This window comes from Leucopleurus acutus (genome assembly GCF_964270905.1).
Source record: "Leucopleurus acutus genome assembly, chromosome: 9".
NCBI lineage: Eukaryota > Metazoa > Chordata > Mammalia > Artiodactyla > Delphinidae > Leucopleurus > Leucopleurus acutus.
Window position 1 is genome coordinate 77075211 of NC_139144.1, and position 288358 is coordinate 77363568.

Here is a 288358-nt window from a genome sequence, read left to right on the forward strand (position 1 = left end):
ATTAAAGACAGAATAGATACGGTGTGTAACTCATATCCTCTCTTCATATATTTCCATAGTCCTCTCTTTCAAATCAACAATGGCATCTTGGTCTACAACTCAACTATTTATTCACAGTAAAAACCAAATTAAACTAACAGGATTATCTATTCACTAACTTACTCCTTTGACATCTGAGGGATGTTCTCTGAGAAAAATGTTACAGAAGGAGTCAGATAGAATTCAGAAAGTATCACATAACTTCATAGAGTAAGTTTTGTGTAATGGCTCATAGTTGTTAAGAACAGGTGCCTAAATCAGGTGTTGGCTAGGTCAACTGAACTTAATTTGCATTAAGTATTTATTGCACAGAAAAAAATATTATGGAAATTCAGCCTTGTCTATCGAAATTGGCTTTTTTCATTATCAGATTTTGACACATCTACTAGTTTTTCTTTTACATAAGCAACTGCAAAATGTGTTACCTTGATGATAAGGTTCTCCTAAATAGACTTAACATAAAGGAAAATAAAATTTGCTAATGTTTTATATTAATTTCCAATTAGCTATTTCTATCTGTTAGGTGTTTCACACAACTGGAGTAAAATCTGATGCTCATAATACAGCTGTTAGTAGTTGCTTGTGAATTGATTACAACTTGAAAAGACGTTGGATTGCCACAGAGTTCTGGGACATAATTTATTACTTTTTATGTATGAGGGGAGTAACTAGGAACACTATATTACCTCATTTTAATGCTCATGGATAACTTGTAGGGTTGTCATGTCCTATTTAACTATTGTGAAACCTGGGTCAAAGAGATCAGGTAACTTGTCTTAGGTCACACAGCTAGTAAATGTTAGTGCTTAATTCAGTCCCAAGGCTGTTTATCACCAAAGAACTTTTTACCCCCAAAGCACCCCGACCCTAACCACTAGGTTCCATTATACCGTAGTGACTTTCAAAGACTTTTGGACATGACCCACAGAAAGAGTTATGCTTTACATCACAATCCAGTGCCTACATCCGTGTACCTACATAATAGAAACAAAATTTTCACAAATAGTTCATTTATTGACTGATACCATGATGTACTCTGACACTTTCTATTCTATCCTATTTTCAAAAAAATGGTAGTTGTGACCCACTCAATTGATAAAATGACCAATTACTAGGTCTCTATCTGTATTTTGAAAGCTCCTGATCTAAATGCCTTTAGACATCTTCCAGTCTACCGTCCAATTATAAAAAGTATATGTATATCATTTACTAATGAATCAAAACTGTATGGATCAGTTACTAGAGGTCATCTTAATAATATATTCCAAATTTTTTCTCTTCTCTGGTCCTTGAATACACTAATGAGATCCTTATCTTCAGAAAAGCTGCTAATATAAAGCACAATGCCTTATCACTAAAAAATCAAATACGACACAATCTAGGAAGGTGTATGTAAGCAGGAGGAAACACGTTAGAGCCACCTCAATCTATGTATGTTGGTCTATGATATCAAGAGCATTGAGTTTTCTTCCCAAGATTAATGTCTTTTTGTGAAAACACTTGAGAGTATCAAATACCACCAGGGTACCAAGAATTTGAGTCCAGCTCAAAGGCATTATTGTGTTCAAGCCTATTTCCTCCAGCCTCTCTCTCCTATCTACCCTCTGTCCCTTGCTCTAGTTTCATCTCCCTGTCCATGAGGTCCATGCTGTACAACCAAGGATTGCAGAGATGAAGGCTGACAGGTACTGGAATTGTTCTCTTCCCTGACCCTTCCTCTACTTCACCCCATGTGGCCTAATCTTCACTATACATTTTTTAAAGATACTTGCAAAGTGTAATATAGTTTCAATGCACATGTATATACTTTAAATAACCATTCTGGCCAAGAAAGGACTTTCAGTACTCTCAGGCAAATGACTCTTGGTATATAATTATACTTTTTTTTTGTATGTATGAAAAAATTTTTTTCAATGAGCACCTAATTCCTAGAGCTGCACTGAAATGTTTTAGTTTAGTTTAAACCAACTAATACTTTCTAACAAGTGTGAGTCTTTCTCTGAACATCTACTGAAATACCAACATGGAGGACCAGTTTTACAAATGTCCTTAAATTGAACACAAATATCTTTTGCATGGATAAACTACTGAGAGCGATAGAAACTACAGCAAAATTATTTCACTAATTCAATATTTTATTTGGTGTCAAGGCATATTAAATTTTTGAGTTAAGTCATTTCATTAGTGAAACAAACCGTCTAGAAAATATTATCCATTGTGCCACTAGAATTGAAGAGGAGTTAAGTCTCATTTATTGAAGCATTTACTTTTTTATATCCACTTAGGTATAAAACTTTTGTTAAGAAAGATAACACTTTTTATTGCATTATATAATTTCATATTTTACAGGAGTCAATAATGCAAATTCATAAGCATAAATATACATGATGCAACCATTAAAAGATTTAAAACTGGAAACTAGAATTTTAACAGGCAAAATACTTAAAAATACTTAATATGGCTTTTAAGAAAAGTAACTTGAGAAATGATTTGTTATTGCCCCATTCTAGTAACTTCTCATCAAGTGAACATAAAATTATGATCTCTTTAAAATGGTACTTGTTATCTAAGCCAATGTTGCATACATGTAGTATGCAATGATTCAGGCTTTCTTAAATATACATATGTACATATATATAGATATACAGTACACAGACAGTTGCTTTAATACCCCTGAACATCTTGAGTAAAACTATTATGACTTTTCTATTATAAAACTACTTGAAAAGTGGGTATAACTTCTTGGTATTGCAGTTCAATCCTACAGAACTGAAAAAAAAAAAACCCTAAATGTTGATTATAAATACACTTTACAAAAAACTGAATAGTGGTCCTGCACTCATACTTTATATTGCAGTGAAAACATTTGATTCATTTAAAGGTATTTACATCTTGTTGTCCTTGGTTTCTGTGTGAAATATACAGAAGAATGAGAATATTGTAGGCAGGCCTATTTGTTAGGTTTTTCTACTTCATTTTTGTGTAAGTTTCAAATCTTCTTTTGAATTGTTTGTTTCTATTTGCCTTGTATTACTGCTGCTGCTGCTTCTTTTGGTGTTCTGGGAACACTGGGTGACTTTACTTCTAGGAACAGGAAGAAAAGATTTAACTCTTGAAACACCCAACTCAGTCTTTGATTTACTGTTGCTGCATTCGGTCGCTTGACGGCTGCTGAGAGGACTGACCTCCTGTAAGAAAGGCAAACAAAATAGCTTGTCAATTTGACATTGTTCCCAACTTCTGTGATCAGTCCTAACTTCCTCCTCTCTGTCCCTGAACACGCAGGTAGGAGTTTCTCTCTTAAGTTCTCATGAAAAAATGAACAAAAGACAATGGAGGGGAGAAGCTGAATGCTTAATGTCTTATAGACCCACTGGCTGATTTTCATTAGGTCCTTTGTGGTATCACAAAAGTGCTAGACACAGGAGTCAGTGAATCGAGTGCCAGAATCTGGGGTCTCCTCACCAGCTGGAGCTGTATGAAGTCCTAGGCCTGAGGAAATCAAACTGGACTACTCCAACCATCTTTAAGCAGTTCTACAATTCAGCTCTTTCACCTTGAGCACATCACTTAATTTTTCTGCCTTTAGATCTAATTGGACTATTACTCAACACATATTTTGAATGTTTACAAGACAAACACTGTTCTAGGTGCTCGGCTTACAGTAGAGAACGTAAAAGAGCACCATCCTTGCTCTGATGGAGCTTCGCTGTAGTGAATTAAAGTTCCTGCGTAGCAATTCTCTATGACTAAGGAGCTCAAGATCTTCCATTCTTGGAAACTGCATGCTCTTGTCTTCCTAGTGTTTCAGAACTCTTCTGGACCTGGTCTAGGTCTCTCATTTTGCCCCCGAGGAACCAGAGTTGGATAGGTGAGCGTGATGATGCTGGGATAAGACCTTTTACTCATGCTGTTTTCCCTGATCTTGAGTTCACTTGGGTAGGCCTCACTTCATGTTTGCCAGGTGGCAGAACTGAACTCAAGTGAGTATGGGCTATGACAGGTGAAGAGGAAAGGGTTCCATGGGAAGAAGGAAGGGTGAAGATGGGTATGTTGTTGAAATAGTAAATTACATGTAAAAATAAGTTATGTGACGTTTAAGGACATATTTGGAAAGAAATGGGGTGGAAAATAAGGAGGATGAGAGATCAGAGGTATGTGTTGGAGAGTGGGTCTAAGCCCTGGCTGCACATGAGAATCACCAAGGAGCTTTTAAAAACCCCAACGTCCAGGTTGTACCTTGGACCAATTACATCAGAACCTCTAGAGCATGTGGTCCAGGTACCGGGGATTGGAAAAAAAAAAATCCTCAAGTGGATTTCATTATGCCACCAGAATGAGAACTTCTGCTTTAGGGGGTTTAATTTGCATCTTAATGAGAAGAAAACATTTATTAGTATCTACTCTCCTGATGATTTAAATCTGTATTTTTAAATCTGTATTTATGTAAATTGTTTAAGAAGGCTGGCTGACATGCTACCTTATTAAATAGGCCCCTCTCTGGCCGCATAGGAGAAAGTGATTTCAACTAACACAGACAGCTCTTACTTCTAAAGGGAATTACTTCCTGATAATAGAAGAGACTGGGCATCTAACCAAGAAATGCTCGCTGAGTTTCTCACAGTAGAAGAGGTTATGAGCCTGTGAAGCTCTCAGGAGGCTGGCAAATGCCAAGTGAGTATACTTCACCCTCTGCTGGCAGGTTCTGAGAAGAACATCTAGCCACGGGGAACAGTCCTCACAATGCGTTCAGTGGGCAAAGCAAGAGGGGGCAGCTGTCCTCCTAATACCCGCATCAAACCGCACATTTAAAAAACCCTATGGTTCTTTCTGAAGAGCCCAGAAAGTATAAAATGATCCATTTTTTAAAAAGGTCCCTTTTAAAACAAAGCTTAGCCTCCCTTCAGTACTATTTTTCTGGACAGTACCTCATTGTAGCAACCCAATATGGTCCTGTGACAGAGAAAGAGGTACAAAACTGTCTTCATTATCCAACAGCTGCCACTCACTACCAGTCAACCATTTTATATAGGAAAGTGACTGGGCCCCGTGGACAAAGAGTCGCTCATCACACCCCTTCCCACTGGCTGCTGCGCAAGGAATCCTGAAGAGGGGTCCTGGAGGCCCAAGAAAGGTGTTCTGAACCCCAGCTCCTGAACAAATATTTTCCAGCCAGAATTCTCCGCAGGGACCCCAGGTCACCTCCTCAGTCATCCTCCCTTACCTGCTCTCCAAACTATGCTTTTGCTGTGCTTCTAAACTGTTCCCAATTGGGGGAAAAAAGCAAATACTATATACAGAGTAAGCCAGACAGGTCATGCTCGTCTTCACAGATCATGTTATGTATTTTTTATACAAGAACTCAGCCTTGTTAATATTCCCCGCAACACACACAGCTTCCGCGTAACTAATCAGGACTGAAACCTAACGAAGCCGTGAGAGAGCAGGGGCAGGGGAGCCCAGGGCTGTCTGGTGATCAAAGGAGGGTTAATAATGTAATTCTGCTGTAATTCTGCACTCCCCCCCCCCCCCCCACAACAGGTTTGTGTCAGCTGCCATGCGAGGGGGTGAGAACAGGATGTGAACCACAATCGACATGGCTTGGTGAGCTTACAAAATATGCATCCTCATAAAATCACTACCGGATAAGAAGTAGTTTTATTGTTTCTATTCACCCAGGAGTACCATGCTGGGCCATCTCCACTCTTGGCATTTATTAACCAATCGTATAAGTTATTTCAAGAGGTTGAGGAACTCTATTGGAATCCTGGCTCTTCTATTTGACATTCTGATTTGTTTTTAAAAGAAAGTCTCTCACTGAAACATGCATGACATGGCAAGTTAAAGTAAACCAGAATGAGATTTTGTGTGTGTGTGTGTAGATCTTTATCATCACTCAGCACTTTGCTAAAATTAACTCTAGTTTTCCAAAATAGTGCTCAAATGAAATTCACTATCCCATTTTAAAATACAGCAATAGAAGACAGAAATCTAGTTTCAGCACAAACAAATGAAAACAAATGGAAAAGACACCCAAAATTCTGGCATCAAATAGAAGGAAAAAGAATGCTTTTCTATGTGATTCTTTCAAGCTATTATCCAAACAATAATTTTTCTAACCTTGATTACCTTAGAGAACACTTTTGCCTTTATCCTATTTATTTCCCAACTATGGTTTAAAAGTAACTGTGATGCACACTGAAAGATTTGTGAAGTCAAATTCCACAACAGTCCTTCTCTGTCCCATTTTGGAGGGAAAGGGGACACTTACCTTTTGTGACACTGGCATTCTTGGATTATTAACAGTTGCTGAAAATGCAGGGTGGTTTCCTGAACGATCAAACCTCCCTAACTCATCCCCGGAATCAGCAATCTGGAAGATATACAGTTTATCAAGTCACCGTGGAAAACCCACAACAGAAGTGGGATCCTTCTCTTACTGTCAGAAGCTCTACAGAACAGAACTGCAAGTCCCATAATGTTCATATGAAGACCTGAAGTCTTCATGTGAAACTAACGGCAAATGCATGAGACATAGCCTCTAAGGAAAAAGTCTTTTAAAGTCAGAAGAAGACAACCAGATGAGCCCTAATGAAAAAAAAAAAAAACACTTGGCACAAAATGAAAGGATATAAAATTTGCAAGATTTTCATTGTTACCTTATTTTTCCAGAGGTTAAGTATTTCGACGCATTTGCAGCAACATTAAATAAGTTAGTCAGTTCTACTTTGGCCAGAGATTAGGACTGTCTAAATACAATAGGTGAGTCTTTGGGCGGAAGCTGCACAAGTTATAACTACCTTCTTATGCTCCCTTTCAAGTAAAAGGCATTTATCAAGGAAGTTTGGTCAAATCTGCTGCAGATATCAGGTGCCAAAACAGGTTGAACTTGATGCTGTTAATGCTTCGAGATTTTGGGTCACTGATTTCCGGATTTGCATCTCAAATTTCACAGCTTGAAGACTTTGACTAAACAGATTACACAGGCCACTTATTTTTTTTATTTGTAAGGAAAGTTGCCATTCTATCCAGAACACAAGGCTGCTGTAATGCTCTCTTACTGACTGGTGACTTATGGGCCAAAGTTAGGAATACGAAAAGGAAAAGGATGTATTGGTGTAATTTGTGGTAACGCAATGAACACTTCAGGTTTTTCAGAGAAGGTGTGCTACATAGAGCTCGCTTATCGTAGAAGGGGTATTTTGGAAGAAAGGGCTTTTCTAAGCAAGGTAAGGGATGTTCTGATTTGGAGCATTAACATGCTATTTGATAGGGAATTTCTGGCAGGGAGTGAGAGTTATGACGTGGCTCTAAGAAGTCTCTCGAATGCTGGGTGGAACCATTCAATGTCCTCCCCCAAGCGTCCTGCTTACCTTGCTTATATCAGATTCAGACTTGCTGGAGCACATGCTCTGAAGTTCCGTGACAAGGTCCGCTTCATCATCCGAACCCAGAGAGAGTCTTTGATCCAAATTCAACGCCAAAGATAGATCATTCTCTAGAGACCTAAAAAGTTTTTAACATCCTTTAAAGGCATCCATCAATGTCACGCAGCAACCCACTCCCACCCACTCCCGCTGGACTTTGAAAACTCCCACTTAAAATTCTCAATAGGGTAAAATTTTACTACACAAAGAAATCTACTTTCACTTAAAACATTCCAGTCTTACTCTTCCCTCTTCTTCTCTGTCTCCAAAGATAAAGCTAAGACACTGTGTGCAGGGGGCAGTGTGATAATGGAGTAAATAGGAATTTACCACATATTAGCAATATGACCACAGGTCAGGTTTTCTTTTTGTCCTCAACACCTCACTCAGTTCCTGGGTTCCCTTCTCTCTAACAAATTCCTTATACCTACAACATAGAGTTATCACAAATATTATATAGGCTGTTGAATACAACAGATCTAACAGTGGACCCGGCAGAAACAAGCATGTGATGCAGATTCAATGACCCCCCTCATCCCCTTCTGTAATTCTGTGAACCAGGGCACAGGGTCCTCAATGCTACCTGCCAAGTGATTGAGCACACAATTTACTGGGCTACGCTGGGGACCTATTTACAAACTACCAAGCATTTTTATTCTATGATAAATAATTCCTTATTTCAGCTTGCTTACAAGTTTGGAGGTATAATCAACAATTCCTAGGAGCAACATAAGAAAAAAAATAAGTCATGCTAGGTTTCTGTAAATCTATCATTAAAAAAAAAACAGGGCTTCCCTGGTGGCGCAGTGGTTGAGAGTCCGCCTGCCGATGCAGGGGACGCGGGTTTGTGCCCCGGTCCAGGAAGATCCCACATGCCGCAGAGCGGCTGGGCCCGGGAGCCATGGCTGCTGAGCCTGCGTGTCCGGAGCCTGTGCTCCGCAACGGGAGAGGCCACAACGGTGAGAGGCCCGTGTACCACAAAAAAAAAAAAAAGGTCATCTAAAAGTCTGTTTAAAAGTTCACAAGTGCAGGATGTTACCATATCTTTGTCAAATGCATTAATAATAACTATCAAATTTGGTACAAAATGAAGCCAATGATAAAAGCAAAATAGGCTAAGAAACTTTTTTTAAGAAATTCATAGTTGCACAGACTAATCATGAGAATGTGTATTGTTTGTTATGAGTTAAATCTACAAGGGAAACTTACTTTTGTTTTGACAGAGAAGCATTCCTGTTACAATTCAGCTGTAATATAGTCTTATTTTTGATACCTGTTTAAAGAAAAAAAATGTAATCACATTTCAACAGAATGTCCCTGTGCATCTTGAACTCTGTATTTAAAAGAAACAGGCTATGGACTCTGCTGTATTTTCATATTGTTTTTGGATTAAATCCATCTCTTGAAGCCCTGTGGAAGGTCAGGGAATGACCAACAACCTCATGTATTGATATATTTATGACTAAAGACAGTACAACTCACACCACCTGAGGCTCAATTCAGGAATCCTCAACTCTGCTTTCATCAATGGACCCTATTCTAACCAGTCAAGCCCCCACATCCTTAGGCCTTTGTTCTCAAAGTACCTAAAAAGGGGTTAATACGTGCCTTTTGATGATGGTAATTTCCCTTTCTCTCCCTTTGTTTGCCTTCCATGTTACTGACTAGTTACTGACTAGATCTGAAGCAGTTTTTGATGTCTGGGCCCCATGATATATTACAGTGTGGGTGGCCTTGGTGTGTAGAAATTTAACTTTTAATTGCTTTGCGTTTTACGGAAAACAAAATAGGAACAGTATACAAAAAGTCACAGCATTAAAACAAATACTGCATATCACACCAATGTTCTTCAAACTGCATATTTCAACCCATTTAAAAAAACAAACAATAGGAAATATCAGATTGCACAGGTTGCAGTAAATATATAAATTTGTATCAGTTATAGACACATGCAGATGCATAGGTTTGTGTATACTGGTCAGGCTTTAAAATATATTTCTCACTATGGGTTATGGTCAAAAAAGTTTGAGAAACACTAAAACATTTTAGACTCAAAATGTCTTTCTGTAACACACACTGTAATTTTATAAGTTCATTAACACAGTTGCTTCTGAGTTAATTCTAAAATTGTACGAATGGTGCTAGCACAGATTAATCTCTAAAGAATGATTTTGAAAAGTAAGTCGAATTTGATATATCCTGATTAAAAGCAGATCATCAAAGAGTCTCTGTATATTTCCTCATCCATACTTTCCTCATTGTTGTCAGAAAGCAATGACTAGGTTTCCCCTAATTACCATGTAAGTGCACAGCCTTGGGCCCTGCTCTCCAGAAGCCTGTGACCAACCCCTCAGCCTTGGTTTAGGTCAGGAAATAAAAAGGCTGTGTCTTTATTAAATTTTATGAGTTTCCATAGTGGTCTGCATGGAATGCAAAAGGGTTCTATTTCTGGTTTGTTTTTTTCTTTTTTAAACCAATGATGTCAAAAAATCAAAAATCAACCCAAACATGGTTGTAATAATTTTATTTTAATTTATTTTTGCCGTACGCGGGCCTCTCACTGTTGTGGCCTCTCCTGTTGCGGAGCACAGCCTCCGTACGAGCAGGCTCAGCGGCCGTGGTTCACGGGCCCAGCCGCTCTGCGGCATGTGGGATCTTCCCGGACCGGGGCATGAACCCGTGTCCCCTGCATCAGCAGGCGGACTCTCAACCACTGTGCCACCAGGAAAGCCCTGTTGTAATAATTTTTATATCAAATGTAATTATTAGAAAAAGTTACTATTATAAAAAAATTAAAAACTAAAGGCATGTCCACCTTTGGTCCTTAACCAATCAGTGGTTCATGCACCTAAACACTGGCCAATGCATTTTATAAACCTCTGCGTTGAAGTCAGTGTAAACTACGGTTGCACACAATTTTATTCATCGAAGTTTTCATGTTTCAAAGAATATTTGATATATCCAATAGCTGTACAACTAATAATTATTTTAAAAATATAAATGAATTTAAAATAATTTATAAGTCAATTTTACCTGATACAGTCTGCCAAGTTAGACTTATTTCCATAATATTGTTTTAAGTTCATATTCACTTTATGGATTTTGTCTGTCAACTCTAAAGTAAAGTATTGATATATATTGACATTGCTTATTGTTCAGGAAAGCAGCTGGTCCTGAGCCCTAAAGGAATCCTAATGCACTTGGAAACGATACAGTGAAGAGCCTGCACGGGTGTCCTTCTTTGAGTGCCATGGATTATTTTGAGTGGCACAGACTGAAGAAAACAGCATTGGACTCGCCAGGAACGAAAACAGGGATTGCAGAACCCCCTGTTTGTAGAAGTGAATTGGAGCAGGTAACCAAGGGTTTCTGAGCCTCAGTTTTGCTCTCTGTAAATGGAGATGATAATCCTCATGGTAGAGCCCTTCTGGATACTCTCAAGGGATCAACAGGTAAAAGGTATAATCCTTGTTACAGAAAGTCATCTGAGGGAGACTCTTTGCTCTACTGGGGGGCTAGAGTCTCATGACTTTATTCCCTGAATCAAACACTCTAACTTTAGGAAGTAAGGGCAAGCCTTTGGGATCAGAATGTATCCCATTATAAATACATAAAACTTATCTTTAAAATGAGAGTTTATATTTTTTTTCAGTGACTGTCCATTCAGTCATTTAAAAAAGTGCTCACAATTTATTTTCACATACTTGGGGTAATTACAGAACTCTGGCATGTACTGATATGGTTAAAACCATATTAAATTTTTATTAAAAATCAATACAAGCTTCAATATAAAAATATAGTAATAAAAGCAACTTTTTCTGCTTTAAGAAAGATTTTAGGCATCATATTCTTTTATTTAGCAACCCCATTGCTGTCAACTTGCCATAAAATTACATAAAACAGAACATTTTGGGGTGCAAGGGGGCTCCTGAAGACCTCAATTACATGTAACAGAAATCCACAATGCATATGAGGTTGGAACATCTTTTCAAATATGATTGCCTTTAGGGAGGACATTTAAAATTTGTGCAACTGATTATGCTATTATCAAAGCCAAAAGGAAGAGGTTTAATAATTTATTAGAATGTAAACTTTATGAGGGGAGGTATTTTTATCTCCTGTTTTCACTGCTGTATTTCCAGTGCTTAGAATAAAACTTGGTACACAGTACATCCCATGTACGAAAAAAATGTGTAAAGCTGACTCACTTGTAAAGACCTTAAACTGGTATCAAATACGTCTATAACACATACTTCTAAAAATTTAAGGTTGGCTTAGGAATGCATGTTGGCATATTTCTTTCCTTTTATGTGTCAATTTGTATTACATAAATATAATTGTGTGCATCCCAAGAAAATCAAATTAATAAAAAGCAGATGACCATTAACATGGTAAAGATTTAATTTCAGAATTCTAGTATGAAAGATTATTTTTTCAGGTAGGGGGCTCTCAAATATTTTTGCAGTGTAACTACCACGTGTTTTATTCCATGAAAATATGTATCTGAAATACTCAGAATTTTGCTTTGTTGAATGCAGAGTGATAAAAATAAAGCACGTTTGCATTCAGAAACCACCTCATGGATGCCCCCCTTACCTTCCTCACTCAGGTCCGGCTTGTTCCAGGTGGGTGAAGAGAACCGGCCAGACTTCTTGCGAGGACTGGTGCTCACCTTTCTCCAGGCACCACTCTCTTTCTTCTTGCTGCAACTGTTGTAACTTGAAACTATGGATAAAGGGAAACTTCCTCCTTTGAAATCAGCTGTATGCTGGTCTAGCTCTGAAATAGCATAAACCATGTTTTGTCAAAAGGACAGAAGCAATAATGCAGTTTCAGAGTCGAGTAAAATCCAGCATTTCCAATACTTAAAGAAATAGCCTCTTCAAAATCACAGGCTTGTAATACCCAAGCAGGCGTTTTGTCAACCAGCAAACTTTACTTTGAAGTCTGGTATTTAAACATGAGCCAGTAATGAAAAAATAGCGAGTTCTAAAGCTGTGTTGTGCAACATCCATTACATGGAGGTAATTTCTCTCATTACAAAGAGAGAAAATAGAGCGCCCTAAAAACAAATTCAAGCAAGCATTACGTAAGAGTGTGAATTTCCTCTCCTCCCAGCATGAACCCACATACCTGCTCTCTGGAGGGGACAGCCATGCAGAACAGCTTTATTAAGCAAGATGCTGAGAGCAGCTCTAACCACAGCCTGCTGTCCCTGGCTAGGGTTTTTAGTTGTTTGCCCAAGGCTGGGTTGTCTTTTCACAGAGGCTCTTGACAATATTGCTTCTTGAACTCTGGGTGCAATGACAGCATTCCACAGCTTAGACATCCACCTTCCGAGAGAGGAGTGGGTTTCACAGTTAGGACCAAACCTCTCAGGAATCACACACAACTCTACGGGGAACAGGTTGGAAGACTGTGCAACAAAACCTAAGTGTTTCTACGGACAGGCTACCTTTCCCAGGTCATTTTGGAATACGTGAAATTATCCAACACCAAAGTAGTTTGAATTTGCCTTAAAAATACAATGTATTTCAAATGAAACTGCTAACATGTCTCTCACATTTTTCTTTATAAGATCCTGGAGAGCTGGAGTGTTGAATGCACAAATAAAATTAAATATATGGAAAGGGAAAAAATACATGGAAAACTTTATATAAGACTAAAGAAGTCTGGAAAAAGATTTCCTGAAAGTCTGTGTCTAAATAGCTTAAACTTATTTGCCATTTTCCTTAATAAGACGCATATATTGTATTTTAGTATTTCTGCAATTGGGATACATTTTATGATCCCTGGCGAATTAAATCTGCCTGCCCCAAGGCAGGGGCTCAGCGTCTGCACGTGGTGGGTTAGCCCTGTAGAGAGGGGATGGGATCAACCAGCCACGGCCTCAGGTGGACTCTTTGCATTAATAGCTGTAGCTGCTGTGGGACTTCAGCCCAAACGTGGAGCACTTAGTGCCAATCAAATTCCTTCAAAAAAGATTACACTTTGTTGCAGCATTAAAAAACAGTTAATACAGTTAAAGGCTGTAGACAAAACTCCATCTCCCAGAATAGGAAAGTTTTCAAAGTTATTAGATACTGACATAAGCCTTTCAAGACCCTTAAAACTATTTACTCAGTATCAAGCATCTATTGTCAGCTGCTTTGTTAATGTCTAGTGACACGTAATTCAGGGGGAAAAAAAGTACACAGGAAAAAGAAGTACTCCTAAAGGTGCTGAAGGGGTAAAGATGATATAACCCTTGGCTAAAACAATATATAATTTTTTTAAAAAGGCAGCTCCTTAATATGGCTGTTGGGCGCTAACTCTCCGTGGCATTTCTGTCCCTCTTGTGTCAGCTGTTGCTCTGGATTATCTTTTCAAGGCTGTTTTACTATCGTAAACCGACTTGGAAAAACAGAGACAGTGTCTCCTTCTGGAGCAGAGGGCAGATTTGTTTCCTGACGATAATGAAAGTTATATGTCCTTCCTGGGCAGATTTGCCAGCATCCCCGTTAGAAAACTGGTGATTCCCAAGCTCACAGTTCCACAGCTTTGATGCAAAGCCAGCATCCACCTGGGCCACTATGCATCACCCCATAGGGCCTGAGGAGGTGGGGAAACCAATGCAAATACGAAGCCTAGGCTGTGGCTGTGCTCTGAGTGATGCAGTGCTGGGTCAGAAGCCACATCCTGAATGTGGCAGGCTAACCTGTCAGCTTGCGGATAAGGTAACAATCTCAGAGCCTCTAGCTCTTGACAATGACCATGCAGCAGACAGGAAAGGCCAAAACTGGTTCCTAAGAATCCTGAGGCTCTGGATGTTAAAAAAAAAAAAAAAAAGGCTTAAATTTACTCATGATACTGATAAAGAAAGGGGTAATTAAATGAATAAATGTATTTCTGCTTTTTAACAAGAAATTGCTGTATACTTTTTAATATAGCACTTCTTGTGTTCCCTCAATTAGCTGTTATTACACTGATAGCTTGTCTTACAATAGAGAAGACATATTATCTGCATACCCCGCTTTCCAAAATAGATTTCTGTCCAGGATGCCAGAAAGTACAGAATCAAATCTAACAGCGAATCACAGAACCCTTACTAAGTAAGCTGGAATGGTGACAAATTTTTTCCTCCTTTCAATTTCCTTCTAATTTTCTATTTCATTAACCTTACTGTATATATGTCTGTTTTCATAAGCTGCTCTAAAACACAGTAAGTACATAAGTCTCATTAATAAAAGAGGAAGCTTTTCAATTCATCAACAGAATGTAAGTGGGTTTTTTGGGGGGTGGGGTAGGGGGATGGTTACAGGATACTTGACCTAATGTCTCATGTGGGCCTTCCCCAGGAGACACTGCCCAGCAAGTCGCACACGAGTCTGATGAAAGTTTTGTAAACAGGGAAATTGGGATCTATCCAGTCTTAGCAAAGTAGTTTCCTTAGGAAGTACCCACCACATGAGTCACGGTCGTCCTCTGACAGGAGCACAGGGCACTGGCTTTCCTCGGCACAAGGTGGCCCCTTCAGCTTTCTCACCCCCAAACATTCCCTATCAGCCAGGGCTCTACTTCAAATAGGCAAAGAAGGATCGATGACACTTACTTCACTGTCGCTTGGGCGTGCCCTGGGATTACAGGACAAGACAGGAAATACTTTGGCCCAAGAAGTGCTTCCGGTGTGCCCAAGCGGGCCAGGCACGAGTTGAGCTGGCGCCAGACAGCCAGGGCCCAGTCGACCGTCTTGCACACGGGGTCGCAGGGAGAGGGCACCTGACCCCTGAACTAGAGACAGGGAGGGGGAAGACGGGGGCTTGGTTTAGAGCAGTGCTTCTTGTCCTTTTGTTTCGAACACTCCAAAACTAAAAATATAAAAATTCAAACTGTACAACAAAACTGCAGCCAAATCTGATTTTACCTTCACTTGGGGTGGCTGGAAGAGGGCTAGGTAATAACATACTCTATGACGTGTGTTAGCACGAGATACAGATAGAGATCTGCAGCTTATTACATGCAATGAAAGGATTCAGACATGATAGTGCAGTAAGACACCTTGGATGAGGTGTCTTACTTGGATGAATTCTTAAACATCAATTTGGGAAGAAATCGTTTTTCACATGTGTATAGAATTCCTCATAAGGTCTTGCAAATAGCAGGTGTTCAAAAAAGGATTCTGAATAAATGAAATGAAAATTACATTAAATATTTTAATATTTTGGGTAAGTTATAAGACGGCATACCTGGATCTGTGGCATGTTCACCTTGTATTACTTCTAATTCCCCTAGAAGGAAGGCTCAGCTAAAATGATAACTTCATCAAAATGCTCTGACAGCATAAAGAAGTATGTTTTCAAATTTTAAAATGTGCAAATTTTAAGTAATACTGTATAACACAGCTGAATGGGAGAATTATATCTTATAGTTGAATAGTTAATTATATCTTATAAAAGGTCCCTTTTTGGTAGTACAGAGGGGTCACAAAAGGACAAAGATTTGGGCTTCCCTGGTGGCGCAGTGGTTGAGAGTCCGCCTGCCGATGCAGGGGACACGGGTTCGTGCCCCGGTCCGGGAAGATCCCACATGCCGCGGAGCGGCTGGGCTCGTGAGCCATGGCCGCTGAGCCTGCGCGTCCGGAGCCTGTGCTCCGCAACGGGAGAGGCCACAACAGTGAGAGGCCCACGTACCACCAAAAGGACAAAGATTTATTTACTATGAGGAGAAATCTCTCAAATATTTAGAAGTCAGATACAGCAATTGACTCTGTATTTTATAAGAAAGCAGATTCACATAAATCTCTACTTTACCAAGGAATTGATATTAAGACTGAGGATAATACATGAATGTTTTTATGTCCTACATGAAGGGATAGAATTTGGCCTAGAAAAAAATGAAAGAGTGGTTCAGTGATTCTAGCAGCTCCGTTAAAGTAACCTCACTGTGTTACATGAGGCTTTGGGATCTGTTTATCATAGTTTCCCTTTTCTTCAGAAGAGGAACAATCATATTTCTCCCACTTTCTCTGATCCTCTTCCAGAGAGAATGAGATCATGTGCTACAATTAATAGCTGAATATTAATTTCCTACTAAATAAAGTATAACTATTTTTTATTAAATACTAGAAGCCTGGTATTGTCCAAAAAAGGTCTGCTTACTTATATCCCTGTGAGGAGCTGGAAGAAGAAATTTTGATCACGTGCCAGTGTGCTTCTAAGTGCCCCCAAGTATTTGGTTCCATCCTGCAGTTACAAGATTTCTGGCGTTTTGCAGGAGTCATTCATTCCCATTGTACTCCTACGCTGGAATCCGTTTTATTAACCTACTTGAAGTGATTTCTGATAAATGAAAGGCATTACCTCCCCTCCCCTTTCTATTCTTCACAGCACACCCCACTGGACCATTCGCAAACACAATGGAGGAAAGTGTAGAGCCTGAAGCTTGGAACTTTCCTTTCCAAATAAGTAAAATCAATCCTTTTCAAACTATGTTTACCAGAGAGCCAGAGGAGGGAAAAGGAGGTACACTTTACCAGGTAAGATGTACCTTTCAAGGAAAATTAGCATGGCCCCTGCGCAAGAAAGACACGCAAATTCGTGAAGCGTTCCATGTTTTTCTCTTGGGCAAACCAGGGATTTTGATGTGTCAGTGTAGGTTCCTCCTATCTGATAAGAAAAGGCACCGTTCTGGTGATAATGGAGGAGGCTGTGCATGTGTAGGGAGCAAGAGGTAGATGGGAAATCTCTGTACCCTCTTTTCAATTTTATTGTAAACCTAACACTGCTCTAAAAAAAAGTCTTTAAGAAAAAAAACTGGTATCTTTTGCAATTATTTAGGTGAATTTTTTGGCAATAAGATTTAAATATTAATAGTGATGAAGTTAATGGAAGTATCAATAATCTGAAAAGCTGTATACCTATGACTGTCTTTGCCTCACCTTCCTACTGGTTGAGGTCATATAATAGATGGGCTTTGGTCAAAAGAATATATTTACAACCAGGCAACTGACTTTAGCAGAGCTTGGGACAGAGGATTTCTGATTCAATTAGGAATTTCAGATATTAACGCAAATCACCACTAGCAGGCACTGTTCACTGAATTACCAAAGGCATTCCCATCCCACACTTCTCCCTCCACCCGCCTCCCATGGCCCCAACTCCACAAACGCATGTTCGTTCACACACTCTAACATAACGGACACTGAATTTTGTTCAGGAACTTGGTGGAGAGCTTTGGCCTTGGGAAGGCAGTTCTAGCCAAGGTCTCTGGCGGAGAGGTGTGCATGAAACCAGTGGTGAATGAAACCATTCAGGGGAAATCTTTCTGGGAGTTTCAGAAAAAGATTCCTTCCCCCTGATAAGGAGGAGAGAAAGGAAGCCGAAGTTCCCTCTCTGCACAGCATCCTGCTTCCTGCCTATGAACAAGTTTGTGTGAGGGCGTGATGCCCAAAGTCCTGCAATCCTGAAGGGAGGTCAAGAGACTCACCCAGACCTGGGACCTGACATCACAGAGGTGTGAATGGACATTATCAACACCTACTGCAAGGCATCTGGTTATGTAAGGGAAAAAAGCCTTCTGTGTGTGTGAAGCAGCTAGCAGTGGGGTGTTGTGTTACCTACAGCTTAAAATCCTGTGCTGATACAATGAAGATCCTGTCCTCCAAGTGTGGCCCAACTGTGCAGGATTAAATGATAAAATCTTGCTAAATCGAGCTCTTTTATTTCAAGTCCACCCAGACACTCAGCTACTGGCCCAACTTATAAATATTAAATAGTGATATACTCGAGTTGGTCAGCACTGAATTAATTTTGTTATCTTGATAGAATACAGAATATTTTATTATTCTGAAAAATCACTAAAAGTGATTATTATTCTTGAAAATGTGTCAACCGACAGAGATTTCTAATTTTTTTCATGTGACTTTTTAATAGCGCACTGTAACAAATATTAAAACTAGCTTGAGGGATGCATAATGAAGGCTCCAAGGAAGCAGTAGCTTTTCCTTAAGAAGAGTGATTAATTTTCTAATCTTGTTTCCCACAGCGTTTAGAACTTGGAGAGACTCCTCGAGAATAGTTAATAAAAAAAATAAAACCTATTTGTTTTTTAAAATACTTAATATAGTCCAGAAACTGCTATGGGTTTTACATGCATTATCCTATTTAACCCTTGCATATCCCCAAATTTTACTTGCTGGAAGCCACACAGTAAGTGGCACAGCTCAAGCCTGGGTCACCTGACACTAAAGGCCCCTCTCCCAGCAATAGGCTGTGCCTGTGGTTTGTTACCTTATTCACGACTTTCCTCCTTAGGAACCTCTGCAGCAGCCCCTGCATGGGCTCGCCATCCCACCGCAGCTGTACCCAGCGGAAATGCTGCTGCACCAGCAAGTCGGAGCCCTGGAGACAGGCCTTGGCAATGGTTCCCAACAAAAAGCAGTTCTCATGAAAGTAATAACATTCGGACGTTCTGTTTCCTGAAACAAACCAAAAGCAACAGTCCAACCTCAGCAAGCCACAGTAGGGGACAAGTTCAAATAAGTGAAAGAAAGACGACCATGAAGCATAACATGTGCTCTGGGAAACAGAAAGATTAGAAGGATCTCACAGCAGCCTGCTTCTCAGCATGGTCTCTCTACCATCTTTACCTTTTTGGAAAGTACAGGGGCTTTCAGTGCTGCGATTTTCCAGAGGTCCCAGAAAGTCCCCCAGTAACTCAGACAATGAAGATTTTTCCAAATTCTCTAAGATGATGATGATTTTCTTGTTAGCAGGAGATTGTTTCACTGGGATCAGACATGCTGTGGTCAAAAAGGAAATTCAGTGATTAAAGATTTTACAAAAACCTATAAAAACTGGCAAAGATTTAAGTGTTAGCAAAGACGTGACACAATGGGAATGCTCTGACATTGCTGGGAGAGTACAGAATTCTGGAAAACAGTTTGGCATTACTGAATACAGTTGAAGATACACAGACACAATGATCCAACATTAGTTCCACAACAGATTCCAAATGGAATCAACTCAAATCTCTACCAACAATAGACTAGATAGGAGTATATTCATACAACGGATATGAAAGTGAACAAATCACAGCTACAAGCAACCGCATGAAGACTTGTCACAAACGATATATTAAGAAACAAATCACAAAAGGCTACACACAATATGATGCCATCATTTGAAGTTCAAACAGGGGCAACACTAACCTTATAATTTAGGGATTCATAGATAGTAAAACTATTTTTAAAGAGGAAAGAAATGATTATCACAGAAGACAGACTAGTGGTTACCTCCATGTGCCCCACCCCTTGTGAACAGGGGTGGGGCACATGGGCCCATTCTGGAAGCTGAGAATGTTCTATTTTGTGACCTGGTCAGTGGTTAAATGACAATTTTATTTTAAATTATTCACTGATCTGTAAAAATAGGCAGTATGTATTTTATAGATGGATATTTCAGAATACAAAATGTTAAAATCCTTAAATGATCTTTAAATTACACATATATAAAATATTCATAAAATTATGGAGACAGGACCTCAGAGACCAGCAGGTCCCTCCTAGGTCCCTCCTACAGGCTCTTCCTGCTGAGGTGAGGACAAGAGGTAACAGGAGCCTCATCCAGGGCCAAGGCACAGAACACAAGGATAGTCTGAGATGAAGTGAGCAAAGCTCAGTGGTTGATGTCTTAAGAGAGGGGCGGAGAGGGAATAGCAGAGACAACTCAGAAGTTCCCACCGGACAAGAGGCCATGCAGTGAATGGAGACAGAGGGCACATGAGCAGGAAAACACTTGAGGCAGGGGAGGTGGTGATGGGTTATGTTTCAGGCCTGAGTGATGAGTGAGGCATCGCTCTTGAGATGTCCAGCAGGGGCTGGGACAAAAGGATGGAGGCAGCAAGGGAGGATTCAGGCTGGAAATAAACGAGTTTATAGGACTGCAGGATGTCTCTTGGAAAGACACAAAACTCATTCTCCTGAGTCCACAAGCAAGGACTGTATTGTCAGTGACTTAATTAACCCCACATTTAATGGACAGCTTGTGCCCTAGACAAAAGGGGTGTGGGGTGCTGTTCATAACAGTTGGGTTGGGTTTCCATCTCATCTTTGTTCATCTTGGTCTCCTCTGAGGTACCAATCAGGGTCAAACAGACTGGGTTTTTTGGTGAAAAGCTTTGTCTTCAACGCTGATGGCCTCATATGTTCAATTTTTTCAGTAATATCTGCTTCTCCATCTGACCACATAAGTTCAACAACCTAAAGCAAGTTGGTCTAAATGTAAATTTCACTTTAGTTGTGAAATAGCATGTCTAGTTCAAGTTATTTAACATGGTTTCAATTCTAAAATATTAACCAACCATAGAAACAGAAACTCATTACATCTTTGGGTTTGAAGGATTATTCAGCCTCTGATTAGGGTTCATGGAGACATAAGATGGCCACTCACCCCATGTTATAGCTAGAGATTCCTTTCGGCCTATTGTTGGAAAGTCAGCCATTTGGATTCCCTTTGCCCCATGCTAATTCAAAGCCCTATTTCTGAAACGAATCTACCCCCTTTTTTCCCCTGCTTCCAACTTTATAGGTATGTCAGCTCTGCCCCTCTCCAGAGGTCAGTAATCTTAATCAGACACTCACTTGGCTAGGCTCAGGGCTATAGTCCAGTTTTTCATACTCTTGTATTAAAAGTTCTGGATAGCTAGTTCTAGAGCAAGACTCATTAGCTTAAAAATAATTAACATTATCACATTTATAGTTAAATCCAAACTCCTTCATATCTAAGGTGACCCCAAGTCCATAATCTCCTCTTTGGAGATGGAAGCAGCCCATCTTTTACACTGTCCACTTAAAACAAGGCTCTGCAGGGATGATGCTCTGAGTCCAGATGCGAAGCAAGGGACGGACCTCCAAAGAGCCTCCGGTAACGCAGGGTCCAAGGAAGACACTCATTTATGTAGCCTTCAATTACATATGATTACAGTAATTCTATCGTTATTACTTCTGAAGTAGAAAGTTCTCTCAGGAATCCTAAGTATTGTTTTAAAATACCAATCTAGTGTTTAATTTTTTTTTTTTTTAACTACCACTGTCACATGTAATTTTAAAGTGTATCTGTCTTGCTAACCTAACTCAATACCTTATACTGAGGAGAAATATGACCCAATTCTAATACACGTTCAGACCCTCCTTACCAAATAATGGAGCCATGTGATGTGATGGTCTCTCACAAAAGTCAATATGAGAAGGAAGATGTTATTTTAAAATAAACACAAAATACCCACTGCTTGCATAAGGGCTACACCATTCTTTCTGAACTGATCTTCTGTTCTACATTCTTTTCTTCACTGGCACCATTTTAGTCTCCATATAAGTTTTAGATTCTTTTTTTTTTTTTTTTTTTGCGTTACGCGGGCCTCTCACTGTGTGGCCTCTCCCGTTGCGGAGCACATGTTCTGGACGCGCAGGCTCAGCGGCCATGGCTCACGGGCCCAGCCGCTCCACGGCATGTGGGATCTTCCCCGACCGGGGCACGAATCCACGTCCTCTGCATCGGCAGGCGGACTCTCAACCGCTGCGCCACCAGGGAAGCCCCAAGTTTTAGATTCTTAAAGCTAATTATTTAAAAACAAATCTGCTACTCTTCCTTCTTGCATTTTTTCACTCATACACGTCTTTTATTCATTCTGTGTCTCTTTTCACTGGCTTTCTTCTACAGAGTCGTAGAGAGGAACATATAAGGTAATGTATGTGCTATGCCCGTTGGAAGATGAAAGTTCAACGTTCTAACCTCCAGCTGAATGTAAGTAGTTTAAACTTTTTTTTTTTTTTTAAGAAAATAAAGTTAGAAACCAGGAATAAGTTTAGAACACCTTATGAATCAGTATATTCCTCACTTGGGAGTCATATGATTTGATCAGTTTACTTTCTTCGTAAAAAAAAAAAACGCAAGACAGTAGCTGATACATAATCCCTGTCCTCTAATTATTCTAAAAGCTTACGTGGAACAGCCTAGAAGCTCCTTTTCTCTGATCCAGATCTCAGCCTTCTCTACATTCTGTCCTTTTCCATCACCCTTTGATCAAAGAAAATTCCCTGCTAGGGGCTTTCTGCACTACAAAAGAAGTGACACCACACCACCGGTCCTTCCCTCTGGCTCACTTGTGATTCCCTGGCACTGCTCAGAAGCTTCTGGTGTCCCCATCTACTCAAAGTGTACGTTCTCCATTCTCCATGATCTCTTCATTGGCCACCAGTCAGCAGCAGTGGGGCCTACTGCTATGAAAATGATGGTGACAGTGGATGGAGTTTTAGAAGATGAGGATGGACAGCAGCAAGGGGAAGATCCAAAGCCAGACGGTAATGCTCTTGACATAACATTCAGAGACCTTCAGCGCTTATTCTGGAGCCACTGGAGTATAACAGCAGGAAATTGTCACGAGCAGTTTTTTATTCTAGGGTGAGCCCTCTGGAAACCTGCAGAGGGCTTGTGGAAGGAGCGAAAGCAGAGGAAATAAGAAGGGTTAGTGATGAGGCCTCCATAGGCCCTTGAGCAAGAAATGATAGGTGGTAGGGGGACTGGAGAGCAGGAGGTGGAGATGAGATATAGGAAGCAGATTCAAAAGAACTCAGGACTGACCAGACGTGGGGAATAAGCCAAATGAGGGATCTATGATAAGCTCCACTTGCTAACTTGGATAACTGCACTCAAGGCCTCAGCAGGTGAACCTTGTGTTTATATCTTACTTTTGTTATTAAAAAAAAGAAAGAGGGATTTCACACATATAAATTACTAAGCCCAATACAGAACAAAAATCCTTTAATATTTGGAGATGCTACACTATTTCCTACATAAGAGTAGAGTGGAGATTTTCTGGCCTCAGTCTGTCATTTGAAAACTTCCTTTTTTCAAATCCAATTCACTCTATTTTTATGCCCTATCATCAACTACTGTCTCAACACCTTCTGCACTCTCTAATCTTACTTCTCTCTACCTCCACTGTTAGCAAGTTCTTCCACTTGCTGACAACTAAATATGATTAACATTCGCTTTTTCTCTGCTCATGCTACTTCCTGTATCAGGTTCATGCACTCATTCAACAAGTAATTATTGGCAATCAGTGTACAAGGTGGAATGGAAGAATAAGCTACATTACTAGCCTTCAAGGAGCTCGTAACGTGTGTGGGCCAACACAAAAGCCCAAATAATACCCTCACCGCCTTGAACTATAGTTAGGTGGGGCACAGGGGTAAACAAAGCCTACTGCAGTTCATCAGAGGCAGTTGGCATACCTGGAGGGCTCCGACAAGCCTTCATTTGGGGGTGTCCTCAGAGTATTTAAACAGGGGCTTCCATGTCTATTTTAACCAGGCCTGTACCACACAGTACTTAGTACCCGCCATGCAGTAGTTATGGGTGTGTGGGGGGGACAGTTTGTGTGCTTATTCTAGATGAAATTTTAGAGTAATTCTAGATGAACGCTGCAGCATAAACAAAGACATGGACAGTGGGAAAGCAAAGGACATGTGAGGAAGAAATACTGTATTCTGCTGGAGCTTAGATGCCTATTTTTAAAAAGGGTCAGATATTCCAAAGAAGATATACAAATGACCAATAGGTACAGGAAAACAGGTTCAGCGTCACTAACGATCAGGGATATGTAAATCAAAACCACAATGAAATATCACTTCATAACTGTTAGAATGGCTATCATCAATAAGAGTTAGCAAATGTTAGTGGGGATGTGTAGAAAAGGGAACCCTTTCACATTGTTGGTGGGCATATAAATTGGTGCAGCCACTACGAAAAACAGTACGGAGGGTCCTCAAAAACAATAATAGAACTACCATATGATCCAGCAATCCCACTTCTGGGTATATATCTCAAGCAAATGAAATCAGGATCTTGAAGAGATTATCCACACACCTGTGTTCACTGCAACATAATTCACAAGAGCAAAATACGGAAACAATCTAACTATCCATCAAGAGATGAATGGATAAAGAAAATGTGGCATACATATACAATGTAATGTCATTCAGCCATGAGAAAAAAGGAAATCCTTCCACTTGCAACAACATGGATGGACCTTGAGGGCATTATGTTAAGTGAGATAAGTCAGACAGAGAAGGACAAATACTGCATGATATCACTTGTGCGTAGGATCTAAAAAGGCCAAACTGATGAAACAAGAGTAGAATGGTGGTTGTCAGGGGCTGGAGGGTGAGGGAAATGAGATGTCAGTCACAGGGTACAAACTTTCAGCTGTAAGTCGAATAAGTTTCAGGGGTTAACACTGTATCTGTTGTATACTTGAAAGTTGGTAAGAGTAAATATTAAATGTTCTCACTGTAAGAAAGGAATGGTAATTATGTGACGTGATGGAGATGTTAGCTAATGCTACAGTGGTAACCATTTTGCAATATAAAAGTGTATCAGATCAACGAATTGGGGCTTCCCTGGTGGCACAGTGGTTGAGAGTCCGCCTGCCGATGCAGGGGACACGGGTTCGTGCCCCGGTCCGGGAAGATCCCACATACCGCGGAGCGGCTGGGCCCATGAGCCATGGCCGCTGAGCCTGCATGTCCGGAGCCTGTGCTCTGCAATGGGAGAGGCCACAACAGTGAGAGGCCTGTGTACCGCAAAAAAAAAAAAAAAAAAAAAAAAAATCAACGAATTGTATACCTTGAACTTACTCTATGTTGTATCTCAATTATATCTCAAAAAATTATATTAAATTAAAAAGGGTCTGAGAAGCAAATTAAGTGGATCAGTGTCCTAGAATGGAAGACCCTGAATGGGACTGACGTAGTTCAGTGGGTGACTGGGGCATGTGGGAGTCAAGAATCACAGAGCGCTTTTAATCAGGTGTCTGGTGGTCTGTGAAGGATGTTCAGGGAGCACAAGAGGTAGAAGCAGCAGCCACTTACAGGAAAGTAGATAAAATATAGTAAAAGGAGGCATAAAGGCACACTGAGATCCATCTGGAAGGACATGACCATGGACTGGCTGTGGGACGGGAGTGAGGGGTCCATGACTCAGAGGACCTGGGGGTTCTAGACGGTCCTAACATGGCTTAAAAATTAAGACAGTTGAAAACATTGAAACATTGAAAGAAAAACCACCCAAATTTTCACTTAAGAACCAGGATGTCTGGCTTCTTCCAAGTCACAAGACCTCACGTCACTGTACACTCACCTGCTCGCAGCTGGGAGCTGCTGCCCTCGTGGCGATGGAGACAGGCTTCCCCTCCCCTCCAGCCCCAACCAGCCTGCTTCACCCCTTAATGTGGCTTTTTGGCACCCGTGGGCATTTAGGTTTTCAATTCTGCCAGGGGGACCTGAGTTCCAACTGTGGGGTGCCAAGAGACTCACCAAACTGAGAAATTAGGAAGAAGAGTTCTTTCTAAGAAGATGCTCCCCAAGGATTTAGAAATGCTGAGTTGGTCACCTTCGCATCCTTCTTGACCTAATTCACTGCTCTCAGATTTTTCTTTTTCTAGCTAAGTTTAGAGCAGCATTCAGTCTAATTGCTATCTACTCTGATAGGGTGAGGGCACAATATTTTAACTTCTTACTCTGAAATGAAGCAAGACTGAATGCTGAAAACCATAGGGGGCTTTTGTTATAAAACTAAGGGGAGAAAAAAAAATTTGGGCAGGTGAGTTTTTGAGGAGCAGCGGTGGGCAGTGACTCGGGTCCAGCTGAGAAGCCGGAACACCTAGTTTGAGTCCTACTGTGCTGCATCCTCACTGCAGGATCCACTGCGTCCTCACTGCAGCGTACTTAACCTCTTGTCTCAAGTGTTTATAAATCAGGGTGTTTACAGTGTCAAAGCTTAATAGACATTAGCTATTGTTAGTATCATCATCAGAGAAAACAGCTTTTCTCTGTAGCTTACTCTCACTAGTTTCTGACCAAAGACTGACCTGAGTACTAGAACAACATTCAGATTCTGGTGGGATTTTCTTGTCCCCAAAATGTGCTTCTAGGCTTGTGGAGTCCTCAGTTCCCCTCTAAACCTGCCTCTTAATTTTATTTCTTGACTTAGGAACTCCTGGTAATTTCCTTCTTCCTCAACCTGGTCACCAGCTGTCCCAGCCACAAGGTATCTCCCTTGATCACAGCTCCAAAGATAAGAATCACCCCTCTCCCTAAAAAAGAGACCTGAATTCACATTTCAACTCACCCTTCACCCAGCTCACAGCTCCCTCCTTCACCCGCTCCCCAGGGTCCCTGTGGTTTTGAGCCTCTGGAGACCAGAGGTTAGTCCATTTCAGTTTTACTTCACTAGTCACGCTATATACTGTGCAGAGTTACACTAACTCCACCTGTGCTGAAGCTTGGGGTGTTACGCTCTGGAGCCTAAGATAGAAAATTTATGAAAACTTTTATTAATAAACATGTTTAATCACGGTTCTGCCACTAGGTAGTTGTGGTAAGTTACTGAAACTCTCTACGCCTGTTTTCCTCACCTTTGAAATGGAGATAATACCAACTTGCACAGGGCTGTTGTGGAGATTAAATGAGTTAATTCATGCATGTCATGTGTTCAGCGAAGTGCCAGCCAATGGCATAGTAAGAATGACGTGGAGAAAGAAGTGCACCCCAGGCGCAGCAACAGGGGTGCTTTCATTGCAGAGAATTTATGAATAATAATAACATTTATTAAAAACCTATCTCCTTATTATCACCGTGCAATTCTAAACTGCACCAATAACGCAATGCTTAGTTCTGCTAAGGCGGACTGCTCCCACCACCCCCTCCCCTGGTATCCTCTAGTGCCAGTTAAGTAGTAAGCTCCCAACAGATAATTTATAAACAAAAGAAGAAAAATATAGGATGTGCAACAGATGCAATGGTATGTACGTGAAAATAATTTTTTGCAAGTGCTCACCTGGGTTCCCAGTTTTCATCCCGCAGCTGCTCCATAACTAAAAAGCCAACTTAAATTGATCCCCAAGCAACAACATTTATTTCCGTATAACGGCTTACTTGAAGGGCATGCCTTTCGGTTATCACAATTCAGTTTGTTGAGATGGTCTTACCGCTACTGATGAACAGATCTACTAGTTGGTCCTTGGAGAAACCAGTATCCACTTCAGCTCTCACTATTTCGCAGGGGAATCCTGCAGCCATTTGTCTGTGCTGTGATAAGAGAGTGATTAGTTCTATACGCTTTTGTGTTTTCAAAGAAAAGGAGAGGGTACGTGAGTGATCCATACCTTCATGCAGAGTGCAAGCTGATGGGCTATGTAGTCTTGCAAGCTTCCTTCTGGGCCGTGGAAAATGACATTATGATATTGCTCGACCTATGAACAAAACAAGAAGAAACCTTAGGTAAAAATGCTATGAAGAGAAAAAAGTGGTACACAAGTGTAGAATTTCCTTTCTGATTGTCACCAGCCATTCAAAAGATTAAAAATATTATTTTAGGGCTTCCCTGGTGGCACAGTGGTTGAGAGTCCACCTGCCAATGCAGGGGACATGGGTTCGTGCCCCGGTCCGGGAAGATCCCACATGACGTGGAGCGGCTGGGCCCGTGAGCCATAGCTGCTGAGCCTGCGCATCCGGAGCCTGTGCTCCGCAACGGGAGAGGCCACAACAGTGAGAGGCCCGCGTACCGCAAAAAAAAAAAAAAAAAAAATTATTTTAGGGATTAGCTTCATTCACTGGGCATGTGAAGTCTTTCATTTTAATGTGAAACACTGGCAAACATATTATTTATATAGTATTTTACCTTTTATATAGTACTTACATATTTATAGCAAGAGATGGCATTTTTTTAAAGAGCATACTTCTTCTCCCTCCATTTTCTACACTGAGGTTTAGTATATTAGCTGGGAACACAATTCCTAGCATGTTTTTGTCCCTTGCAGATGTTCCATAATTTTTTTTCTTTATTATCCCTTACAGATGCTCTTTAGTTTGAGTTTTCCCAATGCATATTTTACTTTTCAGAGGTTAAAATAGCAATGAATGTTTTTCAGGAAATTTTGGAAAATACAAAGAAAAATAAAGAAGCAGAATAGAAATCACTGAAGCAACCACTGTAAATATTTTTATGTTTCCTTCCAGCTTTTTCCTCTGCATAGTTGATGCGTGTGTATTTGGTTTTTTTCTTTTAAAGAGACAGCCTTTATTTTAAGGATTTTTACACTGAAGACTTCAAAAAGTGGCAGGTTTTTAGAACTTATTGACCTGTATTTAAAAGGAACTGTTGACAAAGATTCGCCAGAAATAATCTGAACAAGCGGGAAAATACAGTTAATACTACTGAAACCTACTAAAATAACTCCAGGACATATGGTTTATCCAACATAAAGATACCTCTAAATGCTGTCACTGATATGAAACTGACTGCTTCTTTTCTAAACACACAGTGGTATAATTAACAATATTCAATCACTTCTGTTATTTCCTGAATATATAAAAATTAAAATACCAATTAAAAAACGAATACATTCTTCTCTTTCAATGTTTCTTACAGATACAATTTCAATATTGTCATTCAATAGTGGTGTGGTTTAAGAGATTTTTCATTCACAAGTCAAACAACGATCCACCCAAAGGGAACTGATAGTCTATAGGCTCATAGTGCAAATGAAGAGCTCGGGAATGCAGCAACTGACTTTTCTAAAATACAAAACGGATGAAATTCTTAGAAGATACATGTAACAAGCTCTACGAAGCGGCTGGCCACAGAACTAGAACATCAGATAATTTTCCTGGTGATTCACTGGGACTCCAGATGTTTCCAAACTCAACTTGAACTCTCATCTTAGGCTTCGTATTTTCCTTTTCCAGTTTCGCTAATGACACAAACACGATTCAAATCCTTGAAGTAGTCATTATAGTCAAGGGCATATCCTACAACAAACCTGTCTGGAATTTCAAATCCAACAAAGTCTGGTCTACATGCAACACTTTGAGGGGTCCTTTTAACAGGCAAGCTTGCAACCTTGAGCATCTTTGGATTACGCTGCTTGACCAAGGAAAGCAAGGTTTGCACTGTTCTGCCAGTGTCAATTATATCTTCAACAATCAAGACATTCTTTCCAGTTAAAGTTGAGAGATCATCTCCACCAATTACTTTTATGTCACCTGTTGACTGGTCATCACAGTAGCTCTTCAGTCTACTAAAATCTACAGTCATAGGTATAGATCTGTCACTATTTCTCTTCAGTGCTTTGATGTAATCCAGCAGGTCAGCAAAGAATTTATAGCCCCGCTTGAGCACAGAGGGCCACGATGTGATGGCCTCCCGTCTCCTTCATCACATCTCGAGCCAGACGTTCGTTCCTGTCCATAATTAGTCCATGAAGAATAAACACCTTTTCCAAATCCTCAGCATAAACGATTAGGTATACAATATACATCTAGGTCATAACCTGGCTCATCATCATTAACCACGACGCTGGGGCTGCGGGCTGCCATAACGGAGCCAGCTGGCGCGCGGGCTGAGGGCAGTATGGGGAGAAGCCAGCGGGGCCGAGCAGAAGGCGGGGCCGCGCAGGAAAGCAGAGTGCTCCGCCCGAGCGCTCTTCGCCACCACCGCTCAAAGCGCAGGCGCCTGTATTTGATTTTTAAGAAGGATACAGTGGTGTAATCTTCTTACAGCTATTGTATATCAGAGGATATCTTTGTGTTGACTTTTTGCATAAAAGACATCTTCGTGAGTGTTCAATTCTTGAATCAACTATGTGATCCCATTCTTCAAAGCACTGAATTCCAGAAATCTAGGTGGAGAATGACTGATACTTTTACTTTGTAAAAATCAAAATCTCTTGCCTGGAAGCCTATAGGGTCTAAAAAACATCTTTAGCCTCATGTATAAGGATATCTCGCCTAAGAACATGTGGAGATGTAGTGGGTGCTGGGACAGAAAGCCATGACCTTTTATGTATGTCAAGGGCCGTGACGTTTGGAGTAAAATGTGGAGGGGAGGTCAGCCTCCCACATCCATGATCCCAGGGCTGAGTTCCCACTCCCAGCCCACACGCTGGGGAGAAGCTTTCTTCTTGGAAAGGTCTTGCAGAAAAGCACCTGTGTAGGTGTAGCACCTACCTAACCAGTACAGTTGACGAAGCTCATAGATGAGGATTGAGCCACCCATACTTAGAGAAGTGTTACACACAACAGGGTCTGTTCTCTCTTTATAATTTGTAGTAGGACAATGTAAGAACATGTATATCTTTGTGCTATTGTTGCTCTGCTGTGCTCTGATGAGTTTGTCCCTTTTACATAACAGGGGAAGGGCACATCCTTGAGGATAGCCAGAGTAGACTTCTACGAAGACAGTGACTATGCCCCTGGATCCTTACAGGAAAAGGCAGATTCTGAGATATGAAAGGAAGGCTTGAGGGAAAGCCCTTAGCATGGAAGGAAGAGGGAACTCCTTCCTTACCTGGGGACTTTAAGACCTGAGCTTTGGCGTCCCAGGAGACCATGACATAAACTTAGAGGAACTCCTAGAAAATGGAAGAAAAGTAGTCTTGACCACTGGGGTGTCTGAAAATGAGCTAAGGAGGGAAGTGATTCTTAAAGGGGTCCCTTGACGTTGCACTTGGGACTGGGTTTTAGGCTCTGAAAGACAATTTATCTGGTAGCCACCACTGATTTTCTCTGAGTTTAAATATTACTCCACCATTGCTAAGCCTTCCATAAAAAAGGGAAGAGCTGGATTCACACTGTGGGTAGGGCACCAACACGGAGAGTCGTGGCTGGAAGACACAGGACAGTGGCTGTAGCTGCCTGAGGAACATGAGGATCCTAAAGCCACAGGATGAACTCAGCAGTGGCTGGCCTGGGCTGTTTTCTGTGATACTGAGAATCTGTGAGCCAAGCAATGGTAGAGTTGCCGGCCAGGACCAAGACTGGGACAGGGCCTCTTCCAGAGACATGGGAGAGATAGTAACCTAAAAAGTTCAGTTGAGGTTCTGCTTCTTAGACAGTGAGGCCATAGAGCCATAAGACTTCAGGGGTAAGTTATTATTAAAGAAGAATTGTTAAAGAATAATATGTTCTCATTTGTACCTATGTGATGGGGAAGCTTGGGGATACACAGATTATACTTTTCATTAAAAAATGTTGCCCAGGGCTTCCCTGGTGGCGCAGTGGTTGAGAGTCCGCCTGCCGATGCAGGGGACAAGTTGCCCAGATTTATATAGTTAGGGCCTCTTTCTCCCAATTTTAAATGCAATATGGTAAATCCTTCTGATATGCACAAACTTTTTTGGCTTGGGAAATTTTTCTTCCATTATGTTTTTGTTAATTTCTCCTCTTCTAGTTCTAATTCTAAGGAACAACTACAAGGCTTAAGTTCCCTTGCTGTTCTCTGTAAAGACACCTGTCCCCTTATCTCTTCATTTCTCTCTGTCCTCTTCTGCCTTCTGGGAGTGAACTCCTCACGTTAGTCTTTCAGAGCCCTGAATGGAACATTCATTTACCATCTCACTTTTGCTCTGTGATCTCAAGGGCAATTTTAATGATGCCATTGCATTTTTAGTTGTTCTTATAGTTCCTTGCTTCATCTGTCTCCTTTCCAACTTTCTTCCTTTTAATCTTAGCCTGCACTCTATCATGGCTTTCTTGCCCTGCTTTCATAGTCTATCCCCTTGCATTCTCTAGAGAATGAACATAATTTTCCAAACTCCTTTGTTCTTTATTTTTAAGCTGTGTTCTTCTGAGTTTTCAGAAGGATAACTCTGTTCTGTTCTGCAGTATTCTTCTGTAGGTATAATGTTAACTTGCCATTGGTGTTCATATACTGTGAAACCACAGGAAGAATTCTGCAGTGAAGCAGGATGTGTGGACCATCACTGATTTTACTCGCTGTCCACTGATTTTCCAGCTGAACTCCTGCCTTAGGTCACTGGACAAATGGCGGGCTGGTGTCTATAATTTCTAGTTAAACTCCAGCATCCAGCACTGGCTGCAGTGGACTGAACTTCTGCTGTCCACCTTGGTGGACAAATGCATGAGATGAACTGCAGTACAGGAAGCAGGATGCTCTTGTACCCATCCCACCAAGAGTGCTGATATAATATACTTCCTGGATGCAGCAGTGTCTCACCAAAGCCCACCGACTTCCTGCTCAGGGATTTCTCGGATCCAAACTCTGAATGGCTGTGGAAGGACCTGTGTTGACAGGGGGTGGAGGATAATATCATGGTGCAGCAAAAAGCAGAGGCAGTAAAGGAAACATGCCCAATTTTCTAACTGCTGTAAATCTTGCTTTTTTGAATCATTAGTAAGATGGTAAGAGAAAGATACAAGTGGTTTCCTAATAAATCTCAGGTAGGTCTCAAATAAAGTAAACCCAACACTCTCTTGCGCCTAAAGTTAGTGAAAATTTTTTCTAGATTCTTGACAAAGGAAGACCTCAGTTCTATTTTTCTCTGTTATTGTGAAGTTTTATCACTTTTAAGAAGTACTTTAGGACTTCCCTGGTGGTGCAGTGGTTGAGAGTCCGCCTGTCGATGCAGGGGACACAGGTTCGTGCCCCGGTCTGGGAAGATCCCACATGCCGCAGAGCGGCTGGGCCCGTGAGCCATGGCCGCTGAGCCTGCGTGTCCGGAGCCTATGCTGCGTGGCGGGAGAGGCCACAACCGTGAGAGGCCCGCATACCGCAAAAAAAAAAAAACAAAAACGTACTTTAGTGGGAAATTGTGTGTTAGGTACTTGCCAGGTGCAATTTTGTTTTTGTTTTTTTTTTTGCGGTACGTGGGCCTCTCACTGTTGTGGTCTCTCCCGTTGCGGAGCACAGGCTCCGGACGCGCAGGCTCCGCGGCATGTGGGATCTTCCCGGACCGGGGCACGAACCCGTGTCCCCTGCATCGGCAGGCGGACTCTCAACCACTGCGCCACCAGGGAAGCCCGCCAGGTGCAATTTTAAACCAGAAATCTTGAGCTCTCCAAATTAATCCCAAACTGCTATGACTTATAGTGTAGAAATTCGCTCACAAGGAATGGACTGTTTCACACCAGTGGAACAGGATACAGCTTTTCAAGATTTACTGAATATTCTAGCCCTGAGATTTTCAACTAGCACTGCTATTTAATACTGTCTCACTTTTGAAAACACGAGTGCTCTTTATAGCCATCGTGTCAAACTGCCTACATTTTCTTAAGATTGATTCTGAAATCATATAACAGCAAGAGACCTAACTTCATAGATAAGCTGTCTTCAATTCCAACCTCATTTTTTCTCAGATTGTTGGTTCTCAGGGACAGGTAACATTCCATTTAAAATTTCACTGAAAGGCCATTCACTAGCAATAAGCATTTCTGTTCACACACTCTATTATCCTTTCTGGAATAAGGTAAAATATAAATAAATGAATTCAGTATGTAAATCAAGGTAAAAGACTTCCCGATCATTCAGACATTCTAATGCATGCATCCTATCAGTAGGTTTCTCCTCATTTCAGTCATTATCAATTTTTTGTTAATGGTATTTTGTTCTACCTCATCAAATGATACAGTTGTGTTGGTGACCATTTAAGATCTGAACAAAAAATTAATTATGGAAGCCTCTTGCTCTGAGACTGGTGCAAACATGCAAAGCTATGCCAAGAAAACATATTTATCTGTTCTAGTGCTACCATATTTCTCCAAATAGCAAGATCTGAGGTATAATGAATATACGTGCTCCATGCTTCCAGCAGAGGGCTCCAAAGATAGACAGGTAGGTAGGTATTATAGATAGACAGACAGGAAGGCAGACAGATTTTTTGGGGGTAGGAGGAGGTAAATATTTGAATTCTGTTGAAAGGAGATTTTGTGAAAAAGAAATTCAACTTCTAAAATGTGAGTTGTAGTCACCAGAATTATCTTCTAAGTGCACGCTTACAGTGTCACATTTCTGCTCATTAAGAAACAGACACTGGGCTTTTTGATCACAGTTGGTACCAATCCCTTTTATTCTTGTGTCTTCACAGCCTATTCAGGAAGCTCTTATCACATGTCAATTAGTGCTTTGTGAGGCAAATGACTTCTGGATTAAATGGAAACAATGACCTCCACAAAATCCCATCCATCCCTTTATTTTTTTCCCTCCACAGTGTTTTTCTGCAGAATGGAGTTTACCAGAGGAGCTATAGTCTCCACTAGGGTCAATGTAGCACCCGCAATGTGTTTTCAGACTTGTGGCATTATTTTAAAGCAATAAACTTCAACTTTCGTTTGGACCTTCACTTGTCAGAGTCTGAGGAAAAGCTTCTACTACCCTGAGACGGTTTTAGGCCAAGTTGTGTTGAGATGCTGAACTTAAAAAAGAATGAAAACTAAAAGGTCATTACCAAGCTAATAAAATTGGAATGGTTATAAAATAAAGGGACATGCTTTATAGCTAAGATGTTCATTCCAACCTCTTCCAGAACTTAATTTTTAAAGGACTGATTTATATATGACTTTAGAGCCACATACAATACAGTTACTGTCAACTTATTCATGTAAAATCCCTCCAAACAATACTGGCACATCCAGCATCAGGGATACACAAAAACAGTCTTTCATGTTAGGGGTTTTAAGCATTTGCTGAGGTCCCTCTTTATAGAATAGGTGTAAGAGAATAATGGAATTCAAGAGAAATTATAGTTCACACACAGAGGGACACCCATACTATATGCTTTTAAAAATTAGCTTAGTGAAACCATAAAAGCCAAGATCAGGGCTTCCCTGGTGGCGCAGTGGTTGAGAGTCCGCCTGCCGATGCAGGGGACACAGGTTCGTGCCCCAGTCCGGGAAGATGCCACATGCCGCAGAGCAGCTGGGCCCGTAAGCCATGGCTGCTGAGCCTGCATGTCCGGAGTCCGTGCTCCACAATGGGAGAGGCCACAACAGTGAGAGGACCGTGTACCGCAAAAAAAAAAAAAAAAAAGCAGCAAGGGAAAAGCAACAAATAACATACAAGGGAATCCCCATAAGCTTAACAGCAGATCTCTGCAAGCCACAAGGAAAGGGCAGGAAATATTTAAAGTGATGAAAGGGAAAAACCTACAACCAAGATTACTCTACCCAGCAAGGATCTCATTCAGATTCGATGGAGAAATTAAAACTTTTAAAGACAATCAAAAGCTAAGAGAATTCAGCACCACCAAACCAGCTTTACTACAAATGCTAAAGAAACTTCTTTAGGCGGGAAACACAAGAGAAAGAAAAGACCTACAGTAACAAACCCAAAACAATTAAAAAAAATGGTAATAGGAACATATATATCGATCATTACATTAAATGTAAATGGATTAAATGCTCCACCCAAAAGACATACACTGGTTGAATGGATACAAAAACAAGACCTGTATATATGCTGTCTACAAGAGACCCACTTCAGACCTAGGGATACATACAGACTGAAAGTGAGGGGATAGAAAAAGATATTCCAGGCAAATGGAAATCAGAAGAAACCTAGAGAAGCAATTCTCATATCAGACAAAATAGACTTTAACACAAAGACTATTACGAGAGACAAAGAAGGACACTACATAATGATCAAGGGATCAAACCAAGGAGAATATATAATATTGTAAATATTTACGCACCCAACATAGGAGCACCTCAATACATACGGCAAATGCTGACAGCCATAAAAGGGAGAAGTCGACAGTAACACAGTCATAGTAGGGGACTTTAACACCCCACTTTCACCAATGGACAGATCATCCAAAATGAAAATAAATAAGGAAACACAAGCTTTAAATGATACATTAAACAAGATGGATTTAATTGATATTTATAGGACATTCCATCCAAAAACAACAAAATACACTTTCCTCTCAAGTGTTCATGGAACACTGTCCAGGACAGATCATACCTTGGGTCACAAATAAAACCTCGGTAAATTCAAGAAACTGAAATGGTATCAAGTATCTTTTTTTTTTTACAGATTTGTTTGTTTACAAATACAAACACATGGAGGCTAAACAATACACTACTGAATAACCAAGAGATCACTGAAGAAATCAGAGGAAATCAAAAAATACCTAGACACAAATAACAATGAAAACACGACGACCCAAAACCTATGGGATGCAGCAAAAGCAGTTCTAGGAGGGAAGTTTATAGCAATACAATCCTACCTTAAGAAACAAGAAACACCTCAAATAAACAATCTAAAGTTACACCTAAAGCAATTAGAGAAACAAGAACAAAAACACCCCAAAGTTAGCAGAAGGAAGGAAATCATAAAGATCAGATGAGAAATAAATGAAAAAGAAATGAAGGAAATGATAACACAGATCAATAAAACTAAAAGCAGGTTCTTTGAGAAGATAAACAACATTGATGAACCACTAGCCAGACTCATCAAGAAATAAATGCAGAAGACTCAAATCAACAGAATTAGAAATGAAAAAGGAGAAGTAACAACTGACACTGCAGAAATACAAAGAATCATGAGGGATTACTACAAGCAACTATATGCCAATAAAATGGACAACCTGGAAGAAATGGACAAATTCTTAGAAAAGCACAACCTCCTGAGACTGAACCAGGAAGAAAGAGAAAACATGAAGAGACCAATCACAAGCACTGAAATTGAAACTGTGATTAAAAATCTTCCAACAAACAGAAGCCCAGGACCAGATGGCTTCACGGGCGAATTCTATCAAACGTTTAGAGAAGAGCTAACACCTATCCTTCTCAAACTTGTCCAAAATACAGCAAAGGGAGGAATACTCCCAAACTCATTCTATGAGGCCATAATAACCCTGATACCCAAACCAGACAAAGATGCCACAAAAAAAAAGAAAACTACAGGCCAATAGCACTAAAAAACACAATGCAAAAATCCTCAACACAATACTAGCAAACAGAATCCAACATCACACCAAAGGATCATACACCATGATCAAGTGGGGTTTATCCCAGAGATGCAAGGATTCTCAATATACGCATATCAAACAATGTGATACACCATATTAACAAATTGAAACAGAAAAATCATATGATCATCTCAATAGATGCAGAGAAAGCTTTTGACATAATTCAACACCCATTTATGATAAAAACCCTCCAGAAAGTAGGCATAGAGGGAACTTACCTCAACAAATAAAGGCCATATATGACAAACCCACAGCCAACATTGTTCTCAATGCTGAAAAACTGAAACCATTTCCTCTAAGATCAGGAACAAGACGAGGCTGTCCCCTCTCACCACTATTATTCGACATAGTTTTGGAAGTTTTAGCCACAGCAATCAGAGAAGAAAAAGAAATAACAGGAATCTAAATTGCAAAAGAAGAAGTAAAACTGTCACTGTTTGCAGATGACATGATACTATATAGAGAGAATCCTAAAGATGCCACCAGAAAACTACTAGAGCTAATCAATGAATTTGGTAAAATTGCAGGATACATAATTAATGCACATAAATCTCTTTCATTCCTATGCACTAGTGATGAAAAATCTGAAAGAGAAATTAAGGAAACACTCCCATTTACCGCTGCAACAAAAAGAATAAAGTACCTAGGAATAAACCTACCTAGGGAGACAAAAGACCTGTATGCAGAAAACTATAGGACACTGATGAAAGAAATTAAAGATGATACAAAGAGATAGAGAGATATGCCATGTTCTTGGAATGGAAGAATCAACATTGTGAAACTGATTATACTACCCAAAGCAATCCACAGATTCAGTGCAAGCCCTATCAAACTACCAATGGCATTTTTCACAGAACTAGAACAAAAAATTTCACAATTTGTATGGAAATACAGAAGACCCCGAATTGCTAAAGCAACCTTGAGAAAGAAAAACAGAGCTGGAGCAATCAGGCTCCCAGACTTCAGACTATACTACAAAGCTACAGTAATCAAGACACTATGGTACTGGCACAAAAACAGAAACATAGATCAATGGAATAGAATAGAAAGCCCAGAGGTCAACCCATGCACATTTGGTCACCTTATCTTTGCTAAAGGCGGCAAGAATATACCATGGAGAACAACAAGCTTTTCAATAAGTGATGCTGGGAAAACTGGACAGCTACAAGTAAAAGAATGAAATTAGAACACTCCCTAACACCACACACAAAAATAAACTCAAAATGGATTAAAAGCCTAAATGTAAGGCCAGAGACTATAAATCTCTTAGCAGAAAACATAGGCAGAACACTCTATGACATAAATTACAGGAAGATCCTTTTTGACCCACCTCCTAGAGAACTGGAAATAAAAACAAGAACAAACAAATGGGACCTAATGAAACTTAAAAGCTTTTGCACAGAAAAGAAAAACATAAAGAAGATGAAAAGACAGCCCTCAGACTGGGAGAAAATATTTGCAAATGAAGCAACTGACAAAGGATTAATCTCCAAAATTTACAAGCAGCTCATGCAGCCCTATATCAAAAAAGCAAACAACCCAATCCAAAAATGGGCAGAAGACCTAAACAGACATTTCTCCAAAGAAGATATACAGATTGCCAACAAACACATGAAACAATGTTCAACATCACTAATCATTAGCGAAATGCAAATCAAAGCTACAATGAGGTATCACCTCACACCAGTCAGAATGGCCATCATCAAAAAATCTACAAACAATAAATGCTGGAGAGAGTGTGGAGAAACAGGAACCCTCTTGCACTGTTGGTAGGAATGTGAAATGATATAGCCACTATGGAGAACAGCATGGAGGTTCCTTAAAAAATTAAAAATAGAACTACCACATGATCCAGCAATCCCACTACTGGGCATATACCCTGAGAAAACCATAATTCAGAAAGAGTCATGTACCACAATTTTCACTGCAGCTCTATTTACAATAGCCAGGACATGGAAGCAACCTAAGTGTCCATTGAGATATGAAAAGATAAAGATGTGGCACATGTATACAACGGAATATTACTCAGCCGTAAAAAGAAACGAAATTGAGTTATTTATAGTGAGGTGGATGGACCTAGAGTCTGTCATACAGAATGAAGTAAAGCAGAAATTAACACACCATTGTAAAGCAATTATACTCCAACTAAGATGTTAAAAAAAAAACGGGGCTTCCCTGGTGGCGCAGTGGTTGGGAGTCTGCCTGCCGATGCGGGGAACGCAGGTTCGTGCCCTGGTCCGGGGGGATCTGGGCCTGCGCGTCAGGAGCCTGTGCTCCGCGGCTGCGTGGGGGCGGGCCACGGCGGTGGGAGGCCCGCATACCGCAAAAAAAAAAAAAAGAGGAAATGGAGTTACTTGTAGTGAGGTGGATGGACCTAGAGCCTGTCATACAGAATGAGCCTGTCATACAGAATGAAGTAAGTCAGAAAGAGAAAAACAAATGCGATATGGTAACACATATATATGGAATCTAAAAAGAAAAAGAAAGAAAATGGTTCTGAAGAACTTAGGGGCAGGACAGGAATAAAAACACAGACATAAGAGTGGACTTGAGGACACGGGGAAGGGGAAGGGTTAGCTGGGACGAAGTGAGAGAGTGGCATGGACATATATACTCTACCAAATGTAAAAATAGATAGCTAGTGGGAAGCAGCCACATAGCACAGGGAGATGAGCTCGGTGCTCTGTGACAACCTAATGGGTGCGACAGGGAGGGTGAGAGGAAGATGCAAGAGGGACGAGATATGGGGATATATGTATATGTATAGCTGATTCACTTTGTTATAAAGCATAAAGTAACACACCATTGTAAAGCAAATATATTCCAATAAAGATGTAAAAAAAAAAGAATAAAAAAAAATAGAGCTCAGATCAGGGTGATCTCATGTATTTTTCTAAATATAATAATTATTCATTCATTGAATTATTAAATTACAGGGTTATTAATAAGCTAATAAAAGTTGTGAACTGGCTAAGAGAAAAGTTTGAGTTAATAAAAAGTTCAACTATTATGATGTTATTAGTGATTCAAACTCAATTAAGTTAAATGTCTCCTATTATCTCAAGGATGGAGACTTAAAATTCACTTGTATTATGTAACTATTCAATGAAAGTATTTAAAATTAACATCATTTAAACAAAACCAAAAAGCCTGACTTAAAGGTTTCACTGCGTTTGGTTTCCTGCATAAGGGCTTTAATACATGCATTTTATTTAGCACATTTACACACCTAGTAAAAACTGCTTACTACAACTATGCCTTAACCGATAGGTTAATAACTAGCATAAACTCTGATAACACGCATGAGAATAGAAGACAGCCTAGGTTCGATTCCTTAGACTTTACCACTTTCTTGCTGAGGACCTTGGGCAAATTACTTTGAGTCTTGGTTTATTCACCTGTAGAATGGGAGTAACTGGTGTAAGTAGCTACCTCATAGCATGTTTAAATGAGACAATCTATATACTTAGAAGAGAGCTTGGCATATACAGGCATATCTCGGAGACACTGCAGGTCTGGTTCCAGACCACTGCAATAAAGTGAGTATCGCTATAAAGTGAGTCACATGACTATTTTGGTTTCCAGTGCATTTAAAGGTTATGTTTATGTTTATACTATACTGTAGTCTATTAAGTGTGCTATAGCATTGTTTAAAAAACAATGTACATACCTTAATTAAAAAATAGTTTATTGCTAAAAAATGCTAACCATCATCTGAGCCTTCAGTGAGTGGTAGTAGTAATATCAATGGTCACTGACCACGGATCGATGACAACAAATATAATAATAATGAAAAAGTTTGAAATATTGGGAGAATTACCAAAATATGACACAGAGACACGAAGTGAGCAAATGCTGGTGGAAAAAATGGCACCAACAGATTTGCTCTACACAGAATTGCCAACAAACTTTCAATTTGTTGAAAAAATAAAAATGCAGTGCCTATGAAGTGTGATAAAGTGAAGTGCAATAAAATGAGGTATGCCTGCAATAAATACTCAATAAAAGTCAGGTATTACTAGGTCTGCATATCTATCATACAGATTTTCAACAATTCAAAGACACATCAGTATGACTATAGTTACTGTGGCACCGGGTGGATATGTCACTCTAGCTCAAGTCCTACCCAGTGGCTTCCTATCATAAGTGGAATAAAATTCAAAGTTCCCACTTTGGTCCTGCATGATCTGGCTTCTGGTCACCTCTCAGACCTCATTGCCGGTCTAGACACTTTTGTACCAGCTGTTCCCTCTGCTTCAAACACCCTCCCCAAGGCTACAACCTTCACTTCATCTAGCTTTCTGTTTACGTATCATTATAGGAAGGTTTTTCCTAACAACTCCATTCAAAAGCTTTCTGCCACCCCTTCCATTAGCTCTTTACCTCCTTATCTGCTTTATTTCTCTTTATACTTATAATTAGTACTGGGTATCACATTACAGATGTATTTATTCATTTGTTTTTTATCTGTCTCCGCCCACTAGAATGTAAGCTCCATGAGGTCAGGGAATGCATCTTATACACAGCTATGTCCTCTAAGTTTCTAAAACACTGCTTGCGTTTAGGAGGCTCTCGACAAACAGGTGTCAAACAACTGAATTAAATAACTAAACCGAATACAAAAATGCATCTCACACGGTTGATCTCCATAAGGGGTTTATAATCTTGTATGGAAGAAGAAACAGTCACAACGATTCTGTGTTATTATTGCTTGAATCACTTTAAAGTGATTGCTAATGAGTGACAAATTTTCATTATCTGCATGCAAGGGTTAATTGTTGGATTTAAAAAAGCCCTTTGTGTATACTCATTACATTGACAATAGAACTCACAGCTGAGTTAATTTAGCCTCTGGTTTGCTGGTCATCGGGAGCTAAACCGTTTTCTGCCTTACGAGGCGTACACACACAAATGTACTTGGAATGTGCCGTACAGAGCGTGACTAGCAGACATTTCATTTGGCAGACCTACTCAGTCAAGGCTAAGGTGCGGTTGTAATCAGCTGCATCACCTTTCTAGTCATTTTATCATCTAAACAGGTAAGTGAAAAGCCCTGATTCTACCAGCTGATTCTACTGAAAGCCTACGCTCACATTCCTGAAAACCAGTTGGCCACACAACTTCAACCTTCACTGAAGCAAAGGAATAAGACAGCTCTCCTTCCCATTTCTATGTAACACTCAGGCTTACTGTGATGCTTCAAGAAGAAGGAAGCAAATGGCAAAAGCAAAAGAAAGAGTGAATGTATCCGATTTAGAAGACACCATCTTTCCTAAACTGCAAAGCCTCTGAATGTTTATATGCCGCTGTGGCTGCTTTTACAAAGGTCAGTCCCTACGGTGAGCCTCCCGAGATCAACCGAATAGTTTTGAAAACTTCTTTATATCAGGAACAAAGACATCAATTCACAGTTAATAGAAACAACGTTTGTAAAAGGTCAAACCCATTCATTTTTTAAAAAGATTTGCAAATTAAGGGAAAATGATTGTTTACTTAATGTTTTATACCTTCAATATTAGTTTTAGATGTGTCTCACACACAGAGACACACATGTGTGTCAGGGACTTGCACAATCCTGGCTTTATCTCTCACTGGCTCTGTGGCCTTGAGCACGTTATCTTACCTCTCTGCTTCAAGTTCCTCATCTATAAAATGGATGGTGTTTTCTACCTCATATTGCCTGCCATGTAATAAGTACTGGACAGATGCAAAGCATTGAATTTATCCATTTTGTATCTAGAATTTACTACTCTCTCCTGATAATCATATTCTCCTCCTTCCTTTTAATAACAGAACTACGTCTTTTAGCTTGGTGCATGGCTGCCCAGCAAGACCACACTCCCACTAGGTGTGGACAAGTGTCTAAATTCTGGTCAATGGGATGTGGGCAGTAAAGGTGTGTATGGCTCCTCTGAAAGGAAGGAACTTGCCCTCCTGGCTCTCCTCCCTCAGGCTGGAACCTGAGAGCAGGAGTGGTGACTGTCTGACCAAAACCACACACATGACGCCCAGGGGTAGCAGCCCTGGAGAGGGAAGGTGCTAAGACCCGCAGGGCTCACCCTGAGCCTTCCTCCTCCCTGGGTCCCTCATCTGCTGGGACTTGCTGTGTTTGAGAAAAATAAACTTCTATACTGTTTATGCTATAATTGTTTCTGCTGAAGTGGCCAAATTAATACACTAACTAATGCTAGCATATTTACTCAATTTTCAATTATAAAAGTTCACAGCCAGGCATCTTGAAATCTATAGTCATTCTCTTCCATATTGATGATCAATTACTTGATGACAAGTCCTTGTTAGGGGAAGACACCCTCCTCCTGTCCAAATTAAAACACTTGGCAGGTCGCAGGTACTGTCTGGGTCCTGGCAGTGGACACCTGGATGACTGTGACAGAAATCGAGAAGGAAGGTACCAGCAGTTGTCCAGGGAGGGGGCTGTTCCGGAAAGTCATGAGGTCAGAGCACAGAGTGCGTGTCAGGGCTGGCAGTGTAAGGCCCTACTTGGCAGGTCCACCTACCAGCCTGAGGTAGTTCTGTAGCATCTGCAGAGGGATCATGGAGGCATAGGTCACGCTACTGAGGCAGCCTTCCTGCGGCCCTGTGAGAAAGAAGCAAACGGAAGGAAAAATGGGCTCTTCTTGTGAACTGTATAAACGATCAAAACATAAAAGAGGCTATCATAAAAGATACAACATGTTGATTGACTTACGTAGGCAGAGCTGACATTTAGCCAAGAGGCACCAGTGTGCCTTTAACCATCGTGAAAATACTGTAACACTTTGTATTGACTGACAGCCCCTGCTGCTGGCCTCCCAAGAGCTCCCCAGCTGCCTCTACCTTCCCCCGGGAGCCCACCCATCTCCTGTCAATCACTACCAGGGCATTCAGATCCGGGCTCCAAAACTATAGCTTGTATTTGCTCTGATTGCTGGATTCAATATTTTACTGTTTATAAGCAAATGTCATCAGAGATAATCCCAATCCTCAGAAAGTTCTAGCCTTGCCAGTGTTAATGTACGGGTGCATTCCCAAACTCTGTCCCCTGCCCCCGAACCCCCTCCGTGTTCAGCCACTCTCTCAATATGGTGTTTCAGCCTGAAGGAATTTTCTGGAATGGTCTCACACTTTTTTTAAACTTAAGTATCATTCAAGCAATAAAATAGAACTTTATTAGTTCAAAGTGAAGTTTTAAAAGCTCCATTCCCAAGTCTGGGAAATGCATGATGAAATCAGTAGCCTTTTAGAGTTAAGGGCTGAGAAACTGAGAATTTCTATACTACGTACTAGCTTTATGTACTCAGACAAGAAAATCAATCTCTCTGAGCCTCAATTTCCTTGTACATGAAATGAGGATAAACATAAATACGTATCTTAATTGGGCTGCTGTAAGGATTACAGGAATTTATACTTGTATTGTGCTGTAAACAACAGAGCCTAGCACAGAGTCGATGCTCACTGAAATTAGCCTGTACCCTAATAATCACATGGACTTGACAGCAATAAAAGACACTGCTCTTAACATGGTATCTGTCACTCTCTTATAAGCACATCAATTTGTTCCTAAAGAGAAATGCAATCAGAATCTCAGCAGTGATCAGGACAGACGTCACCACAGGTATCAGAAACATGGCTTTTGATTTTCCTCTTCTTAAACATTTCAAAAAACATCTAATTACTTAGTAGTGGGAGTCACACATGTGTGGCCTGAGGACACAGGACAAAACCATGCAGATTCAGAGGCTGTGCTGTGAAACACTCACGATGCAAAGTCTCCCAACATCACCTCAGTCTGGAATACCCTTACCTGACAAAAGCGCAGTGACCTGCTCTGCTTTATTCGTTCTCATAAAGTCCCACGGGGACTGGGTGAAGCTCTGACCTGCTGACCACGGCACATTTCCTAGTTCAAAAAAATAAAATAAAATGAAATATCAAGAGACGCTTAAAAGTAATTCTTCTTATAAGAGTCAATGAACGGTCTCCTGTGTGAGACCCCAAAGGACTCCAGAGCTTAGACTGTCAGAGACACAGACAGACTATGGAAAGGGTCACACAAAGGGTTAACTCCCTCATACAATTTTTGTGGATGGTCAAGAGGAGGCCTTCGAGCTACAGCCTTCTCCAAAGCTGTTCTTACAAGGGATTGAAAGAAACCTGGTGAAAATACAACCAAACATGTCCAGGGTGAAGTTTTCAAGGACAAAGCAGATCATAACCTTTCATGGTTCTTCCAGTGCCTGTTTCACAAAGCCGGAGCACTTTGGATGAGATAACAGGTCCTTTACGATCTGGTCCTTGCCCCACTTTCCAACAAACTTTTGGATTCTAGTAAAAACAGTTAACTTCAGGGGCTCAGAATAAAGCAAACCTTTTCACAGTCTGGGCCCCCTGCTCACTCTTGCTCAAAAAAGGGTCCCAATTCGTAAGTGTCCACTCTGGGGAGGCATTAGTCCTCAGTACTTGTTTCCATCTCTTCCTTCCACAGATCAATTCTCAAACACCTATTCTCAGCACACCTCCAACACACGTGCACACCCTACCTGTAACTCACTGCTTCTCTGTTGCCCTTGGTCCCTTTAATCCAGTTGAGGTTATCAATAAAGTTACTTATATACATACATAATAACAGTGGTGTGCAGGCATGCCTCCTTTTATTGTGCTTTGCTTTATTGCCCACTGCAGAGCTTGTGTTATTTACAAACTGAAAGCTCTTGACCCTGCATGGAACAAGTCTATCAGCGCCATTTTTCCAACAGCATTTTCTCATTTTGTGCCTGTGTAACATTTTGGTAATTCTCACAATATTTCAAACGTTTTCGTTATTATATTTGTTATGGTGATCTGTGATCAGTGCTCTCTGATGTTACTATTGCAAAAAGATTATGACTTGCCGAAGGCTCAGATGATAGTTAGCATTTTTTAGCAAAAAATGTTTTTAAATTCAGGTATGTACATAGTTTTTTAGACAATGCTATTGTACACTTAATAGACTGCAATACATTATAAATAACGTTTATATGCACTGAGAAACCAATACATGTGACGCGCTTTACTGGGGTATTCTGTTTATTGTGGTGGTCTGGAACTGAACCCGCGATATCCCTGAGGTATGCCTGTAACTACCAGTTATCAAGTGGCCACAGCCAGGTACTAAACGAAAGCCTTTACCCACAAAACTCAATGATTTTTAGATCTGAAATGCTTCTTGGGTGCCCTGCACCTCTGGGACAAGGATGAACACCGGAACGGTCAGGCCTTAGCACCCACTGCTCACAGAAGTACCTGGATCTGATGCTGGTGAATACCCATTTGCCTTCCCCAGTTTCCAGATCAGCTGGATGAGGGCTGAGGGTGGAGGCCCATTTCATTCAAAACATAGCCGTGAGGACTTCGTTTATTTGACCCCTGGGCAGAACCACACCTTAAATAATACTGCACTTTCTGGGCAAATGTGTTCTTGAGAATCATTTATGACTTATTTTTTTAATGCACTTCTAAAATTATATAATAATTCTTCTGTAATAATTATTTTATGATAATAACTGATCCATAAAATTAAGTTGTGAATAATTTGCTTTAAAACCTGTTGGTAATATATGTTTTAAAAGTGATTTAGCATATATGTGTGAACAAAATAAAATACTTTCTAATATAATAAGCTGATACATTAATCGCATGGTGAAAATTGCCCTTCCCTCAATCCTGACTATTCTTTTGCAACCTGGTGCTATTGAAAATACACAGGCTTTCCTATAAGACAGGCTGGAATCTGAGTCCTGACTGTGTGACCTCAGGCAAGTTAACTTGTAACCAGTTATCTGTAAATGAGCCTGCGGTAAGGACTCACTAGGTCTGTATATAAATAAAGCTCCCAGCACAGTCCTGCCATCACAGGAGGTTCCCCATAGACGTCTTAGCTCGACAGGAAAGAAACTAACCAGGGACAACTAACATTTATAGTACACTTACTATGTTTACCAGAAAGCAAATCTTATCTTTTGAAGTTCTTTGGAGTCCTATCAAACAGAAACAACCAGGTATCACCCTGACTCATCCCAAGTGGGAGCTTTGACTCTATCTTCATTAAAGTGCCTCTTCTAACTCTAGACTTTATTAGGACTCCCATCCAAAGGTAAGGTGTTCATACACTACTGCATCTCTGGCACAGCCCAAGTACAAGCTTGGAGCTGTGTTCAGAGCTTGTGTATTAGCAAAGCAGCTGCAATGTGGTTAGTTTCTTGCATTTATCAAAATAGCGAGTGCAATCACAAAGCCTCATCAAGGGCTTTCATGTTCTTTACTCTCTGGATATTATTTGAGGCATAAAAGCATTTTTATACCAACAGGCAACATTATGTAATGGTTGCATTATGAATACTCAAGTTTTTCAGCACCAGCAGCTGCCACAAGTGAGCTTTGAATGTATTTAATCAGTGAGCTGCGTATCAGGTTAGGGAGCCCATGAATGTAAATAAACCCAGAATTTTAACTTTCCCTTCATTGCTGGACTGCTGATACCTAACGTGATGGATCGCACGCTGCTTGCACCGAGGCCAATGCTAGAGTCAGTGGTGCTATTAAACGTCACGTCTTCCAGACTCCACCATCCATCAGAAGAGATTGCTTGGAAATGATTTGTCAGAGCTTGACTCACTGCTTTTGAAAAATCATCCCATGATGTCTGTTTGCGAATATTTAAAGCACATATTGTGTTTTCACATTCAAAATCGTCGGCACCGTAGTTGCCTGGTTGAATCTCACCCACTGAAATCCTTAAGGGTATTTTAAGAGCATCTGTTGGAAGAATGAAAGAATTAGGGGAAAAAAATCCTGACAGGATAAAAACCAGCAAAAATCTTACATAAAACAAACAGATACAAACATTTTAAAAACAAAGCAAAGGGCAGCTATCCTTTTTTAAATATCATCAGTTGAATACTCGTCTACTGGAGTAAATTTTGGTCTCCCAATCTCTTCACAGTTTCTTTGGAACCATGTTGCTTGAACTGTTTATCTTTCCTTGTCTCTTTGGCCAGTTCTACTTCCTTGATTCTTTCCCTTCAGCAAGGTTCTCAAATTCTTTCAAAAAGCATCTGAGAAAACTAGAGCCCTCTCTTGACCTCTCTATATCAACTTTTCTCCTCACCTTCATTGATAACATCATGAAGAAGGCAGGTTACAGCTGCGTAGGTCAGTGTGCTTAGGACAGTGGTTTCAGACTCATACAGACCTCGGGCTGGGCCTCAGGGTCAGCTTTCTACTTAGCCATGTGTACTTGGTAAATGGCCTTCATATCTCTCTATGCCCCAATTTCTTCCATAAAATGGAAGGAACGTACAATTGAGATGCTATGAAGAATAAATGAACTCATGTTTGCAAGGGATTAAACACACTGTTTGTTTAACACATTATCTGTTAACACACTATCTCACAAGAACTAGTAAGTACTTGATAACTGGTGAACAGTGCAGTAGAAGCTTTTAAAATGATCTTTCCAATCTCTCTGTGACACCAGCGGACTGGGGCCCCCTCCCAGGTGGATAGCTCCCCATGTACTTGTTTTCATGAACTGAATTATATGCTTACCAAGAGCCACTTGTGTTTAATCCCAAATCTTCTATGTCTGTTGAACTCATTACTGTAATTAGTAAATTAAATATTCCAGATACTGATGAAATGAGTTACTATTCCTATGAAAATCAGAACACTTTTGAGACTGAACAGAGGAGCTGCTATAACCAAGTTTTTAGTGAGATATGGATGAGACAACTACATAAAATTAGAAAAAAATTAATTATCTCTAGACAGATACTGCCTTTAGTTTGCTTCATAAATACGTTTACGTCCTCAAACAACAGAAACCACAGACAAACCATTAAAGATGTGGTTTGTTCAAATAAGAACATGCGGCACTTCAGTCAGCAGAACCATCCAATATAAAGAGCTTCACCCAAACGTTGATGAAAGAATTACCTGGTGTGTTTTAAATGAAAATGAAATGTTTAAAAATATTTTTATGATCCTCTTCTTAAACTGACTTTTTTCCATTAACTGACCACCTACTAGATTTTATTTTTGGTCTTCATGTTACTTAGCAGCTTGTGACACAGCTAATCTCTCTGCTCTCTGATACACACCTCCTGGATTTCCTCACACCTCATTGGTCACCCTCTAATGTTGTTCCTTTGCTGGTCCCTCCCCTTCTTCTAGATTTCTTAATGAGAGTCTTGCAAGGCTTGTTTCTCTTAGTTTTTCTAGCTGTGTTCACTGCCTTCGAGACCTCATACAGTCCCACGACTTTAAGTACCATCTCTAGACAGCTGATTCTCAGATTTATAAATCCAGCTCATACTCACTCCAGAATTCTTGCTGACTTGACATCTCCTACATAGATGCGCAGACATCTCAAATTCATAATTCAGAACATAACTCCTAATCTTCGTTAGCAAAATCTGCTTCACCCACAGCCTTCCCCTAGACAGCTGATGGCAATGCCATCCTGCCAGTTGTTGCCATCCTGCCAGTTGTTCAGACTGAAAACCCTGGAATTATCCATGAATCCCCTCTCTCATACCTCACACCCAACCCATCAGAAAGTTGTGTTGGCTCATCTTTGGCTACATCCAGAACTGAAACGTCCTCATTTACTACAATCCTGAACTGAGCTGTCATTACTGGCTCTCACCTGGAACACTACATTAATGGCCTAACATTAGGCCTGTGACTTCCTAGTTTGTTTGTTTTTTTTTTGACAAAGCAGCCAGAGATACCATTAAAACGTACACCATTCTTAATTAGGAACATTGCCAGGGTTGGCCTTTTACAATTAGTAAGAGATTTCTTTGATGTTATCTTTTCTTAATAGTTATTTTAAAAAACTTTTTATTGGCGTATAGTTGACTTACAATGTTGTGTTATTTAGAAGCTCACTTATGTTTACTAAGTTGATAAAAGCAAAATTTAAAATGAGATAGCTAAAAAAAATAAATAAAATAAAATGATAGCTAACAAATGTCTTTTTTTTTTAACAGGGTAGGAATACTTACAATGTTCCTGAATTAAAAAATGACAAAAATTCTTAAAAAAAAAACGTACACCAGGTCCCGTCACTCGTAAGCTCAAACACTGAAATGGTTACCTTAAGTCCCAACAATGGCCTACAAATTCCAGTTAGATCAGGCTCAATCCCCATCCCCTCCTGCAACTTCTCTGACCTGTTTTCCTACTTTTCTCCCCTCACTCGTTATAACACAGTCACTCTGCCCTGCTTGCGGTTCCTCAGACACAACAGATATGCTCCTACCTGTTAGGGCCTCTGTCCACTTGATGCTCTGCCTGGAAAGTTCTTACCTGAGAGATCTACAGAGCTGCCCCTTCCTCGCCTCCAAGTGTTTGCTCAGATGTCTTATCAGTGAGGCTACCCTGTCTATCGTTTTAAAAACTGAAACCCACCCTCTCACTCTCCATCCCTCTTAGTCTTTTCCGTAGCACGTATTACCATCTCATATACCATACAATGAATTATTGCTTATGTTTATTGTTCACTTTCTGACTCAATGTTAGAATGTAAGCTCAAATCCAACTACTGATACAGCTGGCTGACTGGATGGACTGAGTGATAATCCTGATATAAGAGGTCACAATATTTCATCTGATCTAGCACTCCATATTCATAAACCCACAAGTGAACTTTTCATAAATGTTCAGAAGTGTATACTCTTAAAGATGGAAGGGACCCAAAAGATCGTCAATTATCTTCCTAGACAGGTAGGCAACCAGACATTGAGAGATAACTGACCTGCCTGCCTACATTCATATGATCAGCTAATAGCACACTAGACGGCCATGATTTCTCATAGCTTCCTAGTCTCATGCCTAGAAAGACAATCTAAGTCAGAAGAAAAGAGCAATAATTATTTAAAAGCTGTCCAAGGTCAGTCAAATACAAGGAAGACCTAGCGTCATTTCAGTAACAACTAATTCTGTAAAAAGCCACTGTATGTGGAAAAATATAATTACCCCATTTATAACCAATTAAGTGTTTTTGTAGCAGCTAGGGTTCAAAGAAGGTTAAGAAGAGAGTGAGAAAACTGTAGTTGCATTAATATCTTTCCCACAGTCCCAGAGGCCCCAGCAGTGTGGATGCAGCATGAGCAATGCAGCTGCAAAGGGCACTCACTCAGATTCTCCAGCAGGTGCTTGCAGTCGTCAGTGGCGACATCATGTGCAGTCCGATTACACTTATCTCTTTTTTCTGGCTCCAGCCCTCCATGCCTACACAAGACTTGTAGGCAGTTCTGTAAAGAAACGAACTCCATTACCTCACGTCCAAGTGAATAAACTCAAGCGAAAACTCCAAGGGAGAATTCAGTTGCCTGTGGCAAGCAAATCAGGAATTCTCAGCCAGAAAGCTTCTTTCTCTCCCAGCAACCCAAATACACAGATTAATCTAAACACTGTCTCCAAATGAAAAGCAAACCGTGCTTCATTTACATGTGATTCACAGGATCGAAACACGGCTCCACAGAACAGCCTCTTAGGTTTCAGGAGAAAAACATTAGCTTACTAATCACTCAGTTTGCAGAGTGAAATTAAGGAAAAAAGACTGCAGCAGACAGTATCCTTTTACTGTAATTTGGAAATATAAAGCAAAAAGACTTCTGCTACAACCAGACGCACCTTGCTGTCTTCTAGATCAGGCACTGCTTTCCTGGTCATGCAAGTGCTGGGCTCCAATTGTAACAAGTCCGTCCCAGAGTCCTTGTAAGCACATATATATTGGAGATCTTACACTGTCTTACTTTATTTATTTGAGAAATAGGTGTGAACACCATGTTGACTGACGTTTTAGAAAAACATTCTCAATAGATATTGAAGTTGGGTGCCCTCTCTTTTTCAGTTTTTTCTTGTGTTGCTCCAGGAAATCTCCATTTAAAAAATATCACTAACCTATGAACTGAAGGGTCGTAGTTTTCCAAAATTTTTCAATTCAAAGTGGTAGGCAATTTATATGCAAACATTTTCAAATAAGGAACTGCATGGCAGGATATTACATCAGGATATTTATCAAGGAACTCTGCTATTTCAACTTCTACCACTTCATGATTTGTCTGTTGATTTCCCACCACAGTAAGCACAAAACTGAATAAACCAGAAACCACGAAAGGGAACTAACAACCAAAACAAGCACTGTCCTTCTCTTCGCTCCCCTACACACACACACACACACACACACACACACACACACACACACACACACACACACACACACACACACACACACACACACACACACACACAGGCTCTGGGCTGACTTCCACTTCTGACAACACAGTAAACTACGCAGTCTGAACAGCTTTCTCTAATTGTGCTGTAAAACACTTTTTTTCTGTTTTGTAAAACATATGTCTTTCTTACTGATGTATAATATCCACATAGAAAAGTACACAAGTAAGTGTGCAGCTTGAAGAATTATCAAAAAGTGAACATACTTGCGTAATGAGCACTCTGGAAGCCTCCTTAATGTTCCATTTCAATCACTAGCCCCTCCCCTTCTCCCCCAAAGGTAGCTGCTACTGTGATTTCTAAGATCAGAGATTGGCTTAGCCTATTTACGAATTTTATATAAATGGAACCATATTACAGATACACTTTTATATTTGGCTTCTTTTTTTTTTTTTAACATCTTTATTGGAGTATAATTGCTTTACAATGGTATGTTAGTTTCAGCTTCACAACAACATGAATCAGTTATATATATACATATATTCCCATATCTCTTCCCGCTTGCGTCTCCCTCCCTCCCACCCTCCCTATCCCACCCCTCCAGGCGGTCACAAAGCACCGAGCTGATCTCCCTGTGCTATGCGGCTGCTTCCCACTAGCTAACTACCTCACGTTTGGTAGTGTATATATGTCCATGCCTCTTTATCGCTTTGGCTTCTTTTCATTCAACATAATGTCTGTAAAATTCATCCATGTGTTAGGAACAGTTATAATTCAATTCATTCTTTTTAAAAATTACTGGGTGGTATTCTATCATATGGATATACCACAATTTACTCATCTATTTTCTTGTTGGTGGACATTTGGGTTCTACTATAGGCATTCTGGTACGTGTCCTTTGGCGGACACATGTACATATTTCTGTTGGGTGTATGTACAGACTTGGTCTTCTGGGTCATGGGGTATGCACATGTTCTGTATAAGTATAGACTGCAAAGAGCTTTCAAAAGTGGCTATACCAATTTCTACTCCCACCAGGAGTATACTTGAGTTCCAGTTGCTTCATATTGGCCCCAAAATATATTTTAAATCATGAGTTCACAAGGAAATACAGGAAATCCCTAAGCGTCAGAAAGAAAAACAAAGAGTAAGCTGAGACCACCAGTTAAGTGAAATTTGAACAGGAAGCCAGTGCTGGTTTGAGGACAAAGCCAATACAGGCAATCTTTTGGATGCTGAGGGGATGGGAAACTAGGCCTTGGTACCTGCACAATGGAGCCGCCGAGCCAGAGGACCTTTGAATCAAGAAAATCTGTCTTCTGCAAAGGGACTGACTTGGACGTTGGTTTCTCACTGCTCAGGTCGGCGGGATCTTCTCTAACAATTGTAATCAAAGTCTAGCTTTCACTGGTCTGGGGTTCAGGTTTAAAAAAAATCACTAAGCCAAGAAATGAACTGAAAACTAAGTCAAATACATAAATTTTTTGCCCAATTGTTATTACTAATTTGTACAAAATCAATAAATGTATAAAATATTTAATAAAATTAACTCTAATGAAAGATTTAAGTAGAATGCAATCTGAGCATTAAACTTTATGAATTCCCAGATGATAAGAGATAAAAATAATACATTTATTACACAAGTTAGTACTTGCAGCAAAAGCAGGTAAGAGCCAAAACAGACCGGGGGGTGGGGGAGGTCTACGCCTGCCAATATAAATGGTTTTTATCTACGAATTTTGGTAAATCATTTAACCTTTTCCTGCTCAGTTTCCATATCTGTGTCTCAAATATCTGTATTTCATAGGGCTGGTACGTGACTTAAATGAAAAGATGGGTAAAAAGCTTTTACATTCTTGGCACGCAAAACGTTCTCAATATTTATTAGCTGCTGTTTTTGTTATAATCAACATAATCATCACCAGTTAGAACACAGCCCAAATATTCAGGTAAGTGGTGAGGAATTACAGCACATCAGCAAACGTCATAATTCTAGGTGATGGTACTTCAAATTACAAACAGAAATGATAAAAGATGCAACCAAAATCTGCAAGATTCTTTTAAGTCTGACCTATAAAGTGGGTTGTGTATAATTTTTATTACACTCAGGTAGGTCAGTAGGCAATAACATAAGCAGTAGCTTTCTCTATAAGGAATCAAAAAATGTTGGAAAGATAGCAGGATAACGCGTATCCAAACAGGGTCACAGCTGTGAGTTCCACAGCACTATGCTGGGCTCCGTGGGGAACACAAAGAAGATGAAAACTTGACCCAACTGACACTGAACAGCAGCAGCTACAGTAACTACTGGAGCACACACTAAGCTCTAGGCACCGTTCCAACACAGCACAAGTATTTAGTGCTCACACATCCTCACAACTTTGTGAAAGAGATACTAAGCACCTCTGTGCTGGGTGCTGTGTTAGAGCCCAGGGTTGTGACGACGAAGATGGTAACAGTTTCTGTTTCTCCGGCAGAAACGCAAAGCATAGGCAAGAGCCACGGGGAAAATGTGCCCAGAAGAGGGGGCTATTGAAGTGAGGAGAAAGTTTTACTAAGGGGAGGGGGAGGAGGTGGCAAAGGCAGAGAAAAGAATCTAAGCTCTCTCCTCGAAGGGTGGGCTTCGAGTGAAGAGAACACTTGCTGTGATGCTAGTTGTTTCTTCTGGAAATGGATTCTCAGGGGACCTAAACTGGGCAGGCTGTTCCAAGGGATGCAGAGCAAGAGGTCTAGATGAATGAGTCCAAATCAAAGTGCTGTTAACTATGATACAGATACATGTGCTAGAGCAGAGACTTTATTTTTTAATTTATTATTATTTTTGGTCACGCCGCACAGCTGAGGGATCTAAGTTCCCCGACCAGGGATCGAACCCGGGCCCTCAGCAGTGAAAGCGTGGAGCCCTAACCACTGGACCACCAGGGAATTCCCTAGAGCAGAGACTTCAGAAAGCAGTGGCTTAGGCTTCAACTTCTGCTTCCGCTCACATCCCAATCACCAGAACTTAGGTAGGTGTCCATGGTCACCTGCTACGGAGGCTGGAGAACGCAGTCTTTATTTTGGGTGGTCAAGAGCCCAGCTGAACTCTGAGAGGCCCGTTATTGTAGAAGAGGGTAGAAAAGATGTTGAGGGACAATGAACCACCTCTGCCAGGGGCCTTTAAGAGCTGAGAAGCAACGTACCAGTGCCAGGGAGAATAAGCTGAAACCCCAAGTCCAAAGAGCTAGAGATAAGATCCTAGTCAGGACAGGGAGCTGAGGGTCTGACACCGGGCAAAGGAAGTGGGAGGGAAAGCAGTCTGCAAATGCACAGGTAGGGTCTGGCACACGTGCTGGGAACAACGTGGGGTGTGGGTGTGCTCACTGTTTTGCAGGGCAGGGGAGATGGAGGCTATCACAATGGGAAATAACAGTATGAGGAAGCAGGCAGACTCAGGGGTGAGATGAAGACAGCTAGCGTCAGCTGTGAAGGGCTGAGTGCTAGGGAGCCTCAATGTCTTTCTGGAGGCATGAGGATATGTTCGGGTAGGAAACACCATGATCAGCTCAGTTCTGAAAACCAACTGGTACATTTGGAAGACATACAGAAAAAGAGAGTGACAGAAAGGAGACCAGTTAAGACAGAACTCTCATAAGATAGCCCATTCACTCACTGATTCAACAAACATTTAGTACTTGTGGGCCAGAGACTGCTGAGCACAATATATACAATGATGAAAAGTGATTTTTTGGAGGAGATGGAAAGGGAGGGAGGCATACAAATAATCCCAGTAAAGAACAAGCTCCCTAAGTGAAGTGTGAAGAGGTGCTCTGGGGACCAATGAACTCCTGGAAGCCAAGACTTAAGCTGAGATGTTTTCCAGGCAGGGAGGGGTCAGGACAGAAGAGGCCATTTGAGGTAATGAGAAGAGCAGATGCAAAGGCAGGGAGAGAAGAGACAGCACAGGATGTCTACACAACAGCCAGCAGTGCAGGGTCAGAGCAGAGAGTGCATGAGGAAAGGAGACAAGTGTGCTTATGGAGAGAGGCTGAGGCCAGATCTGGACGGGACTTGTCTGTCACGTAAACGTCTGGCACTTATCCTTGAAGCGACTGAAAGGTCACTTCTCCTTGTAAAGACGAAAGGTAAGTTACATGACCAACTTCCTGTTGGGAAGGCCCCTCTCAAGACACTGTAAAGGAGCTGGAGAGACTGGAGATGAAGAGATCACAGCAGGGCCTACACAAGTCCAGACAGCCCATGACGAGGGCTCCCCAAGGGACATTTAAAAAAACAGCCTTCCCTTTGTTTACATGTTCATTTATAAGGGAATAAAATCTAGAGTTTTATCAATCATTTGAATTCATTATCTTAGGAAGATGGAGCAATAAACACAAATGTCAGGTGATGTCAGTGGGTTGAGAGGAGGAACAAGAGATGCAGCCTAAACACGGGAGCCCAGGCATGCATCCTCATGGAGCTGTTTGGTGGAAGTAAACATGAATATGGTCATCACTAGGGGTACCATATAATTGGCTAAACTGGGACACTTTTAAGAGTAAAAAGGGACACTGTTAATGGTTACATTGGGATGATGGGCATAAACAAGGACTGTACTGGGCCAACTGGGTTATCAAGGAGATGCCCTGTAAAACCGTGGGCGTCCTGGATAAGACCTTCCTGAATGGACTCAGGACATGGTTAGGTGGGCTAGAGAGAAGATTTTGGAATCTCTATAGATTATATTCTGGAGACCAAAAAGATCATTCAAGGGAGAAAGTAGAGAGCGAAAGGAGGAAAAGGATCAAAACCAGACCCGAGAAAGGAGTTAGTGGAAAACACCAGAAAGTGTATGTCTTGGGTGAGGGGTGGAGCAAAACTCTGGTTGGCCAAGTTTAGGTGAGAATCCTTTAGGATTCTGTGAGTCATTGCTGTTCAAATTAAGCAAGGATGCAATACTCTGCACTGAACACTCTGGAATGAGAGTTTTAAAAAATAGCCTTCCCATTATCTACACACAGTCTGACCTTTTCGAAAATAATTTTATAAAAATTAAGGGAAAAAAATTATCATGCAGAATCAAAAGCACAGATTTCTATTTATCATCTAGTCCCAAAGACTTGGTCCAACATCACAGGTTATCCTGTCTTTGTCTTCTCCTAGCCAGGTACCCAACTCTGTGACAAGGAAGACATTTAGGGACTCCTATCATTTTTTTTTTCTCTTTGCAGCCATGACCTAGGGAGAGGAAATCTAAATCCTGGGGCTCCATGTGGGCCTCTGTGCTTAAGACACATACCACATCCAGACTATCCAGTCAGGTGGATGCTGGAGGGTGGGAGGGAATGCCTGACACTCGCCTGGCTAAGAGGTAAAAATGCATCCATCAGTCCACAGTTCCTACACACTGTGAGGATGGCAACAAGAAGGCCACTGCCTGACCAGAGGACTGTGGGACTGCCTAGAGATGACCTCTAGGATGGTGGAAATAAATGTCTGGAAGACAGGTAAAAAGCCAGGTGTGAGATCTGGGTTTGGAAAGAGTTACTGTAGAAGCCACAGTTAAAGCTGAAAGACTGGATAAACTCTTAAAAATAGGACTAAGCAGGGGCTTCCCTGGTGGCGCAGTGGTTGAGAGTCCGCCTGCCGATGCAGGGGACGCGGGTTCGTGCCCCGGTCCGGGAGTATTCCACATGCCGCAGAGCGGCTGGGCCCATGAGCCAAGGCCGCTGAGCCTGCGCGTCCGGAGCCTGTGCTCCGCAACGGGAGAGGCCACAACAGTGAGAGGCCCGCATACCGCAAAAAAAAAAAAAAAATAGGACTAGGCAGCTAGGAAGGAGCATGGGAGTTTCTGAGGGTTAAAAAACGAAAGAGAAAAACCAGAAAAACAAAGAGAAAGCCTGGTCATCAAATTCAGAAGGGAAGCAAGGAAGGAGCAGTGTTCTAGAAGCTCAGGAGGAGTCTGCATTAGAGTCAACATGTTAAACAACCCAGAAAGGCTGAGTAAGAGCATGAGTGACAGGAAGCCACTGGCTCGGGCAATACGTAAGCTAGAATTATCATCTACTCAAAACACATAATCCGCCAAATAAAGAATCTGTTTGAACGAGAGCGTCAACAACTAGCCGCTCAAATCCAGACACTCTCCCTAATCTATTTCTGCGGCAGGAACTTGACATGTCAGAGTTCTCATGACAGAACACAGAGTTTCACTAAGAAACTCTTCTATCCACTCACCCTAAGTGATGAAAACAAGTTTATCCTCAGTGATGAGTTCAACTTCGGAGCAGTCACAGACCAGCTTTAGAGAGAGCTACTCTTGTTACCAAACACTAAATGGTGATTTGCATAAATTGCTTAAACATTGGGAAAAAGACCAAGAACCAAGTGGAAAAAGGACTGATTTGGGAATCTGGTCTTCTATGAATTGACCTTGGGGAATTAGTTACACTATTTCCCAAAACTTAATTTTTTCATCTGCAAGGCAAGGCAGCTGGACTAGATGAGCTATGTGTCTTCAAGCTCTGAAATCCCACTTTTTTTTACATTGAAAAACACATGGAAACTGAGGTCATCTTCTTGGGTAACAACGGTACTACTACCTTATGCGGATTGGACACATATATGCTATTGCAAAGAGAAAAAAAACATACACCTTTTAAGCTCTACTTGTGGTCAGTGTAGAATCTCTTCACCCACACAATGATTAACTCAGAACTGTCATTTATTTTTTCAGAAAACTGGTCTTAGCAACTTAGTTGTGAATGGATTACCTCTATGGAGTCAGCCAGGATATAAACACTGTATTAGGCAAAGGATGAAAAATATCTTCCAATACCCATGACTGACCAGGAAGGCAGGCCGCACAAGTAAAGAAACCAGGCATTCTGGGCTTCATTTCCAACTTCTATCTATTAATGCCTCCAGGGTTTAAATATCCTAACCATAAAATGAAGAGGTTAGCCTGGAAGACGACATATCTACTCCAGGGCAAAAAAAAAAAATCTATTATTTTAATTTATTATTTTTCTTTGCAGTGTGTGGATGTTGTCAGTCACGTTCACTTTCTAAAATCTCTCTCTTCTTGTTCAAAATTTATCTTAAGCTTCTTAACATAAGAGAATACAGAGAGAGTCATATTACACGTGAGAAAGAAATCCTATTTCCCTTTACTCAACGATGACAGAGCATCCACGTTGCCAGGGGCCTGGGAAGCCATGAAGACGCCATCCTCGGCTATAAAAACACCAGGACTTATGAGGAGTTCATAATGAAGGAGTTGAGTGGCAACACAAGCCCCCCACCCTTGCAGGGTAACTCACCCTGGAGAGTGGGCTCCTCTCTCTGCCTAGCATCAGAGGGTCAGTGGCTGAACATTCTAGATCAGTGATGCTCAGGTTTTGTTTTTTGTTTTGCCTTTTTTTTTCTTGCCTTCAGGTTGAGTGCGTGAAAAACCTACCGCTGTCAGTAACCTCTTGCATTACCCTCAGATTTTCTTGAAGGGGGAAGTAAGTTGAGAACTACCCCTTCCATGTACCTTTCCTCCATCAAATGAGATTCACTGTCTTAGATTAACTATGCATTTTCAAATTTAAGCTTTCATATTTTCCATCTTTGTCTTCCAAACACTTTTATGTCAAATGTCATTGCCTTCCATTCAAACCAATATATATATATCAAGTTCACAGAATTTCTGTAGGTTTTTTCTTTTAAGGATAAAATAGGAGTAAACTACTACTAGCAAGCAATACCTCCACGTTGAACTGAATCATGCCTTTTTCTCACTAAAAAAAAACCCCAAAGTCCAAAATGAACAGCTTCTGCTCTAGATCATAACAACAGGAAGTTACCCAACCAAGAGCTCCAAATGCACATTTCTAGCTATTTCCAGATATCTCCATCTGGTTGAACATATCCCAGAATTAAATTCAGCATGCTTAAATCCATATTCTATCTTCTTTTTTTTTTTTTTAATTTTATTTATTTATTTATTTTTGGCTGCGTTGGGTCTTCGTTTCTGTGCGTGGGCTTTCTCTAGTTGCGGCGAGCGGGGGCCACTCTTCATTGCAGTGCGCGGGCCTCTCACTGTCGCGGCCTCTCTTGTTGTGGAGCACAAGCTCCGGACACGCAGGCTCAGTAGTTGTGGCTCACGGGGCTAGTTGCTCTGCGGCATGTGGGATCTTCCCAGACCAGGGCTCGAACCCATGTCCCCTGCATTGGCAGGCAGATTCTCAACCACTGCGCCACCAGCGAAGCCCCACATTCTATCTTGATCACAATGACGCCTCTTCTTTTCTCTTTCTGAGAATGTCACTATGATCCTTCTATTTAGCTCGCTCATTTCCTGTATCTAATCTGTCTTCAATTCTTGGACATTTGTACTCCGTGATCTCTCCTAGTATTTCTACCACTCCCATCATCTTTCACCTAGTCTCTCCCCTGCCACCAATGTTTTCATAATCCCCAGTCTTCTAAATGTTATTGCTAAGTCAATCAATCTAAACTACAGAGCTGATTCTTTTGCTCCTTTGTACAAAACCTTTCAATGGTTTTACTCTGACTAGTAAATAAAGCTCAAACTTCTTAAGACATCACTGAAGGTCGGTGCCATACTGTGGAACTTCTCACTACTCTTCATTAGCTCAGGTGGAGCTGTTACCCACCTCCCTACTTCTGGTCTGTTCCTACTGCTCCCTCCATCTGAACTACTCTCCTCTCCAGTGATGGGTGACAAATTTAACCCACCCTGCAAGACCAAAATCGTTTCCATCTCCTCCAGAATGAGCCATTCCTGAGCCTAATATTCCGCAACTCTGCTCTCTGAAATACGTGCACTCTCTCTTCCAAAAAATAAAAATTTGTATTTTTGTACTGTTCCAACCACGTGTCTATTACCCTTGTTTTAAATTTTTTGAACTTCTCTTATCCTACACTTGTCTTGTATCTTGCACCCTTGCCACTGAACTAGGAGTTAACTAATCGCATAAATGATTCCTGCAAATGTTAGCTGACACAATGCCTTGCACTCAGGAGCTTCCTGATAGAGTTTCATTGTTAAAGCAATATTATTGCTCAAGTGATTTAAATAGAAAAAGAAGCATGAATGGATGGCTTACTATTTCATGTTATTTCCTTAATAATCAGAATCTTTCTCTCTTCTAACTGATGAGTGAAATCTAGAATGCCCTCTTATGTATCATAAGACAGCAGAGGTAGGGCTAGTGAGGGAGTTCAGAGTACAGGACATGTGTACTTGAATCCTGGCCCTCCCTCTAACTCATGGCATGGTCTTGGTACGGAATCAAACAACCCTGTGGACTCTATCAATATCCAACTTTTCCTCTAATTTGACATGAGATAAAATGTCTGGAATTACTCCCACATTTGTTAACAAACTCCAAACTGATTTTTGTGATTAAGTCACATATACGCTTGGCCGTAAATATCTGCTGGACAAAAAAACGTTGGTTCGTACTGGAAGCGGATCATCTCCTGCAATGGTACTGCTCAGTCCCCAATGATACAGGTGAAACACACTCAGTCAATAGCAGACAACTTCGCCACTCATCAAATTACAACTGTGTAATGAGGCCAGCTGCTACCAGACACACCTTAAAACCTTTTGAAGCAGCAATATGGGCAGCAGTCCAGCCTTTGCTGTTGGCGTGGTTGATGAGGTCTGCAGGAACAACAGGCTTGGATGTGCCCTCACGACTCTCTTCTCCTCCGTCCAAGTCAAAGACGCCCGACTCGGGCTCCTCGTGCAACGAGTTGCCACGAGCTGGGGCCCTATGGTACATGAGAAGCTTGAGGCTGTCCACATTACCAGTGTCCACAGCTGCATGAACTGGTGTCCAGCCATCCTGAAAATAAAACGACCGGGGGAAAGGGTTGATTACAACATCAATATTGAGAACTGTGTTATTTAAAGTTCACCTCTACATGTTCTTGGGCATGGACCACTGAGCTGGGAAAATCAGGCTTCCGATCCTGAATATCATACATGAGCTAAGCTCTCAGACCACTGTCAATTAGTGTATTTTCCATTGCTATGACTCGTGTTTGCTATTTGGTAAGAATTTCCTCTTAACAGTTGACCATTTGGAGCGAACAGGTACTGCCCAGGATGGTAACTAAGCATTATATATGGTAAAACAAGATCTCAATTTAATATTATGAAAGAGAATGAACTTTAGCATAAAGATTTTTTTTAATTTATATGCAAATATAAAGTTACCAGTACTGTACTAAATGAATGCTGTTATAAGCCAGTTTTACCTACAGGGAAGAGTCCTAATTCTAGTTATCTTAAAATTTTATGCCACTGATTTCAGAAGGAAAGATTCTAGATAACAGGGAAAAGGCAGACATAAAGGAAAAACAAAGTCAAGTAACTTCATGAGATACCTATCAGCCTCTATGGAGCTCTCTGTGACTGCAGCTGGATATTGATAAACGCAAGCTTAGAAAATGCTCCAACTAAAATGCTTGGGCCCATTCTCTAGAACATATTATACTGTGAAGCCTCAACCGTCCACTTAGCTGGTTGCTAGAGCAGACTCACAACTCTTTCCTAGCACAGTGGTTCTCCAAGTGTGGTCCCCTGACCAGCAAGCAGCATAAGCACCACCTGTGAACTTGTTAGAAATGTAAATTGTTGAGCCTCATCCCAGACCTACTGAATCAAAAATCTCAAGGTTGGGGCCCTAGCAATCCGTTTTAACAGCCATGTGGGCAACTCTGCTGCACTAAAGTTTGACAAACACTATTCTAGGGGAATTCCTGATCCCCTCTGTAGTCTCTCATTTTTATATAAAGATAGGTCTGCCTTCTACTCAGGTATCCACCTTCATTAGATTTTTAAAACTTTCATAAAAGAATTGAGAATTATTTCGGTGATACGTATTTTGGCTTCATTTTATTTTCCCTATGGCCTATTTTTTTCATTTCATTAAAAAAATAACAGGGAGAAGAACAGACAATAAATGGTAACCATCTACATTTAGACTGAGTCATCTGATCATTTGCTAAAGCTCTCACCGAATGATGTGGCTTTTTCTCTAGTTCTGTACTTCACATCAAGGGAATCGACTTGGCTAACAGCAGACCATGGCTGGGCAGTAGCTGGAATACCATATAGTCCTCCGGTGTACCCCAGGCAGATAAAGTGTTTCATGGCTTGTTCTTTGTTGGGCTGTAGATACCTTTACATGGGTATCAGCCTTAATTAGGCAACAGAGTGTACATGCTCCTGACCTTCCTTAATTTATATTACAAAGGCCATGCAGTTACTTCTGAAGAATTTTAAATCTTTCATTCTCCTTTGATTTCTTATTAAAAATCATAAGAAATAATTATTCCCTTAAGATCCTTTATCAATTCTGCTATTTATCTCTGTACTTTGGAGCCTCTGTACTTCTAACGATTTCATTCAGCTTATCAACAACTAGCTTGAGAGCATGGATTTCTGTGTTCTCTAACTTATAGGATGTGACTTTTTATGTTGAACTACTTATTTTTCATTCAGATAATGATGTAAAATTCATTCCTTTTTCATATGTAAGGCAGAATTTTATAATGAATGTGTAATACCACAGATTTCTTAAATAAAATATATAAAACAACATGAATCTGGACTATTTTCTCAGATTTTCAAAAACTAAATAGAAAGTATATTAAAGAAAAAAAGCCCTTGCAATAGGACTCAATGGAAAATGTCTATACCTAGCTTATATCTCTGGTTATACCATTAATTGTTTGTTTTCTTCTGAGAAATTAAGAAAATCCAAAATCTAAGAGTGACCTTAAAGTAGGTAATGCACCTTTTTATCCTAGAAAATTTTAAGGGTGTTTCCTATGAAATGGATGCACAGTATAGTCAATTCTCTATTAACAGAAGAGATCCAAGGTTCAGATAACCTTTGGAGATTAAGATGTCTACACTTGTCTTTCATCAGGAATATCCTGGAGGGTAGTGATTATTACACTTTTCACATTCTGGGAAGCTGAAAAAAAATAAATAAATAAATTCCTGATCCTAGTGAAGAGTGGGCTCCATTAAACCCACCAGTCCTTAGATGGGCCCCCACTGGAGAAATGCATGCCAGTGTACGAAGGCTGATTTCTTGGTCCTTAAATCTATCATGATAGGTTGATGAAGACCAGTTTGGGAAGCTGAATTGAGAAGTTTCTTTCAAATGCATTTCTGTGTGGCTGAGCCAGAAGTATTATCCAAGGACTCTTCTGTGGATCAGACTCCAAATTTCTTCAGTTTCCAAGTCCCTGACTTCACCTGTGCACCCTGTACGGGAGGTACCAGAACTGTGTGGGATGGAGTCAACAGCTACCTCAGCCTGTTAGGCTTCATAGTGGGTTTCCATACACAGTGCTTCAAGTTCTGACTCAAATTAGACAATGACCTTGAACTCTGAGGTGTTGCATAATCTTAGCAACAATAAACGTCAGTCCTGGGAAGAACAGTGAGCATAAATAACCTTCCTCTAAGTACTGGCAATGGGCACTGTCTTGCCACAAACTCCCTCCTGTTTACACATACTACAAATGAGCACTACTGTGGACAGTGACGACGACCTCGATGACAGCTGACCTTTGTCCATTGCTTACAATTCCCAGGCACTACACCAACTACCTTTAAAAAGAAAGGCTAATGAGCAAGCTTCTAATAATCAGATGCTCAAACAAATAAGACAATGTCCTTACCCAATATCCTCAAAGCAAAACAAAACAAAGCAACTGTATTTCGAGCTGTAGAGTTTGGAGACGTATTGTAAATTATAGGACAAAACCCAACATACAGGTACTCACTCTGGTTTTTACACTTCGGTCAGTTCCAGCTTCCAACAAGAGTTTAATACATTCTTTATTTCCATTTTTACAGGCCAGGTATAGAGGTGTCTGTCCTCCATCAGCAGCATGATTAATATTAGCATCATATGCAATTAATAATTCTACACACCTAAATGCAAGATTATGATTAATTACATACAAACTGGGTTTGATTTCTGAAGTACCACCTGACCAAGATATTAAATAGAGAAAATAATGCTAGAGCAATTCTGCATCTTTATTTACATGAATTATTAAATATATGTATCAATTATTCCTGGTCTTATTACATAGATACTGTTTTTAACAAGCCTGGGAGATGTATTTTAACTACTCCCATGAAAATTTAAAATAGCAGCTTTGATCAAGTGTGAATACGTGGTTTATGACAGTTCTCTGCAACCAAACTGTGAAAGTAGTCCTTGGAATATGTTTAACTGTGCTTGACATATATATTATTTGTGGTTCAAAATAGTTTGAACCTTGAAAAAAGTCAGGCTGCTGAGTCATTTTGAGATTTCCACTTGAGAAAATAATTAAAAATAGCACAGACAGCAGGGCACCATTTGCCTCCACTATAAAAGGCAGTACGGAGACAGAAAAGGGCCATCTTGGGGAGAAAAGACAGCAGAGGCTGTCCTGTCTCCTGAAGTGGGGCTAGTTTATGAGGAAAAAGATACAGCTAAGCAGAAACACACTGCCCTGAGAATCAAGAAGGAAAGCAATGGGGTAAATTCAAGACTTCACGGCACTTAGGAACTAACTTCAGTTTGCAAAATTAGATGAGAATAAACTTAAAAAAGAGTGATAAATCATCAAATTAAGAAGGAACTCACATCTTTGTTTCTTTGCTCAGATGCATGTTTTTTTCTTGGCTTCCCTTGGCAACATCTGGTTTGTTTATGCATATTTTTAAAATAAGTTACGTACTAATGTGTATCTAATACACATTTAAATTAATCAAGCCCCTGCATTTCACCAGGGTTCTCCCTTTTTGCAAAACCATCCACGCCTCTGTTCCCATGACTGTTATACTATCCAAGCAAGTGGCCCTACAGACTGCCTGCTGGCAGTAAAGGTAAAAGTGTAGCCCAGAAGAAGAATCTCTCTTGGAGGACTTAGGATGCATGCAAAAAGTAGCAGCAAAATCAGTAGCTCTGATCCTCAACAATAAACTCAGGGTGATGAGACAAGTTAGACACACAGAAAAAGAAAAAATACTGTACTTTAGGGATGCATTTTGAATTTTTTAAAATTTACCTTTAGGACTAGTAACATTAGTGTAAAATGTAAAACCCGTACTTCAAGAATTCTGAGATTTGTTAAAGGAAACATTTCTATTGGGATGGTAAAATAAAAAAGTTGAACACAGCTTTCATTCTCCAGAGCCTGCCATTTCATCACAGGCAAATAAAGCAATTTAGCTATATTCTATTTTATTATTAAAATATTACTTGATTTTAGAAAGTTATATTTATAGTCAACTGACTTATTAAGCTACTGAAGAAATCACTGCTAAACTTACGTATATTTTACTTGCTAGGCTCTTTTTGGTTTTGTGCTGTAATTTCTTTCAGTATGTAAGCTCTGCTTCAATTTTTTTTTAATGATAAAACAAAGTGAATAATTGGGATTTAATACTGAATAAACTGCCAGTAGGAAGCTATAAGAGTATTACAATTAATATAATTCTATGTTTTACGTTTAATGCCATCGCACATAAAAAAGGTTTTTAGGTTGTGGTGGTGGAAAATAGTGAACAGCAAAGTGTTTAACAATCTGTTATATAACCACATACACAGTCGGCTGACCTTATCTGCAGGTTTCACATCTGCGGATTCAACCAACCCCAGATGGAAAATACTTAGAAAAAATCCTAGGAAGTTCCAAACAGCAAAACTTGAATTTACCACATGCTCGCAGCTATTTACATAGCATTTACATTGTATTACGTATTATAAGTAACCTAAAGATGGTTTAAAGTATACGGGAGGACATGCGTGGGTTATATGCAAATACAGCACCATTTTATATAACGGACTTAGAGCATGCTCGATTTTGGTATCTGTAGGAGGTCCTGGAACCAATCCCCCATAGACAGGAGGGATGACTTTATGTTGATATGCTAAAAATAATCTTCTTCGGAAGCAAGTTCATTCACATGAGGTTTGGAAACAGCATATTCCTCTTCTTCATTTCCCTCATATACAAACATCTATCATTAAGAAAAGCAAATTTAGGAAACTTTCACAAGCCTCATAGATAGCCTCATCCACCAGAGGGCAGAGAGCAGAAGCAAGAAGAACTACAGCCCTGCAGCCTGTGGAACAAAAACCACATTCACAGAAAGGCAGACAAGATGAAAAGGCAGAGGGCTATGTACCAGATGAAGGAACAAGATAAAACACGAGAAAAACAACTAAATGAAGTGGAGATAGGAAACCTTCCAGAAAAAGAATTCAGAATAATGATAGCAAAAATGATCTAGTACCTCGGAAAAAGAATAGAGGCAAAGATCGAGAAGATGCAAGAAATGCTTAAAAAAGACCTAGAAGAATTAAAGAACAAACTAACAGAGATGAACGATACAATAACTGAAATGAAAACTACACTAGAAGGAATCAATAGCAGAATAACTGAGGCAGAAGAATGGATAAGTGACCTGGAAGACAGAATGGTGAAATTCACTGCTATGGAACAGAATAAAGAAAAAAGAATGAAAAGAAATGAAGACAGTCTAAGAGACCTCTGGGACAACATTAAACGCAACAACATTCACATTATAGGGGTCCCAGAAGGAGAAGAGAGCGAGAAAGGACCAGAGAAGATATCTGAAGAGACTACAGCTGAAAACCTCCCTAACATGGGAAAGCAAATAGCCACCCAAGTCCAGTAAGCGCAGAGTCCCATACAGGATAAACCCAGGAGAAACACACCAAGACACATAGTAATCAAATTGGCAAAAATTAAAGACAAAGAAAACTTATTAAAAGCAGCAAGGGAAAAACGACAAAAAACATACAAGGGAACTCCCATAAGGTTAACAGCTGATTTCTCAGCAGAAACTCTACAAGCCAGAATGGAGTGGCATGATATACTTAAAGTGATGAAAGGGAAGAAACTACAACCACGATTACTCTACCCGGCAAGGATCTCATTCAGATTCGATGGAGAAATCAAAAGCTTTACAGGCAAGCAAAAGCTAAGAGAATTCAGCACCACCAACCAGCTCTACAACAAATGCTAAAGGAACTTCCCTAAGTGGGAAACACAAGAGAAGAAGAGGACCTACAAAAACAAACCCAGAACAATTAAAAAAATGGTCAAAGGAACATACATATCGATAATTACCTGAAACATGAATGGATTAAATGCTCCAACCAAAAGACACAGGCTTGCTGAATGGATACAAAAAGAAGACCCATATATATGCTGTCTACAAGAGATCCACTTCAGACCTAGGGACACATACAGACTGCAAGTGACGGGATGGAAAAAGATATTCCAGGCAAATGGAAATCAAAAGAAAGCTGGAGTAGCTATACTCATATCAGATAAAATAGACTATAAAATAAAGAATGTTACAAGAGACAAGGAAGGACACTACATAATGATCAAGGGATCAATCCAAGAAGAAAATATAACTATTATAAATATATATGCACCCAACATAGCAGCACCTCAATACATAAGGCAACTGCTAAAAGCTATAAAAGAGGAAATCAACAGTAACACAATAATAGTGGGGGACTTTAACACCTCCTTACACCAATGGACAGATAATCCAAAATGAAAATAAATGAGGAAACAGAAGCTTTAAATGACACAATAGATCACATAGATTTAATTGATATTTATAGGACATTCCATCCAAAAACAGCAGATTACGTTTTCTTCTTCAAGTGCGCACGGAACATTCTCCAGGATAGATCACATCCTAGGTCACAAAGCAAGCCTCAGTAAATTTAAGAAAACTGAAATCATATCAAGCATCTTTTCTGACCACAACACTATGAGATTAGAAATGAATTACAGGGGAAAAAACGTAAAAAACACAAACACATGGAGGCTAAACAATACGCTACTAAATAACCAAGAGATCACTGAAGAAATCAAAGAGGAAATCAGAAAATACCTAGAGAAAAATGATAATGAAAACACGACGACTGAAAACCCATGGATGCAGCAAAAGCAGTTCTAAGATGGAAGTTTATAGCTATACAAGCCTACCTCAAGAAACAAGAAAAATCTCAAATAAACAATCTAACCTTACACCTCAAGGAACTAGAGAAAGAAGAACAAACAAAACCCAAGATTAGCAGAAGGAAGGATATCATAAAAATCAGAGCAGAAATAAATGAAATAGAAACAAAGAAAACAACAGCAAAGATCAGTAAAACTAAAAGCTGGTTCTTTGAGAAGATAAACAAAATTGATAAACCATTAGTCAGACTCATCAAGAAAAAGAGGAAGAGGACTCAAATCAATAAAATCAGAAATGAAAACGGAGAAGTTACAACAGACACCGCAGAAATATAAAGCATCCTAAGAGACTACTACAAGCAACTGTATGCCAATAAAATGGACAACCTGGAAAAATGGACAAATTCTTCGAAAGGTATAACCTTCCAAGACTGAACCAGGAAGAAACAGAAAATATGAACAGACCAGTCACAAGCAATGAAACTGAAACTGTGATTAAAAATCTTCCAACAAACAAAAGTCCAGGACAAGATGGCTTCACAGGTGAATTCTATCAAACATTTAGAGAAGAGCTAACACCCATCCTTCTCAAACTCTTCCAAAAAACTGCAGAGGAAGGAACACTCCCAAACTCATTCTACGAGGCCACCATCACCCTGATACCAAAACCAGACAAAGATACTACAAAAAAAGAAAATTACAGACCAATATCACCGATGAATATAGATGCAAGAATCCTCAACAAAATACTAGAAAACAGCATCCAACAACACATTAATAGGATCACACACCATGATCAAGTGGGATTTATCGCAGGGATGCAAGGATTCTTCAATATATGCAAATCAATCAATGTGATACACCATATTAACAAATTGAAGAACAAAAATCACATGATCATCTCAATAGATGCAGAAAAAGCTTCTGACAAAATTCAACACCCATTTATGACAAAAACTCTCCAGAGGGCCTTTCCTGGTGGCGCAGTGGTTGGGGGTCTGCCTGCCAACGCAGGGGACACGGGTTCGTGCCCCGGTCCACATGCCGCAGAGCGGCTGGGCCCGTGAGCCGTGGACACTGAGCCTGCACGTCCGGGGCCTGTGCTCCGCAAGGGGAGAGCCCACAACAGTGAGAGGCCTGCATACCGCAAAAAAAAAAAAAAAACTCTCCAGAAAGTGGGCATAGAGGGAACCTACCTCAAGGTTCCAACCAGGTTGATTCTTTATAGGAACCCACATATAAAGGCCATATATGACAAACCCACAGCAAACATCATTCTCAATGGTGAAAAACTGAAACCATTTCCTCTAAGATCAGGAACAAGACAAGGCTGTCCACTCTCACTACCATTATTCAACATAGTTTTGGAAGTCCTAGTCACGGCAATCAGAGAAGAAAATGAAATAAAAGGAATACAAATTGGAAAAGAAGAAGTAAAACTGTCACTGTTTGCAGATGACATGATACCATACATAGAGAATCCTAAAAATGCCACCAGAAAACTACTAGAGCTAATTAATGAATTTGGTAAAGTTGCAGGATACAAAATTAATGCATAGAAATCTCTTGCATTCGTATACACTAATGATGAAAAATCTGAAACAGAAATTAAGGAAACACTCCCATTTACCACTGCAACAGAAAGAAGAAAATACCTAGCAATAAACCTACCTAGGGAGACAAAAGATCTGTATGCAGAAAATTATAAGACACTGATAAAAGAAATTAAAGATGATACCAACAGATGGAGAGATATACCATGTTCTTGGATTGAAAGAATCAATACTGTGAAAATGACTATACTACCCAAGGTAATCTACACATTCAATACAATCCCTATCAAATTTCAATGGCATTTTTTACTGCACTAGAACAAATAATCTTAAAATTTGTATGGAGACACAAAAGACCCCGAATAGCCAAAGCAGTCTTGAGGGAAAAAAACAGAGCTAGAGGAATCAGACTCCCTGACTTCAGACTATACTACAAAGCTACAGTAATCAAGACAATATGGTACTGGCACAAAAACAGAAACATAGATCAATGGAACAAGATAGAAAGCCCAGAGATAAACCCACACACCTACGGTCAACTAATCTATGACAAAGGAGGCCAAGACATACAATGGAGAAAAGACAGTCTCTTCAATAAGTGGTGCTGGGAAAACTGGACAGCTACATGTAAAAGAATGAAATTAGAACACTCCCTAACACCATACACAAAAATAAACTCAAAATGGATTAGAGACCTAATTGTAAGATCGGACACTATAAAACTCTTAGAGGAAAACACAGGAAGAACACTCTTTGACATAAATCACAGCAAGGTCTTTTTTGATCCACCTCCTAGAGTAATGGAAATAAAAACAAAAATAAACAAATAGGACCTAATGAAACTTCAAAGCTTTTGTACAGCACAGGAAACCATAAACAAGATGAAAAGACAACCCTCAGAATGGGAGAAAATATTTGCAAACGAATCAACGGAGAAAGGATTAATCTCCAAAATATATAAACAGCTCATGCGGCTCAATATTAAAGAAACAAACAACCCAATCCAAAAATGGGCAGAAGACGTAGACAGACATTTCTCCAAAGAAGACATACAGATGGTCAAGAAGCACATGATAAGCTGCTCAACATCACTAATTATTAGAGAAATGCAAATCAAAACTACAATGAGGTATCACCTCACACCAGGTTAGAATGGGCATCATCAGAAAATCTACAAACAACAAATGCTGGAGAGGGAGTGGAGAAAACGGAACCCTCTTGCACTGTTGGTGGGAATGTAAATTGATACAGCCACTATGGAGAACAGTATGGAGGTTCTTTAAAAAACTACAAATAGAACTACCATATGATTCAGCAATCCCACTACTGGGCATATACCCAGAGAAAACCATAATTCAAAAAGACACATGCACCGCAATGTTCATTGCAGTACTGTTTACAATAACCAGGTCATGGAAGCAACCTAAATGCCCATCAACAGACAAATGGATAAAGAAGATGTGGTACATATCTACAATGGAATATTACTCAGCCATAAAAAGGAACGAAATTGAGTCATTTGCTGAGATGTGGATGCATCTAGAGACTGTCATACAGAGTGAAGTAAGTCAGAAAGAGAAAAACAAATATCGTATATTAACGCAGGTATGTGGAACCTAGAAAAATGGTACAGATGAGCCGGATTGCAGGGCACAAGCTGAGACACAGATGTAGAGAACAAACGTATGGACACGAAGCAAGGCAAGCGGTGGGGGGGATGGGGGTGGTGGTGGGATGAATTAGGAGATTTGGATTGACATGTATACACTGCTGTGTATAAAACTGATAACTAATAAGAACCTGCTGTATAAAAAACAAACAACAACAAAAAAAAAGAAGAGCAAATTTAGGATCCTACTTTGCATTTAAATTCTCAAATATGTTTAGTTGAATTTATTTGCCAATGGATCTTAAGCACTAGTTTACACATTCAGCCAGAACTAAAATATGTGTGCAAATTATAAAGAGGCTCTTTTCATAGGAAAAAAAAAAAAAGAATTAAGAGCATCACTTACTTGAAATGTCCCTGAGCAGCTGCAGCACACAAGGGTGTGAAGCCATTTTTATCAGCAGCATTGACTTGGGCTTCTGCATTCAGCAGCAATCTCACACAGTCTATGGATTTTAATAGAAAGCCATTTTAACTCCCCACTTAGTCATGATGAACCAAATTCTGTACGAGCTGTAGACAAACACCAACCCCAAGGGACCTCTCTGATGCACAGCTCATCTGACAATTTTTTTCAGGGCCGCTGTGAGACTCCACAGACTCTTATAAAGGGAAAGCGGCCCCTTTCCCCCAGGATTGTAATACCCCAGAGTCACCAACTAAGACATGACTTCTTTCTCTTTTTTTTTGGCGGGACAGGGGGAGAGGAGCTGCTGATGAGTGAAAGGACCGTCATATGTCAGAAAATGTTTTATCAGATTTTCCCATCAGTCAATCCCCAAAAATAATATTACTGGATGGAGAACAAAATCCATTCACCAAATTGATATACCATTCTTTGTATTTAAATAGTTAAATTCTTACTTTATGATGTTTAATTTAATCTTTAAAATGCTTTCATGTTGTGGTCATCTTATACTTAACTCCCTGAATGAAGATCAAGGAGAAGCCACACAAAGTCATCAGACTCAGGCAAAAATAGCACCTAGACCTCACATTCCACATGTTATTAACTAGACTGAATTTCTTTAGAGAAAATTCCCACAGTACTTTGGAAGAAGTACTCCAAAATACTTTTAAAATAATGAGCTATCATCTTGTAGTTCACTAGAATCTTGCATGTAGTCCACTCGAACAGAGAGAAGCTCTGAAAACTTCCAAGGAAGCCACATTATGTGAATTATCCAAGGATCACATGGCTTACATATGCAACACTATTTGACTTTGTTCTTGCCATTGAATCATCTCTTTATCTGCACTACTGTATGTTTTAGTATATTTGACTCTAAGATTTGCTTTTCAAGGAACAAGATTAATTCCCCGACTTCATCGATATGTCGTTTATAATTGTACAACCTCTCCGTTCTCTTAAAAAAATACAAATAACTATAAATTGTTCCAACTACAGAACAATTTCAGACCCATGACCTTTCCTAACTACTCAAACTTTCCCTCACTGCAGCATGTGCTAAAGCCCTAAGGCTTTGCTTTCACAGACACCAGCTATTTCTAACAAATTAGAGCTATTTTGTCCTGGCCAAAGCGATAACATATGGGGGGGCTTTATTTGAAAATGTCCTTTACAGTTACTAGACCCCAAATTTCTACAAACCGAATACATTTCATTGTGCATAAAACAGAGATAACTTTTTGCTATCTGCAGTAAAAATTTAGATTATTACGGAACTGTCCAATTTGGATTTTTAAAATGCTTATAAAATCTTTAAATCATGTAAAAAAGTTATTTATTCTACCCGAAAGAGAAAATTTGAAACCTAAATTCACCTTTTGCTCATAACAGTGGTTACAGGTGCTTTTGATTCTGCATCCTTTTGCAAGAGGGTGATACAGTGAGGTAAGATGCCACCATCTTACCTGTATGTCCATCCTTAGCAGCAGAATACAAGGCAGAATGGCCATCTTCACAGGAGTAATTTATGTCCAGTCCTTCTTCATTAAGCAGCATTGATAATAAAGTGACATTTCCCTGGGCAGCAGCTTGCTGAAGAAGGGTGGGCCTGCCAGCCAGGGGGGCAGGACCACCACTCATTAGCAAAGGGGTTAGGGAGGGTGACCAGCCTGTGGGTTAAAGTGACCCTAGTTAGAGAGTAGGAGCAAGGTCAAGAGACAGATATTACCCACTCCTTTCTGAATTACACACACACAGACACATGAACATGTACCCCTAGAGGATTACGTGGTTTCTAACATTATCAATCTGTTAATATTTACTTTAGCATAAATCTGTACTGTTATTTCAATCTTACATCTACTGTTAGTTAAATTAACATACATGGTGACAAATTATTTTTAGTCATCAGTCTTGCACAGGTAAGTGTTAAAGGGGTGATTGGTTTCAGGAAACTAAGAAAGCTGTCTCGATTTGAAAGTTCAAACGCCTCCTCAGGGTTTCAAAACAATTTGAATTTTAAAATTATGTACAGATTTCCTCAATTTTGGGTATCAACTGATAGATATCTTTAGGTATAAGATATAGATAATTCTAAAAAATAGAAATTTTCCTTTTTCTACAATGTTTCCAAGGTACTTAATATAAATTTTACATAAACCACTGAGATGGACCAAATACTGTCAAGGAATCTATTTACATTCCTTGAATTCCCTTATTTGGGAAGAAAAATAATGGGCAGCCAACTTCTATTCAGTGTCAAGAGCTAACAGAAGCACACATATATAGACTATACCAGCACAAATATTCAATACACAATTTTGAAGACTATGTCATCTGGTCATCTTCACATTTTGCACCAAAAACTTTTCATCAGCCACAAAACAGAACACTCTACCATAGAGTTTTAACAAAAGTCATTAAGAGTTATCATAGAGATTTCTCATCAGTATTTAGCAGCTTTAGAAGAGAATCTGTTAAGTGTGTGAAGTCGGTTGCATATAGCATGGAAAATTTTCTGAATTCTTCCTTGATCAAAAGGCTGTAAAAACAGTAAAGTAAAAATGTTTATTTAACATGATATATAGGTACTTAGTGTATTTTAGGCTTAAATACAATTAACTTTCAAAATAAGTCATTTGTATTTCTTCCTTATGGAGCCCCCAAAACCTGAAAGTTGGTGTGTATATGGGGCATATGTGCACATATTCACTCCTGGGGTACACTTTCTACCTCTGTCTGGTAACATTCTCTGTAGTAAGATACAATAGTGGAGCTTTTATATTCCCTGCACCTTGGTAACAGGATAATATTCTAAGTACATGGGTGTTATATTAATATGTAATAAACTCATAATTGAATCTTGAATTATTGGCCTTAAATTATTTCACTAAGTATTAAAAAAAAGTGCATATCAAAGTATTTCTCAGTATTTTAAAGATTCTTTGGGGAAAAAAAGCAGTTTCTACAAATGAAACTGCTTATTAAAAACTGGATATTATATCTACAGAATCAATTATTTGGGTCTCTGAGTAATTTATTGCTTTTACCCTATTAGACTGCAATAACATAAAATTCATTGCTCACAAAATTAAATATTTATCTAAACTTTACGATATTTTCCCATTGATATTCGTTAGCTCTTCTTACAAAAGTAAGATTTTTTACTTCATACTTACAAGAAGGCTCCTCTCTGATAACATTTTACCTTTTGTATTTTCTTAAAAACAAAGAAACAAGCCCACAAAAATTAAATCAGTACTTATTAGAAATAGATGATAAACAGAGAAATTATAAACACCAAGGTATGAAACCTTGACTGCAAAGCAAACACAAAAGCAATTCAAACGCATTGGCACTGTGGTCCTCTGTGGAATAGGAGGGACTGTGGCTCATGCTCAGTCAGTCTGTCTATCTGTCTCTCTCCCTTTCCTCCCTCCCGACCTTGACCCCAGTCCCCTTTCTGTCTCTCCCTCTGTCTGTCTCTCTCAATCCCTCTACCTCACCCCAGGGGTCTCAGTTCTTGACACCCTTTTAAGAATATCAACTGGTATATATTAAATTGTTTCCTATTCTTTTGGGTTTTGTTTTCATTTTTCTTTTTTTAATACAATTCTAGACTTTGGGGGACAATTAAAATATAAATATATTTTAACTTTTTTAATGGAAATATTCCATTATGGAGATAATTTCCTGGGAAACTCCATTTCTAATGTTAAGCTACCTTAAGACAAAATATTTTATTCAAAAATTTTCTCAATCTCTAGACCACTCTAGAGTCTTACAGTTCTGTTATACAAAACTCCAGAAGAATATATTTCAATTTTATTTTCTTATTTTAAATACACTTAATAATCTTTTAAAAGTGAAAAATGCTTTATAAATACCAAGTATTCTTAAAGTTTAACTACATTTTTTTATCTCCACTATCATTTCAATTTTCTCCAGCACAGGCAAGCTTAAGTTATTATAATAAATCCTGCTATAAAGATGGGAAAAATAAAACTTCACCATGAGACTTTACTGTTCATTTGAAATTCCGGACAATGATAAAAGTGATAATATTTAGTTGACTGGTTAAGTAATGGTTAAGTAATGATAGAACAGACCTGCAGTCATACAGCTACTTTAATGATGTTAGAAAAAGGTCATTCAGCTTTGCAGTATCATGTGCAAACATTAGTAAAAGTGAGCATCTGGCAGAACGTGCAGTGATGAAGGGAACAGACAGAACATGCAATGGCAGAGGAGTGAAGAACAGCTTCTGGCATCAGCTTCAGAGTGTGGAGAAGGTTAATCTCATTCATAGCTCAGATCAATCTCGTTTTCTGACTTAGCCTTTAAGCCAATTAAACATGGAGGATAATTTTTTAAATATATGTTTACCTAAGGAAAAAAATCTGAACCAAATTAAATAAAATGTATCAAATAATAATTTTTAAGAAAAACAGAAACAACACTTGCAAGGGTATGGAAACTCAGTTGCCTGGGGTGATTTCTGGTTTAGGCTTCTGTTCACCTAACAATTAAAATGTGTTCATTTGACAAGGTCAGCAGCAGCAAGAAATTCTAATTTGTTTATAATTTTAAAGGTTATTTAAAAATTTAACATTTGGCTATAAAACTGCTAATCGAGTTAGAGTAATTTACAACACAATTCATTAAAGTGGTATCTTTCGTCATTGCAATTCTCCTCAGTGCTTTCATTTAACCATAATTGTTTATCATACATATAAGCTGACATAGAAACAGATTTTTAGAGTTTGAAAGATCATGGGATCTAGATTTCCAAAGAGGGAGAGGTAGTGAGATGCTATTTGAAAAATTCAACAGGCAATTTTAATACATCTTTTTGGTTTGGAACTATTATTACTTTTTTGGTTCAGTGCTTTCATTTTTAGATGGAAAAACTAATAGCTCAGAGAGAATTTGCTCTTTAGGGTAATACACAGCAAGCAGCAGAAATGGACTAACGTTGCATTTTTATACTCAGTCCAGTGCTTTTTTCATCACCGACATTGGAAAACACATCAACCAGGTATTTGATAGACATGCTCTGTCCCCATGTCCTGCTCTTACCAATCACAATGACATTAGTGGCTATTTACAAGATGCATACCCTTCACTGAGCCTATGTTTTGGCGAGGCACATGCTCACCCAGGCACAGGTAGGTTAGGAAGGAGGATGGGGGGGGTGCTTCCTAGTTGCTGCGGGCACAGCAGCAAAAATAGGGGCATCTAAATGGAAAACAGGTGAAATCCTATATCTCATTTGGAAAGTTCAGGTTGACCTACATCCATGGTTGAGTTATACACCCCAACTATGTAACTGCAATAACATTTCTATCCCCCAATAGAATGGATGTTCAGTAAATTCTTGCTCATGACTAACAACTTCCACTGCCTCCATTTTCTCCTAATAAACTATATTTTATAATCAAACGACAAAAAAGCTTGTTACCGCACCAAACGCAATCCTGCAGTTCTAAGAATATTTTGGCCAAACTGCAAAATCAGAGAACAGAAAATGAGGAACCAGTTTCACGGATCTTCAGTGACTGCTATTTCTTTGGTTCCACTATTTATCCTCTTTTGTTCTCTAGACACAAGCAAAGGTGTTTTTTCAGAGGAGTTATGGTTCCTTTACCCAAAACCCCATTGTATCCTAGGCAGGGCATTTTAGTGAATAAATAATGGACTAGGAATTCTCTGACTTTAACGGTTAACTTAAAATCCTGCTGTCAAAAGTTCTTCAGTCACGGATCCTGATTTTAAAGCTTTTGCATGGGGAACAAAGGGCATTTGGAGCTGAACTCTGGAACACAGTAATGACCAAGGCAACTACTGGCAAATCACTGGGGTATAAAGCAAAGATGGCTTTGTATTTTTTAAAAAACTGGCAAAATTCATATATCCCAGGAAGTGTTTTCTGTTTTATAGCCTATACATTTATGTCAACAGCACTGCCATGTCCCCAAACATTTTTGGAACTTGTGTTTTGCAACTACCTTAAGTCCTTATAGCACATTCTCTGATGCTCCTTGAATGGTAGCAAAAATTCCTCCTTTGAGGGTGGATTTAACTTGTGGCAAACAGCTAACATCATTTTAGGCCATGAGAAAGGCCATCCAGCTCAGTAATACCATTTTAGATTAAAAAAAAATATGGAATGCTCAATGCCTGGAAAGACATCCCAAAGCAATACCAGAGTCAATTCTAAAGGAAATTTTCAAAATGCTTTAAGCAACAGTAATTTGAAGCAGTAATAGCCCCTCTTTTTGTTCATCACTCATGCTGCTCTAAGCTCAATACCATGCTCTTTGTACGTTATGATATTAAATCCTCCTAACAGCCACCCTCCCCAATATGAGCAGCATAAGCTCCATGTTAAGGATGAGAAAAGTTGCTCAGTTCAAGAAAAATCCCCCAAAACATACAGCTGTCAATGGCAGAGCCTAGACTCCAAGGCAGATCTGACTGACATCAAAGTCCATGCTGTTTCCAATTCCCAATTTTGCCCCTTAAAATATGAATCTAGCCTCTCAAAGAGCTTAATTTCAAGGAGACAGCTTATAATTGGATAAATAAGTCCCATTATAATGCTCTCATTACCTGATAAAATTAGCAAGTACAGTACTACCTGTTTTTCTTATTCCCATGCTTCTCCCTAAATTTTAAATGTAACACAGCTCAGATCTTCCTTTAATTCTTAAAGTTCTCTCTCATTAGAACCAACAGTCTGTACTAATCACTAAGATCCTGGGGTAGAAGAGACCCTGCGAAGTTTCAACAGAACTATGACACCGTAACATTATTTTAGAGCCATATTTACTCAGTGAAAGATGAATGCCAATAAAAAGCAATGCTTCCTCTAGCACTATATAACGAAAGGGAAAAATCCAGTTCTTTATCGATTCTTTGTTCAAGAGTCCCAGATTCGGTGACTTCATAAACCACATCTGCAATGGAAACCTTCTCTAATATAGCCCACATGCTATGTTATCCATCTGTGCTCAAGTGTTAGGAGATGACAGCTCTAAATAACTTCTGAAATAAACTAAACTTAGAACAGAGACTTACAAATATACACACTATTTTTGAGGTTAAAAAAAATAAACACCAAACTGATATTAAAACTTAGGATATACCAATTACAGAACACCTCTAATCAATTTGATAATCCAAGGTTGACTGTAGTGTCAATAACTACTTGAAAGCATTCTTTCAAATGTCATCTCAGAAGGGACAGACCTGACTGTCTGGCGATGGCTCACTAATACTGAAGTCTTCTGAGACAGATATTTAATAAGAAGGACGAGCCCTTCCTCCCATGGAAATGCTTCAGTCTCTCTAAATTAATGGTCTCCATGTGCTCCAAACCACTACTTTCAGGTTATTTTTAAAAGAAGACAACACTTAGCATAACAAAACCACAATTCATATAGCAAGATGAATCACCATACCCCGGAGCCTTTAGAGAAAAACACAAAAAAAGAGAGGAAAGAAATAGGAAAAAAAAAAGTATCAAATTAAAAAAAACATTTCAAGACAATGTGAAGGAAACAAAGGCAAGTGAGAGGACAGGCCACATTCTTAAAGAAGGGTATAACATTCCAATCCCTTTACCTGATGCTGTTACCAGGAGGCTGTCTGAGGCACCTGCTCTACAGGATGAGGCACTAACAGGGTTTATGGAAGAGCGAAAGGCAATGGTGGTGGGAATGACAAGGGAACTTTCTGAACATGCAGGTTGGTTCAGTCCAGGGGTTTCAGCAGGCCAGGCACCCACCTGAGACGTGGCCAGGGCTGAAACGGCACAGCCTGCAGGTGCCACAGTTAAATCTATGGATGGTTTTGGTGGCAGCTGAGGGGAGGAAGACTTAAGGAGATTCTCCTCACTTATTACCCTGTTCCCTTGTGGCAAACTGGAAGGAGGCGAAGCCACAGTTTTGTTATCAACTTTGGCCCCTGCATTGGAGGCCCTGCTGCTATCCATGACAACCTTGAGTTGCGGGTGCGGTGGAGAAGGAGTGTGGGAGAGCCCTGGCTTTTTGGGAGGGATGGGAGGAGGGTTTCCTCTGTCAACTCGTGCGGCACCGGGAGTCTTTAAACTGGTCCGACCGACGGGGGGGTAGGTGCCAACGTCCCCCGTGGGGGGCACTCCAGGTCTCGGGGGCGCTCCCGCTGGAGGGCTCGTAAATCTTGACAGTGCTTGGGTCACAGTATTCCGAGCTAGCTGTTTGGCCACTAGGTTGTCACGACTTGTAGGAGATACATCTCTGGATGGAGGACTTTGGGTGGTGTTCCCGTTTTGGTCTGGGTCATTAGCATTGCCCTGAAATCGAAACCGAGCCGCTTGGATTCGCGGGTTCAGGCCTGGATGCAGAGGCGCGTTGGCACACGGTGAATGTAAACTGTGAGGAGGTGGGGCGGGCGTGTGCCCAGCAGCCGGGGCGGCGGTGCTGGGAAGCGGGGATGCGCTACTGGTTAAATCTGGTGTTGAGCCGCTGCTCGGTCCATTTTCCTCAATTCTGTTTGCGCTTGGAGGTGGGACAGTGGGCAGAGAGGAACCAGTCAAGTCACCGTGGGAAGCCTGCCTGTCGATACCTGGCCTGACCAAGTCGGCACTGGCACACGCATTCCCCTTCGCATTGGCGGAAACTAGGGGGCTCCCCATGGCAGGCTTTACAGGCACGGTCAAAGGTGACTTCTTCACGGGGTCAGTGCTCTCTATCGCTAAGTCTGTCTGGCATGCAACAGATCTTGTCATCAGTCCCTCTGTTCCCACAGATATAGAGACCAAACGTCTATCTTTTGTCTTCCGGGGGAGAGAGAGGCTGGGTTTGCTGTCGTTTCCCCTTTTCAGTTGCTCGATCATCTTCTTCATCTTGTCTATCTCCTCTTTGAGGTCAGTGGTGTGTGCTTCTTCTCGGTGCAGCTTGGCACGAAGCTGTTCCCGCTCTGTGTCAAACTCTGAGAGCTGTTTTTCCATCTGAGCTTCCATTTCTGTGCTTCTTCGTTTCTCAGCAGCGAGTTCCTCTTCTAACGCACTCGTCTTTTTCTTCTCCTCTTCCAGTTTGGCCATCACCTCTTCTAGCTTCTGGGCCTCCTCTAGGACTTTGCCTGAGAGCTGCTTGCACTCCTTGACCAGCATCAGGACCACGTGCTTGTTCTTGCCTCGCTCCTCCTCCAGGCGGGTGGCCAGCTTCTTGTGCTCTTGCTCAAGGGCTTGGAGCTGAAGCTTTTCCATCTCCAGCTGGAAGAAATGCACAGGACAGCCCTGATTAATAGGCAGAGGATTCTTTCAGCCAAAGAAGTGGAGAGATTTTTATTAATTTTGTAACAATTACATGGTTTGGGTTAAAGTGCCACATTTCTGAAATGTGTTGTGAGATGACAGATAATATTTTAGAGACTCATTAAAATGAGAAACTAGATGTAAACCGTTTTACAAAAAACATCTAAATTACAGCAACAGAAAAAAAATTTAATGTATTAAAGTTAACTGTAGAAAAGGAGAATAGTTACCTGATGCTTCAAAATCACAACACAGAGTTTAGCAAGGTCTGCTTTGTAAAAACAGAACTCTGTTAGGGAACTGACTTTTTTTTTTTTTAAGGTTTAATGCCTTAAAATTACTCATTTCTGAGGCACTGTTTAATAAAAAGTGCTGAAAACAGAGGACTTCAGTTAATTTCTAAACTCCTATACTTGCTAATCATATTACTTAGTTTTTTGTAAACTTCTTTGAGCTTATGATGGGTTGCTGTAGAAACCATGTAAAATCATATATGAAAGTTCTTTGAACTAATATATAAGAAATATCTTATTAGAAATACAATCAGTATCAGTGAACCCCAAGTCTGACCTCATCTCCTTCAATCCCACTTTGCCCACTTGGCTCCCATGACACTGGTCTCCCCCGTGTTTCTTGAACATCATCCTGCCTCAGCGCCTCTAATCTTGCTGCTCTCTCTGCCGAGAAATTCCACCACCACCCATCACACAGGGCGCCTGCACTGAGGAGTCTGTGCACTGCACAAGGGTGACCGGCTGCAGGGGTGAGAGGGACCGAAATCCAGCTCTGCCTTCTCACCACGTGTCTGCCCAGGCCTGGGGTTGTATCTGTCTGGAAAGAAGGGTGCGTTTTCCTTTAGGGAAAAAGGCTCTGTCTGCTCACTGAGCCACAGGTCCCTAGGATTTAGGCTTTCCAAAGCAACATTTGCTTAACTGATCAACATAGAGAAGAAGCTTTTAAAAACTTTTAAACCTCCAGGTGGGTTTTCTAATATGCACAAAAACACCCAACGGCACAAAAGCCTGGCTCTTTTTCTTCCTTCAGGACTCTGCTCAACTGTCACCTTCACAGCGAGGCTGCCCTCACCATCCTGTGGAAGACAACAGTCCTTCCCACCCTTGTACTTATCACTCTTTGGTTAGCACCTGCCTACCTCAACTACAACAGGACTCCACAAGGGCAGGGACTGTGTCTTCTTTGCTGCTGTGTCCCCAAGACCTAGAACAGTCTCTGGCACACAGTGGTGCTTAATAAACTACTGATTGAATGAATGAAATCAACACAGTTCACAAAGACATCCTTCCAAAGGCTGATGGACTTTTTGGATACGAAGGCCTTACAGATGCACTATTCTAACATGTTCACCCAGGTTTCCCACTTCTCTCCAGGAAACATCTGCCATGAGGTGCTTGTGAGGGATACATCCCAAGCTGGGCTGTAGTCGTCAGGCCGGTCCACACGCCTTACCTTCTCAACTAGAGAAACTTTCCCTTAGTGGTCCTTACAGTTTAAGGTTAAAGTAGATCTACCTGATGAAAGACATGGAAAGGACTCCCGCAACCCCCAGATGTTAAACACAAATATACTCTCAAGAGAGACAGGGATTATTCAAGCCAGTTCCAAGTCATCAGTGACAGAGGAAGGAAACGCTTGCATGTGATCCATCAGTTGAGAACGTGCTCCTGTTCCTCACCGTGAAATCCATTCCCCTCAGTCACGCACGAGACCAAAAGCAGAGAACGGCTCACTGCCCAACCAGCAGTCAGAGGTATGATTCACTTACTTTGGGATTCTTCCTGCTTTGAGGAAGTCGCCGAATAGCAATGCAATGGGTCCTATAAAGAGGTGATCAGGAATACAGATAATTCCCCAAGAATAATTAGAGACAACTATCCATACACATACACTCCTCTACTCTATGAAATTTGGGGGTGACTTCATAAGTAGATTACGTAAGATTTGGGAAACAATAGTGCTGTCCTATACTAGATGTATATGTATATTTTATTCATCTGGGTGCCTCACAGAAAATTGGACTTATTAATAGCTAAAGCACTTTTAACTCTCCTAAATGCATCAAGCAATAGGTTACTATGGAAGGCATACAGAAAATTAGAGCTATAAAGAAAATATTAAATATGTTTTGTATTACCCCCTCCCCTTCCAAATTCTTATAGCCACGTAGGAAAAAGCACATATCGGGTAAATTTTCAGCTTATTTTTAAAATATGATTTTCCTAATTTATCTCTGAAGGTGGAAAAAAAAGTTTTCTTGTAGAATTTAAGGGCTACCTGCACTTTATAAAACAACTAACTAGAGGCCAAGTTGGCGATTTCCCTGATGTCATCCAGTTATTCCATGTCAGGATCCCGGCACTCATTCAGGTCTCCAACTGTCTCAAATTTTTCCTACCACATCACACACACTGCCCATAGTATTTCTATACTATGGGTCATCACACTTTATTTTTATTTTATTTTTTGCAGTACGTGGCCCTCTCACTGTTGGGGCCTCTCCCGTTGCAGAGCACAGGCTCCGGACGCGCAGGCTCAGCGGCCATGGCTCACGGGCCCAGCCGCTCCGCAGCATGTGGGATCTTCCCGGACCGGGGCATGAACCCGTGTCCCCTGCATCGGCAGGCGGACCCTCAACCACTGCGCCACCAGGGAAGCCCCACACTTTATTTTTGAAATAACTTTCATCTTACATTTTAGAATCAAATTAAAGACTTCCAACAGGAGGTCAACTCAACTAATCTCAGATATTTATACATTAGACTATACTCCTATAAAAGCACCCATAATTCTTCTGCATCTTTGTCCTTCCATCATTCGTGCCTTATAAATCTGATCTCGGAGGAACATGAGTCTTTTTAATCTCACTACAGATAGCAAAGCACAGAGGAAACCACATAACCATGCACCTACAACACATGGTTCCAAACTCAATTGAGCTCTGAGCCCCAATCATCAATCACTCTGCCTAACTCTGTTTAGCCTCCTCTACCATTTACTACGTCAGGGAATATTTAAACCTCTGCTACTCTCCCCAATACTTCACCCAATGACAACTCAAGAGACTCTCAGTCTACCCTAATAGACTCTTTTATCAAGAAAATTCAGACTAACTCACTCCCTCTACATCCTGTCTCGTCCCTTAAGCTTTTTTATAGCCACTCCAGTCCATATGTCCTTCCCTTCACTCTAAGGGAGAGAGGATTCCATCTGCTGAAGGTCAGACTTTCTTCAACAATTAACTTCATTACTCCCTGTCACCTCTGACTTGCTCCATCAGTGATCACACTGCTCTTTATAAATATTAAATGTCTTCCTCTCTATCAGCTCCTTCCAATCAGTATATAAACATATTCCCATACTTAAAAACTAATTTTTATATTAAAAAAAATTCCTTGACTATTCTGGCCCAGAGACAAAGTTCTTGTCCTTGAAAGAGTAAGAACTATAGTACTAAGTTCTAATCCCAACTTCTTGGCCGTGTCACCTTGATAAGTTTTCCCTCTAAAGATCAGTTCTGTTTGGTTCTCTTATCTGCACAACAGAGCAATGACAGTCATTACATTATAGGATTAAATGAGGCAAACACATGTCAAGTATCTACCATTGTGCCTGGCGCTAAAAAATGTTAAGTTTTCATTTCACAACATAATAACTATTTGTGCTATTTAAAAATGTCAGTTTTACACAGTGTTTTTCCTCTGAAAACACATTTAACAGGCAAACAAAGATCTAGAGAGCTGACCATATTAAACATACAGATGATGTTTTTTATAAGTTTGATAGCAATTATAATATAACAATGCAAAGTACACCAGAGAAAGTTCCACTACCAGGAATGGTGAAACAACTTTTATTAGACTATCTTCTCCTGCAGATAATAACGATAAACATTTGATAACATATTAAGAAAATAACTATTTGAAGGCTCTGGAGAGCAATAAAAGTGATAAAAATAGGAGAGGAGTACACCTTCCCATTAGGAAGAAGTCAACAGCACTGGATGAGATTTCCCCTTGTAGAGCTTTTCAAGTGAGGGCTATTCCCTGTGCGGATAGCTCTGGCAGCAGGAGCTCAAGCACAAAGCATCCCTTACAGTGGCCTGAGGAGCCAGAGGATGAAAGCAACTGGAGCCACTGCAACTAACCTCACCAGCATCACTGGTTAACTCTTGAATTATACATTCGTAGAAGAGATTCCATACTGAATGACAGAGGTGGCTGCTGAATGGAACTGAGCAAATACTTCAGCTGTTGCCAACTGCAAAAAGCCAGAGTTCAGAGTATGAATCTAACCAGGTTAACTACTTACTAGAAATACACTCTTCAGAAGATAACAGAATCCACAGTCTCTGTACCACATCATCTATAATGTCTAGTATGCAATAAAAAATTACTGGGCATGCAAAAAACGTATTTTAGGTGATCCCCTGTCAAGAGGAATGTACTCAAACAGAAACTGATCTTAAGATGATCTACACTGGAACTCGCAAACAAGAATCTTAAAGCAGCCATTTTCTACGAAAATATAGTTGCAGTGACTGAACAGGATAGGAGTCTTAGCATAGAAATGCAAACTAGAAACAAATGGAAAGTCTAGAACTGAAAAGCATAATATCTAAAATGAAAAAAAAAAGTTGACTGAATGAGCTTAATAGAAGATTTGAGAGAGGAAAACTTAAAAAGAAAAAAAAAAAAACAATGAACTTGAAAACAGAGCAAAATAAAGTATCCAATTTGAGGAACACAGAAAAGAAGACTGAAAAAGTGAAGAGCACTTCAGTGACCTGTAGGACAATATAAAGTGGTCTAAATTCCACATAACTGGATTTCCAAAGGGTGAAGAAAGAGAGAATGGGGAAGAAAAATATATTAAAAGAAAAAAATGGACCCAAAATTCACAAATTTGGTAGAAAACAAACTTGCATGTCCATGAAGCTCAGAAATCCCAAAACAGGATAAAGAAAACCATACCTAGGCACATCAGAGTAAAACTGATGAAAACAAAGATAAGAAATGGTATTGAAAGCAGCCAGAGAAAAAGACACATTACATACAGAGAAACTATAATATAAATGATGGCTAAATTATTATCTCCAAAATACATGAAGTGAGAACTGACAGAAGGGAGAAAGACAAATCTATAACAATTTTCTCTCATCTAGATTAAAAAATCAGCGAGAACACAGTAGCTCCGAATAACACTATGAAAATCACCTGGCCTGACTGACACTATGGAACAGAATACCCTAGGACTACAGATGATGCAGTCTTTCCAGATGCCCTTGCTGAGCTATTAAAAACCACCAAAAAATTACAAAAGACTAAAATGTTACAGAATATGTTCTCTGACCACAGCAGAATTGTAAATAAATCACAATAAGATATTAATAATACCCCAAAATTCAAAAATAAAACAGTTCTAAATAGTACAAAAGTTTAAGAAGAAATCACAAAGGAAGTCAGAATATACTTTGGGCTGATTGAAAATAAAAAATATCAAAATTTGTGGGATGCAGTGAAAGAGGAGTATTTAAAGGCAGATAAAGTAGAGGATACAGACAAACTTATATCTTTAATTGCTTACATTAGAAGAGTTTTCTCCCAAAGAAGACATACAGATGGCCAATAGGCACATGAAAAGGTGCTCATCACCACTAATTAGAGAAATGCAAATCAAAACTACAATGAGGTATCACCTCACACCAGTCAGAAAGGATATCATTAAAAAGTCTGCCAATAATAAATGCTGAAGAGCATGTGGTAAAAAGGGAACCCTCTTACACTGTTGGTGGGAATGTAAATTGGTGCAGCCACTATGGAGAACAGTATGGAGGTTCCTCAAAAAACTAAAAAGAGAGTTGCCATAGGACCCAGCAATCCCACTCCTGGGCATATACCCAGACAAAACTATATTTTGAAAAGATACATGCACCCCTATGTTCACAGCAGCACTATTTACAATAACCAAGACATGGAAGCAACCTAAATGTCCATCGACAGATGAATAAAGAAGATATGGTGTGTGTGTGTATATATATATACACATACATACACACAATGGAATATTACTCAGCCATTAAAAAGAATGAAATAATGCTACTTGCAACAACATGGATGGACCTAGAGATTATCATACTAAGTGAAGTCAGAAAGAGAAAGATAAATACCATATGATATCACTTATATGTGCAATCTAAAATATGACACAAATGAACCTGTCTACAAAACAAAAACAGACTCACAGATATAGAAAACAGATTTGTGTTTGCTGGGGGTGGGGAAGTGGGTGGGGGTGGAGGATTGGAGTTTGGAATTAGCAGATGCAAACTATTATATACAGGATGGATAAACAAGAAGGTCCTACTGTAGATCACAGGGAACTATATTCAATATCCTGTGATAAGCCATAATGGAAAAGAATATATAAATCTATAACTGAGTCACTTTGCTGTACAGAAGAAATTAAACACAACATTGTAAATCAACTATACTTCAATAAAATTTTTTAAAAAACAAGAGTTGTCTCAAATCAATCATCTGTTACCTTAAGAAGCGAGGAAAAGTTAGGTGAATGAAAGACAAAGTAAAAGGAAAGAAATAAAGGTAAAAATCAATGAAATACAAGAGACAAATGATAGAGAAATTAACAAGGCCAAAAGTTTTTCAAATAAAATATCATTAATATTGTTAAACATTTAAAGAACAGATTAAGAAACATAGAAAAACACAAATTACAAATAAAAGGAATAAAGGATGGGGTACCACTATGGAATGAATATTAAAAGGATAATAATGAAAACCCTGTGCCAATAAATTCAACAAATCAAATTCCTCTGAAACACACGACTTTCAGAATTGACATAAAATGGAATAAAAGATTGAAATAGCTTTATATCTTTATGAGAAACTGAATTCACAAATAAAAATTTTCCCCTAAAGAAAACCTCTAACTCATATGGATTTACTAGTGACTGCTACCAAACATTAAAGAAAGCCAAACTCATACATGTCCTTTCAGAAAATAAAGAAGGAAATGCTTCCATTTTCCTTTATGAATCCAGGATTACTTTCATATCAAAACCAGTCAAGTATTATTTTTAACTTTACAGAAAAATTATCACTCATGAACACACACACAAAACTCCTTAGCAAAATATAGGCAAACTGAATCCAGCAATATTTAAAAAGAGTAATAAAAGGTGACCCACTAAAGTTCACCTCAGGAATCCAAGTTGGTTTAATATTTGAAAATGAATTAGTGTGATTCATCATATTAAAAGAATAAAGTGCAAAACCATGACTACAGCAATAGATGACGATAAACCATTTTGCAAAATTCAAAACTCAATCATGATAAAAACCACTCAACAAAGAATAGAATGAAACCTTAATGAGATAAAGGGCATCTATAACAAAGTATAGCTAACATCATACTTAACCATGAAACAGACTGTTTTCTCCCTAAGTAAAGGAAAAGCCTCTGAAGTCTGCTCTCAATATTTCTGTTCAACATTGTATTGGAGGTTCTAGTCAGCGCAATTATGGGGGGAAAAAGGAAAAGAGGAAGGCAGGCAATTTGGAAAGGAAAAAGTAAAATGGGTTCTGTTCATAGGTAACATGCTTGTTTACCTACAAAATCATATAAAATATACAAAACAACTGCTAAAACTGATAAGCAAGATTAGCAAGATCACAGGATACAATGTCAACACACAAAAAGTCAACTGAATACCTGTATACTAGCAACAAATGTTTGGCAGAAAATTAATTGTGTTTATAATAGCATCAAATATTTAGAAATAAACCCAACAAAAGACATTTAAGACTACTAAACTAAAAACAGTAAAACACTGCTAAAAGAAACAATGAAGACCTGAAAAAAATGAAGAAAAATACTATAATCATGGGTTGGAAGACTCAATTTTGTTAAAGATGCCAATTCTCAACATATTAAAGGGTCAATGAAACTTCAATCCCTGAAAACTTTCAGAGAAACCAGCAAACTGATTTTAAATTTTTATGGAAATGCAAACGACCTAGAACAGCCAAAACAATTTTTATAAAGAATAACAAAGTTGAAAGACTTGTGGTTTGTGCATTTAAGGCTTATTATTTAACTACAGTCATCATTTACCTGAAGTTGAAGTATAGAGGTAAGACTAATCCATGATGAGAAAATCCGAAGAGTGTTCAGTGGCTGCCTGAAGTGGGGGAGGGATTTATGGAGAAGACACTCCAGGAAACTCTCTATGGTAATGGATACATTTTCTATCTTGTAAGGGGTACAGCTTACACAAGTATATGCATTTTAAAAACATCAATTTGTGTGCTTAAGATGTAAATTTCACTTTAATGTAAATATCTCTTTAAAAGCTATAAACAATAGTAAATTCCAGGTTTGCGTGTTTGCTTTTTATAGTGCTATGGATTAATAATTCTGAAACTACTCTCTGTGTGATCTAGGCTGGAGTACATGAGTAATATATTTAGGTATAATGGGTTCCAGCTTTCTCACTGTTGGAGAAGTTAGTTTTAAATAGAGAAAGGATAAGAATGTACTCCCTATGGTTTTGGATTAGAATCAGAGGTGTCAATATAAGTACGAACTCATGGTTTCATACAGACAGAACTATAGATAAATAAAATATAGATTTGTGTGTATATGAAATATATGTATAAATATGATAATTATAATTTCCTAGCTTTAGTTTCATTTCTAAACACCATTTTCCATTAAAAAGGAATGGAAGTAACAGCTTCTAGGAGTAAGAGCTAACTGCAGGGGTTGGGAAAAGAAAAGTGTACGATGAGCCTGCAAGAAAAAAATACCTTGCTGTAACAAAATAAGGAAGTGCTCAAAGGATGATGGGAATATATCAGAAGGAGTAGCTTGAAAGGGCTCTCACTGGCCAAATCTGGGACAATTTTGAGCAGTGATCCACGGACTGTGGACCTGATGGGTAGGGGTAGGAACAGACACCCCCAACTAAACCGCACACTGAGGAGATTATAAAGGAACCACAGCCTCTTGTGCATAAAGACTACCGAGTTCCAGCTGACTCTGTTCTACTATTGTCCAATTTATATCTACTCACAACCACTTCCAAGTAATGGCTGAAGGGGAATTTTGCATGGAGCAGTATTACCAAAGCCTTTTATAAAAAGCAGCGGATTATGTGGAAGAGCTTAGAAGAACTAACACAACTTCACTGGTAGTGAGGAAGTGGGTGGTTGCTCCAAGAACAGCACCCAGACTGGGAGCTCTGAATGAAGGGAGCACCAAACAACTGTTTTTCCAGAATGAAAGGAAAAGCTCTATAGGTGGAACAGAGCAGCAATGTAAAGGCGATCAGTTCTAAATCAAAGTGTAAAAGAGAGAGGCAAGCAATTATGGTCATTTGTAAAATAAGAAAGCAGACTACATGTCTGTCACAACCACAAAATATTCTTATGACATTTTATTATATTCTTTATTACTCCCTCACGTGTTTTAACACTCGCTGCACCCTTGTCCTCTTTTCCACACGGTCACCCTCGCTGGCACCTGCCCAATCCTGGTAAACAAATACATAACGATGAAATATACTGAGATTTTCTTCTTTATAGGGGCTGGAGCTACCAGTCAGCAGTTGGGCTCTGTAGTTCTCATCTGCCCCTTCCTCTTTTTTTTTTTTTTTTAAACATCTTTATTGGAGTATAATTGCTTTACAATAGTGTGTTAGTTTCTGCTGTATAACAAAGTGAGTCATATATCTCCATATCCCCTCCCTCTTGCACCTCCTTCCCACCCTCCCTATCCCACCCCTCTAAAATAATGGTTCTCATGAACCTAGCGGCAGGACAAGAATAAAGACGCAGACACAGAGAATGGACTTGAGGACATGGGAAGGGGGAAGGGTAAATTGGGACGAAGTGCCCCTTCCTCTTGATCTAGTTTCAAAAGAGAGAAGGGAAGACATGGATGAGGCAAGTTGTTCTCTCCTCTAAATCCCTGCTCAGAGCTGCAGACCTCAGTCTCCAGCTCCCCTTAATGCCCACTCTGTAGTGCTCCTGGGGAGTCCAAATGCATCTTGAAACATAATAATGAGTCATACAAAAAAGACTCAGGGGCTTCCCTGGTGGCGCAGTGGTTGAGAGTCCGCCTGCCGATGCAGGGGATGCGGGTTCGTGCCCTGGCCCGGGAGGATCCCACATGCCGCGGAGAGGCTGGGCCCGTGAGCCATGGCCACTGAGCCTGCGCGTCCGGAGCCTGTGCTCCGCAACGGGAGAGGCCACAACAGTGAGAGACCCGCGTACCGCAAAAAAAAAAAAAAAAAAAGACTCAGGAAGGAGCTAAAAACAATCATTCATGTACAAAGCATCCTAAACATTCTTCCTAAAAATGTTATTTTAGCTGTTTCTCTACCATGTTATCCTTGAATGAAAATCATGAAAACAATTTAAAATTAAATTATATTTGTATGTTATAACCATTATATAATGAAGTAGAAAACAGTGAATACAAACGGCAAAACAAATTACAATTATTTATAATGGGAAGAAAAAGGCATATGAAATAAACAAAACACATATTTTGATTGCTCTTTTCTCGTCCATTTGTCATTTCTTTGGTCGTCTAGCACCTGAAACTCCTTCCTGTGTCAGGAGAATTCTCCACCTCTGGTTCTCTCCTGTAGTAGTTAAATATGGCCAATAGTTGCTTTCCCAGTCTTGTAGCTAAGGACAGGGCATGGGGCCTAAGGGTGGCCAATCAAATGCACCTGCTCTTAGGCTTCAAGTAGGAAATGAGTAATGCAAAGAAGCAGGGCCAGAGGAGGCACCACTCAAGACCCAGAGCAGTGATGGCGGTGAGCGCTGTCTGGCGTCAACAAACTTCAGTATCTAGCTCTCAGCAGACGGATCAGCCACGGCAGACTAGATCTACGGTGAGCATTTGTCAGTGATGCTGGCTGGTACAAGCTTGTCCCCTAGTTCTCCCAGCCATGCTCTACCATGCTGTAAGCGAACAAATAAATGCTGTTTCTGCTTAACTCAAGAATACTGGATTCACTTGCTCGCAACTACAAATTCTGCCTGACGCAGCTACCAGCATGCAACTGACCACATCATACTGAGCGGCCGCCTAGAAGGAGCTCTGTCTAATACACAGAACTACATTTAGTTTTTCCTCTGGTGAAAAAAACTGTCCCCTTCTGAATTTCCTAGTTGTTATTTTGGCTTCTTTCTTTTAAAGGCTCTGATCAAATTAAAAGATCTTTCCTATCTCAGGGCTAGAAATTATACTATGTATGAATAAAATGACCGAAAATAAATTAGAAAAGAAGCTGTATTAACAGATTGTACATAAGATAAATAATAAAAACCCAAATAACAAGCACCCTAGGTTACCGGTTCTAAACGAGGGAGTGTATTACCAGAGGCAAAGTTCCCCATGATGATTACTCATTAGCTTACTCAAAGTGGCTTGAGGCTCAGGCCATTTGCCAAATTGACTCTTGCCCAAATTTTCCTGGCACACAAATTACCAAACAGTTAACCCTCCTATTAGTAGTCTCAGCAGGAACCAACGCATCAATGAGCACGAAGTCTCTTCTCCCGCCTTGAGAGGGCAACCAGAGCAGTGTTCAGGCCAAATGTCTTAGAATCACCACAGAGCTATGCTCAGTGTCAGATAATAAATACTTGATTGTAGATAATGGGAACTTTGCTTTCCCTGACTTTTGCTGTGGCAGTGATTTAAAGACCTGGACTCATTTAAAATAATGGATTTTTGTGTCTTAATGCTTTTAGATTTCTAAAGCTCCAATTTACTCTACATGCAAGAGAACTGAAGATGTTTGGTTAATATATTTAATTTCAAGAGTAAAGGTGACAGGTAATTTTGTTGCTAAAATGACTTTGTTGTTACTGGCCTTATTAGCTGCTCTAATACTTTCTTTAAATAAAGACTTGGGATAAGAGTACAAACTGTAACTCTTCTCACATGCTACAATCTACCGTAATAGAATATCCTTTAGGGACAAAGGGTAGCACTGCCTCTCAGACAGACCCTTCACTGAGACTGCACAGCCAGTGAATTTGGCCATAAAGGACCCCTGTATCCCCATTATAGGCGGGAGACAGATCACTGGCTCATTTCATACTAGCCTCTCAGGACCCCTAGGACAGAAACAATTTCCTTTCACTTCCAGCCAGGTTGGAAATGACCCAGTCATTCAGAAATAAACAGGATGTAAGCTGATTTAAAAAAAAATCAACTAGATAATAAAATCTTTGATTCAACTCGAAATGAATTTCTTTTTTTCTCTCCTATAAGAGGAATGATAGATACAATGCAAAACAAGTAAAATTTAGGAAAGCATGCATTTTATGTATTGAACGAAAACTACAATAAAAAAATATTTTCTTGATTTTTGATAACACAGCATAAAACCGAGCAGATGTACTTTATCATGAAATAGCTCATTTGACACATTAAGAACATAATTGAAATGTGTCTCATCCAAGACATACAAATGAGTTTTAGTGACATCAGCGGAAACACACTGGCTCTTGCTTATGCGGTTTGTGGGGATTTTTGAAAAGCTCCAGAGACCTCAGTGGTTGTCTGCAAGGCTTTGTAGAGGGTGTGCAGAGTCCAGTGTAAAATTGTGTGATTCGGTCTCCCAGGCAGGGAAGGCCTTCTATTCTTTACTATTTTACCCAGTGCTTTAGTTTTCTACCCTGTGGCATACTGAGCAAAAGGTTTGCTTTTATTCAACACCTATACCAGAATGCTGGCATATATACGTTAATGCAAGGATACAATTACAGGGAGAAAATCCACACATTCAATGACAGTATCATAGACACTTATACAGTGTAGTGCATTCAGGTTAATTGTTAACCAGGTGTTAAATGTGAGCTATAATAAGTTCTCTGAAAAGGACAAACAGAAGAAACATTTTAATTTATGCTTTAATAATGGTTGGAAGAACATGTTACTTTTAATTCTAGTAATTAGACATCATTACCTTCTCTGATTTCCTCACTCTCTTTTCTAATAAAGGGAATCGGTAGTCTCAGCAGCATATCGGAAGGACAAAATTTAAACTTCTATTTACTTATGGCTGATCGCAGTAAGCTTTTATCACTTAGGAATCTTTGAAGCACGTGTTCATGTGCCATAATATGTATGTGTGTGGTGCGGGAGGTGAGGAGGGGGGAGGAGGCTGGTTTAAATGAAACACATGTGAATAGGAGCCTGGAGGTCTGCAGCAGACACACCATCAGACCCCAGAGGTGAGTCTGAGATGAACCAGAACTTCAAGATGACATGTTGTGAGACTGCGTATACTATGCAAACTTTCTATTCTCATACTATTTTCATTTTCAAAAACAAATACTTCCTAGTTGCAAAGAAATACTGGAGACCAAAGTTGGATAAACTAAGTTGGGGATGCCACCATATGATCAGTCCTGGTTGCATTACTGGATCACTCATCTAACAGTTAAGCATGTCTTAGGGCACTAGAAAAGGGAAATCCATCCCCTCCAAAAAAAAATCCATTATTTTAATGAAAGCATCACAGTAAATATTATGGGAACCATAATTTGTCATACTTCTTTTATGATTTAGTGTTATATTTATTTTGAGTTACACCTGAGAAGGGCCACCAGAATTTGTCAGTAGTTTGAATTTCTAAGTCCCTATTCCAACTCTTCTTGAAAATATTTAAGAACAAAACAACAACCTCAGAGACGGTCTCTTCATTCTACACTGTGTTATGGGAAAAAGAATTGTTTGAAAGTCTCAATACCTTCTTTTGTCTGCTCTCTGCAGCAGCCAGTTGTGTGGACATCCTTTCTTGCATTTTTCTGCAGTGGGCCATGACTGCTTCGAGGATGGAGAGGGGGTTGGTACAAACTGGCTTCTTCTCTTTATCGCCAGCACCTGCTTCATAGTCTCTCTGCAGTGCCAGGAATGGGTCATTTAAATTAAATCTCCCATACCGTTCCTGGATAAATACCTCCTTCCTGCGAGCCTAGAACAAAATCAGAGGAATGTATTCAAGAAAGAAATGAAAATATACAGAAGGCTATTTATACGAAGGTTCTGTGATTACTGCTCCAAATGGTATTCACAACTGTCATGAGTAATAGCTTACATGTGATGTCAGGTGGTGAGTGAGAGGTAAGGGGACTGTGACCCCAAAGCCTGACCAGCCTGCCATGCCACTCAGTCTACTTTCAAATTTTCTTCCTTTGGAATATTGTCTTTTAAATTACAAAAGTTGCAAATACAGTTTTTCCCATGACGCCTACTCCTGCAAGGATCTGAATTTTAGGTACAGTCTGTTCTCATTTAGAGTAAAATAAAAAATATCAACAACAAAATAACTTTTAGCAAAAATTCAAAAACAAAATAATATGTTCATCGAACTTAACATTACACATAATCCTCGTCACGTTAAATCACAAAATATAAATCTCCCAAGTTTTATACAGAGAGAAAGAATTTTATAAATATTTGAAGAAGAAAATATTTCATGAATTTTTTATGTCAAAAATCACAATATTCACATTTTGTGAAGTGTAACCAACTACAAAAAAAAACCTCCAGAAAATTAGGAAGATGTAAATGTCTTCTCATCATTGAAGGACATTAAAATATAGTTCACAGAGTCCCAGGAAAGAACATAGCCTCATTTTACTTTAAATGTCAGTCCATCAGCGTTGAAGTAAATTTCACATCCACTTGGCACTAAATGCAATTTTCTATAATTAGCCTACAGTGAATGGCCTTTGCATAATATGGAAAATAGCAGTAGAAATGTATTGAAAACAAGCAACAGTTTCCTAACTCAGGTCATTTGGAATAGCTACCAGAAAAAATTATTCTATGTCACTGCCAGTGGAAAAACTAAATTACAATAAATCAAGCTTAACTGTCCAAAATGTTAAACATGCTTTCTGAAGAAATATTACATACATTTCCTTAATTTAAAGGCAACTGCGTTGACTAACTCAACTTTTCCATTTTAAGACCACTATCAGCAAGCCAAAAACTAGATAAACACAACTGCAAAACTGGGAAAATCTAATGTTTCTTCTCCTATTACCAAATTAGATTAGGAAATACAATTTAAGAAAAGTCCAATTTCGCCATAAATTTAAGCTAGCTTTCAGAGGATCATTTTACACTTAAAAGTCAAAGTGGTTTATGAATCAAAAAGCATTTCGTATTTCTAGATTCTTCAAATTCAATTATGTAATCGATAAGCTGAATAAGTTTCACTTCAGAGATGCAATTACAAAAGCAATTTCATTCTGTCCTTCACTTTTCTATTAATTTTTATTCAATGCAGTAGTTCATCCCCCACCTCTGGATGAAAACTTGGGATAGCCCCCATGGTTTTTCTAATTACTTTTATCTAATACAATTCCTATAGTCACTTTAAACTATAAAACTCTCAATTTGGTTATTAGAATATCCAACTTCAGTGGTATGATGGCTTCCCTTCCCCAGCTAAGATCTGCACCACCTGGGAAGGAAGCGTTTAAGAAAACCCCTCTCGGGCTTCCCTGGTGGCGCAGTGGTTGAGAGTCCGCCTGCCGATGCAGGGGACACGGGTTCGTGCCCCGGTCCGGGAAGATCCCACATGCTGCGGAGTGGCTGGGCCCGTGAGCCACAGCCGCTGAGCCTGCACGTCCGGTGCCTGTGCTCCGCAGCGGGAGAGGCCACAACCGTGAGAGGCCCGCGTACCGCAAAAAAGAAAAGAAAACCTCTCTTTTATCCAATCTTCTCCCCCTCTTTCTTAGCTGTTTTAGTCCTCTCTGGGTTGGAAGGGACCAGAGGTAGAGGATGATGATGAAGATGGAGGTGAGAGAACAGGAGCATTCTTCCTGACTGGTTCAGTCGAGAAACTAGCCTTACCAACTGGGTGTGGCAAATACTTAAAGCCTACTCTTTTCCCATGAAGTGCTTGGTAGCTTGAGAAAGCCACACACACCTTCTCACTGCTGGGGACCCTTCATCTACAGTTTCCCCAATGTAAATCATAAATTTAGGACAGACTACATAACCTGCAGAGCCCAGTACAAAATGAAAACATGGGCTCTTTGCTCAAAGTTATTAAGAATTTCAAGATGGTAACAGCATATCCTTTAACCAAGTCTAGGGTCCTTCTAAGTGCATGGCCCTTTGTGACACAGCCTGCACACCCATGAAGCCAGCCTTGCATACATATCTTCTGTAGCATCTAGAATCCAGTTTTTTGTCAGCTGAGGTTCCATGTTCTCCAGACTTCTCTACTGAACTGGATCTGAATCAATCTCATTCCTACTCTTTAATGCCTATGGCCCAACCTAGTCTATGGGAAACACTCCTGAATCTTCATTTAAAGAAAATCTGGGAGTGCAACATGACCACTGCAACCATCTTCTTGTCATTTCCACAGAATGCCTGCTTTTTTCAGCCCCACCTCCACTCAGAGCACCAAGACCTCATAAGGAGAAACCTAGTAAGTCATTAAATAGTCTGGCTGAAGCACTTTCCTCTTGAGGTGAAGGGAAAAGCAACTAAATGGGGGGATGCCCAGCATTCTCTCCAGAGAAATGCTCTTTCATAAAAACCTTTCTCTCTTTAATCTCCAAAACTTAGGTATTTTTATACCCTTAAAGTGGGTAAGGAATTTAAAAGTCAAAGCTGGATTTCAAACTGTCTTCTGAAAATTTTGCATCTTGGTCCTCATTTTAGTAACTAATATCACTATGGGTCCCCTGCTGAAACTTACATTTTAACAACCAGTTAAAATTACCTGATGTCTACTTACACATCCAACGTATTTTATGAGGTACAATATCTGTAACACTAACTCAAGCCATTTCTTAACCACACGTTATTCTTAAATCAGAGTGAACTTTTGATAAATGGGTTAAAATTAACTTTTATATAAGAGGTAAACACATATATCATAGGCTATTTCCAGTTTAAACAGATTTTATGGTCTGAAAATTTTTTTTAATTATTTATTTTTGGCTGCATTGGGTCTACATTGCTGCATGTGGGCTTTCTCTAGTTGCGGAGAGCGGGGGTTACTCTTTGTTGTGGTGTGCAGGCTTCTCATTGCAGTGGCTTCTCTTGTTGCGGAGCATGGGCTCTAGGTGTGTGGGCTCAGTAGTTGTGGCACTTGCGCTCAGTAGTTGTGGCTTGCAGGCTGTAGAGCGCAGGCTCAGTAGCTGTGGCGCACGAGCTCGGTTGCTCTGCGGCATGTGGGATCCTCCCGGACCAGGGCTTGAACCTGTGTCCCCTGCATTGGCAGGCGGATTCTTAACCACTGTGCCACCAGGGAAGTCCCCTGAAAATTTTTAATACTTTTTCTTTTTACTACTGTGAAAGTTTTGCATGTATTTTTCGTTGTATTTTGGCTTTATTTTAAAATTACTAGCTTTAACTGTGGCATTGTCAAGTGTGGGCAATTTTGTTTTCCGCTGAAAATGTTGTATAATTATATGTCTACAGGATCATAAACATAAAACTGCCAACTCATTTGCTTTGCCAATATAGACTGACGCTTAACCTTTATGACGAAGTTCAAGACACATACATTAGCTTCTTTTAAGGGAAGAAGTAGGGCTAACAAGCTATGCAACTTTGTCCCCAGTATCTTTCATTTTCAAAATGAGATCAATGAAGCAGCCTCGTTTGTCTCTAGGACCCCTAGAGTATACACAACAAATATGATTTTATTTTCTTTTAAAGTTCCTAAAAGCCTGGAAACCTCAGGTAAAATGAATGTGAAAGATTTTATACATTCCATTAAATTGACCCCTGATCCCATGTTTATTGCTTTAAGACAGTAGTCCCCAACCTTTCTGGCACCAGGGTCTGGTTTTGTGGAGACAATTTTTCCACGGACTGGGGGGTGGCAGGGGAAATGGATGGTTCGGGCAGTAATGGGAGCAATGGGGAGTGGCAGATGAAGCTTCGCTCGCTCACCCTCGCTCACCTCCTGCTGTGCAGCCTGGGGGGTTGGCGACCCCTGCTTTAAGAGATGCCAGGTAATAATTCTACTCTATAGCCATATAGGAATTTATTTATACATGTTACATATATTCAACATGCATTTTTTATATCCTTGTCTTAAAGTTAGAAGCAGGGGTTCTCATTTTTCAACTATTAATGTTTATTTCTTATAACATTCTTGTAAGAAGTATACCTTTCTTAGCGTATCTTTCTTTGTAACAGAGTACTTAATTTTGAATGTACCACATTACTTTTAAAAAGAGCAGACAACAATATATACAAGTGTTAATATTTAAGGAGACTGTGTAATAAAAAAGGACTTCAAATGTGTATCATACTGCGCTTAAAGAGGCCGATCCTTAAAAAAAAGGAAGAGCTGAATGTGCAGATAACTTCTCGCTTTATGCATCAGAATTACTTGAGAATGAAATGCATTTCAGGGTAATGAGTCATTTGAAGACACAGGCTGACTATAATTATGAAAACAGACTCAAATTCTTAAAGCCGGCTACACTGATAAGTAAAAATATAATTTCATTAGCATGTGAAGCTTTATAGAATCTTGAAAAAATCACAAGCAAGAAATAAAAACATGGCCATTATTAATGGAGGATTTGACCAATACAGAGTTCCTACTTTTGGCTTTCATTGTTTTGTAAGATCAACTGAAGTAGATTGGACCCGACCAGTAATAATAAAAAGAAAACTACTTTAGCTATTCAACTTTTTCTATAGCATGTAATCCTCTTAGGAAAAAAACCCTACAACTTGGATTGTAAGTCACAATTAAAACATATCACCGATTAATTTTAAAACATATTGACAAAATTGTAGCTAAAATTATTCTGTCTTATGAAAAGCTGGAATGATTTTGTAACATTAAAAAATATCAATACTTATAAAAGATAACTTTTACTGAGAGCATTTTTTTTTCTTTTTTTTTTTGCGTTCCGCGGGCCTCTCACTGTTGTGGCCTCTCCCGTTGCGGAGCACAGGCTCCAGACGCGCAGGCTCAGCAGCCATGGCTCACGGGCCCAGCTGCTCCGCGGCATGTGGGATCTTCCCGGACCGGGGCACGAACCTGTGTCCCCTGCATCGGCAGGCGGACTCTCAACCACTGCGCCACCAGGGAAGCCCGAGAGCATATTTTTTATTGCTAGGTTTTCATACTTACTTTCTCCTAAAACTAAGTCCAAAAGATAGCCACTTTTTAAATTCACATTTTATAGACAAGCAGACTAAGGCTCAGAAAAGATTAACTTACTCTCCCAAGGTCATTTCAACGGGAGCTGGTATTCAACCTAGGCAGTCTTTCTCCAAAGCCTACTCACTGAAGTATTTTTTAATTATGGCTAGAGTATTATAGAACACTAGAAAAGGCTTCAAAAATAAGTATTATATTTTGAATTTTATTTATTTATTTATTTATTTGAATTTTATTTTGAATATACTATTCAAACCGATACAAAGAAATAAAGTTTGAAAGACAAAAATATGACAATATTCTAAGTAGTTAACAGCTTTCCATATGCTCTATACGTACTTTCATTGTTACTGACCATATACTAACATAATGTAATCAAACTTAATCGTTTTTCCCCCAAGATTCTTCAGAGATTTTATGCAAGTGCAAAATACAGTTCAATAAGAAAAATAGTTTCTAAATATGCTCTTCCCCAAAAGCATATTATCAAAAAGCACTGACTACCTAAAAATTAAAAAACCAAACCCAAAACCCACGAGCGTTAATAGAGATCTAACTGCAAGAAGACTGCAGAGGAATTCTGTCCTCAGCTCCAGCCTACTCAACACAGTAGCCACTGTCGTGGATGCCAATGATACAAAACTGCAAGGGAGGGATGGTCGAAATGATGAACCCAATCTGACAAGATGGACTTTCACAGGAATAAATATGAGTCAGTTCTTGAGTAGAAACACAGAGGCAAGTATGAAAATCACTTAGGGGCTGCAATCAATACTACATTCAAGGAATGAACCATGAAATGAACACTGTTCCTCCACCACACCTCAAATCAGGACTCCACATCAGGCTTCATTCATTAATAGAAAATAACTGTCAGAACTAGACAATCCCTGGACTGCTGGGCTCACTTCTGGGTGAAATATTTAAAGAATGATCAACAGAAAAAGGACCTGAAAACAGAACTGAGTATAAAAAGAAAATAGGACTGCTTAAAACTTAGAGCAGCACGATAGCATTCTTTCAATATCTGAAGTCATTTCATGTTTAAAGAGGTATTTAACTATTTACCTGATTCCCAAGGAACAGAATTATCACCATTATAATAAGGAATGTTTAAGGGTCAAAGCTGTTCCAAAGATACAATAGGCTGCACTGGACTGGAGTGAAATCTGCCTCTGGCTGTGTTTCAAACATCGGCTGAAATGGTAGAAATGGGGAGCAGGGGTCTCAAAAATCAGGAAGGCTGTTGGCTTCTAAATCAAGAGGGATGGAAAATACATATTTTTCCAAGAAGCCAACACAAAAATTCATCTATCTAGTTCTAAATTTCTGTCTTAGTGCTAAGAAGTTCCAGTAGACCCAAAATGTTTTTGAAACTAAAATTAAGAGCTCTTCTAAGAAGTAAGGGGAAGAAATCCTAGTTGCAAATAAATCTCACTCTAAGAGGGGTGAAATATTCTGGGAGTGGGTTTACATATACCACACACACACACACACACACACACAGGCGCACACACACACGTTAAGTAGAGCCCAGAGGGTGGGAACAGCTATGTGAAAGTTACAGTCTTTTGGAGAAGGACAGTCACTGCCCTTCAATGATTACAAAGGCTTAGAAATTCACTAGCCAGGAACAAGATATAACTTCCTGGAATAAGAATAGAATGTCAAAAAGTCTAAATAGTTCAGCTGAGTGAACACATTTCACACATTGCTTATACGTGGCAAGACATACACGGGACACAGAAATGAAGGCATGTCATGGCATCGCGTGAGCTTTCCTGCAATGCAGGAGGAGTATGACAGAGAAGAGGCAAGTTTTCCCTGCTCTCTCCCCTCCCACTCTTATGCCCCAACCTTGCGGCCATAACATCCTACCTGCTCATGGACAAAATAATCTGGATGTGCAGAAACTGTCATGCTAGGAATACATTTACATAATGAATATCGTGAATCATATATCAAGACTGACTTAGATTTATCTGGTTCCTGAGGCTAAAATCTGGAAGCCATACTTCAATAAACCACCAATTTTCTCACAGAAATGTAGACCATTCTAACAGAATCTACGAAATGGCTTGATTTCACAGAAGCCAGAGCCAGAACTAATCTCCTAATCCTTTACCGTTGACCTTGCCTGCAATTTACCACCCTGCACACACCCATCAGTGCTCATCTCAGTGGCCCACGCTCATCTCTAAAAATAAGATTACCTTTATTGCCTAACTAGGTCAAGAATCGTACACAATGCCTCGCTGTTCTGCTCCCTTGCTCGGAGTAGACATTTATTAAACTATCAGCACACTTTACGCCGAATCCAGGAATGGCCTCCCAATTTGTCTTAATACATCTCTCCAGGCGGTCACCACCCATCAGTCAGAACTGGAGCACAGATGAACGACCTGCCAACTCTGCCCTGGGCAGTTAATTGCTACAATTAGCTATATCTTTACCTCTACTAGACAGTTAAAACCATGCCTTTTATGTCTCTGTACTACCAGTACAATACACCACATGTACCAATTACTTATTTAAGGCTGATAGAAGTAATAGCTTCTATTACTGGGATTAGTCATTCTCAATGACCCTTGACTAGAAACAAACTTTTCATATCAAAAATCAATAATTTTAAATTTCATAAAAGAGGCACTATTACTCAACATTAATAAAAAACTAAATAAGTGTGTTTATCCACATCTATAAGCATATTTGAACTATTTTTTTATTTAAAATAATACACGTTTGCTGAACTTGGGAAAATATGATAAAAGGGAAAATGAAAAAAAAAATCCATGATTCAATCATCAGAAAGTAGTTACTATTAAGTTTGCCTGGTACTCCACAACTTATTTTTTCCAAGCACGTACTAAAAATAGCTATCAAGGACTTAAGGGAATATGTTTTAAGCAAACTTTCTCATTTAGTTTGCTAAACAGTTCCCACTTCAATGATCTATATCAATATTTTAATAGTATTCCATAAATGAACCTTACACACTAAAAAAGCTCATTGTTTATCACTTATTTCGCTTTTAATTGTTCTAACATACCTGGAGGTAAACCTGTGGGAATATTTATAAAATTCACTGAGGTAGTATTACTGGGTTAAAAAATAAAAACATTTTGGTATGAAAGGGTTTTTCAGTATCCACAAATCAATCAGTGTGATACACCTCATTAACAGATTGAATAAAAACCATATGATCATCTCAATAGATGCAGAAAAAGCTTTTGACAAAATCCAACATCCATTTGCGATTAAAAAACAAAAACACTCTCCAGAAAGTGGGCATTGAGGGAACATACCTCACCATAATGAAGACTTTTGAAATACATTACCAAATTCCTCGCCAGGCGTTCACCAATTTTATTCCCACCAGCAGTAGTGTTTTTGCATCTATAGTTATGAGGGAGACTGGTCCATGTTTTTCTTCCGTATTTTTAAAATATCTTTGTGAGTTTGGAGATTAGGATACCGCCAACCTCAAAAATTGAGTTGGGCTATGATGCCCCCTCCTGTATTTTCTGAAAAGTTTTGTGTATTTTAATATTATTTATTTTTTGAATGTTTGATAGGGTTTACCAGTGAAACCATTTGGGTCTGAAGTTTTCTTTAGGGGAAGGTTTTTAATAATGAATTTTTAAAATAGATACAGAGCCATTTGGATTTTTTATTTCTTCTTGTATCAATTTTGTAAGTTGTATTTTTCAAGAAATGTGACCACTTCCCCTGGGGTGTTGGAGTTGTTCACAGTATTCACTTAATATCACTTTACTCTCTGTAGGATCTATAGTGATAATCCTTTTTTTTAATTCCTAATATTGGTGATTTGTGTTCTTTTGTTCTTGCTCATTTTAGCCAGGAATATGTCAATTCTGTTGATTTTTTTTCAATAGCCAGCTTTTGGCTTCATTAATTTTCTGTATTGTCTATTTTGTATTTTCTTAATTGCTGATCTTTAACAACAACAACAAAAATCTCCTTCTACTTAGTGTTCACTTTGTTCTGCTCCTTGTAGTTTCTTACTGTAGAATCTTAAGTCACTGATTTTTAGATCTTTCTTCTTTTTAATACAAGCATTTAAGTCTCTCAATTTCCCTCTCAACATTGTTTTAGCTATATTTCAAATATTTTGATGTATTTTGCTGCCATTCAATTCATTTTCTAAATTTGTGATTCTGTCTTTGTCACACTGAAGTTTTTTTTTTTTCCAAAAAATTCCAGGTATTTGGAATTTTCCCAAATAGCTTATTGTTACTGATTTCTCATTTAATTCTATTGAGGTCACTGAATGCAAATGTCAATTAATTAAAGTGGTTGATAGTGTTGTTCATATTATCTATGTTCTTTTTCCCTATCAACTACTAATTGTTCTATCAACTACTGAGAGATATTAAAATCTACTATGATTATGAAATTGCCTATTTCTCCCTTCAATTCTATCAATTTTTGCTTCAGATATTTTGAAATCTGTTATTAGTTGCATACACATTTATAATATCTTTGTGAAGAAGTATCCTTTTATTATTATGAATTGCCTTACTTCTATAATACTGGGTCTTTTTTATATCTTTCATTCTGTTTCATTTATCTTCCTATTCATAATTCTCCAGTACAAATGTTTTCATTTGTATTATTAAATGCTATCCACCAAAAGGAGAAGCCTCCTTCACAATATCAGTTTCTAAGAATTTCTTTGCTATACTACCAGCTTATTCTTCTAGATGAAATTTAGGCTTACAACTTCTAAAAAGTAAAGCAATGATACCTCTGATTGAAATTATGTATAAATTAGAAACACATTTGAGGCAAGAAAACTTTTTCATAAAATTAACTCTTGCCATTGGAAAATAATCTTTTATTAAAATTTGCTTTTATATATTATAGTTTTCTATTTTCAAATCAATTACCATAAATTTGGGAATAAAGGGATACTTTTTACAAATCTTTGTTAATAACCCCACTTCCCTAATTATCTCTGTACAGTACATACTTTATCTTGACTAAAACTGCTGAAGCAGTAGTTCTCAATCCTAGCTGCTCATCAGAATCATCTATGTAACTCTTCAAACACAGCTCTGGCCCAACACAATCAGTAAGTCCATAAAGATTCTCGTAAGCACTTTTGATGCCTCAGCCAAAGGTAAGAATAACCGATTTCCTGCTTCTCTGTACACTTTCCTACCATTATTTCCACACTTAATATCTTTATGCTTATTCCCAACGAGGTAAACCTTTAGTTCATTTACTTTTCAAGCAGCTTTCGGATGGGAATATTTTCTATCTTTGCTCATCTGAAGATGACTTCTATTTCCTTCTTACATTTACTTTGTCTGGGTAAAAACATTCTTAGGGGGTATCCTAAGACTCCTTCTGTATCCAACAGTGCACAGGAGCAAGTCCACGGCCAGGTGGATTTTGCTCCCTTTCAGGTAAGCCTCCTCCTTTTCTGCCTGGTTACATCAATTTTCTCACCTTAAAATTAATAAATAACATTTAAGATTATTCCTGGTGTTGGCTGGTATTTTCCTGGCATGTAGCTTTTTCATCTGAAGACTCTGCTACACCTTGGTTACAGCAACCATTTCACTCGTCCTAGTCTCTGAGGAGCACCAATTTTTCTCCCAGTGGATCTCCATTCTCTATGTTCTACACACATGTATCTTCATTTCTAATCTGTCACTTTAATCCCTTCCTCTGGGTTCTAGGAAATCTTAAATTTGTCATGGGTTCAATGTTTTTATAGTGCTGATTTTTTTCACCCTTACTTCTAATAGATACTTTAATTCTCCTAGCGCATTCTGAAGTCTCGTAATGACCACATTAGGTAGGTACCGCTGTCCTCACATTACAGGTAAGAGCACTGCAGCACTGAGAGGGCAAGGGGCTTGTCCACGGTTGTGTGGCTACAAGGGGTGCAGCCAGGACTCACTCCAGCAATCTGCCTCCAAGATCCACGCCCCATTCTCTGCTTTCTTCCCCTCAGCTGTGCAGCTAGTCAGCTCTCCATCACAATCTGGCTCACCCACCATTCCGTCTCACTTCAGAGCCTATGTTTCCTTGAATTTTAAGACACAAAGCAGATGCTATCTAAAAATTACTTTCTAAAATTTACTCGTTTCTCATAATAATTTTTGTCAGATGTAGGTTGTTCCTTTGCATTTTAAGTGTTATCTTCCTTGTTCTATGCTGCAAAATCTTTCATAGGCCCTATGGGTTTTTCTCTTTCTTTTCTTTTTTTCTGTTTACTCCATCTTTGGGTCAGTAGGAGTCAACCCAGATCTGGTGTTTATCCATAAGCAGGTAAGGTAGAAGCTCCCTGAATATCTTGACTCTCCAGCCAGTTGCCATTAAAATGCTCCTCTAATATTGGGAGCAGTGAGCAGACTGGTGCAAATTTACATCGCAAGGCTGCTTTCAGCTGAGAGTGACAGGAAGTCAGAGCCACAGCCCCCATGAGAGACATGGGCTCCTGTTAGGTGCCCCCCAGCCTGTGTGTTAAGGACAAGAAGTCTCTTTGGCTGAACCTGTCCACTAGGCATGAGCACTTGTCTGTGGCATCCTCTGTCCTGACAGAATGTTAGGTAGTGGCCCCACTGCCCAGACAGCTCTCTGGTTCTTGCAGCAACCTTTCTTTCTGATGCTTCTCCTTCACAGTCATAGAGAGGGATTTCAAGTGACAACTCCCTACCTACCCCTTAGCCTGTCCTCGCCTCTCCAAATCCTAGGAGGTAGGAGTTGGCTGGCTCTTTGAACGTTACAGGTCCACCTCCTGAGAGAGCATCACAGGGACCCAGGCAGTGAGTCGGTCGGTCCTCATTCATCCCTCTGCGTGGTCACACAAACATTCTACCTAGAAGATACTCCTTTATTTTTCAGGACATGGGAAGTACAACAATTGAGAGTGGGCTCCGAGATCAGACAGAAAGGATTTGAATAGTGACTCTGCCACTTCCAAGGTATGTACACTCGGGCTGGTTACTTTACTCCCCTGGGTCTTCTCCACTTACATGAAGTTAACAGAGTACTTAACCCAGAGAGCTGTCACTGTTGTTTTGAAGGATTCATGAAATAATGCACGTGAGGCACTTAGCTGGGTGCCTGGACAATAGTGCAAGTGTAATAAACAATAGCTATCATTTTACTAATGATGGCATTCTTTCTAGCTTGTGAGTTTTTGCTTCTTTTTATATCCTTTAGCCTATCTCATCAGACAAATGAGAAGCTGGGAGTCAGAGGCCAGTGCCAAAGTCACCATGTTATTTAGAGCTCCCAGGAGAAGTTTATCAAGCTTCTAGCATGCTGGGTGATTGTGTTCATGTGTGCATTCACACACTTAGAACTATCCTGCCTCTTCGGTTGCATCATACTCCTTAAGGGAAAAGCCCTGTGCTCCTAATGGTCCATTATTCTAGACACCCCTCAGTGTAGTGGAAGGCCAAGCACTGAGGGTGCACTCATGAGATGCTACACGTGCAGTAAAATAGAATCAACATGCCTGTGGATGGAAATGAACTCATCATCCGACACTTACAGAAACGCACATGAATATGACAGTCCAGGGATAGGGAAGATACAAAGTCCTTTGAGAGATTTTTTTAAAGGATTACAAAGCAAAATACAAAGACCTAGAGCAAAATACAACAGAATCCTATTTCAATACCACTCTTTGATACATGAAATCAGTTCTAACGTAAGTCCAATGGTATGTTCTCAAACAGCACATTTACAGAAAGGAGATACCGTTGTGCCATTAACTTTATAAGCTTTGCCTTATTAATGGATGTGTTTTTCAGCTCTCAGCGTAAATTTAGATGTCAACATGTAAATATTCTATCTGTAGCCTTAAAATAACAAATGTACACTAGCCACTCATTTGCTGAAGCTCTAAATCATATTGTTTTCTAAAACTTCTAGATACTGAATAAATTGGTAGAATTTTTCCAACAAAATATATAACCATCAAAAAACCTATCAAAGTTTGTTGCATTATAGTAAACTAGCAAAAGAGTAGCTTCTGGTAAACAGACTACTTAGAACATCCATAAGAAAATATGCTTCTGATGCAAATCAAAACTACAGTGAGGTATCACCTCACAGAGGTCAGAATGGCCATCATCAAAAACTCTACAACAATAAATGCTGGAGAGGGTGTGGAGAAAAGGGAACCCTCCTACACTGTTGGTGGGAATGTAAACCAATACAGCCACTATGGAGGTTCCTTAAAAAACTAAAAATAGAGCTATCATATTATCCAGCAATCCCACTCCTGGGCATATACCCGGAGAAAAGATACATATACCCTAATGTTCATTGCAGCACTATTTACAATAGCCAAGACATAGAAGCAACCTAAATGTCCATCAATGGAGGAATGGATAAAGAAGATGTGGTACATATGTACAATGGAATACTACTCAGCCATAAAAAAGAACGAAATAATGCCATTTGCAGCGACATGGATGGACCTAAAGATCGTCATAGTGAGTGAAATAAGTCAGACAGAGAAAGACAAATATCACATGATATCGCTTACATGTGGAATCTAAAAAAATGGTACAAACGAACCTATTTACAAAACAGAAATAGAGTCACAGATGTAGAAAACAAACTTATAGTTACCAAGGGTGAAGGGGAGGAGAGAGATAAACTGGGAGATTGGGATTGACATATACACGCTACTATATATAAAACAGATAACTAATAAGAACCTAATGTATAGCACAGGGGACTCTACTCAGTACTCTGTAATGACCTATATGGGAACAGAATCTAAAAGAGTGGATACATGTATATGTATAAATGATTCACTTTCTGTACAGCACAAACTAACAACATTGTAAATCAACTATACTCCAATAAAACTTTTAAAAAAGAAGATATGCTTCTGATGATTAAAAAGAAAGTAAAATTTACTCAACCATTGATTTTAAAACAAATGTTTGAAAAATAAGGCTTCTGTAGAGTGGTCTGATACCATCCAGGGAAGCAATTACCACTTCTGGGTACTGAATATTTGCGTACCAAGCACACTGGCAGGGATTTGGCAGGTACACTCTTCATGTTTGCTGGACCAAATTCCTGCTCTGAAAATTCTCAAACAGGTTTTCCTCCCGTTTGCATGTTATTCACATTATCATGGCTACACAGAAGCATTTTCTGATTTGGCTTTAATCACCTAGAACTTTTGACTCATAACAAAAGAAACAAAACCAGCATTAAACGCCTTGTCTAAGATGAACATACAAATAGTTATCCAAACAAACAAAGAGAACCTCAAGAGAAAGCAAGGTAGCTTCCTTGAAAGACTGCAATATTTTGGGAATAATGTAGTTCACCACTATGATAATTCCGGAAATGCCTACTTATCTGTGACTCAAGTGAAGAAATGTGGAAACAGGAGTGGGTGTGGGAACAGTGTTAACATAAGCATCCCCACGCGAAAAATTTAAAAAGTGAAAAACAAAAACAGGGCAGTGTTGTCTCCTGGGGACAATATAATAGATAATTTCTGTGGGCAGAGGTTGTGATCAAAAATTTAAAATACGGTCCCTCTTATAGCTGCACGAAACATAAGTTGACTCAGTTAAAAATAAAATTCAGGACAAAGAGAGAGAACGGTGGTGATGATTTGCTCTCGGTGCTGCACCCGCTCCCACCTCCCTACAGAACCAGCCCTGGTCATTGAGAGCAACTCACCAATCACAAGGCCTGCTGAGCATCTGGAAAACATAAACAGAAAGATCTCAACATTCTCACCGTCTACCAGCTGAAGATGACTCACTCCCTATCAACAACCATCAAGGGAAATGGAATGTCGACAGTTTGAAAGCAGTCTTTATTCAAACCCCGTCAGTAATTTGACCACCATTAAACGTTCCCCAGTCCCTAAAAGAATGTACCTCCTGTACTCCTCGCAGCAAACCAGAAAACCACCGCAGCTGCGAGAGAGAAAAGGATCACTCACTACACAGATCACTGGGCAGCCCTGGGAGAAAGCAGAGTCATTGGAGGGTAACTTCATCACATGCCAGCAATAAAAGACGGTGTGTGTGCCCCCACAGATGGTGGCAGATGTGCAAACTTCAGGTCGGACACTCCTCTCAAGTCAGAGTCAGGGACCTAGCAAGGAACAGGTGAGGGGGAAGAGCTGATCTTATCCAAGGGACCGGCAGATCTCAGCAGGACAAGTGTCATTTGCAGGAAGAGGGTAAGAATCCATTTCAGATCATGCAATTTTGTCTTCCTTCACTGCATGTGATGCAAGAACAGCTGTGAAAATACTTTATACACGATTAACTGTGGTGCATAGGTTGTTTGGGATTACTAATATAAAATCGAATAGGCCATTTATCAGAGGTTTGTGTTGGCTTACATTGCTGAAAAGGCTCAACTATTTATGTTTCTGCTAGACTTTTCTTTTTGTTTTACATCATTTATTCAATGAGAATGCATCAGGCAACGTCTGTGCACGGGACATTTCTCTCTAGCAATCAGCTGCCTTTGTCTTCTTTATTCTGCTTTGTGGGCAGGATGGGGAGGGGGTAGTGTATCTTAAATAGTCTGTAATAGAGAATGAATTATAGAATACTGTAAGCATGTGCTACACATTATGAAACAGTTAAAATGTGGCGTCTCCTCCAAAGGAGTTTAGGCCAAGATGAATGATACTCATTTCCAGAGTCTCCAACATGATTTATGACTGGCTATGGTCAATCTCTGAAAAGAGTAAACCTGAACTCTAGTTCTAAAGCCTATTCTTGTAAAAACCTATTTTCTCTTCTCCAAGCTATGCCACCCACCTTCTCAGTGAAAGTGAGCACGGGTCTGAAAGCCTCTGTGGGCTCAGACTAGATGACACCACACTTCTGTGTAGGTGGCGCATGACAGCGCTCGCTGGAGTTTGCTGCGGGAAGGAGGTCAGGACCCTGCCGTTCCCACCCCCTCTATCCTGCAGCAGCTACTGAAGGCATCTGTTTCTGTCCTTTAGTACCCTTAGTCTCCCATTAGTATTCCCGGAGAATATAAGAAGAGGAAAAATAACAAAGTTAGGATGGGACTAAGGTTGTCCCCCTCTGCCAAAAACATGTCAGTTCTCAAACTCTGGTCAGTTACACAGAATGTTGTTTAAGCAGAACTAAAGCCCGTGGTCACAGTCTCTCAACCAGAGTAGACAACACCATCATTCACACTAAAGACAGTCATTCTCATCTGATGATGAATACAAGATCAGATGATGCTATCAAACTCCCGGAAGACACACATCCCTAGGAGCTATAGGACTAGGAATGGGCAGCCACACATGCTGGTTCAACCACTGTTGCAAGCGGCTGTCTCCCCATTTGGCTAGCCAGCAGGAAAGGATGTGGGTATACTTTAACTGCCTCCAGAGTAAATGCCCCAAACAGGAATCACATCCACAGCCCTGGTCACAGGTAGCCCTACCCTTGAACTGACTGACCTTACTGCGTACCAGAATTTATAAAAGAGGAGCTGTCAGAGGCCATCTGAGGCAGCATGATAGCTGTCTGCGATGACGTGGTACAGCTGTGCATTTAGGAGATCACTCTAGAACAACATCATGCTTGCCAGTGGACGGACAGATGGCTTTGCCTGTGTAGTCTCTTTTTAAATATTGGTACCAGGCACATGGACACTGGCAGCTGTGTTTGAGAAGTAAAGGATAACGTGCACTTGAGATCAAGGCTGGCATCCACAGAAACAACTCCTACTGCATTACATATAAATAACAGCATCAACAGAAAAGTCCACCAAAATGACCAAAAAATTAATTTATGCAAGGAAAAATCTTAATAGCCCATTTCCAAAATAGTTCTTTTTGAAGTTGATTTAGTACCATCTTAATTTTCTTACTATTTCTCAATGCTAAAATGACCCCAGCAGACAACAGATTTTTTTAAACACACACACAACACATATGGAGTGTACAAAAGGCAATCAAATTCTCTTTATGTCCAGGAGGATAATAATGGAATAAATGCACCTCTATAGGTGATCTACGTTACAGTGCTTTTGCTACGATTCTATTGAGCCAGAGTCATGCTAGGAGGCCACAAGCAAGTGCTCGGTGGATATCTTCTAAGGTCAATCATCAGCACTATGACACATTAAGAATCTACCCTAGGATTAATGAACCTGTGTGCCCACGTCTGAGTGAAAGGACAGAGACACAGCAAAACACACTATGCATCTGTTATTCCTATTCCTTTCTTCCTCTTCTTCAAGAGTCAAGAACCAGATTTGAAAATGAGAGTAAAGAATTCGAACTCGAAACATACAGCCACTGGGAGGAATGTTGTCCTCAGAGCTGATGCATTATTTGGAAGGAGAGGGAGAGGGGCCCAGGGAGGCGTTAGAGTCACTGAACTGCTGGTGGTTTTCCAACAGTACCGGCTCATTCTTCATCACAAAGCCCACAGGCAGCATCAGCACCACTCTTCTCTGGCTCGATGGCCTGGAGGCTGCCTGCTCCTCCCAGGAAATAAACACCTCTCAGTCTGAATGAATTGAAAAAGTAATCACTGTTTTCGTTTCACAAGAAGATAACAGGAACTTGTATTTGAACACTCTTTGGGATGAACAGCCTAGATTACCAAATAGTCAAAGAATCCTATTGGCTAGGAAAAGGCTAACGATGTTTCCACATGTAAGCTTTTTTTTTTTTTAAAAGTAATGAACCTTAGGGTAAGGTAAGGAATAATTCTAACTGTGGATGAAATATGTGACAGTTAGGATACTTTCATTTTAACTTCCAACACTTAGAGAAAGATAAAAGATAAAATGGTTTCTCTACGACTTTGGTGCCCCCTGTTCACTGAGAACTTTGCCTTTATCCAGGAGGCCTGGAGCTCACCGTTTCCTAATGTCCTTGGCTCCAGCAGCCTTCACCAGAACCCTCCCTCGACATCCTCACGTCCTTGGACTTCATCGTGACCATGCCGAGATCTCAGAGGCTTCCTTCTCCCTCAGCTCATCTCCCACTCCCCAACCACTTCTCTCCTTGCAGTGTAGAGCTCACGTTTGTCCAGATGCTTCTTATTTTTCAAGCCATTATTTCTCAGTACCATCAGCTTGGATCCACCTAGAATCTGCCATCTGTGTCTCTCAGGAGACTGAGCTGTGCTGAAACACCCAACAGCTTATTTTAAAGCCAATACACATTTGAAGTCTCCAAACTCACCTCGGCCCAAGGAGCCAAGGCTACTACAGGTTCAGTGAACGATATTGGCTCCGAGGAGGCCTATTCACCATGTGTCTCTGGTTCCACGATGACCATTGCAAACCTCCTCTGTGCTCCCAATCCATCCATATCCCCCTCATGGCACTCAAGCCTTGCTTTCCTCTTCATGTTGGTGATCATTTTTTCCCACAGCACTCTCAAAATTCTGTTCCCTCCTTTATGATCTTTTTCAAAGGAAACCATTTCTTTGCCCCTCTCTAAGGTTATGTATTCTATCTATGCCTTGCTTTCCCTCTCTAATTCCTTTTATCTCTAAGCTGCCACAAACAGTACTCTGAGATCAAAACTACTTCTTACAGACCCTTAAATTCAACTGCCGCTAAATAACTTACCCTGGGTCTTTCCAGCCCAGAAAAATCAGCAGGTACCAAACTGAAGTCTTCATCTTCTCCACCAAACACCTCTCACCTCACACTCTCTCTGCCTTGGTTGTGGCATCACCACAGCTCGCCTGGAACCTGAGTGTCCGCAGTTGCCACTTTCACCTCTCGTTCCCACAGCGTATCAGTCGAGACTCATCGTTGCCACATCCTAAAAATTGTTCACATTTATCACCTCCTCTCCATCCCAGCCACCACTGCCTTACTCTAGCTGCTTGTCGTCTTTCTCACTAACACTTGCAACAGTATCCTGCTTGGTTTCCGCATCTCCAGGCCTGATACCTCTCCAATCAATCTTCCTCTTTGCTGACCAGAAGAATTACCCCAAAATGCAGCTCGAAGGTATTACTGCATTGCTCAAAAGCTGTCAAGAGCTCTTCATTACATAACAATGAAGCACAAACCCTCGTCAAGGTCTTCCATGAGCTGACCCCTTCCTGCCTCTCCTCTCGCGTTTTTTTCGTTTGTTTGTTTGTTTGTTTTTACATACTACCACCCACCCTCCTCCTCTTCATCTCCTAGGCTTTTTATTAACTATATTTTCTTATTTTCCGTATTCTTGCTGTTCTAGCATCTGAGGCCTCACTGAGGAGGGGAAGACTGTCCCTTTCAGGGCTGGCCAATTTGTAGAGATAGCAAATTACTCTTCTGCAAATGTGCCTTTCATATGCAAACCAACCAACCTGCAGCCCATGCCCCACCCCTCCCCTGCCTTTATCACCTCCTTTATCAAACTCTCTCCCATTAAACCCACTATCCCCTGTCCTAATCACTCCAGCGACAGGTATCAGCCAACCAGGGGCAGTTCCTACCTCCTGGAGCTTTTTGAAATTGTTCAAACTAGTCACCTTACCCACTCTTTCCCACAGAAGCCATAATAAAAGGCTTTCTGCCCATCCTTGCTCCTTCTGCCTCCAGACCGACCCTGTCATTCCCCACGTGGCCCTGTGCGGCAATGCCGTGCCTTCTATTTCTCAGGATCTGAGTCTAAAAACTTCTTCCGTCATTGCCATGTCTGTGTCTTACCACATCTGATTAAAACAAATCCTGGGTACATTTTAAAACAAGTTTCAACTACAAAACTATTTACAGGCCTTTAATTCACCATGCTGCTTCATGCCACTGTAACGTAGAGCTGGTAAGCTGCATTTTTCCAATGAGACTGAGTTCTAGTTTGTCTTTCTCTGTAAAGCCTTTCCTGACCCTCCAATGCTGAGCCCCTTCTCTCTGTGCCACCGCCATATTTTGTATATAGGTCCTGGCTGAACATTTGCAATTCCAACACAACATAGTTAATTGCATGAAAGTCCTTCTCTCCTCCTAGGCTAGGCTGTAAACTACAAGATAGAGACTGGGCCCTACGCATGGTTATCATGAGTACTGAGCTTAGTACACAATAAACAATGAATTCTTTATGAATTAATTCAAATGTACAACAATAGTGTTAGTATTGAATAGTGCTAATGACTAGCTTTGCTACTTTGAAATAAAGCTTTCCGATTAAGAATTTCCAGCTGGAAAAAAAAAAAGCTAATCAGTAACAACCTCGCACACAACTTACTCTCAGCCATTTAAACTATTCAAAGAGGTAGAGAGCGAGAGAGGAAGGGAGGAAGGGAAATGACATCTTAACAGTGGCTCAATCGAATATATTGTCTTTAGAATGTATCTCGTACATGTATTTGGCTAAGAGTATGTGATATAACTTAAGAATCCAAAATACAATACCTCCAAAAAACAGGGAAGACAATCCGATTCTGGACTAACAGGAACTTATGCTAATTTCCTTTTTATCTGCCTACCTAAGATTCTTATGATCCCCTCCAGTTAGGAAAAGATAATAAAGCTGATCTCTCTTTCCTTCCTCATGAGAAGCAATTTAAAATGTCAATGCTAAGTTGTAAGAATGCAAGGTAAGTACACAGTTTGAGGGAAAGAATATTTACTTATGTCAACTTAGTAAAGAAGTACTGTATAATATTAACATTTAAAATGAACAAGCGTTACTTTCTAAAGCGTTGATAATAAATTTCTCCATCTTAACATTTGGAGAAAAATCATTTAGAGCATTCAAGTCTGTTGCTTTCAAGAACTGATGAAATTTTTTTTTTTTTTTTTTTTTTTTTTTGCGTACGCGGGCCTCTCACTGTTGTGGCCTCTCCCGTTGCGGAGCACAGTCTCCGGACGCGCAGGCTCAGTGGCCATGGCTCACGGGCCCAGCCACTCCGCAGCATGTGGGATCCTCCCGGACCGGGGCACAAACCCGTGTCCCCTGCATCGGCAGGCGGACTCTCAACCGCTGTGCCACCAGGGAAGCCCCAAGAAGTGATGAGATTTTATAATTTGTTCTATTTTCTTTTCAACACAGGAACGTTAATTCTTTGGTCCATGTGGAAGGTATTAGGTTGGGTTTACTTATCTTCTCAGAACCAAATAATTCTGGCCCTTTAAAAGCTACACAAGCAAAAGGTTCAGGTTTTACTTATTCAGAGGTGCCTCTTGGGAATGCTTCAGAGTTACACAACAGTGTTCCAGTTTTCCTCCTCTCTTCAGGTAACTGCCAGGATGAAAAAAAGGAAAAACAGCTTACGATGCTCACATCCTCAGGTGGAATTCTGAACCCAAGAGGGCCAGCTGCCATGGGTGGATGGATGCCCTAACCGTCCAGCCTCCCACAAGGGACGGCTGAAGGTGCGTTTGAATGGTGCTTGTAGGAACCAACCTCCCTCTGGGCTCCAGGGACGCCATAGTGAGTTATCAGGGTGCCTCGTCCTCAAGAAAATGGGCACAGTAACTCACATGGCTCTCCTTGCTTAGAGCTAGAGGGTCTGGCCTGAGCATCTGGAAAGAGATTGAAGATTCTAGGGAGGCAAAGCCACATAATTCAGTCCAGGATGGAGGCTCTGTTTTCCAACTGCCTGGATTTGAATTTTGGCTCTAAAATTTCCTAATTCTGTGACTTCTCCCAAGTTGCTAACCACTCGAAGCCTCAGTTTCTCATGTGTTACATGGAGATAATACCTAAGTCATGGGACTGTTGTAAGGTTTAAAGAGATAGTTACTATGTGGTGCATAGCATGTTGCCTGACACAAGGACAAGCGTGCAGTTCTGTCGCTCTTAGTAAAAGAGGGTAATTTATATACCACTTATAAACTACCCAGGCTAAGTCTGGGTCCGAGGGACGGTCACAGGAGGCTTCATTACCAAGGTGATGCGTCTACTTCTTCCTGCTACTTCAGGTTTTAAACACAAGCCATGCTCTTGCATTAGCAAGCTAAAAACTGTTTTTTTTTTTTTTTTGAAAAAGACTATTTTTTAGAGCAGTTTTAGACTCACAGCAAAATGGAGAGGAAGGTACAGAGATTTCCCATCTACCTTCTGCCCCCCCCACTGGCACAGCTTCCCCCATTAGCAACAAACCCCACCACAGTTGTGTATCTGGTACAACTAATAACCTTATATTGACACATCCTCACGGAAAGTACACAGTTTATCCAAGGGGTCACTCTGGGTCTTGCGCATTTTATGGGTTTGGACAAATGTACGGCATAAACCCACCATTACAGCATCATACAGAGTAGCCTGGCTGCCCTAAAATTCCCCTGTGCTGCTGCTGTTTGTCTCTCTCTCCTCAGCCCTGCCACAACCACTGATCTTTCAACCGCCTCTGTTTTGCCTTTTCCAGAATCTCGTGTAGTTGGAATCAGATTGGCTTCTTTCGCTTAGTAACCTGCACTTAAGGTTCCTCCACGTCATTTTATGGCCTGACAGCTCACTTCTTTTCAGCACTGAATAATATTCCATAAATATCCCCCAGTTTATTTATCCATTCACCTACTGAAGGGCATCTTGGCTGCTGCCAAGTTTTCAAAATTATGAATAAAACTTCTGTAAACATCTGTGTGAACGTAAGTTTTCCTGTGGGTAAATACCAAGGAGCACAATTCCTGGACTGTATGGTCCATGTATGTTTATTTTTGTAAGAAACCTCCACACTGGAGTACCAAAAGCGACTGCACCATTTTGTAGTCTTATTACCAGTAAATGAGAATTCCTGTTGTTCCACATCCTCACCAGCATTTGGTATCACCAGTTTGGATTTTGGCCATTCTAATAGGTGTGCAATGCTGCTAAATTTTTATCATTTCATGGGGTGTTTTCCCCCTTACGTTTCTCTTTGTATTAAAACTGAAGAGGGTGATCTTTAAGAATACAGCTGGGAGGGTTAATAAATGTAACTCTTGTAGAAGACACCCTAATCCTCCAATTCAACCAATGTCATAGTTTTCAAAGAAACCAGTGCGTTTTTGCCTGAGTAGAGTTAACCTGAAGAAATAAACCATAGTTGAGAAATGGAGAGAGTGAGACTGCGTATTTCTTGGGAGTTATTTGCTTTCTCTCATTTGCAACCAAAAAAATTTCTCAATAACAGGGCACTGAACTCCACACTTTGGTTAACACCCCCCCGCCACCACCAACAAAATGTTCTTTTTTAACATCTGCTAGCCTGACAAACTTTTCTCACCACCATGAATCTTCTCTGACAGCATCTTTTCCAGATTCTTTCCGATTTCTACTTCTCTTGTCTTGGTATACCCTGGCTACCTTCTTTGCTCTTATACACTTCCTGTCAATGGCTCTAACCAGTCTCTCCCAGTTATAGAAATGCCAACTACCTGTCTAAAAAGGCTGGCCTAAAAGACCTAGAAAGGGACATCCACCTGAAGCTGTGGCCCACGGTGTCCCTCATCATCTGACGTCTGTCTGCCTTCCCAGCCTCACCTCTTACTGCCCTATCCCTCACACTAGCCCAGTTGAACCCAGCCAACCCACAGAGATCATGACAAGAACCAATCAGTGTTTAAAATCACAAAATTTTGGCAAAGTTTGTTATGCGGCAAGAGATAACTGTAATATGGGTCTAACGGACACAGTCTCCTGAGGGGAGATACACAGACTCCGCCTAGAGGTAAGCACCAGGTAACAAGATGCTTAGTTTAATGCTTTCTACAAACACTCAGCACTTTACTGCTTTCTACGAACCCTCTCAAGCATCAGAGTCCACCTTTGGTGTGAGCTACCACCATGGTGAAACGGACAAAAACTAGACTCTGAGCCCAAAGATCAGAGATCGGCCACTAAGATCAGCAGACAGTTGACCCGCTGAGCTGCAGTTTCCCATCTAGTGTATGGGAATGTTATAAAGAATACATAGCACAAAACAGGAGCATGGTCTCTAATGCTCATATTATTAAAGAGCTTAATGTTGCATCTGACACCCTGTTTGGGGGTGCAACTTAGACTACAGGCAATTGTTCCCTTTAGACACTATTCAATCATTACAAATGAACTCTGCATTAATCACAGGCCCAATCTTTGAAAACTATCCTAGCTACTAAAAGGATTTATATATTCGAATTCAGACTGTTTTTAAACAAATGACCAGGTATTTAACAAGTGATCCAGCTTGGAAGATCGGATGCAGAGATTCTCCAAAATCTACTATTTCATTTATGAGGTTCAACTTTTATATACCGCCTTTGATTCTGCTTTTACCAAAATGTTAATGAGAACAGTGGCATATAAAATATTGAAAGAAACTGCACTAGAATAAAGATTTCAGGACTTACTATAGTTTCTCTAGGCTTGTTTATATAAATCTTTTTAATAATAAGCATTTATGAAGCATCTGGGAACCACTGTACCATTTTATTATTTAGAATCTCTTCATTTTTTTTAAAAGTGTTTTCCACATTCTTGTTATGTAATGTATACGAATGTTCCAAATGGGAGTTTAAAAAAAAAAAAAATCCTCCAAAATGCAATTTCCACAAGTTCATGGTCATTTCCCAGAGAAACATTAAAATTCATTTTCAGGCCTTTTCTAACCACCCTATCTAAAATAAGAACGTGCCTATTATTCTCAACACAAAATCTGGTCACAATTAGTAATTCTTCCCCACAGTTTGTTCCCCTCACCCCATCTCCCTGTCTGGCACATCATAAGGGCTATTACGGTTAAGAGTTTATATACGTAGCCTCATTAAATCCTGACAACCACATTAAGAGAGCTATTTTATACCCCATTTGTCAGAGTGGTAAACTGAGACTGAAGGTACGGGAATACATTTCCTAAAGGCACCCAGCTAATAAAGGCAAAGTCTGCCTTAATACCCCGCAACTGCCTTAATGATGCATCTTGTAGTTTAGTAAAATCCTCTAGTAACAGCTAAAGGTATCACAGTAAATGAAAAACTTCAACACACATAATATGACAAATCATTACATTCATTATGCTAGTAAATTACTCACTTCAATGGGATCCAAGCACTTTACTCTTGTTAATGTCTTCTTGTGAGCATGTCAGCAACATGGTTAATTTAATAAAAATGCTACTTCTGTCTAAAAAGGAAGATCAAGCCTCTGACTTTAGGAGCCACATGATAGATGGGCAGGAACCTAGAGCCTGGTCTTGGTTCTACGCTCGGTACCAGTCCTGCCGAACCCTGCAGGACCCTGGTCATGTGGCCGCACCTCCCTACACCTCAGCTTTATCACCTACAGCACTATTACCTCGGTGTTCCACAGAGTAACCCATCTTTACTTCTACAAAATTACCCTAAAATGGTTTTAAAAACACGCTTTACATATAAAATATTTTATGACCATTAATTACTATATAATAATAATAGTAAATTACCAAGTAATCAAATCCGATTAGTCTAAACTTCTAAAGTTATGACTCAAAGTATTCTCCCAACTCTGAGTCATTCCTCCCAATTTATGTGAAGTATAAAAATTAATAAACACATATGTTTATACACATATGTATATACACATACACACAAAAACACCTGTTCATACATTCCATAAATATTTAGGGCATATTTTAAAGGTTTTTGAAGACTGAAAAGTACAAAACCACAACTAAGCATCACAGCTTTATTGAACCCGTAGGCTTTTGAAACATTTCTAGTTCCAGAAATAGGCTAGACGGGGAAAATTTTTTCTTTTGTGAAAAGTGGAACATTCAGCAAGACCCAACTCCTGTCAAAGACTCAAGGGGAGGGGATATTTTTGATTCCTGTCAGTATCCCAAGTGTCAAGTCGAGGTCAGGCACATCACAAGATCAAAGAAAAAAATGCTTCCCCTGCCCTCTTCCCACCCCCCCACACCCTCCCCACAGATGTAAACTATTATCACACAGGTGCATCATTTATAAGCACACGCCAGGGATCCTGCGCCGTCATCTTCTACAGTTATAGCTTCCTGCGGCTGCAAACAGTATGGCTCGCTCTCTTTGGAAAGGAGTCTGGGTTTCTCCTGTAGGCAATTATTTCTAGTATCATTGGACAAAGCTAAGTTTTCCAGAAGGAAATTTCAGTTGTGACGGCAAACCCTAAGTAATCAAGAGAGACTGCTCAGCATGGGCTCCGCAGGAAGAACGGGTCTAAGGAGGACACAGCTGAACGTGAACGAGCCCAAATTATCTGACCAGTGGTTTTATAAGGTCTTGATCTCAGGACTCCTGTATACGCTTAAAAATTAGTAAAGAACCAAAGAGCTTTTGTTTATTCAGGTTGTAGCTTTTGCTATTTATCTTACAAGAAATTAAGACACAAAATTAACGTCTATTCATTAATTTATTCTGAGATAATAATAAAGCCACTGAATGGCAACATAAACAAATTTTTATGGAAAAAAATCACTGTATTTTCCAAATCAAACAAAGAAAAATGGCATTGTTTTATATTTCTGCCAATTTCTTTACTGTCTGGCTTAATAGAAAACAGCCCGATTTTCATATCTGCTTCTTCATTTGATCTGTTACAAAATCGTACGTCATAAAGCCTCTGGAAAACTCTTAATGTATACTCATGACAGGATGAGAGTGAAAAAAAAAAAGAAAATGTCTCCTATTATTAAGAAAATTGTTGTTATCTCCTGAACTACTTAGAAGGGTCTTGCGGATTCTAGGGACACTAGACCACACCTTGAGAGCTGCTTGTTCAGACTCTACTACTCTGTCTTTATTTCCCTTTCATCCTCACCCTTTCATTAAGTCTTTGGAACATTTCAGACTTGTGCCAGCTTTGCTACAGAGAATGAAGAACCCTCTACAGACACTTGTGCCAGAAAATTAATGAGAGAACAGCAACTTCCAAACATCAAATGGCAATGTGGTGGTAGCCTCAGGAGCCTAAAATAGTCTGTCCCATACCTCTCCAAGGATAAATTAAGTCTCAAATACAAAAAGGCAGACTTTCTGTGGAACCCCTTCTTTCCACCAGAAATGATGTGCTCAAGAACGCAAAAATAAAAAAAAGGCTGGATGGGGGCTTCCCTGGTGGCGCAGTGGTTGAGATTCTGCCTGCTAATGCAGGGGACATGGGTTTGAGCCCTGGTCTGGGAGGATCCCATATGCCACAGAGCAACTAGGCCCATGAGCCACAACTGCTGAGCCTGTGCGTCTGGAGCCTGTGCTCCGCAACAAGAGAGGCCATAATAGTGAGAGGCCCGCGCACCACGATGAAGAGTGGCCCCCACTTGCCACAACTAGAGAAAGCCCTCGCACAGAAATGAAGACCCAACACAGCAAAAATAAATAAATAAACTCCTACCCCCAACATCTAAAAAAAAAAAAAAAAAAAAAAGCCTTGATGAATACATGATTATATGCCACATACAGACACTAAATGGTGTGGTCAGATAAAAGATCACTTTTTCCAGCATGATGGTTGAAAAATGATGGAGTACAAAAGAATAGAAAATCAAGGCATAAAAGAGAAAAAAACAGAACAGTAACAATTTAGAAGTAGCTGCCATTAGAATCAGAACAGCAAATGGCAGGAATGCTACATGCAGAGAATAAATAAAAGAACCAACAGCTCCCCTGGCTTGGTGAACGGGGGAAAGGGACACCTGATCAGAGCACAATTTCTCAAGTGCTCTTGCAGGCTTCATGGTACCACACTAACCACTAATCTCTATATACCACAGAGTGAAGAGGGGGTGGGGAGAAGATACCATGAAATATAGGAAAGTAATCCATGCTCCCTAGAAATGCAGACTCAAGTAACACCCCAGAACAAAGCAATACATTAAAACTGTCCTCCCCAATGGCTCTATCATCTATGGAAAAAGAAAAGAGCAAAGAAATGTATAAACCTAGAATCAAAAAATGAGTATTTCTGTATGACATGAAAAAAGTAAAAACAGGATACGTCCATTTCTATACAATATTCATTAATCTAACCTCTCTGATACAAAAGTACGTTTATTTCACAGGGGAAATTTGGAGTCCATCTAAATCAATTCATTCAACAAATATTTATCGAGCCAGGCACCATAAAACAGTGAAACAAAACAAAATCCCTGCCCTCAAGGAGCTTGTGTTCTAGTGGGAAAATGAAAACAAACAAGTATGTTAAACATGTAAAAATATATAGCATCTCAAATGGTAATATGTGTAATGGACCTAAATAAAGGAAGAAAGGAGGAAGGGGAACACATGCGATGTGGACAGGGTGGCAATAGAAACAGGTTGGATGACATTTCAGCAAAGACCTTCAAAGGCAAGGGAAGAAGGCCACAGGTCCATTCAGAAGAGCTTTCTAGGCAGAGAAAACAAACGCAGAAGCTCCAAGGCGGAACAGGCAAGGGGGCCGGCAGAGCTGCAGAGGACGAGGGAAAAGGGACTATGAGATTGGGGCGGGGGTCTGCGCATCACGCAGTCCTGAGGGCACTGAAAGGCCTTGGCCTTTGACTCAGAGGGAAGGTAGCCACTAAACGGATGTGAGCTGAAGGATGACATGATCTGACTCCTGTTTTAATAGGAGCACTCTGGCTGGAAACTAATACAGAGAAGTGTCGGTGGAGATGGGAGAAACAGTTAGGTTGTACGTATAGTTAGAGCCAACAAGATTTACAAAGATTGGATACGGAAAGTGTGAAAGAAAAAGAGGAACCGAGTCTTACTCCGAAAGTTATTTTTTGGTTTGTTTTGATTTCTTTTTTTTGTTTCCTGGCAACTACAAAATGGGGTTGACTTTTGGAAGGGATAGCGCTAGGAAAAGCCTGATGAGAGTTAGGTCCAAGGGAGAGTGGAAGAAAAGTAATGTCATCAGCTGGTAGGCAACTATGTCAAGGAGTTTTGCTGTAACATGGCAAAAAGAAATGAAGCAACAGCGGGAGGCAGGGCCAATCTGAGGAAAGATTTGATGACACAGAAGGATGGGGATAACTGCTGAAGAGGTGTCCCAGAATATTTGAGAAGGCATGGAACTGGGTGCACATAGGCCAGCTGAGCCTGAGCCAGGAACATGGGTAATCTTTCCACAGTGAGAGGAGGAAAAATGAGTATGTGGGTACAGATGCCTGCGAGCTGGTTGATGTGATGGTGAAAGAGGATGAAAGTTCCTTCTGATTGCTTCTATGCTCAGTGAAATTGAAAGCAGCTGAGAATGAAGCAAAGGGAGGAGGTGCTAAAGAAAGGTCTCAGAAGGAGAAGAAAGTGCAAAAGAATCTAGGGGAACAGGCGAGTAAAGTACTAAGAAATGTGCTATCACTGCCAACCAGAACCAAGGGCCAACGAGAGGCACATATGGTCATGAATTTAAAGCGAGTCCAGTCAGCAAGGTGGGATGGTCTTTCTCCAGCCTCTACTACCCTATGGGTGTGAACATGAGGTAGGCAGAGAGTTGAACTTAGCAAGCATTGGGGTTTTTTTGCCAAGTGAATGGGGCAAACTGAGAGGAGGGAACTGGGGGGATCTGCAGAGGAGGAATTGTGGTGATACCTCACGTAATCTAAAATGGATACGGAGATTTCCGGCAATTGAGGTTTCATCAAATATACCGTGGTTAAAAATCACAATGTTGATAAATATCTAGTGACATGTTCACAGTATACTGAGAAAACAAACAGGTTAAACAAATTATTATGTAGAGCATGATCCCATTTTGAGAGATATATACTATGTAGGCTCATTAATGCAGAGAAAAAGGGTTACTTCTGAATGATAAAGTTTCCTTTTTTGTGCCTTTTAAAGGTATTCTACAAAGAACATGTATTGCTTTAATAATTCGGAAAATATACATGTTATTTTAAACAGCATAACTTAAAATTCTTTGTAAATTACGTCATTTAAAAGTGCACCAGGGGGCTTCCCTGGTGGCGCAGTGGTTGAGAGTCCGCCTGCCGATGGAGGGGACATGGGTTTGTGCGCCGGGCCCGGAAGATGCCACATGCCGCGGAGCGGCTGGGCCCGTGAGCCATGGCCGCTGAGCCTGCGCGTCCGGAGCCTGTGCTCCGCAACGGGAGAGGCCACAACAGTGAGAGGGCCACGTACCGCAAAAAAAAAAAAAAAAAAAAAAAAAAAAAAAAAGTGCACCCAATTAAATTACAGGTTTTAGTTTATATGAATAGGGTCATCCTAAAATCATTAACAGGTGTTACCAAGACGCATTACGATGACAGATTTTTACAGGAAATGCATTTGATTGGACTACACATCTCTGTGGAAGCCTTTCCAAGCTAAAATGTTTCCAAAAGACACCCATCACGAAGGCTCTTGTTCAGCCAGTATGCATAAGATGGTGTAACGGATGTCATGTGTCCTCATTAGTTAGGCATTCTTTTTTTTTTTTTTTTTTCCGGTACGAGGGGCTCTCACTGTTGTGGCCTCTCCCGTTGCGGAGCACAGGCTCCGGACATGCAGGCTCAGCGGCCATGGCTCACAGGCCCAGCCGCTCCGCGGCATGTGGCATCTTCCTGGACCAGGGCATGAACCCATGTCCCCTGCATCGGCAGGCGGACTCTCAATCACCGCGCCACCAGGGAAGCCCAGTTAAGCATTCTTGATTCACTGGTGCCTGTGTAGTGTTATTAAACATTTTGAAAGTCATCCCTGCCCACCACTAAAAGAAAAACTGCAGATGAGAGAATACAGAGGAATAATTAGGTTTTACTTCTTCAAGCCTATGAAATACAGTATAGTTTAAAAGGCTATAAATGATGAGCACTAGGAACACTAAAAATATTGAAAATGTTTGATAAAAATGGAGAATATAAAACTGTGTTGAATAACCTAGCTACAGCTATGTTATGGGGATAAGATTATGGATGAATTTTAAAATCAGAATTTATCAAATGATATATGCTTCTATTAAGAAAAAGTAGTGTAACTTTCTAGTATATGAAGAATTAAAACTCACTTATTAGTGAGGAAAACTGTCATAGAGAAAGACTAATCCCATAGGGGTCCTATAGATCATATACAAAACAAAAACAAAACAAAAACGGTGACTTTAAAATATCATACAATGTTACCTATACAGTTAGGACAATGATTAATGAAGAGACATTTGAATAGCCTGTAAATTGTTACATTTTACAAAGCTGGTATAAACTTCCAATTCTAATAATTATTTTTACTAATAAACATGTTTAAAAGCTGCTCCATTATTATTCCTATCAGGGAATCTTCACTCCTTTGTTAAAAATGTCAAGATTTAAAAGCTAGCTTCTTTGTCTCACTAAAAATACTCTCATTTTTAGTCAGGGTACAGTAGTTAGTTTAGTTCAGGTAAGGTAGCCTAACTTGCTAGGAAGCAAAAATGATAGTGAATATTTACCAACAGTTATACTTGGTTAGTTCAATTTGAAAACATACTATCCGTTTGGAGACACAGCAGAGAGTAGCAACAAGGCCCTGTAAAAACCCATACACAATCCACTGGCAGGAAGAAAAGAAATGAGTAACGAAATTCTAGACTGCAGGGTTACCAAAGTGCTTGTAACATTTTAAACCATTTGAGGTGTGCCGGAAAAAATGTGGCACAAACTGGTCTTCAAAGCATGAAAAGTACAATAAAGGGAACTGGAAAGTCCAAAACCAAGCATGTGGAAAACTGATAAGCTTTCAAACTGATGAACTTCCAAACTGAAGTCAGTTGATTAGAGGAAATATTTAGTGAAATTATTACAGTGCTATAATGTGGTACATCCAGTGCTTAATGTCAACTAACAGTAAACTACAAAGGACATTCATAAATTTGTGACACAAAAATGTTTGTTACAGGCAGTAATAAGACATTCTTAGAAAATGTTATAAGCCATAATTATTTAACATCAATTCTCCTTTTCTTTTGGAAGCACCGATATAAACCGTTTTCACACTTTTTTGTCCCATGTTCAATTTTTTTTTTTTTTTTTTTTTTTTTTGCGGTACGCGGGCCTCTCAGTGTTGTGGCCTCTCCCGTTGCGGAGCACAGGCTCCAGACGCGCAGGCCCAGCAGCCATGGTTCACGGGCCCAGCCACTCCGTGGCATGTGGGATCTTCCCAGACTGGGGCACGAACCCGTGTCCCCTGCATCAGCAGGCGGACTCTCAACCACTGCGCCACCAGGGAAGCCCCTCAAATTTTTAGAGCTACTGCTTTGCCTAACTACATTTGAATATAAATGACTTGTTCAGTCTGAAAAACGTGTACATGAACTGATTAAACAAGGAACAGCAGCAAATGATATGAGATCACACTGGCAAATGGTTTGAAGGTGACACAGCCCATCTGCTTATTTAGAGTGTCTACTGACTGCCTCCTTCACAGCAAACCCCCGGGGAAGCTGTGCATTAACCCCCTGCTGCCCTACCCCACTCCCACCACCCAACGCCCTTCACTTCCACCCTGGCTACCTCACCTAAGCATCCTGCCTCTCACTTACGTCTCTGGATGGTAGGCAAAAGCAGTCATTTACACCCAGCTATCACACTTTATGTGGACACCGTTGAAAACACCTCCCATCTGAAGAGGCACTACAGAAATGTTCGACCTCAGTAACCCAGAGTCTGCCTTCCCTGTGGAAGTAACTGCCATGGCAGTTTTCCTTATGAACAACACAAATCATGTAACTTGCCCATTACTGTTTTATTTTTCCCATCAGGAAGCACAGAACCCCAACTTCTGCTTCAACTCAGTGGCTCAGCTTCTGTTTTATGTACTGGGCCCCCAAGAAAGATTTCATTAGAGGAAAGGGTCTTATAACTACAAGGCTTGTGTGCCCCTGTTTTAACCCCTAATCTCGATTTTTTACATACTTCTATTTTTCCATCTTGCTGTTTTTATTCTTGTAAGCTACATCACATCATCTGTGGAACCATCAGGGATATAAGGAGTAAATAAAACAATCACATTGACCGTAACAGAATATCCATTTTTTACACACAGTTCTTAATGTCTTGATAATGTGTTTTACTTTAGTCCAACAATTCACAAAAGCTCCTTTAGCATGATTCCCACAGCTTCTTTGAGAACATGTCTGGGCTGAGTCACCTGATGGCGGCTTTTGGAGAAGCTGTCCTGAGACCAGCCACTGGCTGTCCTTTTCTCATCAAAATCTCTTTACAACTAGAATCAGCAGCAGTCACCAGTTTGCTGGCCATTCTGCTTACTGGGCAGAAAGCCTTTCCAGCTTTCAGGGATTTTAATCAGCACCAGGGATTTAAGTGCACCCTGATTTTATGTTACATAAAACATACCTGCTTTACAGTGAGTGCCCACCCACCCCTTAGACCAGTGGTTCTAAAACTTGAGCAGTGATCAATCACCTGAAGGGCTTGTGAGACCAGAGAATATACCTTGTTCCACCCCCAAAGTTTCTGAGTCAGTTGGTCTATAGTGCAGGGCTAAACACTTGCATCTTTTTTATATGAGTTTCAGATGTACAGCATTATAATTCAACATCTGTCTACATTACAGTGTGATCACCACCACAAATCTAGTTGTTACCCACCAACATATAGTTGACCCCCTTCACCCATTTTGCCCACCACCAATGCCCTTCCTCTTCCCCTCTGGTAACCACCAACCTGGTCTCTGTATCTATGAGGTTTTCCTTTTGTTTCCTCATTTGTTTTAGATTCCACATATGAGTGAAATCATTTGGTATTTGTCTTTCTCTGTCTGACTTTTTCAATTAACACCATAACTTTTCTAACAAGTTCCTAGGTGATGCAGATACTGCTGGCCTGGAAACCACACTTTGAAAACCAATGCCTTGGGGGCTTCCCTGGTGGTGCAGTGGTTAAGAATCCACCTGCCAATGCAGGGGACATGGGTTCGAGCCCTGGTCTGGGAAGATCCCACATGCCGCGGAGCAACTAAGCCCGTGTGCCACAACTGCTGAGCCAGTGCTCTAGAGCCCGTGAGCCACAACTACTGAGCCCACGTGCCACAACTACTGAAGCCTGCGTGGCTAGAGCCCATGCTCCACAACAAGAGAAGCCACCGCAATGAGAAGCCCGCACACCACAAGAGTAGCCCCCGCTCGCCACAACAAGAGAAAGCCTGTGCGCAGCAACAAAGACCCAACGCAGCCAAAAATAAATAAATAAATGTATTTTAAAAAAAAGAAAACCAATGCCTCAGGGTCAGTCCATTTCCCTGCTTAAAAATCTTTAGGGACTCTGCCCTGTCTATCCTATTAGTCACACAGATGTTTCAGCTTGGCCTTCAAACCCTCCTTGACAGAGCCTGTCCCAGCTCTTACTACCTCAGTCCATAGCCTGTTCTCCAGGCCCCCTTACATCCTCACTCTGCCCAGAGCACACAAACATCCTGTGCTCATGCTGTCTTTCTGACTCATACCCACTTCTCATTGCTCTAATTATTAATTGCTCTAGAAATTAATCATTCTTCAAAGGACTCCTGGAATGCCACCTCTTCCCAGAAGCCATCCATCTTCATTAAAACTCTTTCAGGGCTTCCCTGGTGGCGCAGTGGTTGAGGGTCCGCCTGCCGATGCAGGGGACGTGGGTTCGTGCCCCGGTCCAGGAAGATCCCACATGCCGCGGAGTGGCTGGGCCCGTGAGCCATGGCTGCTGAGCCTGCGCGTCCAGAGCCTGTGCTCCGCAACGGGAGAGGCCACAACAGTGAGAGGCCCGCGTTCCGCAAAAAAAAAAACCTCTTTCATTTATGCTTTAGGACAATATACAAGCCTGCCTTGCATTATAATTAGTAGCCATTGCACAACTCTCTTCCACTACATTATACAGCAGAGTGGCTAGGAAGATGCACTTAGAGTCAGAAAGGCCTGGGTCCAAGTTTTGGCTCCACACTCATCAGCTGTGTGACACAGAACACATTTCTTAACCACGAGCCTTAAAGTGAGATGACAATACATCTCCTTCAAGGGAGACAGCTGAGGATTAAATGAGATAATCTACATAAAGTCCTAAATAGTACTTCTGGCAGATAGGGCTCAGTAAGCATCGCTTTTCTGGAGTTTTGGAAACATTATCCCCAAATTCTTTGACACTCCTCCCAGGCGGTCAGGTCTATGTCTCTTCCCCTTGAATCTGATTCCTGTGACTGCTTGACAGAATATAATGGAAAGTGACCTTGTGACCCAAACTTTAAGGCACTACAAGATTCTGTTTCCTGTCTCCTAGGATGTTCACTGATTAATCCTAGCCACCTTGTGACGAGAAAGCCCAAGCAGCCCATGGAGAGGAACGCAAGCCCCCAGCCCATAGTCTCCACTGATCTCCCAGCAGGCAGCGAGCACATGAGGGAGGCATCTTGAAGTAGATCCTCCAGCCACCCCCCCACCCTACTCCCATTGCCACGTGAGGTGCAGATGGTGAGCGGTCCCTAAAAAGCCCAGCCTCAACTGCAGACATGTGAGCCAAATAAATGATTGTTGTTCTTTAAAACCATTACATCTCCGGGTGGTTTGTAACACAGCAAGAGATGACAAAGCAGGAAAATGTTCTTATCTTTGCATCCTTTCTCCTCTCCAGCAGACAGGGTCATAGGTTAGGACCTTCTAGAGTGTTGATCACGAGATTCAGACACTTCTAGAGGGAAGATCCTCCCAAGGGATCTCTCTTTGTGAGTAAACAAACATTTCAAAAACAATCAATGATGCTCTTCTATATTTTCATAATTGCCATTCAACGAGATCTTAGAAGTCTTGCCGCATTTACTTCTGTTTATAATTACCTGCAGTCACTTGGGAGGGAACAGCACTTGTTTAAACAGAAGACTTTCCAACAACAATTTCTGTGTAGTTTCAATTTCTGTGCAGCTTTTGATATTTACAATTGACTACAGGTGTGTGGGAAATGTTCTGGGAATTCACAGCATTTAAAGTAAGATAAAGATTCCATGAATGACAACTTCCAGCTCTAGGAAAATGATTAGTGTCATCAATGTTTCCTTTGAAGCAGAGGCATGGTGAGAGCCAAGGTTAGGAGTCAGAGAGAAAATGGCTTATTGATTCTCAGAGGCTGTTTCTCTATTCCTAAAGTGGGCAACTGTAACTGATCAAGCGATTTCATACAGATGACAGGAGATAATGTATGTGAAGTGCCCAGCACATAATAAAAACTCAATAATGTTAAGTCCCATTCCATCCCCACGTCCTGCTCCAAATTCTGCCTGCTGGAAACTGCAGCAAACCTCAGGATTCCTTGGAAGCATGAGTCAATTGGAATTGACCCTTTTCTTGGTTTCAGTTTGCCTACTGCCTAGACCACAATCATGGGGTGAAGGAAGGAGGTTGTAGAAAAGAAATTGTTTTAGTTTGAAAGGATTTTTTTTTTGTAATTTATTTTTACAGTGGAGTATAGCTGATTTACAATGCTGTGTTTCTTTCTGGTGTACATCTCCTCGATTCACTTACAGAGAGAGACATCTATATATTCTTTTTCAGACTCTTACCAGTCTTATATTCTCTTCCGGTGATTACAGTGTGTTGAGCCGAGTTCTACGTGCTATACAATAGTTCCTTATCGATTACCTATTTTCTCTATGGAAGGGTATGCCTGCTAATTTCCACCTCCTGGTTTATGCCTCACCCCCTCCCACCTTTCCCCTTTGGTAGCCATAAGTTTGTTTTCTAAATCTGTGATTCTGTTTCTGTTTTGTAAGTCAGTTCATTTGTGTCCATTTTTAGAGTCCAGCTATAAGTGATATCCCATGATAGTCTGAAAGGATTGAACCTCCTCCTTCCTCCTCACTTTTGGATGGCCAGGAACAAAGGTGGCTGTAAACAGAATGACTCATGCCAAGTTTAAAGCAATGCCACCGAAAATCAAAGATTTAACATAAAAAAGCGTATGCTGCCTAAATATGAAGATGTGGGAAACAGACTGACAAGCTGTAGGATAAGTATTTATAACGGTTCATAGGTCTAACTGTTATCCCACCATTTCTATACACTTAAAACGTCACTTTTAAAAATAATTGACAGTACGCATTATCCTATTCCCAAAACACCTGAGAAATTTCCAAAATCGCTAAGCCCTCTTTTGGCGGGGGATAATTTTACTTTAGAAAACGTTGTCTGGACAACACCTGACAAGTCATTTCTCTTCACTCAGGACCCATACAGCCACCACAGGAGCCCCCAGAAATGATGCTGACTCTACCTCTTTTCAGCCTGTGGTCTGATGGTTCAAAATATCCATCTGATTTCCTCCCACTGCTTATTTTCCTGCCTGCCTTAGGGGCTGCAAGGATAAATTAGTAGCCTAGATTAGCGTTAGTTTCCATCTGGCCAATTCTGACTTGAGGAGTGAGAGTTCTACCCTAAGAAATAAGAAGCAATGCCCACTTTATTAGACAGGAAGCAGGTGACCAAGGTCTAGTCCTATAACTTTCAAAGTGTGAGGAGGAGAAAGTGCAGGAGAAAATATTTTCTACCAACACAGACTGAGATTCAAATGCAAATACTTTTTTCAAGCACCTATTATGTGTCAGATCCTTTGCTAGGTGCTGTAGCGTATGACCTTGTTTAATCCTTAGAATTCAGACAAACCTATGACTTTGCATTAAGGCCAGAGAGATGTGCTACTAAAGCAGCCACCCAACCCCATTTACCTAGGGATTTAACGTCTTCCTTAAAGGCAGAAGAGCTGCGATGCCCAGACACCAGCACACAGATGGTCCTTTCCTTCTAACTTGGTGAGAATCAACCTATGCTGTGCATAAAAATCACTACTCAGGCTTGTATATACAAAACTATGTCTCATGTACTTTACTGGTAAGTTAAGAGCTTCCCAAGGGCTTACTATCTGCATTATTTTAACCATTAAAACCTAATACCCATAGGAGAGGCAACTCCACTTGAATATAGGCAAGGTGCCTAGTGCAGTGCCTGACACCAAGAGAAGACTCTGTCCACGGTCTGTTTTCCATGGAAGAATGTCATGAGAAGGGGTCGGGGCTGCTGGAGAGCTTGTCGGCTTTAGCATTTTATTTTTGTAAGGGGTAATTATGTGAGCATAAGCCCTGTAATGGTCCACTTAAAATAGGCCAACATAGATGTCCCGGAGCAGAACAAATTCCGACCGCGCTGAAATGTATCTTACATTCTTGCCAGGTCATCTTAGGCACTATGTGAAGCAATCTTCTGCTACTTTTCCCAACCCTCTGTGGAAAAGCTGAAAAGGCATTTGATTTTATAACAGATAAGATTACTGTAAATTTTTAAAGACCTAAGTTATGAAAGAAGAGGTCTTTTAACCAAAATTTCATTTAATTTAAAAATCTAAGCTGAACTGAGGAGAACTGGATTGGGGAAAAAAAAAATACAGCTGAAGAGAGAATTCTGCCTTTCAAAAAATTTCAAGTGGAGGATTTACCTTATCCATCTTATCTTAGGTGCACAAGACCTTAACTAAAAACCATACTCAGCTCACCTTAACCCTCTGAAGAAAAACACTGTTCATGGCTAAGTGACAAAAGTGATGAGCAAGCAGATTTTCCACGCCCTCTTCAAGGGCAATATTTGGAAGCATCTGAGATATTCACATCTCTAAGACAACCACTGGGACATTCTACCTCTTTACTATGGCTCTCCTACAAACTTTTGTCTGCCCAGCAGCTAGGGTGTTCTTTGTAATTTTTCCCTTGAAAGTGGTGATAAGCTAAAAATATTGACATTTAATAAATTAAACTTCTGATACAAAAAATAGAATACACTATAATTTTGCGTTTTCTTAAAAGAGGACTTTAACAGCACATCAAATCACTGGGATTCTCCAGCTTAAACACATCAACAGCTGACCACCTGATGTAGGATGAAATCCAGCCTTTCCACAGCCTTCGCCCTCCAGCATGGTCTGGCCCCAGCCACCATCTGCATCTGATCTTGTGCCACTCTTGCTTGCTGTCTGGTTTCCTGAAGTTCCTATCAAGTATCAAGCTCCTTCCTCTCCAAGGGCCTTTGAATGTGCCGCTCCCTTTGCCTGAACACCCTTCTTCCAACCGGGCTCAGGATATCCCTCCTTCAAGCCTCAGGGAGCGTCACTTCCACAGGGAAGTCTTTTCTGACCCAGTATAAGCTACCCTGAATCTCGTAACATTCTTTCCTTTTCTTTCATAATCATAATTTGTACTTAGATATTGTGTTTATTGGTTTAATGTCAATCTCTCCCACTAGACTCCAAGATCCATGAGAAAGAAAGCATACCCCTTGGTCACGACTCTCGAAGCCCAGGACATGTCTGAAGACAATAAACATCTGCTGAAGAAGTGGATGCTGGATCCCCTCACCTTTCCCCACCCTGTCCAACTACATTTGAAATATGGGATACAGCCTTTCCTTTCTTATTTGTTCAACAACTATTTATATTTTGACTCAGAAAACTGAAAAGCAGAACCTGAAACCTCTTTTCTTCCCAAAGTAACCACAACCAAAGAGAAAGAGGGTAGAACTTTGGGTACTGCTTTAGACCCTTGTTTCTTCTTATAATCAAGATAGAATTAGTCATATATGTGGCAAAGGAAATTCCCACAAGAACCCATGACTTGTAGCTTAGCCACTGAGGGTTAAGATGAGATGGCTGAAATATTATCAGAATGCCTCAAAGGAACACCCTTTATTTTCAGATCACAGGGAACTAATTCTAAAGTAACGGTTAATTGAACTGACAGTCCCACAAATTATGATAATCTTCGAAGTGTACAAAAGTACATTCCTGGTTTCATACCATTTGTAACCCTGAACCTATCCTGCACCCAGTGTGGATCAAATGGTACATCACTGAGCTGGGAAACCTTCATCTTTAGTTTGTTCTCACAGATATCCTACTGATTTATTAATAATCAGGAAGAAAATGTTACTTGAGTGACGTCAGTTGCGTATTAAATGGTAGTGATAAACGCTTTGCTTTCATGGCATCATTACCTTTTTTTTTTACCATATGATTCCATTTATATATCTTTTTATTGAAGTGCTGTTGCCGTACAATATTCTATAAGTACGATACAGTGATTCAGTTTTTAAAGGTTATACTCCATTTATAGTTATTACAAAATATTGACTATAACCCCTGTTGTGTTGTACAATATATCCTTGTAGCTTATTTTATACCTAATAGTTTGTACCTCTTCATCCCCTACCCCTAATATTAAAAAGAAAGCAGGCTGATATTCTTCTATTTTTTTCCTTCACTAATAGCAAATGTTCAACAGGGAAAATAAAGTCTCTCCGAAAAATCAAAATTGATATTTCCTGTTTGCCCTACTAGACCAAATACAATGCTATTTAAAAATCATCAGCTATTGTATATTATGAAAAACTCATTCGCTTGCAGAAAAAACACAACGTCTGGTCAACTCTCTTCCTTTTTCTAGACGCAGAACAAAGGCATTATCTCAGCAGACGGGGAAGAAAACAATTTATGTTTCACGAATTCAGCTCTGCTCAGCAAATTCATTCGTTAATTAAAATAAACAGCACAAAAAAGGGTACGTTTTGGTCAGTCAATTGCCTGCAATCATAGGAGAATTTTGAAATACAAAAGGCTGCGTGTTTTACTTAGCTGAAACCAGAATGTTATTCTTTTATCATTATTTAGCAGACAAGTCATATGAGGAAAACCCTCACAATACTCTGTAGTATACTTGCAGCTGCTTTCAAAATGAGTGGAAACATTATTCTATTTAATGCTTTCATTTTATTTAAAAAGATTGACTTTGTTCTATGTGAAGTTTCCAGCACTGAGCCATACAGGCATAAAGGTTTTTGAATTTTAAAAATAAAACATTTAAGTTCTGCCTAAGAAGCTATAATGCAATTTTAAATATGTGGCGTGTTTTGAAAGAGTCATGAAATTTGTTAAAATGGCATTTTCAGATTAATTTTTAACTTTGAGAAAAAATATTTCACAGGAAAATCACTATCATAAAATATATTTGAATCATTAAAGTTCTTATATTTATTTCAGCAAATATAGTTTTGAAAGTGGCATTTCCTTAACCAGTATTACTTGACAGCAGTGTTTGCCAAATGGGGGTGAGCTGGAGACCTTTTTGGCTGTCACAACTAGGTAGGTGCTGCTGGCATCTAGTGAGCACAGAGGCCAGGGAGGCTACAAAGCGTCCTGCAGCGCAGAAGATAGCCCCCTCCCTGCAACAACAGCAGCAACAAACACCTGGCCCCAAGTGTCAATCATGCTGAGGGCGGAAAAACCCTGCTTTAAAACAAAACCGTTAAAACATTTTTTTTAATTGAGTTAGTTTTGAACCCAATGGAAAGGTCAGGTTTTCAAAAAGGAAGATATTCTAGGCAAAATACATACTGAGTCACCGCCTGAGAAAGTATAACTTAGGCCCAAATGACACTACTCAGAACAATTAATTTTAAATATATAAAGTCAAGATACAAGAATTTTCTAAATGGGAACAATCTTGGCATTGTAATAAAGCTCCAGTGACATTCAGTTCAAACTTTCTGTGCCTGGTACAAAGTAGGCACTTAACAAATATCTACTGAGGGAAGGAGAAAGAAGCATCTTCTTGTGCCATATCCCAGGACAGTGTATACGGTAACATTACACCAGGATGATGGGCTGTATTAGGTTGTGAGGGGTCCTCTAAGCTCCTCCCTTCCTCCACAGCACTAGCATGTAGCCAGCCAGTGGGTGACATCTCCCTGTTTCCTATGCAGCTAGGTGCGTCCACAAAAGTTCTCACCAATGCACGTGTGTGCGCTGCTTACAGGAAGTTGCTTCTCCTTCATTTCCTCCCTTGCCCCCACCCTTCACCGTAGGTTGGGATGTGGAGGTGGCACTGACCAAGTTTCAACCGTACAGAAGACGCTAATTCCCTAAAGGAGAGCAATAAGCCACCTGGGTGGCTGAAGACCACTTGGCACAGAGCTGCCCCTCCAGCAGAGATCAATCATCTCCAGAATGGTATGTGAGAAATGAGCTACTTATTTAATCTATTAGACTTTGGGTCTCTTTGTTGCAGCTGCTTGCACAAGTCAATTCTAAAATCTGATATCCCCTATGATACAAGGGCTACAAATGCTGTCTATCTGAGGAAATGTTACACTGGCTAACTTCTTGAAGTTTCAGTGCGAATAAGACTTGAAAATCTGGATTATACGGTCACTCTATAGTGACTACTGGTTAGGATGAAGAACTGCCATGTCTGTTAATAGTGTTAATTCTCATTTATCTAATCCAAATGGAAAAAGAAGGCAAATCTGGAGCTACCTGCCCAAGGCATTCATTGTTTCAATGATATAATATTTACATAAACTCACGCTAATGATAGCGGGCTAGACCCTGTAAAAATGGAGGCTAAAACAATTTTAACTCTTAAAATTTTATAATTACAGCATTTTCATCTTCTGCCTTTGTCTCCCCTTTGAGTAAGATGCTGGTAAAAATACTAGTAGCAAGAGGGAAAAGGGAGTGAGGGCCAGAGGATTCCACAAACTAAACACTGAGCATTGAAATAATGATTTCTGGATTAAGTTGTATATTCATATCTTGAACATTCAATTAAGTTTGATTCAGAAGCCTCTGTGTCTATCTTGGTTTTCAGAAAATATAGCTGCTTCTTGTTGCACACATTCTTTATTAAACTCCAAAGTATTTTCTAGATTTTATTTGATATAGAATATATTCATTCAACAATTTATTCCTACTTTATGTGAATGAGAGGGAAATCATTGAGAAACAAAATATTTCTTATGCGATGAAATTAAAACATATTACATTTAAGCAGCTTTATGCAATTCAGATTTTCCATTAATATTGCTCTTTTTAAAATATAATTTCCCTCAATAAAAATTAATGTCTAGAATATTATATCTGTTATAGAGTCATAAACTTACTGAGAAATATTTTTACCTTAAACATCTGAAAACAGTAAAAGTACCAAAATATATATTGTAATTTCCTGACACCCTTCCCCCAAAATCATATTTATGGATTGTCCGGACAAGTCTATGGCCATTAATTCAATGATCTATGCAACTTTTCATGGTAACCTGACAATCAAGAGCATCAGGATAACACGATTAAACAAGTAAAATAGCTTGCTCTGAAATACCTTTTTAAAGTTTCTAAAATTCTAAAGAATTTGAATGCCTCACAACAGAAATCATTTCTAAATTTTAATAAAATTCAGGGCACAAATTAGGCATCTTGTATCTCAAAAAAAAAAAATCACAATTTACATATTAAATTCAAAAATCTTTACTATAATGAGAAAGTACTTTTGACTTTTTCTTGAAACAAAATGTATTTCTCCCAACTGAATACTGTTTACTAATTTAGATTCTGACTTTTAATTTAGGAATAAGTTTATCTTATAATATGAAATAAAAATAAAAGTTTCACATTCTCTCTCCTTCCCAATTTCTTTCTGGGGCACTAGCCAGTCACTAAATTATATTCTACTGTTAAAGGAAAAGGTAACTAAAGGACACATCTGGACCCAAGTAAATATTTCACTAGTTTCACCAGTTCCAACTAATGCCCCCAAGGGAATAGTCAATCAGTAAATCACCACAGTGAGTCTACCACAGCTACAACAGGTATATGAAAATGACATTATTACCTACTCCTAAAAATGCAATGATCTAAACAAATCAATCACAATTCTCAATTTTAAAAAGGGACGAAAGGCTTTAAGAATCTCCAAACATGCCAAGTTCTGGCATGTCACATTTTCAACCTGAGAAGTCTCAATCTCTTTGGACTTCCTTATTGTTTGTTTGATTTCAGTCTATAAATAAAAGAGACTGGTATCAGCCAGTGGTCCTCCACAGGGGCAGTACCCTAGAGGTCTTGGAAATAAGCAAGAACAATTAGTTTTCACAGTGATTGGCACTTAGGGAGCAGGGCTAGGGGTTTGCTACGCATTCAGGAACTGTCCCAAGTCCCCAGAATTTTCAAATGACCCTCTGCTCATTCCTTTCATTAGAACCTTCAGTATGACTATCTGAGCCTAAAGAGTAACTTCTTTCCACACATAAACAAGTTGTTTTAATTCAGTTTTAATGAACACTAAATTTTTCAGCCATTCAACTGTCATGTAAATGTCTGCTTTTGTTGGGAACTTTACCAAGTGTCATTCACCATTTCAGAAAAATCACCTCACCAATAGTAAATCTGCTCCCTGTACCCAAGTCAATGACATGGCATGTGTGGATCAGGATTCTTTTGCAACGACTGCACTCATGTCAATGTTATGAGAATAGGTGGGAACAGCCATCTATTTTATCATGTCTTCCACTAGTCATGCCTGAGCAGTTATATGTTGAAACACCTAATATTTTATTATAAATTACTCTCCTGTTACTTCTTATCACAATTAGGGCAATGTATTCGTTATTATTAACATAGCCTACTTACATATGCAATTTTCCATACATTTCATTTCAGCATAGTAAAAGGGTAATACAAAGTATTTTATGAAAATGAAAAACTAGGTCTGATAGATATGCAAATCCTGAACTAGAATATCACCTAAGGCTCCTTGCAGCTCCAACGTGCTTTGATTCTATGAAAAACTTTCAGTTTGGCAAGCCCTGATCATTAGCAAGCCTTTACCTCTGCTCAAGTTTGAAAGTATCGCAATTAAGTAAAAATGAAAAATACATGTGGTTGCTAAGGTGATACATAAAAACACAGACTCTGCTAAATGCTCCAACATTTGTGTGAGCAGAGGGCAATGCCACGGTGCTGATGCCTTTTACAGGTGAATAGAGAGGGACAGAGAAATACCTAAGGGAGAACTGAAGCCCTCACATCTCTTTGCTCTCAAGAAGCTACACTACTGGCCTCACAGGTGACTGCTGCCTTGTTCTCTCCTTGGGCTGAGGGTCACAGATCTGAGTGATGCACTGCCTTAGCCTGTCTCCCCCAAAGTTCATTCAAGAAAATATACACTGGCAAACAGTGCAAATGTCCCAAAAGTGAAACAGGAAGAATACCTCTCACTATCAAACTGTGCACAAGTCTACTTAGCAATGCTTATCCTTCAAAAAGCAACACCCTCAATTCATCACTGGCATGGAGGCGGTATAGTCACACTCCACTTTTTCTGAGGCCGTCATTCTCTGTCATCAGATTGAAGAATAATTATTATCCCCACTATACCAATTTCCAGGTTATGAAAATGTACTTAACTCATTATTTCAGGAACTGTTGCCCCTTGCCCCACTGGATTCCCAGCGTGTCCACCATCTCCATTATGTCTGACCGTCCACCGTTATCTCTTTCCCCACCATATTAGCACCCACAGGGGCAACCTTGTTTTTATTGATACATTCCACAGAGTTTCACTTGTTAAAATAAACTCCCTAAGACAAAGTTTGAGGAAATATTCCCTGGTGAAAAAAATAAATCCATACTTCCTGTGTAATAAATATATCCCTCTCGGTCAAATGACCAAGAGTCAGGAAACACCTGATTACATACTAAGTATTAAATATAAAAGAGGAAAATAAAACCTTAAGTTTGGCTCACATAGCAAAACAAGCGCAATCTTGGGAGTGACCAGTTAAGCTTTCTTTTTTTTTTTTTGCGGTACGCAGGCCTCTCACTGTTGTGGCCTCTCCCGTTGCAGAGCACAGGCTCCGGACGCGCAGGCTCAGCGGCCATGGCTCACGGGCTCTTCCCGGACCGGGGCACAAACCCGTGTCCCCTGCATCGGCAGGCGGACTCTCAACCACTGCGCCACCAGGGAAGCCCTAAACTTTCTTGACGTAGAATTTTCTAACATAATTTTTAAGGAAACAAAACTTTACTGAGGTATTCTAATATACTGGAAGATAATTCTTTGCAAATTATGGAAAGTTAAAAATTACTGTAAGATCAGATGAAAAAAGTAATAAAACTATTCGAAGATACATTATGTACATATAAACATTTAGTTTTTAACTCAAGAGTCTCTGAAAATAAGAAATCATAATTTATACATGAAGGAAAAAAACCTCTATTTTCAGCAATTTCTTTTATAAATGATTCTCTTAGTTTTTCCTCACTGGCCTCACATATGTTTAGGATACCAAGCTACCAATTTTCTGAGAACTTGTGTCTTTAACCAAATACATATGGGAAACATAAAAGGATTTCAGAAGCAATACAGCTTAATTCTCAAGTTCCTCAAATTAAACGGTTTAGAATCATTCCCCCTCCTTTCAATGACCATCTGACCTCAGTGTGTGTTTGGGCTTATCAAAGTTATGGGTTGGTATCTGGGGTAAGGGGCACATTTTAACCTGATGTAACATTTTAAATCTATATGACTCAAAAATTAAGAAGCAGCAGCTTTGCCACTGGCCATTTGAGAAAAGAAAATGATATAGAAATGGGACTCGGCCCTAGAAGGTTCTTACCCGCAGGGCCTCGATGACGAGGTCTCTGGCCTCCAGCTCCCCTTCCATCACGCTGAGGAGCATCCGAAGCTCTGATTTACTGAGGTTGTCCACATCGAAGTCTTTTTTCTGTAACACAAATTTTAAAAAATGAAAACACTTCCTAAAGGTATGCAATGGACCATTTTTATCCCAGTGGCTCAGCAAACCCGAGGGGCCCCGTCTGGCAGCAATCCACGGTCTGACCTTCTAGGAGGAGAGGTAAAAACCACAGTGCCAATATCCCAAATCTCTCCACTGAGGAGATCTATTTTCCTAGCCTGCCTCCCCACCCAGCTTTAGGATCTCTTTAAATTATACTGTGCAATACAAATTTAAAGTCCCTGGAGTTTGTATCAAAACAGGCCCAGTGTGTGTTGGGGAGAAGTTGCAAAGGTAGCAAAGAGAGCACGAACGTATTGCTCGAAGGGCCCCAACATAAAGGCTCCTGTGAGGTTATTATAAATTCCAAGACTTCCAATAATAACAGGTCATGTTTATAAAACACTGCAGCAGAGGCCACCAGCTAGCAGCCTACAGCCAAATCTGGCCCACAGATGTGTGTTACTTGGGCCACAAAGTGTTTTGTTTTATTCAGTCAGTGCTAAGAAAATCTAAAGATGTCACCCAAAGATCCAGATCGCTGGCTTCCCCTCAAAACTCAGATGACCGGGTAACCCCAGATTCACATTCCCACAGGGTAATAATCCGTAGAGCCAAGTAGCAGCTGCCCCTTTAGAAGAAGCATGCTCTGTGCTACCCGCAACCAAACACACACACGCACATGTAGTGTGCTTGTAAGAGGCCTGGCCTGCCACCCACATGCAGTCATCTGGGCCTGTGGTCAGGCGAGTCTGGTTCCCAACTCTCTTGTCTCCAACTCTGCCCTCTTTCCTCACAACAACTTTTACAAGCAGGTCTCCTGATAGCCATCTTATAGATGAAGCTGAGAGATGACGGGTTAGCGTGCTCACAGCCGGGCCTCGGTGAGTCCACAGCCCCAGCTTCCTCTACAGCACACAGCCCACTTCTCCCTTCCGTGGAGACTCATTTGACAAACCCAGTCACCATCAGAGGGAGGGGAGCACACGTTCATCCCCAAACGTCTCAGGACACCCGACCTCAGAAGCCAGTCTTCAGGACGTTTCCCAACATGCCTTCGCATCTGCCTAGCACCCAGTGGTTTCCAAAGAACTCTCAAAGAACCAAATCTAACCTATAAAATAGGTATCATCCCCTCTATTTTTCGGATGAGGAAACCACAACTCAGGAGTCGGATAACTCACGCAGTTCACACAACCAGGAAATGGCAAAACTGCAACCAAGTACTGGGATTTGTCTGCACACTTTGTCAGCACAGTGCCAACATTCTAGAGATGAAAACAGTGCTATTCTATCAATGATCCAATGAGAACTAGTTTAGCACCTATGTATCTGACACCGTACTATCACTGTGATGACACAGAAGTAAACATAGCAAAGCCTATAAACGATTCCAGGGACTTCCAAACAGGTATGGCCAGAACTGGTCACTTCTCAGTTTCCAAAGAACCTTCTGGAAGAAGATGATGGTATAAAAGGGAAAGAGACCAGAGCTAGCTGGCTCTCTGAAGAAAGATTTTCAAAGGATCTTCCTCTTAAAACTGTTTCTTTTCGCACATACATTCAACAGAGCAGTTATTTGTAAAGGCAGGGGCTAAGGATGGAAAAAAAGAAAAAAACCTATAGCAAGCCTACAGGATGGATAGTTCTGGGAGACCCTTGTTTGGAAGGTTAACTTACGGATGTTCTGTGAATAGTAAAGTTCGATATACTAGGGCTTAAATTCTGCTCCCATTCATACTTATTTCACTTAAGTCTTATAACCCAGTTCTTTTCAAATTCAGGCATAAGAATCACCTGGAGATTAACAATCTGTTAACACAGATTGCTGGGCTCCCTCCTTGAAGTTTGATTCTGAGGTGGGACTGTGAATTTGCCTTTCTGTGTGCTCCTGCTGCTGTTGGTGGTTCTGGTCCAAAGACGATACTTGGAGAAGCATTCTGTAACTTATCTGAGTCTGTTTTCTCATCTATATAAAAGAAATCCCAACATCTATCCCACAAAGTTCTTGTGAGGATTAAACAAGAACTTATCAATGACATGCTCCCCCATGTTCACAACAGCACTATTCACAACAGCCAAGACATGGAAACAACCTAAATGTCCACCGACAGATGAATGGATAAAGATGTGGTACATATATTCAATGGAATGCTACTCAGCCATAAAAAAGAATGAAATAATGCCATTTGCAGCAATATGGATGCAACTAGAGATCATCATATTAAGTGAAGTAAGTCAGAAAGAGAAAGACAATATGATATCACTTATACGTGGAATCTAAAATATGACACAAATGAACCTATCTACGAAACAGAAACAGACTCACGGACACAGAGAACACACCTGAGGTTGCCAAGCGCAAGGGGGTTGGGGGAGGGATGGAGTGGGATTTTGGGATTAGCAGATGTGAGCTATTATATATAGGATGAATAAACAACAAGGTCCTACTGTATATGTATAGCTCAGAGAACTATATTCAGTATCTTATGAAAAAACATAATGGAAAAGAATATAACAAAAGAATGTATATACATATATATGTATATATATGTATGTACATACATATGTATGTATAACTGAACCACTTTGCTCTATAGCAGAAATTAACATAACACTGTAAATCAACTATACTTCGATTAAAAAAAAGAACATGTCAATGAAGTACTAAATAAAGGCAGGTGACTGTTATTATTAAAGCTCAGAGCACCCAGATGTTTTATGTAGGGAGGAGGGCTATTGGCTATGAGCCTATTTCTTTGAAAATCTACCAGCCCAAGTCCAATAAACTCAGTTTATTGACTATGATGAAAGACTCTTTTATCCTGGTTTTTCCCCACTGAGATGGGAGAGTTAGATGCAATTCTATGTGCATTAGATGGTAACATTTTATTAATGCTACTGCTGGTGGTTCTAAAGATTTTAATTAATTGTACATTTTATTGTCCTTGTTTCCCTGAAGCTTCCCAAGCAAAGCACTCCATTTTAAAAACTAATAAATTATGAAAGACATTGCCAAGATTCTGATTCACATTAGAGTCAGGAGAGCTTGCCCTGATTCCATCATCATCAACATCACAACATGTGACCGGCAACCAACACGTCTATTTTTTTAATACATCACCGTCAATAAAAAGGAAAATTCATTAAAGAAACACTGTTACAAGGATTCTTGCTAAACCATAAATTATGTTACAGAGAATGTTAAAAAAAAATCTGTCTCCCATCAAAATATATTAAGTGATGTATTATTTTAAACATTGAGTGCATCTGTCTGCCTGCTTCTCTCTCCCCTACGTCTCACCCCCACTTCCTCACTAAAGATACTTCTAATGCTGGCCTTCAATCATAAAAATATTATAAGAATATTTTCAAAGGGTCATTCTCCAATACTTGATGTTTTCATTCCCTATTCCGGCAAAACTGGATAAAAGAAAGTACATGAATTATGTTACAGGTCTTAGGACTCTCAGTATTTTACAAATAAATTCAAAACATTTTGGTAGTTTTAGAAAAATAAAGAAGCTCAGAAGCAAAAATCCCATTAAAAAAACTATTATTGTTTCATATTAAGCGTCATTTATCTGACCTGATGCACTTATAGTGCAAAAGTACTTAGATATAGAAAAAGCCATTATTAAAGTTTCTTGGTTTAAGAGCAAAATAATTATTCTAACTTGTATAATTTTTAACCCACTTCAAGGTAAAATTGACATAAAAATGCTGTACATTTTTAATGTATACAATTTGATGAGTTTGAAGATAAGTATATATACCCGGGAAAGCTTCACCACAATCTATGCCATAAACAAATCCATCACCTACAAAAGTTTCCTCTCATCCGCTCATTTTTTGGTGATAAATCATGTAACATTTTAAAAGACTAACTTGATAACCGAATTTTCAAAAGAAGAGACAAGACCGGATAGATCTAAATGCCACACTCACATAAAAAATTAGGATCTCCATAAAGGCACCTAAGCCAACGTGATACCCATGCCTCCCCACCCCCAAAAAAAACAAAGCAGACATGTTCAGAGACTAAGCTTTATTACTACTGCAACAGCTTTTCCTAATTAACAGAGAAAAATCCAAATCTCATTTTTTAGTGATGGCAAGGCACTCAGAAAGTAAAGGGAAAAAAAAGAAACTGGTAGATTTCAGCTCCACAGGCCACTCCCCTGCCTGTCACGTTTGATGTCTGCCAGGAAAAGTACTCTAGGAAAAGCACTTCTTAACACCTATTTTTAAAAATCTGGCACAGGCAGCTTAAACTAATCCAGAGTCTGGCCATCAGATAGAAAGACTTCTTTGGGGCATATATACATGAAAGAGGAGACACAACCTCAAACTTCCTGTTCAACACAGCAGTCTGCAACAGCTCTGAATTATGCGGAGCAGGTGTGGGGATGGCATTCTTCTGGATATTCTCCTATAGGCTTGGAGAGAGGGAGGGAAAGGGAGGAAGATGACAAAATAGAACCTGGCTGAACTGTCATCTTAACTTGCCAACTGAACATAGGCCAGTACCAAGTTTCCTCCACTATCACTCTCCTCCCACTCTTCCTGAAAGAAACAAATCTAAAATACTTGGTTTATGTAGGGAATTCGACAGTCACAGCCAAAAAGCACCAGAAGACCCTTACCTGTAGCCTTTAGGAATTAATGGGGTGAGCACATTGATGGGTACCATAAAAGCCTTCAGGAGTTATTATGAGTCACAGTGGCAGAAGTGTCCCTCAGATCTTTGCCCAAACACAGCAGCTATGGTGAAAATCTAGTGACCAGACAGAAAGCCAAACATGTTCTCTGGCTTCTCTCACAGACACCAAGAGCATCTCCTCCAGTTTCAAATCTAGTGGGTTGTGCCTACATTTGATCAATGAATTTACAAGGGAGGGAGGAGGGGTACCTGAGAAAGCAGATGGACTGAAAGAACCTTATTTCATCTCTTTGGACCTCCGGTTTCTCAGTGGTAAAAAGAGAATGTTGTACTAAGTGATCTTTAAAATCTCTTCCAGACACCAATGTCCTGAATTCACATACCATCAGAGTAACTGGATTACTGGACTGAGGAAATTTAGGTCATTCGTTGGAGCCTTTGAGAAATATTTGAAGAAAATTGATTTTGCCTCTTTACTCAGAAGTAACAGAAATGGATTTTCCTCCCAGTTTAATAGTGGGTACTAATAATTAATAATGCATTTAGAACTTCCTGTGTAAGCAAGATTTATGCTTTGGGAATGAATAAAAAAGGCTGTAAGGAAGGGAAAAGCAATGAAACTCGTCTTGAGATTAAGGAGAAAAAGCAACATGTGAACACTATCATTAACATGAAAAAATTAAAAAGAACCCTTACATTATTTTTAAAATGTGAATTTGGCCAGTTATAAGGATTTTCACGATGAAAAGTATGTGTTTCCATGGTCTAAAACTATTTCAAACTATTTCTGCAGTTATGTCTTGCTTTGAGATTATTCCTCCTGATTTCTCTCTACAGGGAGGTAAGAGTTTTTCTGCCCAGGGCTGCATACCTCTAATTTCGTTCTTCCTAATCCTCCTTTCTCCTCTAATTCATCTGAATCCCATTTTCTTCAGGACACAGCTCGAATCCCACTTCCTTATGTCTTTCCAGACACATAAATCTCTCATTTTCTCAGTTCAGTCTTAGAGTCGGTTCTATTCGTTGATTTACAATTAATCATCCCCTGCCTTGTGTATTTCCTCACTATATTAAATTTACTTATCCATATTTACTCTATTTTCTCACCTCTACTAGAAGTGTCAGGACAGCAAGAGTATTACATCTTTACATGATCTTACCTAACATATATGCCTCCTGCTTTTGGTGTGAAAATGCCTCTTTCACTCAGTATAACAACACAAACCATGTAAATGATGTGTAAACGGATATACTAGTCTTACTTAGGTACAATATTATGGCCCACTCTGGGGGCAACTAAGTAACTGATCAATCATTTTCATTCACTTTTCAAAAACCATTTACAGTAACCTAAAGTAGGGCAACTTGGGGTGTGCCTTTAAAGCCACATGCTGAGAACTTGGGATCAACTCTCCATGGCCATGCACCTCAAATCAACCATGCCACCCCCACCCGGGGTCTGTCATGCAAGACAAGCAACTCGGGTGCATTAGAAGGAAGTAAAACCAACAAGTAAACAGACTGTCAGGAAGGAAACCTGGTAATAGATGTAATTAATTTCAAGTTCGAGAAAATGGGAATGAAAAACACAAACGTGGCTCAGTTAGGGGCGGTAGCCTCTGGTAATTAAGTGCAGCTACCTCCCGTTTCCTCCTTTTAGATCTCCTCTCAGCCTCCATTTTTACTTTGGAGAAAAAAAAGGACCACATCTCAGATAAAGCAAATGTCTATTTCCATCGTAACTCAGTTTTTCAATGTTAACACCACCCCTATGTGGGACATGGATCATTTTCACGTGTGAGCTGGCACCCAGATCCAGTAATTGTCCTTTAAGGAGCTTAGAATGCATTGAAGACTATCACTTCAATTATCTGCAGGTGGCAAAGGTCAGCACGCTGATTTTCAAGGGAAGAGCTGAGACATGAGCGACTAAATTATCTTCTTACATTTACAAGGCCCTTCTGTAGAAGAACTCAGGCCTTTGGCATTACCTTGTTGCCTTTTCAATGAAATATAAAAATGTCAAAACCAAATCATTTGCAAAGAAGTGTCCATTCCACGTAACAATGTGGGCTCTACTGCACTTACTATAATAACATTTTAAATCCATGTTCAACCTATTTGGTTATGTACTAACAATTTATCCCAAGACAACAATTTTTTTCTCTTAAACCAGGATTTCTACATGGATGGCACCACACTGTGCACAGCATTAATAATATGATCTCAATATTTTGTGCAAGTTATTTTAAGAAATTAAAGTAAAATTTTTAAAATCCTCTGCTTTCAATGTCATCATTATCATCATCTCTCTTGTAACTGTTCTCCATTTCTTTACCTAATCATCAAAGACAAGTTTCCTTTTCCCTGTTATATTAGTCCTGCAAAGGAGCTCCAACAGAGAAGAATACAATCAAGTGCATTCAAATAAAGCCTCCTTCTAAAGCAATAATCAGACGGTGCTTAGGTGGTAAACTATGCAGGGGCAGAAGGGAGAGAAACTGTCCATCCTTCCTGGGCACCTTCAAAGCTGAAATCTAGTCCCACGTTTCTAGACATGTGCAGACTATTGCAAACCTCCTTCCTGCCCAATCTTTCCTTCTACTTCCTTTTCCTGTTTCCAAACTTCCCTGCATCTCCCTCTTGATCACCTCTCAACCATCCCCTCCTCCACACCCCAGTGGGTGATTTGGCCTTGACTCTATTGTTAGAAGAATTCGGGATGGGAGCGGTGCAATTTCCATCCCTCCACCTACGCATCCCCAGCCTCAACCATTGTTTTGAAGAGGGAAAATTTAAAGGGAAAACTAACCATGTTGGAAATTAAGTTAAAATTAAAAAAAAAGAAAATCTGTGAAGTATCTGAAATATCATTGAGAAAAGCAGCTTAGAAGGGGACAATATAAAAATAAAAACCCAAAACCATAAGAATCAGGGTCATTGTGCTCAGACAAGAGGAGCCCTCTAACATCTATAATGTTAATTACTACAAACTTCAGGACAACAGTTTCATCACAATCTAGTAACACATGAAGTAAAATTTCTAGTTAGCCAATCAACATTAAGAATTATGACACAGCCTCTTGGTGAGTGTTCATTTTCTTCATTCAATAAATATTGGTGGAACATCTACAATGTGCCTGGAACTGTGCTAAGAAACCTTAGCTTTTACAAATGAAACCCACACTGCTCTTCTTGAAAGATGAGGCTGCTCTCTCCCAGCCAGGGCCTTGCTGTGCATATGATCAACAGCAGATATTTGTAAATGGCTAAGTACTAAGTCTGTGAACCATTTTCTCACCTCATAAAGTTATGTGAAACACAGGAGGATAAAACCAACTGGCAGTCTAGCCTAGGCATGTATTCAATCATAGAGGAGGACAAATATTTTTCTCTAAACAAAATTGCTCCTGTGGGAAATATAACAGTGATAGCAACAACGATAATAAAGTCCAAAAAACAGATGCAAACATAAATATATAACCTATTTAAAAATAAACAAAGTAAGAAGCATCATGATAAACTCAGTTATATTCTGATCTTTGGGGATCATTTTTGTCAATTTCTTCAACCTTTAAGCAGTTTTTCTAAAGCACATACTTGAGACTGAAACTTTTATGCTCATCTTTGCCCTAGGCCCCCTCTCAAGGAACCCTAGAAACCCACCACACTTGTACACAGCTACCTGCAGTCTCCCTGCCCAAGTCCTCCATCCTTCTGTGGAATGTTTCCAGATCTTTCCACTAAGAATCCTGCCTGTGACTCTTCTTCTCCAGACTCCTAATGCAAATTTTTTGTGCCTCTCATGACACCATGGTCTTTGATTTGATTCCCTGGTGCATGTGAGGTTCTAGCACTGAAATGTTTTACTTTAGGACAGCAAAGATGTTACTATGTCTCCACTTCAGTATGTATTTGGTAATGTGTGTTAAATCTACAATATTTCTTACCTAAATTATACTGTGAAACTTGCAATACTCTATAGCTGCCACATAACTGTAATTTTTTAAAGAAAACTTAGCAAAATTGGCTAAAAAGTTTCTTTTTATTGCATTTACATTCAGTACTGTCACCTGGCAACACAATTTTCAAGGTGCCAGCTGCTAATTTGTTTAACATCACTATTGTGCATTTTTAACAAAATAATTATCCAAGTTTTTTCTTGTCACTATCACCATGACAACAAAATTTATATCTACTTTTTGTATATTAGTTGCTCCAGAAAAGCCCAGAATGACAAGAATGTTGGTCTGCTTCCCAAACATAGTTCTAAAAAGATCTACATTTTCCTTTCACTCTTAAATTCTTTGGTGACAATAAAAAGCTGGAAGATTTCTGTTTTCCATAGTGCCTTATCCATTAGGATGTATTTTCAGAGTAGACATAGCAATATAGTCTAAGAGTCATCACATTTGGCTAAGGCGCTGAAAATAACCCAGGTCTCCGGCATGGTTCACAGCAAAGACTATTAATATGACCCTATTGAATAATGTAGCTGTTACCTTAGCCTTATACTTGGGATGCTTTCAGGATTTAAGCAGCTAAGAACAAGGACCACAAACTAAATTTAAAGCACTCCACTGAAAATCATATTAAGCTGAAAACTATAAATTAAACTTGTCTCTAAGCAACAATCTAAATAGTCAAAACTTAGTGAAAACATTCACTTTCGAAAATAGCCTACTGCTTTGGGTTTCCATTGACTCATTACTGCCAAATATACATATAAAATGCATAATAAGTAAACCAACTTGAAATGAAATAAAATTCAAAAAAGAATTACCCACTAAAAAATTAAGTCCTCGGCTGCCATAAACTCAAAATGCATCAACATGCCTTTAAATTTTAATCATTAGATAAGAGGCAGTTATAATGACAAATACTCTGCAACCTAACTTTTCTTTAATTAAAAAATCAGTCTAGGGGGCTTCCCTGGTGGCGCAGTGGTTGAGAGTCCGCCTGCCGATGCAGGGGACACGGGTTCGTGCCCCGGTCCGGGAGGATCCCACATGCCGCGGAGCGGCTGGGCCCGTGAGCCATGGCCGCTGAGCCTGCGCGTCCGGAGCCTGTGCTCCGCAACGGGAGAGGCCACAGCAGTGAGAGGCCCGCGTACCGCAAAAAAAAAAAAAAAAAAAAAAATCAGTCTATAGGTCAAGTAGCTGATATAGGCAGACCGTACTTTATTAAGTGAAAAGTTAAATGTTCAGTTTACTGCATAAGAAGCCATCATTAAAATTTCACTAAAGCACCGAACATTTTTTTAAATACTAGATTAAGAATTCTTATTGCATCTCCTCAGAACCCTATAGGATTTTATGGAAATAACAAAGGAGTTTCACTTTCACAGTTTTTTCGTGGCTATTCAAATCAACCAGGGTGAAATGATCAAACTTCTACCTATAAGCAGTTAAAAATCAGGCTCCTGAAAATTTTAAACAGCAGAAAGGGAACACTGAACTTGTTAACAAAAAAATCTGCCTAGTGTCTAAGGCTCTGTTTATAATCTAACCAAATAAAACTATAGGTCAGCTACAGAGCATAACTCAGCTGTTTTTGTTTGATTTAATTGTCAGGTGATTAAAATACTGAGGGTAATAGAAAAACCCATTTTAAGTCAATTAAACAAACAAATTCAACCTTCCTGGGAAACAAGAAACACACCCCTCTTTCTTTTTTCTCTCACTCCCCTCCCCTTACCATCTCTTGGGGATGAAGGTACCCAATCACTTCAACTTCTCAGAGAGGTTTGTTGTCTTAATAGCTACCTTCTTTTACTTCACGCAGGGGAACTGATTTCCTGCATCACAAGTAGGCAGATTTCATACGAAATCTTAAGATCACATTTTCTACGTAAAGAATGAAAAATCTATTTTCCTAAAAGTTTCAAATCAAAACTTGCCAGTTTCACAAGTGGAAATCAGCAGCCCTCCGCCTCCGTGTTCCCTGTTTCTCTCTTTCCTTCCCAGGCTCAGCTCCTCTCATGCCCAAGTAGCTTTCCTCCACATCTCTCCTCTACCTCTCCAGAAAGCCCTACCTCCAAATGCAAGGGGAGGAAGTTCAAGCAGCTCTGGCTATTCACACCTGGCCCTGCCCTCAGCTGCTCCTTCACCGAGTCTGGTCAGGTCATGAGTGGGAAAAACGGAGGGGCGTCCACGCTCGGCTCACTGCATCCTACCCGGAATCTCCTGGGGGAGCAGCAGAATCGCGCCTAGGGTGGGAGGCGCTCCCAGAGCTGCCTTTCTTTGCAGATTCTTGCAGCTCCTACCAAGCTGCTTCCCAAACCCCAAAAACATTTCCACGCAGGAAATGTGGGATCAGCCTTCCCCTAAGGTACGGGCTGGAAACCAACCGATGAGCCTCTGTGCACGGGGAGATTCTGGGGGTGAAAGTAGGGACCAGCGATGGATGGAAGCTCATTTGGCTTCTAGACCCCAGGGAAGAAACATCACTGTATTGATACCAGGTGTTGAACCTCCACCTCCACCTCGCCGGGGCATAGTCTCGGGAAGAACGAGGACACCTCCCCCGCCCCAACCCCAATCCCCATCACCAAGTGATGGGGTAGCAGGCAGCTGGGACCCAAAGCGCCGGCGCTCAGCGGCAGCAGCGCCTACAGCTGGGCATGGGGCCTCTCCCAAGGGGTCTCAGGCACACGAATGAATACACACACACGCACACACACAATGGGCATCCCCACACCTGCTCGGCGCCAACCCGCCTCCCCCTCGCTGCTCTCCGGGTCCGCTGAGAGGTGCCAGGCACCCCCGAGACACGCGCCCACAGCCACGCGCGCAGAGAGAGGCCAACAATGGGAGGGTGTCCAGTTCGCCGGGAAACACACCCCAGCCCTCACCCCTGGCCAAACCCGACCGAAGCAGAGGGAGTGGGTACAGAGGCCACACGCAGGGAGCCCCGAGAACCGGGCGGACCGGGGCTGCTTCCCGCGAGGCTCGGAAAGGACAGGCGGTATCCCCAACCCAGGCGGCCGCCTCGCCCCGGCCTCGGGGGATGAGGCACCCCGAGGAGGGGGCACCCCGAGGAGAGCGCACCCGGAAGAGCCCGGGCTGGCAGAGCGCCCCGGGGGCTCCCACCCCGGAACCCCGCGCCCACCCTGGGACCTCGGTTACCGCCGCCTCCGCCGGGGCCCTCGCCGCCTCCTCTGCGGCGCGGGAGAAGTCGGGCTCGCAGCTCGCGCCGTCCGTCGCCATCTTCCTGCTCTAGCGGATCCGAATGCGAGCTCGGAGCGGCAGCTCCGGGTTCAGCCCTCCCGGCGGCGGGCGGCGCTTAACCCGCGGCGCTCCGGGGACGCGGGCGCTCGCAGCCGGGCCGCCGCCGCCGCTGCAGCGCTCCCTCCGCCCCCTCGCCGCCGCCCCCGCCGCCTTAACCCGCTGCGCGCCGGTGCGTCGCCCGCCGCCGCCTGGTCCCCGCCCGGGGCTACCAGCCATCAGCCGGCTCCTTGAGGTGAGAGAACTGGGCACGTGCCCAGGCCGGGTTAAGGCCCGGAGCGCAGAGGGCAGAATCAAAGCTCCAGGGCGAGGCGAAGGAAAGAAGGCGCCCAAGAGCTGATTCGCCTGACACGGCCCCACCGAGCCGGCGGGGCAACGACGGACCGATTAAATGCCCGGCCTCCCTAATCCGAATTCTCTGTTAGAGCCAAGAAAGTCCTTCACTTCAGCCCCCTCTCTAGCCCACCTGTAGAAAACACAGAAGGCACCCTTTGCTTTTTTCTTAAAAAAAGAAAAAGAAAAAAAAATTTTTTACATCCAATACTGCCGCCAGGGCGTTTTTACCCATTTGGTGTATATGCCTGCCTTTGTTTGATTCTCCTTCTCCCAAAACCATCAACTTCCAGATCAAAATGCGTGCTGCTATCCTTTATTACGTTACACCCGGCCCCTCAGCCCTACCTTTCTATACAATCTCTTTTCAAGAAAGGCGAAGCAAGGCACTTTTTTGTTCTTTACCGCAAAACTGAGTGATTTTCTGAAGGGCTAACCAAGAAGTGTTAAGTGTCATCGCTTGTAAAAGAAAGCTCTCTACTTTTAAGAGAATTTAAAAGAATTACTCCCATGTGGTGGGGACACACACACCAAAAAACAAAAAGAAAATAAAAACTTGCCTAAAAATTGATTTTATGGGAATTATAGGTCTCAGAAGGTATCTCATGAGATGAGTGAGTTAGGCTCAAGCTCTTAATTTTCCCTTCCCACATCGGATTCAGTTCCTACCCTTTCCTGCCAATTCCTAGGATGTGAAAATCTATCACCTTATCAAGACCGTATGGTTACATGCCTTCCCAAATCACCAGATCCCAAAAATGTGCTGAAAGCACAAAATCAAATGGAGGCATTCAAGCTGTGTCTCAAAGAAGTAAAAGCAAACCATAACCAAATCCTGGACTTGAATTTCTGGAAGACGAATGTTTAGTCTGAGGGTTACAGATCAGAGTTCATTCTTTAAAATGGCAGACTCCTAATGAAAGGTTTCAGCACTTTTATTGCTTCACTTTCCAAATTGGATCTAAATATGACACAAAACGGGGCAGAGAAAAATCTTTTCTGCAAAGGCCCTGAAGGGGGGGGGAATCAATACATTGTAAAAAGTTCCCTTCCAGAAAAGGTCTACATCAAGAAAGAAGTTTCACCTGGAACCTTGGGGTTAAGGGTCAAAGGTTTAGAAATCACCTCCAGGGTATCGTATAACCAGAGGTGCTCATTATTTTTCTTTGACTTCACTCTGATAGCTACTCCCTCTCTTAGCCCTATGTTTTCCATCCCTGTTCATTGTACCACTTTCTTTTATGAAATATTCTCTCTGAAATTGCTCAATATTAGAATAACTAGATTCCTTATAAGATGAAAGAAAAGCATTTGACAGTAAAACTTAGGTGCTGAACTGATAGTAAAAATTTTAAGTTGAAACCTAAAAGCATTCCTTGTTCTTTTCAAAATGCATTTTCACATCACAAGGTAATACATTTTCTTGATACTGATACTTGATACTGATGTTGAATTACTACCCAAGAAATTAACCAGCCCACTTCTGGGGGGGAAAAATAAAGAATAAACTTCACTTGGGAGTTAAGAACTGGGAATATGACATGACAATATTTCTGGGAAGCAAATCCCATTCATTTTATACATGCAGCTCAATTTTTAAAAATCGTCATTGGGATGAAATAGCTTCTATTAGTCTAAATAAAATTAAAGCAGAATCACATCACAAAGGAATCAATCCCTGAGTGGTTTCTTCCCTCTCACCTTTTTTTTTTAAATGAAAAATAAACAGGTTAAAAAAAAAAAAGGAAGAAATCACAGGACAGCACATTTTCTAACTGCCAAAATCTAGGACACGGGAAGGAAAACAAACAGCATTTTGTCTCTACCTTAAAGCTGCCACTGCCCACTGCTGAGGGCTGAAGGAATATCCCACCCTACTGCACAGAAGTAGAACACGAGGAGTTAACTGCCTCACCAGCTGCCTGGCTCAGGCTGCTTCTCCACCTGGAGGACACTTGCTGGGTTTTTTTACTCTCCTGAGAATTAGCCTCTGTTGAGATTGCAAATTAACTCTTTCTGAAAGACTTCCTTTGCACAAAGACAGGCTCTATTAGCATCAAACCAAAATAGATCTGAAAGGGTAGTGACTTGATGGCTCTAGAAATTAAATCTTTTGAAGCTTCATAAACAGCTTAAAAAAAAAAATAAAAAGACATCCCAGGGTTAGAGTGAAAATTTCTGGAAGGTGGGGAAAAGAAGAGAGATGGAAGTATACACAGGAAGAAAAGAAACTAATATATATAACAAAATGAATCATGATCGTTAATCAGTAAATTTCTTTCATCATTAAAATGGAAGGAGAGATGGCCTTCCCTGGTGATCCAGTGGTTAAGACTCGGCCCTTCCACTGTAGGGGGAATGGGTTCGATCCCTGGTCGGGGAACTAAGATCCCGCATGCTGCATGGTGTGGCCAAAAAAAAAAAAAAAAAAAAAGGAAGGAGAGATACTGAATATTTTTACAAACAGAGAAAACTATTGGTTTCATTATTTTCTGAATCCTGGTATTTATGCTGAGCCATAGCACACTCTTCAAGATTCTCTTTTAAGACCAATGAAATGGGTTTCTGCAGCTAGAAATGCAAACTTAGCTTGGGGAGCCAAGTGGCTTTCTGATTAAACCATGGCCTCGACCTCACTAGCCACATCCTCCAACCCGCTAAACCAAAAACCCAAAGAGTTATACACAATGATGCAATGGGACGCTTCATCTTTTCACATGGAAGGAACTTACACATATCCTAAAACAGTTTCCCTGGTAGAATAAGAGAATTCTTTATTTCAGTCAATGACAACATTTATGTTAACTCCAAAGAGCAAACCATATGTTATCATGCCTAAGTATTACCAAATGACAAAATTACTGAGTAGCAAATCATTTCTGACTCTACCCACAAGGCTATAGTTATACAATTTAAATATTCCAGACCATGCTTATCCCTGTCTACACCACAGTGACCAACCTGGGAAGCCCCAAATCTTGACATAAGGAACTCTAACAAAAGAGCACAGATGAGCTTTGAGTGCCCTGTATCTATCACATGTTTTTGAAACCAAGACATTGCCAGAAATGAGTTTTTATATGACCTAACTACATTCCCTCTTAGTCAACTTGTCATTATCTGCATGTGCTTAGGCTCTTTGTGGATTTCACTCAGTAAATTTAATCCTAATCTAGTTAGCCACTCTTGTCAACAGCCTATGGTTCTGGAAGGCCTCCTCCACCAACTGCAGTTGGTGTGTGCCAAGGGAATGCAAGCTAATTTTACCTAAATGAAAGCAAAACATAATTAGAAAATTAAGTCTGCCAGGTAGAAGCAAGCCAAAGCTAAACATAAATATATTATTATAATCACTCCCAGTCCCTTTTACCACCACCTCTAGCTGGGAATTGCATTTGGTCATTCAATGCTAAACGAATGTCCAAATATAAAATATTTTTGAAGAGTTAAAGGTTCAGTAAGAACATTATTACCCAGTTTGGTCACTCTAAGAACAGAAACTAGGGCTAATACAGAACAATGAAGCAGTGTTGGTTCAGTTCTATTTAATGTTTTTAAAATCTTAAACCATTACTTGCTGATTGGACTCTTATCTGCAGAAGTCATTTACAAGAGTAAGTTTTACTGCAGAAGGATGTTTTAGTGCAAAACCATTACGGAAAAACAATTTTAACGAAGAAATCTAGCCCGCTGCTGCCCCTCATCCACCTGAATTGGAAATGAATCTAAGTATTTCCGTTTATTCAGCCTCTTTAGCAACCCCACAAGCCTGCAGTATGTAGTTACCAGGCAACCACTAAAGCAGGGATGTTTATACCACTAGGCATTAATTATAGAGACCTTTATTTTTCTTAGAAAGTTTAAAAGCTATATAAATAGGTTGTGAGATCAGACCCTTTTCTCCTCTGATGAGGAGTGTAGAACTAACTATAAAATCAGAGCTGAGATTTTCTTTTCACTGTGGGCTATGTATTATTATTATTATTTTTTTTTTTATTTTTATTTTTTGCGGTACTCGGGCCTGTCACTGTTGTGACCTCTCCTATTGCGGAGCACAGGCTCCGGATGCGCAGGCTCAGCGGCCATGGCTCACAGACCCAGCCGTTCCGCGGCATGTGGGATCTTCCCGGACCGGGGCACGAACCCGTGTCCCCTGCATCGGCAGGCGGACTCTCAACCACTGCGCCACCAGGGAAGCCCGGCTATGTATTATTCAGTTCAAAGGGAAATGTAACATTTGAAGAATTGATAAGGAAACTAAAGATGATGACCTTAAATTTTGACAAATGTGTAGATGGCATTTATGATTGACTTAGTGATGATTTACTTGTGATACAAAATGCAAGAGAAAAACCATAAATGAATAGCTCGTCAATGTAAAGTTATGAAATAAATGATACATCAACATTTCCCAGACAATTATAATCAGTAGCCATATACCAAGTTAATGGAGTTTCAAATACCTTTGGAATTTTTGAGACATAAATTCCACCTTATACTGTCTAAAATCTCACTTGATGACAATAGTTTCCTGGTCTACATTTTTTGATTGTTTCAAATCAGTTGGACTTATTTAAAATTGCCTGGAAATATGATGTCATTATTTGAAAAGACATACTCTAAATATATGTAGCAGGTGTTATTCAATTAACCAACAAATACAAAATAAAATTTAATTCATAACATGAATAAAACAATGTGATAGATAGACTTGAAGGCTTAGTTACATTTATGATTCAAGAATTTAAAGAAAAAAAGCACTGGTGTTGCTATTGTCATCCTAGGGAAAGTGAAGTCACCTGTAGAGTAATAAAGAGAAATACTTCTGAAAAACCAGCATTAAGGTTTAAGTAGTCTGGAATGTTATTCTGACAATTAAACGTTTAACCACTGAGGCAGTTTTATGTTAGCAATACAATACTTTTTTCCTTATGGAAAACAGAAATAGCCATCTACTGGCCATTACTATCAGAGTCAACATCCCTTTATTACTACATCATCACTTAATTTTCATGAGTTATTACTTTGAGCATTAACATCTTCTTTGTTAAGAATCAGTTCAGTTGGGATGTATTTTACTACTACTTGTCTTCCCTTCAGTATCTGCTAAGGACCTCACATTGTCAGCTTTCAGCCTCCAACTGCTGACCATTGACTATCCAAAAGGCATGATGCTATCTGGGTCACAAGACACATTTGCTTGACATTTTCTGCTTTGATCAGCCCTCCACCCTCACCCAATGTGGCCACAGATACCCATTGGAATAGCGGTGGGGAACCCCGTTCCCAAAATTTAAAATATGAGTTGAATCGAATCTGCTCAAAACCCCTGGGCGTGAGCAGCGGGTAAAGGCACCCCATTTACAAATACCACACTGTATGGTTCTGTTTCCTCTACAGAATCATTTTTAGAGCCATAGAACCAAACAAAAACATAATCATAAATTCAAATGGGAGAGGTAAAGCAATAAAGCTTCTAAAAGGAAAATAGCTTCATAAACTGTAAATCAGAACTGAAGTCCTTACTTTCAATGCAATTAATTTATCAATTTTTTGCCTCTATGATTAGCGTTTTGTGTCCTGTTTATTAAATCTTTGCTCAGCTCCTTCCCCTCCCAGATGCTGTTTTCTGTTGGTTTCTTGAAGTCTCATCCTGCCCTGCTTAGAATTCAGCCTAAAATTTAAGAGGAAATTGTATACAGATCGTTTGGACTCTTTCTCTTAAGTTTCTTCCCCTCTGGGGCTTTGTCCTTCAAATCCCAGACACTCTGGCAATCCCCAAATAAAACTCATCTTTATTCCCCAACTGACCTCTACCCCATTCTTAGCCCTTCGCTCAAGAATCACTGTTCCTCAAGCCTTGCTGGCATTCACTACTTGCCAATGCCTTCTAACAGTTGTTTCATATATGTTGTTTCACTTGTTTAACTTTCAGTAGGAGGGCTGGCCCAATACTAGGTACCCTGTCATAACTGGAACTGAAAACCACATGTGCTTACTTTTAGAGAGACTATTTATAATTAACAAAACTTTCTAATGTTCCCTTGCCTAATTGTTTTGCTCCAGGACCGTATAATTTTTCTCGTTCTAGGGATTGGGGTGAAACCACGGTTACACTCTCCAGTTGCCACTGACAAACAGAATCCAGGTACTGATATCTGCTACCTCATCTATAGTCAAACATGAAAAACTATGTTGGCAATAAAGGATGACACTGCAGCAGTAGAGCTAATATCATGATGTACAAACTATATTACCAGTCTTTAAAATGTAGCAATGTTCCTCTTATTTCTAGTGAGTAGCATGCCTGTGTGGGTTTCAGCAAATAAGAGAAAAATTAGAGATTGAAAGGGAAGAGGAAGAATAGAGTGAGCGGTGGCCTTGGGTTTCCCTCAGCTAAGAGACTGATGCAAATCGGATGTCTTTCAAAAAACAAAGGTATTTCAAATGTGAAGATTCCGGTACATTCTGGGAGCCTTCGGCAGATTTTCCAGACTTCAACATCAAATGAAGATTGGTGGTGGGTACATAAGAACATTACTCCAAGTCTGCAATACCTAACACTGAGTCCAATGCATGATGAGCAGTCAGTCATATTTAATCAAATTAATTCAATGGAACCAATGTGTGGATAGGTGGAAACAAAGATGAATAAATGGATGAAGTAAATGTTACTTTCTTACTCTTTCACGTGATTGGTCCCTTTGGCATTGCAGTGAAACTTACTGATTCCTTCTCAGAAAAATTTTTAACGCATAAAACAAAACATAGGCCAAAAAACAACAACAGCAACAAAATAGGATCATAAAGAAAACCAGTTATGTTCAAGTCCAGTGATGAAAAATTCTGCATTTACAAAACGAACTTGTAATGCAGAAATAGATGTGCTTTTTCTTCCATAGTAAATAAGATGATATAGTGGTAGGCCCATAATTAATGTAATTTTGAAGTTTCCATGAATGTAAATAATATTTTGAAAATTCTACAACAGTTTTATGTATTAAGATCTTAAATTATCTCTAATTTCTATTGTGACAAAGTCACAGGTACTGCCAGCCCTATTGTGGTCTTTTGCCTAAATTCATAATTGAAGTAAATACTGTCGGTGAGAGGTTAGTGAACATGAAAACACAATTTTTAAATTTTTATTTTTATGGACATCCTATGGAATTCTATCCACAAACACTATGGTTTAAGAAGCTCACTTTGTACCTATTAGGCATAGTTCTTAAAATGAAATTTCTGCCCAGTAGGAGACATTTAATGAGACCTTTTGGGGGGAGGGGTGGGGAAGATTGAAATTTAGGTATGATAGGCCAAATAGGGTATTCTGAGAAGGAGAGAAGTTAAAGACTCCCAAATGCCCCCACCCCCCGAAAACAAAACAAAACAACTTGGGTCACATACCCTAGAGTAGTAAAGTGCAGGGTTCCATGATTAAGAAACTCTTTCTGTGACCTTGGGCAAGTGCTTCCCTCAGTTATCCATCAGTTAAGTGGCAGTCATAATGGATCTCACCTCTACAGGGTTGTTGAGAGGATTAAATCGATTAATTCTTTTAAAGTACTTAGAACAGTGTCTGGCCCACAGAAAACTCCTAGTAAGTCATTACTATTTTCAAGTTCTGCATATACATATTACACAATGAATAGTCAGCCTAATATACATGGAATTTCAGAAAGAAATAATTTATTGAATTTAATAAAATGATTCTGTAACTACACAATAGTCCTAACAAGGCTATTTGTATAATTTTTCAAATTTTAAACCAAGTATTCTAAGATTTTAGATTAAATAGTAAAAACTCTCCACTAAGTGCTTGCAAAAGTCATAATTAGAGAAATGTGGGATGGGTCCTATACGTCAGTTCTGGCCAAACTGATTATTGCTAGATTTAAAGCATGGACTCTTTTTTTTTTTCCTTTGGTCCTTGAATTTTTTTTTTTTAAAAAAACATCTTTATTGGAATATAATTGCTTTACATTGGTGTGTTAGTTTTTGCTTTATAACAAAGTGAATCAGCTATACATATACATATATCCCCATATCTCCTCCCTCTTAAAGCATGGACTCTTTTGTCCAATGAGGAAATGTTTTAATTAAATACTACATAATAATGGTTCAAAAATATCCCTAGGTTTCATGTAGAGCTGGGGTCAAAAACTCTGAGCTAGTATAGGCCATTAGATCCAAACCAGCCTAACCCAATGAAATGGGTTAAATCCAGTAAGCAGACATGTTTTGTTTGACTCATACAATGCTCTCTTTTTTGAAAAAGGAATACATTGCCAACATTTAAAAATTGGGGAACTTTATATAAAAATTCAGTTTTCCAACCTCTCAAAGACCCAGAAGATCTGAAATCACTGGGCTCACACTGAATACCTTTGAGCCTGACGAGTGTGCTCACCAGCTGTCTAGAATCTCCACCTACCCTGTTTTGTTTTATTTTACTTTACTTCCTTTCTTGCTTGTCTTCGACAGAGTTTTAACTTCATGATCCTTAAGGCAAAACATTGTATTAGTTTGTGTGATCCCAATAAGATTTTATGCATTTTATTTATTTCAGTAAAAAAGGTGGTAGAGGAAACCTGGACTTAAAAACATTTCTAAGACCTGCTGATGTGAGTACCTTGCTATCCACCATCAAAAAGCATGCTAACAATTCATAAATCCTCTGAAAAAGGTCAACATAAGCATCTGTTATGGGCTGAATTATGTCCTCCTCAAAATTCATTTGTTGAAGTCCTAACCTCTAGTACCTTAGAATGTGGCTATATTTAGAAATAGTCTTTACAGAGGTAATGAAGGTAAAATGAAGTCAGTAGAGTGGGCCCTAACCTAATATGACTGGCATCCTTATAAAAAGAGATTAGGATACAGACACAGAGGAAAGAGTGAAGAGGATAAGAGGGCTCCGAAGAAACCAGTCCATAAACCAAGGAGAAAGGCCATCTACAAACTAAGGGGAAAGGCTTCAGAAGAAACCAACCCTGCTGACACCTTGATCTTGGAATTCTGACCTCCAAAATTGTGAGAAAATAAATTTCTGTTTAAGCCACCTAGCCTGCGATCTTTTGTTATGGCAGCCTAAGCAAATTAATACAGCATCTGTTCTGAATGGACTCATTCTTCCCCTGGTCTCCCACAAGTGACTTTTATATCAACCAGCTCATCTCTAGGGTAAGCTCACATCTCTAGAGTAAGGAGATATGAACAGACTTGAGGCAGTGTGGGGTGCATCAGTGCTTCTCAGTTCAAGGGTTGCTTGTACCTGCAATCCTGAAGTTTGTCACAAGCAATTCGTCCCTAACAATAGGCACAGTACTAGAGTTTGCTTTTTTCCTTCTTTCTTTTCTTTTTTTTTTTTTTTTTTTTTGGTACTGAAAATGATATCAGATTCAAGGTCATTTCTGTATCATCTCATTCACTTTATTTTGAAGATGCTTTCATGAGTCTGGCTAGCCCACTAAGAACTGCACAAAGCTTATCACATGTCTTATTTATGCCTGCAGCGCAACCCACATGCAAACTTTTCCCATCAATGTGCCAGGACTCAGAACTGCCCACACCACACAACTAGGGGCTCCACTCATCGGGTGGTCTACGTAAATGGAAGCCCCATGCTCCACAGAAGCTGTGAACGCTGAATAAGATTTTAAAACACTGGTTGTAATTTAAAATTCAGGGGAGTTGTTATTAGAAGAGCTGTTTGACCTGAAGCAGGTGACTCATCTTCAGTGAATCTCTTTTTGACGCTATACAATGGGAATGAGCATTTTATCACTTCACAGGGTGGTTGTAAGGATTAGATGAGATTAACATGTACAAGTGCCTCAAATGCTGAAAAGAGGCACGCAAGGAGTATTACAACCTTGAGTTAGCTGCCAGCCCTCAGGTTCAAGGATTCTTTCAGCTGAACATCTGCAGCCTCATCATTAAGAAATACCACCAGGGGACTTCCCTGGTGGTCCAGTGGCTAAGACCCCACGCTCCCAATGCAGGGGGCCCGGGTTCGATCCCTGGTCAGGCAACTAGATCCCACACGCTGCCACTAAGAGTTCGCATGCCACAACTAAAGATCCCGCATGCCGAAACAAAGACCTGGTGCAGCCAAATAAATAAATATTTTAAAAGACAAAAAAACATCACCAGCCCTTGGTTGGGTCAGATCATGGTGGAACTTCCATCCTATGTACGCTCATATTTCTGAGCTCGTCACTGAGGAAATGCCTCCAGGGTTAAAGCATGAAAGGAGTTTCTCTTTCCCTCATTACCACATTTTTTAATAAGTGAAATTTCCCCTGTCAGAACACATCAAGATACCATGGTGACAATTGCTATAGGAATGCTAGATTTAGAAAGAAATAAGATGATCTTAACTCTGTTATCTGCTACCTGTGTTCAACAGCCTAAACCAAATCCATGCTGGCCAGGTGACTGAAAGTGACCACCTGCCCCAAATATTTTGACCATTCTCTCCTCTAGAACCTAGAACTCCCACTTCCTAAGGCCTTTCAAAGTTTGCACATAGAATTAAGTCCCAGCCTTACCTGAGACACAGATAAACAGGGATAACATTAACAGAGTTTAAAAAAAAATTTTTTAATTTGTAATTATCCACTTGAATCTATCAATAGGTCAGAGGTCATTAAATCAAATGATTACAAGGGCCACGGATGGAGGATATCTGAATAAGGATGGCCAGGTGTGTAACACAGGAGAGAATGATAGGGATTTGAACCAACAGGAACACAGAGGCTCTGTCCAACTATAACGGGGGAAAAATTCCTTGAATTCAGTCAAGAAACACAAACTTAGTGATGTCACAGCTTCTAATTTTTCAAGAGAAGGAAGAAATCAAGTGTTTATGTGAAATTTCCCAATTTTAAAAACATATCTGCAAGTCAAATCTGGCCATGTTTGCCAGTGTTCTGATTGATGGGTGCCCTGAATCCAGGAATCATCTCCCCTTAGCCTAAAAATACAGAAAAATTGAAGCATGGTAAATGGTAAAAATGTGCATTCCGCGTGTCCTCCCCAGGTATCCTCACCAAGTAAGCCCCTTTTGGAGGCTAAACAGCTGCATACTTTAACCAGCAGACCAGGAGATGCATGTGGAGATCAGTCAGGGACCACCTTTTGGAGCACACTGCTGAAGACAGGAAGCTACTCGCAAGCTAACATCCATCTTTGTGTCCCCTGGGCCTAGCATGCTACCAAGCATGGGAAGTTTCAGGAGTGAATGAATTCTTCCACATCCTAGTGCTGATTGATAACACTCATAAGAATAGATTTTTACTAAAAGCTGTATTAACCAACTTCATCTAATTCTCTTCAAGTAGCTAGCAAGGCCCCCAAGATACAAGATACCAAATAAATTCAGGAAAACAAATTTGGATTGGGGCAGGAAAGAAGAGCAAGGAAAATTCTGGAACATGGAACATTTTCTGGGTTGGGCAGCTCTGGGTGAGTGGGCTTCAGTGTGTGTCCCCATAGCATCTAAAGGGCTCAGAGGCACTGAGAAATATTTAAAGGCATCAAAATAAACTGTTTACCACGATAGCAAAGTTTGACATGGTGGAAAATAATTAGGCCCAGAATCTGCTGTAGTTACCATTTAGCTTCATGTGTTTGTCAAAATTATGGTGGTTAATAAAATACAGCTATGAATCAAGGACAGACAGTAATAGAAATATGTCAATCAAAATACAATAAATACTGATATTATTTCAAACTCCAGATTTTCCTATGTTAATATCCCTTGAAATTCATTTGTATATTCCTCTAATTATCTTTAGAGTGAATCACAAATTTTCATTTATTAGAATTATCAACGCAGCAACATTTCCTGCTTCTCAGGAGAGGGGTGGTGAATTTTTAATCAGTACTGATTTTGGAGCAACATTGTGAAGGATATCCAAAAGGCTTAGATTTTTCAAAGTAAATTATTTTGAGGGCCAGCATAGTAAAAATGACTAGAAAAGTATGTAATAAACATAATATGTGGTTACATTCATCATTGTCTTACTAATTATAAAGATCCCTGTTCCCCATGTCCTTTTTTCTACAGAAAATGGAGGTTCCTCGCTCTCTCCTCTCATTGCTGGGACCCCTTGAAGCTTTCTCAGGCTGGGCCTTATCTCAACTCCAATAGCTCTGTCCTCTCTGTTACCACTTGGGATCTCTCCCATTTTGCCTTGTGACATTATTTGATTATTCTAATATAAGTGTTGGCAAACTTTTTGCCAAGCAGTAAATATTTTAGGCTTGTGGGCCATACATTGTGGCAACAACTCAACTCTGCCGTATGCAATGTGAGAGCAGCTATAGCTGTTGGGCCAGAGTTGTCCTGCAAGCTGTATTTTGCTTACCCCATTCTAATAGAAAATTACGTACTTTTTGTATTATTTACAATTTTACCTTGTCTCCCCAAAATGGATCATAAGTTCCCTGCAGACAGGAAAGTCTATATCCTGTTTTCCAACACCTGTAGGACTTTGGCCAACAATGTTTGGATCATTATGTGGTCTTGATGAATGTTTGTTCGTTGACTGTTGGCTATTTGATTTTGTGTGTTGGGGGAAGGGGAGTAGACTCAGAAAACGACAGAATCATTTAATGGAAGAGACCTTGGCTGTCATCCACCCACTCACTTTGTAGATGAAACCAAGGCCCGATGGGCTTGTGATTTTAGCCATACAAGAGGTTACAGGTTATGCTTCAAGCATATATGCAGTGATCACAACTTTATCAGCCTTCTTTTAACAACCAAATGAAATAAAGTGAGCTCTCATCCCACACAACTCAAGTATGTCCTGTGCCCTCCTCCTTTACATTCCTAAGGATTTCCTAGAGGTATTTTCAGTCCCCTGTTATTCCCTTACCAACTGCTCTGAATTCTTACCTTTTGACCCTCTTGCCCTCAGATCTTCCAATCATGTCACGGTTTTCCTTTTTTCTGCACAGTGAAGTATCTACTCTGAGTTTTCCATCATAAAAAACCTCATGTTTAAACCCAATGTGCCTTTTAATAAATGTAAAAATCCAATTCCCTGCTGATTCAGAAATGCATCCTCTCAACAGCTGAAAGTCACCAACATTTGCGTACTTCCAGCAGCCAGGAAGATGGTTAAATTTTAGTTTCAGGAGTTTAAAGCATAAAACCAATTGTTTTTCAAAATATGAAATTGCATTGTTTTGCTAAATAAGCCTTTTCTTACTACACACACTGCTCATAACTCTAGAGATTCTAATTCCCATCTCCAAACCCCAAAGTCCATGCCTCTCTGGTGAGAATTACTGTGCCTAAAGGAACTGAATATAGCTCCAACCCTGGCAGAAAACCCAGGGTAAATTTACAGAGTGAGAAGGCTCAGATTTGAGAGATCAGATTATGGTAACATTCTGCTACTTTTGGAATCATACACAAAGCAGGCAGCCAATTTTACATAGTTCATTAGAGGGAAGTAAAGCATCCTTAGCACCCTTACCGACAAAGATTTGATGCTTAAAGTGATCTCAGAGTATGTGCATAATCAAAGCCTTAAGATACCCAACAAATAGCATAAGGGCTCTCATAACTGCACCACAGTGCAGATCAGTGGAAACAATAATGGATTAATGGAATTGAGGGGTCAAACAAAACGATGGCCTAGAGCAAAGGATATTCTCTTAACTATGCCTGGCTAAGAATGATCATTAAATCCTTAAAAGGAAGGAACTGGATAAAATATCAATACCCCACATATAACATTTGTGGTTGTCAAGTATCATGACATCTGAATAGAATTTCTTCTTCTACAGTACAGGTTCCCTAATAATTCTCAACGAATTCTTTTGATGACTCATTGAAGTATTATAACTTAGCTATCTAAACTGGGGACTAAAACCTGGTAATAACCTTTGACTTTTTACAGGGGTAACATTATGTCTCCATGTGCTGTTATATGTTATGTTGGATATTTAGCCTACATAAATTTCAAACCTCAACCAAATCACTATGAATTGGTTCTTGGATGGCCTTTTATACAATAGAATGTGGCAGAGGCGCTGCTATGTGTTCTCTAAGTCCCATTTGATCACACAGGAAGATGGCTATCTCAGCCTGACAGGTAGTTCCATTGAGGTAGAGTGACTATTTCTGGTAACTTAGCCATAAACAGAATTGACATATATAACTTCCAAGCCAAAGTATAGAGAAGAGCTGTGATCTCTTTTCTCTTACTCAGGGATTTAGAAGTCAACAGTTCCACGTGACATAGCTACAAGGTATGCTCTCAAATCACCACTTGGATGAGAGCTGCTGGGACTGAGAAAAATGCTCATTGTGTTACACCACTCAGGTGTGGGCAGGAATTTATTACCAGTTTCACCTAGCCTATCTTGACAAGTAAGGAAATTGGAAAAAAAAAAAAAAAAAAGGATATAATGAATTTGATATTTATGTTACTGGGAAATATAAAAATAAAATACAATTACAGGTTAGAATTAGAAAACATTTTAAAAGAAATATAGTTTTGTGACATTCATAACATAGTTCATTATCCCTAGATAAATGAGGCAAATGACCTCTTAGATTGCATAAAATATTATACAAACAATAAATTTTGAGAAGGTGAGATTGAATTTAATGGGTTAAGATTTAAGTCCTTTTGATTTAAAAAGTTACCGATAAAATTAATTTTATTCATCAGTTAAGACCCTAATAATTACAGAAAATACATAAAACCATTTACAGTGTAAGCAGTAAAATTGAGTTTCATATACATTTATATTATGTAAATTAGACTATATAGCCTCCATTTAATTTACTTCGTGGCCTTTCTCCACTTTAAAGAATACTAGTTTCTAATGCACTAGGTCAGGGGTCATCAAATTATGACTTGCAGCCTAAATCTAGCCTGCTGCCTCTTTTTACAAATAACCTTTTAGTGGAACACAGCCACAATCATTAATTTATGTACTGTCTATGGCTGCTTTTGCTCGTAGCAGCTGAAATGAGTAGTTGCAACGGAGACAGTACGGTCTGCAAAGCCTAAAATCTTTACTCTCTGGCCCTTTATAGAAAAAGTTTACTGAGCACTACACTAGGGAAAGGAAAACCATAGCAAAAATGCAAAAACATACACAAAAATTATGTCCTTTGAATCCTAGTGGATTCTCCATGGCATTTTTAACTACATGCAATTTTCATCTCAACCCTGACTTTAGAACCTATACCTCCAGTGGACTGAATGTTTGCGTTACCTTCAAATTCATATGTTGAAATTCTTATCCCAATATGATATTTGGAGGTGAGGCTTTTGGGAGGGGATTAAGTCATATGAGTGGAACCTCATGAATGATATTAGTGCTCCTAAAATTGCAAGAAAAGGTTGGAGAGCTAGCTAACCCTCTGCCCTATGAGAACATAGAGAGAAGATAGCCATCCATAAATCAGAAAGAGGGCACTCACCAAGAACCTGACCATGCTCACTCCCTGATCCTGGCCCTCCAGAACTGTGAGAAATACATTTCTGTTCTTTATAAGTCCCCAGTCTATGGTACTTTGTTATATAGCAGCCTGCACTAAGACACATGCATAGGATGGGAAATCACAACACCTGGTCTGGTTATCTCAAATTCTGAATGAGAAGAGTAAAAAGTAGTCTAACTTTTACCATAGATGAGGTTCATCTTCAGTATATGGCTGTGTTGCTTTTAATTCTTCTTCCGAATTATCTTGCACATTGTCAGAGTAATCTGTTTATTGGTAAGATTTCCAATAAGTAGCTCTTGTATTTTCTCTCCCCTTTGATAATATTCAATGGCTTCCTAAAACCCATGGTACCAAATAGACTCTTCTGCTCTGCATAATCTAACTAGCCCTTCCAAAACATTCTTATTTTCTATCACTCCATAAAGTTCTTGCTGTGTCATTTAGATATAAATTTTCACTTTTTTCCTCCTGCAGTTTTATTAATCAACTAATGTGTTTTTTAAAACAAAATTGAAAAAAAATGGTTCTGAAGAACCTAGGGGCAGGACAGGAATAAAGACGCAGATGTAGAGAATGGACTTGAGGACACGGAGAGTGGGAAGGTTAAGCTGGGACGACGTGAGAGAGTGGCGTGGACATATATACACTACCAAATGTAAAATAGATAGCTAGTGGGAAGCAGCCACATAGCACAGGGAGATCAGCTCAGTGCTTTGTGACCACCTAGAGGGGTGGGATAGGGAGACACAAGAGGGAGGGGATATGGGGATATATGTATACGTATAGCTGATTTACTTTGTTATACAGCAGAAGCTAACACAGCATTGTAAAGCAATTATACTCCAACAAAGACGTTTTAAAAAAAAAAGAAGCACTCCTACAAGGGGCTTAGCACTGGTGCCAGAGGATGCTCCTTTGATCTCTAGACATATCACCACAAAGAAAAATACAACCGTGACATGAATTGACTTTACAATGATGAGACTGAGCCCTTAACTCAATAGAAGTGTGACTTTAAGGTTACATCTTAAATATATTGATACATTTAACATTGTTAATATGAGAAAGATACTAAGTTTAAAATGCAATGTATTTTTACATCATTAAAATTATTTTTTGACTATTTGGAGGCTGATTACTTTGCTTACTAAACTGTGAGCAGGAACTCTAATTCATGTATACCACATAGGAGGCCAGTTTACTGATACTTTCTACAAATGTGGATTAGGCAGGAATTTAAGTGGGGGGTTGAGTTCTTAAGTAACTCAAGAGATTGGAACTTTTTAAAAAACTCTCTCCTCAACCCCCTAAGCAACTTTTAAAAAGCTCTACCCTGTTTTGTAGCACTTGATTCCTCAAAACGTAAATCTTGTCTTTTCCCCCCCACTCCTCTTGAGGGCTTTTTTTCCTTTCTGAGCTAAATGTTTTTAGATTTGCTTTATCATGTGAAATATTTGTCTTTTCCTCACATCGGAATAATTCTTTCTCCAAACAAACTACCAGATAACCTGGAAACTGTTTTAATTTCCCAGGTAGAGATTTGAATGACTGCACAAAATTTATAATAATAATCTACATGATTGCAGATGTATGAACACTTTTGAAAAAAGGTGAAATAGGAATTAATGGAGGGAATTCATAACTGATTTAAATCTAAGTATTGGGTACCAATGTCATTTTAGAATAAGGTCCCCTTCAACACAAACATGCTCTTAAGAGGATACTGAGAATCTGAAGTAGGAGAAGCTGTAGGACCATAGGGTACAGATGATGTGATGTTAAAAGAAGTAGGTGGGCCATAGGAAGAGATTTGTGGATGTGGCTGACTCTTGGCTTCTCAGGGAGTAGGAGGATTTTGCATTGAGAAATAAACCATGCACCTTCTGAAGTTATGCCTCATCTATCACACGTCTTTATATACTGATTAACTGCCTCTCTCAGCAAGAAGGATGAGCCAGCTTGCTCTCTCCGCACAAAAGAAACCAGTTCTGCAGCTCATGAATTAACCCTTCTGTTGCCAGGTAAACTATTTTTCAGGATAATGAAAACAAAGAAATAACATGTTTCAAGTGATAGGCTGGCAAAAACACATGGTAATTATCTTCTAGCTAAACTTAAGCTAAGTTTATTACCTAATAAGCTCTAAGATCATTACCTAATAACCTGGAGTGGCTGCTAAAAACTCAGAGGTGGCAAAGGATGTGAGAGTTCACCAACTGGAACATTCCTCTACATGCAGTCAGCAGCAGTCGGAATCCATTTGAGACATGGAAGGAACCAAAATAGACATGGATTCACAGAAGACTATTGCATGCTTGATGCTTGGGAGAACTGAGTTGGCTAATTTCTCATGTAGGATTTTCTAGAGTAATGATTCTATAGTCTTAATGTGCCTACATATCACCTGGGGAGCTTATTAAACTACCTATGTTCATTCACTACATCTGGATGGGTCCTGAGAGGCTGCATTTCTAGCAATCACCCAGTCGGTGATTAACTCATCAATCTTAACCCATGCTCCAAAGTATGTAACCTTCATTCTCCTTAATCACGTGGGGTCTCTGCATTTCTATAGGCTCTCCTGCTCTTAGCCCCAACCTTAGCTATACAAGATTAGTGGTGGCCTTCCCAGATGTGCTCTGTCGCTAAATGTAGGTAGGTAGCTGGTGGACTGCAGGTCCAATTGTGTTATCTTCAAACAACAGAGGGACTGCTTTATTAAAACCGGATATAGATTCAAACATATCAAAGAGAACAAGTAGAGAGAGTGGGAGAAGGCTTCATAACAAAAAACTCACCTAAGCATATGAATTTTCTAACTTCTTTGGCATGTGTAGAACATATTTTAGGCAAAAATGTAAGAATGGATTTGCCTGCAAGAATATATTCATGGTGTTAAGCAAGTAACTTACCCAGTTCTGCCGCTTAGATTGCTGCCCAAACAGGAAGCAGTAATGATACCTTACTTTTGTATATTTAGTTACAGGGCACTGTCACATGCATTCTCTCTTTAACCCTTAGAATAACCCTCTGATGTAGGTGTTATTATTTTACAGATGAAGAAACAGAAACTGGCAGGTTCTGTGCCTAATTTCCCGGCTGATAGATGGCAAACTTTGGACTTAATGCAATGGTTCTCAGCCTTGGTTGCATATTGAAATTACTGGAAGAGCTCGAACAATGATGATGCCTGGGTCCCACCCTCAGACATTCAGAGGTAACTGGACTAGGGAGTGGCCTGGGCATACGGATTTTTTAAATCTCCCTGTTGAGTCTAATGCAGGATTTCTCAACCTAAACACTATTGACATTTGAGGATTATTCTCTGGTGAGGAGGGCCATCCTATGCTTTGTAGGATGTTTAGCAGCAGCCCTGGCCTCTACCCTCTAGATGTTAGTAGCACCTCTCCAGTTGTGACAACGAAATGTCTCCAGACATGGCCGAATATTCCCTGGGAGGTAGGATCACCTGGGTGAGAAGCACTGCTTAATGTACAAAGTTGTGAATGGATTACTGATAAATAGCTACATTATCAGCAGCGACTGTCAATTTATATGTTAATTTATTAATTTAAATTAACTTTACTCATGTTCAGGGAGGTGGAACAATTCATCATATTTGCCTTTTCCCAAGTTCATCAAAATTAGGAGCCAAACCTTACAAGTATTTTTAGAATACTATATTTATTTGATGATTATCTAATCTAAAAAGACAAAAGAAAGTTCTGTTTATCTGTAGTTTTTAATCCACTCAATTACATTTTCTTAGTGTTACTACAGGCTGGGCCAGTATTTCCCAATCTTGCCTGATGATAGGAATCACCTGGAATGCTTACTAGACCAACAGATTCCTAGGCCCTAACCCAGAACTACTCAAACAGAATTTCTCCGGAGAGGCTAGACAATCCAGATCATTTAACAAGTGCCCCCAGCTAAGCCTTATCATCAGGGAACTTTGGGAAAAACTGGGTTAGGCATAGGAATACAGAGAGAAACAAGACACAGCCCCTGCCCCCAAGGAGACATGTAAGCAAATAGTTATAATTCATGGTGGCAAGAACAAAATTATAAGTGTGTAGATGCCTGGAATGCAGTGTACAGGTGGGAGTAACGAATCTTTTTTTAGTAGGGGAGGCATTGCCCAGAGAAGGGCATATGTGAGAGATGTTATCTGTCTTGGATAACCAGGAGTATAAGGTTTAAAAGTTCTTTCCAGGTAGAGAAAATCAACAGGAGAAAAATCCTCCTGGTTTCAGTTTCTAGCCTCCTGGTTAAAATCCTCCTGGTTTCAAGCTTATAGCCATGCACATAGTAGATGCTCAATAAATATCTATTCTTTGGTCAACCTTAAGTCCACAGCACAGCACCATAAAGCTCTCTTGCCAATGATTTCACACACTTAGTATTATCCCCAAATGAACATGAGAAAATTTTGCCTACGCTAGAGGTTTGCCAATAGATTAACATTTTGCATCTCATTTAAGCACCTCTCACTCAGATTCTTTTTCCTCAGAATTAACTTTCCTAACCTTGTCTGATAGGTGATTTAAAAAAAAAAAAAAAGATATTCCAAAGCTCCTTAGAAGCTGAATTACTATGGGATTACTGTGTGTGCATAAAAGATGCAGCAAGCTTCTACAGAGAATTAATGGGAACATGAATAGCATTTCCAGGTTGTGCAAAAGACCTACCTTTAAATGATGATGACACTAGCACTGCAAACCAACCTGAAGATTTGGCGACATCTCCAAATGTTCCTTCTGCTCCTAAGGCTGCTTCCCAGGAAGCCTGATAAGATGATGCTGGTTCTATAAGAAAGAGGCCGACTCAGATATAATCTCAGAATGGCTTTCTACAACTATCCATTCACCATTTCCTTTAGCCTTCTTTCTTACCTTTTTTTCACAGGATATATCATTCCCTGACATTATATTATGTTTGTTCTTTCTTTTTCCCCTACTGGATTGTAAATTCCACCAGGTCAGAGACTTTGCCAGTCTTATTCACTGCAGCACTTAATAAGTATCCTTAATAAATATCCTTCATGCATAGTAGTCACTTATTAAACATCTGTTGAATAGTGAATAGGTTATGTGTTCATCTAGAACCTTGGCTTTCTTCTTTGTACACTCAACATGCTTGTCATTAGTTGTCAACATCTAACTTCTTTCTGGGCTGTAATGTTTATTACAGCAGGGAGAGTGTCTATCTTTTCTAATTATCCCCTGGGACTAACATGTAGTAGATGCTTAATAACTATTGAATTAATAGATCAATGAGTGAATAAGTGAATCAACATAGGAGGCTAGAACTACATGGCTTTAATCTCACGAGCTCTGTTTCTCCAGTAGTATGCTCACCATTAGCATAGACATTTGGATCAGTAAATTCCAGGACTGAACAGCTCCGATTATTAGAGCAGTCAGCTCTTCCTGTGACAGTAGTTAAGACTAGAACAAAAGAAATGGCTAATGAGCAATAATCCTGCAACACTTCAGGTAACAGGAAAAAAGCCAAAGAAGAAAAATCCATGTATCAGTGATAGGGAACCTGTTTGAAATAGTTGGCCAGTATAGATCAAACAGAGGGCCTTGCAAGCCAAGAAAAGTGGGTGTCCAGTGAGGAGATAGCAGAGGTATGGGAGTCCAGTCTAACGGTTTGGAGTGAGCCCCAAAAGCCCAGTGGAAGCCATAGAGGAAGTCCTGTCACTCGAGTTCGTGTTTACTATTCAGTAGTAAGCCTTCTACCATAGGAAGTCACTTCCAACCTGAAAAAGGATTCCACATGAAAAGAGGGCTATCTGTTCATGTCACCTTCAAACTAAAACCTGCTTTACGCTCAGTATACAACTGCATTCTGGAATTCTTGGCTCTCGAAGACAAAGCCCTGATTTTTTTTCAGAATGGTCATTGTTGATACCCTCAAATATGCCTTACGACATCCTTTTCCATTATGCCACACATGGAACGTGATAATTATTTGCATGGCACACTTGGTTAAAGAGACAAGGCTGCTCCACCTGCCAACGCAAGGGTCCAGGACAGCAGTATGTTAGGCACACCTGGAACTCTTTTGCTAAGTAGCGATTAGGCTGAAGCTCACCGTTTAGAAGTTCTGTACTTGTGGATGTGTTATCAATTTCCAACGATCATGGAAGGATGACTTCATGCCAGGTTTTTTATTTATCCAAGAAATATTTTTTGAGCACCTACTGTGTGCCAGGCACTTTTCAAATCAAGGAACAAGACAGAGAATAAAACAAAGACCTCTCTCTCATGAAGGTTACATTCTAGTAAGTGAGACCAAAAACAGACAAATAAACCTATATCAGGTGCTGATCAAGTGCTATGAAAGTAAATCCAGCGGGTTAAGCAGAAGAGAAAGTGATGGTATGGATGCAGAGATGGGAGCAAGTTTATGTAATAGTGAGAGAATATCTATTAGTTTCCTATTGCTGCTGTAACAAGTTACCACAAACTTAATAGTGTAAATCAATACAAATTTATTGCCTTACAGTTCTGGAGGTGAAAAGTCTCAAATGGATTGGCAGGGCTGCATTCCTGCTAGGTGCTCTGGGGGAATCCATTTCCTTACCTTTTTCAGCTCCTAGAGGCTGCCTGCGTTCCTCAGCTTACGGTCCATTCCTCCATACTGAAAGCCAGCAGTAGAACACCTTCAGATCTCCTCCCCTTCCTCCACTCACTGCTCCTTCTTATGAGGATCCCATGTTTCTATTGGGCCCACCCAGAGAGCCTTGGATAATTGCCTCATCTCAACAGCCTTAACTTAATCACAGCTGCAGTCTATTTGGCCATGTAAGGTAACATAGTCACATGTTCCAAGAATTAGGAAGTCAACCTCTTTGCGTGGGGCGGGCGCGTTATTCTCCCTATGACTGTAGGATTCTCTGATAAGGTGGCATTTAAGCAACAACCCCCCAGAAAGGTGCAGGAGGGCCTTGTAGATATCAGGAAATGAGGGTTCCTGGCACTGGCAGCAGCAATGCAAAGGCCCTGTGGAGGGAGTGGATGCGGCCTGCTTCAGGACTGGGAAGGAGCCCGGTGTGCCTGAGCAGAGAGAGAGGGGGGAATCACGGTAAGAGAAAAGGTCAGAGGGGTAGCAGCAGGCGGGGTGAGGTGTGGAGGGTCTGGTGGGCCGTATCAGGACCACATGGATAACTTCCTTCAATCCTCACAACAACCAGATAAAAGTAGCTGCTGTTATTTGTCTCATTTTTAAGTTTAAGAAATGAGGCTTAGTAAAGTACAAACAGCTGGAGGTTACACAGCTTCCAAGTGCTACAGCCAAGTTTCTATCCCGGACTACTTGATTCCAGAGTGTTCACACATGACCCCTCTATGAAGCTGCCTCACCGTGTTCTGAAATTTGGAGGGTCAGCGTGGAAGGGGACCTGACCATCCTGGTTTACAGGAGAGAGAAGATCCACCAAAGGGAAGAAAATATCCATGTCCTCCTGAGTCACTACTTCAGCTGTGATTCAGAAGCCATATTGGCGGGGCGGAAAGCACAGGAGCAAGGCCCAAATAGCTCCTACCAATTCCTCGTGTGACAACAAAATTAAGATCTGTGGTTGCTAGTGTGTAGCTAAAATTAAGGCAGGTAGCCTTTTTGTCCTTCAGGTTTACTATCCATAAAACGGTAATACAGAGTCACAAATGTATTTTGCTATTGAAGAATGAGAGAGATATTTGGACTGATAGGAATTTTCAAAACAGAAAAAATGGGACTTCGTGCTGTATTAACAAAAGATTATCTACGGCTTCTCTATAATAGTAAGTTCTTTTGGTGCACGTGTGCACATGCATGCATGTGTGCACGCACGCGGGCACCCACACACACAGGAGTGCGTGCATAAATTTTCTGATATTTGATTGACAGCTTTTGTTAGAAAGGCACTGATTACCAGAAGGGCTTTTATTTTGCATTGCATATATTAGTTCTCTTCCTGTAGCTCAGAGTTTTTGCCATACTCCCTGGTAAAGGATGAGGAGTCTTGGGATGATTTTGCAGGTTGTGTCCCTAAGGGGCTCCTGGAAAGCATAAAAGGTTTCTAGAGATTTCTTAGTCACAGCGAAATCTTTTTATCCCCTTCTTCCCTGAGTCCTGTGACCAGTGAGTGCAGTGCATTTAGGGGAGAAAGTCAGAACCAGTGTGGTTGGCATTGTTGCTAGAACAGTACAGCCATGTGGACTATTAATAAAATTGTATGTTTATAGAAAATTGGGCAATTTAAAAGCAGAGCTATGTGTTGCTTTCCAAACACCTTCTTGGTTGTTTAGAATAGAATTGTTAAGTGTGTGAGCTGATTCTTTAGTTTCCAGCATTCACAGCTCCCACTCACGTCTGAAAATTCCTTTATGGCATCTACTCACGGTAGTCAAATTGCAAAAGTTAAATGATATACACTAAGAAAAAATGGGCCCCCTAGTGGCTGTTGGTGCTTTTGTCATCATGTCGGGAGTCAGGAATCCTGGAGGGACTCGCATTGTTCATGCAACCATGCAGAAACAATACACGGTACTGAGTGTTAGAAACCGTAAAGCATCCCCCTTAAAGTGATCCATATCACAGCTCCCTGCTCCACCCTGCGGTGCATCCCCCGCCGCCCCTATTGCTTTACACATGTAGCTCTGTGGAGGAGGACCACATCACCGCATCGTGACGTCCTACGTCTCACGTGTCTTTTACTCCTACCCCATCCTGCCCCCGGTGAGTGTTTTCCGAGCTGCAGAGCTGCCCACAAAGAACAACAGCCCTGAACAACCAGGACAAGTCCAAGGGAGGTCTGAGAAGTGTCCCATGGGGGAAATGTTGCCTCCAGCCTCCATTGTGAACTGGCTCAATGGAGCAGGAAAACACCACAGTGAGGGAACCAGAGGAAAATGGCCTTTTGTGAAAGTGGAAAGATATCTAGGTGTAGACTTTCCAATTTAAAGGTATGCAACGATACGGTTATTATAAGTTCAATACCTCAATGTTTAGACGTGGCCCATGTCCAAGCCTCATCTCGTTATCTGGCTTCAGCCTTCAGTGGAGCCAGCTCTGCCGGGAGGGAGGAGGGGCCGAGAATGAAATTGGGAAGCAAAAGACGTGTGCTTAGATTTTTCCACTTACTAATTCCATGAACTTGGGCAGCTTGCATGCCCTTCTGAACCTCGGTGTCCGCATAAGGAAAATGGGCATAAAGGCAGAGGTCCCCAACCTTTTTGGCAACAGGGACCGGTTTCGTGGAAGACAATTTTTCCATGGGGGGGTCGGGGGCTGGTTCCGGCAGTAATGAGAGCGATGGGGAGCGGCAGATGAAGCCTGCCCACTGCTCACCTCCTGCTGTGTGGGCTGGCTCTTAACAGGCCTGGGACAGGTACCGGGTCTGCGGCCTGGGAACCCCCTGCTGTAAGGCACAAGTGAGGTCATTCATAGGGAATTACTTTGTAACTGTGAAATGCTACAAAAATGTAATCTGTCAATATTAATAATGGGAAAAAACAAAATCAGTGCATTGGCCTTACACTCCTCCAATTTATTTGTTCTGTTTAAATGTAACCTCTTTGCGAAAGAGGTTTAGAGATCTTGTCAATTATTGATGTCATTAGAAACCAACTTGTTCATATTATTTTTAACTGACTGGTAATAATGTAATAGTGCAGACTTGCATTATATACAATGAAAAAAAAAAGTACCGACTTGAAATAGTTACAAGTTTTAAAAACTATGGAACTATTATGGACAGCTGACCAAGGAGGGGGGTTGGTTGAAGTTGAGCTGGTGTCTTCCTATCATAATCAGAGTTAGGCATTTCTGTCTATAAAAGGTCTATTTTCCTCATGTGCAAGCTAATTTCTCTTAGACTAAGGCAACGATGTAATTTTTCACTAGTCATTATTTAAATGTAGCATAAAATATGGTGCATGGCATGAGTAACACATTAATTCAAAATGTTTTATGCTGTGTAATGATACCTGCAGGTATGCATGCTACAAATTTACTTTCAATATTTTTAGGTATTGCTGTTCTGTGATCATGACCTTCCTCTTGTCTTCATTTATTCGTTCTCTTATTCCCATTTTTTTTTCTGCTTGCTATTTTTCCCTCTCTCCCTTTTTCTAATTCAGCTCTTTGTCTTTCCAAGACCAACAGAAACTTACAATTGGTCACATTCAATCAGATAAAGTGCTTTAGTCAGTGTAGCAGCTCACACTAATATACTTTGGATGGATCCTTTGCTTTTGAACCCTGATCTACAATAACGGAGCTTCTCTAATGTTAGACCTGGAATATACTGTTAGGCCATGTGCTGTAGAGGGAGGGAGGCATACATATGTGTTTGGGAAAAGAGCAAACATCCACGTTAAGAAAAAATGAGGCAAGTGCAGTTATCCATTCAACACACTCTGAGTTAAACAGGAAAGCCGTTGAACATACTAGAAATACACACAGGTAATTTGGCAAACAAGACATGCTGACATTATAAATTGGTTGAGTGACCTTCGATGAGAATTAAAATGCTACACATAGCTCTAATTGAATATTTTTCATTTTGTCTTCTCAGTCAGATAAATCTGTGAAAAGACAGAAGCATATGTAACCTACATCTTTACCCTTAATATTATTGTGACTTTCTGAGTTTTCTCATTAATTTAGAGTGATTTTCTCCACATGCTCAAATTGTCAGGGTATGAATAAGAGAAAATGATTTAATGGTATGATTTATTGCAGCAGCACAGAACATTCAGAAGTAGATAGCAAAGACCTTTTATATTTTTTTTCTTTTCATGAGCAAGCTTTCAGAAGAATAGATGGACAATTCACATTCTAGGACGAGGAAACCTCAGTTGCCAATTTAGTGGCTTCTGCATTTCCAGCCCTGAAGTAATATATGCTATCTGCCCTCCAAAAACACAGTACTGGAGTATAAATTTGATTCTTATATTGCTTGGGACCCAGCTTTAATACCTAAGGATTTTTCATATTCTTGTCACAGGCGCTGTGTGCTTTTCTTCCCCTGTCTTTCAGCTCCAGCCTCCATCCTCTTCCTGATCTCTAGGAATCCTAGTTTTTTTCTTCTCTCTATTGTCCCACTCTTCTTCTTCTAGCACCTACCAGAGCCGGTTCAGTGCCGGTCACACTTGCCTCAGGAACTTAAAACTCCCCTGGGAAGGCCCTGGCCTGAACTATCAGCACCTGCCTCTGAACTATCTGTTCTGCCTCTGAACTATCTGTCCTGCCTCTGAACTATCTGTCCTGCCTCTGAACTATCTGTCCTGCCTCTGAACTATCAGCACCTCTGCTCCGGGAATGAGATCAGTGCTGAGCTCGTCAGAGCAGCAGCAGGAGCAGATCTGAGAAACTGGGTTCCCTGAGCATCTTTTCTCTTCGTTCTGAGCCTTACAGAGCTGCTCACTGAAGACCCTGCCTCCAGTGTTGGCTGAGCATCCCCCCACACGCTGAACAACAGGCTTCATTAAAGGGCAACTCATTACTCACAAGCAAGTTCTTCATGCATTGACAAGGTTATGATGGATCTCGTGTTACATAAAAAGTGTTTATGAGCTCCAGAAAGAACACATCTGCTTCCGTCTCAACTCGAAGAGACTCTACCATTCAGATGCTCCTTGCGTTTGGCAGACCAACTCTCATTCTCATCACACAAAAATTGAAAGCCTACTTATATGAGGAAAAACTTCCAGTTAAAAGTGAGAATATATTCTGTATGATTATGTCAAGTGGAGTCATGAAATCATTTTTCCATGAAATTGTTCATTTTAAAATTGGACTTATCTGTTTCTTTAAAACATTAAATAAAATGTATACTTCTTGACCTAATAAACAGCTATTTACTTTTTCTAAGCTTTTGACCTCTCCCTCTTCATTGGCCTTTTCTCTCCCTTCCAAAACAGTCCTCTGCTCATTCTTTGTCCCCTTTGATCTTCTCTTTAGTCAAGCTTCTTGGTCTCCCCATTCCATCCTGCAACCACTCCCCACCTCCCACTTTCTGACTTACCTCCATTAAAACCTTTATCTGGAAAGTCAACAATGGTCTCTAAGATGCTCTCCTCTGGGTAATTTTCAATCTCCTTATTTGCTTTTTCCTGAAGCATTTCAGGGTTCCATTTTAGTTCCTCTTCTCTCCTTAGACTACAATTTCTTGTGTGTTTTCATTCATACCCACAACATCCGTATTAGTCAGGGTTCTCTAGAGAAAAAACCAACAGGATATATACATATAGATAATATGAGGAGATTTTTTTTTTTTAATTTATTTACTTTTGGCTGCGTTGGGTCTTCGTTGCTGAACGCGGGCTTTCTCTAGTTGTGGTGAGCGGGGCTACTCTTCCTTGCGGTGCGTGGGCTTCTCATTGTGGTGGCTTCTCTTGTTGCAGAGCATGGGCTCTAGGTGTGTGGGCTTCAGTAGTTGTGGCACGTGGGCTCAGTAGTTGTGGCTCATGGGCTCTAGAGTGCAGGCTCGGTAGTAGTGGTGCACGGGCTTAGCTGCTCCGCGGCACGTGGGATCTTCCTGGGCCAGGGCTCAAACCCATGTCCCCTGCATTGGCAGGCGGATTCCTAACCACTGTGCACCAGGGAAGCCCTTTGAGGAGATTTATTATAGGAATTGCCTCACATGGTTATGGAGACCAAGAAGTCCCATGATCTGCCGTTTGCAACTGGAGGGCAAGAAAGATGGTGTGTAATTCAGTCTGAGTCTGAAGACCCAAGAACCCGGTTGGTGGGGGGGTGGGGTGAGGGTCTGGCAATGATGTAAGTCCCGGTCTGAGTCCAAAAGCTCCCCATAACCAGGAGTGCCAGTGTTTGAGAGGAGGAGGCAATGGATGTCTCAGCTCAATCAGAGTGAGGGAATTCACCCTTCCTCTGCCTTTGTATTCTCTTCAGGCCCTTCATGATTGATTGATGCCCATTCATCTTGTTGAGAGTGATCTTCTTTCTTCTCAGACCTACTTTGCTCAGAGTACGGATTCAAATGCTAATCTGTTCCAGAGACGCCCTCACAGACACACCCAGAAATAATGTTTTACAGGCTAGGTGGGATCCCTTAGCTGTCAACAGTTAAGTTGACACAAAATTAACGATCACATCAAATATCACCTAAATGTCTATGACTCCCATATTTATAGTTCTGTTCCAGACCTCTGTTTTGAGTCCCCAAATTTCATTTCTATACGCCTATCAGGCACCTCTGCTTAGAAATGCCATAGCGATGGCATCCCAGACAGAATCCATCATCTTCTACACAAATCCTACACCTTACCCCCATGATGCCTCTCCTGAATTTATCCTATAAATGACACTTTCTTAACTTAGCTGCCCAAGCCATAGATCAGGGTATCCGCTCAGATCACTATTTCTCCTTGAAAGCACATATCTTGTCAATCCCTATATTCTGTTGATCCTGCCTCCTAAATAATTCTCATTTTAGGTTCCCATCTCTATTACCATGGGCACCTGTATAGTTCATGACCTTGCCCATTTGTCATTATAGGTCACTTTCTGATTGCCCACTTACAGCCTTACCTCACTATCCTTCACAAAAGCTGCTGAAGTGACATTTCTAGTGTGAAAATCGGATCCCTGCCTCTACAGCTGAAAATTCTTCTGTGGCTTCTGGTTGCGTTCAGATAAAATCTGGAGTTTTGCTTGACAAAGTCTTCCATGATTAGGACCCTGTCCAACCTCCACTCCTACCTGTCTCGCACCTTCAGCCCCTCTTCTCTCTTAACACTTTACATTCTGGAAGTAACGAGCCACTTTTAGTTTCCACTAACGCTTGAGGCATGCTGTTTCTCGCCTGGCATGCCCGGCACGTTTGTCTGCCCATTTTTCAGGGCTCAGTCAGGCACTGCCTTTACGCAAAGCTATCTTTTTTTCCCCCTTGAAATCATATGTTTCCAAGGTACTTAGACCTTCTTTTATAACTGGAAGGATCCTTTCTGTCTGCCTCTGTCTCCCTATTAGATTGTAACCTTCCTGGAGGCAAGGTTATGTGTTTCCATCTATGTATTTGTACATACAAGTGTCTAACGCATAGTAGGAACCCAATAAATATTTGTTAAATCAATAACTGAATGAATAAATGAGTGAAATCACAAAAACAGCCAAGGACTCTGAAGCTATGTGATGCCAAACTTTTCCCATTTCAACTTTTTATCTTGACTCTGGGCAGACACGTCATTAATTAAATTCTGGGTGCATGACAAGCCTTATAGAGCATGATTATATTTCTATCTAAGATGAAGATAAAAGTATTTGCATGTAAATGAGACAATACCCAGCTTCAGTGAAGCACTCTCTCTCAATACTCCAAATAAACTCCATTACCTGTTGGGAAATAAATGAAAATGAATCCACTGCAGTAATGGGTTTTTAGGCCAATTTTCCAAGCAAGAGCTCATTTCTTGCTGAAAGTAAATATGCTTCTCAAGCTTATGAAATCAGCTATTGCTTATGTGTACACATGCACTGAGGATGAATTCACATCTCATTCAGGATCCATGAGGTTTGAAATGAGCCCTGAGAGTGAGCATGATATCTGTAGGTTTCACAAATCCTGTCTGTTCAAGTTAACAAGCAAACCCTTAAGTTTCTGAATAATTTGAGTTATGAAGCCATCTCACATTTGAAGCATTTGCTCTTGTCTCTAAAGAGAGAACTATTTCTTAACCCTAGAAATTGGAGTGTAAGGCAAGATATCAGAAAAACGTCCTCATTCTTTTGGTGGTTTTAATTCTTTTTTCTTTCCTTCTTCATGCATTCCCTTCTTTGTCTTTTCAGTTCCTTTCTTAAGTCACCAATGGCAGGGTATGCGAATTTACTATGTGCCAGCACTAGACAAGCACAGTCATTTTAATCCACTTTAATCCTCTTAACAGCCCAGTGAGATGGATACTACTATTATCATCTCCATGTAACAGAGGAGGAAACTGACATAGGCAGGGGAGTCACACAGCTCATAATTGGTAAAGCCAGGGCTTGAACCCAGGTGTGATTCCAAAACCTTGCTTATAACACTGTGTGGCCCACCTCATCCAAAGCATGGTTGAAATTTGTGAGATGGAGAATTATTCCATCTCCCTTTGAACCACCTCACACTCTGCTTAACAAGAATTGCACATATCCTATTATTGTTAGATGACCCTTTACACATACTTTATAAAGTAGGCAGGCTTATAGCTAGTGATACTGCTTCTGGTTTGTGAGATGTAAAAACTGGCTCAGAGTAGTTAAATGCTCCAAAGAAAATAAAGGGAATAAGGGGGGAACTTTTTAACTTCCTGATCATATTATTGAGAAATAGCAAAACAAAACCAAACTCAAGAAAATGGAGACATTTCAGGTAAAGCAGCACTGGCAAACTGTTTTTTTAAAGGATAATATGGTAAATATTTTCGATGTTGGCTTTGCAGTCTCTGTCCTATGTAACTACTGTTATAATGTGAAAGCAGCCCTGGGCAAGATGTAAATGAATGGGTGTGACTGTGTTTTAATAAAACTTTATTTACAAAAGCAAGTGGTGGGCCAGAATTGGCCCATGGGCCATAGTTTGTTGACACCTGCTTTAAAGTATACAGATATATTCCTTACATATGTTATCAACCCAGATATTTGGAAATGATGGAGACTGATAGCATTTTAGTCCTATCAAGATTATTTTTGTGCTACCTAGCTATAGCCCTGCTGTTGAACTGGATGTGATAAGAGTTCAAAAGGAGGTGATCTATTTAAACTTTAGAAGTGGCTGTCTGGCAATTTGTGACATCAAACTGTGAAGGCTCAGAAAAGCTTTTGGCGGCTATGGAACTGTGATCGTACAATTTGGAATTGCAATCTTAGCTGGGAGGATTGAGATCCAGACTCAAATATAGATAATGCAAAAAAGGTGCTATAAATCTTTGCATTGGAACCAACAAGCAAAGTTTCGCACAACAGTTTTATTGTCCAAACTGATAAATTGTGATTTTTTTTCCTCCAAAAACATTAGAAACAAGGAAAATCAGAGCCCTACACACAAATTTCAATTTCATGGCTCTTTATTAAAGTTCTGCTTTATTTTAAAAAATGGCAAGCCTGTTTTAAGGTAGTTGTTATTGCTGCTTTCAGATGGATATGGAATGGTAGAGAAATCTACGGACACAGAGCGTTTGAGTTGGTAGCTGCACTCTGCCACTTCCTAGCTGTGTGCACAGTTCTTAAACCTTTCTAAGCCTGCACATAAAGTACATACATAGCACAGGCCTGGCACTTGCTAACTACTCAAGAAATGTTTGCAGAAACGATGACGTGTCTCTTCTCCCTGATGTCTTCTGCCTCAAAGGTGTGGATCTCTGTTTTACTAGAAATAAAAAGGAAAACTGAATCTAGATGTTGAATTCTAATAATTGGCTCCAATACTGAGGTGAAAGGCTTGTGGCTATTCCAAATAATTGATCCCATAGTCTACAAATAGCTTCCTCATCTTTACAATCATTCATTACCAGTTAGTCTTTGTCCCCAAGTTTTCAGTGATATAAAAGAAAATGAAACTCTCTTCTTATGGCTTTTTGGTATCATTAAAAAATAATTTGTATGTAAACCTGTGGCACGCATCTAATACTGTCTTTAAAGGACACATGTTGACCTTCGGTGTATTTGTATTCGTGTGTGTGTGTGTGTGTGTGTGAGAGAGAGAGAGAGAGACAGAGAGACAGAGAGAGAGAGAGACAGAGACAGAGACAAAGACAGAGAAAGAGACAGAGACAGAGAGAGAGAGAGAGACAGAGAAAGAGGGAGAGGGCAATTGTGCTTCCTCTGGGTAATATATATAATGCAGAAGCAGGGATGGAGAAAATCAAGCTAAAATTTCCTCCTGTTTGCCCCCTTTACTGATATTTCAGGACAGGGAAATACCAATATATAGCAGGAAGCTGTGCACATCTTGTTTACTTTATCTCTGTCCTAGGACTGGAGGCAGAAGTTTCCAAACCCTTATATCTCAACTCTAGATTCCACAGGATTGAAGGAGAGATGAATAATGCACAAAAGACAAACACAACTATAAGGCAATTACAGGTCGAAAAAGAACTGTCCTGAAACAGGGTGATGCGGTAGGGCGTATACCTGTCATTTTCTATTTGCCACCCCCATCCCACTCCAATCTCTGCCTTCCTCTTGCTGTCTACTTTCAGTTTGGGTTCAGTCAATGGGAGGCACCAGCAGAAGATGGAGGGTGGAAGGAGAGAGCGGGAGTATTTTATTCCCCAGTCCTTCCTGCTTTGGCCCTGAGACTGTGGCAGGAGCCACATCCCTCTGTGACTGTAACTCCTGGCAGGCAGCCCCTCACCATGGCCCCCGTTCTCATGGGGCTTAGGTCAGGCAACACTTTTTCCTCCCCATTCTCCTCAGATGGGTGGGAAGGGCAGCTTTGGGTGCTTCACTAAATCATATTTGTTCCTTTAATCTTGCTTGCATTTCTGTAAGGAGCCCTTTCCTTAAAGTCTCTTCATTTGAACTATTTGGAAGTAAATTCTGTTTTCTGTGACTGATATCAGGAATAATTTGAAGGAGTCCTGTACAAAATATTTGCAATTTTATTCTATAGCCCCACTTTCTAGATTATTTTGCTGTATTTGTTTCAAACCTTTCTCCCCATCAAGTCTACTGTCATTTTTATTTCAGAGACTAAATCATGTTCTAAAAAGCTAAAGTCTACACAGATCTGCCCTTATCAGAGAGCAATGAGGTCCCACTTCTACATCATCAACAATCTAAACAGTTTTTGTATAAATGAATTCTTATGTGAATAATGTTCTAAAAGTTAATTCTTCATACAATAATATCAGAAAGAGAAGCTGCAGTGAACAGAAACTTCATTTTTCATTTTTTCCAATGCAATCATTCTCATTGAGATGTGGGTCTCAGAATCTATAACTGTAAGGCTTTCAATCTACGACAATGTAAATTTCTGTAGTAGTATACAGAGGGCTGGGGAGGAGGGAGGGAGAAGGAGAGAGAGAGAGAGGGAGAGAGAGAGGGAGGGACAGAGAGAGGCTTCTTTCATCACTTTATAATTTGCAGAGGTCTTTTGTTCTCCCTCTATGGCTAAAAAAATGGGCTCCTCTTTGAGTTTTTGCTGACTGTGCTGATTTTGCAGTTTCCTGATTCAATCCACCCTTGGACCAAAAAGAAAAGCTAAAGGAGGGAGAAAAAAGAATTTCAGAAACTCACTACTGCCATACTGGTCATTTTTCAAGTTCTGACTTCCCCATATTCCAACTACTATTTAATATTCTAAGTCCTAAGTAGTTTCTTTTTGTACATTTTTCAGTTTTTACATGTAATCAATAGGAGACATAAGCTCAGTGTTCTTACTCCTACTGACTAGAACTGGAAGTTTGCCACATTCATTGATTTTTGAATGTTAAACTAACCTCATGTTCCTAGAATAAACAGAAATTGGCCATTATATATTATCCTTGATATATATATATCAATATATAAAATATGTCATATCTACCTATCTATACATACATATTGCTAGACTTGATATGCTAATCTTTTGCTGAGAATTTTTGCATTTATGTTCCTGTTTCCCTCCCAGCATTACTGCTTTCAATTCAGTTTTGTCCTCTTCAAAATTTTTCTTTTTGTGTCAGCTCAGAGATGCATTTAAAGGATGTTTCTTATTTATAGTTTATCAAAAATTTTAGTTATTTGAGTTGGGATGCCTGTGCAGGGTATCTATTCTGTCAAACTGCCAGAAATAGAGCTCATGTTTTTTATTTCATGTTATACTGCTTCCTATTTTTATGTGTCGTCTGTTTATCGTGTCAAGTAGTAAAAGATCTCTAGAAGTTTCTTTATATAATAAAAATATTTCATATTTGTAAAACAACCTGCAGTTTACAAGTAACTTTCATGTTCAACCCAATAACTTTATGAGGAATTCAGGGCAAAACTTATTGTCTCTATATTAGAAAGGAATAAATGGGCTCAGAGAAGTTGACCAAAGTAAGTATGAGGTAGAATTAAAATGATTATTCAATTCTCTTTCTTCTCTACCATATTGCATCCAGGAAGGCCAGAAAGAAATTGCATCCTATAGCAGGATCTGGGTAAGTTAAGTTGAGGGGGCTAGACAATGGGGAACAATTGGAGTTTCATGACATTGATTTTACAGATCTTCATTGGCTTCTTTGTTCTATTGCTAATTGAACGTTCATTCAGTAAAGTGTCTTGGAGATGCTTGACCACAAAAGTATAGCCTTTTAATTTAGTCTGCTACTCTCAAAAAGGAGTTTATTGGTTTAGCAGTCTTGATAATTGTATTCAAGTCCTTAAGAACTTGAGAAAAGTAGAATTAGATTTGCAGAGATTGCCTTTGATCCTGAAATACCAATCAGGGAAAGGCGCTGGCTTTATTTCAAGAGTAGGAAAGACTTAGCTTTGTTGAAACTCAAGTTCCAAATATAATTTGGAAGTCTTTGGTCTAATAATTTTTCATAAGATGGATGTTTTCTTTTACTATCTCTGATGATAATTCTGCCCAAAGTTTTATAATTGAAACAATATGCATTTCTCTTTTTAAAAAAATTCAATATGATACCCAAGCAAAAGATACTGTTATTACACAAATGAAGGTTGATGTCTCCAATGATCCCTCGTCAATTTAATGACCATATGATTTTCCTCATGTATTCACCAACCATGTCATGATACCTTGAAGAGGCTAGTTTGAGAGGGGCAGTGCAGCTCCTTTTATTTTACTTAGTACTAACTTATCATGTGCTGTGACATACTGTAATGTAGCTAGACAAATAGCATCATTAGGTTATACTCATGTCATTAAAAAAAGGATGTTTGATTAAAATATTTATCTTCAATATTGATTACTTCTTTCATGGTTTTTAAGTCTAGTTTCTTGATGATGCCTAGCAATTTTTTTTTTTTTACATCTTTATTGGGGTATAATTGCTTTACAATGGTGTGTTAGTTCCTGCTTTATAACAAAGTGAATCAGTTATACATATACATATGTTCCCATATCTCTTCCCTCTTGCGTCTCCCTCCCTCCCACCCTCCCTATCCCACCCCTGTAGGTGGTCACAAAGCACCGAGCTGATCTCCCTGTGCTATGCGGCTGCTTCCCACTAGCTATCTATTTTACGTTTGGTAGTGTATATACGTCCATGCCACTCTCTCGCTTTGTCACAGCTTACCCTTATGCCTAGCAATTTTTATGTAGGTCTTGACCCAAATGCTACTACTAAGCTTGGACTCTTGTAGCTTAGTGTCTAATACACAAATGCACTCCTCTACAATTATAAATAATTCTCCAAATTCCCTCTTCTAACTTATTGCAATCATTACACCTACAATTCCACATAGATCCCAGTGGGACACAAGCCATACTTCCTCCCAGTTACTGCAGCCATCTCTGAGTCCATGATGTCCGTCTAATGTCCACTCTTCTCAATCAGGTCCTGATATGGCTCCTTGTAATCGTAATCCCTGCTACTATGTTCCAAATGAGAAATTTAACCACCCCTAACACATCCAATATACAAATAGAAGAAATATTGCATTACAAAAGCTTCCATTTAAAAAAGATTATTGCATAGGAGCAGGGGGCAGGCAAGCAGCACACAACGACACTATCCTTGCCTTGCTGTATTAGAAAGAAGTTTACTTCTGTTGGGAGACTTTCCTTTATGGCAATGGATAATCTACCGGGTTAGTCAGTTTGGCTGGTCTGACTGCTATGTACCAGAGAGATTTGATTTGCTCGGTGTTCTATGTGGTTTTGGTTATCAGGGACATTTGTGAGGATCTTTCTGTTGGGAGATGTATTCAGTTAGGCTGTGATAGCAAATAGAACCAAACATGTAAAGGCTCAACAAGTTAGAAGTTTATACCTTGCTTATGTAATAGTCCAGGAAAGCTCCAGTTTTGCCTTCTTCAACACATGGTTTCCAAAGTTGTCCTGGTGGTTTTCTCCACCTCTGTCTGTTAGAAGTGGGAAAGAGCATGGAGATGCACATGTAGGTTTTTTTATGAGCCAGAGCTGAAAGAGGGAGACATCACTTCCTCTCATATGCCATTACAGGTAATTTAGTCAAAGAACTACAACTCACTTGTAAGGGAATCTAGGTGGGTACCTGATGAAGGGGAAAAATGATCTTGGGGACAGCTGGGTTATCTTTGCCACTGGGCTATACCTCCTCAGCCATGCATTTCCTGTTCACGGAGCATGAAGAATGGCCCCAGGCAGTGGGCACTCGTAGATTCCTTGTTTTTGTGTTTTCTTTCTCTCTTGTTTGGGAATGGTGGTGGTGACAATAGAACCTCCTTAAAACCCTAGGAGACTGCCTAGTAGGAACTCTGTTTGCTAGTACCTAAAGCCAGTAATCTTGCCAGTCAAAAAATAAATTAAAAAAAAAAAAGATTAGCTTTTCTATTACTCTACAGACTTGAGGGTTTTCAAGATGTAGTATGAAGGTTCTGGGCTGGTAAGTTATAAACACATGTAAACTTAAAAAGAAATTTAAATACCTGGAGTGTCACATCCACTAGAAAAATTTTGCTGATCTCTGTACCACTCCTGAATGAGTATTACGTCGACACCATCCTATTTTTATGCAAATTCATGTTTTTATCACCCTGGATGACAGTTAAGATATTTGAATCTGGATCCGCTCCCATTTCACAGCTTCACTTCTTGGTGACTCTTCAGCAGACACTGCCCATCCTTCTGGGCCTCATCTTAGTACCTCTCACTTTGGTCTCTGTCTCTGCAGGGTGGGCTGCAGTGATGGGACAGGGCTACATGTCCTTCTGCCCCAGGTGCTCCCAATCTCCTTTGTAACCTGGGGACAGGGGAATTGCCTTAGTCAGGTAGCAGTGCTTGGTGGACATTGAGGAGATCTGACTTCTTAATTCTGGCGACACTCTGGCCGGCTTTCAGTGCTGTGGGGACCTTTGGAAGTCCAGAGCGTGCCCAGCAGCAGAATGGCCTCTTTCCGCAGCTGTGCCAGCTGCTACTCCTGCCCCATTTTCCGAAGGCTCTGCTTAGACCACATTGTTTTTCCTCCTGTAGCACCTTATTGAAGGTTGCAAGAAGTAGCCAACCCTCCAAAATCTCAAATTATTTTTCCCTGTAAAGCTGGAGCTCAGTGAGGATAGCACATCATCTAAATAACTTGTAACAATTAACTAACGGCTTTGCTACTGAGTTTCCTAACTCAGAACGGAGAAAACCTCCCTGCCCCCTCTGCACCTGAATGTAGCCAGTTCCACATTTTGGATCTATCCGCCTCACTGCCTCTGTTCCAGTTACTGATTTCAGCATCAATTAGGGCTCCATAGGTTGCCAATGGTACAAACCCTGCCCTAAGTAGCTAAACAAACCAAAAACACAGATTCACTAGAGAGCAGTTCTGTTTCAATAGCAACATAATTTGAGGCTCCTATGTAATATAACAATTTCTAGAAGCCACATCAAAAAAATAAGAAATAAATGAAATTAATTAAAAAATCTAATTTATTTAAACAAATATTCAATATATTATAATTTCACATGTATTCATTATAAAAAATCATTACTGAGCTATTTTATAGTCTTTTTTACCCATGCCAAGTCTTCAAAATCCAGTGTTATTTTAGACACACAGAACAATTCAATTTGGACTAACAACGTTTCCAGTGCTCAATAGCCCCATGTGGTCAGTGGCCACCAACATGAGATAGCATAACACTGAAGCACATTAGGGTAGCTCTTTGAGTCCAAGGAATTGCTGAAAACCATCTCTCCTTTGGTATGATGGCTTCATTGTTGTTTGCTTCTGATCTGGTTTCTCAGTGTGCCAGGCTACATGGCTATCAGCCTCTCTGGTTTCATGCACTCAAAACTTCATCATCAGAGAGGAGAGAACTCCTTTTCACTTCCCTACTACTATTCTCCTAACTACCCCAGCTGTAGGTCAAAAAAATCCTTGGAAAGAACTCTGACTGTGCCCATTTCCTGGACAAACAGGGGGCCCCTTGATGAGGTGAGGTAATGGGATTGGTCCAGCTTGGGATGGCAGTGGAGTACTGTGATTGACAGCTTCCAAGCAAACCTCATGACTAGAGCAGGGAAGGAAGAGCTGCTCAAAAGAAGAGGGGTTACTGTAACCAGAAGAAGAGGAAAAGAAGTGCTGGGAAGTCAAAAACAATAAATACATACTACCATACCTAAGGAAGAATAAAAATGGCTATTTATGCAAGTACTATGAGTCTTTTACTTTTTAATTTCAAGCAACAGCTTTTAAAAAAAATATATTTATTTATTTATTTATTTTTTATTTTTGGCTGCGTCGGGTCTTAGTTGTGATGCGCAGGGTCTTTGTTGAGGCTTGCAGGCTGCTCTCTAGTTGTGGGGTGCAGGCTCCAGGGCATGTGGGCTCCGTAGTTGTGGTGCATGGGGTCCAGAGCACATGGGCTCTGTAGTTTGTGGCACACAGTCCTAGTTGCCCCGCAGCATGTGGGATCTTAGTTCCCCGACCAGGGATCAAACCTGCCTCCCCTGCATTGGAAGGTGGATTCTTTACCACTGGATCACCAGGGAAGTCCCACTGTAAGTCTTTATTCTTGGATGAACTGAACACGAGTACAGATAGTAGTATGTGTGGTTGCTATGTAAAAATTCCACAAACATGTTTGGGATGTCAGGAAAATGAAATTAATAGCTTCATTTAACAGCTAACTCCTCAATCAACCTATGATTCACTCTCCTTTTTGTTCCTTTGTTAAAAAATAATCAGGAAGTGAAATACATTGATTTGGTAGTTTAATATTAAATCATAAAATGTTGTGTCCCTAACTAGGAATGAATGTGTGGAATGTCTGAATCAAGAAACAAATTTGGGATCAACAACATTTTTTTTTTTTTTTTAGAATACAGTCCTGGTGATTGTTTTACAAAAAAAGAAAAAGATGTCAGAAAACCATACAATTCTGATAAGCAACAGATCCTACCAATTCCAGAACCTTGCCAATTACTGTCATTTTGCAAAATCCTTCTTGGAAAAGATTGACTGATACATAGTGAAACCTTGGATCTCTTCAAGTCAAGACAGAACAGAAACTACTCTGGCTGCTATGGCAGTTAATCATTTTAAGGTTAAGGATGATCACTGTTTATCTTCATCCACGGGACCCATGAGTAGCTTCCAACAGTAAGACTGTGTGATGCTAATGTTCCTCGTAAATGTTCTGGCTAATGTAAAGGAGCCAGTTTTCCCCAGGATAAATGGTGTCCTAACACACTATAGCTGAAGATGCTCCTATGCTTAGTTTAAATTGGTACTGACTGCAGAGAGTGTCTTGAGAATTGGTGGAGTTGAAAAAAATTCTTTTATATAAATTTTTCCCTTGAGTTCTTTCTGTCTCTTACATGCTTTGTTGGGAAGTCAAAAGGAAATGTCTACCACGATACTGTCAGCTCTCCGGCTCTCTGCATACAAGGACGTGGCACCTGTGGATATGGAAGGCCGACTCTGATGCATCATTTTATATAAGGGACTGGAGCATCTGTGTATTTTGGTATCTGAGTGGGGCCCAGAACCAATCCTCTCCCACCACTGAGACTGAGGAATGACTGTACCCTCTTTTTTTTTTTTTTTCCTTGTGGTACACGGGCCTCTCACTGTTGTGGCCTCTCCCATTGCGGAGCACAGGCTCTGGACGCGCAGGCTCAGCGGCCACGGCTCATGGGCCCAGCCGCTCCGCGGCATGTGGGATCTTCCCGGACCGGGGCACGAACCCATGTCCCCTGCATCGGCAGGCGGACTCTCAACCACTATGCCACCAGAGAAGCCCTGACTGTACCCTCTTCATCACTGGTTAAGCTGTTCTCTAAGCTAAGTGGGCAACAGCATCAGCTTGGTGCTGGTTAAAAAGGGGGGTAGGGATAAATTGGGAGATTGGGAATGACATATACAAACTACTATATATAAAATAGATAACTAATAAGGACCTACTGAATAGCACAGGAACCTCTACTCAATATTCTATAATGACCTATATGGGAAAAAATCTTAAAAATGAGTAGCTATACGTATCTGTATAACTGATTCACTTTGCTGTACACCTGAAACTAACACAACATTGTAAATCAACTACACTCTAATAAAAATTTTTAAAAAGTGTATCTCAGCTGGCCCCACTATTAGAGACCCTGAATATATCTGGGTAGGATTTAGGAATATGGATGTTTGATAAGCCCTGCAGGTGATTCTAATATAGATCACACTTTAAGAAAACCAACTTTAGCTCATAAGTTGTATCAATGTAATTCTCCATTCTGATCATGTATGGAGGAATTAAGTGAAATGATAATTCCCTTGATGTCAGGCTCTTTCTCAAAACTTCTTTAATCCGGGGGTTCCCAGGGAAGGAAGGCCCTGGAGGAGCTCTAGGTGTCTGTGAAAGTCCTGAGATGGTACATAGCACTTTGTACACTTGTGCACTTTTCTGGAGCAATGCATTTGTAACTTTCACAAGATTCTCAAAATTCTCAAGCACAACATTAACAGCTCCCCACTGACCACTGAATTAAGTACAAATCCCCCAACCTGGCATTTAAGACATACAGAAAACTATTCTAAATTCCCTTTCTAGTTTTTCTCCCACTCCTCTGCGCATATTCTAACTAGTCAGAGACTACTGACTGTTCCCTGAATTTGTTCCTCTTTCTGTACTGTCTTAGTCAGTTTGGACTCCTATAGCAAAGACTGGTGGCTTACACAACAAACATTTATTTCTCACAGTTTTGAAGGTTGGGAAGTCCAAGACCAAGGGACAAGTAGAGCCAGCTGTCTGGTAAGATAACTTTCTGGTTTGCAGACAGTGGTCCTCTCATTGTAGTCTCACATGGTGGAGAGCAGAGAGAGAGATCTCCTGTCTCCTTCTCTTACAAGGGAAATAATCCCATTCATAAGGGTTCCACTCTCATGACCTAATTACCTTCCAAAGGCCCCTTCTTCAAATATCATCACATTGAGGAGTCAGCCTCAACATGTGAATTGGAGGCGGGGCAGGGACACAAACATTTAGTCCACAGCATGTGCCTTCACCCATGCAGTTTCTTCCACCTTGGATTCCTCTTTTTGTTGAAATCCACAATCGTCCATTTTCTATTTTCAATTCCATCAATTCTCATCCATCTCATCTACTTGAAAGAGGCCCTCCCATTTGGGTATAATTGCTTCCTCTTCTAAGACCCCAAAGAATTTGGTTTGAATCTGTTTTGTATTAGAGTTACTTGCTTCCTATTTTATACTTCTAACTATAGAAGAATTGTTTCTTAATTATCCCTGTAACCACTCCTAGTTCCAGCCCTGCACTTAGCATATGTCTTCCACATAAGATACTAAACATTTATTAAGTTAAAACTAAACAAAGTAGTCACTTTTGGATATTATATATTTATTTCAATAAGCAAAACACTTTTTCAACTCTTCTTTAGGAACTAAAGGCAGAACATGTAGTGGTTTGTTTGTTTTGTATATCTTCAGTGGTGGAAAATAATTGTTCTTTGAGAATGAATTGATATAAGAAAACAGATAAAAAATCAAGGAAAACCAAGTCAGTTGCAGCTGTAGATAAATATCAACGTGAGACTGATCTTCACATTGTTTCAAAATACTTGCTCTAAACATTTTAAAGCAGAGTTATATAAACCTATAGCACCAGAAGTCAAGGTTATTGAGGTATAATATACATACAGTAAAATATACCCTTTTTTAGGTGTATAGTTCAAGTTTTGAGAAACTTATACAGTTGGGCAACTACCACAGTAATCAAGATATTGATTACATCCATCCCACTCAATAGTTCCCTGTGCCCCATTAGAGAATCCTCTATCTCTACTCCAAGTCCCTGACAACCACTGATCAGTTTCCTGGCATTATAGTTTTGCTAGCTTTCTCTAGGGTAAATTATAATGTCATATGAATGGAATTATATAGTTTGTCATGAGTGAGTCTGGATTCTTTTACTTAGCATAATGTTTTTGAGATCGAAGAGGACATCACTCTTAAGTGCTCATTCTGGCACATTACTGAAAAAGTGCATCAGGGAGCCCCATATACACTTCGTACTGCTTGGTGACTGTATTCATTTCCTAAGGCTGCTGTAGCAAATTACCACAGACTTGGAGGCTTAAGACAACAAAAATTTATTCTCTCACAGCTGTAAAATTCTAAAATCAAAGCATCAGCAGGACCGTGATCCCTCTAGAGGCTCTAGGGAAAATTCCATTTCTTGCCTTTTCATGGTTCTGGTGGCTATTAGCATTCCTGGCCTTGTGACTGTATCACTCTGTCTCCATCTTCACATGTGCTACTCTTTTCTGTGTGTCTCTCCTATGTGTGCATTTTATAAGGATGCTTGTCAATGAATTTAGGATAATCCAGGATGATCTAATCTCGAAGTCCTTAATTATATCTACATAGGCGCTTTTTCCAAATAAGGTCACGCTCACAGGTTCCAGGTATTAGGATGTGAGCATATCTTTTGGTGGGCCACCATTCAATCCACTGCAGTCCACTCCCTGGCCCCGCAAAATTCACATCTGTCCTATGTGTGAAATACATTCACCCCATCCCAACACCCCCCAATATCACAACCAATTACAGCGTCAAGTCTAAGTTAAAATTTTCATCTAATTATCATCAGCTTATAAAGTTCCACATCTTATGATCTAAATCAACTCAATCAGGTATGGGTGGGACTCTGGATATTACTGATCCTGAGACAAAATGCCTCTCCATCTGTAGACCTAAGAGACTAGAACACAAGTTATCTGCTTCCAAAAGACAGTGGTGGGAGAGGCATAAGATAGACAGTCACATTCCAAAAGGGAGAAAAAGAAAGGAATAAAAGAATAACCAGCCCAAACAAGTTCAAAATCCAGCAGAGCAAATTCCATTGAGTTTCTGTGGCTCAAGGCAGCTCTGGGCCCACTGTAGCTCTGTACACATCTGCCTACAGCTCTTGTCTCTGACTCTGAGCCTCTGGCCTCTGCCTTTGCCTCTGCACCCATGCTACTATCCTTGGAGTCACTTCTCCTTTTTCTTGAATGGTAGCACATGCTTGCACCTTAGTAGCTCTATCAGCTCATTTCCTAAGTGTGGAATTTTGGAAATCCAAGAGCCCACTTTTATCTTATCCTATCTCCACCACCTTCATTCCAAGCTGGCCATGCTTCTGCTTATACAATGGTTTTAAAACCTTGTGGGTTTTTGTAGATGTGATTAACATGTACAATCAGTTGACTTTAAATAAAGGAAGTTATCCTCCAAAATTTACCTGGGCCTGATCCAATCAGTTGCCTTAAGATCAGAATTGAAAGAAGAAGTAAAGCTGTCACTGTTTGCAGATGACATGATACTATACATAGAGAATCCTAAAGATGCTACCAGAAAACTACTAGAGCTAATCAATGAATTTGGTAAAGTAGCAGGATACAAAATTAATGCACAGAAATCTCTTGCATTCCTGTACACTAATGATGAAAAATCTGAAAGAGAAATTAAGAAAACACTCCCATTTACCACTGCAACAAAAAGAATAAAAAACCTAGGAATAAACCTACCTAAGGAGACAAAAACCTGTATGCAGAAAACTATAAGACACTGATGAAAGAAATTAAAGGTGATACAAACAGATGGAGAGATATACCATATTCTTGGATTGGAAGAATCAACATTGTGAAAATGACTCTACTACCCAAAGCAATCTACAGATTCAATGCAATCCCTATCAAACTACCGATGGCATTTTTCATAGAACTAGAACAAAAAGTTTCACAATTTGTATGGAAACACAAAAGACCCCAAATAGCCAAAGCAATCTTGAGAAAGAAAAACGGAGCTGGAGGAATCAGGCTCCCAGACTTCAGACTGTACTACAAAGCTACCTTAATCAAGACAGTATGGTTCTGGCACAGAAACAGTAATATAGATCAATGGAACAGGATAGAAAGCCCAGAGATAAACCCATGCACATATGGTCACCTTATTTTTGATAAAGGAGGCAAGAATATACAATGGCGAAAAGACAGCCTCTTCAATAAGTGGTGCTGGGAAAATTGGACAGCTACACGTAAAAGAATGAAATTAGAACACTCCCTAACACCATACACGAAAATAAACTCAAAATGGATTAAAGACCTAAATGTAAGGCCAGACACTGTAAAACTCTTAGAGGAAAACACAGGCAGAACACTCTATGACATAAATCACAGCAAGATCCTTTTGGACCCACCTCCTAGAGAAATGGAAATAAAACCAAAAATAAACAAATGGGACCTAATGAAACTTCAAAGCTTTTGCACAGCAAAGGAAACCATAAACAAGACAAAAAGACAACCCTCAGAATGGGAGAAAATATTTGCAAATGAAGCAACTTTGTCAGGATTAATCTCCAAAATTTATAAGCAGCTCATGCAGCTCAATAACAAAAAAACAAACAACCCAATCCAAAAATGGGCAGAAGATCTAAATGGACATTTCTCCAAAGAAGATATACAGACTGCCAACAAACACATGAAAGAATGCTCAACATCACTAATCATTAGAGAAATGCAAATCACAACTACAATGAGGTTTCCCCTCACACCAGTCAGAATGCCCATCATCAAAAAATCTACAAACAATAAATGCTGGAGAAGGTGTGGAGAAAAGGGAACCCTCTTGCGCTGTTGGTGGAATGTAAATTGATACAGCCACTATGGAGAGCAGTATGGAGGTTCCTTAAGAAACATACAACCCAGCAATCCCACTACTGGGCATGTACCCTGAGAAAACAGTAATTCAAAAAGAGTCATGTACCACAATGTTCATTGCAGCTCTATTTACAATAACCAGGACATGGAAGCAACCTAAGTGTCCATCGACAGATGAATGGATAAAGAAGATGTGGCACATATATACAATGGAATATTACTCAGCCATAAAAAGAAACGAAATTGAGTTGTTTTTAGTGAGGTGGATGGACTTAGAGTCTGTCATACAGAGTAAAGTAAGTCAGAAAGAGAAAAACAAATACTGTATGCTAACACATAGATATGGAATCTAAAAAAAAAAAAAAAGGTTCTGAAGAACCTAGGGGGCAGGACATGAATAAAGATGCAGACGTAGAGAATGGACTTGAAGACACGGGGTGGGGGAAGGGTAAGCTGTGACAAAGTGAGAGAGTGGCATGGACATATATGCACTACCAAATGTAAAATAGCTAGTGGGAAGCAGCCACATAGCACAGAGAGATCAGCTCGGTGCTTTGTGACCACCTAGAGGGGTGGGATAGGGAGGGTGCGAGGGAGACACAAGAGGGAGGAGATATGGGGATATATGTATGTGTATGGCTGATTCACTTTGTTATACAGAAGAAACTAACACACCATTGTAAAGCAATTATACTCCAATAAAGATGCTAAAAAAAAAAAAAAGAGTAGAATTGAAGCTTCCTGAGGAAGAAGAAATCCTGCCAGTGGAAGCAGCATCAACCCCTGCTTAAGAGTTTTCAGTCAGCGCTTCTTAATAGCCTGCCTTATGGAGCTTGGTTTATGTTCTCTCCTCACCATCATAGTAGCTGCCACCACTTGCTCTCTCTTTGAGGCTCTTCTATAACCCTCCACTTCCCTTTATGCCTCCCACCTAGTTTTAAGGGTTTTACTACAATACAGAACAAAAAACAAACAGAGGATAACAAATGTAACCAACACAGAGATTTTACAAACATTTCAGAGGGTTGCAAAATCTTAACAGTCATGGTCCTTGACTCACAGCTCTTAGATCCTTCTGAAACAAGAAATAGGATTCTTCAGGGCTTTAATTTACTTGAAGAAGGGGTTCACTAAACACCGCTTCGATTAATCTTTTTTTCTCTAAAGACTTCCTTACTAATTTTAAGGTTGACCAGAGGTAGTGAATTCCTGGCCAGCCCCCTTCTACGCTGAGAGATGCCTGAGTACCTATTTCTCATGTCTTTAGCTGACAGGCAAAGTTATATGGATTTTAAATTATAGCCACCTTAATGTTGCTAATAAGTAACATTTTTTTCTAGTCTGATAGTATGAATATTTTAAAAAATATCAAGATTCAAAGCATGACTGTTTATAATACCCAAGCTCATCGTCATTGATTAGATTTCTGACGGTTCATTTATTTAGAATGACTGAAAGGAACTTTTCAAAATGAATGCTGTTGGTATCATGAATGCTAAGGCAGTAGGCTGATTAAAATGACCTTAGATAGAATGGGCAAAATCTGCTTTATTTCCTCTTTCTATATCAAGAAAGATAATTTTATTGCAAAAAAATGGATACCAGGAAGACTTTGTTAAACAGAAATGCAGCAGTGTTCTACCTTTTGATGATATCTTCACTACATGAGACACAAAGAGTTTTACAGATAAATTTAGTACCATAGTATTGCAGACAACAGAAATTAACATGTTCAGATTTTGCTTTTTCCCATTCAAGCTCAATAATCAAAAGAGTGCACGATAAACTGGTGAATCCTGAGATTTCGTAATATAGACAAATTGGTTAAGTCATGCAAAGGTGAATATTTTTGATCCAACTTTCCTGTCTTAACTATGGAAATGAGCTACTGTGTCCACGATGATTTTCCAAGAGCTGATGGGTATCAGCTATGTGGTCACAGGCGTGGTGAACTGTGCTATGGAAGGAAAGGAGATACTGCATGATGGAAACAAAATGCCATTTTCTATTTTTAAGTCTCATGACTGCCCCTAAATCCCTTGCCTCATTTCCTTCTAACAGCTGTCTTTAAAATTGGAGACAATATGTGTCCAAGAGAAAATAAAGGCCAAGGCTTTCAAATGTTCCTCTGGGAATTGTATGCAACAGAGTTCCTTCATGCAGATCATTTATTCTTTAGGTTAAAAATCATATACAGTACAGCATTCAGGACCATGAAACTTGATATGTAACCAGATTTTGCTGCTATGATTTATGATGATGATAATGATCAATATTTCTCAATTTTCAAAAAAGTCTGAGCAGAGGCTTACGCCTTATGAATATCTAATTTTTAAGGATGAGTCTCTGTGCACAGAGTTCTTTGTTATAATAAAATAAAAATCAATGTATTTATTTATTCATCAGATATTTATCCCTTACTAGATTTCCGACTTTGGGTAAATCATGTAAATGCTCTGGGTCTCAGTTTTTTTCATTTTTGAAATGGAGATAATAATAAAATATGTAAGTTAAAGGATTATTTGGAATTAACTCACTCAGCCAAGTGCCTTGTTGGTACTTCTTGGAGCATTGTTGGTACTATTAACTTGTGTCATTGTTATCACTGGGGTTGATAATATTATTAGAGCTCCATGTCTCCTAGGCACAGGGCATGGAAGGAATAGATCAGCCATGGTCTCTTCTCTTGAGAAATTCCTTATCTAACGGGTGAAAAGCCAGATAAACATTTAATTGCACTTCATGGTTATACCTGCAGAAACTGAGGCCCGTGTATAGAGTGTTATGGCAACCTAGAGGGGACAGTGTTAACATTTCCTGGGATTAGCAGGGAAAGCTTGGAGGGGGGTCAAGTTTTTAAGCTGAGCCTTGAAGGATGGGAGGGAATCTTATAAATCAGACCAGAAAGTGGAGGAAATTTTTGTAATCAAGTTAAAAACATCTGAGAGATATGAATGAAAATGGCTCAGATACAGAATAGCTGGTAGTTCAGGAAGGATGCAACATAGAGAACATGTGAGGGGTGGCTGGGAAATAAGATATTTTTAATTTATTAATTTCTTTATTGCCTATTTCTCCCACTAGAATTTACATTTCAACAGGGCAAGGACTTAGCCTGTTTTATTTTCTTCTGTATCTCCAGCAACTACCAAAGTACTAAAATGTGGGATAAATATATATTGGATAACAAACAAATTAATTATCTATGAATTACTTGATTTACTTGCCTCTAACATCCTTTTTATCCATTTCCTATACCTCTATGCCACTTTGTCAGTAACTTAGAAACTATACCTTTCTGTGTAGGTCTCATATATCTCTTATAGATTAGAAGCTCTTTATGAAACACAGGCAGTATTATGGCTGCTGACACATAGTAGATATGCATAAATGTTTGCTGAATTTAAATACTGAAGTGTAAAATACTCCTATCAAATTATTTCCTGTTTCATTATAGGATATGGATATGAAAGATTCTAGAAACAGGGTAGAAAAAAAGATGCAGAAGGCCAGCTAGCCGTTCCTCACATTGTGCATCTGGAGGCTGTTTGTTCTTTCCTGTTTCAGAGAAATAAAAGCTGCAATGCACATGCAGGTGTTTACACCATGCATGGCCACAGGACAGCATACAGGTATCTTGAGGTAGTAGTTGCCAGGTACTGTGTCTCTGTCTACACAGAATGAGTAACTCAAACATAAAAACATTTCCAAGCAAGTGTGATGGACCCAAACACATTTTGAATGTACAACCTTCCCAAAATTTCTGTGGGTAGATCTTTTGATATAAAGAAAACATGACCCTAGTGGGACCTGGTGGAGTGATTTAGGGGAACAAAACTAATGAATGCAGCAGATGGCCATCGACTCCTTTTACACAGAGCTCTCTCTGGAATTTTTCATACAATGTCCTGCCCTGTCCTCCCTTGAATTGTGACATGGTGGTTACAAAAATGTGTGATCTTTGCCCTCTAGGATTTACAGTCAGCAACAGAAGAGACTTTTAATAAGAAAATTATAGCATAAGGCAGAATGTGATGGATGAAGCAGTCAGCTCCAGTCATAATCAACCATGAGCCTAAACCCTAGCTGCTAAAACGCTCAACTGTTCTCATTCTCTCAATGGTTAGATCAGCTCAAGGAGGGCTAGGACCCTATCAACCCTATGCACTGTTGTATCCCAGTCCCCAGTCCAGTGCCTAGCACACAGTAGTTATTCAACACATATTTGTGGGATGAAGGGTTGGATCCTTCCCTACCTAGTGAAAGTTTTGTTGTCTTACTAACACATCCTGACACTTCTTTGGCTCCTTATAAACATATTCTTTGTACAAAGGCTAGTTCAGTAAGTATTCATCAACCTCTTATAGCGTGTGTGTGTGTGTTTGTGTGTGTGTGTGTGCACACGCAGGTATGCGTGTGTGTCCCCTCCAGAGGAGATGCATGACAGAGAGAGGGGTGTGGTAGAAAGAACACTAGATTTATAATCAGTTCAAGTCCCTTCTCCAGCGTTCCTAGATGGGTAACCTGGGTAAGTCTATTAACTCTGAGACCCACCTAAAAAGTAGGAATACTTCCTCTCCTGCTATCCTCCCAAAACTGCTGGAAATGCAACTGTTTATAAATTATCAGATAATGTAACAAACATAAATAATTGTTATTCCAAATCCAGAGTCAGGATGGGTGAAAAGGCCATGCTTCGGAGCTTTTTGGTGAGCCGTCTTGACCACTGAGTGTTCCACTGATCGATGAGAGCTACCAGAATGCTTATGAAGGAGAAGATTTGGAACCAAGATGGCGGAGTAGAAGGGCGTGCTCTCACTCCCTCTTGCGAGAACACCAGAATCACAACTAGCTGCTAGACAATCATTGTCAGGAAGACACTGAAACTCACCAAAAAAGATACCCTACATCCAAAGACAAAGGAGAAGCCACAATGAGACGGTAGGCAGGGCGCAATCACAGTAAAATCAAATCCCATAACTGCTGGGTGGGTGACTCACAGACTGGAGAACACTTATACCACAGAAGTCCACCCACTGGAGTGAAGGTTCTGAGCCCCACGTCAGGCTTCCCAACCTGGGGGTCCGGCAATGGGAGGAGGAATTACTAGAGAATCAGACTTGGAAGGCTACTGGGATTTGATTGCAGGACTTTGACAGGACTGGGGGAAACAGAGACTCCACTCCTGGAGGGCACACACAAAGTAGTGTGTGCAGCAGGACCCAGGGGAAGGAGCAGTGACCCCAGGGGAGACTGAACCAGACCTACCTGCTAGTGTTGGAGGGTCTGCTGCAGAAGCAGGGGGTGGCTCTGTTTCACCGTGGGGACAAGGACACTGGCAGTGGAAGTTCTGGGAAGTACTCCTTGCCATGAGCCCGCCCAGAGTCCGCCATTAGCCCCACCAAAGAGCCCAGGTAGGCTCCAGTGTTGGGCTGCCTCAGGCCAAACAACCAACAGGGAGGGAACCCAGCCCCATCCATCAGCAGTCAAGCACATTAAAGTTTTACTGAGCTCCGCCCACCTGAGCAACAGTCAGCTCCACCCACCACCAGTCTCTCCCATCAGGAAACTTGCATAATCCTCTTAGATAGCCTCATATAATCCTCTTAGATAGCCTCATCCACCAGAGGGCAGACAGCAGAAGCAAGAACTAAAATCCTGCAGCCTGTGGAACAAAAACCACATTCACAGAAAGATATACAAGATGAAAAGGCAGAGGGCTATGTACCAGATGAAGGAACAAGATAAAACCCCAGAAAAACAACTAAATGAAGTGGAGATAGGAAACCTCCAGAAGAAGAATTCAGAATAATGATAGTGAAGATGATCCAGGACCTCGGAAAAACAATGGAGGCAAAGATGGAAAAGATGGAAGAAGTGTTTAACAAAGACCTAGAAGAATTAAAGAACAAACAAACAGAGATGAATGATACAATAACTGAAATGAAAACTACACTAGAAGGAATAAATAGCAGAATAACTGAGGCAGAAGAACGGATAAGTGAACCTGCAAGACAGAATGGTGGAATTCACTGCTGCAGAACAGAATAAAGAAAAAAGAATGAAAAGAAATGAAGACAGCCTAAGAGACCTCTGGGACAATATTAAACGCAACAACATTCGCTTTATAGGGGTCCCAGAAGGAAAAGAGAGAGAGAAAGGACCAGAGAAAATATTTGAAGAGAATATAGTCGAAAACTTCCCTAACATGGGAAAGGAAATAGCCACCCAAGTCCAAGAAGCGCAGCGAGTCCCATGCAGGATAAACCCAAGGAGAAACATGCCGAGACATATAGTAATAAAATTGGCAAAAATCAAAGACAAAGAAACATTATTAAAAGCAGCAAGGGAGGGCTTCACTGGTGGCACAGTGGTTGAGAGTCCGCCTGCCAATGCAGGGGACATGGGTTTGTGCCCCAGTCCGGGAAGATCCCACATGCCGTGGAGCGGCTAGACCCGTGAGCCATGGCCCCTGAGCTTGCGCGTCTGGAGGCTGTGCTCTGCAACGGGAGAGGCCACAACAGTGAGAGGCCCGTGTACCGCAAAAAAAAAAAAAAAAAAAAAAGCAGCAAGGGAAAAATGACAAATAATATTCAAGGGAACTCCCATAACATTAACAGCTGATTTCTCAGCAGAAACAGTACAAGCCAGAAGGGAGTGGCATAATATACTTAAACTGATAAAAGGAAAGAAACTACAATCAAGATTACTCTACCAGGCAAGGATCTCATTCAGATTCGATGGAGAAATCAAAAGCTTTACAGACAAGCAAAATCTAAGAGAATTCAGCACCACCAAACCAGCTCTGCAACAAATGCTAAGGCAACTTCTCTAAGTGGGAAACACAAGAGAAGAAAAAGACCTACCAAAAAAATCCAAAACAATTAAGAAAATGGTAATAGGAACATACATATCGATAATTACCTTAAACTTGAATGGATTAAATGCTCCAACCAAAACAAACAGGCTCGCTGAATGGGTACAAAAACAAGACCCATATATATATGCTGTCTACAAGAGACCCACTTCAGACCTAGGGACACATTCAGACTGAAAGTGAGGGGATGGAAAAAGATATTCCATGCAAATGGAAATCAAAAGAAAGCTGTAGCAGCTATACTCATATCAGATAAAATAGACTTAAAATAAAGAATGTTACAAGAGACAGGGAAGGACACTACCTAATGATCAAGGGATCAATCCAAGTAGAAGATATAACAATTATAAATATATATGCACCCAACATAGGAGCACCTCAATACATAACGCAACTGCTAACAGCTATAAAAGAGGAAATCAACAGTAACACAATAATAGTGGGGGACTTTAACACCTCACTTATGCCAATGGACAGATCATCCAAAATGAAAATAAATACGGAAACAGAAGCTTTAAATGACACAATAGACCAGATAGATTTAATTGATATCTATAGGACATTCCATCCAAAAACAGCAGATTACACTTCCTTCTCAAATGCGCATGGAACATTCCCCAGGATAGATCATATCTTGGGTCACAAATCAAGCCTCAGTAAATTTAAGAACATTGAAATCATATCAAGCATCTTTTCTGACCACAACATCATGAGATTAGTGTTTAAATTAGATTAAACCAATTACAGGAAAAAAACCGTAAAAAACACAAACACTTGGAGGCTAAACAATACGTTACTAAATAACCAAGAGATCACTGAAGAAATCAAAGAGGAAACCAGAAAATACCTAGAGACAAATTACAATGAAAACACGATGATCCAAAACCTATGGGATGCAACAAAAGCAGTTCTAAGAGGGAAGTTTATAGCTATACAAGCCTACCTCAAAAAACAAGAAAAATCTCAAACAAACAATCTAACCTTACACCTGAAGGAACTAGAGAAAGAAGAACAAATAAAACCCAAAGTTAGCAGAAGGCAGGAAATCATAAAGATCAGAGCAGAAATAAATGAAATAGAAACAAAGAAAACAATAGCAAAGATCAGTAAAACTAAAAGCTGGTTCTTTGAGAAGATAAACAAAATTGATAAACCATTAGCCAGGCTCATCAAGAAAAAGAGGGAGAGGACTCAAATCATTAAATTAGAAATAAAAAAGGAGAAGTTATAACAGATACCGCAGAAATACAAAGCATCCTAAGAGACTACTACAAGCAACTCTATGCCAATAAAATGGACAATCTGGAAGAAATGAACAAATTCTTAGAAAGGTATAAACTTCCAAGACTGAACCTGGAAGAAATAGAAAATATGAACAGACCAATCACAAGTAATGAAATTGAAGCTGTGATTAAAAATCTTCCAACAAACAAAAGTCCAGGACAAGCTGGCTTCACAGGTGAATTCTATCAAACATTTAGAGTTGAGCTAACACCCATGCTCTCAAACTCTTCCAAAAAATTGCAGAGGAAGGAACACTCCCAAACTCATTCTATGAGGCCACCATCACCCTGATACCAAAACCAGACAAAGATACTACAAAAAAAGAAAATTAGACACCAATATCACTCATGAATATAGATGCAAAAATCCTCAACAAAATACTAGCCAACAGAATCCAACAATACATTAAAAGGATCATACACCATGATCAAGTGGGATTTATCCCAGGGATGCAAGGATTCTTCAATATACGCAAATCAATCAATGTGATAAACCATATTAACAAATTGAAGAATAAAAACTATATTGTCATCTCCATAGATGCAGAAAAAGCTCTTGACAAAATTCAATACCCATTTATGATAAAAACTCTCTAGAAAGTGGGCACAGAGGGAACCTACCTCAACATAATAAAGGCCATATATGACAAACCCACAGTAAACATCATTATCAATGGTGAAAAACTGAAAGCATTTCCTCTAAGATCAGGAACAAGACAAGGATGTCCACTCTTGCCACTATTATTCAACATAGTTTTGGAAGTCCTAGCCATGGCAATCAGAGAAGAAAAAGAAATAAAAGGAATACAAATTGGAAAAGAAGTAAAACTATCACTGTTTGCAGATGACATGATACTATACATAGAGAATCCTAAAACTGCCACCAGAAAACTACTAGAGCTAGTCAATGAATTTGGTAAAGTTGCAGGATACAAAATTAATGCACAGAAATCTCTTGCATTCCTATACACTAATGATGAAAAATCTGAAAGAGAAATTAAGGAAACACTCTCATTTACCATTGCAACAAAAAGAATAAAATACCTAGGAATAAACCTACCTAGGGAGAGAAAAGACTTGTATGCAGGAAACTATAAGACACTGATGAAAGAAATTAAAGATGATACCAACAGATTGAGAGATATACAATGTTCTCGGATTGGAAGAATCAATACTGTGAAAATGTCTATACTACCCAAAGCAATCTATAGATTCAATGCAATCCCTATCAAATTACCAATGGCATTTTTTATGGAACCAGAACAAAAAAATCTTAAAATTTGTATGGAGACACAAAAGACCCCGAATAGCCAAAGCAGTCTTGAGGGAAAAAAACAGAGCTGGAGGAATCACACTCCGTGAATTCAGACTATACTATAAAGCTACAGTAATCAACACAACATGGTACTGGCACAAAAACAGAAACATAGATCAATGGAACAAGATAGAAAGCCCAGAGATAAACCCACACATCTTTGGTCACCTAATCTATAACAAAGGAGGCAAGGATATACAATGGAGAAAAGATAGCCTCTTCAATAAGTGGTGCTGGGAAAACTGGACAGCTACATGTAAAAGAATGAAATTAGAACACTCCCTAACACCATACACAAAAATAAACTCAAAATGGATTAGAGACCTAAATGTAAGACCAGACACTATAAAACTCTTAGAGGAAAACGTAGGCAGAACACTCTTTGACATAAATCACAGCAAGGTCTATTTTGATCCACCTCCTAGAGTAATGGAAATAAAAACAAAAATAAACAAATGGGACCTAATGAAACTTCAAAGATTTTGCACAGCAAAGGAAACCATAAACAAGACAAAAAGACAACCCTCAGAATGGGAGAAAATATTTGCAAACGAATCAATGGAGAAAGAATTAATCTCCAAAATATATAAACAGCTCATGCAGCTCAATATTAAAAAAACAACAACAAAAAAAACCCAATCCAAAAATGGGCACAAGACCTAAACAGACATTTCTCTGAAGAAGACATATAGATGGCCAAGAAGCACATGAAAAGCTGCTCAACATCACTAATTATTAGAGAAATGCCAATCAAAACTACAATGAGGTATCACCTCACACCAGTTAGAATGGGCATCATCAGAAAATCTACAAACAACAAATGCTGGAGAGGGAGTGGAGAAAAGGAAACCCTCTTGCACTGTTGGTGGGAATGTAAATTGATACAGCCACTATGGAGAACATTATGGAGTTTCCTTAAAAAACTAAAAACAGAACTATCATATGATCCAGGAATCCCACTACTGGGCATATACTCAGAGAAATCCATAATTCAAAAAGACACGTGCACCCCAATGTTCATTGCAGCACTATTTACAATAACCAGGCCATGGAAGCAACCTAAATGCTCATCGACAGACGAATGGATAAAGAAGATGTAGTACATATATACAGTGGAATATTACTCAGTCATAAAAAGGATAGAAATTGGGTCATTTGTTGAGACGTGGATGGATCTAGAGACTGTCATACAATGTGAAGTAAGTCAGAAAGAGAAAAACAAATATTGTATATTAACGCATATATTTGGAACCTAGAAAAATGGTACAGATCAACCTGTTTGCAGGGCAGAAATTGAGATACAGATGTAGAGAACAAACGTATGGACACCAAGTGGGGAAAGCGGTGGCGGGGGTGTGTGTGTGTGTGTAATGAACTGGGAGATTGGGATTGATGTGTATACACTGATGTGTATAACATGGATGACTAATAAGAACCTGCTGTATAAGAAAATTAATAAAATAAAATTAAAAAACATATATGACACAGACACTAAGTAAGCAAATGCTGTTGGAAAAATGGAGCCAATAGAGTAGCTCCATGCAGGGTTGCCACAAACCTTCAGTTTGTAAAAAAACAATGCAGTATCTGTGAAGTGCAATAAAGTGAAACAATAAAAAAAAAAAATACTGCTGGCACAGTGTAAGGAAAAGTGTCTTCCTATGCCTTCACATTGGAAATGCAAATTAATACCTGAGGTTTAGAAAGTAATCTTGCCAAATATATTTTATTTAGAATACACATACTTTCAGATGCAGAAATCTCACCTCTGGGAATCTATCTCACAAAAATTAAATGATTGGTTTGTAAGGATGTCTGTTATAGTGTTATTTAGAACAACAAAAATTTGGAATAAAATAACCAGCCTCAGAGCTGCTGGTTGAATAAGCTACAATAAATTCTCATTTTGGACTATGAGGTTTTCATTAAAAAGAATGAATTACAGCTTGATTCCCAAAATCTATTTTCAAATGAGAAAGACAAGATGTAAGCAAGTACATATAGTATAATCCCCCTTTATGATGCAAACAGTGAATTAGCTGGCTCTTTCTGCAGGTAGATACAGGAGAAGGTAGGAAAGGATACACACCCAAGTTGTTAATATTTGTTACCAAGAGTAATGCATGTGTGACAACAGTGCGGGGTGGGGGGGGCGATGTAAAGGATTGTAAACATAGTGATGTTTGAAAAGAGTCACCAAATATTATTCGTTGTTATTTCAAAGAGAAAATAAAAGATTGATCCAGGGGTCCTGAAAACCTGCCAGTCAGTATATATACTATTAATAATAAACTAAGATTCAATCTAAATATTAAGGGGAAAATATTCAAATTACAGTAATACAGAAGGGTACAAAATTAAATTAAAATGGAATAAAGAACTGTTTTAGATTTGTCTTCCAACCAGTGTCATCAGGAGTACATAAAAGAAGCAGCAAAATATTAATGTTAGTGGATTCAAAGAATAAATATGTATAATTGACAGTGGAATGGAAATAACATTAAATGAAGTAAAACACATAGCTCTCCTGTTGAGGACTGTTTACTAAAGACTTTCTTCTTTGGGTTGCATGTAATAGATGAGGGGAATTAAGGGGTACAAACCTCCAGTTGTATAATAAATGTCATGAGGTTATGATATACAGCATAAGAAATATGGTCAATAATACTGCAATAAATTTGTATGGGGACAGATGGTTACTAGATTCGTTGTGGTGATCATTTCATGATGCATGCAAACATCAAGCTATTATGTAGTACACCTGAAACTAACACACTATTGTATGTCAACTGTACTTCATATAAACAAAAAATTAAAAACTAAATTTTTTTTTTTTTTTAAAAAAGGATGCTTATGAAGGAAGATGCCCCTTGCAGCAGGTTCAGTTCCTATAGGAGGCAGATAACAGCCGCATGATGGGCATCCCGGCTTTGTACAAGAATGACATGTCACATACGCAGTATAAAGAATTCTCAGATGTAATTTATATTTTTATTTTTAAAATCTCTGATATTTCTTGCATATGTCACTTAGCAAGAAGGCCTCAGAGACTGACTTTCAGCTCTTCTCTGCTGAGAAATACTTGTAAATGTACACAGCTCTGAGATAAATACAGGCAATGCCAATCTATGTTACTGCCTTACATCCTGGCTGTGAGTGGTGTCGACAGCTTCACAAGGGGTATACACGTAGATGTGACAAGAAAACCAGAAGCAGACTCTTACATCAATCCATCCTTCGACTTAAAATTGAAATGCAAACCCCGTGAGAGAGTTAGTAGTTAAGTGTTATCAATCACATATGTATGCATGCATACACCTGCTCCTCTCCTGATGTGGGATGAATGTAGGGAAGGATATAAGATGCATTGAGTGTTGGAAAGGGAGGAAAGGTAAGTGGAGCAAGGGAGCCCCTGGAGGGGAAAAGGGGCACAGAAAGACCATCCTGAGGGCATTAGGAGATAAAGTCTGTTAAAAGATGAAATTATGTTACAGGATTTGATGTTTTGATCAAAATGAACTTATTTACAAAACAGAAACAGACTCATAGATTTCGAAAACAAACTCATGGTTACCAAAGGGGAAATGTGGTGGGGGAGGGATAAATTAGGAATTAACATACACACACTACTATATATAAAACAGATAACCAACAAGGACCTACTGTATAGCACAGGGAACTCTACTCGATATTCTGTAATAACTTATATGGGAAAAGATCTGAAAAAGATAGAATATATGTATATGTATAAGTGAATCACTTCGCTGTACACCTAAAACTAACACAATATTGTAAATCAACCATACTCTAATAAAATTTTTTAAAAAGATGAAATTATGTTAATTATGCTGATTACATATATTAATTTATGATCAATTACAAATTTAGTTTATACATTTTAGGGAAAACTTACATGTTCAAGACATCTTGTTCTATTTCTAAAAATAGAGGAGAAATTTAAGTGGTATCACACACTTGAATAGCTAATTTCTTTCAACACAGTTTCTTGGTTGGTCAAAATTCCTTCCTATTCATGCAGCAAGGACTCCAGGTTGATTTCTTTATAAATTACTCTCCTATTTTTGTGAGGTGTACATTGTAGAAATAACAGTGGTTGCCTAGATGACCAAAACTTCAGTGTTCTTCCAGGTACCTTTGGCAGAGTGTTCATGTCGGACCATATGGGTTTTGACCAGGCATCATGAGTACAGAAAAGAATTACATAATTCCCCTCAAAATGTTTTCTTCTCATTAAGGAGGAGAAGCTCAGAACTATCTGAGTCTTAAGGATCTACCTTTTATTCAACATTCCTCTGGTGCTGCTCAAAAGATATTCAATTTTTGCCAAGTTGAGGTCTCGTGGGATCTACAAGGCTCTTTGGAGCTGTTTCAGGAATACACTATGAAAAGTATTTTATCCATCAGTTGACTGCATGAAAACAGACAGTCGGAATAATGAAAATTTAGCACTTTGGGGAATGGCAGAGTGCTAAAATGTTTTGGGGAGGTACATTTAGGATTATGACTGTGAAAATCAGGATACAATAGGAAATGTATCAGCTAGGGTTCTTAGGCGAAAACAATAGAACCCTATCATACTCATTTACACAGTAAAAGAACGTATTAAAGGATATTAGGCAGTTCCCAAACTCTCTAGGAGTTCAGAGAATGGGCCTTAGAAGCTATGGTGCCAAGAACAATACCCAAACCATAAACTGAGGTTAATCCAGCAGAGACACTACTGCTATTGTTACTCAGCATAGATACACACCTTGCCTCACTGCTGGTTGGCACTTGATTCTAGAACTTCCATCACAGCTTCTCTGCAAGCCAGATGTCTCTGTGGTTATCCTTTCCAGACAATGAATTCCCTTTGGTACCTTGTTCCTCGTGTTGACTTCTTTCCATATAGAAATCTCATGTAATATATCTGTTTTATACTAGCTTCAAGAAAGACTAGGGGGACTTCCCTGGCGGCGCAGTGGTTAAGAATCCGCCTGCCAAGGCAGGGGACATGGGGTCGAGCCCTGGTCCGGGAAGATTCCACATGCTGCGGAGCTACTAAGCCTGTGTGCCACACTACTGAGCCCACGTGCCACAACTACTGAAGCCCACGCACCTAAAGCCCATGCTCTGCAACAAGAGAAGACACCACAATGAGAAGCCCGTGCACCTCAACTAGTAGTCCCCGCTCACTGCAACTAGAGAAAGCCTGCATGCAGTAAGACCCAATGCAGCCAAAAATAACTAACTAACTAACTAACTAACTAACTAAATTGAAAGAAAGAAAGACAGACTAGGGAGATTGGTTCAAGATGGCAGAGTAGAAGGACATGCTCTCACTCCCTCTTGCAAGAGCAACAGAATCACAACTAACTGCTGAACAATCATTGACAGGAAGACACTGGAAGTCACCAAAAAAGATACCTCACATCCAAAGACAAAGGAGAAACTGCAATGAGACAGTAGGAGGGGCACAATCACAATAAAATCAAATCCCATAACCACTGGGTGGGTGACTCACAAACTGGAGAACAATTATACCACAGAAGTCCACTAATTGGAGTGAAGTTTCTCAGCCTCACATCAGGCTTTCCAACCTGGCAATGGGAGGGGGAATTCCCAGAGAATCGGACTTTGAAGGATAGTGGGATTTGATTGCAGGACTTCAACTGGATTGGGGGAAACAGAGACTTCACTCTTGGAGGGCACACACAAAAGTACTGTGCACATCAGGACCCAGGGTGAAGGAGCAGTGACCCCATAGGAGACTGAACCAGACCTACCTGCTAGTGTTGGAGGGTCTCCTGCAGAGGTGGGGGTGTCTGTGGCTCACTGTGGGGACAACGACACTGGCAGCAGCAGTTCTGGGAAGTACTCCTTGGCATGAGCCCTCCCGTAGTCTGCCATTAGCCCCACCAAAGAGCCTGAAACCTCCAGTGCTGGGTCACCTCAGGCCAAACAACCAACAGGGAGGGAACCTAGCCCCACTCATCAACAGACAAGTGGATTAAAGTTTTACTGAGCTTTGCCCACCAGAGCAACACCCAGCTCTACCCACCACCAGTCCCTCCATCAGGAAGCCTGCACAAGTCTTTTAGATAGCCTCATCCATAAGAGAGCAGACAGCAGAAGCAAAAAGAACTATAATACTGCAGCTTGTGGAACGAAAACCACATTCACAGAAAGATAGACAAAATGAAAAAGCAGAGGACTATGTATCAGATGAAGGAACAAGATAAAACCCCAGAAAAACAACTAAATGAAGTGGAGACAGGCAACCTTCTGGAAAAAGAATTCAGAATAATGATAGTGAAGAAGATTCAGACTTCGGAAAAAGCGTGGAGGTAAAGATTGAGAAAATGCAAGACATGTTTATCAAAGACCTAGAAGAATTAAAGAACAAACACCTAGAAGAATTAAAGAACAAACAAACAGAGATGAACAATACAATAACTGAAATGAAAAATACACGAGAAGGAATCAATAGCAGACTAACTGAGGCAGAAAAACGGATAAGTGACCTGGAAGGCAGAATGTTGGAATTCATTGCCGCAGAACAAAATAAAGAAAAAAGAATGACAAGAAATGAAGACAGCCTAAGAGATCTCCGGGATAACATTAAACACATCAACATTTGCATTATAGGGGTCACAGAAGGAGAAGAGAGAGAGAAAGGACCAGAGAAAATATTTGAAGAGACTATAGTTGAAGACTCCCCTAACATGGGAAAGGAAATAGCCACCCAAGTCCAGAAAGCGCAGAGAGTCCCAGGCAGGATAAACCCAAGGAGAAACATGCCGAGACACATAGTAATAAAATTAACAAAAATTAAAGACAAAGAAAAATTATTAAAAGCAACAAGGGAAAAAAGACAAATAACATACAAGGGAACTCCCACAAGGTTAACAGCTGATTTCTCAGCAGAAACTCTACAAGCCAGAAGGGAGTGGCATGATATATTTAAACTGATAAAAGGGAAGAACCTACAATCAAGATTACTCTACTCAGCAAGAATCTCATTCAGATTCGATGGAGAAATCAAAAGCTTTACAGACAAGCAAAAGCTAAGAGAATTCAGCACCACCAAACCAGCTCTACAACAAATGCTAAAGCAACTTCTCTAAGTGGGAAAGACAAGAGAAGAAAAGGTCCTACAAAAACAAACCCAAAACAATTAAGAAAATGGTCATAGGAACATACATATCAATAATTACCTTAAATGTGAATGGATTTAATGCTACAACCAAAAGAAACAGGCTGTCTGAGTGAATACAAAAACAGGACCCATATATTTGCTGTCTACAAGAGAACCAGTTCAGACCTAGGGACAGATACAGACTGAAAGTGATGGGATGCAAAAAGATATTCCATCCACAGGGAAATCAAAAGAAAGCTGGAGTAGCAATACTCATATCAGATTAAATAGACGTTAAAATAAAGAATGTTACAAGAGACAAGGAAGGACACTACATAATGATCAAGGGATCAATCCAAGAGGAAGATATAACAATTATAAATATATATGCACCCAACATAGGAGCACCTCAGTACATAAGGCAAATACCAACAGCTATAAAAGAGGAAATCAACAGTAACACAATAATAGTAGGGAAATTTTTTTTTAATAAATTTATTTATTTATTTATTTATGGCTGTGTTGGGTCTTCATTGTTGTGTGTAGGCTTTCTCTACTTGTGGCGAGCAGGGGCTACTCTTCGTGGCAGTGCACAGGCTTCTCATTGTTATGGCTTCTCTTGTTGCAGAGCATGGGCTCTAGGCGCATGGGCTTCAGTAGTTGTGGCTCATGAGCTCTAGAGTGCAGGCTCAGCAGTTGTGCTGCACAGACTTAGTAGCTCCGCAGCATGTGGGATCATCCCGGGCCAGGGTTTGAACCCACGTTCCCTGCATTGGCAGGTGGATTCTTAACCACTGCGCCACCAGGAAAGCCCAATAATAGTAGGGGACTTTAAGACCTCACTTACACGAATAGACAGATCATCCAGACAGAAAATTAATAAGGAAACATAAGTTTTAAATGAAAAAATAGACCAGATAGATTTAATTGATATTTATAGGACATTCCATCTGAAAACAGCAGATTACACTTTCTTCTCAAGTGCACACTGAACATTCTCCAGGATAGATCACAGCTTGGGTCACAAATCAAGCCTTGGTAAATTTAAGAAAATTGAAATCATATCAAGCATCTTTTCTGACCACAACGCTATGAGATTAGAAACCAATTACAGGGAAAAAAATGTAAAAAGCATTACATAAAAAGAGATCACTGAAGAAATCAAAGAAGAAATCGCAAAATACCTAGAGACAAATGACAATGAAAACACGACCATCGAAAACCTATGGGATGAAGCAGAAGCAGTTCTAATAAGGAAGTTTATAGCAATACAATCCTACCCCAAGAAAGAAGAAAACTCTCAAATAAACAATCTAACCTTGCACCTAAAGAAACTAGAGAAAGAAGAACAAACAAAACCCAAAGTTAGTAGAAGGAAAGAAATCTAAAGATCAGAGCAGAAATAAATGAAATAGAAACAAAGAAAACAATAGTAAAGATCAATAAAAGTAAAAGTTGGTTCTTTGAGAAGATAAACAAAATTGATATACCTTTAGACAGACTCATCAAGCAAAAGAGGGAGAGGACTCAAATCAATAAAATTAGAAATGAAAAAGGAGAAGTTACAACGGACACTGCAGAAGTACAAAACGTCATAGAGACTACTACAAGCAACTCTATGCCAATAAAATGGGTAACCTGGAAGTAATGGACAAATTCCTAGAAAAGCACAACCTTCTGAGTCTGAACCAGGAAGAGATAGAAAATATGAACAGACCTATCACAAGTAATGAAATTGAAACTGGGATTAAAAATCTCCCAACAAACAAAAGTCCAGGACAAGATGGCCTCACAGGCGAATTCTATGAAATATTTAGAGAAGAGGTAACACCTATCCTTCTCAAACTCTTCCAAAAAGTTGCCGAGGAAGAAACACTCCCAAACTCATTCTATGAGGCCATCATCACCCTGATACCAAAACCAGACAAAGATACTACAAAAAAAGAAAATTACAGACCAATATCACTGATGAATATAGATGCAAAAATCCTCAACAAAACACTAGCAAACAGAATCCAACAATACATTAAAAGAATCATACACCATGATCAAGTGGGGTTTATCCCAGAGATGCAAGGATTCTTCAGTATACACAAATCAATCAATGTGATACACCATATTAACAAATTGAAGGATAAAAATCATACGCTCATCTCAATAGATGCAGAAAAGGCTTCTGATAAAATTCAACACCGATTTATGATTAAACACTCTCCAGAAAGTGGGCATAGACGGAACCTACCTCAACATAATAAAGGTCATATATGACAAACCCACAGCAAACATCATTCTCAAAGGTGAAAAGCTGAAAGCCTTTACTCTAAGATCAGGAACAAGACAAGGATGTCCACTCTCACCACTATTATTGAACATAGACTTGGAAGTCCTAGCTATGGCAAACAGAGAAGGAAAAAAGAAATAAAAGGAATACAACCTGGAAAAGAAATAAAACAGTCACTGTTTGCAGATGACATGATACTATACATAGATAATCCTAAAGATGTCGCCAATAAACTACTAGAGCTTATCAATGAATTTGGTAAAGTAGCAGGACACAAAATTAATGGACAGAAATCTCTTGCATTCCTATACACTAAAATGAAAAATCTGAAAGAAAAATTAAGGAAACACTAGCATTTACCATTGCAACAAAAAGAATAAAATACCTAGGAATAAACCTACCTAGGGAGACAAAAGACCTGTATGCAGAAAACTATAAGACACTGATGAAAGAAATCAAAGATGACACAAACAGATGAAGAGCATACCATGTTCTTGGATTGGAAGAACCGATATTGTGAAATTGACTATACTACCCAAAGCAATCTACAGATTCAATGCAATCCCTATCAAACTAGCAACAGCAATTTTTACAGAACTAGAACAAAAAGTCTTAAAATTTGTATGAAGACACAAAAGACCCCGAATAGCCAAAGCAATCCTGAGAACGAAAAACGGAGCTGGAGGAATGAGACTCCCTGACTTCAAACTATACCACAAAGCTACAGTAATCAAGATAATGTGATACTGGCACAAAAACAGAAATATGGGTGAATGGAACAGGATAGAAAGCCCAGAAATAAACTCATGCATCTATGGACAACTAATCTATGACAAAGGAGGCAAGGATATACAATGGAGAAAAGACAGTCTCTTCAATAAGTGGTGCTGGGAAAACTGGACAGTTACATGTAAAGGAATGAAATTAGAACACTCCCTAACACCATACACAAAAATAAACTCAAAATGGATTAAAGACCTAAATGTAAGGCCAGACATGATAAAACTCTTAGAGGAAAACATAGGAAGAACACTCTTCAACATAAATCACAGCAAGATCATTTTTGACCCACCTCCTAGACAAATGGAAATAAAAACAAAAGTAAACAAATGGGACCTAATGAAGCTTAAGAGCTTTTGCACAGCAAAGGAAACTATAAATAAGACGAAAAGACAACCCTGAGAATGGGAGAAAGTATTTGCAAATGAATCAATGGACAAAGGATTAATCTCCAAAATATATAAACAGCTCATGCAGCTCCACGTTAAAAAAAAAAACCAATCCAAAAATGGGCAGAAGACCTAAACAGACATTTCTTCAAAGAAGACATACAGATGGCCAAGAGGCACATGAAAAGCTGCTCAACATCACTAATTAATAGAGAAATGCAAATCAAAACTACAATGAGGTATCACCTCACACCTGTCAGAATGGCCATCATCAGAAAATCTACAAACAACAAATGCTGGAGAGGGTGTGGAGAAAAGGAAACCCTCTTGCATTGTTGGTGGGAATGTAAATTGATACAGCCACTATGGAGAACAGTATGGAGGTTTCTTAAAAAACTAAACATAGAACTACCATATGACCCAGCAATCCCACTACTAGGCATATACCTTGAGAAAACCACAATTCAAAAAGAATCATATACCCCAATGTTCATTGCAGCACTATTTACAATAACTAGGTCATGGAAGCAACCTAAATGCCCATTGACAGACAAATGGATAAAGAAGATGTGGTACATATATACAGTGGAATATTACTCAGCCATAAAAAGGAATGAAATTGGGTCATTTGTTGAGACGTGGATGGATCTAGAGACTGTCATACAGAGTGAAGTCAGAAAGAGAAAAACAAATATCGTATATTAACACATATATGTGGAACCTAGAAAAATGGTACAGATGACCTGGTTTCCAAGGCAGAAATAGAGACACAGATGTAGAGGACAAACGTATGGACACCAAGGCGGGAACGCAGGATGAGGGGTGGTGGTGGTGGTGGGATGAATTGGGAGATTGGGATTGACATATATATACTAATATGTATAAAATGGATAACTAATAAGAACCTGCTTTATTAAAAAAATAATAAAATTCAAAAAAAAAAAGAAAAGACAACTCGCAGAATGGGAGAAAATATGTGCAAATCATATACATGATAAATCCAGAATATATAAAGAACACTTCTCACTCAATAACAAAAAAAAAATTAAAAAATGAGCAAAGGACTTGAATAGACATTTCTCGAAGGCAGATATACAAAGGCCCAAAACACATGTAAAGATGTTCAGTATTATTAGTCATTAGAAAATGTAAATCAAAACCACAATATGACTTCACATCAACTAGCATTTTTTTTTTTTTTTTTTTTTTTTTGCTGTACGTGGGCCTCTCACTGTTGTGGCCTCTCCCGTTGTGGAGCACAGGCTCCAGACGCACAAGCTCAGCAGCCATGGCTCACGGGCCCAGCCACTCCGCGGCATGTGGGATCCTCCCGGACCAGGGCACGAACCCGCGTCCCCTGCATCGGCAGGCGGATTCTCAACCACTGCACCACCAGGGAAGCCCCAACTAGCATATTAATAGTAATAATAATAAACTGAAAATAACAACTGTTGTTAAGGATGTGGAGAAATCTGAATGCTTAAACACTTGCTAGTGGGAATATAAAATGATGCAGCCACTGTGGAAAACAGTTTGGCTGTTCCTTAAAAAGTTAAACCCAGAACTACCACATGACCCAGAAATTCCACATCTACTTATATACCTAAAAGAATTGAAAATAGGTGTTCAAATAAAAACATGTACATAAATACATGCACAATACAAAAGAGCCAAAAGCTGGAAACAACCCAGATGTCCATCAACTGATGAATGGATAAACAAATTGCAGTCTGTCTGCACAATGAGATGTTATTTAGCCATAAAAAGGAATGAAGTAGTTATACAGGCTACAACACGTAGGAACCTTGGAAACATGATGCTAAGTGAAAGAAGCCAGTCTCAAAAGGCCACACTGCATGATTCCTTGTATATGAAAAACCCAGAAAAGGAAAATTCATACACACAGAAAACAAATGATAATGGTTGCCAGGGGTGGAGAGAGTGAGGCGTGACTGCCTAACTGGGTACAGAGCTTCCTTTATGAAAGGAAGTGATGAAAATGTCTGGAACCACATGGAGTCAGTAGTTGCACAACATTTTGATGTACTAAATGCCACTGAATTGTACACTTTAAAATAGTTAAAAGGGTGATTTTCATGTTATGTGAATTTTATCTCAATAGTAAAAAAAGGAACTAAATATGCAAAAAAAAAAAAGACTAGGAAAGAGTTTCTGACTTCTACCTTAGGGACATGGGACACAATAAGGAAAATACTCAAATAATAGAAAGAAAATTTAAAAGATACGGGTTACATCCATGACAAAAGTTCATAACAAATAAAATGTTTTTACCTGCTCTTTCCCCTCAGCTAATGCAGGATTTCAGCCCCAGCAAAGACACTTTTAATATTTTGTGGGACTTCCAGATAAGTCTCATCCATGCTCATAAAAAAATCTAAACCATTAACAAATGGGGGGTGAATCTGGACAAAATATCTCTCATTTCTGGTGCTATATTCTTTTAAAAGAGTGCCAACAGTCTTGATTACTCCCAAACATCTCATTTAACTTTTAGGAAAACATACTTTTCAGTTTTTAGTTGAAGCCAGGTGTGTGTCTTCATCACTGGCCTCAGATATGAATCCCATGGGCACTGGACGCTGTGCAAAATCTAAGTACTGTACAATCATTGCACTTATACTGGTACTGTCCCTCACCCCCTGCCACTGAATTTTACTGCTGGATAAATCTGTACTGACATGTTTTTTCAGCTTTAAATCTGAAACGTCTTAATTTCACTTCATTGTCTGAAAGAAATTTTCTAGGTATAGAACTCTAGATTGATAGTTTATTTCTTTCAGTAATTTAAAGATGTCACCCCATTTTCTTCTGGCTTGCAACATTTCTGATGAGAAGTCTGCTGTCATTCTTACATTTGCTCTTCTGTACATGCATCTTATTTTCTTTGGGAATCCTTAAGATTTTCTTTTATCACTAGTTTTTAGTAACTTGGATATGATATACTGTAATGTTATTTTATTTATATTTATCCTTTTTGGGTTATGAGCTTCTTGCAAAAAATTAAGAGGAAATAACGACATTTTCAGACATATAAAAGCTGGGAGAGTGTATTGCAAACTAGGCCTGCACTAAAGTGTATGACTGCAAATATTTAACAAGTAGCTTGCCAGGAAAACAAGATGTGTTGTGTTTTCTGATTTCCATGATGTAAATCATCCTACTATGGCCAATTTCAAGCTATCAACCAGTCATCTCTGGGAAGACATGCACATAATTGGCTCTTGTAAGCCTATGTGAGTCAGCTTCAGCACTCCATTGCCTATACTATAAGCAATATTACAGGAAGTCCTTCAGGTAGAAGAAAAATGATATCAGATGGAAGTCTGAATCTACATAAGTGAATAAAAAGCACTAGAAGTATAAAATATATGGGTAAAAAGAAAATACTTTTTTCTAATTAAATATTTTGCTTTAAAAGATAACTGATACCTAAAGCAAAATAATAACAATGTCTACTGTAAGCCCTAGAGTAACCACTAAAAAGCAATAACAACAACGATAACAAAGAGACACAGCTAATAAAATGAGTGGAGAAAAATAGAATTACACATAAATTACTTCACTAATCTCCTTGTTCCCCAAAAGAGGCAGGAAGAGAGGAAAAAAGAAACAAAATAGGTAGCCCAAAATAGGTAGCCCAGCCATATTGATTATTACATAAAATTTAAATAGTCTAATCATTCCAGTTACAAGGTAGAGGTTGTCAGATTGCATTTAAAAGAAGACCCAACTATATGCTGTTTTTAAGAAACCCACTTTTACATAGGTAACCCTCTCATAATATGTCAAATGAGATACTTGTACAAATCCCACTGAGGGAAGCCATTGATGATTTGTGCATATACAATCCTAACGTTTGAAGAAACTTCATATCTGTGGTTTCAAATGAACAGTTAGTCAGTTCATACCACCTATAAGGAGTTCAGCTAGGCCCTGAAATGAAGAGATACAAAGGATCATAGCATGTCATCTCTAAATTTCACAACAGATTGATCATATTCCAAGAAGAATGAAGGAAATGCATAGTGTTCTGAATTTGGAATCAGAACATGTGGGTAGGTACTCCCAGTTCTACATTTTATTAGCTTTGTGGTTTTTGATAAAGCATACCTCTCTGGGACTCAATTTCCTTTTATCTGAAACAGTGGGTTCTCTAGGGAGATGAGTAGTCATTTATCAGAATTTAAAAATATTTTTGAGACCACCACCCCACCCTCTCAGACTCTAATATACTCTCGGGCTGAGTTGAAAGATTCTACATAACCTGAGTATATACTTTGAAAAAGCTCCCCAGTGATAATCGGCCTCCCCAGCCCCAACTCTACATCCTACCCACCCATTGAAGACCACTGAACTAGATCGCTTCTATGGCCCGTTCCGTCTGTGACATTTTATGATTTTCTATTTTACGCAGAGTTAATATTTGGGTGTTCTTCAGATTACCTCAAATCTGCAACCACCTCTTCAGCCAGCACTGACAAATCCCTAGGGTTGGTTCCTTGGCAACTTGCCATTTCCTTTCAATTGATGGATTAGAAATGGAACTCTCTGTTGATTAACCTACAAATATTTCATTGCAGAGTGAATGCACAGATCCAATAAAGAATACACTGTAGATGGATATATTTAGTTGTCTATGCGATTCAGTTCATCACAGGAGAACTGCTTAGGGACTGCTCAATGCTGCCTTGGTCTAGGGTGGCTGGCATTGATCTGTTGAAAAATCAATGAAGTCTGACGCTTTGGAAAAGAGAGCACTAAATTAGTCTTACTGGTTCACAAAACTGGAAAGTAGGTCATTGCCCGACATTCCAGTAATTGCTGCTGGCTCTGCGGCAGGCTCAGTGGCAGATACTGAGGGGCAAGACAGCCACCCAGAGCCCTGAGGTCAGAGGGAATCAGGCCTTGTGATGCCTAGAGGGGCTAGCCAAAGTACCATCTTCAAAAGGGAAAGGAAGATTGCCCTATTCAGCCTTCATTCAGGGCTACCGGAAATAATTGTCTGCCACAGCATACAGTTTGTTTTAGTTTTAATATGTCAGAGATGTTTCCTTTAATTATTTTCCCATTACTTTTTACTTTTTTAAAAAAGACTTTTACTTATCCCTCCCCTGAGAGTGCTTGAGGATTCTGTGTTATTTCATTTCTAACATGTTGCATTTCAAAAGACTTGGAGTATTAAATCTTGGCAGAAAAAGAGGGGCCTAATTAAGTAAGAGTAGGCCATGTTCTAATTTCCCATCCTTAGTCAGAACGAAGGTCTTTTTAATCGTAAGTCTTAAACTTTTATTCTAATAATTATGAACATCACCCTCTCATACATAGGTCAAAAGAGAAACAAATCCCTAAGGGAAGCCACCAATGATTTCAGAGGGAAGAAGATGGAAAGGAAAGTAGAACAGCAAGAGGTCATAAGCAGGAGTGATACCGCTCTGATGTTAGTTATCTTATGGCATGTGGTGTGTTACTCTCATAGTCCTTGGTGGAGACCTAGACTACATAATTAACCAGGGCTAAACGCATTGAAATCAAGTAGGAGAAATCTTTTTCCTTTGACTTCACATCTTAGTTCCCCCTTTCATTGCCCTGACTCCCAATGTTATTCCTTCCATTCTTCTCTTCTTACCACAGATAAGGTGCCTTTCTGGCTCTCAGGTACCTATCAACAAGGCCATGACACAGCATAACCCCAGGAGGTCCCACTTAGAAGTTCAACTGGCAATGGTGCCTGGGGTTGGGCAATACTATGGCCCTATTGCTTTCACTGAAGGATCTAAAAGTGGTGGAGCATCAGGAAACCTGGCAGGGGACAAGAGAGACATTTGAACTGGTAGCATCCTAGTGTTCTAGTATCACTGCGCTTGTAAGGGATTGTGCACCATACAGCCCTGGCAATGAATCTCGAAGGATGGCATCACTGCTGCATTGCTCAGCATATTTTCTAGACAGCATGAAGGGAAAGGACAAGAATTAACTACTAGAGATCTTGTGATATCTAGAAAGTGCTTGACATGCATTACAGGCATACCTCGCTTTATTGTGCTTTACTTTGTTGAGCTTTGCAGATATTGCGTTTCTTACAAATTGAAGGTTTGTGGCAACACTACATCAAGCAAGTCTATCGGTGCCATTTTTCCAACAGCAATTTTCTCACTTCATGTCTTTGTATTGCATTTTGGTAATTCTTGCAATATTTCAAACTTTTAAAATCATCATTATATTTGTTTTGGTGATCTGTGATCAGTGACCTTCATTCTTACCAGTGCAATAAGATTATGACTTGCTGAAGGCTCAGATGATGGTTAGCATTTTTTAGCAATCAAGTATTTTTAACTAAAGTATGTATACTGTTCTTTTAGACATAATGCTATTGCACACGCAATAGACTACAGTATAGTATAAACATAACTTTATATGAACTGTAAAACTAAAAAATGTGTGTGACTTGCTTTACTGTGGTGATCTGGAACCAGACTTGCAATATCTCCCAGGTATGCCTGCAGATTCTTTCAGATTCTTGACATCATTATGGGGCTGGAAAAATCAGACATTATTGTGTCAACTATGTCAAATTGGAAACTAAATCTGAGAGACCTAGCTACATTCTTAATATTCACAAGTGAACACTTGAGCTTCACTAGAAGTCAAGTGTCCTGCACCTTAATCCATCTTGTTCTAAGCCTTTTTTTCCTGGTATTAACTCTATACATTCCTTTTATAGTAGAGAGTCCCATTTTGGAGCAGTTCACTAAGGGCTATGAAATAGAAGCCAAAACAAACATAGATAACTTTTTGGTCTTTTAGCCCCAGCTCTCTAGAAAACAGAGCCTGAGGCAAACACTTAGATATTAATACTTTATTAGGGGTGTATCCTAGGAAGTAAAAGAAAGAAGGAAATGAGGCAGGGAAGGAAGAAAAGTTTAGTGCATGCTGTGATACACCATCAGATCTCACTTCAGGAATGATGGGATTATTCCCCCAGCTCCGGGAACTGGTGCTGGGGGACAATCCTTAGCTGTCAGGCCTGTTCAGGAATTGCCTTGGCTGAAGAGAGATGCAGTATCCTCTTTCCAGAGCAGATCATAATCAATGCAGCAGCATCGAGGCCTGGTCCTCTTGCCTCAATTCGAGGCAACTTTGAAGGGCCATTTTAGTTCCATGTTCCCTCATGGAGGCAAATGAGGTCTTCGTAGTGGCTCATTACAGCCCAGCTTTCCCCTTTACAGCCCACCTGTTTCCATCCCTTCCCAAGATCACTTCCTAATAAATTTTCTGCATGTTTATCTCTGTCTTAGTCTACTTCCCAGGGAACCCATCTTACAAAAATACATGTTTACATTTTGCATTAGGGCTATGTTAACTCTCCTAATATAGTCCAAAGAGCTCTGGATCATCTGAACATCCTGAAGAACATTATACTGGTTCATTATATTGAGGACATCATGCCAACTGGACCATAAGAATGAGAAGTGGTAAATATTTTGGATGCTTTTGTAAGACACACGTGCTCTAGCAGGTGGGAGATAAACCCTACAAGACTCAAGGATCTCTCACATCGATGTCCTTTTGGGGGTCCAGTGACCTAAGACATCCCATCCAAATAAAGGAGAAATTATTGTCTTTCACCCCCTACTACAAGAAAAGAATCACTGTGTCTGACAGACCTCCTCAGATTCTGAGGCAGCATATTGCACACCTGGGAATACTGCTGACTTGTACACCAGGTGACATGAGAGGCTCTGAGAGGGGCCCAGAATAAGAAAGGGCTCTTCAGCTGGTACTGGCAAGTGGCCTTCTATTTTGGCCACACAAATTAATTAACCCTATGGTATTAAAGGCATCAATGGTGGGAAAGATGCCATAGGGAATCTATGGTAAGTCCCAATGGGAATGATAATGAAGACCCCTAAGGCCATGCCATGTGCTGAGAAGAATTATACACTTATCAAAAAAGAGTTTCTGTCATACTGCTAGGTAGAGATGGAATACCTGATCATGGGATATTAAGTGACCAGAATTGGCATCATGTGCTGGGCTTGGTCAAACCTACTAAGCCATAGGTTCAGGAAGGTCCAGCTGTAATCCATCATAAGGTAGAAGTGGTACATCCCAAGTTAAGCCCAAGCAACACCAGAGCATACAAGCAAGCCATGCAACAGGTGGCCCAGACCCCTCATATCATCCACCCACCACTATTGCTCCAGGGCCTCTCCATGAATTCACTCTTACAGCTGCAGAGGGGAATCTCATGACCAGGTGACGGAGGAAAGACCTCAGGCTCGGTTCATAGATGGAATGGCTTGGTATATAAGTCAAAAGTGGATGGTGGCTGCTTTACAGCCTGACCTGAGTGTGGTCAGTGGGGAGCACATGGTTAATCGACTTTATGAACAAAGAGAACTTGTGCAAGGTTATAATATATCCATATGCATGGGCAGTGGGAAATGTCTTGGCCAGCTGACAAGGGGTCCTAAAGGAGAAAGATTGTAAAGAGACAAGGAGGCATGTGGTTGAGTATATGGGAGTGGGCACAATGTATGAAGATTTCTGTATCACGTGCAATATCCACTGGAGAGCACCTATCACAGAAGAGGCACTAAACAACCATGTAGAGAAAACAATTCAGACAGTTGACATCAATCACCTTCTGTCATTGGCCACGTAGTCCTGGCATAAGGATCACACGAGTGGCATAGCCTGGTAGCAGGGCCCAACAATACGAGCCCAACAGCAACTGCTTCCGCTTACCTTGACTGATCTACTGTTACCATTGCCAAATGTCCAAACTGCCGTCGACAGAGACCAACTCTATGTCCCTGACACAGCACCATCATTGAACAAGCTAGTTGTTGGCAAATTGACTACATTAGTCTCCTTCAGTCTGGATGGTTCAGCAATTCATTCAACAGGAATAGACACATATTCCTGGCATGGAATACCTGCCCACAGGACCTACCCCAGGTCTTACAGAGTGGATTTGATCCACTAGCATGTAATCCCACACAAAATTGCATCAGACCAAGAAACCTACTTTATACCAAAAGAGGCACAAGAATGGGCACATGGCCATATCATGTACTTCAACACTCAGAAGGTGCTGGCTTGAGACAGACATGGATCGTCCTGACAAAGGCCCAGTGGAAGCACCAGCTCAGAAGTGATATCTTGCCACGATGTGAAACCTTCCTCCAGGATACAGCATGCACTCTAAATTAAGAATTGTTTATGATGTTGTGTCCCCAGTAGGTAGAATACATGGATCCAGGACCCAAGGAGTGGAGGCAGGAGTTGCCTGTTTACCATTCACTCCCAAGGATCCAGTGGAGGAATTTTGTATTTCCCATCCTCACAACTCTAAACTCTGTGTGTCTAGAGGTTTTAGTTCCAGAAAAAGAAATATTTCCACCAGAGCATACACCAAGAGTCACTCTGAACCCTAAGTGATGACTGCTGCCTGGGCACTTTGGAGTCATCATCCTGCTAGGATTATGAAACTGAGGTTGGGCTAATGCTACACAAGGAGGACAGGAAGAAATACGTTTGACTTCCAAGTGATCCACTTGAATGTCTCTTTGAGCAGTAACCAGAGTCTGCAAAAGGCAAGGTGCTCAAGAGGCTCTGATGACTCAGGGTTAAGGGACTGAGCTATGCTGCTGAGTTAGCCACTGAGACCAGCAGAGGTGCTAGCGGAGGGTGAGAGGAACCTAGGGTGGACGGTAGAGGAGGGAGATGATGAGTATAAGTTGAGGCCCTGAGACCAGCTGCAGCAGTGGTGGCTACAGTTAACCCCATTAACCTTCCTCTTATAAGTTTCTCCCAGAAAAAGAGGCCCCCAGAGTCCTAAAGGAGCTGTTCCTAGTACTTACACAAATAATAGGATCTGAACAGTACAGGGGTGCACTGAAATAGATGCCGTGATGCATCCCCAGATCCTCCTTCAGGAATGGTGGACTCATTCCCTTAGCTGCTGGGACTGCGCCCTCAACTGTCCACCTCTTCAGCATTTGCCTCTCTCAAGGTCACACTTTTCCCAGGACAGCCCACATCCAATGATTGCTTGATGTACGGGTAAAAGTGACCAGTCCCCTTGTACCAATCTGGGATAATTTTAGAGGGTCATCAAAGCTTCAAAACTATCTGTAGGTGTGGCTGATGTCTTCCTTGAGACTATATCACAACTCAATTTCTTTCTCTGCTCAAACTGCTTCTTCCTTCCCTTCTATAGACATTGATCACAAGAGTATTACCAAATGTAGATCACCAAACTTTGTCTTAGAATCTGCTTCTCAGGAAACCCAATCAGTGACAGAGAGCAAATACAAGGGTGTGCATTACCAAGGTGACCACATCAGTCCCCAAATATGTCTGGTTGCTCAGATTTCACAGGTCATCTCCACAGAGACTGTATGAAGGGACTACCTCCCAAAACTGTCCATGGGGGTAAGGTGAGGAAGACAGAGCACTTTCTCTCCTGGCTTCATCCTCTCTCCCACTGGCCAAAGTCTGCCCCATTGGGCGACAACATCTCCATACTTCTAAGTTGAGTCCCTCAGCCACTCCAGGTGACCACTGGGGGAGCCAGATCCTTCTCTTGTTCAATCCAGCCCACGCTTAGGTACAGAGTTCTCCTTGTCAGTCAGGAGTTCACAGGGGGCTCCCAACTCTTTAGTGGTGGTAGCAACAGCAGCCAGAATTTCTGACCACAGGCATGCCGTGAGCCATCAATAGTACTGCTCCAGTCAGAAGGGAGAGCAAGTGACTGAGTAGACAGGGCTGAACAGAGGCGCAATGGAACATAAACAATGATCAGTCCCATTGGTGGGGATGTATATATACATATATCTTTTTCTTTTCTTGGATGGACCTAGTTATATATTTATCTTATTATGAAGTATTTACTTCTCTTATCTGATTGTAGGGAAGGAAGGAAAAAGAGTGAGAGTGGCAAAAATAATAATAGTATATTAATAATAAATTGTGGGATTGCACAGTGCTCTACAGCTAACAAAAATGGAAAAAATATGCTTTCATAGAGGAGAAACTGTGAGACATTTTCTTTCTAGTCACCCACAGCATTTCACCTTATTCTCTTTTAGCAAAGGGGAAAATTTGATGGCTGGGATACAGTGGATTATGCTGGCCAGAGGAAGGCTAGGAAGAAGCCTAGCTATTGAAGGACATTGGAGGTGAAATCTAATCCAACCACCTCACTTTATAAATTAGGAAGCAGATCGAGAGAGGGAAAATGAGCTCTGTGTCAGCTTTTGATTTAGGAGGAAATGATTAACAAAGAAGTGACTGTATTCATGTTAAAATTAAGTGATGTCCTCATTAAAACTTTGTCTCTTAGGAAAGGAAAGGCTTGGGTGGAGACTTACCTTTACTGAATTCCTATTATGTTCTATGGATTTCACACTTATTATTTCCTCTAATTAACTGATTAATCTTCACAAAATCCTAGGAGGTAGATATCATTACAACTATAATTAAGAAGTTTAGTAGCCTGGACAAGGCCAGATTAATAATTAGTAGCTCCTGGAATCAAACCCTCATTTCTGACCCTAAATATCATGTTCATACACCAGCATCACACTGACTCCAGAAGTGAAGCACTTGATTACCCAAGCCAAGAAAAAGGAAATCATATTTTCATGTTAATATGCTGTTTCCACTTCCTTTTCATTTTAAGTGAGCTAAAAACATCAAAGATGATAGAACAATGGCTTGCCCCAAGTTCATAAAAGCTTAACTTTCTGTTTGAATCAATAAAAAGTTGACATAAAAGGGAGCAGAAACATTCAGGAAAGACACATTTCCGAATGTCCTCACTGCCTGGGTCAGAGGCACCGAAGTCTTCCCACCCCAGGATCTCCTGGTGTAAAATGAGCGCATTTGGCTCCTGGGTATTCAAGGTTCCCTCCAGCTCTAAAACAAAACAAAACAAAACAAAACAGACAAACAAATAAACAAAAACCCAACCACTACAGGCCTGAACAGTTCTTTTCTTTTTAATGCCAAGCTATAAAACTTCCAAAAACAGCAACACCAATGGGGAGGGTGCAGTCTCACTGAAATACTGACCCAGGGCAAACACAAGCAGTGCAGATGCTTCAGGAGATGGAAGCAGGTCACAGGGAGCATCCCGAGCTCCTTGCCTGTCGTGGTTGAGATTAATTGGCTTATGCTGGCCAGTTGCACCGTCTATGGGGAGCCTGGATACTGTCATGGTAGCATAGTCATAATTCAGGTATTACTTGGAAAAAGAAGTGATCCCTTAGGCCCAGCTATCTGATCACTCACAGGGAACACTTAATTTTTCTCCTAACTAAGGCATTGGCTTTTTCCCTTTCCCCCTTTCCCTCCTCCTTTTCCCCCCTCTCATGCTTGCTGTATACCAGGCCCAGTGCTAAGGACTATACATATTTTATAACTTAATCCTCATAACAACCCTGTGAAAAGTATATTTGCTATCCTCATTTTATAGATGAACAAACTGATATGCAAAAAAGTTAAATAAATATCTTGGGTCACACATAAGTACATTTTGGGGTCAGGGCTTGAACTCCAGCAGCCTGGCTCAGGAGTACATACCCATAGCCACAATGCTGTTCAGTTACCAGTTAAAGCCATAAACTGCACATGCTCCTTACTTCCCAGTCTTGGTTAACTGCGTGCTTATTTGTTTCCAAAGATCACTAAAAATGATTGGCGCAACCCAAAGCACCTCAATCAGCTTTTCACTCATTTACGAGTCTGGAAGACATTTGCAGTGAAGTTGCTGGTTCCTAACAGCACTACTCTATTTGGAGTGCTGGGGGTTACTCTGTGTGCCTATTTTATTGACTCATTTATTCTTCATCTGCAGCTTCAAGCTCATCTGCAGCCTTCCAACACTCCATGTTCCAGCCATACCTGAGGTCCTGCAGCACTTTACTGTGCTTCGCCTGTGCTCTTCCTACTGCCCTTCCTTCCCTTCCATACCTGGGGAATATATTTCATCCTTCTAGCCCTACCATTCTAGCCCTTAAGTAGGAACATTCTAATAAGTTACCGATGTGTCCTTTGCCATCTTTAGATTGAACTGTCCCTGAAGGATATAACAATGTTTTATTCTTCTATGTGTCATTTCCTATAAGACTTAATACAGTAAAGACACTCATTTATCTTATAAATATTTTACCAAGAAAAGCTGAAATGTGAGGAAAACCCTTTTAAGTGTATCTGGTATTTAAAACGTTCATAATTCTTCTTAGGGGAGACTTGTCCTAGTCTGACAACTCTTAATCCTCTTACTTTTTCTCTAAGGCCTTCAACCAGCAAGGCAAGAAATACATACAAAGGTAATACAATAAACAATTTCATGATAAAAAATAAATTTATGTTATTGTGCAGGGCCCAATGTGGTTTGTCACAAAGTGTCTAGTACCTAATGGTCATTCCCCTCTGATAGTACAATGCCTATCTGGAAGAAATGTATGTACCCTGCTGTAAGAATTTTGGAATTTAAGGGTGCTCACAGTAAAAGATGGCTTAAGTTTATCTAGGATCTACAGGAGGGACAGAGAGATGACTCAAAACTCATCCCGTGAAAAGGATCCACTTGACCTTATGCTGTCCTTGAGAGCAAAGCTTGGCCAGTGGGAGATCCCTCCACTGCAGGTAGGACTGGATTGAGGCCAAGGTCTGGCCGGGTATTCGCACTGCCTTCTAAACCAGAAGTGGAGACCTGAGCATAATATGCTACAGCCGTGTCTGTTTGACACTTTGTTGTGCCCAGAGAAGTGATGAAGAGCCAGTGGAGTCTAGCTGGGACAGGATGTGCTCCTTGGTGTTCCTCCTCCTCAAGAGAGGAAAACCAACACGGGAAACAGGCTGAAGAGCACACATAAATAATGCAAACAACTGAATCTGTAGCCTAGTGAAAAAGGCAGATTGATATCAACATTTAATTTTGTTTTATTTGATTTATTACAAGCCAGGAAGAACTAACATGTGATTTGGATATGTGAATTTCCACTTAAACCTATGTTGATATATTTTTCCTCTTTCACAGAACAACTCCCCTCTCCCCAGGCCTGGCTTCTGCTTTCCTATATGGTTCAGCACCAGGTCCACATGTCCTCATATCCAGGAATCTCCCCAACCCTGTCGCATGTGGGCTATGCTGCCATAGCATTCTTTATGTACCTAGCAACACTGACCATAGATCATGGTAATAATTTACAGTGCAGAACTTTCATGCAGAATTATTTACTGTTTCCTATTTATGTAAACAAACTGTTAAAACCAATTTTTGTATTTGGAAATGATTTTTTTAAGTACGTTTTTATTTATTTATTTATTTATTTATTTATTTATGGCTGCATTGGGTCTTCATTGCTGCACACAGGCTTTCTCCAGTTGCAGCAAGCAGGGTCTACTCTTTGTTGTGGTGTGCAGGCCTCTCATTGTGGTGGCTTCTCTTGTTGCGGAGCACAGGTTCCAGGCACACGGGCTTCAGTAGTTGTGGCACGCCGGGCTCTAGAGCACAGGCTCAGTAGTTGTGGTGCATGGGCTTAGTTGCTCAGCAGCACGTGGGATCTTCTCGGACCAGGGCTTGAACCCATGTCCCCTGCATTGGCAGGCGGATTCTTAACCACTGTTCCACAAGGGAAGCCCTGGAAATGATTTTATAGCATTTTGGTGATTAATCCATATATATTCTGATTAAGTAATTTCTATTTAATGCTAGGAGACAGCTCATTTAATAAATATTGAAAACAACACCATCCTGTGCACTTGGAAAATCCAGATGATAACTGAAATGACATATTCTCTGTGTGTACCTCGACTAAAATCTTACTTTCCATAGATCAACTGTTTCTTTCACTTGGAAAGAGATTACTATTTTCTAAAGTAAAAAATAAAGGCATTTTTAGAACTCACTGTACAAAAAAATTCTTCTTCAAATCAAGTATTCACAAATTACATGAGTGTAATGTGAGATACTCCCTTGTTTTGTAAAAAAGCCTAAAGTTAATAAGTATTTCTAGCCTCCTGCAAAACAAGACAAGGAATTCTAGTGTCCTACAAAACTACCTCCTCGCAACTGGCGTGAGGGTAACCTAGAATTGCAGTTAAGGCCCATTTTCATCCTTCATAAATTACTGTCAGTATATTTTTTCCTAGTTAATATTTATTTGAATTTACATCTTTAAATAATTTCTTTGTCCACTGTTGTTCTTTGCATCTTCTTTTTGAACTCATTTTGTTGTTGTTATTTTTGCTACTAATTCTTCCAGTGAGAGGTCTTAGTCTTTATGTGCCTGAAAATTTATTTATTTTGCACTCGGTCTTGAATAAGAATTGTCTCCCTTAGCACTTTGAATATATTATTTCGTTATGTTTGGATATTTATTTATTTCTGCTGATAAGAAGCCTGTGTTCAATCTAGTGTCATCGCATTATAGGTAGTCTATAATTTCTCTCTAGTAGCTTTACATATTTACATTTCATATTTTCATTTTATATTTACTTGATAGTTTGAAATTTCACCGTGCTATGTCTAGTAGTGTATTTTTTAAAAAAATTATGTACCTTGTTCAACATTTGATAAGATTTCTTTCAATCTGAGGATTCATGCCTTTCCTCAATTCTTCAAAAAATTTCAGATATCATTTTTGCAGATATTTTTTCATTCCATTATCCCTTCTCTTGTATTCTTACCTGTATCTTGGAACTTCTCAATCTATCCTCCATTTTCTTTAATGTCTCATATTTTCCATCTCCTTCTCTTCCTATGTTGTATTCTGAGTGATTCCTTCTGTCCTATCTTTTAAGGCCTACTTTTATTTTCCTATGTCTTGTTTACTTTTTATTTTATCTAAGATCCTGTTTTACTTTCAGTAACCATTTTTTTCCATTTCTATTATTTATAGTTGGTCTTTTTTCATATATTCATGCTCTTGTTTTATAACTTTATATTCTTGTTTCCAGGATGCTACTCACTTCTTTATTTCTCTGAGAAATTTGAACTTACTTATTTTAAATGCAGAATGGTATCTTATATTTTATCATTTGTGAGTCCTTCCAGTGTATGAATCTTTTGACTATTTGAAATGGCAGGGATTTCCTTGTGTGCTTTATAATTTTCAACTGTGAGTTTATCTTCCAAGGAACATTATTTTTATCAACACCTCTCCCTCTTCAGTGGTTTCATTGTTGCTGCATTCAGCTCTCTGGGTTGTTTGGCTCAATTAGGCTATTGGTTAGGGTGAGTTCTTAATCTTTTTGGTTGTTGTTGCCATTTTCGTTAAAATGACCTCATTGAAAACTTAATGATATCCTTGTTTCCTTTCCCCCCAAAATGCATATACAGGTATGCACACACTATTTTATTTATAACTTCAGGAAGTTTATAGGCTTCTCAAAGTCTAGTCATTCATCCTGTAGGGGGTACTTAGGTTCCTAATTAAAAACTCTGGGTTAGAGGTTTGCAGGTTCTATTTCATGTGGGTAGAAAAATTCTATATGTTTCTCCCTCTTGCAGTATAGCACCAGTTATAATTATCTTGATAATTTTTGCTTGGGCCATAGATAAGTGATATAGCCATTCTTATGGTGTGTAGTGGTAGCTCACTGTAGTTTTAATTTGCATTTCCTAATGACTCATGAGGTTGAACATATTTTCATGTGCTTATTTGCATTCTATATGCTTTTTTCTTTTTTTGTTTTGTTTTGTTTGTTGGTTTTCTTGTAAAGTATCTGCTCAAAACTTTTGCCCATTATTTAAAATTTGGGTCGTTTTCTTATTGTTGGGATTTTAGATTCTTTATACATTCTAGATGCTACTCCATAATCAACTATATGATTTGCAAATACTTTCTCCTAATCTATGGCTTATCTTTTCATTGTCTTCATAATGTCTTCCAAAGAGCAGAATTTAAAATTTTTTGACAAATTCCAATTTTTAAATATATTCTTTTGTGGATTGTGTTTTTGGTGTTATATCTATAAAATCTTTGCCTAACCCATGTTCACGAAGATTTTCTCTTATGTTTTTTTAAAAAAGCTTGGTAATTTTAAACCTATGATTTAAGTTAGTTTTTAGATATTATATAAGGCTAGTATGAATTTATAACTGTATTTTAAAAAATATTTTATTTCTCCTTTTTCTTTGGAATGGAGGGGCCTGGTTATGAGCCTGTTTACCCCAGCAGATTGACCCTTAATTGGTCCTACATTATATGGTGTTTTTATTCAATAGCTCATTTGCTTGACGTGCAAACTAATTATATGTAGGCTAATTGGCTAGTTTCCAATTAAGAGAAGGAAATGACTGTCCATGCATGAAGTACTGGTTAGTGTGGAACAGTTTATAAATCATTCTTTCTGACTCTCAACAGAGTGCTTGATTCTCATAAACAACTGGATTGGGAAAGTTATTTGCATAATGAAATCAAACCCATACATTATCAAATGCATATTTGTAATTAAGTAGCATGTATCGATGGGGTCTAAATAAATCAGTGCAAAGGGGATCAGTGAATTGAAAATATACTGTCAACTCATGAAAGTATCCCTTCAAAATATGGTATTTAGGAAAAATATTTAATGAATACACATGTTATTGATGGGAACTGACGGATTAAGGGTTTTCTAATATTGCTTTGAACTGTAATATATTTTCCCACAAAACTTCTAATATTGAAAAATGCAGAAATTCATTTACACTTTTCTTAAGAGAAAATAAAGAATAAGTCTCTCTGTGACCCACAGAAAGAAGCTTCTTTCATAACTAACAAATATTTTTAGAAGAGAAAGAAAAAAGAAAACAAAGGACTTCAGAATAAGGCAGTAACATCTGAAATACATATTCATGCCCAGTTTGAAAAATGTAGGTCATTTTTTGCCAATTCTGTATAAAAATTCCAAAAATCATAAAATGTAAGTCCTAAGGAAAAATGCATTTTCACCTCTCTGGAAAAACTACTGCTAACAATTTAAACTGTTGTTATAAAATGTTTTTAACAAACATTTCTCTTAGGATGGGAACTATGTTTGATGGGGAAAGTACTTCAGGTAGAATGTAAGATCTTAACAGAATATTGATACTGATGAATATTTTTACTGTAAATCAAGCGCAAAAATGTACTTGTTACTTTGGAGAAAGAAGGGAGGTGAGAGAGAAGGAGAACAAAGAACAGCTAGATTGCAGACAACTGTTTATTCCATTTCAAGAACTTCACCCCTCAGCCCTAGTCTCCTCAAATCTTTAGCAAAATGCACACACAAATCACAAAATGTATGTTATCAGATATCTTGTGAAACTGGTAAAGCAGCCAGACCTTTGTCCTGGACTAATACAGCACAAAGACATATGCAGATGAGGATCCTGAAGAAGTATGCACAGGAGCTAGAAGAAACAATGGGATTTCTCTCACAGGACTGTGGAATTGGAGTTTGGACCAAATTTAACCAGATCTCTCGGGGTTAGGGAACCCCCCAATGGGCATATCATCTGGATTACATATGGATTTTACTGGTATAAAAAAGAACAGGACAGACATATTTACCGATATAAAAACATATCCTCAAAATAGTATTAAATAGAAAAAGGCAGTTGTATATTCAGTATTCCATTTTTCCAAATGAGTCTACCTGAAGTTGAATTCCAGAGGGACAATTTATTATGCAAACCTGATCTAAATTAGGGATGAGTTTGGATACAAGAAGCAGGTCCTGGCAGTGGAGCCCATGTCAAAGAGAGCAGGAAAGGGTGAGGAACGTCAGAGTTGTGGAGGACCAAGGCAGAACAGACCCTGCAAAGAGAAGTAAGAGCAGGGAAGGCTACATAATTTTCTGGGCCCAGTAAAAATAGAAATCTGGAACCTTCTGTTGAAAAATTATTGAGAATTTCAAGATGGCCTGTGCAGAATTTCAAGATGAAATTATGCACGGGGGCCTTCTAAATGCCGGGTCCTGTGAGGCTGCACAAATCACATGTCCATGAAGCTGGCCCTAACAGGACACAATCTACAATTCCTGTGCCTCATTATATATTTTTCTCTTTTTCTGTTAATTGCCAACTTTTTTGGGAAAAATGTCTCTCTTCTTCCAAAAAAAATACACAGTGAGACAGTTAAGGTTTACTTGTCCCAGATCTTTCTTACCATCTATCCTTGCCCAATTTCAGCCAGGCCGTGTGAAAGGCAGCTCCTGGGAATCTTATTCCTGGGAATCACCCTTAGCAAGTCTCTCACATTGACCAAAACCTGAACTCTCTCATACACTAGCTCAGATTACACCATTTACTTAACATTTCACATTTCCAATAAAACTATAATCCTACCTAACTGTCCTAGGAACAGTGTGGTAAAAAAAGAGGAAAATTCCTGGCACACCGTAGATTCTCATTACTTCTTCATGAATCAATAAATTAATAACAATTTCATTCTAGTCTCAATTCTGAATGTTCCTGGAGAGGTCATTCACCACTGAGAGACCTCAGCTTCTCTTCTGAAAAACAATAGGTTGAGATAATTATCAAGTCTAAAAATGTCTGTGTGGTTCAATGTGCAGAAAGATAACATTTAAAAAGAGAAAGAACTGAAAGGATAGCAAGGGCTTACTTCTAAAAGGTGTTTGCTCTGCTTTGGAAAAGCAACATACAAGATGTTCGAACAAGAAAAATTCCATAAACACAATTTCTTGATTTCCAACACAGAGTCAATTAATAAATGTATTTATAACTTCCACCTTAATACATTCACAACTGCATTATCTATTTCGTCTACATTTCAAATCTGCCACTATGCTATTTCCTATGTGGGAGATAATGACTATGGAGGTTAGGGTGTGACTTTACTTAGTTGTGAATCCAGACTATTAATTGATACGAATTGCAGTCAAGGCTTATAATTCCATGTCTCAGCCTTTGGGCAGACCAAAATTGGTTGTTCCCATAAGCCATATCTCAATGTGTACCTCCGAAGCATACAAACTGCTGTTATTTCCAAGAGAAAGAACAATGGAAGTAAGCAAATGACCAAGAAAGCAAATGGCATTGTAGGGGGTTCAGTACAAAGCTTAAACAAAAAGTTTCTCCTGAAATGAATCTTTATGTATCAACAGATAAGAATCAAGATGTTAATCACCATTATTCATATCAGCTGACCCACATTTTCTTGGAAATTTTAAAATTCATTTTTGGGCCAGACCTGAGGAGAGGAAATAGTGACCTCTTTATTTGCAGTTAAATATCTACTTTACCCACTCTTGCCTCAGAAGTGGAAATATAACTAACAAAAAATTTTCCCCAGTAAAGTCTCATACATTTAAAGTAGCCTAATACGTGGAGCGACTAAGCCCGCGTGCCACAACTACTGAAGCCCGCGCACCTAGCGCCTGTGCTCTGCAACAAGAGAAGCCACCGCGATGAGAAGCCCACGCACCGCAGCAACGAAGACCCAACGCAGCCCAAAATATAAATAAATAAATAAAAATTAAAAAAAATAATAAAGTAGCCTAATAGCAAACTTAGAATGCCAGTTTGTAGGCGAGCCAGATTAAATCTAATTAACAGACTTTTCCTATCAAATATAATAGCATTTTTGACCTTTTCTTATTCTGAATTATCAGTGAAATGGATGATTTGAAGAAGAGAATTTTTTCTGAGAAAATAAATTGTAGTGAAAAAAAATGAAAAATTCAGTTTATAAACCTGAAAAAAAAGTTTATATACTTCAGCCAGAAAGTAATAAATATGGAGCCAATTATGAGGTAGTAGACAGACAACTGCTTCTAAGTTTTAAAGATCTGAATTGTAGCTTTGTCACTTATTAGCTTTGAGGCTTTAGACAAGCTTTAAAACTACTCCAAGCCTTATTTTCCTCTATATAGGTGTATAAAAACCTGTAGCTTACCTAAGGGCTACACATCTTGTGAAATCCATACAGTGGAGCGGTGCCATGTTTGCGTTTATGTCATACAAATAATGTTCATTCTCCCATGAAATTGAAATACATAACTATGTGCCTCTTTTACGCAATTAATACTTTGAGAAATGAACTGTGTATACTATATTTTACTGTATAATCACACTATAGAAATTACCTTCATACACATATATACTTTTTAAATATATAAAACCATGCATGCCATTCTTTATGGGCTAAGATTTTCATGGGTAATTTTATCCATATGTGATTTTTACTTTATGAAATGACTTCAGGACATAATTCCCACATAAGATGTAACTCCACTGCATATGGAAGTGTTTTGCAAACCATAAAGACCATACACGTATAAGATGTTGTTAATATATTTTTCATTAAGAAGGACAAGCAAAATACAAAAAAAAAAAAAAAAAGGAAGAAAAACAAACAAAAACCTTACATAAAGATTATAAAGGCTTTCTCATATTATTTTTCTTAACTGCTTGGTTTTACATTTAGATTACATAATACTGCAGTTTGGAGTGTGCTGTCTTTAATCCTCAAAAAATAGATTTGTGTTCAGTTAAATCTCTATGGACTTAAACAGTGGTTTATTTTTAACTAAATATTATGTATTTAATATTTATGCAAGCTAGTTTTTAAATAATAAACCGAGTTTACATCCATTGAATAATCTTTTTTTTTTCACAATTGATGAATAATCTATTTGAGAATCTTCACAGTTGTTCCATGGTTGCTGGAATTTCACTAATAATTTTCAAAATAACTGGTTAGCCAACCAAAATTAATACATAAATATCTGTTCTATAAAAATATAAAGAGAACTTTAAGTTCTAATTTACCAAATGTTAGAGCTGCAGAAACTTTGAAGATGATTTCCATTCTTTCTTTTGAAGCGGAAATTGTAAAAGGTTAAGTGATTTGTGTAAAGTCAAGCCTGTGTCATGAAGAAAATGGAACTTGAGGCAGGAAAGTCGAAAGCCAGTTAAGAATAGGTCAGCAGAGCAAGGACAGCTGAAACACAGACAGCTCATGAACTCGAGCCTTGCCAAACTCCTCAGAAACGTCACAAGCACCAGAGCTCTTTTAGTGACTGTTCCTGGAAGGACTCCAGGATAAATATATAAAGCCACGAAAGAGCATAGGAGGTTGTGAACTCTACACTTCGGCATTTTCAACAGACTTTAGAAAAATAATGTGCAATGTATTAATAACCATCAAATTTTAATTGTATGCTAGCAAGCCATTCTCTTGGTTTTATTTCTACTTTTGGAGGACTGCATGATTTTCTTTGATTTTTAAATTTACCTTCCATTATGATCACATTTAACTCCCAAGTATTAAGGTACAGCCATTATCCTGAAGGGTCTCTGTGGCATTATGACCTACAGGAACATGTACAAATTTCAAGTGAGATAGTTCTGCGTGTGAATAGTGCCTCCAGCACTTACTAATCAGATACCCTGATTCAAGACACCCATTCTCGGGCCTCGATTTCCTCTCCTGTAAGATGAAGATAATACTGCACAGTAGATGTAAGGATTAAATAAAGCATATAAAGTGCTTAGTATGAAGTAGGCACTCAATAAATAGTAACTCTTTAGCTTCAACACACCAAAAATTTCTCATTTTCTTCCAAGAGAAGAAATATCAACTTCAGAAAGAAGAGGAATGACTCTTCCATAGAAGAAAATCCTATTCAAATAGTGATTTGTTTTATTTCATGATTATCTCTGCCCTTCTGCCTTTTTTTTGGTAACACCTTTCAGATCACATTGTATATTTTGTCTTTTTATTTCCAGCTTTATTGAGGTATGATTGGAAAATAAAAATTAAATATGGTTAGGTTGTACAATGTGCTTTATTTTAAGGTGTACATGATGATTTAACATGCATATACATTGTAAAATGATTACCACAATCAAGTTAATGAACTCCTCTATCACCTCACATAGCTACATTTAAAAAACTTTTTATTTTTGTTGTTGTTGTGAGAATACTTAAGATCTACTCTCAGCAAATTTCAACTCTAGAATATAGTATCATTAACTATAGTCACCATGCTATACATCAGATCCTTAGAGCTTATTCACCTTATAAGTGAAAGTTTATACCCTTCGACCAACATCTATTTTCTCCACCCCAGGCCTTGGTAGCCACCATTCTACTCTCTAGTTCTATGAGTTCAGCTTTTTAATTTATTTTTATTTATTTATTTAGAGTCATTTTTAGTTTTTATTGGAGTAACATGGATATACAATGCTGTGTATGTTGCAGGTATACAGAATCATTTTCATTTATACATATACATATATCTATGCATGTTCGGCTTCTCTTCCTATATAGGTTATTAGAGAGTGTTGATAGCCCTTCTTTGGTATACATAAATCCTAGTTGAATATCTATTTTATATGAAATAGTTTTTATTTGTTAATCCCATCCTTCTAATTTATCCCTTATCCCCTTTTATCCACTTAGTGACCATATGTTTGCTATTTAATCCCCTGAATCTGTTTATGTTTTCTAAATTATTTCAGTGGTGTGTATTTTTAGATTCAAACTCTAAGTGATATCATATAATATGTCATTTATGTCTTAGGATAATAGCTATCCTAACAGGTGTAAGGTGATATCTCACTGTGGTTTAGATTTACATTTCCCTGATGATTAGCAACATTGAGCACTTTTTCATCTATCTATTCGCCATTTGTATATCTTCTTTGGAAAGATGTCTATTCAGGTCCCTTTCCCAGTTTTAAATCAGGCTGTTTGTCTTTTTGCTATTGAGCTGTATGCGTTTCTTGTATATTTTAGATATTAACCCCTTATTAGATATACAGTATGTAGATGTTTTCTCCTATTTCATAGGTTGTCTTTTCATTCTGCTGATTGTTTCCTTTGCTGTACAGAAGCTTTTTAGCTTGTTGTAGTCCCACTTGTTTATTTTTGTTTCTGTTGCCTGTACTTTTGCATATCCAAAAAAATCATAGCTAAGACAATCATTATCAAGGAGATTTTTCCTTATGTTTTCTTCTAGGAGTTTTATGGTTTCAGGTCCTACACTTAAGGTTTAATTCATTTTGAGTTGATTTTTGTGTATGATGTAAGATAAGGGTTCAATTTCCTTCTTTTGCATGTGGATATACAGTTTTTCCAACACTGTTTATTGAAGAAACTATCTTTTCTCCATTGTGTACTCTTGGCGCTCTTGTCAAAGATTAGTTGACTACATATGCATTGGTTTATTTCTGGGCACACTGTATATTTTTTTCTATGAGAAAACTCTGTCTCTCAGTTTATTGACATTACTGTTCAGTGAGGTCAAGAACAAGGTCCAAAGAAACCATGTTATTGTTATTCTGGAAAAATCATTGTACTGGTTTATTTCACTTACCATTTCTTCCTGTTAAAAAGAGTAAGACAGACTTTTTAAAAGGGAAAAAAATTGTAATCCCTAGATACTTGATATGCAGTCTGAGTCACCATCCTTTGGGGGTCTTCGTTTTATCAAGTCCTGCTCTCATTCAGAGGCTTAGTGGCTAAATAATCTCCTTTGTTTTACCATCATTGTCATAATCTGACTTGGTCATCTAGTTTTCCAACACAACCCTAAGAAATGATAAATGCAGGTGGCCAGTAACATTAACCTTCTATGTTAATTCCCAAACAAGATCCAGTAGGGAGCAAGAAGTCATTACAGCATCCAGGGCTATTAGGATAGCGACCCAAGCCAGTGTGCAAGAAGTGACACTTGTTTACTAGGACATGTCTAGGGGAGCTGAAGACTGACTTCACAAAATAAAGACCAGCCAAGAGGACAGAATGTTTTTGCTGCTTGGAAGAAATAGAGATAATCTGAAACTTGGTGTTGTCATACCAATTTATCTTAATTTCGGCATTACTCAATTTATCTGTATAAGAAGTAATGAATTTTTCAGTAGTGATGGGAAATAAGCATGAGTCAGATGGAAACAACTTTCTTCAAAGGCTTCCCTGATCATACTAGCTGGAAATGAACTTTTTTCCTTTCCTTTCTCTCTTGTATTAGTTTTTCTCATACTTTCTTAAATAGGGGGGATTTGTGTTTATGTCTCATTCTCCCTGCTGAGACATTGTTTTCTTTGAGAACAGGTGACTATGTCATGTGTATTTTTCTATCGCCCACACATCTAGCATAGTTTTTATATATAGTAGATAATAAAAAATATATGAAAGAAGTACATAAATGAATAAATGAAAGGAGTGGCTTGGGCCTATTCAAAAGAGTGAGCATGGGAAGAGAGAACCAAGAGAAAAGAAGCCCAGAATTGCTTAACTTGGCCCCAAAACATGGACTCATTACAAGCCTGCAAACCATTATTACTAGTTCAGTCTCAGTTCTCCACTTTTCCTGTCAAATATTTTATTTCTTTAACTTTGCCTTGTGTATACTTTTTTCACTCCTTTATCATCTTGACTTCTTGTTTTTGATCACATCATAAGTAAGCTCTTTAACATTTCAGTGAAATTGAGCGATTGTTACTTTCTTTAAATTAGATCATAAGTTTATTAGAGTCAGTGAGTTTTTTTTTTTTTTTTCTGAATTCCTTATAGACATCTGGCTCCCTGTCAACCCTCAGTCATCATTAACATTGACAACGCTAATTGCATTTCCTTCTGGAGTCCTGGTCGACTATACACGATACAATTAATGGAAAGCAAAATGAAAGCAAATTGTGGACAGGCTAATTCTTTTTCATAATGAGTATTATACATTGATAGATGATTTTTGTTAATGAGGAGCTCAAATTACTTTATACATTTGATCTTCCCCTCCTCATAAGAAGCTGGTAAGGATTAGTTTCCCTATCTTTGGAGAATTTGAGGCTCAAGATTACACAGGGAAAGAGTCGGGACAGGGCCAAGTTTGCAAACCCCTAAATTAATGTAATCCATCTCCCGAGTGATTTGCCTTCCTACAGAAACCTATTAAGTGCCTCTGGTATAAAGACAGACACTCATCAACCACATGACAACGTGATAACAAGCTTGCAGTGTAGTTATGGGAAAACAGAGGGAATAAACGAACCCACAGCTCTGGTCTCTGGCTGTAAGGTCGACTCATACACTCTTTAGAAAGACACAGTGGCTTCGTCTGATTTTCCCTTCCCCCTCATTTTGCCAGGATGGTACAGCTTACAAAGAAGACTGAAGGGGGTTTAACTGGCTTCAAGTGCCACTTAAGACTTATATTTGTCAGGTGCTACAAAGACCATTAACTCCTTTTTCATAATTTTCTGCTCAAAATTATAGAATACAGAGAATGATGTGTATTGTTAAGGGCATAACAGGGAATTAGGGAGATACTGTCATTTTAAAAATGGTGTTACATCTCTTTTGTTCTGGGGACAGTAATCTGAACAATGCCATGAGGGAGTTATAAACAAGATGAAAAATAGCCCAACAATGGACTTTCAAAACAGAATGTTGTTTCCCATAAATACTCCAGAAGTATCTGAAACAGAATTATCTAAGTGGAGAAGAGCCTTCACAGTTTTCATTTGGTTGTTGGGTTTTAATTTTTTGTTTGTTTTAAAATCAAGACCCTTTTCAACAGAAATTGCAAACCACACTGTTTCTAGTTGAAGAAGAATGTCCAACGTTTTATCTGTTCTGTGTTTGTATTTATAAAAATGATTGATTCTGCAAGAGGTGATCTAATAACTCTTGTTTTGCTAGGAAACAATTTAACCTTAAACCATGTTTATCTAGCCTCTCTCTGGACGGACATGCTTCATTACCCTTCTCAGTCTTTGTGGACCCTATGAAGATCCTGGAAGACAATTTATAGTGCCCTAAAGCCACCACTACCAGATGAAAGAATTGGTTTTTGAATTTTATTTTTATTTTTTGAAAGCTGACTACAGTGCGATCTCTACTGATTTCTGAAGTAATATTACATTGGGCCATTTTCTCCTTAAGTCAATAAATGAAAAATGAAGTAACCCTCAACCAATTTTGTGTTCCTGTAATAACAGGATGTCTCTGTCTTCCCCTGGCATTGCAAAGGCAGTTTGCTAAGAAGGCTAGCTCCCCAGGTTCTGCTGTCAGAAGAAGAGGCTATACGAGCACAGAAACAAAGCTGTTCTGTCAGCCAAAATACCAGTTAAGCTGTGTTTGCTATGGCATAAATAAATGTTCCCTTCAGATCCAGTCAATGTGAGAAAAGCAAGGAAATTACACAGGGTGGTTTTAATGTTAAGAAGACAGGAGGTTAGGAGGCATGATGAAAGTTTTAATTGTTTTACAAACATTTCCAGTAAACCACTCTAAACAGCTGGGTCTACATAATCACCAACAGGATGTTTCAGAGGATAGTATCTTAGACTTGGAATAAGAGAAGCAGGCTACATGGTTCTCCAAGAATGCACTTAGAGAAACTGCCAGAATAATACAGACTCTATTGAAGCACCTAAGATTTCTTCTTTTTTCCCAGTAGATACATTTATGCAAACAAGATACTATTCTGAAAATAAGCCATTTCTTTTTAAAATGGCATTTTGGCTAACAGAGCCATAAGTCTTCAATACAAAGGGTGACATAATCCTTCTATGACTCTAGAAGCAATACCTATAGAAGAAAACTCATAAATCCTGTAAGTTTTTAACCTTGCTTGAAAAACTATAGTTGTATTAATATACCACTGAATTAAGGGAGGCACTTCTTTTCTATCTCTTTGAATAATATAAATATTTTATGTAACAGCTCTATGGTTTGTCTTTTCTAGTACAGGGTTTTGATACTGACATGAAGGCCTCAGGTTCAGCCATCTTCTCCATTTGGTCTACAAATTAAATTCATACATATGTACACAGTTATGCATCTATCTGCACATTATGTGTATTTATCATTTATGCACCTGTGTATGTGCTTATATCTCTGCTTATTTCACAAAGACTTTAGGCGCTAATGGCAAATGCATGCAACAAATTAGCAAAGCAAAAATTAAGAAATAAAGCAATAAGACAGGGAAAATCTCAGTGATTGTAAGAAATGTAAATGGACTGGGGAAAGTGTTAGGGAGAATATATTATGCATAAGTAGGTTACAAATTTCCACTTAGTTGCTTATTACCAAGCCACGAACTTAACTCTGAGCTTTAGGAATGACAAAATAATAATGTAAACAGAGACAGTTAAATTGTTTTCATTATACCTGAAGGTCAAGAAAAAGGTACCAAAGGTCCTCAGGAGGATCACAGATTCTGCTTAACAATCAGCTCCTAAAGTATTCTCTCCAGGGTCTTTGTGCTGGGGACACTGGTGGAAGATGTGGAAAACGTCCTCAGGACAAGCACAGTAAGCCTTGCCTGGGAGTGTGTCCTACGCGAACAGCATAATCTCTTATCTTAATTCAGGGAAAATAGTTATTGACATGTTTGTGGGAAGGGAAGGTAATATAGTCCACGCACATGGAGTTTTGATGGGTGGTTTGATCTCAGGATAAAACAGATTGTGTCTGTAATATGGACTAAATGAACATAACTAGCAGATAATTCTAGTGTTGAAAGCAACCTGATAGAAAGTAACTGCCGTGAACTAACAGCAGTTACAGGAGCAAACCAGGCACTCTGTTTACATGCATTTTCCATTTATTTATCCTAAGATTCTTTCAAATAATTACTATTTCTACTTCTGTATTTTACAAACTGAGGACATAGAAGTTGAAGAGAATTTAATAGACCTACAGAAGGGGTGTGTGTGTGTGTGTGTGTGTGTGTGTGTGTGTGTGTGTAAAGTGTATATTTAAAATTGACAAAATTAAAAGTAAAAATAAAAAAAAAACACCATCATACTGAAATATGTGAACACAGCTCTCTCAATAAGTGATAGATCAAGTTGACATAGATCAGTACAAATAAGAAAGATTTGAAGGGAACAACAAAATTGCTTGGCTCACTGTAGGATTTCCCAAACCTCCCTGATCAAACCTACTGAATGAGAATTTCCAGAAGAGAGACTCAGAAAGTTGTATTTTTAAAAAGAGCCTCAGATGACTCTCATCATGCAGGAAGTTTGATGAACACTGATCTAATGAATACATAGAAAATCCTGAACCTAATTCTTTTCAAGTTACAAGGAAAATTTACCAAAATACAACAGTGCTTTGGCCATATAGGAAGTTAGAGTAATTTCCAAAGAATTGATTTCACATGAAATTCCACCTCTGACCACAATTAAACTGAAATGAAAAAAGAAAAATAAATTTCACAATCACATATATACATACAGAACAAAACAAAGATAATTTGGGAAATTAAAAAAATATTTTAATAGCTCATGTTTTAAAGAAAAAACCAATTAGAAATTAAAAGTTACTTAGAATTGCATAATAAAGAAAATATTATAACTTGAAACTTTGGAAATGTCAGTGTGTGGTATGCAGTGGGAAATTTTTAGATTGAAATATTTTATGAGAAAAGATTAATGAGATAGGCATGTATCTTAAAAAGCTGGTAAAGAATAATAGAATAAAAAGGGAGAAGACTCAAATCAACAGAATTAGAAATGAAAAAGGAGAAGTAACAACTGAAACTGCAGAAATACAAAAGATCATGAGAGATTAATATAAGCAACTCTATACCAATAAAATGGACAACCTGGAAGAAATGGACAAATTGTTAGAAATGCACAACATGCCAAGATTGATAGAAAATATGAAGAGACCAATCACAAGTACTGAAATTGAAACTGTGATTAAAAATCTTCCAACGAACAAAAGCCCAGGACCAGATGGCTTCACAGGCTAATTCTATCAAACATTTACAGAAGAGCTAACACCTATCCTTCTCAAACTCTTCCAAAATATAGTAGAGGGAGGAACACTCCCAAACTCATTCTACAACGCCACCATCACCCTGATACCAGAACCAGACAAGGATGTCACAAAGAAAGAAAACTACAGGCCAATATCACTGATGAACACAGATGCAAAAATCCTCAACAAAATACTAGCAAACAGAATCCAACAGCACATTAAAAGGATCATACACCATGATCAAGTGAGGTTTATTCCAGGAATGCAAGGATTCTTCAATATACGCAAATCAATCAACGTGATACACCATATTAACAAATTGAAGGAGAAAAACCATATGATCATCTCAATAGATGCAGAGAAAGCTTTTGACAAAATCCAACACCCATTTACGATAAAAACCCTGCAGAAAGTAGGCATAGAGGGAACTTTCCTCAACATAATAAAGGCCATATAAGACAAACCCGCAGCCAACATCATCCTCAATGGTGAAAAACTGAAAGCATTTCCACTAAGATCAGGAACAAGACAAGGTTGCCCATTCTCACCACTCTTATTCAACATAGTTTTGGAAGTTTTAGCCACAGCAATCAGAGAAGAAAAGGAAATAAAAGGAATCCAAATCGGAAAAGAAGAAGTAAAGCTGTCACTGTTGCCGATGACATGATACTATACATAGAGAATCCTAAAGATGCTACCAGAAAACTACTAGAGCTAATCAATGAATTTGGTAAAGTAGCAGGATACAAAATTAATGCACAGAAATCTCTTGCATTCCTATACACTGATGATGAAAAATCTGAAAGTGAAATCAAGAAAACACTCCCATTTACCATTGCAACAAAAAGAATAAAATACCTAGGAATAAACCTACCTAGGGAGAAAAAAGACCTGTATGCAGAAAATTATAAGACACTGATGAAAGAAATTAAAGATGATACAGATAGATGGAAAGGTATACCATGTTCTTGGATTGGAAGAATCAACATTGTGAAAATGACTCTACTACCCAAAGCAATCTACAGATTCAATGCAATCCCTATCAAACTACCACTGGTATTTTTCACAGAACTAGAACAAAAAATTTCACAATTTGTATGGAAACACAGAAGACCCTGAATAGCCAAAGCAATCTTGAGAACGAAAAACGGAGCTGGAGGAATCAGGCTCCCTGACTTCAGACTATACTACAAAACTACAGTAATCAAGATACTATGGTACTGACACAAAAACAGAAAGATAGATCAATGGAACAGGATAGAAAGCCCAGAGATAAACCCATGCACCTATGGTCACCTTATCTTTGATAAAGGAGGCAGGAATGTACAGTGGAGAAAGGACAGCCTCTTCAATAAGTGGTGCTGGGAAAACTGGACAGGTACATGTAAAAGTAATGAGATTAGATCACTCCCTAACACCATACACAAAAATAAGCTCAAAATGGGTTAAAGACCTAAATGTAAGGCCAGAAACTATCAAACTCTTAGAGGAAAACAGGCAGAACACTCTATGACATAAATCACAGCAAGATCCTTTTTGACCCACCTCCTAGAGAAATGGAAATAAAAATAAACAAATGGGACCTAATGAAACTTCAAAGCTTTTGCACAGCAATGGAAACCATAAACAAGACCAAAAGACAATCCTCAGTATGGGAGAAAATATTTGCAAATGAAGCAACTGACAAAGGATTAATCTCCAAAATTTATAAGCAGCTCATGCAGCTCAATAACAAAAAAACAAACAACCCAATCCAAAATGGGCAGAAGACCTAAATAGACATTTCTCCAAAGAAGATATACAGAGTGCCAACAAACACATGAAAAAATGCTCAACATCATTAATCATTAGAGAAATGCAAATCAAAATTACAATGAGATACCATCTCACACCAGTCAGAATGGCCATCATCAAAAAATCTAGAAACAATAAATGCTGGAGAGGGTGTGGAGAAAAGGGAACACTCTTGCACTGCTGGTGGGAATGTGAATTGGTACAGCCACTATGGAGAACAGTATGGAGGTTCCTTAAAAAACTACAAATAGAACTACCATATGACCCAGCAATCCCACTACTGGGCATATACCCTGAGAAAACCATAATTCAAAAAGAGTCATGTACCAAAATGTTCATTTCAGCTCTATTTACAATAGCCTGGAGATGGAAACAACCTAAGTGTCCATCTTCGGATGAATGGATAAAGAAGATGTGGCACATATATACAATGGAATATTACTCAGTCATAAAGAGAAACAAAATTGAGGTATTTGTAATGAGGTGGATGGACCTAGAGTCTGTCATAGAGAGTAAAGTAAGTCAGAAAGAGAAAGACAAATACCGTATGCTAACACATATATATGGAATTTAAGAAAAAAAATGTCATGAAGAACCTAGGGGTAAGAGAGGAATAAAGACATAGACCTACTAGAGAATGGACTTGAGGATATGGGGAGGGGGAAGGGTAAGCTGTGACAAAGCGAGAGAGTGGCATGGACATATATACACTACCAAACGTAAAATAGATAGCTAGTGAGAAGCAGCCACATAGCACAGGGAGATTGTCTCGGAGCTTTGTGACCACCTAGAGGGGTGGGATAGGGAGGGAGGGAGGGAGGGAGGGAGATGCAAGAGGGAAGAGATATGGGAACATATATATATGTATAACTGATTCACTTTGTTATAAAGCAGAAACTAACACACCATTGTAAAGCAATTATACTCCAATAAAAATGTAAAAAACAAAAGAATAATAGAATAAATTCAAAGAAAGTAGAAGAAAAGAGTAAAAATAAAGTAAAAATAATGAACCAGAAAAAGACATCAAAGCTAAAAATTGGTTTTTGAAGAGATCAAAAACGTTGACAGCTCTCTGGACAGTCTGATCAAGAAAACAAGAGGTAACGTTCAAAGAAACACTTTAAAGGATGAAAACTGCAGATACGGCAGAGATTTTTAAAAATGTTCTGATTCCCCAAATTTTGAAAACTCTGAAGAAATGGTCCTTTTCATAAAATAATACAATTTATCTAAAGTGACTCAAGACAAAACAGAAATTGTGAGTACCTCTATAACTATTAAAGCCATTAAATAACTAGTTAAAAAAATCTTCAGAGAAGGAAGATGCTATGTACAGAGAGTTTTAGAGATAAATTCTAGCAATCATTTGAGGGAGAGCATTCTAATCCTGGCATAGAAAAAGAGACAACAGTCCACAACTCATCTTGTGAGGTTCAATAAGTTTGAGGACCAAAGCAAATAGGATAACCTGTGAAAAGGCACTTAGGGACAGTCTTACTTATGAATATTAATCCACTGATTTTTTGAGTGACAAGTTATTTTTATAATTTTATTTTATTAGTGGTATAATTCTTTTACTAGTTTCATAATAGAATTCAAGGTATTTTATCAATATTAATTAGTGCCTAAAAGCTTGGAAGTGTTATATCTTTCTGGTGAACTGAAAGTTTGATCATTATACAGTGAACTTCTCTATCTCTAGTAATGCTTTTAGCCTTAACTTGTATTTGTGTAGTATAAATCAACTTCACCAGCTTTCATTTAATTAGCATTTTTCCGGTATATCTTTTTTTCATCCTTTCCAACTTGTCTGTGCCTTTATGTTTTAGGCACGGCTGTTATATACAGCTAGAGTTGGACTATTTTCTTTCTTTCTTTTTTTTTTTTTCCGGTACGCGGGCCTCTCACTGCCCTGGCCCCTCCCGTTGCGCAGCACAGGCTCCGGACGCGCAGGCTCAGTGGCCATGGCTCACGGGCCCAGCCGCTCCGCGGCCTGTGGGATCCTCCTGGACACAGGCACGAACCCGTGTCCCCTGCATCGGCAGGCGGACTCTCAACCACTGCGCCACCAGGGAAGCCCTGGACTATTTTCTTAAATCCAGTTTGACAATTCATGTTTCTTTGCAACTTTCAATTATTTTTATTCTCCAAATTGAACATAACTATTTTTGCTTTGTTCAATATTTGTTTAGATTTATTCTCATTTAAAGCATTTTCTTTATTAGTCCTTGCATCTGAGACCTTTTCTCTGGGAAAAGATTTTTATCTTTATAAAATCCATCCTTTAGATTTTTGCTTTACTGAGATTCTACTGGCATTAAACTCTCAGTTTTTGTTTTTCTAAAAATGTGTTTCTTTAACTCTACTTTTTGAGTGTTTGTTTTGAGTATACAGTTCTAAATTAAGAGTTATTTTCTCTCAGCAAATTAATGCAACTAATCCCCTTGTCTTTTGCCTTCCATTTTTGCTATCAGGAAGGCAGGCCATTAGATTATTTCTTGCTTTTAGCTAGCATGTCTTTTCTCTCTGTTGGTAAGATCTTTTATTTTCTCTTTGGATTTCACTGTGATATGTTTTGAAATGGAATTTCTTTTTATTTGTCCTGTTTTGAATTCATTAGGTTTATACAATCTAAAGATAGATGCATTTTCAATTCTGCAAAGTGCTCAATCATTATGTTTTAAAATATTTTCTCTTCCTCATTTTTTATTCTCTCCTCTTAGAGCTCCAATAGGAGATATTTTAGGCAGTTATCTTCCATGTTTCAACTTCTCCTTCATAGTTTTTATTCCTCTCTCTCTCTCTGTGCTGCATTCTAGGAAAATTTTTAGGATCTATCATCTGGTTTGTAATTTTCCATTATAGCTAAGTCATATTTACTGTAATTGTTCATCATGTTTTACAATTTCGATGACTTTGTATTTCATTTTGAAAAGTTATATCTGATTTCTTCAAATGACTGGGTTTTTTTTTAAAAGAATAATCTCTTGCTTACAGGTTCAGTTCTCTGTTATGTCTTAAGCATATTAAATACACTTATTTTATGTGCTTTGTCCAATAATTTTAATATATGAAGTCTAAAAATGTTTAGTTCTGATGTTCTTTTTTTTGCTAATTCTTAATCATGGTGCTATTATGTTTTAGAACTTTATTTTTTACTATGAGTTCTATTCACTGTAATTTTATACATGGGAATACTTTAAGGTCTGGATTGAGGAGGCATTCTTCTGGAAAGAATTCGCTTTGCTTCTACTAAGCATATGGAGGCATTGCAAACTCTGGTACACTTTGTTTTGTTCATGGTTTCCTTTGCTGTGCAAAAGCTTATAAGTTTGATTAGGTTCATTTGTTTATTTTTGCTTTTGTTTCTATTGCCTTGGGAGACTGCCAGGTACATTTTCTTAATGTCATCTAATGGGGGAGGGTCTTTCAATTCTGGACTTGATAAATACAAGAAGATTGGTTAAGAACTATAAAAATTTTTCTAAATGTTTACCTTAAATATAAACATATGTACAGACAACTGAAAAAGATGCAGATAAAGCTAGAGAATAATCCCACGGTGCTATGGTATTGGTGAATTTTTACCAGGAGTGGCTGAAAAAGTCTTTAGTTGTAATGACAATTCCGTGGTGCCCACTGATTTTTTCCCTTTTAACCCTGCTGATCCACACTAGTGGATATTTTAGTTTCTGAGGACTTGCAGTCTTTATGTCAGTAATGGATCCAACTTTAGTCTCCACTGACTATAAGCCAAAGTACTAGCTATTCTGTTGATTTTGTTACTTCATGTATTGTGTATGTGCTGGGGGTGAACTAACCTGCAGCTGCCTCACACTCATGAATCACTTTATTTTGAAAAACTGCCCATGTATTGTTATAACAAGAAGAAGTCTAATGGCTTCTTGAGTTTTGGTGAGAAAGAAACAAGACTACAATCTGATCCTGGGGCAATGTAATAAGGAGGATGTGGGTCAGTTTTGGGTTAAAAATTCAGGGCTGTTTTCTCTATGTGTACCTTTTCTGTCTTAAAAGTGAGATATCTGTATTAGTTAAGATATAGGTTTAGCTGCTATGATTGGAAGATGGCTAGGTGGTGCCAGCTAGAGCTCAAGGTTCTATTAATAATGGAGAAGGGGAGAGTGGACACTGGAAACGAAAAGAGTGTCTGTGGAGGGTAGTGGCATGAATCGATGCTAGACAGGTAGGTGGTAGACAGAGGATGAAGAATCTAAAGTTAAATATTTTTAGACTTTGTCTGATAGGTAAAAGGAAACCATAATGGTATTTAAGTAATGGAACAGAATGTTCATATCATATTAAAAAAATAAAGTACAACTACCTTTCAGAGAAGCCAGAGTTAGAAGCAATACCAAAACCAACTTAAAATTGTCAAAATTATATTCAAGTTAATATTTCCTACTCACATAGTCAGTCGTTCTATGATGTATATACTATTTCTGCATCAAAATAGGCCTGTTTTAATGTAAACATATTAATCACTAAAACTTGCAGTCTGGAAAATATATATCTTTAGAGCATTTAATGAGTGGGACAAAAAGGCCTTTGGTGACATACTGGCTTCCATTATCTGTCTGTTGATGTCCCTTAAAAAGGAATAACTGACATTTACCACAGAATGAGAGCTTAAATTAAATGTAATACTCATCTTTATTCTTAATATTCCCTTGGGTTATTTCTCAAACAATAAATCTAGTTAATTGGGTTGGTATGAGAAATTAGAAGTAACTTCATATGTTCATTCCTCTCTGTGAAATAGGCAAATTGTTATTCATTAGCTCTTCAATTCCCTAGAAGAAAATTTTGACCTAAGTACAAAGCGTTGTTATTGAAAACTTTGAACGAGAGTCAAAATTGTGGGTTTCTCCTAACAACAATTTTTGGCATTTTTACACAGGCTTTTACAAAAAGATTTTAAAGGACTTCACTGATGTTTTGACAAAGTGTCAATTCACTTATTTAATGACAAGGAAATTAAGATGTAGGATGGATATATATAACATTCAACATGACTGAGTTAGCTATTTTCCTGTCTGCTTTGGTTCTGTTTTTAATAAATATTAGCCAATTAGTAACATAGCAGTCACTAGTTTTTGTCATCAATTAACTAAAATAATAAGATCAAATTACATTGCTTGATTTCCGTGAGGGCCAAACTGGCTGAGCACAATTCCATTGTCTGCTGGAAAGGAAATGATCATAAGATCATGTCCTATTTTAATAACTGGCACAACTTTGTGAAGAATTCATACCCAACCAATTTTATTTCTTGCTACAACTGAGTGATGAGCCATCGAGCCTGCAAATAATTTAATTCCATTCCTGTGACATTCAAATCAATCAGTTAGAAGACACACTAAAGCCAACTGTTTCTCAAACTGTGAGGCTGCAAGCACTCAGCATTCTTCTCTTATTTAACATCTGATTTCTTTTACACTAATTTCTTTCCACTCTATTTCCATGTTAGCACATTACTCTTTATGCTTTGTTTTTAGGCATCAAACTCTTGCCCTTTCCCAAATGGAATTTAGTTTTTGAAAGAAAAAAAAGCATAGTTTAGGTTGAGAACCTGAATATTAGGAAATAAGGATACATTTCACTTGTTTACAAAATGAAAATCTAAACAGTTTGGTTTTTGTTGTTCAGTGACATGACGCATTGTACCGAGAATATTAGAAGAATCATTCCAGGACTGAAATATTTCTTAATATTGAATCAAAGTAGATGCAAAGCTAACTGAAGGGTTTAAACTGACGCCAATAAATTTCTTAAAAAGATTATGAGAGGAGGCTTTTGGATAAAAGGATAAAATGATTTATTTTATTCCATGAAAGGAGGGTGAGTTTGGCCCACTATAAATTCATGCATCTTATGCCAACTGTCTCTGCTATTTGACAATCCTTTCAGGCCTCTCTGAGAGACTGCTTGTGCTCTCTCACCAAAAGAGCTATTCTAGATCTTATTTGGTCTCAAAACTGAATCCCACCACCTCTCTAGGTCTTGACAGTTGGCATCTACTCTGGCTTTTCCGACCAAAGGAAAGCCTTCTACTCCTGCTTCTTCTGACTCTGTCTTCCCCTCTATGCTCATGAAGGTTCCTGTGATTCCAGCTCAGCCCTACCTGAGGCTCTGGAATAGATCCCAAATCAAGTCAGAGGCTGTAGCTCAAGCAACAGTGCACCAAGGTAAATGAATGTGCTGTTGATCCCACTCTGACTTTATGGCTAGTTTGACTAATTGAGCTTCTGCTTTGTCCTTTTGTTCATGGTGGACACTGTCTTACTCAGCAATCACTTCTCCTCCTTACTAGCCCTGATTATTAAAGCTCTGTCTAAACCACCATCCCATCGCTAAAACCTTGTCTATATGCCCCAATGCTGGCAAGTACATTGCCATGTGCACCTGCCCCCAGCCTCTCCACTAGTGTTCTCTATATACCTGAATTCCAATCTTCTCTCCCTTGCTACATCCCTCACAGTAGCCGTGTGCTGGACCATTACCTTCTTTTTGTCACCGTCAGTTGGGTACCATGCTCTACTGTCCTGTATAGACTTCATCCCTCTCTGTGCACCTGTTCTGACCTACAGCCCTGCCATCTCCTGATCATTATGTCCAATCTCCAATCTCTTGATGAGGCCAAGTCTCACCAAGGTGATGAGCTCTGTTCTGAAACGTTATCTGCTATAAGCTTATTCTTTTTGCTTTTCATCACTATCAGAAAAAAAAAAGTGCTTTCACATCCTTCCACGGCCAACTCTTAGAATCCTTGAAACTTGTGTCTTTAATCCTCTCTGATACCACCTCTTTTAGCTTACCCAGGGTTTTGATCTTTCACTCTCTCATTCTCTCTTTTTCTGTGGGATCTTTCAACTCTGCCTTCAAATATGCACTGGTTTCCCAAGCTAAAGGGAAAATAAAAACATCTCTTGATCCTGCTACTAGCATTTGACTACTGTTCTGTTTTCTCCTTCCTTACGTAAATACACTTTTAGAACAAATGGCCTCCAGTCTATCGTCGTACCATCTATTCCCTCCTTGAAATCTTAGACTGCAGCCTGCTCCTCTTCCCTACACACGCTGGTGAAGTGTTTGGTGTCCTAACCAATAAATTTGGTGCTAGACTATTATTTCTCATTATTCCTGATCTCTCTCTCTGCAATATTAATCAGCACCATTTATTGAGTAGCTATGGTGCATTAAACAGTGTCTTGGTTTAATGAACATTTGCAGAATATTTTTCCCCGATAATGTCAACTTTCATCATTTTAGGAATAAATGGATATTTTTTTATGTGGAATTCTTCAGAAAAATGGTTCCAACAAGTGATTAAAACTTGGCTCTAGCTTCTGCTCTGTTCTTTCTCCTCCCCATTGTATGCTAGTCTGGACACTGGGAATCAACTCCTGTGGCACTTAGGGAGGATTTCCTGCTCAACACCGCATCCTCAGTTGGAAACGTGACTTTTTCTAATAACCTGTGCAGAGCAGTTAAAGGCACAATTATAAACCACAACATGATGTGAACAGACCTTTGTAGGCACTAATTACAGAGGCCGCCTCTCTTACGTGAGGTCTCAGGTCTCACACATGATGGGTTTTCTTTTCTCCAGTGTAAAATGGAAATGTACTTAACCAGAAGGTTTTCTTTTGGGGACTTCATGTTTTATTGATGTTTAATGAAAACAGCATAAAAAATCTTATCAACAAAGTCACATATCAAATTGTTCATGTCTCCCCAGAAATTCATTTTTCCCTTGTTTTTGAAAGCCAGATGCATTGCCACCCCTCTCTTGATACACATGCACTCACACAAACTCAGAGAAATGAAACATTCTAAACATTCTGTGTAGAGATGGCTAGAGGATGAAAGATCTACAGCTATATCTTCAACTGGAAGTAACTGCCTATACTCAAGCTAACACATGCTGAAGCTTCCTTTATGCAAAGAAGCATTGCTTTCAAGGTCATTGTGCTTTACTCATAAATGACTGCATTTCCGTTTCTTTATTTCCCTTTATGATTTTAAGGTGTGTCTCTGTGATGCCATATGAAAATAGGGGAAAAATAATAGTTGATGATTCTGTCTCTAATCCTCTGAGAAATAAGAAACGAAGTAAATAAACAAATTAGTCATAAATCAAGAGAGACTACACAAGAAACCAGTTCAAGACCTGTTTGTTCTCAGATCAATTTCCCACCATTTCCTGCTCAGCTCTGTGTCCCAGATATGGAAACATTAGCTAGGCTTCTGTGTCTGCTGATTTACAGATGGGTTAGGGCAATGAGAGAATCTGGCAGGAGGTTGGAGCGCAAGAGGAAGGAAGAAGCCAGAGCGCTTCTCCACCCTCCCCACTCGCTTTGAGTACAGGTTGGACAGATGCCACTTTGGTTTCACGGCCCCGGTTCCCACTGGACAGGCCCTCACAGTCCCAGTGTCCTCTGGATGGTGCCAGCCCTGGGCTCTGCTAACACTGTGACTTCCCTTCGTCCCTTCAGTCTAGTGGTGAGAGTTTCTTGCTGAGGTCATTAAGCCCTAGGTTGCCTCCCTGGTCCCTTTCAGTCTTATCCTCTGTGTAGCCAATTCCCTGTATTTAATTTCATCTGTTCTAAATATTCAAAGTGGTTTCTGTCTTCCTGGTTCAATCACAGCAGACATTCTGGATATTCAGAAAAACCCAAATAGTACAATGATTTTCTTTTGTTTCTTCTAGATATATTATTTATGGCCAGAGAAAAAAAATCTAAGAGTACCACTTAAAAAATATACTAACATCATTTGTTTGTTGAATCCCTTGAATTTGAAATTAAAATCACCTCAAAACAAGTTTCATTTTTCCACCTACGGTTTGATGTTTCTCATATAGCTCTCTCTCTCTTTCTCTCTCAACACTATGTCTAAAGCACTGAAATTTTATGCTAGCTTTTTTAATCCTCTTTAGGAGAAACAAAAATTGACATTGCATTTTCCCAATGTTTCAGCTTATTGTCATGCTTTTGTTCTCAGCCATTTCATCTCTGGCCTAAGCTTCCCTTTCTCATTTTGCTAATATATCCTCTTTCCAAGTCAGCATCAAAGAAAAACAGTGCTTTGGACTACATTAGGATTTGTTTAACCCATTCAAGCAGGTACATTTTTTTATTCAGTAAATGAACCATTGCTCTTAGGGGCTCAGCAATGTTTATTCGGTGCCCACAGTCTACAGCTCTGTAACACATATTATGGGAAGGCAAACAGGAAGGAGCACGTGAGCCCCTACCCAGTGGCTGGGGAGAGGAGGACCATTTGGCCTGCAAGGGACAAAGATACAGAAAGACACAAGTAATAGCTATTGAAGAAAACGCAGTCACCTAGAGGGATTCACAGTTGCATACTGTGTGAGGGGCATCACATCCTGAGATGAGTATGTGAACAGACCAATATTACAACCAGGTAAGAATGGTTAAGAAACACTTTGTACAAAAAATGAGTTTTAAGCAGAACAAAGAGACCAAGCAGCTTTAGTGGGGAGGGAGGAGTAAAATGGCATTTTCAGTGGGGAAAAAGCATATATAGAGTCTTAAGTTACATGAAGTAAAGAGAAAATAGACTTCCAATGCAGGAGCAAAGAGAAGGGAATCAATTATGAAGCAGAGAGGGGAGACAGGGAGACACAGACACCGGGTGCAGAGTCAGAACAAAGGCAAAGAAGAGAGAAGAAGAGATCTGATTTCGGAGACAAAGAGGATTCTGAGGGTGAAGATAAATAACTTTCTTCTAGGCTTATCTCATTTGTGTCTTTAGACCACGAAACTGTAATGTGTTGGGGGCTTTGGGGAAATGTCCCTAATATTGGAGAATAGAATCAGACCTGTATATAGAAGTCTCTCAGCTGCTTGGAGGTTAAGTAATCTGTACAAGTGAAGTGGCCTCCAAAAAGGCTGAGAGCTGGGTCTCCAGACTTTAGACCGATGGCTTTTTTACCATGTCATTCTTTTTTACAAACCACTGCTTGGTGCTACTGGCAGACAGAATGCTGGACTGAGTCTATGACTGGTCTGATCCAAAATGGCGTATTTTTTGGTTTATGTTTTTGTGACAAAGTCCTTCACTCCCCTTCCCTGCTCCAAGACCCTCTATGTTAACATGAGTCCACCTTCCACCCTAGTGACAGAAAGCTCTGTATATGACACAGATTTCATCATGATATACCCATGTTTAATATCCACTAATGTGGGACGTGGTGTGGCCACGTTAGTGGGAAGTGGTTAAGTGCGGTTCAGTGGTTAAGACTCCATGCTTCCACTGCAAGGGGCGTGGGTTCGATCCCTGGTCAGGGAACTAAGATCCCGCATGCTGTGTGGTGTGACCAAAAAATAAAAATAAAATATAAAATAAAATTCACTAATGCTTCGCCACCTATAGGATAGGTCCATTCCATTCCCTCATGTGGTATATGAGTAGGGTTGCCAGATTTAGCAAATAAAAACATGTACAGGACTCCCAATTAAATCTGAATTTTAAACAATGGACTTTTTAAAGATATAAGTATGTTCTGTCCAATATTTGGGACATACTTATACTTAAAAATTATTCATTGTTTCTCTAAAATTCAAGTTTTACTGGGTGTCCTGTATTTTATCTGTCAACCCTGCATATGGGGCCCAACCCCCATCTTTGTCTCTAGGCTCCCCTCGCACTATGGCCCCTGGTGCCCGACTTCCCAGCCATCTCCAGGACCCCCATGTCGTAACTGCTACCAGGGCTGCATTCACATTTCGCTCTCTGCCTGAACTAGAGTTTCTGTATTGAAACCCAGAGCTTGAGGACTGTGGAACTCCAGGTGGGGGAAATAGAATAAACTGTAACCTGCCACTGCTCCTGGAAGCCCTCACCCCATCCAGTGGGACAAAGTGTCCTGGGTGGAGGCTGCAGCTATGCCACTGGGGGCAGCAATGGATGTCTCAAGCCTAGTGCTTCCAGTCTGAGGAGACTCTGCCTGTTTCCAAATAACTAAGTTTTGCTTTTGCTCCTAAAATAACCTCTTGTACAGCTTGATGAGTCCTGCCTTGACTCGGGGCTCCCTTGCAAAGCCTCGTTCTCCCTGAGGCTGCTGGTCCTCCTTTCCAGACTGGCCATCCCCACTGTGATCCCTGCCTGATTCATGGATCACCCACAGAAACTTCCAGCCACATGTTTACAGGCATCCAGCTTCTACCCACACCAGATAGAACTCTCCGGCAAAACTGCTTTCATAAACTATGCTTCAAATTATGTTCATGGTTTGCTAACCTGGTTTCCTTCACATCTTAATAGTGTCTGTGTTGTAACCTCAGGAAACCTGACCCTTGGGTAAACTACTTTTGAACTAAGAATCTACCTATGGCATTGAAATTCTTTGAACTCAGGCATGTAAACTCTAAACCAAGAATTAAGTATATTTTCTATTATGTCATGGGGAATAAGAAAATGAATTTAATCGAGTTACTGTTTGTGACCCTGAACCTAAAATAATCCAATCTTCTGGGGAAGAGCTCCTTCTTCACATCAAAGGGAATGTTGCTCTACATTTTGAGATGACTTACAAAGGATGACGAGAGTGTGACTTTCTAGCAGGATGTCTCTGGATAAAAGTTTTTACCAGTGTACCACTAGAAGTGTCAGAAATTGTTAAAAAAAAAAAATCTGCATCTGTGTTTAGGCCCTTCCTTTCTCAGGCAAGGAACCACAAAGACAGTCCTGTGATGATCCTTTTTTGAAATCTCCACAGAGGAAAACATTGTAAAACGCTTCTTTTGTGACTTTACAAAGCATTTCAACATCAGAATAATTATCAAGAGTCTGAGGAAGTTGTGTCTTAGCCCGGGTCAAGCTGTCCTCTCCTGAAGCAGAGGTACAGAGCAAAGAGGTGCGGCCACTGAGTGGAGCACGTAGGCCAAGCTTGGGGGCGGAGGAAAGGCAGGTACCGTAAGAGGAGGTGAATGAGCTCCAGCTATCTTTAGATCCCAGGGTTGAATAACTTCGTCAAGAATTACTTGTGTTCTTTACAAGTACATCAGAGCTGGCGGGACAAAATATAGCTACTTATTCATTCACAACCTTGAATTTTAAACTTTTTTTGATTTATGAGTTCAGTAATAATAATAATATAGAACAAATACGTATAAGGACAGCCGCATCAGACTAATTGGCACTGATGTTATGTAAAACTCCTTGGAGAAATCTAGATTTGGTGTTAAAAGGGGAAAAGGAAAGTCTCATTTTTGAAAAAGGAGGGCAATGGACTCACGAAGATGCTCCTTTTGTCCCCTTTTAGCACTTTCACGCCTTGTTCTGTGCATGAAATAGCTGAGTAGATTTCCTGTGGTCTATCAAACTGCTTTCCACAACCTGCAAATTTTTGTTTTAATTTGCAAAACAAATTAAAGGATATTATTGGATTAAAAACAAGCAAACACTGTGCTCATTCTGTCAAAGAGCCGTGATGTGCCACACTCAGAAAGTAGGCTGCGCTCATCTTCACCGATTTATTTCAAAACTTCTCTCAGTCAAAGGGTCCTTGGAGGTTTAATAACTTTCTACTATAGACTGTAGCAGATATATTAGGTGGGATTGGTGAAATACAGCCATTACCATATAAATCCAATGCCTTATCAAGAATACATGTCAAAGTTGGTGACAGGACGTAAAAATCATCATTTAATAGCATTACTTTCAGCAGCTTTTTCATTTGACATTGATGTGTTACTGATTTAGTGCCATGACTATAAAATGTCAAGAGGTTTTACTGACGTGAAGCAGATCAATTTATATTAGGAAACAGGAACAAGACTTAAACATCCCTTTTCTGACCTAAGATATTCTTTTCTAAGCAGTGGGGATTGAAGTAATATTTAATCAGCACCTCAATATTAACATTAGAATTTTTTTTCTTAAAATACAGTCTAAAGTAAATAGCAATTGTGTCTAGGAGTCATGGCAGAAAATGAAAGCTACTGTAGCCATGGGCAGCAATAGTTTCTCATTCCATCAAGGTCACGTAATATTTCTATCAATTATCATGTAAGGAGTCGATTGCTAAGTAAATCCTGAATCTTTTTAGAGGAAGAAATGGGAGAGAAATACCAGTTTGTTGAACTATATCAAATACAGTCATAATGAATCCCTCCTGCCATGTTGATGGTTATTTCCAGGGAAACGAGGCTTGCAAAAATAGCTAATATTCTGTTTTGCTTAGGAAATCAAGTTTACATGTTTCCTTCAGCACAATTACTAAAACTGGCTATGAGAGTTATCACTGGGTTTACTATTGCTCCTAAGCAAGTGTGATAAGGTCTATGCTTATGAGGTATGCTCATAGTTTATGGGGAGCACATAGGGCATCACAGAGCTCATGCTATCCAGGAAGATTTCCTGAATTGTCTTGAAGGACAAATAGGAGTTAGTTGAAGAATGAAGGAAGGGTTGTCCTGGCAGAGGAAACAAAAGAGTAATGAGAAAATAATAGAGAAGCAAGTAAGAACCAGATTTTAGATGTCATTGACTGCCCGACGGAGATCTTTACCTGGAAGACAGTGAGGGTCTATAGAAGACCTTTGTTACCTTTACATGCCAGGCATCTGTTTTCCATGAAGGTAACTATACCCCTTCTTTTCTTGAAGAACAGTACTAGTTACTTACAGTATCTGAGCATTTAATTCTAGGCTAAGAACATACTGAAAAAGCTTGCTAATGGCATGTTCTAATAATATACAAATCAATTTTCCTTATTCACTATCCTAGCTAATTCATGGTTCTTATTTATTTATTGTGATATTTGCATATAGAGTATATACCAGGGAGTAGATTTGTGAAGAAATGAACAATCCAGAGTATCTGCTTTCAAAGAGTACATAGTCTAGTTGAAGATATGGAAAATAATGTCATTTAACAGTGGAAGAAATGCTATCATAGACACTATAAGATACTATAGAAATACAAAGGGGAATCTAACTGAAAGGGGTATAAGAGGACAAGGGAAGGTAACTAGGAGAATCTGAGCCATGAACCATGTCTAAAGGACAAATAAGAGTGATCATGGAAGGTGGCAGGGGGCAAGATGGGGAGGTGGGGAGGAATCCCTTTCAGGTCCTACTCCTTTTATGTTTAGGAAATAGCCAGTGTTTCAGTATGGCTGGAATATGGGGTTTGTGTGAGGATGTAGATAAAGCTATGTGACTATTGGAGTCATTTGTGGAGTTTTATTCCTTGTGGGTCAAGCAACTGAATAAAACAAACAGCTGAGATCACATTTAGGTCTTGACTCCAAATCTGAAAGGAACAGTTATCATACGAGTAGAGTAGAGAAGTGGAAAGCTCAAAAGGGGAAAAAAAAAAAGGGAGCATTCACAGCAGTAGAAAATTCTAGGTACTTCATTGCCAGCAAAGGGCAAGTAATTATTGAAAGTTTTCCTTTTCCTACTGTCTGTATCAACAAAATGATCTGCTGTCTTAAAAACCCTGAACAGGCAAGTACTTGGATATTGAATAATTCATTTGACCCGTTTCACTTAGTGTATTTATACATTGGTTTTGCCTGGATATCCAAAATGGAATACGGATGGGACCCATTCACACCATTGATTTGGGTGTGACTTTTTGGTTGGCAGGTTGAGTTCCCTTGTTTTTCTCCTTGTAAGTTCCTCATCCTATTGACATCATTTCTATATTCTGAGGCTTCTCCAGTAAATCTAAGATGAGAAGTTCAGAATCCCACAAAATGAAAGGAAGTTTTTTAGGTAATAATACTTCCTTCAGAACTTGGCAGAAATCTTACCGGCGTTGAAGGTGAAGGTAGAAGAGGCACTCCATGGTGGATTTCAGAATTCAGAAATAGGAGAGAAGATTGAAAGTATTCCCAAGACCCTGTGTGGGAGATGAACTTCACTTTACACTCCATGCGAGGTATGACTTTCACTCATCCTTCCTTCTTGCATCCTTGGTTTGAAACACAAATATCATCTGATATCAAGATACGGAGATCTATAAAAGATTGTTTTAAACCCCATCTATTCCTAGAGATGTCCAAATTCTCCCCACAATTTATGTTCATCCCTGAGAACTCATATTTTTAAGGAATTGGCTGCCTCAGGCTCTTCTGTCTCCAGAAGGAACCCATACACATGAGTTCAACAGTCTCTACTAGAGCTTTAGGGTAGGGTAGGGGGTTAGGAATCACAGGAACAGTTCACACAGCACAAACAGCCTTCTGCCCTCATCTTGGCTGCAGTCTCTCTTTCCATTCTTCCCTTCTCTGGAACCACATAAAATTCTCCCTTTGTCTAATGCATAGCACTGTAGCATTGTTTTTGAAGAGCTCATTCTGTTCCCCAAGCATTTGCTACCAAATGCAGTGCTCTAAGAGGAATTTGATGATTATGTTTTTCACCTTACAATAGGAATTTTGTTCACCCTCAATGTAAGCATCTTTCCCATACTTGGAGTTTATTATTTCACATCTTTCTCTAATACCTCACTTTTTTCATACTTCCATTGAGAAAAACAGGAGCCTTCACAAGGAAGCTCCCTTATCTTCCCATGATCAGTTTAATAAACTTATCCGGGTTGGCACTGATCTTTGCCTCCCTTTTTTCCTATTATGATAAAAAGTTTCTCTGCTCACAAAAACTAAAAGTTCATCATGTTCTCTGAGTCCCTCCTCCTTTGCTTTCTTAAACTTTTTTACTCTGTTATTCCTCTCTCCAGCATCACTAATTTCTCCTGGTTAACTGGATCTTCCCCATAAGTATATAAATTTTCTTGCATCTACCATCTGAAACAAAATTGTAAACTAACTTATTGTAAACTAACTTATGTTCCTCTCTAGCTGACAACCCAGATCTTTATTCTTTAGAGACAAAATTTTTATTTTATTTACTTATTTTTTTGCTGCACCGCACAGCTTATAGGACCTTAGTTCCTTGACCAGGGATTAAACCTGGACCCTCGGCAGTGAAAGCCTGGAGTCCTAACCACTGGACTACCAGGGAATTCCCCAAACAGAATTTTTTTAAAGGCCTGTTCATGCTGTTTCCATTTCCCCACCTTCAAGTAACTCTTCAACCCATTACAATTCTCCTTTTCCCTTCATTCTACCGCTGAAAAAATTTATCAAAAGCACCAGTGATCTCCATGTTGTAAAATCTAATGGGCACTTTTCTCTCCTCCTCTTCCTTGACTTCTTACCAGCAACTGACAAGCTCATCATGTCCTTATTTCTGGATACATGGCTTATCTTGGTTTCTGATTCCATGTTTGCCTGGTTTACCTCTTAGCCATCATGCTTCTCCTTTTCAGTCTTCTTGACTGACTCCTTTTCCTCTGTTCGCCCATTAATAAAATGGATCCTACAGGGTTTAGCCTCATCCTGCCCCCCTTCTCTACTCTCTATCACCCAATCCCATGGCTATAACAACAGAAGACTCGCAAATTTTTTTTCCATTTTCAAACACCCCTCTCTGCTCCAGGCTCAGATAGAAGAATGCTTATTTAATACTTCCAGCTGATTATCTCTCAGGAAACATATTTAATATGTTCAAAAGAGAAAATTTGGTTTTTTCCCTAAAATATATCCCATCCCCATACAAATAAATGGTATCACCATTTTCTCAGCTGCCAAAGCAAGAAATCTGTGAATCATTCTTATTTTATCTCTCATTCTCTACCTTCTGTCTCTTAGCAAATTCTATTAATTCTATCCCTAACATAAATTATAATCTACCCATTCTCCATCTCTACTGCCACCCTATCCAGGCCAGCATCACCTTGTGCCTGGTGAACTTTCATAAAGTCCTAATTAGTCTCTCTCCTTCCTCTCATCCCCTTTCAATCTATTTTCAGTAGCTAGAGTGATCTTTTAAATGCAATTCTGATTAGATAATAGCTTCGTATTCTTCCTAAAAGCTTGGTCTTGGCCTACAAGTCTCTACATTACTGCTTTACAACTACAACTTGACAACTCTACCATTCACTCAATATGATCCAACCCCATGCCAGCTCTTTCTTACTCCATTAAATGTACAAACTTTCTCCAGTCTTAGGGCCTTTGCACATGCTAGTTCTTCCACCTGAAATATTCATTCTATGGTTCATTGCATTTTTGTTTTCTTTTTCTTCAGGTCATCAGAATGGTCTTTCCTCATCATCTGAGGCTCCCATTCCCATTCTCTACCACTGCCTTCTCTGATTCCTCTATAACTTATCGTTGGTTTTCTCATTTGTTTGTCTTTCCCACAAGACTGTTGGTTTAGAGAGCCTTTAAATTTGGATGCTTGGGTCCCGCTCAAGATATTTTGGTTTGTGTTGTCTGCGGTGAAGCCTGAGTACCAAGATTTTTAATTGCTCCTTGGGTGATTTTAATGGGCAGCCCAGCACTCTGCACGAGTGCTTCTCAAAGTGTGGTGCCCAATCAACAATATCAGCATCACTTGTGAATTTGTTAGACATGCAAATTCTCAGGCCCCACCATAGGCCTACTCAATTAGAATCTCTCCAAGTGATTCTGATGCAGGTTAAAGTTTAAGAACTGCTACCTAGAAGAAAGGCCATGAGGGTTAATCCTTGTATCCAGATACTGCATAGTGTCTAGTAGGCATAATAGATACTTGAATCAACAAATGACTAATCAGTAATAATCATAATCAATACATGAATAAATTAAATAATAAATTATATAATGTATGAATGGCTTTCTCTTATAGAATTAAATGCAGGTGATCTGATGCCAACATACTTCCCTCTACTAAGAGCTAAGGATAAATTTATTCTACTAGCCCTTGCTAAGAAAGTTTGTTATATCAGAGATAGAAGAGCAGCAAATAGTGTGATTTTCTGAACTGCTGCCCTAGCAATTTCCTTTCTCAGCCTCATTTATATTGCTCCAAACACTAAATCACTGGCTGTTTTGACAAGTGTGCTATTTTCACTTCTGTGACTTCCACCTCTAATTCAAAGGTGGTAAAGTGGACAGGCTATTTATTAAATTTCATTGGTAACAGATTAGCACATACATTTGTTTTCCTTTAATTTACCAGTGAGCGGGTCACTAATGGCCTGCTCAATCCAGTTAGGGGATGCCTGCCTTTTCCTGGATGATGTTGCATGTATTGCAGGTGAACAGTCTCCTGTTAGAAGCCAAGGGTTGCTATTATCTGCACCTCCTCCCCAGCACCATCTGGAAACCTCACAACTTCTCAGAATGCAAGGTGCATCCACTCCATTCTTAGACATTATCATGCTGAGAATGCCCAGGCACTGGCAGGACTGTTGTGACTGGCTTGCTAGAGAAAGAAGAAAAGATTATCTCCTCTAATTCTAATGTGAAGTTGATATATAAGCTAGAGAGAAACAGTGATATTAGTTCAAGTCGCTCAGAAGTAATCATGCCTCCCCTTGGATAGGGTCTCTAACAAATAAGCCCAAAGCTGCTACTGGAGGTGGATGCTACCTTTGTAGCTCAGGCTTGTTTCTGGCATCATTCTCTATAATGCATCACTCTCCCAGGCCCCAGGGAGAAATGAGGCTACGGTTCTATATTGGCCTAAAGGGCGGTGCCTGCAATATGCTCTCCTGCCAGGGGTGCCCTGGAGAGCTTTCCTCCCAGCTCACAGGGGCCTAATTGGTGCACATCTCAATGGCTTTCCTGTAGGGGTGGCAGCAGCAGCTTTGAAGGGCAGTGCAAGGACTTGCTCAACAAAGATACCCTCCCTTCTCCCTCTTGGTCCTTGGTGGCTGAAATTCTCAGCCGTTGTCACTCTTTTAAAAAGCAGGAGTGCGGCACTGTTGAGGTAGATTTCTTACTGACCATCTCTCTCTCTGCTTATTTAGTCTTCAACTTTCCAAGATTACTGAGGATTAGCTTAACTAGATTAATCATTGCAAAATTCTTGAAGACCAAAAAAAAAAAAACAAATTCCAGACAGAAAATGAAACTGCAAATAAAATCATGGGCTGTGGGCTTCCCTGGTGGCTCAGTGGTTAAGAATCTACCTGCCAATGCAGGGGACATGGGTTTGATCTCTGGTCCAGGAAGATCCCACATGCCGCGGAGCAACTAAGCCTGCGGGCCACAACCACTGAGCCCATGCACCACAACTACTGAAGTCCGCACGCCTAGAGCCTATGCTCTGCAAGAAGAGAAGCCACTGCAATGAGAAGCCCGCGCACAGCAATGAAGAGTAGCCCCCGTTCGCTGCAACTAGAGAAAGCCCACGCACAGTAATGAAGACCCATCACAGCCAAAAATAAATAAATAAAATAAATAAATTCAAAAAAAAATCATGGGCTCTGCTCACCCCACTCCAGGAATGAGGGAAAGCAGATACCCTTATGCTGCATGACAGATGGAGTTTGTACATGCTCTGAAATGTACCGCGTGCTTTGGATGTGGTAAAAAGAGTGGGTAGCCAGCTGCTACGATGAGAATCCACTATGGAAACTGATCCTCCCACTAGAACCTTCTTGAAATGAGAAAGAAACATATTCCAGGATCATAGAATGCAGATTAAATGACTTATCTAGTTATTTTGATAGAATATATGGCATGATGAACATCCTGACCACCCATAGTCAAATTATCTTTCCATCTGAGCTGACCTGGATGACTAAAACTTCCCGTTTCTTCACTCCTCTGTACTTAGAAAAGAAGGTTCCTATTATATATTGGGTTGGCCAAAAAGTTCGTTTGTGTTTTTCCATAAGATTTCCACATTTGGGGCAGAGGAAAGAGGGAGGGGATAGTGGTAACATCGTAATCTACTCTCTGCCACTGGAGCCTTAGCTTAAAGCTGTTTATTACTTTAGATGCCTTCATCTGGACAGGCTCTGATGCAGAAGAATCAGGGTAGGTCTGGAAGGGCAAGCCCAGATAGCAGCGTGAAGATAATCGTGCCTGGTCTTGGGTGTGGTAGACTGGGGCAATGAAAGCGTGATGTCCAGAAAGGGAATGAAAGTCACCATCTACTTCATAGTTTTTGCCCTGCAGTCAGAGTAAACTTTTCAATTCCAATCATGCCATTCCTCCGATTACTTCAGTGGCTTCTCATTACATGAGGATGAAGACATGAAAGGTGACTCCTGCCCAAGTCTTAGGTCTTATTTCACAGCACTGTTACATGCTCTTTTACACCATATATTTTATAAAGCCCATTACAATTTTATTTTGATAAATGATTGTGTAATTAGTTGTTTAACACCTATTTCCATTAGATTGCAAGCTCCGTGATGGAAGAGATTTGAGCCATCTTACATCAATGCTTTATTTTCAGGATGTTCTACAGAGCCTTGCTCATAGTAAATGCTCAAAAGTTACTTGTTGAATAAAGGATGAAAGGATCAGTTTGGGCTGGAAAACATAGGGTGTCTATAGACAAAATGTAGAAAAGGGTAGAAACAAGTAGATAAACATTTCAAGCTAAAAACACTATACTTCTCTCCTTGGGAGGAAAAAAAGATGGGTACTTGTTAAAAGTCTGTTAAAAGTCTGATTGGGATAAATCTTTCCATTTTAGCTAAATTAAAATCTGATAACTTCTCTTTTCTAGTGGACAAACAGGAAATTTAGGTAGTGTATCAGATAGTTATTTGTTATTTGGGATAAATGAAATGATAGCCAACTCTCATGCAACTATATATATTATCCTTGACAAATTTTGATCTTGGGCCAACTTATTTTCATACGAAATAAAATGCAAGATGACATTGAAGCTTGGGCGTGGTTAGAGAACACAAACACAGCGAGAAAATTCCAGACTCAAATCTAGAATTATTTTTTGGCTGCTTTGGACTACCTACACTACTCTTTGATATATATAAGCATATTAGTACAGCTAATTGAGAGCCAGCTGTTTGATAGTATTATTAGCAATATTCCTTTTATTTAAACCACATTAGACCCATATATATATATATATATCTCCCAAAGAAATGGATGCATATTTCAACAAAAGAGACTTGTATGAGAATATTCATGGCTGGCTCATTCATAACAACTCCAAACCGGAAACAACCCAAATGCTCATCAACAGGACAAGAGATGTAAGGTACATATTCATGTAACAGAACGTGACTCAGCATTTAAAAGGAATTACTGATATGAGCAATAACATGGCTGAATCTCATAGACATTATGTTGAACAAAAGAATTCATATTCTATGGTTCCATTTAAGTGAAATTCAAGAAGAGGCAAAACTAATATATGATCCTTAGCTAGAAATCTGAATTGTGATTGTCTCAGGACAGGGATATGGATGGAGCAGTGATTGGAAAGGACTATGAGGCAACTTTTTGGGTGCAGGAAGTGTCCTGTATCTTGATTTGGGTGATTTCAATCCAGGTACATAGATTTGTCAAAATGCATTGAACGAACACTTGAGATCAGTGCCTTTTACTATAGATAAATTATACCTCAATAAAGATGAAGGTCAAGAATGCAAACCAATAATCTGCATTCTCAAGAAAGTACTTTAAAGGCATAAGAAATAAAATGTACTTTGGTTCTTCCAATGTGTTTGACATTAAAATTGGAAAAAAATAAAAATGACCACTGATATACATAATCAGTTATACATGAATTAACTGCCCCTAAATTATAACAAACCTGGTATGTGGTTAATCAACATGTTTACCTGTGAGTCCAATGGTGAAATCCAAAGCTCTACAGAAGCAGGGATTTTGTCATGTTTACATTTATGTCCTGAGCATCTAGCTCACTGCTTGAACTGACTCTTACCTTGAAGTATTTGAATAACTTTGAAGAAGCCTTAACTTCTTCAGGTCTCAGTTCCTTCATCAGTATAATGGAACTAATATCTGACTTCCCTAAGTGTGTACTACAAACAACATAATAGACCAAAAATACTTTTGAACTAGTTAAAAGTCTAACTCAACCCAAATGAAAAGTCATTTTAATATTTTTAGCAGGCGGCTTTATGTTTCAGTTTTTCCTTTATCCTGTAAACTGACCTAGATAAGATAAATGACTCCAGAACTCTGGCACACAGAGACTTATGTAGTCAAGCTTTCAAGACTTAGTTCAAGGAGTAAATCACCTACAGAGACTTTCTAGCCTCCCCCGTCCCCACCACACCTTTTGGTGCCATAAAGGCAGGAATTGGTTTTATTAATCTTTTTATCTCCAGTGTCTAGAACAGTAGTCCTCTCAGGGTAGATGTTTAATATTCTTAAAATAAACAAATGGACCTCAATTTATTCAAATAGTCCAATAATAGAGTGATTTGATTTTCCAGGGAACATAGAATGTGTGCTGCGTATCTATATGTGTAAGTTTTATTTATATCCTACATGGTGGAGAATATATCCTACATGGAGGAGAATATTCATCCTCATAGAGATTAAGTAGTTACTTGCTCCAAGTCGCTCAGCTAAAAGGAAGCTGATGTGGAATTCATTCCCACATCTGTCTCCTCCCAATGGTCAGAAGCATCCCGTCATACTGCCATATTACTAAAGTTGCTTTTATAACATGCATTACATTTCAGATCTATCCTCAGTAAAGCCCAACTGATACAAAATAATCTTCCTAAAGAAGGAAAGAGTCTCCCTTTGATAATTAAGCTTTCATTGCTGGCTAGAGTACCAGGACAGAAATGAAAAGATTTAGATTGCAGGGTCAGGCAAGTCTCTTTGGAACTTTGTGACCTGGGGCAAATCATTGGAGCTCTCTGTGCCTTCATTTTCTTATCTTTAATTAAAGAGAATACGATCTACTGTGTTTTATCTCACAGGGTAGAGAGAATCATAAAACAATATGTGAAAGTGTTCTATGAAATATAAAGTGCCGTAAAATGTTCAAAAAATCAGACATATCAGGAATCACTGCACTGCGGGAGATTGGGTTGAAGTCAAACAGTATTGAATCGCTTCTTTTGAATTTTTGAATCTACACGTGTATATTATACACATGTATTTACATATATGCTCTTTTATTATAAATCTTTTTAAAGTGAAGATAACTTTTGGGTAATTTATGGGGTCTTTTGAGTTGAGGATTTTTCTACTAGTTCCAACCAAGGAGACCCAATGAATTGGTTCACCAGCCTGAAATGAGAGGTCTTGTAACCATGTGGCCTACTCATTTAAGCAGATGGAATAAAACGTTCAGTGTTAATTAAAATCTTCAAAGGGTCTTCAAAGGGTAGCAGTAAATACTATGTATTTCCCTTATTTAAAATACTAGCAGATGAAGAGTTCTTTTTTTTCTCCTTAATGAATATAGGAATCCCATCTGTTATCTTTATAAAAACGTACCGTGAAATGCAGAGAAAAAACAGAAATTAAAAGATTGTGTCCTTCTCTTTCTTTCACAGGAAGCCACTCTTTTTTGGAACCAGACAATGCTGTTTTGTCCCCGCCCGATCAAATCTCCCTTCAAAGCCATGGGAAACTATTGGTCAATTAGTGACCACGTGATTCCTAGCCGCCTCTATTTCAAAAACAGTGACAGATACTACAGATTATCTCACTCAACACCCATCCAACCCCTTACTAGTTAGTCTTCCTGTACCAGAGAGGCTGGAAAGTTTGGACCTATGTTTCAAAGGCAGGAGATGTTCAAAATAACAAGTCAAATATTTGACTGTGGTTAAAAATGTCTCTTCCAGTTTTATAGTTCTTGGATTCTGTCAACATCTCTCTCACAATGCTTAACACTCAAATACCAAGAACTTGTTTATTTCTCTTACCCCCCCCCCCCCCGCTGTCACTGTGATGACCCCACCCCTCCAATGTCATGTGTGTCATGGGTGTACTCTTTTTTATTGGTTACAAAGAAAGGTTTTGGGAGGGAAATGAAAGCAGGAGGCCAAAAGTGAAATGGATCAGAAAAAAGAAGTGGATGATGAAAGGAGACTAATGAGCGCAGAAGGAAGAGTACTGAGTTGATTAAAGTAGGAGTTGGAAGTGTATAGATTACAAAGCTGGATTAAGCTCAGTTCCTAGAAAAGAAACTGTATCTAGAGACTTGAGGACAGGAGGACCAGGTGAGCATCCAACCTAAGGTTCTGTAGAAGGACTGGGAAGACAGCTAAAGCCTGCCACCCAGGAGAATGTGCTGGCAGAAAGTCTGTTTTCCCCTCACCCTCAAGCTCAGAATGATTGCTCAAGGGCAGAAAAGCACAATGGGCTAAAAATAATCACGCTTTCATCTAACAGTGCTGACCTGAACCTGTAAGGCGCTGACTGGTTGGCAGTAGGATACCTTGGAATTCCTCACCTGTACAAAAGTGGTTCCTTGCACTCTAAATAATTTGCTGAGGGTGATGTTTCTGATGAGTCATTACAAAGGCAGGGTCCTGATGGGGCTTAGGGGGCAGAGCTGTGTACCCAGGTCATCCGGTCACACAGATCAGGCAGTGAGAAGATCAGTGACTAACAAAGGGAGCCGACTGTCCATCATCTGCTCTTCTTTACCTGATTACTTCTGCTGTCTCCAGCAACGGTCCCTTTGGTCCAGAGGTCCCCACGTTTCTGCCTGCTCAGCCTGGTGTTATTTAAGGTGAAAGGGACCTAGTTTCATCTCATGTTCCTAAGCTGTTGGTGTTTGCTGACTAATGTTTCGAGTTAGTGCAAGAGGCACCATTCCTCAGCTATGCTAATGATACAGTTCTACTCACTAAATCACAAATCTGCAGAACTGGGTCCCCAGCCCAGCTTGCCTTCAACAAAGCAGGTGATTAGCAGGAAACTGAAAAACACACACCCTGCTTTAAGTTTCTTCCTCTAGACTGGCTTTGAGGCGTTCCCGCCCCCCCCCGCCCCCAGTTCCCTATCACGGCTCAAGCTGCCAAGGAAGTGACTGACAGAGGTGCAGCCCGGGGCACCCCTTTCTTGGCGGCATCTCCCTCCACGGAAGCATCCTTCCTTCTGCAGCAGATGCTGCAGGGAAATGGACTCCTAAAGTTTAGCATAAGGCATTCTCTGACGCAAAACGCCTCTTTGCTTCCTCTGCCCTATATTCTCTTACCTCCCAAGTCTACCAGCATCTAACATCAAGCAGTCCCATAACCCAGAAAAAAAGTGTGTGGCCACATATCAAACTAGCCCGTCAGAAAGGTCAGATTCTACTTCCCTGGACCTTTAGGAGTAGTCAGTTGTTTTCTACAGGTGGCTGAATCCTTGTGAAAATTACTTTGGTCCTTGCCCACCAAATAACATACCGATTCACCCCCCCGCCCCACCCCAGATAAAATTAGTTTTTGTAGCGAGAAGGATAAAACATACAAAGGCTTTTTTTGATTTGTATTGACAGCCCAGCTTTCTTCACCTCCAACACTTGCCTTTCATCCTGTTTGCCAAGGGGTGTTCCTTGCTTCATCCAGGTATGGTTTTAAGTCCCATTTCATCTTAGAATTCCTCACAGACTATAAAAAAAGGTGGGGGGGGGAGTGATATTACTGAATGCTTAAATAAGACAAATTCCATGAATCTCTGCAACTCAGGGCTGTGGGAACACACTCACTCCACGTTAAATTCATAATGTAAATGTTGATATTCATGTCATGTTTGTTAGCTGTATTCAGAGTTTCCTTAATTTATACCAGGTTTCTAGAAAGCAGAGATAGATAGGGCAGGGTAACAAGATGTAATTCAATTTAATGAATACTTGTCAAGGGCTATATGCACAGTAACATCTTTGCATAGAATCATGTAAGAATTATTATAGCTAATAAGTGCTCTTTGATGAGAATCATATTTTATATTATATTGAGAGACCTTTAATTTTTGTTACGGGAGTTTTTGAAAAGAGAGGAAAAAGTAATCACCGTTCTCCCATCACAAATCAGGATTTTATTGAAATTTCAAATGGCTATATTTCAAAGAACTTCTAGACACTCTTCAAGTTCTTTTTTTTTTTTTAACATTGGAAAACAACATAGTGGAAGGAAGCATTCTCCTTGTGGAATGGCGTATTTCATGCTAACATTCCTTTTTTAAGTTTCAAGAAATTAAAGTGAACAACCAAGTAAAACCCATGCAAATGATTATTCCAAGTCCTGTCCATACCGTAAACAGTCAGTTCTAAAGAGAGAAATTTGAGATGACTGAAAACAGGCTGTTTGTTCTTAATCTGTCAATCTCAGTCATGAATGTGATCAGTAAGCACATCACGGTGGGAGGTTATTTTCTAATAAAATGGGCCAACATAAAGAAACAATCTGCTTGGAATGATGCATCTTTAAGTTCCAAAGTAGTATAAGAAATCTCTGGGACAACCTCTCCCTGAGAGGGGAAAAGCTGTGGTGATCGAGGCTTTGGTACTTCTGCTTTTTCAAAACAAAACTTGACCTTGAGACAGACTTCAAAAGTAGCATGAAGTCATTGCTTACAACCTTCTCTTAAAATGTCACAATTCATTGCCCTTGACTCGGGTCTCGGGGAGTCAGTGATAAGGACAGCCAGGGTAAGAGTATAACCCCGTCCCTGTCCTCCTGTGGCTCACAGACAGAGCACGTGGCGGCCTCCAAATGTAGTTTGAGCCATGCTGAGCAAAATCACTGCTGCAAAGTAATTCTCCCTGGTATCGGAGAACCTGCTGTGGGATGGACTTTAGAATTAGGTTCTGCTTCTAAGTACAATACCTATATGACTTTAGTAACAACAACATGACGAGAATAACAGCAGCTACCACTGAATTCTACTATATATCAGGCACTTTAGTTATAATTATACTTATTCACCTCTTTAACCCTCACAACTCTTAGAGATACACAGTAGTACTGTCCCCATTTTACAGGTGAAGGATATGAGGGACAGGGAGACCAGGAAATTTGTCTAACATCACAAAGGGCAGTGAATTGTGTAGTCTCTGAGTATTAGTTTCTTTTTTCATAAAGTGGGGATCATTTTACTTATATTGCAGGGCTACTGTGAGGGTTAAAGAAATAATAAAGGTAAAGAATCTGGCACATGGTAGATGCCCATTATAGAGAGATATTAATAATTCCTTTATATTAAAAACCCTTCTCCTCCTGACATGAATCCATAATGACTCATTTTATTTAGAGGTTGCTCATCTACCAAACCTCCAAGCCAACCAGAACCAGGAGAGAAGCACAAAGCAATCAGAATAGTCTAATCAAAACAAGCAGTCAAACAACCCTCTTGCCCATTATCCTGACGGAGCCCCCAGGAGCCTTGCTGAGAGCCTATTTACTCCAAGGGAGCCCTGGTTTTAGGGGGCTTGGCTATAAGGCTTCCCAGCTCACAGATGATTAGAAATGCAAATTAACAGGGGAAGGGTCTGCTAGGAGCTAGACGTGACAGCTGACAATCTAGCTGCAGTAGGAGAAACGGAACCCCCCTTAAGAGCCAGACAGGAGAACTCAAAATGCAGACCAGCCTGGACCCTCTGAGGAGGGCAGAGTCCTTAATAATAGATTACTAGCCCTCTCAGAAGCCTATCCTGGCACCTCATCATCCGTTTTGTCAGTTGCTGCTATTCCTCTGTGTCCCCTCTATGCCCTATGCATGCTCTGTTCACATCCCTCATACAGTCTCTTTTGCTCTGGGCTGTAGCAATTTGTCTTCTGTATCCTCATCCTAATTTGACCTTAAGCTCTTGCAATGGCAAGAGCACTACTACTGCATTCATCTTTGTATCTCTGAGCCCCTCACATAATGATGGGTGCTCTATATATGCTTGTTGAATGAATGATTATTGATTCAAGATACCGCATGAGAAAGAGACAAGAATTTGAATTCACGTTTTCAAAGATAGGAAACAATGTAAAGGAGGTTGAGAAACTTTCTATTCAAAGCCATTACAGGAAATTTTCCGCCTAAAGTAAGCTTCAATAGCCTGGAAAATTTATGTTTATGTGAAGCACATCACTACCCGAGGGCTCTGGATAAAGGAGGCATTTCCCTGTCTACTGACCCACTGGTGAGAAGAGGAGAGGAACCACAAGAGGAGAGGGACCTGGGTCATAATGAGCACTTGGGAAGTTTAATGGAGAGGGAGAGAGTACAGGAGACAGATTATGAAGAGCAAAGATGAATGGGATCCATGTCACAATTGTGCTGAGGCCCAGCCCTTGTTTTGTTCTTTTCCCAGAAAATGGAGTGGCATTTTAGAGGGAACCTGGAAAACTGATTGCAGTTACTATGGTAGGTGGCATCAGAGTTCTGTTTGAAAGGATGAACATAAAGCAGGATAATGAAGCAAGACAATAATTTATCAGCTAAATCATGAGGCGTCTATGCTGTAGGGAAGGGCGCCTTTACAAAATATAGAGGAAAAGCCTTTGCCTGACAAAGGGGACTCGACCCTGAAAAGATTCAGCAAATAGAAAAACCATGGGTATTAAGACTGGTTGTTTGGCAGAACTGCCGGGAAGGGATAGTCAGAGAGGAAGCACGTAATGAATAGGCATCCTGGGGAGCTGGGGATGATAACTAGGAGTGGGGTTACGAACTGTAAATCCAGAGATAAGGTGGAGTGAGAAGACATACTGGGTGGGCTTGGGGTGATCTGAATTCACAGGGGACCAATGCCTTTCAATGTAGAATCAGAGAAGCAGCAAGACCGCTGAGTACAAATACCCTTGGCACACAGGCCTGCACAAGCCCGTGGAGCAGGGGAATAGTTCCTGTGTGCCTAGGCGCAGAGGGGAGGTGATGAAGGGCTATAAAGGGCCACCAAGCTTTGCACAGCCTCACACTTCACGGGCACAGCAGCGAGACCTGTGCCCTTGAGCCGGTCATGATGATGAAACCAGGGAAACCCAGACCTCAGAATGGGTTCCTGAATGGCCTCTACTGAAAGTCAGGTGGGAAAGATAAACCTAAACACTAATAAAAGACTACCTGTAAAGGGCCACCTGTATCAGATACAAGCCCCTCAGATGATGCTTTAACACTAAATAAGGGCCCAGAATTCGATACAACCTCAGTGTAAGGGATTGTTCCAATCTCATGGTACAAGGGGAGCTTCGTTGATGGACTAAATTTCATAACTGGAAAAACACCCCCCTTTTGTCACATCCTGATTGACCTTAACCTAAAACCCTCCATCAGGAACACCGCCCTGGGCTGGGAGCCAGAGCCCTGTTGCAGTCACTTTGCTCTGCTCTGCTTTTCAAGGATGGAAATAACACACTATCGACCTGTTGTAAATTTCAGCAACAACCTAAATCCAAACTTGAAAAGTCACCCTGTGTCGATCAAATTGTGTGTAATGAAGTTAATTGAAATGTGTTAAAGGTGAGGGTGGGCAAGGCCTGCAGCCTCAGGGCTGTTGATCTTTTGACAGAGCCCTGCCCCTCCTCCACAAAAGTTCCTGTGTCTTCCCATCAGAAGTCACTCCTCTGACAGGGCTGTGACAGTCCACAGTCAGAGAAAAGGTCAATTAAACCTGTGACAACTCTGCGCTGAAAGCACACAGAAGAGCATGCCCCACACTCGCATCCCTCCCATTTCCATAATCATGAATTTCATTCTGTTGTCCAGGCAGATGTCTGGGAATGTAATACAGAGAATTTAAATAAGCTGAAGGCTTCTGGTGCAGCCCATTTTCTCTTCTTTTACAAATTTGGTTTCTGCTTGCTGTTCATTCACATTTCATACCCTTGACGGACTATCTTTAGTCTCCATATTTTATAGTTTTTAGAGGCATGAATTAAGTTTCACATGTAAAATGAAACCTGTGAAATTCCTCTTCTCCTTGGATGAAAGAACTCACCCGGCACCTGGAGCAATTTTGCAAATGTTGCCAGAAACAAGAATCAGGTTTCACCAGTGAATACAGGTTTATGCAGCCTAGAAATTGTACTGCAAATAACATTCTAGAGGTCAATTGAAATGTAGCTTCTTGCCTTCATTAAGACAGTCTGGAATAAAACCAAACCAGAAAAATTCTCATACCACTGTCCATACTCTCAACTGAGAGGCCTTGTTACTAGACAAAAGAATGTATCAAAAAATGAAAATGAGAGAAAATAGTGCAGGTCAGAAGTAATTTTGTTTAACACTGTATTAGCCAGTCCAGGCTGCCGTAATGAAATATCAGAGCTTGGGTGGCTTAAGCAACAGACATTTATTTCTCACAGTTCTGGAGGCCAGAAATACAAGATCAGAGCACCACCATAATGAGTTTCTAGTGAAGGCTCTCTCTTCTTGGCTTGCAGATGGCTGCCTTCTGCCTTCTTGCTTTGTCCTCACATGGCAAGGAGAGGCAGAGAGAGGGAGGGAGAGGGGGAGAGTGGAAGAGGGGGAGGAGGGGGCGGGGAGAGAGAGAGAGGGAGAGAGAGAGATCTTCCTCTTATAAAGCCACCAATCCTATGAGATTAGGGCTCCACCCTTATGATCTCAGTTAACTTTAATCACCTCATAAAGACTCTATCTCCAGATATGGTCACACTGGGGGTTCAACATATGAACTGAGGGGGAGGCATAATTCAGTTCATAATTAACATCTTGTAAGCTACCTTCTATAGTTATTCAGCAGTTATATCCTTTTAGTTTAAGAATTCTGGATTGTAAATACATTGTATACTAGTGTTCTTACTGGCTTCAAAACTTTCAACATATGTTAGAGAAGTGGGAAATAAATATAGTGAAGGACCATTAGCATCTGCAGTCTGGAAGCAAACATTTTCTCATTTGGTCAATAACAAGGGCATTTCAAGGCTAGTGAGTCCAATAAAGACTAAATCTTTCCTGTCACATCAGGAATATTCCCTTGAACACACAGTTTCCCCTAAAATGAGCTGCTTATGAATCAGCCAGAGCCATTGCCTTATTGTACCACAGGGGAGAAAACCTAAATTCTTTTTTTTTTAAATAAATTTATCTAGTTTTATTTTTGGCTGTGTTGGGTGTTTGTTGCTGCACAAGGGCTTTCTCTAGTTGCGGCGAGCCGGGGCTACTCTTTGTTGTGGTGTGGGGGCTTCTCATGGCGGTGGCTTCTCTTGTTGCGGAGCATGGGCTCTAGGCACACGGGCTTAGCAGTTGTGGCACATGGGCTCAGTAGTTGTGGCTCCCGGGCTCTAGAGCACAGGCTCAGTGGTTGTGGCACACGGGCTTAGTTGCTCCATGGCATGTGGGATCTTCCCGGACCAGGGCTCTAATCCGTGTCCCCTGCATTGGCAGGCGGATTCTTAACCACTGCGCCACCAGGGAAGTCCTAAAATACGAATATATTTTAATTATTTATTTTAATATAATACTGTATTGTGACATTTCTTTTATCATGGCCTTAAACGGTTTTATCAGTCTTTTACTAATTAATTATTTCCAACTGTTATAGCCTTGATGCCCTAAATAAAATGTAAATTTCTGCAGGACAGAAAGGAGCTTTGGGGCCATTTCTGTCCTCCTTAGCATCTAGCACAGCTCTGAGGACATGATGAATGCCCAATAATGTATGTGGGTTTTAGCTCTTTGATCATCCATTCTGGACTTAACTTCCCATCCCCAAATACTGTCTATTTGTTTGTTTTTATAAATCCACTTCCAAGAAAGATATTTTTAAAAAATCTATTTAGTCTTATGTTTCTGGTGTCTACTATGATTACAGGCAAACGATAGTTTGCCTTTATAACCCGGGTGCCAAATACTGCTCTAAACATTGTATACAGATCATCTCACTTCATCATAACGATTGTAGGAAGGTAGGTGGGATAATAAACAGATTACTTCTGCTTACTAACGAGGAAACTAAGTCACACAGAGCTTAAGTATATTGCCCAAGGGTCACACCAGTGGTAAGTGGTAGAAATAGGGTACTAACAAGGGCATACCAAGCCCGTGGTCCATCCTCACATTGCCTGAAACTTAAGTTTGCAGTAGGAATGTGAAGTTACTGTTCTATTACTGCACTGATGCCTCAGATCTTTCATCAGACAAGTACAGAATAGATAGTTCCCCTTCACTCTTCAGGGAGGTATAGGCTACCACATCACTTACTGAACACCTACCATATAATATCTATCATAAAGGAGCAAATGACAAAGTATAAAGTTGTTCAGACTTTGAATTTCTTAAATAGACATGTTATTGGAAAGCAAATATTTTGATATTTTGTATGTGACTCACGTTTCATTTTGCTTTTTTTTTTTTTTTTGCGCTTGGAACAATGCTTGACACATACATAGCATTCCAGTGTTTGTTGAATGGATGAATCCTCTCCTCTTTCAAGCTTAGACATAGTCACCTGCTCCGTAGGTGGCAGGTTAGGTTGATCTTCCATGTGCAAAACTCACTTTATTTTCAATGTCAATTCATTCTTCACCAGTTAAAAAAAAATACACTAATTTTCAGACCATGTCTGGATACTGAGTAAAATGAGCTGTGGCAAAGATGACCTAATATTCCTATGATCTGAATGATGCAATCTCTTTGGTCATAACGAGTTACTGGAATAATGACACATGTGCAGGAGGTTAATTCAGTTGTCGTCAGTAGATAGAGCCTTTGAAGCACATTATTTTCACTGTATTATTTTGCTGTCGTTTGTCTTAGCTGCCAGAGGGTGGATGATCATGGACTGGGTCTCTACTTCCAGTGAGTCCGCAGTTCATACACTCCTTTAATGAAACAAATCTAGTTCCTTCAGTTATTGAAGATTTGATTTTCCAGGAGGCCCTCCTTGTTCCTGCCCCATGACAAGAACTGTTCTCTTGTAACTCCGAAGCCTAGTGTATCACCTCATGGTAATGATAAGTTCCAGCCCAGACTAAACATGAGGGTAACCCCAGGGTCACTGTCAGAGTGCTATGTGTATGACTGTATGAATTATGGTCTGTCCTGGAGAGTCCCTAAAACTCATTCATGCGTTCATTCCTTCAACACATACATCAAATACTCTGTGACAGGAGCTAGGAGCTGTGGATATAGAAATAATTAGGGAAAAAAGCCTGCTCTCAGGGCACTCACACTTCGGAGAAACATGAAATAATTGTTATGTGGTGAAATAAACAGTCATTTTCTAGGTGCTCAGATCCTGTGAAGAGGGTGTGATAGGGGTGAGGGGTGATGAGCATAGTAAAAAGCACTACTTTGGGCTGTTTGACATCTTTATTTCTAGTTTTAATGAGATATAATTGATACACAAAATTGTATAAGTTTAAGGTGTATAACAAAATGATTTGATAAATGCATATATTGCAAAATGATTACCACAAGTTTGGTTAACATCCATTACCTCACATAGTCACAGATTTGTTCTCCTTGTAATGAGAACTTTTAAGATTCACTGTTAGCAATTTTCAAAAAAATAATACAGTATTTTAATCATACTCATCATGCTTTACATTACATCTCAGAACCTATAACTGGAAGTTTGTCCCTTTTGGCCACCTTTACTTATTCCCCCACAATCCTGCCCCCCGCGACCCCCGACTGAGCACCATCTCTGGCAATCACCGGTTTGATCCCTGCTTCTATGAATTTGCTTTTTTTTAGATTCCACATATAAGTGAGATCATACAGTATTTGTCTTTCTCTGCCTGACTTTTTTCACTTAGCATAATGCTCTCAAGGTCCATCTATGTTGTTGCAAATGGCAGGATTTTCTCCTTTTCTTGAGGTTGAATAATATTCCAATGTATATATACGCCACATCTTCTTTATCCATACATCTGTTGATGAAAACTTAGGTTGTTCCCATGTCTTGGCTATTGTAAATAATGCTGCAGTGAACACAGGGGAGCAGATATCTCTTCAGGATAGTGATTTTTGTTTCCTTCGGCTATTCACCCAAAAGTGGAATTGCTGGATTACATGGTTCTACTTTTTTTTTTTTAAACAACTCCCATGGTGGCTCTACCAACTTACATTCCTACCAACAAAACACAAGGGTTCCCTTTTCTCCACCAATACTTGTTACCTCTTGTCTTTTTTTTTTTTGCGGTATGCGGGCTTCTCACTGTCGTGGCCTCTCCCATTGCAGAGCACAGGCTCCGGACGCGTAGGCTCAGCGGCCATGGCTCACGGGCCCAGCCGCTCCGCACCATGTGGGATCTTCCCGGACCGGGGCACGAACCCGTGTCCCCTGCATCGGCAGGTGGACTCTCAACCACTGCGCCACCAGGGAAGCCCCTACCTCTTGTCTTATTGATGATAGCTATTCTCACAGGTGTGAGGTGATATCTCACTGTCATTTTGATTTGCATTTTCTTGATGATTAGTGATGTTGAACACCTTTTCATGTACCTGTTGGACCCTTGAATATCTTCATTGGAAATTGTCTATTCAGGTCTTTGCCCATTTTTCAATTGGATTATTTGTGGGTTTTAGTATTGAATTGAATGAGTGTCATATATTTTGGATATTAACTCCTTATGAGCGTGGTTTGCAAATATTTTCTCCCATTCCATAGGACGCCATTTCATTTTCTGATTGTTTCTTCTGGGACGCAGAAGATTTTTACTTTGATATAGTTCTACTTGTTTATTTTTATTTTACTGCTTGTGCTTTAGATATTATATCCAAAAAGTCATTGCCAAGACCCATGTCGATAAGCTGTTTCTATAGGTTTTCTTCTAGGAGTTTTACGGTTTCAGGTCTTACATTTAAGTGTTTAATCCATTTTGAGTTAGTTTTTGTGAGTGGTGTAAGATAGGGGTCTAGCTTCATTCTCTTGCATATGAATATCCGATTTTCCCATCATCATTTATTGAAGAGACTGTCTTTTCTCCATGGAGTATTCTTGGCTCCTTTGTCAAATATTAGCTGACCATATATGCATGGGTTTATTTCTGGGCTCTCGATTCTGTTATGACATCTTCTTGAAGTCTGTTTAAAACAGCACCCAGAATGATGGGTATACATGCCTCCATCTGCAAGACCAGCTTTAGAAAGTATGAAACCTCATGCAGAGATGGAGTGACGAGTTGAAAATGCTGGCAGCCAGCTCAATAGCTTTTTGAAGTTTTGTGTGTTGTTCTTTTTTAATATGTATACATTCTCATGGTTTTTTATTCTAGCATAATATAGCATATTTATTTTAATACAAAAATGTGTTAAATTCATTAGCCTCCCCCATTTTGCAACTGACAAGTTCCTCAAGTAAAATGTATACTCTAGGAAAAAATGCCAAATTCTTCCTGGGACTTTTCATACTCTTTGGCGCAAGAACGAGTACTCCTATTTTAAGCCATGGAAAAAACAAAACAGAACAAAACAAAAAACACCACAAGAAAAAAGAAATAGAATAACAGAATATTTAATTCTGTAAGGGGAGAGTACGATAGGCCCCAAATATCTTTGACTAGTTAATGATCAAAACAGTAAAAAATCCAATTCAAATCCATAGGCCGTAATTATTTTGGCAAAAACATTAAGAGAAAGTTTACAAAGCTGTTGACGCACATAACTTTGAAAACGCAAAGCACTGGCTTAACAATTAACCTTTCTTTGCACAGATAAGAGAGAAGATTTGAGAATATTTACCAGTTACCATAAAATGTATCTTCAAGTTATACCTACTCTATAACTTATCATTATAAGATTAGGTTTCAATCTATTTTCTTTCTTCTTAAACTGAACAGTTTGTGTAGGTGGTTCCAAGTTCTGCTGATTTATAATCTTGAGACTATGACTGCCAGGAAATTATATAGAAAATATTTATTGTAGAGAAAAGTTTACTGAAATATTTAAACCATTTGCCCTAGGATGCTGATCTTACTTACCAACCTGAAAATTCTTAACACCACTGGCTCAGACCTCCCTGGTCCGGTTCTAATGAACTAAATTGGTATAAAATGTTTCAACAAACTCTCTTACAACTAGGAACACAAATAAGGCATTCCTGCTCATAAAAAGTTACTTTTACAAGTAAAATAAAATGATTCTCACAGATAGCTTTAAAACACAATGCAAAATCTTGACTTTCCTCTAAGTGCCCCAACTGGAACTCAACAAAATCCATTTATTACCTGCCACCTGTTCCAACCCACCCCCGCAGCTGTACGTTCCGACTGCTGCACTGAAAGCTGCTGCTTCTCCCGCTTCCCTCTGTAACGTGCTCAGTCATCAGCACTCACCAGGTTACCCAAACCAAAGTCTTTTTTGAGTTCTCCCTTTTCTCTCTACCCACCCATCTTCCACCACCCTTAATGGCCGGCGGCGTCCAGTAAATATCCATGGGGACTGCATGCTGCTCAGCACAGTGAATTCTTTCAGGTC

At 39.6% G+C, this 288358-nt stretch overlaps 1 protein-coding gene and 1 pseudogene across 5 annotated transcripts; both read right to left on the reverse strand.

The window, feature by feature from the left end:
- Positions 1–2364: 2364 nt before the first annotated feature.
- On the reverse strand, positions 2365–154962 carry CTTNBP2 (cortactin binding protein 2; the record flags this gene model as incomplete). Of its 4 annotated transcripts, none has more annotated exons than XM_082846962.1 (23): positions 2365–3227; positions 6311–6412; positions 7413–7545; positions 8676–8739; positions 12063–12245; positions 12600–12799; positions 15058–15236; positions 18734–18921; positions 19093–19245; positions 27492–27591; positions 27669–27755; positions 43787–43866; positions 45073–45168; positions 47787–48062; positions 51448–51565; positions 62084–62335; positions 65298–65448; positions 73090–73189; positions 74619–74822; positions 80779–82408; positions 96267–96491; positions 142972–143079; positions 154882–154962. In XM_082846962.1, 23 exons carry the CDS (start codon positions 154960–154962, stop codon positions 3012–3014), a joined length of 4926 nt encoding a protein of 1641 aa, XP_082703088.1. In that variant the 3' UTR covers positions 2365–3011. The 4 variants fall into 4 exon arrangements, with proteins under 4 accessions (XP_082703088.1, XP_082703087.1, XP_082703086.1 ...); XM_082846961.1 differs by having other exon boundaries at positions 154873–154962; XM_082846960.1 differs by having other exon boundaries at positions 154867–154962.
- LOC309966710 (hypoxanthine-guanine phosphoribosyltransferase-like) lies at positions 29212–29895 on the reverse strand (annotated as a pseudogene). Its single transcript has one exon. The product of its transcript is annotated as a hypoxanthine-guanine phosphoribosyltransferase-like (transcript).
- Positions 154963–288358: the final 133396 nt, after the last annotated feature.